Source organism: Patiria miniata, unplaced genomic scaffold (genome assembly GCF_015706575.1).
Source record: "Patiria miniata isolate m_02_andy unplaced genomic scaffold, ASM1570657v1 HiC_scaffold_4, whole genome shotgun sequence".
Classification (NCBI taxonomy): domain Eukaryota; kingdom Metazoa; phylum Echinodermata; class Asteroidea; order Valvatida; family Asterinidae; genus Patiria; species Patiria miniata.
In genome coordinates this window covers 10042687-10278435 of record NW_024037071.1, presented here as the reverse complement: position 1 = coordinate 10278435, position 235749 = coordinate 10042687, and the positions used below count along the sequence as shown (strand labels likewise).

General features: G+C 42.1%; 6 protein-coding genes and 1 non-coding gene across 7 annotated transcripts; 3 read left to right on the top strand and 4 right to left on the bottom strand.

Moving 5' to 3' along the window:
- Nucleotides 1-29482: 29482 nt before the first annotated feature.
- Nucleotides 29483-115494, bottom strand: LOC119739794 (nucleoplasmin-like protein ANO39). Its single transcript, XM_038214868.1, has 12 exons — nt 115278-115494; nt 113981-114096; nt 110320-110442; nt 104248-104338; nt 103364-103515; nt 102312-102398; nt 100287-100366; nt 99171-99273; nt 64922-64996; nt 58786-58848; nt 33771-33845; nt 29483-30425 (listed from the first exon to the last, which is right to left on the bottom strand). The coding sequence occupies exons 1-12, from the start codon at nt 115297-115299 to the stop codon at nt 30378-30380; spliced, it is 1035 nt and encodes a 344-aa protein (XP_038070796.1). The 5' UTR covers nt 115300-115494; the 3' UTR covers nt 29483-30377.
- On the top strand, nt 68452-68524 carry Trnap-agg. Its single transcript has one exon. It is a non-coding gene; the product is annotated as a tRNA-Pro (tRNA).
- Nucleotides 115495-118255: 2761 nt separating the features above from the next.
- Nucleotides 118256-127487, top strand: LOC119739627 (neutral cholesterol ester hydrolase 1-like). Its single transcript, XM_038214616.1, has 4 exons — nt 118256-118390; nt 125400-125622; nt 126049-126112; nt 126314-127487. The coding sequence occupies exons 1-4, from the start codon at nt 118256-118258 to the stop codon at nt 127113-127115; spliced, it is 1224 nt and encodes a 407-aa protein (XP_038070544.1). The 3' UTR covers nt 127116-127487.
- Nucleotides 127488-132498: 5011 nt separating this feature from the next.
- On the bottom strand, nt 132499-162588 carry LOC119739709 (transcription termination factor 2-like). The gene is made up of 19 exons (XM_038214737.1): nt 162436-162588; nt 160602-160713; nt 159650-159736; nt 158804-158885; nt 156662-157858; nt 155091-155217; nt 153544-153645; nt 152355-152454; nt 150980-151119; nt 149542-149649; nt 147846-148093; nt 145604-145812; nt 144478-144542; nt 142919-143102; nt 138580-138850; nt 136514-136684; nt 135480-135808; nt 134175-134333; nt 132499-132978 (listed from the first exon to the last, which is right to left on the bottom strand). The coding sequence occupies exons 1-19, from the start codon at nt 162461-162463 to the stop codon at nt 132915-132917; spliced, it is 3783 nt and encodes a 1260-aa protein (XP_038070665.1). The 5' UTR covers nt 162464-162588; the 3' UTR covers nt 132499-132914.
- A 69-nt stretch (nt 162589-162657) lies between these two features.
- On the top strand, nt 162658-176802 carry LOC119739710 (charged multivesicular body protein 7-like). Its single transcript, XM_038214738.1, has 9 exons — nt 162658-163107; nt 164519-164690; nt 166723-166917; nt 168102-168172; nt 168879-168990; nt 169990-170109; nt 170891-170995; nt 173654-173825; nt 176125-176802. The coding sequence occupies exons 1-9, from the start codon at nt 162839-162841 to the stop codon at nt 176241-176243; spliced, it is 1335 nt and encodes a 444-aa protein (XP_038070666.1). The 5' UTR covers nt 162658-162838; the 3' UTR covers nt 176244-176802.
- A 24100-nt stretch (nt 176803-200902) lies between these two features.
- LOC119740024 (homeobox protein Hmx-like) lies at nt 200903-204778 on the bottom strand. The gene is made up of 2 exons (XM_038215216.1): nt 203681-204778; nt 200903-202084 (listed from the first exon to the last, which is right to left on the bottom strand). The coding sequence occupies exons 1-2, from the start codon at nt 204177-204179 to the stop codon at nt 201585-201587; spliced, it is 999 nt and encodes a 332-aa protein (XP_038071144.1). The 5' UTR covers nt 204180-204778; the 3' UTR covers nt 200903-201584.
- A 22216-nt stretch (nt 204779-226994) lies between these two features.
- LOC119740145 (homeobox protein Nkx-2.5-like) lies at nt 226995-231747 on the bottom strand. The gene is made up of 2 exons (XM_038215354.1): nt 230304-231747; nt 226995-229234 (listed from the first exon to the last, which is right to left on the bottom strand). Exons 1-2 carry the CDS (start codon nt 230773-230775, stop codon nt 228591-228593), a joined length of 1116 nt encoding a protein of 371 aa, XP_038071282.1. The 5' UTR covers nt 230776-231747; the 3' UTR covers nt 226995-228590.
- Between the last annotated feature and the right edge of the window lie 4002 nt (nt 231748-235749).

The window sequence follows — 235749 nt, the reverse complement described above, 5'->3', positions numbered from 1 at the left end:
TGTCATTCAACAAAGATATTGCTATGTTTTCAAGAAAGTTGTTTATACATATTCTGCACCCGAATCTGAATCAAAGGTTTGTCTTCAGAACGCAGATTCGCCTGAAACAAAGTTGGCAAGCTGAACAAAAACAGAAAATAAGCAATGTCAAAAGAGAGAAAAGGCAATGTCATTCCACCTGATAATATTGGTATAGGGCATTTACCTGATTGTTGGTAAGTTACCAACTTTCGGGAAGAATTTGAGCAAAAGCGTATAGGCAGTCGTTGTTTCGACCAAAGCAACAATTGGCCAGTTTGTTAGGGTAGGCCTACATCGTGTCAAGGAGTAGCACTGTCTACATCTTTAGCAGCAATGATCGAATGACCCATAAAAATGCAGCGTCAAAAACGCAAGTTTTATTAGCCTTTTTTAAGTCAGAGAGATGAGAACTTGACGACCTACTTTGAAGAGTTTGCGTGCGATCAAACCCACCAAGAAAATCACCGGTATCCTGACATCGCCGACAACAGGCATCACAAATTAAAAGAAAATTTTTACGGATGACCTCATATGTAACTACTCGGACAGCAGCCAACAAAATGAGAAAAATAGTGCTGAACCAGCATCACAGATATATCAACTCACCAACCAATGTCATTGGTTTCATGAGTAACATGAAATGCTGACTTATAGCTTTGATGTGTCAGTCCAACAACAGTACTAACCCAGCAACAAGATTGAACCAATCATTTCAGTTAACCACAATCCATCTTCGCCATTTTCAGCACAATCATTGCTCCCAATAGTTGCAACACCTCCACGACTTATAGTTTTGTTCCCGTGTTGATCCATCGACACCTCCAAAGCACCATTCTCCCTCTTGCATGAAGTATAGCGGGGACTTCAGGGCACAGCTACCGGGGAGTATACTGACCTCCTCCCCGTCTGGCCAATGGCCTGCCGTTCGCTTCCCTTCCCCGCTCCCCCCGGCTCATACAAACGATCAAAACAGCTGTTTCCCGTGCCCTAGATTTGACATTGCATTGTGTGGTGAGCTAGCAAGGCAGGAGGTTTTTCTTAGAGGTTTTTCTTGAATAGCCTGACATATTTTGACAAAAATACTGTAATAATAGCAGAAGGGATTAGAAGTTTTATTAAAAGCGGGAACCGCTGGCGAGCGTGTGGTTTTTTTCTTCAATCGTCTGACCTGCTGGTCAATGCCACATGGGCATGCTTCAATTTCAAAGTCACTACAATACTCAATCTAATTACAGTCTCGCTGATGTATAGCAAAAGGGAATATCAATTCAAATAGGTCAAGTGTATTGAAGTGAACACGAAAACGGTTCTGCTGTCGATAGTGTAACTGTATCAAACAAAATTTGGATCAAGAAGCAAACCTTATAGACTGTAAACATTTGTTTAAATGAGATTTTTTTTCAGGCGGGAACATTTATTGTTTGACGTCCGGTCTACAAATAACCCATTTTGGAAATAATATAATCACAGGAACATTTCTGACATATCCGACATCGGACTTCGCAATTTCGGCTATTTGTGTTGTAACATTTTGTTTAGCACGAAGTGTCCAATATCAACAATGAGTGCCCAACGACCGGCCAATGGAAATGTCATCAATCTAAAGCCAACAATCGTATCTGCATTCTGATTTGCTGATGATTTCGCAAACATTTGGATAGTTCTGAATTTTGAACATGTTGATTGGACCAAGCGTTCAGAAAGTAACGAAAAAAGATGAAGTTCATGTTGTCTGTTGGTTAAGATGGTGATAACATCGCCATCTTCTTTATCAATATGTACAATTCACATACACTGCTTGGTTCTTAAGCCGAATGATTTCGTCACCCCCATCTCCTCAGTCCTATATAAGATCAAAAAGATGACTATCCGTCCAGTAGATCATTTAACAAACAGACGACCATTGTATTTGAGTCCTCCCACCTTGACATAACTGAGGGAAACACAGCACGGGAAGTCACAAATGTAGAGCATCCCATAGGATCCCGAGGGAAGCAAGACATGAAACAGCCACCGGTGTTTGCAAGGCCGGTACTACTAGACGCGCGTCAACATTTTTTACGGATGGGGAAGTTATTTGACGTTCCGGATCGCTGGCCCAATTTGACGGCTGATTTCAAACTTACGTGATTCGCATTTTGTTCTCCCTTCTTTTTTTCTGGCGGGGTGTATTTATAGATCTCGAGAAGACATCTCGATCATTATCTCCGATGGAAATCAGCGAGAACTACGGGAGCCCGAGAGCTGCCCAGAAAATCTGAAATTGAACGTAAAATTAGCTTATTTTGGTATGGCAGAGAAATACAAAAGAGAAATTGGCATTATTGAGCGAACCTACAAAACTGCGACACTTCGGGAATAGAATTGGGGCAGCGTAAAAAGGAGTGGCCGCAAAATGTCGACACAGGTTAATTCGAGCTGAAAATAAACCAGACAACATACTTCCTATCTGGGAACCACTGTGCCTTGTTGTTCTTGAGAGGCTGCGGAGATACCTGAGTGGAATTGCAAACAGGCGCCAGTACGTGCATCGACAAAGCGAAAACAACTCGGTATCACTCAGGACGGTGTTTAGAATTCCACGCAGGCGAAAACATGAGCTAATATGCGCACGCAAGAACCGCGTCAGAGGCTGACAAATTACATAGACATGAAGCAATTTACTGCTACCTTTTTTGTCAACATGATGACATGATGACATGAATGCTAATCAGTGTTCTGAAAGCCATTTTTGGCGATCAATTTGCAAGAAAACTTGACAGCTATCACGATAGACAACTGTATGTTCTCTTCAATGGCCGTATCAAGCGCGGAGTATAGTGACCCATGCTACAATCGACAGCCGGCTTGGCAGCCAAAATATACAGCCATCTCGACGGCCATTTTCGGCAGCCATCTTGACGGCCATGTTGGCTGTCAGCTTAGCGACACTTTTACAGTCATTTTGGCAACCTTTTCGGCAGCCATGTTGGAAACATCCTTTCTAATCAACCCTCTTGACAGCCATCTTGGCAGCCATCTTGGTAACCATATTGGCAGCCATCTTGACGGCCTTTTCGGCAGCCATCTTGGCGGTCATCTTTGCAGCCCTCTTGGCAGACATCTATGGTTACCAAGATGGCAGCCATCTTGGCATACATCTTTGCAGCCATCTTGGCATACATCTTTGCAGCCATCTTGGCATACATCTTTGCAGTCCATCTTTGTGGCCATCCTGCAGCTACAGGCCTACTTACACTACAGCCAAAGGTGACAGCTATTTCAATCTCCCCGTGCATGGACATGCTGTGAAATACTGTCTATGAACCAACCATCATGCATGAAAACAAGGAGCAAGAAAAAAAAATTCACTCGTATAATCCATCCTAGTAAGAATATAAGTAACCGGGACAAAATTCAGCCACACCCGTTCCTCCGAACTGGCAATGTTATCCGGATGTGTGCCATGACTGCCATTTTTACACCCCCTCCTAATACGCCACAGCCTGTAAGGCATAGGGGTGCTTAGTGGCATCTAATGAGCTGTCTCCAGAATTGCGGATAGGTCTCAACCGCGTCCTTAAAGGGGTGGGGACGGTATAAATTGTCGGCACGCAAGGCGGGGTGTGAACGTAGGGGCACGGAAGACCAACAGACGGACTGACAACCCGAGACAAGAATAACAAATGACAAACGGACAGGCTGACTGGCCGAGGGATATACAGGGGCAGGGTCATGGACTAAGGTCTGTGCAGCTGACGACAGACTGTCATTTGTTGGACTGCCTGTAGACTAGTAAAGAGGCCTGGGCAGTGCTATCGGTGCACAGGATCACCCAGTAACGCCAAAAATGGGCTAAATCCAACCACAGCCATGTAGCCCACATGCATAACATTTCCAGTAAATAGCCAGGCTGAATCAATTAAATAGATTGTGCGCGATATGCACAGCTAAGTGTCCCCTTAGCACTGTTCTCACTGACTGACTGTCCCTTTTGACATAATATAGGCTTGCCTATGGCCTAGTTTTGTTGAGGAAAATAATTAGACATTTTACAAACTGACTTCGTTCTGAAAAGTGCAAGAATTGAAACGTGCTTTGAATTCTATGAAACAGCAGAATTGGTAGAAAACCACATGACGTGTAAGTTGTCAAGACGCATTTGTGTCAATCGCAAGCGAGAGTGGACAGATCCATTATGCACACGGCGACGACAAGAACTTGATGACATCTCGAAATTCTGTAGAAAGAAGAGGGGAGTGCGTAGTGCTTCCGAAAATAGACAAGCCTCGCTGCAATACATTCAAGGGTGATGAACTCGTAGAATGGGGGGGAGGGGGGGGGGGTTCTGTATGAAAGAAGGATGCGATCTGCAGAGCTGAGTCAGAGAGTCAAGAGTTGGCTGCAGGGGCGATGCCTCGGCAACAAACCGGTGAATGGAGACCGAGATAGCCCGGGCTAGGCTCCGTGTGGTCTACGGTACTCGGAGAGGATAAAAAGGACAGACTAGGCACCGTGTCCGGAGGTATAGCTCACCAAGCGCCAAGATGCCTCGCTGGCTCGGGGGAAAGAGGGTGATGACTAAGCGCTGCTATGTTCTGCCTCCGGATGCTAAGTGCGTACGTGTGAGTTAAGAAGAGGATTGTTTTACGGCTGACTTTTTTTTTTTTACAATTGTTCTGAAGGATGGGGATGATGTAATCCTGTGCCTTGGGGAGATTGTCTGGCGATGGCTCTGATGAGTACCCAAATAAGAACAATGGTTTGAATATTAATACTAGAGAGCAATGAGTTTATATTACCTCCAATTTACATCCGAGAAGGCTTATGGCTTCTTGGAATAAGTCCACGTCATCTTGCTCCAATTTCTTTGCTCTGCCTCCAGTAAGTGACGATCGCCAGTAACTGCCGTATAGCAGACATTCCGGGCTGTAACGGCAAGCATATTCAGGGCTAGGTTTAGTCCGAGTAACTAGGACTCTACGAATCGCTTTTTTAACATTTGGACATGGTCGGGCGATAGTAGAGTCCGAGATCGATGGCTGTATTGCGTTTACTAATAATTTTTTGACCATTTTCACTCGTACCCCAATCAAAATCGTCAGATTTCACCCCCAAAACGGACTTCCAACTGCCTTATGCGCCCCTAGTAGGCTTATACGCCCCTAGCTAACCTTACCATCACCATTTGTATTTTCACTTCCCACTGAAGTCTACAGGGGTCATAAGGCAGTTTAAAGACCGTTTTGGGGGTGAAATCTGACGATTTTGATTGGGGTACGAGTGAAAATGGTAAAAAAAAATATTAGTTAACGCAATTCGGCCATCGATCTCGGACTCTACTATCGCCCGACCATGTCCAAATATTAAAAAAGCAATCCGTAGAGTCCTAGGGGTGCATACCCTATGTTCCCCAATACAGATGTTCCCCGAAATCCCTACCAATATACCCTAGCCCTAACCCTAGCCCTAACCCTAACCCTAATCCTAAGGATTTGGGGGAACATCGGTAGTGGGGAACATCGGTATTGGGGAACATCGGGTATAGAGATCCCAGTCCTAATACTCGGACTAGGCTAGGTCAGGAATTTTGCTTGTGCGCATGCAGACATTCCGTTACTAAGGATTCTGTATACTAATAGGCCTACAGGGTTAGAGCAGAATTTCTGAGCCGTTAGAAGACCAACGATTGTAAGCGCAGAATTTCTTGATGAACACAGATATGAAAAACGGTCCCTATTTCAATATTGTGTCAAATAGTTCAGTTCAAAAACAGCAAGGAACTACCAAGGGACTATCGCAATTCTAAATTAAGCTTTTCCGCTGCACATTCAATAAACATCAAGAATATTGAATGAAGATTAAAATTCAAAACTGACTCACTTTGTTAAAGAAATCACTGTATGACCTAATTATTGGTAAATACATTTGCGGCATTTTACTGGCTAAAGTCTTAGTAAAGACGTCAAACCGATTGTCAGACTGGTAACCTGACTTCATTTGATGAGGACAGGCAAAGACACTCGGCCCATTGGCATAACTTTCCGTCGTTTTCTGTTATCTGATTAGTGAGACTCAGATAATATAATGTCTGAGTCTCTTACTGTATTTTCAAAACTGAGGCCTTGCTATGGGACTAACTGGTGGTCGCATGGTACCAAGCTAGAATTTTGCACAGTAATCCACCATAAAAAGAACCGATCTGCCAAGTACCAGGCAGAATGCCTAATGCAAAGGTTGTTGGTTACCACTTCTCTTTGCGAATACTCTCACACCTGGGACAGATTCGGAGGCTCGGGTTACACAAAGCATGCCGCTCATATAATCAGCAAGTTTGGGGCGGTAGAAATCAACGGTCGGGAATCTTTTATCGTCCCATACTCATATTGGAAAATCGTGTCGGCAGCGTAAGCTGTCGCATTTGGCAGAAACGGCGCGGAGAGCCGGCGAGTCCTAAATCACGGCCGAGTGTGTTGCGGTCCCGTCTCAGCTCCGAGAGACTTCCTTTGCCACTTCCCTCGACTTTCCGAGTCGGATCGCTACAGTTGATGGGCAGACAATGTTTACACCAGTTTACCTCGTAACTCTGTCGTCTGTCCATTAAATGGTTCTCATATCGCACTCAGGATGGGGATCATTTTGTGGGGTGCTTATTGCCGGGGGGAATCGCCGAGGCTTAGCGGTCAACGGGACGTGTCTCGCCCGGCTCCTGAGTCAATTCTCCCCGACAGTCTCTCCGCCAAACTGCAGTCCCTCTGGGGGTATTTCGGGTGGTTGATAAAATCGGTATGCGTTTATGGCGATTTACATTCGTGCATGCATTATTGTAAACTGTCACTTTATACACAGGCCTGGCGATAAGCTGAATTGAAGGAGATGGTGAAGATGTACTGATCGTAGAACGGTCAGAAATAGTTGAGTCTTGTAACACCAACTAAGAAAAAAGTTTAGCGTATACCTATCACAATTATCAACCAGCCAACTAAATCAACAATGCAAGCAGTGTGTATATGAATATTACAAAGTACGCAGTAAGTGAGTGAGGGGATAATAGATTTTCCATCAGGACTTGTACAGAATTTTAAAGAGATGTTACGAAACGGTATCTACAAGCCAGTCTTTTTCCCAGCTGCCACGGAGTTGGTCGAATCACTGAGTAAATGGGACTGCTCCATGATGACTGCACAGACTTCCATGACTGCACAGACTTCAACCTCTGTTTATAAACGCAGTGACATCTTTAAGTCAATCATGAAGTGAAAAGACCCCTGCCCTGGCCCTGGCTTACAGTTCGCTGCACGGTCTATAAACTGTGCGCCAACAGACAAACAAGTTAATTGGATAACGATCGCGCAATCTTTTCGCGGGTTCTCCCATTTCATTACTTTACCTCATTCTGAGGACACCAAGCGTCGCCGCTGAGGTGGGGGGGGGGTGATCATATAGGATGGACCGTTAGGCCTATTATCACCAGGACTCGTGTATGTCGTCGGCGCAGTCTACTTGTGGGGTCTGCGGTCTTCCAGCTTTCTCCGTAAAATGTCCTCTCTGCAGGGACACGAGTATTTACCGGGTTGCATTACATCTGCGTGTTAAACCGCGTCATGGTATCGGGATGTTTGTAGCTACGGCGGGCCCGTGATGTGTCCTTTGGGTACGGTTCCTGCCCCGGGGCGGCGCGCACTGACAACCGACCAGCGCCGTGCTATCCCCCGGGAAACGACCGGCTCAGGACCGGTGCCAATAGCCAGTGTGGTGTAAAATGTGGACTCAATGAAATACGGACTCCTTGGTTGTACTGCGCATGTCTAACTGAAGATATATAAGGACAGTGACGGGTCACGTGTGAGGGTTAGAATCCATGTAAGGTAAAAGAGACGAGATTTCAAAGGAGTCAGAATTTCATATGACAACGGCAACTTTTCCACTCATCCTTTGCACCAGAATAGAACAATTGGAATCGGCCTCAGTTGGTGATAGGTAAATAAATACCCCCAAGCCATTCCAACACTGTTGAACCTGATCGGCCAGGATTAAGTTCGGAGGAATTTTGTGTATTTACTCTTGGCTATACTCAGTTCATTTTCAGTCCCCTGACGACAAATATTCAAAAAGCAAGCTGGAGATTGAAGACGTAAACAAATCGCCAAATTTTAACAACTTTTTAACCATCAACAAATATCCATGCATGTTAGGGCCGATTTCGAACCTCAACAATTAACTGCAAGGCCCCACTAATGGGTTATACATGCACCAATGTTCCGACACACCCATGTTCCGACCCCCCTATGTTCCAACTGATTATGCTCCTAACCCTAACCCTAACTAGCCCTTAACCGTAACTAACCCCAACCCTAACCGTAACACAATTTTAAGTGCGGGTTGTCGAAACATACGGATATCGGAACATGAAACAGTCACCCCACTAAAGATGACTTCACACTCATTAACTTCTCTAACTTCACTCTCCAAACATAACCGTCCTTCCAGCCCTATATGTTGGCCCAATGCATCAAACGTAGAGCATCCAGCTATGCCGATGACCGCACGAAAACCTCCCCCTTATATTACGATCGATTCCTACATTCCGACTGTGCTTTCGAGTGTATCTTAAAAGGGGGAAATGTCCATCATTCTAGGACATTATTGTTCGCCGTCTTCCGTCTCCCCCAAGTCATGTAAAATAACACGGGCATCAAAGAAAATCGATTCCAAATCTGGAGGGGGTAATGCCAAGAGCCCAGGACGTATTCGGTTACCGTAATGTAGAGCATGAAATAATAAAACATTCCATTCGAATAATAACAGAGAGACAAAATATCGACTTTCATGTACGGATGATTTTCCCCCTTTTCTTTTAGTTGTCATGCCCGTGTCTGTTTGAGACCCAGGAAATGTTCAAGAGAATCGATTGTTCTGTCTGGAAGACTGACAAAGTGTTTGTGGAGTTATAGGACAGTTGGTCTGGAAAAAAAAAAAATTCGAAACGTAGATTATATTACGTTTTACCAAGAGGGCAAAAAGGAGAAAACCAGACCGACTCTAATCTGTCCAGTTATTCCTCAGGGCCTGTCAAGTTGTCTAATTCTTGTATGTTTATTTTCCTTTTTGTGGTTGATGAATAATATCCGTGTTTTTGTCGTCCATGGCTCTTAAATGACTAAACGTAGAATTCTTTGTAAAAGAATCAAATACTTCATTTGACTGTTGCTTATACCGGACCTGTAATTGCGAATTGTGAGTTCTGGATTTTTGAAGAATAGGTCTAGTCACCAATGAAAAATTTTATACGGAGGAGATGGGGAGTCAGTGTGGACAAGTGGCGAAATATAAACAACTATTGTTGGGGAAATTTTGCCCGCTGAAATCGCCGTCAGTGATGAACTGGGAAATGTATAGCACATTGACCTTGCTTACAAATAGACAATTATCATCGGCCCGAGGGGTTGTACTGTGAATCCTTATTGTGCTGAATGCCACCGGTATTACCCCTCAAACAGACCCACACAGAACCCCTCCAACCCCCTTCATTATCCCAGGACCACCGCTGCAGATAAATCCGGCCCCCAAAATCGTGTTCCAGGCCCCGCAATTATCTCTAACGATTACGAGCCATATTTTGTTCCACAGAAAAAGAAGACGTGAGCAAGTTGAATAGTCGCGGCGGCACTTTGTTCTCTATTGGTGGTCATTGCACATGATTTAATTGCGAGATTCGATTTCGGCTGTTTTGTGTGCTCGTTATGCGTACAATCATCATTCGTGATTGAAGAACGTTGAAATGACACTTTATCTTAAATGAAGAGACTTCTTTTTTAACCTTGAATGGAGACTTAAAATGCACGTGATGCAACCTTGTCAACCTTACTGTGGATGACTATTAGTGACGTCAACGTCGTTGAATCTGTCGCTACAGTCGTCAATGTCTTGGTGATTATTATTGCCTCCATAATTACCTTCACCACCTCCATTTCACGTTCACCACAGCGTGCAAGCAACATGAGTCTTAAGATTTCAGACCCTTGTCGTAAATTCACAGCTTACTGGTGATAACCAGTGGTGGAACTATGGGGGGGGGGGGTCTAAACCCACTCCTCTTCTACCGCAAAAAAGAGGAAAATTGTGCAGATAAACGCAGCAAATGCCTATTCTTGGCAGCTTAAACTCCCATCTTGATCCAGACCTGGATCCGCCCCTGAAAACCGCAAACCGGTGGGGTGGGGATGTTTCGAAAATCATGCAGATAAACACAGCAAATGCCTGCTGGCTTGGCAGCCTATCTCCCATCTTGATCCAGACCTGAATCCACCCCTGAAATCCGCCAACCGGTGGGGTGGGAATGTTTCAAAAATCATGCAGACAAACACAACAATGCCTGCTCTTGGCAGCTTAACTCCCATCTTGGTCCAGACCTGGATCCGCCCCTGAAATCCGCCAACCGGTGGGGTGGGAATGTTTCAAAAATCATGCAGACAACAAATGCCTGCTCTTGGCAGCTTAACTCCCATCTTGATCCAGACCTGGATCCACCCCTGAAAACCGCAAACCGGTGGGGTGGGGATGTTTCGAAACATCGGCATCATCTCCGGTGCAGCTGCATCGCTGGCGTGTAGAACCAAGTCTTAAGTGTTTAAAACAAATGAATACTCCAACCTCTGGCCTCATACTATGAGATTCTTGGAGCAGAACGTGAATCTATATGTAGCACGAGTTCCCCAAATCCGAGGAGCCGAAAATCACCCGAAAGCCAACGTCACAGACAAAGCCTAGGCTTCGAAACCTCTAAAATAGCGCCAAATGAGACATCACATCGATTAGATGGGGAAAAAATATGAGTTCAACTTTTCACCCGGAAATGTTCAGTTGGCAGGCATAAGTTGCGTGTACCACACCTCGCAACAATCTCCCGCATGAAGCGTGATTCAGATGGAATCGCCCAAATGCGAATCGTGGGAATTTACCAAGAACCCATCCCCTACACGGTGCCAAATAGTAAAACCCATACGATCTAAGGATATCAGGTTATGATAGAATTGGCATGGCTGTCAGTTTGTCAGCGTTCCCAATTATTGGGACTCTTCAATGCACCTGTGTTGGTTGTTGCGCGCCAGCTGGGACAGATGCGGTAGCTCCACGCTATACAGCATAGTGGCATGAATAAAGTATGGTGTCCTCGAGTAAATTGGCGCTTAAGCCTTATCTCCTTATTACGTGATCCAGATGACCTGATCCACTGATCTACAGATCATGACTTGTCACAACTACTTACTTTCAGGGGTAGATCCTGTGTGAAGACTAGGCAACATTGTGTCTCTACCATCCCCTCACATTCACAACAAACACACACATACGAACAAAAATCCAAATTAACAGACCATTCCTAATTGTTAGAGTTAGGAGGATGGTAAGATGGGAGGATAGTAAGATGGGGGGGGGGTTAACCCTCTGAGTCCCATATCCATGGGTATAGCTGGGCCCTCAAAAAAAGATACGGTGCTGCTTGTTTTTTTTTATGAGGGAAAGAGGTACTGTCTAGGTCTGCATCCATTACAACTACGCAGGTGGGGGGGGGGGGGGACTGAGGGGCCGGAACCCCACTGGCAAGCAATTGGCCCCTTCCTCCCAAGCCCCCTCGGCAAAAACCATAAACATCATCATTTTATGTATTTGTGATTTTCTTTTCGTGTGATTCCCGCTAGCTGGTACTGTCCCCCCCCCCCCCCTTCTAATGCCCTAATTCTAATTCTAGGGCTGCAACATGTAGGAGCATGCTGGCAATAGCTAAGACGCAACCGTAGCTCTGGAAGCCATGCAGTTAGTTTTGAGATCAGTGTACACGGCCTTATACAGGGAAGGTCGCGTCCGAATTACTTGGCTACGGCCGGTTGAATTCACATCCCATAATTGTAATATTCGCGTGTGTTTTGGACAAAGGCTGCAATCGAGTATTCTGGAGAAAGACCCAAAAACACACACAACTGGACGTTTGAGTATAAGTGTAGTTTTAGTTGTTAAAAGCTATTATAGAATTAAACTTCTTAAAAGGAAGTCAGACATTAAGAGAAAGTACATTACATCGTGACTGATTCTTTGGCTAGTGGCCACAGTGTGGGCAGAGGGCCAGAAAGTGTAGGCCGTATATCTCAGTCGATACAACAGGCAAAACTATTGGACGTGAAATAATCAACATTTAAGTTGATGTCGGTCAAGTCTCGACAGAAAAATTCAAACTGTCAATTAGTTTCGAAGTGTTTTTTTTGGTCACAGTTCTATAGGCCCTACTGTCCGGTGCGCCCGTTTAGGGCCAGAGGGCACCAATCTGTCAACCCGTATGCCCTGGCCTACGACGGAAGTTTTGCCTTTGCCCCAAACTTAATTCTCCTTCTCATCATGCTGCAATGGATCCGAATGAAAAACGCGGAAACTCCGGGGCCCGGCAAACAGGAAGCCGGTGCAGCCGGCAGCCTTAATCCGCCCCGGTTTGTTGCGGTCTCGGTACTGCGGTAGGACCGTTTAGCGGTAACCTAACGAAAGACCGGCAATGCAAAATAATAATAAAGTTGTGCCTCTCAGGGGCTGCTAGTATCTTTTTTTTTTTCATGTGTGAGACACCCTCGTGTTTGTTTCGCTTTCCCCCGCGAGTTGTTTGAGGATGCGACGACGCGAAAAGAATAACACAAATATGGAAAAATAAACACAGATTGTCGAAAACAGGAAGCGAGCTGCTATACGGTCGTTGGTATCGTGCGAACTATACTCCGCTAACAACAGGCGAATTTGCTTCGCTTACATCAAACGATTAGTGGCATAGCTGTAGTCGAAGTTACAGGGGACAGTTAGGGGGCCTCTTTTCTTTGGGGGGGGGGGTGCTCATTGGCTTTTTAAACCCCAAACCTCTCATTTTGCCTTTCCCAAAATATGAGCGGGGCCATGTGGGCACCCTTACGATTATACACAAATAAATGCGTTTAAATAAATCAAAGGAAATTGTGAAATTTTGTGGGGTTTTTTAACTGTAAAACTTCCAACAACAGCAGTATCGATCAGAGCTCACCGAGATAGAAACAAAAGCTAAAGATGTGTCAAATAATAGCACTCCACCCTGGAACAACCTTCAAATCAGTTAAGGGAGGGGTGAATTTGTTTGCGAGTGACGACCCACTGACCATTCCTGAAAATCCAGTTTTCCTCCTAGTGCTATTATCGGTGCTTATTCCATCTACGCAGCCCTTTTGGTAACCTTTTCGTGAGGACAAGGGGCACAAAAAAATCGCCCGTTAGGGACCACTCTTACACCCCCACCAAATAAGTAGCCGTCGTGCATCAGAGGAGAGTCAAGGGGGCCCTGGGGGCGGGCGAAACGTGACACAGCACGGTCGGCTCTCTGACAGAGGCCTCTAGCTCCACTCACACCAAACACAGGGAGTCAATATTTATCGAGAGTTGAGAAGACGTATAAACAGGGCGACACCGCTAAAGATCACAGGCCCCAGCGATGGTTTCCATACTTTCGGCTCGCTCTTTATTCTCTTTCTCTGTCGCGACCTTAATATTTGCCCTATGACTTTTGTGTTTATTACGGCCACCTAAAGCACCGTTTTTGCCCCTGTATTTTGTTCTCAAGAGGCCGATAGATTCAAACTTTCTGGCAAACATGACAGAAGTACCGCGGCGGATACCTAACGGCGAGGTGAAATTACGCGGACCAGTTCTGTACCCAAAGTGACACCAATTAACTTAGGTTTGTAGCCCCCCTCCCCTACCAACAAAACCGACTTGACAAACGGGGGAAAACCACAATAATATCGAATTTTACCTAAAGAAGCAATTTTGGGGTCTTTTTTCTAATGGAATTCCAATGGGATATCGAATGTCCAGGCCCGCTATTGGTTGTCGGAGGCAAGCGATAGAAAGTTGCGGTGTCCTAAAGTATGCGCGACAAAGGACCGGCAATCGGTGACGGAATGCGGCAAACACGTAGCGACGCTACAAAATTGAAAGCAAGAAAGGACGAACGAAACCGCACCAAAAGAGGCAACAGTATAAACAGTCGCCACCACAACAAAGAAAATGTTCAACTGGTATGACATGCACACAGTGACGTTACCTGCCAATTTATTATCATTTGAATGTTCACACACTGAACAAAGTGGACTAGGTTCTGAAGAAAATAAGTGGTATAGCTATGGTCGAGGGCTCGTTCCAGAAAGAAGCCGCATTGCTTTCGGTATTTAATGAGGGAGATTGCGGCTCTAGAATGAGTTGACTACACGTACGACGATTGACCTGTTGTATGGAACCAGTTGTCATGTTTCAGCAAACCCTTCTTTATCCCCCCCCCCCCAAAAAAATTCCCGTTTGAGCTCATGAAATCTGACTAGCAGGAAACCTGAAAGGCACTGCCCTAATAATCAGGACAGTGCCTTATTACATCGGCGGATACTTGGTGATAGAAAAGAGTTACTGAATAGTTTCCGAAAGGTAACGTCATAAATGTTAGCCCCGTATTTTGCCGACTGATCATTCCCTAACTTTACCGGGATGTTCCATCCGCCTTGTCTGCTTGCGGCCGGCAATTTTAAGTGTCCGACAATGACACCATTTTGTACACCAAACGTATAAAACTGACTTTCAATTTGACCAGTCGGTCTTCGTCAACCAACTTCATCTGGTGCCCCGATTCACATCCGATGGACTGAAATGAAGTGAAGGTTCGAAATAGGCAATAGGCTCCTAACTTAAACATGAGGTATGGCATGCAGCGCCGCATATTACGTCAACGTCAGCTGATGAAAACTTGCGTTTTCAGTGGTTGCTATGTGTTACTATTCAGAACTACAGACTCAAGAACCATTCAGTTTTATGAAAATGCGTCTGGGAACGAGATATGGAGATTTCAGAAGTTCCTGGATGTCCCCGCCAAGCTGCATGAAAGACAAGAAATATTGAACGACCAGGCCAAGGACATCCTTAACACATATCACGAGATGTCAAGATAACATCTGGTACCATGTCTCTGTTTCTGGACTTTCCCTGCCACATTCATGACACCAGACTATTAAACTTGTCAGCCTTTTTGTATGCATCGGACATACCTGTCTTGTCTTAGGCTCGAAATTGAAATCACTTAACTTCTTGCTCCAACTGTTGGAGAAGCCCTCCTTGCAAGTATTGAGGCCTCAAACATGACTGTGGTGAAATACCAGGGACCTCGTTTCTGCCTTATGGAAATCTTTGGAAAAATGTTCTTGTCCGAAGAGCGAGTCAAACTGTTTTGAACTTGTTTTCCGTTTATTTTTACTCGGATTTACAATCTTGGTTTGAAGATGAACAGTTTTTGATTTTAAAGTTTGTTTCGGTTTCATAAACAAAATTGTAGAGCATGGTGTCGATGATGGTCGCCCTCACTGATGACAAAGCCACATAATGTAAGGAAGGTCTTACTACATAACAGGAGATAAAAAACCTACAGATTAAAATAAGCTGTTGAATAAAAAATGGGACTTTCGTGCCAACAAAGTGTGGAGGAAGGCCGAGTATATCTATGGGTTAATTGTCGACGGGGATAAAACCTACAAGTACTTGAATTCGTCCCGGGTTGAATAGAAAGCACGTTAATTGGTATGTCATATCTTGTAGACGTCTCTCCGGGCGGGCCTCTTCAGAGGCACGACAATACATCTGACAATCCTCTCAGTAGCCACTCCAAGGATGATGGGGTTTTCAGGCTCGGCACGCCTTCGCTCTTGAAGGTTTCGGCAGCTCTTTTCGGAGTTGAGTTTTCTTTGCGAGAGGCCGTTTAGGTGGTGACAAGGCACTGAGAAAAATTATGTTTCGTGGTGTGTATACAAAGTACGATTGGCAGCTGTTTTATATTTGAATTTACTTCTTTCTTTTATGGTGACGATCTAGAGCAAAATAAAAAAATTAAAAAAAAGGTGGGTACAAGTACGACTGCTTTGATGGTGGGTGTTAAAGCTATTTTCAGAATAAAGTATATGTACATAATGTTTTTTTTAAATGACCCTTTTCCCTTGAGATCAATGCTGAATAAAGTGAAAGACGAATTCCGAACAGCAACAAAAACAGCAACAAGAAGAAGCCAACGAAACGAGAAAATGATGTGGTTCCTTTTCAGCTGGGATTTAAACGATTTCAGCCAACAGATCGGCCGATTAAGAACGAAAAGTGATACGCTTTCATTGTTGTTTTGGTGACTGATCTATGTTCCGACACCCCTATGTTCCGACAACCTAGATTGTGTTACTCCCGGTTAGGGTTAGGGTTAGGGTTAGGAATAGGAATATGTGCAGTCGGAACATAGGGGTGTCGGAACATAGAGGTGTAACCGTTGTTTTCACCTGAAATTTGTTGTTTTTCCGTAAAAAAGTTGAAAATGAAAATGAACGTGCTCCTCGAAATCTGTCCCAAGTAAAACAGAAATACTTGTTAAGACACGCGATGCGTTGTAGAATACGAAGAACACATTTTTCCCCTTCGTGGCCTAATCTCTTCTCAATACATTTTCTATAGCTCCTCGAGAAGTGGGATCAGTGTCATTAAATGTTGTGATGTTTCTTAATTTGGAATTACATCTTTCCCCATGCAAATCATACACTTGTTCGGCCGACAGGTGTTTTCAGAGTTGGAGACATGTCGCTCAACACACGATCATAATCAGCGATCATCAATACATTCTGCTTTAACCATCGCTTGGAATTTAACAATATTGGCACAAATAAAGGGGAAAAAAGACAACAGCAAAAAGTGGCCTTGTGGCACTACAAATTACAATAAAAACAGAAATAAGCCGAATGTTTTTGTAGCAATTAAGCCTCTCAAAAGTGCAATGGTGGTCTCTTTGTATCACTCTAACAAAACACGAGCAATCGAGCTAAACACTGGGCTTTATGTGGACAGTTTACCCGGACAAACTATCCTGCTTTACATGGCAATTAGTTCGACCATACCGCCACCGCCAAACAAACGCGCCTTGGGCGGATCCTTGGAACAGGAAAATGATCGAAGCTCTTCTCATTATAGTCCCGACCCACAAGAATCTTTAATCAGGATTTTGGGGACGGGAAGCCCATACTGGTAAGTATTTATCGCCAAGCAAAAAGACTGTTAATTGTCAGTTGACATCACGGAAGAAATGCAAGCATTTGGCCTTTGTCTGGCCGCTGGCCATCACCATGTTTCATGCTTGGTCTTGTCAAACCGATTTGCAGAGAATCCTTTCCGGGGAAAAAAAGAAACCTTAATTTTGTTCGAAAGACCAAATTTGTCCATTATAGACCCCTTTGCGTCTGACGTCACACTCGGGCAGGTCTTTGTTCCTCTGGAATGCGCATGAGTATATGCAATCATACTTTCATAATCAGTGGATGTAATTAACAAAACCTGCCCTCAGTAAGGGTGCATGGTGCAACCGGTCTATAGTATGTCGAATATTTAACGAACTGAGGCCTCGATGGCCAAAAATGGCTTCCGTACACCAATTGAAGTGACTATACAGGACAATGGACCTTATTCACGAGGAGGCCATTTTTGGTCGTGTTCCCGGAATATATTGTTCACGGTGAACTGTTGAATAGGATGGTGCCAGACTATTTATTCATTCTAACCTCATTTTAATTGTTTTTAATGTGGCTTAAAACATTTGGGCATGGTATTTACAATTTTTTTTATTATTATTCATCATCAGGGCAGACTGGTATTAATTTGCAATTAACTTTATGTTATCGCTTTAATTTCTTTTCACAAGTTCCAAAAATGAAGATTTCACCTCGCTTTCAATTTAAAATGGCCAACTCGTGAATAAGGCCCATGGGGGAAGAGAGCGACCAAAATTTTGTTCCGAAGACCAAACTTGCCCGTATTGATAGTCTACGTGCGAGGAGAATTAATGATTAACCTTTCGCATTTTGACGAGCTGAGGCCTCGGTGGCCTATAGTGGCTTCCATACTTTCTAACACACTCGAATTATCAGGGCTTTATATTATATACACAATGTTAAATTCTCCTGGCAGTGCATTTCTAAAAACACCTGCTTAATTAAAAAACGGTCTTATTATCTCTGAAAAGAAAAAGAAACAAAAACACCCTTCTCCCCAATTCCGCTCCGCCCACAATCATCTTGACGTTTCGAGGCCATGTAGGCCTAAGTGAATATGGACAAGTAATACACCATGGGAATTTACGGAACGAAATGAAATGTTTTCGAACTGAGGACATAAAAAGAATTATTTGCCAAAATTTCACAAACCGAAAAAAACAAAATCCAGTGAAGTGACAATAACCGCGGGCCTTTTTGATCTTTATATACAGCGCTGATGTTTCGTAATATTCCAGCAAGGAAATCAGTCCCACAGTCGAACCCAGGTGCACTTTCTTTTGTATTCAGGGTTTAAAAACAACAACAAATCGCCGTTAACAAGTCAAATATTTGTCCCTCAATTTATTCCCTAAGACCCGCCAAGGTCTGACGCCCACAATATTACCAGTTCCCTCTCCAAAAAGGGTAAAAAATGCCGAATATTGTTGACAGTAACTGGTACGAGACGGTCGAAAAGAGTAGGTTTGTTCAGTGAGTGACGTCCGGGTATTGTGCTCTTTCACCTGTGCCCGCGTGTAAATGCTTTCACTTCGCCGAGTTTGCTTTGGCGGTAATATTTCCATAAAACCTACCGCCTATCAGTCAATCGCGAGGGCCATTGTTGAACTTGTTTGTTGACAGTTCGGAGCATTCAAAAACACAAACAACCTCCTTCACCCCCCCCCCCCCGGTTCCCGGGTCGAGCACCGACAATGGATGTATCATGTTTTGTGGAGTTTTGAGCGAAGAAACACGGGGAAAAGAAAATAAACACGTTTATTCCGCAACGCTGGGCACAACGCAACAAGTGCCGAACGCTGCTCTCTCGCAGAATACCAAATTCCGACCTGCATTCGACCGACTGGACGGCTGAAAAACATTTCCCGGTAAAACGAGTAATCTCCGGAATGTTTTCGACAGCTTTGTCTCCCAACTAATTTTTGTCTCGTCACTTTCTGAGAAACAAAATTGTTCTCGACTTTAGGCTAAACATTACACCCATTGAGAAAGGTTCTTTGTCACTTTCCGACATGTAGGTTTTCAAAATTTCCCAGTGCGTTCCTGATCCTTTCCGTCCCCAAAAATCAGTTTGCATCACAAACTGACAAAGTTCAATAGCAAGGGTCAACATTCAACAAGTATTTTATCCATGAAAATGATTGCATTCTTTTTCATATCAACAGCTGCTATGATTCATGTTCTAAGTCATCCGAAAGAAAAACTGTTGATATCCTTTCATTTCCTATTGTCTGCCTCAAAGATTTAGAGGATCATTTTTTTCTTCTGCACCGCTAGGGTGCGCTCATTATACACAACGCGCAAGAGAGTTTGGCAAGAACCCAAGAACACCAATTCGGTAGCTGGTTGGGCTTTGCTTCTGGGAGTCCCAGGGAGCCCGTGATATCAGCTCATGATCCGGGATGCCGTCTTGACCTTCAAAGTGGGGGGAATCACCAGGGTTGTCCCGGTAAATAGTGGGTGACTCACTCCATATGACACAAACGTGGGGGAAATGTCGGGTAGTGTTGCGAGAGCGAGAACCGGGCATGCTTAGGGATTGCGAAATCAGCATAAGCATACAGTAACTATGCAGCCTGACAGTATCATCGGCAGCAGCAGCAGCCTGACAGCATCATCGGCAGCAGCAACAGTCTGACAGCATCATCGGCAGCAGCAGCCTGACAGCATGATCGGCAGCAGCAGCAGCCTGACTGCTTCATCGGCAGCAGCAGCCTGACAGCATGATCGGCAGCAGCAGCAGACTGGTAGCATCATCGTCAGCAACAGCAGCCTGACAGCATCACCCATAGCAGCCTGACAGTATCATCGGCAGCAGCAGCCTGACAGCATCATCGGCAGCAGCAGGAGCCTGACAGCATCATCTTCAGCAACAGCAACCCAACAGCATCACCGAGAGCAGCAGCAGCCTGACAGCATCATCAGCAGCAGCAACAGCCCGTCAGCATCATCGGCAGCAGCAGCATCCTGACAGCATCATCGGCAGCAGCAGCATCCTGACAGCATCATCGGCAGCAGCAGCAGCCTGACTGCATCATCGGCAGCAGCAGCCTGACTGCATCATCGGCAGCAGCAGCAACCTGACTGCATCATCGGTATTAGCAGCCTGGCAGCATCATCAGCGCCGAGCACAGCAGCCTGACAGCAGCAGCAACAGCTATACCACCAGCAGCTTCCATCACCAACGTATAATCTTCCTCTAGCATCAGCTGCAACTGCAACAACAGCAACAGCATTTACGTCATCGCATTAAAAGCATCATAGCATAAGCAGCAGGATCATCAGCAATATCAGGAGGAAGATCATTTAACCATCAGGTACAGCTACAGCAGCAGCAGAAGACGACACAAGCAGCAGCAACTGGGCCATCAGCAATAGCAGTAACAGAAGAAGAAGCAGCAGTAGCAAAAGCAGCAACAGAAGCTGCAGTATCAATAACATCAGCACTTCAGTAACATAAGCAGAAGCAGCATCGGCAGCAGCAGAAGAATCAACAGCGCTAGACAAGCAGCAGCAGCAGAAGAAGCGGGAACAACAAGTCCTCCGACTAAGTTGTTTCCGCTTCTTCTTCTGCTGCATCATCAGCAGCAGCAGCAGCAAAACCAGTAGAGCCAGCAACAGCAACTATAACATCACCAGCAGCATCAGCAGCAGCACCAATAAGAAGAGATTCAAATGAGACTTAAGATTTAATTAAATAACAATAACACCACCATTATCACAGAGGGCGGTATAATCCAGAAAGCAAAGGGCAAGCCCTCGAGTTCCGTCAGGCAGAATGAGCACCGCCCATCTCAAAAGGAAAGTAAAGCACAAGAAAACTCTGTCCTCGAAATCGAGCCATCTTATCGGGATTAAAGCGCTTGGGCGCGGCTTCCCGAGTTTATCAAATCTAACCCCCTTTTGGGGGGACTCGGCTCCTCTCTAGGTCTCCCTCTCGGGCCTCCCTCGAGGGCGGGGTTTCCAGGTGACTCCGTGGGCTAGGCCCGACACGGAGGAAACCTCGCTAGGTGTGACTGCTGGCCACAGAACGAAAGAGGGGGAGAGAGAGAAAGGGAGAAACTATGAAACTGTCGAGAAATATTCAGATCGTGAATCGCGTGCAAAGGGCTGCAGTCACACAGGCCCGTAGGGCTTAAACGAGTGGGCCCCTGAAACAGGGACCGGGAAACGGGTATGTGTGGCATTTACATGGTTAACTAGCAGTCGACACCCACTTGCTTCCCCCTCTCCAAACGAACGTGGCAGAAAAAAAGGAGAAATCGTGATTCACAGAAAATGACAATGAGAAGTATATGATAAATCTGCAGCTGGATAGTTGTGATAAAGCCTAACAGTGTGGTTTCGAATCGTATCACAAATTTCGAATGCATATGATAGTGATACATTAAAAAAAAGGGGGAAGTCCAGATTTTGTTATCTTTGGAATGCAGTCAGGAAAAACAAGTTGCTTTTCTGTCACCTCATCAATCAACTGACGACAAGCTAACAATCGATTTATCTTTAAACCGATTGACGGGAGCATTTTTATAGGAATTTACCGATCAAAATCGATCCGTTAATAATCTACCGATAATACACTGTGACTCACGCGACGTCAAGCTGCAAATCACTCAAAAATGTCATTCCTCAAGTCTATCAATAAAAAAACTCGATAAAGTACAGAATCTCATCAGCTAAGACACAACTTGAATAGACTACAGCTCGTAAGCTGTCTTTGCACATACGCGCAGAGCACGCACTACGTGAACATTGCGCTGAAACGAACACGTATTAATAACTGAAACTCATGGCACACTTTTTACTGTACAATAAGCAACACGTTGGAGTCTACCGCATATCTTTCTCAACAAAGACGAGTTAAAAATAACTGGCCATGTTGGCCCTTTCCCCCATTTAAAGATCTACACAAAATGCTCTCTTGAATTTACTCTATAGACTTTTTCCCCGCACAGAGAAAGACATACATGTAGGCTATACGCTTTACAGGCTGAACGGATTTCAAAATTGATTTCTCAACTGTTCTATTTATGGACAGGCGAACCTGACACACTTGGGGTTTTTTTGCGCGCGAAGGGCCGGGATTGGCTGTCAAATTGCGGTTAGTGTACAGCGCATACTCAACGCATCCACGCAAACGAAACTCCATCCAGGTCTTTTTCCCCCTGATCGACCTCTTTGCTTCTCAAGACGTGGACTAGAAGAGACAGAATTATTGTCAGATGGGGGTGATAGATGAACCCAGGGAAGATTAATTTAGAATTGGCTGTCGAGAGAAAACGAGAACATTCTTGAAAGGGGAGCAGCGAGAGGAGGGGATGGTGGGGGAATCTGGAGTGTTCCTCACATGATCTGAGGGAGAAAAAAAATACTGGAGCGGTAGGGTGTCAGATCATGCAATCCTGAGACCTAGTTTGGTACACTTACGACGGGGATTGTAGTATGTGCTTTAGACGGCTGACAGGCCAGCACTGACCTGCAAGCAGACAAATAAGATGAATTCTGTTAACAAGTATAAGGCAAGACTTATAGCCGATCCAAGACTACACATAATTATATTCGATTGATTTAGAATGGCTATTCACTGGAAGTCTTGTCATGCATATGGTCTACTATTTAGCCCAATCAATGGCTATACGGGGTCACCTCCAGAGCATTCCGAGTAAGCTCACAATGTAAATTCACGGGGCCCCCTTCAATGGCGAGAGCACTGCATCAGCTACAAAGCAACTGCCCCATGACGGAGTATCTGAGTATGGCTGGCACAATGCTTTCGCCATTGAAGGGGGCTACGTGAATGTACGGTGACAGCGTGCTCGGAATGGTCTATATACGATAGCACTGCCCGGCCCTAGCGTCTTCAGAGTGCACCCTGGTATAAAAATTCCCATAGACACCGTTAAATCCCCATACTTCAACATTCTTTTAAAAATACTCAGAACTCTCACAGGTGTTCAGGCTGCACTGCACAGAAAAAAAAGATGATCTACCTGACTTTGTCATCTTTCATTTTCTTTTCGATATGGTGGGTTGGCCATTTACTTTTTGGAGAAATACTCACCCAAAGAAGACCACCCCTAAAACCAATGATGCTTCCAAAACTGAAAAGGTAGCCATTTTGAAAAAGGATCCCTCCACAACATGGCTAAATACAGCGCCGCTTTCAGCCCCAACTTTCCGTGAACTTGGAAGTGGCCGCATCAGGAATTCAAGATATGCTATCTTCTTGTTTACATACACGAGACAACAATGCGATTCCAATCAATATTGGTGTGGGGTCGCCAAAAAAAGAAATCTCACTGAAAAGAGCAGCCAGCCGGGCTCCCCTAAGCTAAGAAAGACGCCTCTTTTGACTGGGGACAGAAGCCCGGCCATAACACGCAGACATGATAGAGTTTATCGCGAAGCGTTTATGTCAGGTTCGTGAGGTTGCCGAGTTTGGTGGTCGGCCTGTAAAAGGACCGACACAACGGCTGTAAAAAATTGAAAGGAGCCAAATTTTTTGGTGTTCTGATTTCTCAAAGTGATGACTTCACCTCCTCTCTATTGGCAATCCGTGGGCAGTAAACACCCTCTTTTTATCGCTACAATTGATACTTGTGAAGTATGGCATAAAGTGAAGTGGTTGTATCGACTTCACGTAGGCGCCAGGTGTCGTAAAGGCTGCGAGGTATACATAATTATCAGTAATAGGACTCATAAAAAATACCTGTTGAGATACGCGGGTAAATATTCCGATGGCAGCCTGAGGCCAAACTGCCGGCTTAAAAAGCTGTATACGTTGGAAAATAATTTCTTCAATAATAAAGAAATTATATTACAACAGGACCAAAAAAAAATCTGTTTTGTGTCTGGTTGTTTGCCCAGCTTCGGTAAACCACAGTTAGCTGTATCATCAATCTGTCTACATTTTGTGGTGCCTCATAATTTAATTGGCGATAACAGCGCCCTCCTTTTAATACCAGACGATGAAAGTCAAAGTATCCAGATGGATTTTCTGTCCCCGTTCCAAACCTGTCTCCCTCGGTACGCTGTCACTTAGCCAACAAGTAGGTTGTTTTTTAACCTTTCGGCCAACGAATTTCTGTTCCGCATTATTTAGAGCAGGAAAACACTCCTCGTATTTTAGTCAAGGAAATCACGTTGGATTCCAATCGCCGGAATTGTACTGAACTCCTAGCTAGTATTGATAATGAACCCCCTGACTACTTGTGTCCCGGCCCAGCACGAGGGACAGGGGGATTTCTAGGTTCCGGTCGGGGGAATTCCAAACCCGTAATCTCAGACAGACGACCGGGTCACCAGGTGCTCCCTACGGGGACGAGAGAACGCTTGTCAGACTTCTGCCTGCTTCGTATGAAGCGAGGACAGTCCCCGGTACGTCCAGGGCGATTTGCCTGCTAACCCCGAGCCAACCCAGCGTCCTAATTTCCATTATTGATCTTGAACCTGGAATGGGATATACAGGTCTGTGGATGATTGCAACAAGAGAGAAATAAGAAACGAGAATAGATTGAACAAACACGGATATGAGCGATTAGGCCACCTGTTTGGGAGTAGCCGAGATTGGCCGATGTGCGGACTTGCCGAAGGGCGCGTTTTATTGGCCGCGTTGGCAGCTAGCACCTTCCACCGGAATAGCCCATGAAACGAGGGAAAAAAAGGGCACTGCTGTGACAATATGCAGACATCTAACACACCGTCCAGTGCTGGTTCACTTTACTTCATAAGAAGCTAGTTGGTCAGTTGGAACTCGGTACATGTGCCATGCAAAACGGGGACTTGCATCTAACTCAGTCAATGCTCCCTTACATGGATTTTCTCCCTCGATACTCAAACCATTATAGTCACGCTGAAGATATAATTTTGAACCGAAACCACAAAGAAGCTATACAAAAGTACCAAACCCCATCCACAAAAGATAGTACGGCAGATAGGCGATTGTGCCTTTGATGATAACAGCATAAGCATGGCATCTGGCACACAGAGTATGTCACGAGAAAGATATATGGCTATAGGGCTTCCGCAGATTTGCCTATTGAAAAAAAATAGGTAGAATAACAAGCAATGGCAGCCATTTTGGAAACGTTGAAAATTGCTTGTTATTCTACCTATAGAACCACATTTTTTTTAAAGGACAAATCTCCGATGGCCCTATGGCCAAATATCTTTCTTAAGACATACTCTGTGTGCCAAATGCCATGCTTGTATCATCAAAGGCACAATTTCCCCAACATATTCCCCCTGTCTGCCCCACTAAAACTAAAAGCACTACATGCAGTAAGGTCTGCAGCAATGTTTTAAAGACAACAAAGTTAACCACAATACGGCAAAATGCCTCGAAGGCCCAAATTACAACCTCGTCCCCATGGCGTCGAACAGTATGATTTGAATGTTCAATCATCTGGCACGCACGTTAAAACACACAACACACGTTGGAAATAAACTCCATAAATACACGATGTAAATCTATTACTTATTGCGGTATCGAATCAGAATATAGAAAGCAACACACTCACTCAGAGGGTCGTACTATTGTCTCGAGGTTGAAAGTACACCCTGGGAACTAGGTTAGTCCACCTATTCACGTGGAAGCCATTTTCGATCGCGTTCCCTGAATCTATTTTATAAATTGTAAACTGTTGAATGGGATGGTGCCAGACTATTTTATGATTTGAGTGCGTTCCAAGTATCACTTTCAAAATGTTTATATTTTTAAAATGTGGCATTTTAAATATAATTAATCAATTTGTAATTAACTTATTTCATTGCTTTCATTTCTAATCCCAAGTTACAAAAATGAAAAGTTTACCTCGCTTTCATTGCGTGAATAAAGTCTTATTAGAACGAGCCTAGAAACAGTACCAGCGAAAGCACTCCATTTACACTACATGCTGTTTTAACCGACTATTTTTTTGCAGAACTTTAATGATGTTCATCAGTTGGGGAAAATGACACTGGTTTATCTCAATTATCGTCGGCAGGTGAGCGCTGCTGTGTGGCGTAGACGAACATGGGACAACCAGACCCGCCACCGGTTCTTATTTGGGTTTCCGTTCTTGTCTCAACGGGGACCGTTAGGGAACGAAACCGCTAATTGGTGGGCCCATCGGTGGGAGGGTGACGACCGAAGTTTCATAAATTAACTTCACGCCTTTTACTTTGTTATGGGAGGGGTGGATTTCGGTTCTAAAATAGAAATCTCACATCCGTGTATGCATTATACTGCATACAAAATCTCATTGGTCGAAGCGCAATTATGGTACCCTAACGAATGCTTCGGTAGAAAAGAAGAAAGTCCACGGTCATACATCAAACACAATAAGAAATGTGCAAAGTCATCTCTTGTTAAGTACATGTATGTTATAAAACAAAAGAAGCAGCAAAGTCCATGGCTGTATCTCTCTTTCTGGGGATAAAAATTCACAAAGTAGCCCACAGATCTAAAGTATTTTATACTACAGGGGTGTAAAATTAAACCTTTACACATTTTACTAGCCTTTAAAAGCTTGCGCTTAGGCCTACTCTACGCCAAGCGACACGTATTTGGCTTACTTCTATCGTAAACAGACGTCTTACGGTCAAGTTTGCCAGCGGCAAGAGCTACCGTGACAGTTGAGACAAACGGTGGAGCCTCTCCCAAGGTGCACAGGACCCGACTCAACAAAGCGTCAAAGCAAAGACTACAATTTGTCATCGCAAATTGACATATCCAAGGTGGACATGCATGGACTGGACACTGTAAACAGCCGTGTTATTACGCCGAGGCAACTTGTAGCCAATTATAACGCGCATGGTGCGTGAAGCACCTCGAAGACGACGACCGTTACCTGTCACGACAGGGTGGACATGATAACGGGAATATGGGCTGGCTCTTCATCCGAAGCCGTCATTCACGTCGACGTCTGAATTACAAAGGTTAACCTCACCGATTTGTTTCAATTAGACTGCCTATCATAATAACGTTATTTTAGGGGTGGGACTGGGGTTAAAATAAGGCTGCATAACAATGGACACCACACTCTCGTCTATAAAATAAGCATATCATGACAAGACTAAAAAGACCAGGTGGTTCGAATAAGGTTAAGGAGACTTTCGAGAGAATGCGCCATTTCGGGCTCGAAAAAATCATGAACAACTAGAACATAAACGTCCACACAAAATACCATGAAAGTTTGCGGCTTTCGTGACGTTTATAATGTGCAGGAATTTGGGGGTACAACATTATAGCCCACCCCCCCGAAAAAAAAAATTAATAAAAAAATTGAGCCAATGGAGTGCTAGTGCTAGTCTTTACTCCGGTGACACGTTTCCTTTCGCAAACGTTGATGCAAACGCACAATGCTGCTGTGCTACCACTTTTGTGGAACCATACTCTTTCAGTGTATCGTCACTTCTACATGTTGAGAGCTTTGGCTCATAATTTGAAGACTTTATTCACTGCTGGAAGTACGTATAGGCAGGACAAAGAACATGCTTGCCGCTTCAGATGCCAGCAAACCGAACTTTTTCCAAAAACTTTCTCTGCAAAATGCAAGACAGTTTGTGGGTTTCCTGTGACCCGGACCTTCAAAATATAATTAGTAAACAATCACAATTTTTTAGTGATCTTGAGACAAATATGAACCTTGAACTAAGCCAAGGTGGTATGGGGGAGCAATGACACGACTAACAAAACACGACAGACAGACAGACAGACTGGGTTTTTTAAAGAACGATGACAATGGATACTTTGACTGACCTCCTTTCAGCCGTCTGATTTCTGTCTCGCGCATAAACCGCAGCAATAACCTGTTATTGTCCTCACAGTTGTTACATTTTTTCTTCTTCTTTGAACTGTTGAGGGGAGTTCTTCCTGTGAGGAAGATTAGTTGTGACACGGCGACCGTCCGACGGGCACATGGGGAATATATTAAGATGACAATACAACTTACCTTCACCGAAAGGTCCATGCCCTAAATTGGCTTCACGATCAAGTGGCAAGAGAAATTGCATTTTGTGTGTAATGGGGGTCTTCGGTATCATCTTGAGGAAAGATGATACAAGTCCCGAGGGGATGTACGATTAAAAAGAAGGAATGATTTTGTCACTGTTCATTTCTGTATCTTGTGACATGACTCCAGACTTGATGACTTGTGATGGACTTGTGCGGGCTTCTGTGAACTTGAGATGGGCTTGACTACAACACTGAAGGTCGATGCCAACTAACCAGGTTGCTGACATGTGTTGTATACGTATCAGTATGAGTGGCTTATTGATCGTTTATCAATTTGACCAATCAGTTGAACATCTCATCAAATGATTAATCACGATCAAGTTGAACATCAGTTGAACATCTAATCAACTGATTAATCATGATTGATCAATATCTTTATAATGAACTGATTACTAATGATAAATCAATATCTAATCAACTCATCAATCATGACCAATCAATATTTTATCAATCGATTAATCATGATCAATCAATTTATATCGAGGCAACTGATTTATCATGATCAATCAATTAATATCTTATCAACTGATACGTATCAGTATGAGTGACTTATTGATCATTATTATCAATGTGAACAATCGGTTGAACATCTCATCAATTGATTAATCACGATCGATCAGTTGAACATCAGTTGAACATCTAATCAACTGATTTAGCATGATCAATCAATATCTAATGAACTGATAGATCATGATCAATCAATCTAATCTAATAAACTGATATATAATGATCAATCAATTGAACATATAATCAACTGATTAATCATGATCTATCAATTAATATCAGTAATATCTAATCAACTGATTAATCATGATCAATCAGTTGAACATCTAATCAACTGATTAATCATGATCAATCAATTAATATCTAATCAACTGATTGATCATGATCAATCAATTTATATCTTATCAACCGATTAATCGTGATTAATATACTGAACATCTACTCAATGATCATGATCATGATCAATCAATCGACCATCTAATAAATGTTACTCCTCATCTTCCAATGGTCTGTTTCATCAATCAATTATTCACAATCACTCAAGTTATCATGAAGTCGATTGTTCAATTAATTATTCATTATATAACTCCAAAGAAAATCAATAAAATCAATTGAAATCAATGCAAGCAGTTAATTAATCTATTTATCAATCAATCAATCGTTTAAACAACCAGTCTGATAAAATAGTCAAACAACTGAACTCCATCATTCAAACTAACATTTCTCTATAGTTTTCCCTTCAACAACAAAAACCTCACAAACATTCACAATTGCAGGGTTTGTTTTAGTTATAATTAACCAATCTTTTACATTTGAAATGACGAACTTTTTGCAGGTAGAAATAAAGACAAAGGATACCACAGTATCGAATTCAATGCAAAATGATAATGGTTTATTTCAACGGACAATACATGTACTTTTCTGGTACTTTTACTGACATTTCAACACTTAAAATATCTTGGCAATTTTTAAACATTCAGTTACGGAAAGAACTCGACATAACTGAGGCTTTATGGGAACATAATTCATGTTACTGATGCGTATGAATACAAAACATTAGGCTTTTATATAACTTTTAGGAGATGTCACCCAGCCAATATATTCTTTTAACCGTACAAAGTTGTAGATCGAATGTCATAGTAGTCGCTTAAGTTCAAAGTTTTTGTGAGGAGATAATATTGAACAATATTTTCAGTACGCTGCTCAGCCAAAATTTCTGCCAGTCATTATTTTTTTCTTTTTCAACCTATGAACTCGTAAACAGAAGTTTATCACTTCTTTGAATTTATCATCAATACATACAAAATTGCTTAAAGGCACTATCACAATAAAGATCTGTGGTAAATAAGTTCTCTCGATCTTTAAGTATAAAAAAAATATCCGCACTTCTGACAATTTCTCATATTCTTGATAATCTTTTAATTATAATAATTACTTGCCTTTAAATCTCTATTATAGTTTGAAACAAACCAAAAATGTTTCCCACATTTTGGGGCTTCTATACCAATGCAAATAATTTCCTCAAACTTGTGGGTTTTTTTCTTGCTTGCAAAATCAAGTTGTATAAAAAGAAGATAAAGAAGAAGAAAAAAATAACACATACAGAAAAGAATGTTCTTCGTTCGGGGGGTTGTGGGCTTAAGGAGTTTTGACAAGGGAGGAAGCATTCTGGCCGTGACTAACCGTGAGTGTTGTTAGCGGCTGAGTGCATAAAGATGGATCGAAACATGGGGGACCCAGGTGGAGCAAGTCAGCTTGATTCACTTCTGGAGGGAAGCTCGGAACCAGCCCCAGAGATCTTGCAGCTTCTGAGAAAAGTAAAAACAAATGTTGACCTCGGTGAGTGATGGCCAGCTTGGATTCATTGAAAGATGTGACTGTCACTTTTATTCTTTTCTAGAAAAAAAATAAAGTCACATTTCTTTTGCATAATTCATAACTGCCTGTAGCTATTTGTGGGTGTATGATTGGTCACAATCATCCATCAAACTGAAAAAAAGTAAAATGTATGTTTTTTTCCACCAAGCATTCAGTTTTTAGAATTCTTCATTTTACTCACAAACTTACCAACACATGCTCAACGACAAAAATGCCATTTGGAACTCACAAATGTGAAGTTGTATGTATACACACTCTCAAGAAGTTACAACCTTGAACTCAAGACCAGACACCTGAACTCATAACACAGGTGTATATGAGGACAGGCAATGGCCTTAAGTTTCTGATATCTTACTGGTTGCTACACGCCTTGGCTGTGCCGCCTCCCCTTTAGTTTGATTGGCCTACTTTGCCTGTACAATCATACGTCATGCTCAACACAGAGCCCTAGTTTGACTGGCCTACTTCGCCTGCACAATCATACGTCATGGATGCATGCTTAATGCAGAGCCCTATTGGTACGCATGTAGATATTTAAACTAGTTTGACCCCTACGTCATAGGTCAATCTAACAATCCATGCGCTGGCTGTTATCAGACTGTACATGGCCCGCCATATGGCCCACCTTTTTGAGTCTGTGTTCAGACTACCCTGAACTCATACTCGAACCAGAACTGGGAGCCAACCTTGTGCCCATACTTATCGCAAGAACCCACGGACATCATTTTACACATACATTGTACATGTACTAAGGACTAGACTTAAGGGAATATCTTTTACCGAAATTCGGGGCCAAAACTTGTAAACAACCTTGAACTCATAACCGCAGCTAAAATTGAGAGACAACACTGAACGCATTACTCAGGGCCTGATTTCAGGTACTCCCCTCTCCCTAGATGTATACATCCCAACTAGAACTGAGGTACAACTTAAATTTGTACCTAGAGGTGTAAATCAGAACCGGGTACTCAAGTACAGGTCCCCGACCACTGATGTCAGGTTCCAGATTATGGGATCGTGTACCCGTAGCCTACTGTAAAAATTACTTCTAGACAATGAAAAAGACAGGTTTTGAATGCCATTTGTGGGGAATTTTTTAAATCAAAACAGATTTCAAGTTAATGTGCATTTTAACACGCGGCAGATGACGCTCGCGAAAGTTGCAGTTATACATTGTAAAAGCTACAAAGCCCTTCAGACACCTTCAGTTTTGATAGGACAATCTTTTACGGGTAACCGAGTACCCATGTTTTACTTTAATACGGTACCCGGTCCCCGTACAACCCGTAAATGCACACCACCACTTGTACCCATGCTCATGGCCAGACCTCATGGACAATCTTCTGCTCTTCTTAAATGTGATTTTCGTAGATGTTAAGTATTCTGTCATGGTTTTAATCGCACCCAAACACTCGCACACACATTAGAACTCTTTCTCACAACCCAGAATAAGCGTTTTAGATTTAACTACCAAACCTTAACGTGCAACTGTAAGGGAGGCTTTTCACGTAAATGAACTTTAAAAAAAGGGGGGGGGGTGATGTTGCAGGGGTTGAAAAGATGAAACAGAATCTTGCAGGAATATAAACTAAAAAAAAAAAAAAATTTAATGATTCCTTTTTTACCAGCCCAGAGTTTTGTTGCAAACAGAACATAAATTCTGAAAAGAGGGACTACCAAAGGCCTTTACTTAAACAGAAAAGAAAAAAATAAAGAAATCACTTCTGGATAAATAAAAAAAGAGAAAGAAAAGTAAACGGAACAACCAAAATATGAAGAAAAATAAAGCGATTTACATCCCCTCTCTCTTGACTAGCATCGTAATAACATCGTCGTCATCAATTTCCGCGTAAATGTGTGACTCAAGATTGCAGCGTTCGGCACATCAAACAGTTACGGATCTAATTGTAATTTATGGCCTGGCTTGTCCTTACCACTCTTGGAAATGGAAGCCACTAGCTAGTTATTAATTTCAATAAGAATAGTTAACTACGCAGTGGGTGTATGTGTATTGACCGAAGAGGTTTTGGCTTTGAAATGAACAGCTGCAGAATGTGCATAATCCCACATGAAATGTCAATGATACATACGGTTGGCCTTTGAAATGTAGATCTAGAACAATAAGGATTCTCTTGACAACCACACTACGTGTGCAGACATTTGTTTTTTGTTAAATACATAATTAAAACCTACAGTTGGTTTATAATGTATTTGCATTCCATTAGCCTGTGTATGAGCTGGTTTTAATGGCCAATGACATGTATAGGCTTGCAAGCACACCCAGGTGAACAAATCGAACAGTTGGCCTAGGATTAAAAAACAACAACAAAAAAAACCCAGAACAGGACAAACATAGGACTTGGGATGACAAAATCAGGATAAAAGTAGGACCTTTGCAGTCAGGAGTAGTTTTCGTTGATACTCCCCCATATCCACAGCATCATTAGCCTCATTTGGCATGTTCTGTACTCACACCACTTGCGCTCCATCCTCAACTAAGCTCTTGGAAGTACAGTTGCAGTACTCCTGCGCCCAAGCCTTTCATTGTGTGACTTACATATGACAGTGTGTAACACTGTTATGAAAACCATTCAATGAGATTTCATTTGTTCATTTTTCATTGTGTGATTTACATACCTAGGCCTATGACTGTGTTTAACACTGTTATGAAAAACATTCAATGAGATTTTGTTTGTTCGTTTTGCATTGTGTGATTTGCATAGGTCTATGACTGGGTTTAACACTGTTATGAAAAACATTGAATGAGATTTTGTTTTTTCGGAGTTGTGGGACAAAAAGTAGGAAAAAGCAGGAATTTGAAATAAAAAAGTGTGAAAAGTAGGAGTAAGGTAAAAATAAAAACTAGGAAAAAGTAGGAATACTTGAAAACCTGCATGTATTCACTTATCCATTACTTGTGTATACATCGTGCTACCTCTTGCTAGGTACTGACTGTGCTTAGTGCTTTGACCCATATCCAAACCCAACCTTTCCCTGGTGCATGGATGAAGTCTTATAGGTAAACAGTCCATGAGGCAGGAAACCAGTGGAATATTAATTTTACACCAATTTTATGAGAAGAGTGTCCTGGATATGGAGCAGAACAGATAAACGATCATGATGAGAATGACCGCCCTCAATGGACAGTGAGCAGGACAGATAAAAGATCTTGATGGGAATAAACATACATCATCTGAAAGTCTTGGCAAATGAGATGGCTATGTGAAGTGCACACAGAATGAACATTACCCATTACCCATTATTTTACTACAAACCTTTGCTTCTGAAATGTGGAATGCTGAACGGACATAATTCTTGAATTTTTCCTCCTTCTTGGGCACGTTTGAGCTCTGCAGAAAAAAACGGGGAAAAGGAGAACAGAGGTGTCCATGTTAATTCAAACAGATTTCTCTTTGATGTCCAAATATACTTTACTTTTTGTTTTGCATCTGTAGAAAACCAGAACTGATTCCAAGCTGACTGAAATCAATCAAACTTGCAGTGAAGTATTCTAAAAGCATTTTCAGTTTCAATTTTGAAATCTTAAGCATTTTCTTTCAGAACAAACTTGCAAGAAACACCTTGCAAAAAAAGGTAAAATCAAATCAGAAGTTCCAAATGAAATTCCAACCTTGATGGATTTTTCGCATCAGGTGGCAAAAATGATTCTGTCTATGAGGGGCAAAACGAATCCAGACTAAGCAAAAACAAAAACAAAACAAAAAAATAGCCAAGGAAAAAAAAGCAAAAAGGTTGTTGAGCACAATTTGGATATTCATCCGTATTTGCATACATTTGCATACAATTTAAAATGTGAACATGTACACCAAATATTTTATGAACTGGTTCGTATTCCAGTTCACAAGCGGATAAGACACCGACTATTTATGCCACACATCAAATTTGCAACTGAACACAAAGTCTTCGTCTTAACTTACACCCAATGAAAAAAAAAGAGGACTACAGAAATTCCAACCAATCAAATTGAAAGCTGATTTATCTAGACCAAACTGAAAAGAAAATGCACCCCTGGATGTCGCATTCCAGCACAGGGGTTAACATTCGAGCTCAAGAGCTAATAAAACTCAACCAGCAAAATACTCTCAAGAAAAAAAAAAATCCCAAACCAGAGCCGCATAAATGGTGTTGATGAGAGCAGTGACACAGATTCTGCTCTAGCCAGCGCTGTCAGCTCAAATTCAACCGGTTAATGTTTCACTCCATTCTTAATAAAACCAATCCGCCTTCAGAATAGCTCGGCTCTGCTGTCCGCTCGAGTGCAGCACACGGCTTTAAAGACATCACCTGAGGTTCTCCAATAAAGTCTTATTAAAGTTTGCTTCCTTTATTTCTCAATCATGAAAGAGAGGAGGAAGAAAGAGTGAAAAGAAGCGTTGTTGCGATCGATCAGGGAAGCCACGGCGAGAAACCTGGCCAGAGTTGTTGCCGGTATTAAATTTTCAGGTGCTGTGGTGTTCCGTTTTTACATCGGACTTTGATGCCACAGGAAATCAATTGCAGACACCTTGGCGGTACTTAGCAACGCGGGAGGCGGGAAGAGGGATGAAAGAGAGGGAGAGGTGGATGAGCTATATGTGGAGTGATGCAGTGAGATTTTCCATCATCTGTGTGGAGGTATTTCAGTGAGACTCAGGTAGGGCGGAAGGGATGGCTGACTGGATGGTTAGATGGGTTGCTGGGTGGATGGGTGGGTGAGTTTGTTTCTGCATGCAATAGGGGACGTTGAACAATAGAGGACAATAGGGTCCCCACTTCCCGAAGGGTCCCCAATTTGGCAATGTGTACAAAACATATGGGAGGTCTTCCTAAAAAGTTAGAGCACAAACAAAAGAGGGACAATAGGGGGTGCCCGATTGCAGGCAAATAAACACTTGCATGGGTGGATGGCTTAGTGGGTGGATGAGTTTGTTTCTGCATTCAATAGGGGACGTTGAACAATAGAGGACAATAGGGTCCCCAATTTGGCGATGTGCACAAAACATATGGGAGGTCTTCCTTAAAAGTTAAGGTACAAACAAAAGAGGGACAATAGGGGTCCCCGATTGCAGGCAAATACACACTTGCATGGGTGAATGGCATAGTGGGTGGGTGAGTTGAGTTTGTTTCTGCATTCAATAGGGGATGTTGAACAATAGAGGACAATAGGGTCCCCAATTCCCGAACTTGTGTGGGTGGGTCAGTGGGCGGCTGGCTGGCTGGCTGGCTAACTGTCTGGCTAAATGGCCGGCTAAATGGCCAGCTAAATGGCTGTCTGAATGGGTGGAAGATGGCTGGTTAGCTGGCTGGCAGGGTGGTTGGTTGGCTGTTTAGCTGGCTGTTTGGCTGGCTGTTCGGCTGACTGTCTGGGAGGAGGGCTGGTTGGCTTGGTGGCTAGCTGATGCTGGCTAGCGGATGCTGTCTAGATGGATGGTTGGCTTGTTGGCTAGCTTGCTGGTTAAAAGGCTGTCGGACAGGATGGTTGGCTGGCTGTTTGGCTGGCTGGCTGTTCGGCTGGCTAGCTGGCTGCTAAGCTAGCTTGCTGGCTGGATGGCTGGCTAGATGGCAAGTTTGGTTGGGTGGCTGAGTGGCCAGCTGGTGCTGTCTAGATGGCTGGCTGGCTGGTTAGCCTGCTTACTAGTCGGCTGACTGGGTGGCCTGCTTGCTGGCTGGCTAGCAATCTGACTGTCTTATTAGCTGTATGTCTTGTTGGCTGACTGACTGGCCGACTCCCCGGCTCCCAGACTGGCTGGCTTTCCAGCTAGTTTTCTGGCTGGCTGGCGGACTGGTCTGCCTTAGCAGGGGCCATATAATGAAGTCAATGATGCTTTCTTTCTGAAGCCCAGGGGACTGACACATTAGATAAACTGACCTTTGGGAGAGAGCTGGTCAAGTTTAATGCACAAAGTGCACCGCTCAACTGACAATATGAAGGCTATGCCATCCTGAGCCTTCCATAAAAACAAACAATATTTATAAGAATGGTTTTAAGAAAGGAAAACAATAAAACCAGATGCCTCTTACAGATACCACTCATATCCTTTGGTAAAAAAAATCTACTTCAAACTTCTTGCTGGGAATATTTTTTCTGTGCCAAATGGTTTCTTTCTGGATTTTACCTTGCTGCATGGTCTTTCTACACTTGTAGCTCAACGCTGTCATGACATTGTGAAGATCAATATATGGAAGACATTACTCAGTGTCCGTTTTAAATAAACACAGCGGATAGGATTTCCTCAGACCAGGTGGTAGTAGCCAGCAAAAACATCAATCAACTTTATAAAAAGAACCGCAACTCTGCAGTCCCACGCACCGATGCAGTCAGTCAAAATTTGACAAGCCCTGATGAGGTCGCCACAGCACAGGCAGGACTAGATTTTTTTCATTAGTAACGAAGATCGGGTAGTACTGGTGAGAATCCGCTCAGGTAAATATAGCCCCTACCCAGCCGACAGTCTGGAATGTGCTGTATCAGGGTGGGTTAACCCATTTAATGTTGTGGCTGGCCACAAGACCCAACAGTTAGAAACAAAAACAGAATGCACACTTGTAGCAATTTTTTTTTATACAAGACTTGTTCTTACTCAAGACTGTTCGAGTGAACGGAAAAAGGTCAGTTAGTTGGGAGATAAATTATTGATGACCTATATAATAAATGCCAGAGATTTCCTGTTTTTCCGGCTTTTGTTAAGTGGTCACGAATCGCTGCAATCAGATGGGTTATTAATTATCTCAGACACAGTTGGGTCCCTATTTTTTAGATAGTTAGAGTAAGCTGTTTTTTCCCTATCATAGAGACTATCTGGAAGATCCTTTGCAGCCTTGTCCCATGTATGTATACATTTTTGCAGCTGTTTTGTAAGGAAAAGAATCAAAGATCCATAAACAGTTCAAAGCTTTATTTTACATGAAGTTAAGGAAAAAGTCCTTACTGACCAGCAGTGTACAACGAACTGGCATTTTGCCCCCATCTCAAAGAGTTTAGGATTGAAACATACACTTGTAAATCTGTCTTCATGTTTTTCTTTGGAAACAATAAAAACCATGTTTAACTTTTCAGTGTCGCCACAGTAAATGTATAAACTTAATGATCACCCCATCATTAACAGGAATAACAAAGATCCCTTTAAATGTTTCACCAAATCTTGAGCACAACAAGTGAGTGAATTAAAACAGAAGACGGGGAAAAAAAAAAACAGGTCTGAAGGATGACCATCGGCAGCCAGAAGACAAATTGAAAAGCATCCGATGTTGTTGCCAGACGCCCAGTGAACAAGGCATCCCTGGATATCGAACGCTCTCACCGCGCCCGGGCCCGCAAAGATGGATGGTGCAGTGTATGTGCTCAGGCTCCACCACCGAGACAAAAGCGGAGACCCAAACGAGCAAAGGAGAGAGATTAAGTCATTTCTCTTGGCCTCTGTACTGTTTACATCCTGGGTCCATCGTTATTTTCGGACACCCGCGACCGGAACCGACAGAGACTGTTGGGGGGGGGGGGGGCTTTCAGGATTGCAAATTTAAGCAAACAGCTACTTGTACTTGTGTGCTGTGGGATAATGGCTAATTGCTAAGTGGACAAAACTGCTTGAGTGCCATTTTGGCATTAGGCCAAGTTCTGTGTGTCAAGTACACGTATAGCCACTTTTCTCACATCCTCATAATACAGACTTGATATTTCCAGTTAGTGAAATCAATTTCTGTCATTTCATTTTGTAAGTTCACTAACCCTCCAAAATCCTTCAAAATCGAGGTGGGTTTTTGGAGGAAATGGCAGGATGCAGGAAGATAAGCCCTGCCACATTAACTGAACACTAGACAGGTCCGGTCTTGAAGCCCGTTTATAGTTTACATGTAAGTACATGCAGGAAGGTGATGTACATTTCCTTCAGAGTTCAGGAATTTGCTGGATTCTTGGAGGTTCCCGGCAAAAATGCCAAGGGACTATGGGGGTTAGTGAAATGCTCTCATTTTCAAAGTCAGGCATGCAACTGGGAAATCACAAAAAAAAAAGGAAATTGAAATTTTTCCCAGACTTTGTACAGTGTTTTTCTATTTTCAATGGCACACATGTGAAGTAAAAAAAGAGGAAATCAGCTGATCTGAGGAAAAGTTGCATGCCTGCAAAGTGATTTATTTTTTAGCAATTTCTTGACTTTCAAGAAATGCACAGGGTCCTAGAAGACACACCAAAGATACACAGTGTGGATAGAGAATACAGCCAAAAAATTCACCACATAATAAATACAGAGAATTTTTTGAAAAGGAAAGTAGATGAGTATTTTGTGTTTCGATTCTAATACCCGTAACCCTTGGGATTTATGAAATCTTAATAAATTCATTATGAAAAAGAATGGCCTCTAACGTCAAAAGAGGTCCAGGCCCCCCCCCCCCCACCGGGATTTTTTAATTTGCAGCATCAGGCCGTCCAGTAGGAAGCTAAACATAAGAATGAATTAGAAAACAACACTGAATATTCGATATTTCAAATCAACGTATGTATGTTTGCATGTACCTTTTGTATTATGCAATGTAGCAGACTGAAAAAAAGAAAGGAAAGACATAATTTTAACAGAAGTGAAGGCCTAGTGCCCAGGGTAAGGCTGATAAAAAAAGGGGGGAAACGACAACCTAATAGTACATGTAAAAACTGCCGGAAATCGATTGGGTCCTCACCCCTCTATCACCTGTTCAGAGCCAAATGATTGTCACTTGAGTTTCCATGCACAGTTTTTGGCTCCGGGCCAAGCAGATGGAAGGAGGCTTGCAGTGATTGGCTGTCGGAGAAAACGACAATCGACAAATCAGGGACTGCTCTGAATTAATAGGAGAAATTGGGGTTTGAGTGAGTGGGTTTACTCACGCAGTATGTTGGGACTTTGCCCAGGGGCGAACCCAGGACATGTCACTGAAAGGGGCTGACCGACTGACCAGCTGCATGGATGGCAAATTTGAGAAGAGGAGGTTTGGACCTTGTTTGACATAAGGGGGGGGGGGGGGGGGGGGTGGTCCAGTCCATTATAAAAATGTGCTGAGCATCCATAACTGTGTTTTAGACCTTCTTTCTAATAATTCATATTAAAATAAACTTGTAATTGTTACTGTATATTGCTGTTGTGTTTATTTTGCTGTCATTTATATTGTGTCTGCTGATCTTTTCAGACGATGTCACTAAGTCTGCTGTCACTGCGAACATTTTCAACTTGCATGATAAGTAATTTTCCTTGTGGCTTTGTTATAACTGGTCTAAGGCAGACAATATGATGCATAAGGGTGTGCATCGGAACGGTACCCGAGTACCCAACCGCTGTTGTCAGGAACCGGTTCCAGATTATGGGATCGGGTACCTGTAACCAATTAACTTTACAAATTACTTAGTACATGTAACTTCTCAGACAATGAAAAGCTTTGAGTGCCATTTGTGAGAATTTTCAAAATGAAAACTAGGCTACATTGAAAACCCCCCAAAAAGTTCATGTTTATGAGCATTTTAAAGTGTGACAGATGATGCGACAGACGGAAATGCGCCCTAGGCACTGTAGCTCGCAAGCTTGAAGAAACTTGTAGATAACAGACAATGAGAAGCAATTACAGTTTTAGAGGTGGGATGAAAACCCCAGAAGAATATTCTGGAGAAAACCCACGGAATCAGGCAGGGACTGATAACCCAATCCACATATTGGCCCAGGCGGGATTCGAACCCGGGTCACAGCGGTGGGAGACAAGGAAAGTACCACTACACCAACCTGATTGCCTTCAGTACAAACATGACATTGTAAAAAAAAAATTTCCAAGATTACGGTCAGAATACACACATACATTTTTTGTACATGAAACATGTAAAAGTCCGTAAAAGTCAGACTCAATGCGTATGTACTTTTCATTGTACTTTTCATTCTACTTGACATGTATTTCGCCTCGAAAAAGAAAAGTTTGGAAGCTCTAACAAGCAAAATAGGTTAACAACCCCAGCTCAATACATGCAACTGTAACTTTATGAAAGGAATTTCCACAAAGGATTTCTGAAAAGGACTTACTCAAGTTTGATTTATGACCCAAAATTATGCCTGGCATTTTGAGGAAAAAATATATGAGAGGGAACTTCTCAGCATAAAGGAACAACTTTTATTTAATGGTATCACTTTAACTACTGTATATATTGCCGTAAATTTTTTCTAACACAAAACAGACAAAAAGGAGGTCGGACAAAAGTTTGGGTGGGACACAATACAGACTGGAATGTACAGAATGTCGCTTGTCCCCTGTTGTGGCTGCGCGTACTCCCACAAAAGTATGACATACGTCAATCTTTAGGGGCCTGTATCAACTGCAATTGTCCCCAACTATTTGGTCATTGTCTGGGGCTTCCATACTGCCCCACAATGACGTGTCATTGGCATTTGTTTGCCAAGTTTGACGGCAGGAGGGGAATGCCTTTCTTTCCCTCTCCCTCTCTGGAGTGCGACCTAACCATGACCTGATGAGGAATACCTCCCACATATATATAAAAAAAAAAACCAGGGTGATACCGATTGCAGGGAATTTGTTTTTGTCTGTCTGACTGCCCGAATCAGATGAAAGCCACAAACAAACAGACACATACAGGGCAGAGGTCATTAGCTGGGTCAAAAGTTCACAGGTAAGTGATGCTTCATCACTGGAGTTAATGGGGCACAACAACAATATAATGCTGCATTCCAATCGCGTCGTGTTCAACGTGTTCAACGTGTTCACGTGTTCACTAGTCGCATTGGCGCGTTCTTATCGCCTGGTAACTCGTATTCACTAGTGGTGAACTCATGAGTGGAGGCGTAATTTTCTTCTCGAGTTCACCACTAGGTTGGTTCCCTGACCTGACAATTTCCCCCGAAGTCTGAATCTTTGGGTCTGGGAACCAGACTAGTTCACGAATTGACAAAAATAACGGTAGCTTGTGCGGCTGTGTCAATGTGCATGACATTCATGAAGGGCTGTGCGGGTGCGTGCTGGTGAGTAGCATTGGAATACAACCCACCGTGAACCAGGAGTAGTTCACGGTGAACACGATAAACACGACGCGACTGGAACGCAGCATATAAGGTACTGACAGAAGATTTTATCAAAAAACAATAGAAAGGAAGAAGAACAGATGTCAGTAAACAAGAATTATAATTCTTTTTTTTAAAGTCAGGAAAAGTTAATTGGACAAGGATTGGAACCTTGATCCCCGGACTACATTTCCAGTGCTCAACTTACGGTGCATGTACTCATGCTGCCTCTGCAACTTCACTGCAAATTCACAGTATTGACAGTCAAAGTACAAGCCCTTCATAAAAAAGTTGCATATGTGCAATTCGTTCAACGTCTCGACAAGCAAACTACAGGTACCTCTGAAAGAGCCACAGCAAATGACACTGATCGGGCCTTACTTCTATAGAGCCAATTCAATGGCACAACTATTTAAACAGAAATATGAAAATCTCTCTCAACTTGTTTGTTATTTTAATTCTGGCTTTTATTTTAGAACTTTTTAAGGGGATGTGCAAGTGGATAGAAAGTAGGCAGAGGATGCTGTTTAATTAAGATACATGGATGTAGGAGCGCATCTCCAGAGTGCAGGGTCTGAGTCACGGTTAGGAGGAAGGAACATGCTGACGCCACATCAAATCTTATCACACTGCTAAAGGCTTGGAGTGTCGTCAGCTATGATTCTGTCTCCTATACTTGTGTCGTTAAGTTCTGGGGTCATGATAGGGGAGGGGAGGGGAGGTGGACGGGGGAACTGGGCAATTAATTCGCCTCTAAATTGATTGCCACAGGTGAGGGCAATCGTTGGAGATTAGAAGCCCCAACTTCTGGCACCTTGGCCATGGGAAGTTGGCCAAGTGTTTTGCAAGGGGGGGGGGGGCAGCCTTTTGATTAATCCACCTAAATGTGACGACCAAGCCAACTGTATTAAACAAATCATCTTTATGTCTGTTATATCTGCCTATATATCGGAGGTGGCAGGCTCAAATCCTGCTACAGACTGAATCTTTAGTCAACTTAATATTGTCGGGGTGGGGGTTAGGTCTTAACCCACATTCAATATCTCCATCAGATCTTTTGGAACTTCAAACCAAAAATATTTCTTGACCTTGTCGTATATGACAAATTTAAGAATCAGTGCTAACTTAAATAGAAAGAAAGAACTGTGCTAAACTCCAAATTTCAAAGCTCAATTCACTGGGGACTGCCTGCATTTTTTTCTATTCAGCGCCAAAACATTGCTGATTGAGCTGTTTCCATGTTTATTATTTTTTACAGCTTACAGCTTCCATGAAAAACAAACAAAGCATATTTTTTTATTTTTAAAGTCTGTGCTAGGCTTGTCCCCAAAAATTTCATTGTTCAAAGTTGACCCTTAGCCAGATAAAAAAAATGTACTTTGAAATTGGATCTAAAATTATATTAAAATCATTCATGCAGTCAGGGGATTAAGAAACAATTTTCCTAGACCCATCCTGTAATTCTGGGAAATGTAAGGTATGTAGCTGCCAAATAAGGAAACAATTGTTCCAAGCGTGACACAAATTCTTCCCAATTGCGTGTCTCCCAACTTGCGTGGACGGCCCGACATTGTCGCCGCATTCCTGGCAGAGCGTTACAGCCAAACCGCCGCATAGCTCCCTGCTAAAAATAATAGCCGGCACTAATCGGATCAACGGTCCCCAGCCTGGGCCGTATTAACCCCCATTACAAAAGGGCAATCCCCCCATGGAGCTAGGGTACCAGATAGGGGCACTATTGGTGGTGGTTTCACACCACTCTGACTGCCCCGGGCCCCTAAGAACTACCCTTGATTGAACCTACGGTGAGCCCGATTAAGACTCCCTTAGTTTTTGATTAGTTTTGCTTTTGGAAAGGTCTTAAGTGCAGCGCGGGGACAAGGCCACAATTGCCGGGCAATTGTTTCAGTGTTTTCTGTATCAACACTTGAAAGACCCACTGAGCGCTTGTAGTGCCTCGCTTGGATACAAAGCGGGCCGACAATTAGACACACCGCGGCCTGATTTGTCCACAAATACTGATGGCAGGGAGTTGCCCTGGAGCTATGTATAGATGAGGGCATCCAAACAAGTTAAACAGGGGTTAGTGTGTCCCCAAATAGATCAGGTATTATTGACAGATAGTCCTTACACCAAAATACACTATATACCGCTGTACACGCTTCATATACCCTATGTTAAAATCAAATTTGAAGATATTCCTGTTGGAATTTAAAGTTAGGTAGATGTATTTGAACACTGTACAATTTTTGAAAGACAAAATAGAATGGTTCTTATAAAATGTTGAAGAACTTAATCCTCACCCTGGCCATTTTTGCTAGGAACCATCCTCAACCCTCCAAAATTCTTCACAACGTTGCACTTATTTTCAAATGAAGGATGCACACTGCCTCAATCTTTCAAAATCCTCGAACAGCCTTACCTCTCAAAAGCATTTATCCTCAATCCTCCAAAATCCTCCTCTTGTTCATACAGATATTCAGCCTCAATCCTCAAAACTCAGCCGAGACTAAATTACTGCATTTGCCCTCAATCCTCCAAATCCTCCAAAACCACCTGGTTGATTTTGAAGGATTAGGGTTCATCCTCACCCTCCATATCCTTTAAAACCCACCAGCAGGATTTTTTTAAACAGGATTCAGAGGACAATGATCCCTATAATAGGCTCTATTGTTTGTTGCACTTCAATTGGACATTATGTTGACAAGTTATGGCTGTTTAAAGTTCGAATTTATTGACAAGTTACAAGTTTTTGTAGTCATCAAAATGAAAGATGCCAATTGTTTGTTTCCTACAAAACACTTTATTCTACATTTTAATACCATTTCTATAAAATATGTAGACATATCAAAGCTTACAAATATCAATAAATCTGAAAATCAGGACAAAAATCACCCTCATTAATTTTGTGTGTGCATCTTTCCCTTCAACGGCCTATGCCAAGTTCCATCTCATTTTGCCAGAACACCTCACATGTTTGCTCAGAAAATGAAGATATTTAAACTCAAGAGAGAAAGAGAGCGAGAAAACAACATTTCCATGTCAAAATATTGGTTCTGGTACCATGTTGCAACCAAGTAAAAAGTTTACCACGTTTTGCGTCTGCACTATGTACGCACCTACATGTGTACTATCGGAGACATCGGCGGCAAGTTCAATGTGTCAAAACAGTTTATTGGAAGCACCACCGGGGACCCATTATGCCAATGATTGCCAATCTGTAACCTGCGGGGCTGATAGTTTTGCCTCAATTTTCAGACTCCTGGCTATTGGTATTCCTCCTAACGAACCCCCAATAAAGTCTCGACTGTGTGATATTTGGGAGTGTCGGAGGGAGGGTGGGGGGTTGGAGCCGCGAAGCACTATGTTCAACTCTTGGTTTTTTTTTTTTCTGGAATATGATTCAGAAAATGTGGTCAGATTTTGGGCGATTATGTGAAGAATGTCCTCATAAGGAGGAGACTAATGGAATTTGGTCGGCATGGTTACGGGTCTTGAGACGTCACAGCATATCGCATTGGTTTGTGTGAATTGATGCGCTGGGCTCTCAAACAGGTCTGTGTACAGAAAATATTCATTTTCTTTTAAAATGGTGATGTAGATCTATAAACCTGTAATGATTCTAAAGTTTTTTTTTTTTTATTAAAAAAAACAGAGAAACTTGTCACAAACATGTTGTTATTATTAGGGAATAAAATGTGTTTTAACTCCTGCACATCTTTAGGGGATCCAAATTGGAGGATGCATGTGCAAGAACAAATGTCCGTCAATGACTTGAATTAAATTAAAAAAAAAAAAAAAAAATCAATCAGGGATGTCAAGCTTGGAGTTTCCTTACTATTTAGATTGTCGCCGATAACCCAGGGATTTAAGAGATAATCGCTAGAAAATACTGGATTTCCATGGGGACTCTGTGGTTGGGACGACAAAATTAAGTTCGGGTGTGCCCCACATCCTTCTCATTAGACGCTGGGGGCCAAGGGGGACACACAAAATCAAAGTGAAACACACAAAAGATAATTAATCAGTGAGACAGAAAAAGAAAGTGTGTGATTCACAGGAAAAACTGCTGGAGCAAAAATAGTTCTGATAACAGATAACTGGATTTCTCTTCTAGATATATTTGGGTGGGGATGGGAGTTCTAGGGTGCCTAATGTTTCCTCTCAACTTTTGGAAACCACCACCCGCACTGAATCCCATGAAAGGAAGAACCTTTTCTTTATTTTTGAAGGGGAGGATATTAACAGGCTTGTAACCAGTTTCTTTGCATGTACACCAGCGGCGTAGCCAGGGTTCTCATCCTAGGGGGGCGTGTGGGGGGGCTTGAGGTTACAATGGAGGAGTGCCAAGGGGGGGGGGGGGGGGGGCGGGGTGGACACCATCTTCCCATGGGGGCGCTGTTCAAAACGTATATCGGTGCTACATTAAACAGTAACTACCGCTATTTGCTTTCCAAGGGACGTTACAATAAACAGCCACTCGAGAAAACAAAAAGAGTTTTGGTGAAAAATATGCACACAATAGCCGAAAAAAAGGAACTTTGTGTTCTCCCAGCTAATCATGCTTTTCTCCGGATGCCAAATTGTCGGGGGGGGGGGGGGGCACAAACTTTGTATGGGGGGGGGGGGGGCGTGCCCCCCCACGCCCCCCTGTAGCTATGCCACTGATGTACGCATGTAGTTGCATGCCAGAGATATATTACAACCCTCCTATGCAAACAAACACTCTGTGCCAAGTTGTCATGCCAGTCAAAATCACTGATGAGACTGTTTTTAACAGTTCAGAGCTCCCAGCCTAACATAAAGCAGGATTCACTGGCTGTGACTGTTTACATGTATGTATTACAGCTATGCTTTGACTGTAGCTGTGCCTACCACTTGCCTGCTTTTGTCGGTTGACTGAATTTGACTAGTCACAGTGCTTGCTTGAAATATGATCTGACTGCTGGTGACTAGCCTGTGTAAAAGTCTAGCAACGTCTAGGGTATCTTCTGAAATCTCCCCCCTCCCCCCCGAAAAATGGGGGCAACTAGTGCGCATGCGCGACTTCTGCAGGCAATTACGGTCCATTTTCAGTCCCACACAAACTACTCACAACAAAAGAGCTGACCAGTGAAGTTGCACAAAGGTCTTGCATCTTTTATTGTACTGTAAGCAATTGGAGAGTTTGCTTCGGAACCACTATGAATTTTTTAATTGCGCGCTGCATATTTTAGGTCAAACTGGTGCGCGCGCATTACACAACCAATAGGAATTGGCCTAGACAGGCTACTGACAAGTCCGTGGGCGATGTTGGTGGGTCATGATAGGGCCCTCTCGCGGCAGCGGGTTATCGCGGAAGCGGGTTATCGTTTATCAAACCATGCAACGTCTAGCCCCTAGACTAGACCAGGGTTGATTTTATCCACATATAGAGCGCCGGATCTGTGTACATGTACATAGTAAATGTACCGGTAAAACCTGTGTTGGATTCTCGCTAGTGTGAAAGGCGTTTCCCAGAATGTTGAGTTTGACTCGGGTCCAACATAGAGATTTTGGATAGCGTGGAAGGGCCTAAAGACTGGGTGGAAGGTATCACCTAATTCCATTTCCACCGTACCACCTGCTTGTGGAAATCAGGAAGATAGACTTAACACTTCCCCCTCTTGGCACATCTCTCACGACATCTCCCCCACCCCTCTCCACCCCCCCCCCCCCCAAAAAAAAGAAGGCCAAAACTTTTTACTTGATCCTGCCCATCTATCAACTCACTCACAATTAGGAACAGGTTGAAACAGTAACCAAACGGTGCTGGTTACAGATAAGGAGAGGGAGGACTTTTAGGGGAATTAGGGTCCTGAAATGTACTTTGGTGATTCTTCGTTGCATTCTTTATTTCTTTAAAATCCTTGAACAGCTGGTACATGTACCGGTATATATGCAGGGCGTTGCTTATAAGTTGAATAGACATTGGGGAGGCTGGGTCTCTCTTTTCTTTGAAGTTGGGGAAGTTGTCAGCTGTGGTCCCCGAAGGGTGGCTGAGGGAAAAGGGGAAACAGTGGACCAGGGTGGAGTTGTTGATTGCGGGTGAAAATGTACATGCAAGTCTGGAATATGGAAGGCAATATCAAAGTTAGTGGTAGGGTGGCTAGCCTTGGTCAAGGCGTTCGTCAGTATTGGTCCGTACACAGTAAACAATCGGCGGGATATCCTCGCTATGCAGTGCATTAAAAATACAGTGCGGACAGCGACCTCATGCGGCCACTATTTTATGCAAATCATTTGGTTCCAGACGAATGCCTTTCTTTCGTAATGGAAATATAAACAGATGAGCTATTCATATTAACTTAAGATGCCCCTCTGAAAGCGCAATATCAACAGTTCTTAAATTTCTACTTAACATTACCCTCCTGCTATCTGAACAGTCACAGACAGTCAATCCTTTTCCCCTGCCATGCCTTTTACACAGGCTAGTCACCAACAGTCAGATCATATTTCAAGCAAGCACTGTGACTATAATGAAATTCAGTCAACAGGCAAGTGGTAGGCACAGCTGGCTTATCAATCACCTACAGTCAAAGCATAGCTGTATCAAGTGACACAAACAGTAACAGTCGGACAATCCTGCTTTATAGGCTGGGAGCTCTTAAGTGTTGAAAACAGTCACTTGATTGATTTTGACTGAAAGGACAACTTGGCACAGAGTGTATGTTTGCATAGGAGGGTCGTGCCTTTAAAAAAAAAGCTGTATTCTAAATTGTATTATTCCCTCTTTCCATCAAAGGTAAAATTATTAATAGACATGTAGCGCAGCCGAATAAATCAACTCAAGACCCCATTCAACCCCCCCCCCCCAACTCGTCAATTAACACAGTCCTATAAAAAAAAAAGTTCCCAGTATTATCCTGGAGTGTTTACCCATCTACCATGTTTTCTCGTCCTGTCTGGGCACTCCCATATTCCAACTTCCTGGGCGGTTTGTAATAGTCGGCCACGTCGTGATAACAACCTTCTCCCTACAGGTCCAGATACACGTCTAACAGGAAGGCCACGTTTAGCATTTAATTTGTAATAATTCTGATAAACCCTCTACAGTGCTCCCAAAGGATGACCGACGGAACATTCGCAGAGATTTTTTTCTCTCCCCCTCTGAACTCGAACGTCCAACTGATTGACAGAATTATTTTTATTATTATTTTTTTTTTCTCTTTCTTGGGAAGTCGGAGGGCTCTCTCCCCGGTCTCGAGGAAGCAAATCATTTCTTATCGACTTGCGATGGGGCAGTTAATAAGGGGGTAGCTCAGGAAAAGGGAGTTTTAAAGTCGTGCCACACCTCTCGGAGCCGGGGATGTCGAGTGAAGAAATCAGGCCAGTTGTTGGGTTTTTTTCCTGTCATTAAAGAGGGCGGTTGTGACTTCTGTGCCAATGACTTTACAGATTATTTCCGATATGGAGAAGCGAGAGGCAGGTGGCTTAACCGCAACTGATTCATCTGGATTTCAAGCGTTTGACGGTTTACCGCAGAAATTCCAACTTCAGCATCTCTACTAGGCAAGCAAGTTTACGATAATTTCTTTGATAAATAAAGAGGCTGATTGATTTTGTGTCAATAAGACAGTACATGTAAATATAATTGATGCAGAAAATGGAAGTTTGTCTTGACAGCGTTCTTTACAAAAAGTGTTGTGTTTTTTTTAGATTTTTCAGTTTGAGTTTTTTTTCTTCGGTCTGCTCTCTATTCTGCGCCTTCTGAAAGGGAGCCTTCATTCTATAACAAAGTTGTTTTCAGTTATTCAAACTAAAAAATGTACACCCAAATAACCAGACACAACAATTGATTTATGGAAAGACTGAATAATCATTGGGGGACAGAACAGCCAGGGCTTGAAAGGAAAAACGATTTTCAATCCCCCGAATTTTTTATTTCACAAATTAGAGAAGTTAAAATTCAACTGCTACAATGTATACTAATACGACTATACTTTGGGGGAAGGGGATATGCGTACCGGTACCAATGCTTTCTTGTGGCATGGTGGGAATTTGTGAGCTGGGTGGCATGGGTGGCTAGTGCATTAAGGCGCTCGCCTCACACCACTGTGGCCCTGGTTCGATTCCTGGCTGCGGACCATATTTGAGTAGAGCTGTGCGTTGTTTTTCTCCTGTGCCTTAAGGGTTTTTCTCCGAGCCCTCCGGTTTTCCTCCCTCCGGAAAAATCAAACACTTCTGATCTCAGGCTTTTTTCCCCGTGGTCATACATGTATATGGGTCGATGTGGCTAACTGCCAAAGGCGCCTTTACATGCCTGCGGCTCGACCCCGTTGCAGCCGCGTCCTTCGCAATTCAGCTTCTCAGCTGCGAGTAAGGATGATAAGCCTCCCAAATTATTAATATTTTCTTTGGTATTTCATCCAATTTTAAAAATCCTTTAACAAAATGGCTCATCAAAACACATGCTTTAGGCCTATGTTTCCAATGGAAAATAACTTGCCAACTACATTGTACATGTACATGTATCTTGGCTGGCACACGTCCACGCATTCAAGCAAGGCAAGGCTTAATGCAGGTACACAGTAATGTTCACACGGGTGCAGATAACCTATATACGAAACCATACTGAATAGTTTACTCACCCTGCACTTTCTTTAACCAATCTATCACATCAGAATCTCAACCTTCCTACCGTACAGTGTGATCATGTACTCCAAATAGATGAATATTTGGAGCTATGATGTCACACAACCGACACCTGATTGGTCACTTTCAATTATGGGTGGAGCTACTGGGCGGAGCCACCTGAAAACCAACCCAACGGATTGAGGTTTTGCCCCGTTTTCACCACAAGGCGTTACACAGCATGTCCTATGCGTGATCAATCACTCACAGTCAACACCGCGTGCGTCCCGGTACCATCCGCTCTCACTTCACACGAGACAGGTCTCCACGCGTGCAACCGCGTCAGCCAGGTGCACAAGCCACACAAATACATACTTAGATTGTTTCAACACGCCCTTCACAGAAACGCCAGCCGTGGTACGCATTAGAGGTTACAATGACCTTGCCCAATTGCACACATCAGGAAATTGGATCCATTGCTCCCAATGCGGACCTCATGCTACACCCAAGCTAAGCTGCCATTTGTTAAGAGCCAGTACAAATCAAACGGGCGGAGCGGGGTGTTGTTCAGCGAAGCGCACAAACAGAAAATGTCAGATTTTTATTTTTATGTTTTTTTTCCACGTCAACAGGGAGAAAACATCAACATCAGCAAGGAAGGGAAAGAGACGATAAAAAAACTGCTCCTAAAAACAGACATCAAAAAACAAAAACAGTAATGATCTGCATCCTGTACATAGTAATAACATCACAAACCGATCGATGCGGTACATATCTATTTTGGTTCATAGTATATAAGTACACGTGGTATGTACAAGTAACGATTTTCTTCAAAGTGGCAAGCTTCCAAATTAGAATAACATGTAAGGTTGCACTATACATGTAATCCTCTGAATTGACAAATCAATTCAAAAGCAAGAAAGGATGAGAAAGAACTAGAAGAATGCCTTTGTCATGCAATTAATTCAGTTGGTTACTTGTCTGGACTTGACTTGGGAATGGATGACGTGTGAACGACTTGTATTGGACTTCTGAGGACTTATGTATGATTGACAACAACTATATGTACCGGTACATCTCAACACTCATCTACCGTAAAAAGGCCGAGGGGATTTGGGTTTCTGTCAATAAGGGAATAAATATGTCCTTGGCCGGTGTTAAACAAGTAGTATAGAACCGGCTAGGGGCCTGGACACCACTAGGGCCTGGACACGGCTAGGGGCCTGGACACCACTAGGGCCTGGACACGGCTAGGGGCCTGGACACCACTAGGGCCTGGACACGGCTAGGGGCCTGGACACGGCTAGGGGCCTGGACACGGCTAGGGGCCTGGACACGGATAATGGCCCAAGCTGAAGGCAACGGTCATTACCTGCATCCACACCCTAGCCGGTCTTAAACGTACTTGTTTAAAACCGGCAAGGCACATATTTATTCCCATTCATAAATACCTTTCGGTCAAAAAGTCAAAACAAGTCGGAAATTCACAGATTTCCAACTATTTTGTTTTACTTCAGGTTTTGTGAAACACCCCTCCTGCCATATTTATGGTATGCGCCTCGCGCTCGTAGTGCTAAACATCCTTGTTTGGGAATTCGCGTGCCTGCATGGCATGAGGCACGTACTGCGTGATGTGGTGCAGAATGCAAGCGGTGTTTTTTTTATCGGGGGTTCAAAACCACCCACAGGACAGACTCTCGACCAATAGGAATGGGTAAACTGTCTTAAAAGCTCAGTTAAATGCTCCCTCCTGGCTGCCTTGTTTTCCATTTCTGCAAGTTCAACTGCATTCGAAACATTTGGTTCGATGCAGTGCAGGATTTGATATAATTCAATCATTGTTGTGATCCAGTGCGGCAACTGGGGGCTCGTCACTCAATTTCCTCATTGGCTTTTCCTATCAAAACAGGCAGTGAAGATTTAGACTGCAACTCATTTGGGCTTGCAAGGGATAGAACCAACTCTAGAGCCCTCTGACAATTTACTGAGCATACAGTGTTTATGAATTTCCATTGGTGAAGGGCAAACATCAAATATTGAAAACGAATCTCCATTATGCAACATTCCTCAATTCAATTAGCAAGGATTGGTTGCAGTACCTGGCCACTGCCACAATGTATGTCAGATTTGCACAAGCTAGGGCACCCCAGCAAGCTCACTGGTCGAGTGGGAAGACATCTGCACTAGTAAGCAGGAGGTCGTAGGTTTGGGTTCCACCAGAGTAGTTTGTGAATTGTTTCTTGCAAGATCTCGGACAACACTGAGTATACAGTGTGAGTAAACAGTGTTAAATTACGTTAGTGAAGAGGGAAACCCAACATTGAGCTTCAAAACCTTTCAAAATTTGCACCACCAAGGACAACAAAGGCTCTTCGTGGACCCTCCAAAACACTGAATGGTTCAGAAATGGTTCTGATCTGGCAATAGCAGGGGCAAAATATTGTACATTGTGTCTTGTACCTCAATGTGCCACTGCAAGTCGCAGCGTAAGTGGGTCAGTCAGAAGGGCGATGTCCACTCGCCACGTTGCCAAAAGGATTCGCTAAGAGGAGGCAACCAATCAAGTCTCCCTCACCAATCTCAATATGTTTTTCCCTTCCCTGTCCCTCTTAGCGTGAACTTTTGAGTCCACCTTGTCTAGCCACAACATCCTTGCATGTCAGAGGAGGACCACAGCGGGTCAAATATGCTCTTCCTCCTTGTCCTTTTTTTGTGTGTTTCTTTGCTAGGGGTTGAAGGAGAGGAGAGGAGGGGAACGGAGGGCAAAAGTTAAGAGTTATCTGCACTTTTCCCCTCCAAGAACTAAATCTTGATCAATTTTCTGGGCGGATACACAGCGGGAAAACACTTCCAGAGCAATTTGCCAAACAGGATGAAGAATTTAAGCTGGGATCTCTGCCTGTCGGTGATGAAGGGCGGGGCCATTTTTTTTTTACTCCCAGGGAACAAAAAATATTCAGAATTTCTTAAGAAGAAAAAAACAAAACAAATTATTATTAGAGTATTTTGAGTGCTGTGGTAGGCTGGGGCCTACAACGAACTTTGTATCAGTAACTGCGGCATTGAACTCTTGGCTAATGTCTTTAATCCCGATTTCCATACAAGAAACAGGTGGTCTTGATGAAAATGTTACGATTACGGATATTTGTCTCAAATGTGTTATTTTTACCACTGAGGCCTTGAGGCAAAAAAAAACACGTCTCACAGCGGTTGTGCACGTTCATTAAACAAGTAACATTGATCATTTTGTAAAATTTATAAAGTGCATGTGTCTACTACCAGTACGAAAAGAAGTAAAGAGTACAAAACTACACATTATGACAATTTGTTGTTGATTCTTCTCTCCAAATACCTGTCCAACCTTTCATAAGGGAATACTTCATGTCTTGTGAAATACCCCTCTGGCCATGTCTATGATATGTGCCTCGAGCGCATGGTGCTTAAAATCTCCTTATATGGAAATTGGCATGCGTACGGCGCATACTGAGCGAGGTGGTGCAGAATGCAGCGGTGTTTTACCGGCAGTTTAAAACCATCCACATGACAGGCTCTTGATCTTGACCAATGGGAACTGCCTCAGGTATTTAGGAATTAATACATGTAAATATATAATTTGCACCCCTCATCACCACCCAAAAAAATAATAATAATAAATTAAATACAAATTAAATAAAAAAGGGGAGGCTGCTAAGCTACAAGTGGGGGTGGGTCATAAATGTATACACCCCAAAAAGAGGTGTCAGGCGTGGCAAAGGAAAACAAAGTCAAGAGTACATAACTGGGTGTGAACTTTTGTAGATGGTTTAGGCCATCTCAAGACACACTTTTGCCGGAAAAATATCTGGGCCAACCGTGAAAGTGGGTGTTTCCAAAGACCCAATTTTTTTTTTTTAGACAAATAAATCATTTTTCTGGGTGATCTAGTTTCAAATTTAGCTTGGGATATTACCGAACGCAACAATGAAACCATAGTGCTTGCTAAATACCTCCCTTCCGAGTGGCGGGCCGCTGCGGCAGCGCGACCAAAATTGAATTTCCTTCAAGATTCCCATCGTGTGGTCAACACCCAGATCTAAATTGATCCCCCTGTACCTCTCCACTTCTCTTGAAAGACAGTGATGTGGGGAAGGGGGAGAGAAGAGCCAGAACGAGTCATTTCCATACGCCGCGATTTGACAGATTATCTGATATATGACAATACTCTGTGGGCCGTTGCTTGTACACTAGTGACTAGTGGCAGGCTTGATATGGTCTATTTATTTGAGGTTATTTAGTCATTATGGGGGAAGCCCATACTACAGTATGCAGTGCATGTACAACAAAAACCAAATTCGCCCAATTAAAAACCAACTACTAACTGCAATTTCTAAAAAATGCGTCACTTGATTGTTTTCTTCAAAATGACAGCATGCCAGAAAGAATAACTTCACAGAGAGTTTAGTGCCATTACTATCTTTAAACCAAGTATGCTTTTCAACAATAATTTTGTCGGTTACTTTTTGGATAGCTGCAAATGATCTACATGTACTCTACCTTTTATTAGAAAAACTAACTAATGCTCCACCTAATAATGTTTCAGCGTTCCAGCAGCAAGCCCTTTTCATGCATTAAAGGGAAAATACAACATTTGCAAACATCAAAAAATAAAACTACCAAATCATTTTTGAAATACCTTGCTGGACTGTTAGTGAATGACAGTGTAAAGCATCCTGTAAAATCATGGCACCTGGTATACTGTCATTTTCAAGAAAAGTGGTATTTTTGTATCAATTTCCAACGCTGATGGGCCGACCAGCGTTGGAAAAAACTGGCCTTTTTCAAATACTGGCCCCAGTTGACCATCGCACTTGTTTGCAATCGATTACACACAGGTCTATGAACGGGTACAAGCCAGCTAGACTGGTTCCCTGACCTTACAATTCCCCAATGCATGTAAACTGCTCTGTTTCTTCTTAAATGGAGTCAGGGAACCAGACTACAGGAAAATGATTGTTTTTCTTGGTTTTTATAGCATTTTCGAACCCAAAACCACAAAAAAGTCAGTGTAACTATATTTGCTATATATTTCCAACCCCCCAATTCCATCCATTTCTGAAAATTACAGCAAAAGCAAATGATGTATATTCCCTTTAAGGCTCTGGAAGGAGCCCCTCAAATGAACATTTACGCAGGGACTGCGGTCGCCCATGCTAACCGCTGTCAAGTTGACAAGAAGAAAACAGCTGTTTGCTGAAATTCCCCCGCCTTTCTACCGGACCAAGATTAGCCATCAATGAAGGCAAAACCCCAAAAGCAAGGCAAACCCTTACACTGCTTTCAAGAAATGGTGGACCCGCCTAGCTTCCGTAAGGATCAAAACCAAAGACTTTCAAGATTCTCCTTCCCCTAACTTGTCCCCTCCTTTCTCCGTTTTCAACTGCCTTTGATTCCTACCTCCCCCCCCCCCCCCACTACAATCCATCGTTTGATAGGACCATCACATCCCATCCCCCCTTCCCCCAGGCAAGACTTGAAAGCCACTGTTTCCCTCGATTTGAGTGCCAGAGTCCTGGAGCCGCGAGGACAAGGCAGGGCCGGGGGAGGAAGGCGACAGGAAATTGAGGTTTTTTAGAGAGATTGATTGGAGAAAAACCCCAGGATTTGACCCTCGGGTAAGTCAATGCGAAGAGGAAAAGCCCTACGAAAGGTAAGAAGACACTGAGAGAAGCAATTGTCTTTTAAGGGAAGCTCTAGAAGAAAGACAATTTAAAACACAAGGACAAAAGGGAGAAAGAAACTAATGTTGTTGTTTTTTATAAAGTGACCACAAATGTTTAGACAAATAAAGACATGAGTGGCAGCATTGCTGCAAAGCACAGACATGTACATGTACATTATATGAAGATAGAAACACAGGGCAGGGGGTTTAACAGCGATGACACAGTAACCTACCGGTAGATTACAAGATCAATAAAACTATAAACCTCCCAAATCCTTCAAATTCCTCACTGAGGTTTTGGAGGATATTGCAGGATTGAGGAAGGTACCGCGGTAGATCCCAATTTACACATGTACATTGGACTTGATGGTCCTTGAAACTTTACATACATTTTATGCAAACAAACATACATTCTGGGCACAGTTGTCCTTCTAGTCAAAATCAATCAAGTGACTGTTTTTAACAGGCAAGAGCTCCCAGCCTTCCGGTACATAAAGCAGGATTGACTGGCTGTGACTGTTTATATGTAACTTGATACAGTTATGCTTTGACTGTATACATGTACAGGTGATTGATAAGCCAGCTGTGCCTACCACTTGCCTGCTTTTGTCTGTTGACTGAATGTGACTAGTCACAGTACTTGCTTCAAATATACTCTGACTGTTGGTGACTATGCCACAGACATGGCAGGGAAGAGGATTTACTTTTTTGACTGTCTGTGACTGTTCAGACAGCAGGAGATGAAGGGTTCAAAGAATGTACCACGATGATGATGCAAAGTACATTTAGATTTGTACAACTAGACAGGTTTTTTTTTACAGCTTAGTTGTGTGTAAATGACATCCAATTTTCCATTCCCTTCCAAATTTCCCTTAAAAGCAAAGTGGATCTCTGCGCGGCACATTACAGAATCTGCTGGCAAGCTTTTATAGCCTCCTAAAAGGAAAAAAGAATCAAAACGAAGAAGAAAAAGGGAGAAATAAAAAAATCAAGGCTTGTTAAATCTGTTAACATTCTGCGCCTTGGTGTCTGCCCAAGAACCGTCACCTATTTCCTTCAATCTGTCTTACAAAAGGAATGGGGAAGAAAAAAACCTCTTACATTTGAGAGGTCTTCTTCAGTTTGACGGGGGACGGGACAGGAAGCTGATAAATGCACGGTCAATTACAAGAGCTTTCCACAGACATAAACATTGATACGACCATTGATTCATAAACACCAGGCAAATCAATCAATTCTCCCGGCCCATCCGACACCGTCATTCTTGGATAATCACAAACAGAGCCAGCCACATTACATCTTCCTCATAAACCCATTTCTTTTCAAAGTTCATGCAAGTGACTGGCCGATCTTCAAATTATGTACATGTACAGCACCGAGTGAAATTTTAATCTTGAAGCTGGTTGGTTTCAGCAATTCAGCCGAAACAGCTCTCGTTTTCGTTAATTCTGTTTTTTTCCTTCTTTTTTTCCTTTTCTTTTTTAGACTCTTCTCCATAGGATTTTTACACATTTTTCTTCTACCCATGGATACACTTTGGCACGTAAGTCTGATCAACTTCAAACTTGGTAGATGCTTAGACCACCACCCGAAGATATACGCCGAAGATTTTTGTCACGATGACGTCATCAGGTGTCAAGTTACGTCACATTGAATGCGTTTTTTTTTCTCCATAGGTTTTGAACACCTTCTTTTCTCCATAGGCTTTGTACACGTTCTTTTCTTCATAGCTTTTGTACACGTTCTTGTCATCATCATGCCACAGAGTCATTTAAAATAGCCAAAACAGCTGGTGTTTGTCCACTAACACATTTCTAGTTTTCCATTGTTTATACATGTAGGCCCTAACTCTTCAGGAGAGGTACAGTTGACCAACTAGTCCAAACCACGCCCACAACGCCCTCTATGATGACCAAGAAAGGTACAAATGTAAATTACTCTATTTACGAGTATATATTTTCTTTTCAAAATCAAATGGGACCTTCCCTATTCCCCTACATTTGTAGCCCCAATCTTATCAGCTAAAAGGGGGCAAGGGAGCGGTATATATTCGTGTGAGTCATGGACATGTAATACCAGCTAATTACACAGCCTAATGTGATAACAGTTCTGGTATTAAAGGAAAGGAAAACGCCCCAACTGATATCGTCATTATCGTGATATGGGCATTTTGGTCTTGTGCCTCAGATATTGGTGGGTAGGTGGGAATTGGAGGTGGCATTTTTCTTTCCCCGTGAGGTTTGGGTTTCCCATCTTCTGATTGGTCCATTACATGCATATCTAATGCTTTGTTACCACCAAACCCAGCACAAGCTTTATGCCACCCTCAGGTTGACCTTGCGATGACACAGATCAGTCGGCGACTGACTTTTCAGGATCAAGCTGTGCCTGAGTTGTGACTGTCGGGAACATATCAGTGGCCTCAGTGGCCCATTGTTTGTGACCCAAATGAGGAGTAAGTTTTACAATGTGTAGGCTACATGTATACACCCTCCCAAGTCTAATTCTTGAAGAGATGCCATATAATATTTAACAAAATGTTATTAAATACAATACATGCCTTTACGTATACGTACAGTACAGTATACATGTTTGTAAGATTTGTGCATAAATGATTACAGAAACAGTTGAGATGTACCTGGTACCGGTATTTCCATATTTCTTCAATCATGAAAACAGCAAAAGGAATACCTACTGGGCCAAATTTTACACAACTGCTAGGCTAAAAATAGTGCTAAGCAAATCGACGTGCTACGAAAACATCATCTGGAAATCAGTCAATTGTAATACACATTACGGGGCACACTTGCTGGCAACCAATATTTCTCGACAAATATGTTCTGTGCTTACCAACTTTTCATACTTAGTAGCTCCTGGAAATCAGTCCCCTGGTCTTGATATGGACTTTTTTTAGGCCATTTTTTAGGCCATTTTTTTTTTCCGTGCAACATTTGTAGACTGTTTGTAGCAACTTACCTCTTGAAGTTTTCCCTTGATTTCATCCAATGCGAGTACTTTCTTCTTGCCCTTGCCTTTTACCTGTCATGACAATAAAGAATAAAATAAAGAATTGGTCAGAGTCTCAGGTACTTCAACATTTATTTGTCAAGCAAACTTTAATCCTCAATCCTGATTGGTCAATCCATGACAACAAACAGTGCTACATTATCCCGTATACCACGGTCCATACTGCACTCCGCTTTATCTGGCTTTTCAAAGATACGCATGCTGTTCCTGCTGCATGTACATGTAGGTGTATAGGCCAACCACTGAAAAGTTCATGGATGTGTAACAGATTGCAAACAAAATATAGACTAACCAAATTTGGTAAACTTGGGGCAGCATTTGAAAAGGTCAGTTTTTTTTCCAATGATGGTTGGCCGACCATCGTTTGAAATTGATACAAAAATTCCACTTTTCTTGAAAATGACAGCACACCAGGTGCCATGATCTCACAGGATGCTTGAGACTATTATTCACTCACAGTCAAGTAGGGTATTTGATAATAATTTGGTAGTTTTCTTTTTTGATGTTTGCAAATGTTGTACATTGTATATTAACCCTCCTATGGAAACATGCATTGTCAGCCTTGTTATTACTTGGGTCAATATTGGTCAAGACCCCCATTGGTTTGTACACAGTATGCCAGGAGGTGAGATACCGTTTCAAACGTTTTGACCATTGGTGACCTCCTAAATACATGTAGTAGGAGGGTTAATACCTTTAAGGATCTACAGCACCCTTTGCCGTAGCATCTCTCCAGTGGAAAAAAAAATGTCTCATGCCACAACACATCACAACACTCAACAACTGTTCACTGAAAGAATAACAAGCGCCGCATTCACGTCATGATGCGCAAGCCGGCAAAAGAGGCTTGGCTCCCTGCTCCAGTTAACATCCTCGAGCAAAGACAAACATCGAAGAGGACAGGTCCCCAGAGGGTGGGGGATGGGGGTGGGGGATGGAGTGGGGAGATGGGGGGTGTCAACCTGGACGGGAGGAAATTCCTGACGAAGAACACCGGCAGTGACTTGCGACTTGAGACGAGAGAAAGGAAGAGAGTTATGGAGGGAAGGGAAGGGGGGGGGGGGGGGAGGGAAAGGGAGTAGGGGAAGATCATCAACAGGTACGGACTGGGAATCCAGGATGCTTGTGTCTCATCCCCGCCACACAAATGCTCTGCTTGTTTTAAGAGCTTTAAATAGAACCAATGTTGCCGTTCAAAATAGCTATTTTTAGGAGAATGATGGGTGGTACCTTATAACTACCGACTTTGATTCCCGGAGCCAGCACGTGCATTGTCGACATTGTTTCAGATGATGGGCTAAAGTTAGATCAGACGTGTATTAAAATTTGAGACTCAAGACGTCTGTATATTCCACATTGTTTTATTTCTCCTTAGAGATGTTGGCGAGTATTTTTGTTTTTTTGTTTTTTGAGACCACCTGAAGTAATTTCTATGAAATTGGTTTATCGAGACAGGAGGCTTAAAATGTTGAGTGTGTCAAGCCAATCGAAATTGACAAGAGCAAGATCTGAACCCACAAACTCCAGATTGTGACAATGGTGCTCCACTGAGTGTGTCAAGCCAATGGAAATTGACAAGAGCAGGATTTGAACCCACCAACTCCAGATTATGGCAATGGTGCTCCACTAAGTATGCCAAGGCAATGGAAATTGACAAGAGTAGGATTTGAACCCACAAACTCCAGATTATGACAATGGTGCCCCACTGAGTCTGTCAAACCAATGGAAATTGACAAGAGTAGGATTTGAACCCACAAACTCCAGATTATGACATTGGTGCCCCACTGAGTGTGTCAAACCAATGGCAATTGACAAGAGTAGGATTTGAACCCACCAACTCCAGACAATGACAATGGTGCCCCACTGAGTGTGCTACCTAAAGTATGTACATTGAACATGCAAAAGAAAAAAAGACACCCAAACAAATTCAAATGTACATTGTACATACATGCAATATGTTTCCCTCATGATGTTGTTGATAAGTTGTTTACCAAAACTATATATAGTGTTCTATTTGAATAGCGAGTACAAATGTCTGCAGTTCGGCAAAACAACATGAAAATCAATTTCCGAATGAGCCTCATCACTGTTATCACCCCTTAATTTCCCAATATGTAGCCTTCCACGTCGTCTTGCACTTCCCACGCATACGGAAACAAGGTGACACGGATCGACACACACCTATCACTGTTGCGCAAGTTATACCCCAAATTAGTCGCTCAAGTGTCACGGTTTACGCACGCAGGCGTTCAAGCCTTCAGTCCACCTCCCCTCCCCCCCCCCCCCCCCCCCACAACAACAACGCATCAGAGACATGTGCGACAAATCTGATCTGGTGCGTGGGCCAGGGTTTTGAACAGTTTATGTCTTCACAACGCGAGGGTATCCCCGCAACTGCATACAACTCCCCCTCCCCCTCCACGTAATTAACGCCACTCTAAAATCAATAGGACTCGTTACACAGTAAATTGCTTTTTTTTTGGCCCCTTCGTTTTCTTACCATCGTATTGTGTATATAATATGTGCCGTGGACTCACGCACAACGCAACCCACGCAGTTTTTCTTGTAATTACTTGATACATAAACAGGGGGGTTATTACGTGCAGTTTCCCAAGTTGAAGGTCTAAGTGTAAGGTTCCAAATGAGAGGGTGGCAACAGACGCAAAGCTGCCGGAAAGAACTTGTGAACCTTTTCAAGCTGGGGGGCCCTGAAGACTTTTGACATTTACTGGAGAGGCTTAACATCATTCTGGCTGCCTATCCACACTAGACTAAGTGGGCTCCGAAGATACTTGGTGCTTCGACCTGATGCTATTATTAATTTTTTTTTTTTTTTTTTTCATAAGTGACGAAATTTTGTGTCAGGTGACAATGAGTTAATTTTTCCAAATATATTTACATGTACGTTGTCATTTGTTTTGCAAATTTGTGAAGACTGTCATAGAATGTATTCATTAGATTAGTAGGGCATGCAGATACGGGGGAGATATTTGGGGGAATTGTGCCTTTGATGATACAAGCACGGTATTTGGCACAGTCAGATGATGTCTTGAGAAAGATATTTGGCTATACCCCGGTAGGGCCATCGCAGATTTGTCCTTTGAAAAAATATAACAAGACATTTTCCAAATTTCCAAAATGGCTGCCTTTGCTTGTTATTTTACCTACATGTATATTTTTTTCAAAAGACAAATCTGCGATGGCCGTATAGCCAAATATCTTTCTCATGACATACTCTGACTGTGTGCCAAATGCCATGCTTGTATCATCAAAGGCACAATCCCATTACCTACACTGTATCTGCCATACTAGAAATACACCTTTTACAAATTGAAGTGTGGGTTTACCAGCATGCACATACATGTACCGGTAGGACTATGAAATATTTGGAAATCATTGCTCTTGTAAAGTGTTAGTTGTACCTGTTTGAATCTGGTGTACATACCCAGTATGTAGCTGCAGGTACCGCAATCATTATATTTGTATTCATGACTCAAATTTTGCAGTCCAAGAGCCAGCTTGAGTGGGACTCGAACCCACAACCTCCTACTTACATGTACCAGTGTAGATGCCTTAACCCTAAATCTCTATTGAGTTTTACTACAAACAGTACCAAGCCTGTCAAAATCCCGAGTCTGCTTCACATAATGCTTTAGGACCAAATCCGCTGAAATCCACCACAAATCCACCACTGCTATGGTTACACACCTATGTATGCATGTTCCGACACCCCTAGATGTTCTGACACCTGTATGTTCCGACACCCCTACAAACGTAAGCTTACCAGTAGGCAACGCACCATTCTAAATGGGCTGGCATAATATTACATATATGTGTGGGTTGTTGGAAAATAGGGGTGTCGGAACGTAGGGGTGTCGGAACATAGGGGTGTCGCAAGATAGGTTGAGCGGTCGGAACATATGGGTGTCGGAACATCGTTATGTCGGAACAAAGGTGTGTGGGAACATAGGGGTGTCGGAACATAGGTTGAGCAGTCGGAACATAGGGGTGTCGGGAACATTGCACAGTCACCACTGCTATAGGTGGATTTTGATGGACTTGGTATACTCATGGCTTGCCTACCAAAATCCTCACAAATGGAGAGATGGATTTTGATGGAGTTCGGAAGGTTAGGGTTAACCCATAGACAGCCAAGCTTGCCAGGGTCCGAGTCTGCATTCCTACCCAGGTCCATGAGCTTTCTGGTCGGATCTTAGCAAGCTCATGAATACATCTCGCTAGCTCTCAGAAAGTTAACAATGTACAAAAGTACTTGTAACATATGTCCTTAGAGGGCAAAACCCAATATTAAACGTGGAGAACTCTCTATTATCTTGCCAGTACACCCGCCTTGCCAAAACTGCAAACCCATTCAGTATTAAGCAACAACCACATCCAGTCCCCACTTGAGATGGGTGTGTACCCAATCCCCCCCCCCCCCCCTTCCTCCCTCGTGCCCACAGGGCAAGGTCCACAGAAACCAATTCTAATTTGGCTGGGGGGTCTTCACAGTCTTTCGCGCCTTGTCACTGCTGACCCCCCTCCAGGACAATTTGGGCAATCTAGGGGATCAAGAATGCTTCCTTGAAACCCCCTTGGGCTAGTGGCTACTGAGGGATGAGGGATTAGTATGCAGGACCCCTCCAGCAGTTTACTCCAACACGCACATGCCATACGCCAAGAGATACTTTGTATTTAAAAAAAAAAAAAAAGAGCAAGAAATTACCACACTCAAAAAAAGTCACCACTGGCAATAGGGACAAATGGAGAAAGACTGATGTGAAAGGATTTACAGGATAAATTGAAATATCACGTCAATTCATCATTTACAATTGAGACAAACTGGCCCCAACATTATTGAGTGGAAAACTTTTGACTTTAGCAATATGCATCTGAACGTCACATGACAAATTGTAGGGCTGTTTCTTTTTTTTTCAATTCAAATATTCAAATTATGTAACCTGTCTCCAAGAAATGATGAAAAACCTCCACGATGTTCTTTCAATTGTACCGTATTTGTTGTATTGTCGGCCTATTGCACAGTAAACGCAAGTTGTTTTTTTACTGGATATTGGTATGGGATTTATTCTTCAGAGGAGAGTTCAGTACATATACATGTACATGTATCTTTAAAGGCAGATCATTTGCACTTTATGCATTTTGTTCATGTCCAATAATAGCACCACTCAAAATCCAAAGAAGAATGTTCAAAACCTGTTGAAGTTTCAGCTCAGTGGATATTACACTTTTAGCCCCCAAAAAGGTGAAAAACCATGTAAAATCTTTTGATCACGAAACATGATTTTGTTAATACTACTCTTTATTTGGAGCGACCAGTCAATTGACTGATCGTTGAAAATCACCTACATTTCTTGATTTCTTCTAAATGACAGCAAGCCAGACGGAAAAACATTTGCCAATGTGTTTAGAACCAGTACCATGTTTAACCCTATAATAACTCCCTAGTGTGTGTGAAAAAAATCATATAAAAGCTAGAGGATTCAGGACTGTTACCGTAGGGTTTATAAAACCCAAGTAAGATTTTCTTACACTAAATTGGCAGGTTACTCTTGGGATGATAGCAAATGATCCTATGTGTCTTTAAACACAGTACGTTTTTTGTAATTTGTACGTAATTTGGTGGATCAGTTTTTTTTCATAACTGAAAGTGGCCTTAATAGTATGGCAGACAAGTGATGAGATTGTGCCTTTGATGATACAAGCATTTGGCACACAGTCAGAATATGTCATGAGAAAGATATCTGGCTATAGGGCCATTGGAGATTTGTTCTTTGAAAAAATATACATGTAGGTAGAATAGCAGGCAATTGCAGCCATTTTGAAACTTTTGAAAATTGCTTGTTACTGAGACTACCTATATTTTTATTCAAAGGACAAATCTGTGATGGCCACATAGCCAAACATCTTTCTTAAGACATACTCTGACTGTGTGCCATATGCTTTGCTTGTATCACCAAAGGCACAATTCCCCCACATATCTACCTTATCTGCCCCATTATAAACAAATATAACCATTCATGCATTTTGTTTTCTTTTAAAAAAATAGGAAGATTAGAATGCTTACCAGTTTTGTATCAGTCTTGGCCTTGGCCTTAGGTTTGTTGTCCCCTTTGGCCGTCGTTGTGCCATTCATCTGACCCTGTGGTAACACGTCAAAAAGGGAACAAATGATACGACACGATTTCCAACATTTGGCGCGACAATTCTTTCCAGTGTAGTCGGACTAAAAAAATGACATTTGACAAATTATACTTCCCTTTTTTTAATTCGTTTTTATAATGAAGTTGGAAAAAACTTGAATAAAAAATGTGGGGTTTTTTTGTGGCTTAAATTACAAAACATGTACATAACTAGTGCAAGCAAATGTATACATGTAGTATATGTACATGTATCCATACACATTTTTAGTTCAAGTTTTTCCCGAATTTGTATGTACATTCAAATGTATACATGTATAGCTGCAGCGCAATAAGCCATTTGCGAGTAACCTATACCCTTTGGGATTTACATTTCAATAACATCTGGTTCACTGACTTGCTCAGAATGCTTGGCACATTTTAACTTTGAATTCTCCAGACCAAAGACACTGTTGCTTATCACATGATTCGGGGCAAGCTCTTGCATAGTTACGTAAGAGACGCTCAGCATCAATACATCGCTCACAATGGGTGAGAATGGCACAAAGACACCAGACCATGCCAGAGCTGGGTGTTGCTAACATAAGGCTTGCCCCGAATCACGTGATGTAGTAACAGTCTCTTTGGTCGGGAGAATGCAAAGTTAAAATGTGCAAAGCGTTGGATTAAGTCAGCGTTCCAGATTTTATTCAAATTTAACTTGCAAATGGCTTATTCCGTAAATTCGGGCGTACAAAATGCGTGTCACTCAGGCACTTTAATGAGCTGCTGTTGGGAAAGTGAATGTTATACAGCACTAATATGTGACATACATGTATCCAATGAGCAGAAAATAATTACAGACCAAACTAAGGTACATGTACCACCACTTATACGATCTTGTACATCATGTGGTCGGAGGTACACAGAGAATTGGATTTAACGGGATTGTCCTGCACTGTATCATCACAGAAACAAATATATATCTAATAAATGGATACTCCAATATGTCCATACAGTTCATCTTTTGACAATCATTATAATCGCCACTGTTTAAAACATAAGTAATTCCACAGGTCGAAACAATACAAAGTCGAATATCCTCCTGACCCTCAACAAAAAAAATACAATTGTATTTATTACTGAGGTTTGTGACACAAAGGGTTGAGAAAGAAAAAAAAAATTAGGTGCTGCACTTTAGTGGAAATAAAGTGCTTCAATGCATTTAATGGTAAGGATAGCTACTATGTGTTTGAGGTCGGCCAATACATGAACAATTTTCTAGTGTTAATAACTGGCCAGACGTATCCTAATTTGTTCCGCCACATTGACTCTCGGTATTGCAGTTCAGCTACACGTATAGTTTCTACACCCAGATTTTTTTTTTTTGTAAAGGCTGCCGAGTAAGCTATCCGTGATGCGCCGGGCTGTTTTTCTTTTGCACTTTGAAGTCACCGGGAAACACCAAATGAGGAAACTAAACACAGTATCAATCATCGGGGCCACGTGTAGAGAGAGAGGAGCAGGCAGCCCAAACCAACAAACACTTGAAGACGAAGAGCAGGGAGAGAATCTTTAAAGGGCAGGATCATCAACTTCATATTTTACAACAAAATCTTAATGCTAAAAGAGCGGTCATTTGTTGGTTATCTTACAACTGGGTTAGAAGGGAGGCGAGGGGGGAGGTGGGTGGCCTTCTGGTCTCAACAATGCAACGACTGATTTCTATGAATGTTCTTACTTTGCGCGTCGGCAAAATGAATTTGTTTTTTTTTCAATGTAAGATGATGTCTCAAAACTGCCAAACTCACTGGTTTGACTGGAATCCTGCTGCTGCACAATTTTTAGATTTTAGATGGTTACAATTGAGTATTTATGTGGCCTCTCTGGACTCCCATATATTTTGCACTAAATTTAGTCGGGCACCATTTGCAGTCATCAGCCAACATTTGAAGAAAAAAAGTAAAAACAAAACAAAAAAAGCCGCGTAGCCGCACCACTTTTGGAACAAGCTCCATGCCAGAAACCGGAGACTTTTTTTGGCCTTAAGAACATATTTTGTTTTGCTTTCTACTCCTCTTTTAATTTATGAAAACTACAATGTACCTGTATTCACATCCCTTTTTAGTTAATTTTATTGCAAAGTGCACTTCTTCAACCCTAATTCCCTAGGCATTTTGCTAGGATGCAACCTCAATCCTGCAAAATCCTCCAACTGCCACAATGTAAAAATTGCATACAGCCTCATTCCTGCCAAATCCTCCATTATTTCTTGAATGAGGTCTTTGGAGGGGTGACTGCCTTGATCAGGCAAAATCCTCTGGCAATCAGTGTCAACATGTTGAGGCAGAGCCAGTGACATCCTGGAGCAATGCGGAGGATTTCAAGTATAATCTAGGCCTAAATTTATAAGCACTGCTGAGCATAAACAACACATGGTCCGGCCTGAGACCTTGACACAGTGCATCCTCCAAAACTGGCTAGATACATTTTTGCCACGTTGCCTCAATCCTGCAAAATCCTTTATTTTGCAAAGAGGATTTTGGAGGATTTGGAAAGGTTAGGGTTAAACATTAAAAAATTTTCATGCTTTTCTGGAAAACTGAGGGCGCTGTAGCTGTGATGTCATTTCAGGAAGACTCTGTTCAGTTGAGGGGTTTTCTGCTCAAATTGTGAACCCAAGAATTTGTTCATTGCAAACATTTGTGAGAAAAAGTTTGCTCATTGGCTTACTGCCATGAACTGACACAACAACATATCACAAAGAAAAGAAGATTTACGACAGCGAAATATCCAAAATTCTTGCAACTTATGGTGCTGTAACTAGCTGAGGTTTCTGCCTGAAAGAACATCACAATTTTGCTCATGAATATATGGAAATTCCCATAGGCATAAAAACCAAGGATAAATGGGACACAAAGGTGTATTTTCAAGGATTGCTTTAAACAACTATTACATTGCATGGGCCCTTTAACTTTAAGGTCAATTGGATGAAACATTTTGTAATTATGATCACTGACTTTCTCGGTGCATAGATTATTTTGATTAGACGCACAGATCATAACTTTTTGGGAGCAGTCGCTGGCAACCGCCCTGTGCATCAAAAGGGTTAATATTCTAATTGCATCTTGATAATCGTTCAATGTCAGCTAGTCAGCTACCTCAAATAAATATATTAATGCATAGGCCTACATGATGTTTGATTTTTAAAGAATTTTCAAAGATGCACGCAAATCCCAATTGGCAGACTATTTAATTTCCACCTGGCACATTCAATTATGGCTTAGGCACTTGGCACAAGTAAAATATAATCGGTAAGTTGCAAGTATTCAATCGAAACCACGTTTGAATTCCGAATACTCAATCACTAGCACTAATCATCACACTTAATTTGTTTTGACATATACTTTAGTTCATGGCTTCTGACTAGCGGACCCCTTGAACAAAGACAGTGAAAAATTGGGAACCGCCAACATAGGGCTGGATAGCTCAGGTGGTAGAGCACCAGACCAGGAATCCGGAGGCCGCAGGTTCAAACCCTGCTCCAGTCAATTTCTTTGTGAAAATTACTTTGTTTCTGTGAAAATGTCAGTACAATGTTTGCGAGACAATGCAAAAGAAATGTGGCAATTGTCCATCATGCAAGTTCTAAAGATTGCGTGTGCTTTTTCCCCCATAGAACTTTGTCAGAAAACAAAATCAGATGCTTGCTCAGGCTGGATGTGAACCTACAACCTCCTGTTTACCGGTGCAGATGTCTCAAGCAGTCCACCACCTAGCATGTTTCAGGATGACCCTGGTACCACATATATCAGCTTGGTGCAAAATTTCGGCAAACAAGTGATTCTAAAAAGAAGACAGTATCTCATACCACCACCCATAACTTCATACATACAATGTACATTGTATACTAAGCATTGATAGGATATGCCACAGAGGACCCACAAAAGGGGCGGGGCATCGGGGAAGAACGAAGGAGGAAAACCAGCCCATCCAGGTGCAAGTGCACTATAAAACTGGGCTAATAGGTTTACACACTGGACAGTTCATGTACTTTCCACATCAGACCAAAGTCCCCTCAACATAACTGACATCTTCCATCAGAGTGCTCTTCTGTTTGGGTATGTCTCGGAAAGGACGTTTCTTATAAAGACATTGAGGTCTCCAATGTCTTTATCGCACAAGCTCATCTTGAAAATCACTGTCGGGGCACCCAGCGTTCTACTTCAAGTGCGGTGAATCATTAACAACTTGTGAAGGTTCAGAGAGTGTGGGCAGGGAGTCAAAATGAGAACCTTCCTGGGCCCTGGATTGGATTTGGAGTACAAGATGTATGTCGCCCCAACGTGCAGATGGTCCCTGGCAAGCGCAGCCAGGAAGCATCGGCAGTAGAGGGTGCTATTTAACAAGATGAATCAAGTTCAGTCTCTGGAACTTTGGCATCCAGACCCCAGAAATTCCCAGCTCGCCTCATGAGCTCAAATTAGCTTGAGCATGTAGTGCAAGTGCAAAGGTCTCCAAGATTTGATTCATCTTGTTGATGCCCTCTACCACCGATGCAGCTTGTCTGCACCCGCCAAGGACCGTCTATGTGCTAGAAAAACATACTCCAAATAATAATAATAATAACAATTTGGGGGGGGGGGGGCAAATCATCCTTACTCACAGCTGAGAAGCTGAATTGCGGAGGACGCGGCTACGTGGTCGAGCTGCAGGCATGTAAAGGCGCCTTAAGGCAGCCGCCACTGGACCCGTGTATGACCACGGAGCACAGCCAGAGATCGAAAGTGATGATTTTTGCGGAGAGAGGAAAACTGGACAGCCCGGAAAAAAATGCAGAATTCTACTCACATATGGTCTGAGCCGTGAATCAAACCCAGGCCACAGTGTTGAGAGGCAAGCCCCTTACGCACTAGCCACCCATGCCACCCTAATTCTAGTCTTGGTTAAAGACAACTGCTGTGTGTGCAGGAACTCATGGCAACATATTTGCACTTGAGCTATTTCGGGGCTTATGACGACTTGAGCAGAGCACACTACTGTATAAGGGTGGCCTCAACTCCAAGACATCTTTACGAAGGAAATTCTGAATCCTGCAAAATCCTCCACTGTGCAGGAACCAAATGACACCTTATCTTTACTGACTTGTCATGTACATGTACATGTATGAACATACATTGTAAGCTTATAGTTGCTGGGTTCTACATGCATGACATGCGTACCGGTATGTACATGTATCTTCTAAAAACCTTCAAAATCCATTAAAAAAAGTTTCTGGCGAATTTTGAAGGACCTGACAAAGTCTTGGTTACATCACATGTTATTAACCTTAAAAGTTTGTTTTCTTTCTAGCACCCGCTTCTTGATGAACTGAATGTCACATTCTGTTAACTGCGCAGCATCAATCCCAATGCAAAGTAATAGCAGCTTGGCTTCAACCTTCCTACATTTTGGCAAATCCTCCATTAAAAAACCCTAAAAAAACTAAAACTAAGAATTCATAAGATGGAATTTGCGTCGAGGTGATTTAAATCAATATTAGGTTTTGCCCTTCACCGATGTATAAACACTGTATACTCGGTGTGTTACCTCCCGAGTGAAAGTTGGAAAAAAATCACTCGGGTGGGACTCAAACCCACAACCTCCTGCTATCTAGTGCAGATGTCTTACCAACTAAGATCTTTCAAAATCCAACAGGAAGTTTTTCTAGGATTTTGCAAGATTGAGGAAGGAACATTGTACAGCTCTTTACACAGGGCTTGATGTACACATCGCAATTTCCAGAACAGAACAAAGAATGTGCCACTAAATCACGTGACCAGTCTTAAATCTGGAAAATTAAGAAATTCCTTGCTAAAATGAACAGGGAGTTTTATTAAGGTTTGAAGAACCTGCTTGAGGACAAAGCAACCAATCCTCAACTTGTGTCAAACACACAGTTGGAAGCCTTTGCCCCTACACACCCAAGCCATTGGTTAACAAAATCATAGCCAGAACAAGAGGCCGAGGCCTATATTCCCTATTAAAACAAAATCAGCTGTTCGAGAAAATCATAGCGGGGAGTGACGAGATATGATCCCCTATAGGAGACAAAGGGCTGAAATTGACAAGTGGATTAAGAGCAAGTAGCTGATAGTGTCATCTCCCATTATGATCCAGGGGCTATGCTGACCATCCCCGCCTGCCCGTCACATCACGCCCTTCATAACGCTACACAGAAGACAGCCAGGAAAGGAAGGGGCTCAAAGCAGAGGAAGAGAGGGGTATGTTGGGGGCGGACGGCCAGCTTCCCGGAGAGAAATTGGAGATGGGTGTGTGGTGTAGGGGGGTAAGACGCAATAAATAAAACAAAAAAGACAAAGCGTGGACATTTTATCCTGCAATTTTGGTTTCTAGAGTCAGGGAGGACACTTCCTTGGGATTTTCTATGACAGCTTTTTCAATTCAGGGGATCAAAAATCTGACACTCTGGTCTTAAGGGTAGATTTTAAGATAATAGTAGGGGAGGGGCTAGCATTACTGGGTGAAATCCTAAAAACATTTCTGATGATACAGAGTTATCAATTTCTATTAATTAAACAAAACAGTGGGTTCTGGGACCTTAAAAAAATAACAACACAATTTTAGATAACGTGGAACATATTCTTTCTGGCAGCACAACATTGTGTTATTTGAATTCTTCCAAGCGATTTTCAATCATGTCCTTTTAATTTATGCGCATACACTTTTACTCCTGTTTTCCATAAACTTATACATTGTACATTTGAAGTTTTTTTTTTAAAACTGAACCCTCCTGCTGTCTGAACAGTCACAGACAGTTAATAAAAAACCCATGACTTTTACACAGGCTAGTCACCAACAGTCAATATTTGATTATTCGATAAAGTCCAACTTGGAACAGTCAGATACTAAATTATTTTTTAAAATGCTCTTAAATTCTATGCAGTATTAAATTCTGCTTAAATTCGATGCAGTACAGTGGAACATCGCTATAACGAACATCATGGGATCCACAGAAATTGTTCGTAATAGCGATTGTTCGGTATAGCGATTTCCACACATTTTTGGCCCCCTCTTTTGATCATTGTTATTGTGTAGTTGTCCATTAATATTTTCAATTCCGTAGCAGAACTTCACCAAGTACGCCCTGGTACTGGTACATGTAGTTACCGAAAGACAACTTCGAACACGTGCGACTATTGAATTATGTAATTACACAGTTTTTAATAATAGCCATTTGTGGCTCTTCCGTTGACATTTCCAACAACAACGTTTGGTACGTTTTGTACACAAAAATTGGGAGCCAAGGCTGATGTCCGGTATAGCCGAATGTTCGTTAAGCAGTGTTTGTTATAGCGATGTTCCACTGTATATTGGATGAGGTTCCTTTCTACAGTACCGGTAATTTGGTCTCATTTACTGTAAGATCTTTTGATCTTGTGCTCTACCCGGCACTCCGGCAGTAATTTCTTTAGCGATTTCTCCCGGCGTCGAATAACAAACACTAAGTTAAAAGTAACAGGCAACGGAGTGGTAAATGGTTAACTTTTTGAATGATCACTCGACCAACACGCTTCATCACAATCAGTGCACTCAAGAAAAAAGAAGGGGGGAGTTTTAATGCTAGCTTTCAGAACAGGTCATTGACACATCGGGTACGGTGAAAGCAGCATTTAGCCTATTTTTGAATGATAAATGCTAGCAAAGGGGAACAAAACCTATCCTTGAACAATGGCAAAGCTCAATAGTCCTCATAAACGAACCCTCTGTGTACACCACAACCACCCTCCATCCGGCAATAAAAAATATTTCTAATTTGGCTGAATGAATCTCCTGACTTCTGTGAGTGGATACAAACACGCCACAATAACAACCCCCTGACAGATACTATTTGTCAAACTGACGGCGGGCCATGACTTATTAATTAATCTAGTTTTAGCACCCAAGTGCAGGTCTGTGAAAAGCCACCGCGCCTCACTGCTCATGCCTGCCCAACTCTTTGCTTCATATGCAAATGTCGGTTGGTAGAGACATAAAGGGCAGCCCGCTGACATACTGTGGAGCCATCAGATACGAGCTGGCAATTTTTTTCAAAAGCCTACTGCCTATTTAGAAGCCAGCAATTAAAAAATGACCACCCGGTGACTTGTGAAGTTTTGAGCGATGATGACAGGAATTTAGGTCAAAAGAGATTTTTACAAACCGGTTGTGGTAAATATATCATCTGCAATAGTACCGGTAACTGCATTGATCTGACCTGATATACTTGATGAATTTGTGATTTCACACAAACAAATAGAATTTTTATGAGTTTTAAGTCCAAATCTATCACTCGGCATATTTGTCATTATTATTTTGCTGTATTTTATATTTTGCGTTTGCTGTATAGTGAAATAAAACTCAGCGACAACTTGTACTTGTGACTTGATAAAAATATTGCGAAATGCGAAGCAGCGTTGCTTTGTGCTCTGCGTTCGCTGAAATTCGCGGTCTCCCCAATGTAAAACCTCAAAAGAAACCGCCCGTTTTGGACAAACTCTCAATGCTGAGATTTGTTTTAAAAAGTTTAAGCAATATGCTCCCAAGAAAGCCACGGAATATTGGGACTTACATGTAAGATTGGGGGTTTTGGGGTTTTTTTTATATCAAAGTGTCATCTTATATATAGATATCAAAGATTCTCGGTATTGGATTTCCGATATTGATTATTGAAAATTCTGATATTGACGTTGCTTAGGAAGAAATTACATTTGAAAAGGCGGGAGGAAAACCCCAGAACGAAATTCCAGGGGAAACCCACAGAATGTGGTAGGGACTGGAAAACTCAGTCATCCACATTGGCCTGGGCAGGTTTCAAATCCAGGCCACAGCCAGGGAAGGCAAAGGTACTTTACTGCTATCGTACACCAACCTCATCCCCAAGGTTTCTTCAAATGATGAGACATCAGTCGGTCTCTATATGCAGTTCATTACTGTATACCATAGGAAGGAAGCACATAAATTGAGGTCACTTTGAATTCATTAAGTGATGAAACAGCAATTTCCTGTGTGGAAAAACACATTCAACACAACAATTTCCGGTAGATATCCCACATACACATATGTACCGTATGTACGTACCGGGTACACAGTATTTCTAACTAGCGTACGCAGCACTCTAGTCCATTTTCAGAAGGCCCCTAAAGATGACTAGAGCCCCTTTTTTTTCAAAAATGTTTACTGCAATTTCCTATGTGGAAGCACACATTCGACGCACAGCGTTATTATTTGTGAGAGAAATCTTACATTGAACCAGAAGTGATGACTAAAGCACCGTATTCAAAACTTTTACTGACATTGCATCTCCTGAGAGACCATTACACAGCCATAAAGCAAATGAAGCCGGAAATCCCTACATAAAACTCGATGCCAAACTTTTAAGCAGCGGAAACTCCAAAAATCTTGGGCATTCATTTGACCCATATTAATCCCCATATATACCGGTACATACATACGTACCGGTACATGTACCAGTACATACATTTACCGGTACACAAGTGCAATCTACAAAATTAATCTATCATTTCCATGTATACACATGTACATGAACATGGACGTGAATGTAGTTTTTCGCTTCTTTTACAAGTTTTTGGCTCAAACCTCAAGTTATTCTAAAAAGCAAAAACAGGAAGTCACAGGTTCGAGTCCCAACAGACCAACCTGTGAATTTCTCTGACGAGCCCTAAAGCAACACACAGTACTCACTTAGGTAAAAACCACCAATGGAACTTGGCAAAACCCATTATCACGAAAAATACAGTTCTTTTAAGTTAAACTGTTGGACGAGGTATTTGCCAAACAGCGACAGATTCACGCATGTGCATACCATATGTACAGTGCATGTAGTAAATAAGATCATTAGAAATAATGATAGAATCATGGAAACAAACACGTACATGTATGCAGCTACCGTACATGTAATTGGAGAAGTTGCTTATTAAAAATACCACTTTTCTTCGAAATGACTTCACACCAGGTGCCATAATTTTACAGGATGCTTTAAACTGTCATTTTGTACATCCTAGTAAGGTATTACATAAAAATTTGGTAGTTTTGTTTTTCAATGTTTGCAAATGTTGTATTTTCCCTTTAAATTACGCATTTTATCAGAGTAAGCTCAAGGGGAAAAATGGCAGGGAAAAAATGCATGTACTGTACACCTCTTTTAAAAAAAAGCCTTGATAGTCATTCAAAATGATCATGAACAAACATCTGTTTCAGTAGGGAATTCGCAAACTTGACTGACAGCTGAATACCTTTTCTTTCGACATCATTCGCGCGCTGAATAAAAAAGTTGTGACAACACAACCACTGGGAATTTAAGAAAGACTGGGAAAAGAAGAAATAAAATTCTCTATAGTCACCACAAACTTGGGTACTGAGTATGTGTAACAGTATGTTGGGTCAGGGACGGGCTTTGTTACTGCCAAATTCCAAATGCCAACAGTCAGGAACATATTGTTAGCCATGTCAATAGCATACCCTGTCTGACTTTCTTTCACTTGATGGTTGAAGGGGGGGGGGGGACTCTGCTTGTGGCTAAAGTGGAACAATCATTGTTGAACGGTTTTAGCAGATTGAAAGATTGCATTGCAATTTCACTCAACAGGTATTTCTTTCTTAACAGGTATTTTTTCTTTCCATGGCCGGAAATGCTTTTTAAGGGTTTTTCTTACAAATTGGTGTTTAACTGTAATTTAATAGTTCAGTGTGGGTACATGTATTGTAAATGCTGATGTTCTCACTTGAAGTTATTCACCCTAACTCCGTACTTAGTTTTACTAATGTAGAAGACCATGTCTGTCAAAAGGAACGGATGGTTTTACTGGATGGGAATTGTTTTGTGGTCATGTGTGTGACCTTTTTGATAGGGCAAGGAATGGATCAGGATGGTTTTACTAAAAAAATGGGAATTTTTCTGTGGTCACGTAGTGATATTTTGATCGGGTCACGTGTGTGACATTTTGATCGGGTCACGTACATGTATGTTACATTTTGATCGGGTCACGTGTGTGACATTTTGATCAGGTCACGTGTGTGACATTTTGATCGGTCACGTGTGATATTTTGAAATTAAATTTATGCTAATTTATGCACGGAAAGACCAACTTATGAAACATTTTAAGAAATGTGCGTCTAACTTACTAGCAACACTTTCGTGAACAATAATCATTTGTATCACATTCAATAAAAAACTTCTTTTTTTTTTCTAAAAATTAATTTAGTTTCAATTTCTGAAAACTCGCCCTACATCAGGATGAATTGCTCATTAAGTAAAATTCTTTGTCTTGGTCTAAAATGTAATACTTAGCAAGCTTATGCGATCAGCAAAATTCAGCTGCGAACCAGTGAAAACCTATAAACAATGCATGACATTTTAGCTGGTAACCTAAATTGCTACATTAAGCGAATATTTCCGGCACTTAGCATCATCACTGAGGTCATCACGGTTTGTTGTTTCCGGTTTAAGATGCAGCCACCTTCTCCAGATGATGCAGTAATTCTTTAATAACAGATGAAATGAGATTTGCAATCGGCCGCCCACATATATTGCAAACACTTGACAAAATGTCAGCGGACTTTTGCCCGCGTTACACAAGCGTGATGTGCAAACGGCACGCGGGGACGAAACGGGTCTGCTTGAAGTGTCAAAAGTGATAAATTACAGGGTTTTTTTTATTGAATACTGGGATAAACAGGCAGGAAATGAGGATTAAGTGGACCCCATAGACATGTTAACCCCTGTGTTGTTACCAGAGCTTTTGAGGGGGTGGGCAGAATGGGCGGGGCTTACATGAACATGTTCAATCTCACATGGAGCACTGAAGGGCTGTGATTGGACCACACACATTCACTTGATCTGCATATGCATGACAGTGGATTTTGATTGATGTCGACTCATTTGCTCTGACTGAAACTCATGTTCAAATTGCCATACAACTTGTACCTTTGCCATTTCAAGCTGCTGAAATGTACAATTGCAATTACATGTACATGTACTGTATACATGTATGCAGTACTATTGTGAGGGACAGCAAACAGCATGATTCTTTATTTTCCTGTTATTAAAGGCAGAGTATATCATTTGCAGCTATCAAAAAAGTAACTGACAAAATTATTGTTTAAAAACATACTTGGCTTAAACTCCCTGTGAAATTATTCTTTCTGGCATGCTGTCATTTTGAAGAAAACAATTAAGGTCATGCATTTCCAAAGATGCATCTAAAGACGCATTTTTGAAAATTCCATTAGTAGTTCGTTTTTAATTCGGCGAAGCCATGAATGGGTGTGCACAAGAATTGACACAGTGCAAACACGCGCGCAGTTGCTATAATTCCTTGGTTCAGTGCTTGACATTGCGTAGCTGTGATCGGCTGAATGAGAATGTGTCCCAGACGCTAATTATAGGCGCAATTCGAAACAGAACTTGGCAACTTTTGAATTGAAATCAAGATCCTAGAATATTGTTTTCTCAGAATATACAGCTTTCACTGAGCTAAAACTTCACCAGGTTGGTAGATTTTGAGTACTTTTGTTGCTTCAAACGAAAAAAAATGGACAAATGACAAATAATATACTCTAGCTTTAAGGCAGGAAAAATTTGAACAACACAGTCAGCACGCAATCACAACTGGCAAGGAGCAATCCCTGTATATAAGATCTATAGTTCAATTTTATTTCTATTGCTACATGTATATTCTTTAATACTGGATATGGCTTGTCAATTTTTTTTTAAACAAAATCTTTTCCGGATGCTTGTTTTCCTTAGACCTAGAGGTAATCTGCAGGATATGTACACAACCCAGCTTCAAAAATACGCCGCAGAATGCTTCAATAACAGAAATCAAGGAAAGAGCAACAAGTGGACAATGGTACAAAGGCAGAGACCGAAACCAGACCGCTCTATGTATACAAACACCCTGTTAAACCATGGTTCGACTCATCGAGCCTTTAAATATGGTTTCAAGTTTGTCCGCCAACATACAACTGACATATCGCCGCAAAATACACAAATACCGGTACATGTAATTGCTTGGGCTTGCCAAAAAGCCAACGTACTACACTACAAACGTAAAGAGTAATTCAATCAATATAAAATTGAATAAAATAAACAAAAACATCTTTGACAAACCACAGGCTAGGAAATGAATAGCAAAAATATTGCCCTGGCTGAATTTTTTTGATACATACCGGTAGAACAGCAAAGAATACCAATCTGGTATAAAATTAAAAAATCATTGAGGCTACATGTACATGTTCATTGGTAATGTAGGTAGAACTTTTTAAAGGTACATATACATGTAGAGTACATTGTACATTGAATATCATTTGTCATTTGTGCATTTTTTTTGTTTGAAGCAACAGAAGTGCTGAAAATAAAAAGAAGCGTGCTTAACAACTAACCTGATGAACTTTTGGCTCAGTGAATGCTGTATATATTCCAAGAAAACAATATTCTAGGATCTCGATTTCAATTCAAAACTTGCCGCATCATATTTTCAATTGCACACAAAATCAGCGTCTGGGACACGTTCTCATTCAGCCAATTGCAGCTATGCGATGTCACGCACTGAACCAACTAATTATAGTAACCGCGTGCGCCTGTGCATACTGTCAACGCTTCACGCACCCATTCACGGCTTTGCCGAATTAAAAACAAACTACTAACAGAAATTTCCAAACTTTGAAAATGACCTTCTTTTATTGTTTTCTTCAAAATGACAGCATGCCAGAAAGAATAACTTCACAGGGAGTTTAGTACCATTACCATCTTTAAACCAAGTTTGCTTTTCGACAATAATTCCTACAGTTACTTTTTGGATAGCTGCAAATGATATACTCTATACCTTTAAGTTGTAGAAATTGCATAAAGAAAATTAGACATGAACTTTTATTTTTTGTGTGACTTTTCTGTATACATTCTTATGATAAACTTTTTTTTTTTGACTGGATGTCACACCTGATTGGCTAATAAACAGCAACATCCAAAAAGCCAAAGACCTTTATTATCCCAACCCTTCATTCGTCAATACCTTGACAGCCCAGAATCCCCCACAGACTTACATCCGGATTACATCAATTATACGTGTTTGGGCCACAGGATCTGGGGTATTAATTTTATACCAAATTTGATAAACCCTCGCCTCAAAACGCCGCCTGCTGATTCGCTGGTCCTGGGCCTTTGCCGGGGGTGAATCACTCCCTTTACTCCATTGGCCTCGAAGTTGAGCCGCACTTTAAGGGGGGGTTTGAAGTTTAAAAAAATATCCCCACGACCAGCCATCGATAACAGAGAGGTACCATCTGATAGGCACTAAGGATGTTGTTCATTATCCAAGTGTAGACAAAAGCTGGAACTGGATTGCAAATGAAGACGGCCAATTTACAAGTTTACTGAAACACTGGCATCAGCTTTGCACGTAAACTGTGTACATTGCGCGTCTATACCCACTGCCGCCGGCCTATACCCGACAGTATGATCAACAGGTGTTATGGTTAACTTCAACAATGATTATAAAACATGATTCAATTGATACAACACAGGCTGCCCCTAAACCTTCACTGTGATGATCATGCATTTTTTTTTCATATGGAAAGACAAAGAGCCATGTAGTGACATGCAATTCTCGGCTGCAATTTAAAAATGGTACTGCAGTACAGAAATACTATATAAAATATGTAAATTTGAAAAAGTCAGATCAATAAGATTTTTTGTTTAAGATATACTGCTTATGAAACCTGATTTTTGTTCACTTTTATTGTCAAACAACACACAATTGTTTTTCATGGTCCCCGAGCCTTCAAAGCACATAAGGAGATTTTGCACAATTGAGGAAGGTACCGGTACACAGCCCCAGGGCCGTTGGAAATAGGGCATATCGGGGTGTGACACCCCCAACCCCAAGAATTTCTCTCCTCTGGCATTTAGCGTCTCAGTCGGTAAAGGAAAAACCATATCAAAGTACAGATCACAGGCATGGGGGGGGGGGGGGGGGTGGTCAGCAAATATGCCGCAACAATGGCGCCGCCAATTGTCCAATGGTGTCCAAGATCGTCCGTTTTGAAAAAGACCCCCAAATTTCAGATGGTGTTCAGCCCCCTTACCCAACACTTTTGACCTTGCGGCAAGCTGGTGACCAGAAACAAATTCCAGGTAACCTTCCAGCATGGATGGCCCGTCAGCCAAATATTATCATACCCCACCCCCCTCCCCCCCCCCTCCCGCCCCATCCCCCCCCTCCCGCCCCACCCCCCCCCTCCCCCCCACCCCCCCCCCCCCCCCCCCCCCCCCCTAGTCTATGGAATATCCCCTTGCACAGCACAGACCATAAGTGGTCTATGATATGCCAGCAGATTGAGCAAATGCAAAACAAGACTGCGTCTTGACCTCGAAATTCTGACCATTTAGCGGGCACCTTATCGCGCCTTCGGTAACCCGTTGTACTGTTAGTATAACAAAAATATGGCAGCCCAATTGACCAATCGACAGCTTAATAGTCCACAATTATGATCAAAATGACATCTGAAGTCGACTCTGATTGGCTGGCGCATGGGATTGCATACAATTTGCACACTCACATGTACGTATCAGACTTTGATTACAGAGAGGATTCCGTTGAACAACGAATGATACTCAGACTACTCCCCCCCCCCCCCCCCCCCAGCATTCATATTGGTCTGGCAATGCCCCTGCACAGCCCCTATTACATACTAGTATGGCGTTTTATGAAAGTATTTCCCAAGAAGTTGAAATCGACATAATTTGCCACTGGTTTCCTGGGGGGGGGGGGGGCAGGATTCAAGCAGGTTTCTAGCATAAAAATCATTCAGCCATTTCAGAGTAGTAGGCTGAAATTTAAAGCTCATTTTAGCAGGGACTACGAGCTGCCATAAGCAATCATGGCAAAAAGTTTCTAAATGTGTTGTTTGTTGTTCACTAAAGTTTTACCCTTTGCGCACGTGGCAAACTACCGTAGGGACTGAAGCATCGATGGTGACACACTGCACAATACCCAGCAATCGCCCTGCCTTCGGCCGTGAACTTACGGGGAAAGCCAGGTAGGGTTACTATTATTATACCACCAGAATTGGAAAGACCTGCCGTTTATCTTGGTTACGGGAGAACGGAAGCAGGCGTAGCGGAGATGGGTGGAGGACCTTACCTGGACCATGTCACAGGGCTATTTATAGCCCAGGTGCGCACCTGGTTTGAGTACAACAGAACAGCTGGAAGGGAAATAAACTTGGACCACCCAAAACAACAGAGGGCGCCAGACTGAATACATAGTGAAACACTCTTCATCAGTCCATGTGCATTGTGTTTTATGTGCAATTGTCTCACAGAAAAAATGTGTTGTGTAGCAGTGCAGATACACATTACACACAACGATAAGGCCCTGCAAAAATAGGCAAACCAATTTACAATGTAAACATACATACCGGTAAATGATACATAAACATGTACATACCGGTATTTTACAAACTAGGGACCCATGCATTAAAGGGAATATACAACATTTGCAAACATCGAAAAAAGTTTTTAAGAAATACCTTACTAGATGTTGGTAAATGACAGTCTAAAGCATCCTGTAAAATTATGGCACCTGGTGTGAAGTCATTTTCAAGAAAATGGTATTTTTGTATACATTTCCAACGGTGGTCGGCCGACCACCGTTGGAAAAACCTAACTATATTTCAACTACTGCTCCAAATTTACCTTTTTTTCAGTCCAAATTTTGTTTGGTATTGGTTACATGTTCATGAACGGGTGCAGGCCAGCTAGACTGGTTCCCTTACCTTACAATTTTCTGGCAACTATAAATTGATCCATTTCATCTTTAGTGGAGTCAGGGAACCAGACTACTTGAACAATTTTGTTGTTCTTGGTTTTTCCAGCATTTTCGAACATAAAACTTCAAACATATCAGTGTAACAATATTTGATATATTATACTAACCCCTCAAATACTCCATTTCTGAAAATTACAGCAAAAGCCAATAATGTACATGTACATTCCCTTTAAGGGTATAAAAGAATAATACCCAACATCACAGCTCTATCCAAATTGTTTTGCTTAAAAACTACCAATGAAACAAGACACAAGTTGTAACTCAAAGCAAGTCAAAACCATGAATTTGCAACGTCACAGAGAGTACATGTATCTGCTCTGCAAATTTGTCCTCAAATAAGCTTCGCACTTGCATTTGTGCATGCATGAACTCAACTTTACTATCTACAGGAGCAAGGAATTGAACAAAATCATCACAAATGCTGTGAGCTTTCCTACTGGACATGAATTTCTCTGAAACGGCCACGCAAAGACGTGCCTTACACATCTGCCCAAAAAACAAACACTTTATAAAATATTCTGTAGAGCTGTACGAAATCAAACCCACATCATAAAGGTAACGCAGAATGAAAAGAGAAGGTCCGTTTCCTCCATCATCCTCAGGGAAATCTTGCCCCAAACTCACGTAGAACTGGTGAGCAAGATTGTGCAGTGTAAGATTTATTGTACATGTGTATACATATTTACAAATATCTGTATTCTTCATCAGTGATTCCAAGTACTTTGATGGTGCGTGCACAGACAGTGGGGCATTTTGCAGCATTACCAAATGTGCTGGTTGGGTTTGTTTCCCATTTATATCACTTTTAAGTATGATTAAGATTTGCAAACTGCATAAGGGTTCAAGTGAAGTAAAGGAACTGTACATGGAAAATGACTTCCCAGCTACAAAAAAAAAAATGTAGACACGTCACATGCATGTGGAGCACTGTGGTCCAATGGTTATGGTGTTGGACTCGCTTGCTGTACCCGGTACAGGGGCGTACCGGTAGCACTGTCATTTTGATTGGGGGGGGGGGGGGAGTTTGAAAGGGCACTTGGGAGGGGGGGGGGGTGGTATTATCTGTCGATGGGGGCGCTGTTTAAAACTGACGATTATGCACACTAACGGACATTATATGGTGCTTTTAAGGGCGATACATGGGTGAAATTCTTACAAAGGCACCCAGAACGGCTGATGTCACAAAAAAGGGCACAACTTCTTTTAAAATAATGGGGGGTGGGTAAATATCCCCCTTAACCCCCTGCTGGCTATTCCTATGCGGTATGGGGTACGTGGTACCTGGGTTCAAACGCTGATGGGGAGCATGGTGCTTGTGCTCTTGGGCAAGACACTTGCCTCTCTACACTCTCTACACTACAATTGCCTCTCTACAAGCAGGAGTACAAATGGGTACCTGTGAAGGTAAAGACTAGAGTGTGCTGATCTTGTATTGCTGGGCACCTCTGAAAAAACAGTGTTCCACTGAGAGGTTTCCCCAGGGTAAATAAGAAATAAATGATAATTTTATAATATTAAATAATGTGTACATGTACCGCTACATGTACGGTAAGTAGAATTCCACTAGGTAGGCCTACAGCGAAGCATAGGAAGTGGTGCCGGTTACCAACTACCGGTAATATGCCATTCAACACTGACTCACACATACCGGTACCATGCCAGAGAGCCGGTTCTTGAACTACATGTATACAGAGAGCCTCAACCTCCCCCCCCCCCCTTCCACTCCTGACCCCGCCCCCACCACTTCAACCCTGGTGTGTGTTTGCGCGTACTTGTGACTCAGCTCAATAATAGTGACTGGTTAGCAAGGGGTGGAGATGCTCCCCTGGGTGCAGTCAATACCCTGCCCAGATCCTATGACGGGTAGCATTGACATTTTGCGGTTGGCAACCCGAGTCCCTGGCCCTCCAAGTTGACAGGCAAGAGGCTCTCTGGATTATGAATTTATGAATGGTGAATCTGCAATTTGAATTGATATCTTGGGCATTCCGAACGTCAGGGCGAAACTATCAACCATGCTACTATTTTAACTGTCAGATTCCTTCAAAACCTTCATTTACAAAATTTACTTGTACCAATGCTAAAGGGGAAAGGTACACTTGTAGCATACCGGTACATGTACTACACACATGTCTTCTGATGTACAGGACATGTATAACATCTGTGTTACAAACAAAAATCAAAATAAGTTTCAAAGTTGAACAAAGAAATTGACTGGAGCGGGGTTTGAACCTGCGACCTCCGGATTACCGTTCTCTGGTGCTCTACCAACTGAGCTATCCACCCCTGTGTTGGCTCAGTTGGTAGAGCACCGGAACGGCAATCCGTACATGTACGTCACAGGTTCAAACCCTGCTTCACTTTGCCTTTGTGGTTTATTTGAAGACTTGTAACAAAAAGCCGAATCCAAAAAGACGTGATCCCAGTTTGCTACTTCTCAGTTTGCAGCATTGCTTATGTTGCTAGCACCATAACTTTGGGCGTGATCCCTGGCCATATGGCATACAAGCTTTATGGCTTCTGACTAGCTAGACTAGACAACGTTACTGACAAACAGAGGGCTGGATAGCTCAGTTGGTAGTACACCAGAACAGTTATCCGAAGGTCGCAGGTTCAAACCCCACTCCAGTCAATTTCATAAACATAAAGGTCAATGAAGCAACATCATCTGTTAATTTTTCTGTTTTACAAGGTTTGAATCAACAGGAAACTTATGGACACATGTAGTCATTTTCTTCTAGTTTTAACAGGGATGTACCGGTACATGTAAGTGAGCGGATGACAATTTTACCTGAAATATGAGGTAAAAAAGGACACGTATCATTTATACCAAGAAATTGACAACATTTCCAATTGCATCCATGGAAGAGATTTCCCCCTGAATATCCTACATATACTCAAGAAAAATCCTTACAAGTACAAAGCGCTTTTTTAGTTCACAGTCACAGCAATAGACTGACGTGCATCATGCCAGCAAGCAAAATTTACCCTCCAAAGCAGTTAATTTCAGTTAATTGCAATACTGATAGGCAAGGTTTGGTAAACACGTGTGCATACAAACGTAAACAGTATATAAAACTAATCATTTCCAAATCTGGAGACAATTTAGGGGCCTATCCCTTCCGATAAACAGCAGTGTGCCCCTGACGCCAATGCTTGCTGATTACAAATGAACGTACATGCACTAAATCTTAGTGAAGAATTTTCACGTCAGCTCCAACCCTGCCCGATACTTTGAAATCCAGAAGGTGGTTTCGTGAGAATCTTGTCGATTTGATGAGGGTACCGCCCAGCCGCTATATGGAAATTACAGTGAAATGCCCATCGAAAGTTAGTCTTTGTAATAGAGCATCAAGGGACTATGATATGCGGGCAGATTCGGCAATTAATTTTGCAAAAAAGAACTGATCTCAAGATTCTGACCATTCAGCAGGCGCTTTCTTTTTTGGGTCTTCAGTGTTTGGGTCTCATTTTGTGCAAAATAACATTTTTTTTTAAAATTTACGCAAAACTTTGCAATACAAAAGTTGATTTTTATCTATTCCAACTATGACTGGCTTTTTTTTTTAAATGCCTCGGAGATTGCGACATATTTGACCCAGATTGCAACGGAGGTTAGCGGAGGGGTGCATAATACCTGTAGATAATGATGACATCAACTACATGTGGGTCACTCGTCTGCGATTAGAGAAAAATGACGAATAAGGCCCACGTGGGGATACCTACGAAAGAAGGTCAGACGGTGGAAAATGACATCAGACACCTCATCTGGGGAGGGGTGGGGGTGGGGCTTATGAATAAGTTATCTTTTTAAATTGGATAAGGTCCCTTAAGAGCTGGACCTATTCATGAGAGGAATTTTGTGCTCATTGTGGGGCCACCTATGTAATTAGGGTCACTTAAATGCTAATTGCGGGGCAATTATCCACTTGGGTAATCTATGGTGAAATACTGACAGTGTCTAACAAATTGGGTTACCAGCCAAGGTCCTGTGACATAATTCTTAATATGTACTCATTACCTGGCTACCAGTCACTCACTGCAAACCGGTGCAATTACTAATCAGTCACTGAGAATATAATTAAGCCACGCCCCCTTTGACAGCTCAGGAATTTCACTTCAAGTTATACAAGCTTTGTGGGCACTCACTACGGTTACACTTCTATGTTCTGACACCCCTACCGGTATGTTCCGAAACCTCTATGTTCCAACACACCTATATTCTGACTGCATACAGTGTATATTCCTATTCCTATTCCTAACCCTAACCCTAACTCCAACCTCAAAGGGGCACTAGGTCCTGAATTCCCCGAAAATGTTATGTTTTGGATTGTTTACTTAGCCTATTTCAAACATCTGGTTGAAAGGAAACCAACCTAATGTCTTACCGTTCCCGAGAAAAGCCAAAAAAAACCTGCTTGTTTACATCGGACATGACGGAGTACGAATTTCGTGTCGTTCTCATGTACGCTATACACGTTGTGTGTCTCGGGAACAGCGCACGTTGACCAATCACCAATGCAAAAAATTGTGGTTTCTTCAACGTCCGCAAAAGGCGAACACTTTAGGCCTACGAATGAAATCACAACTACATAGCATCCAAACAGCTCGAATTTATGGGGTCGCAAAAGTGGACCCCGAAATTTGTTCTCGCACGCATGTATATATATACAGGAATAACACAAAAACGCCCAGTTTTGAAAGGATAGTTGTGTGGATGTTTATATCCTACTTTTAAAAGTTATTTCCGATTATCATCATCTCGTTCAAAGCGCGTTTTGTAGCCCAATTGGGCTGTTCCAGGACCTAGTGTCCCTTAAACTCCAACTTTAGTCTTTTAAAAACAAAATTGTGTATTCTTTCTGGCCACTATTTCAAGGAAGACATTATATACCAGTACAAAAGAGTTTCAAGTACTTTAGCCCCAGTAATGTTTCTCTTATGACCATACATAACCCTGATCCTCTTGATTTCACGTCGAGGTTCATGTCGTTAACCCCTTCCTGCACTTTTTGGAGTAGATGGTTCCATCTTTTTTGGGTCTCGAGCCTCATGAACTTTTGATGACACACTGGTCTCATCCCAACAACCCAACCACCTACCAGGTTTGACCTTGAACACGTAATCCCTCATTTCCACCCCTTTAAACTTCACTTCAACCCAACTGTAGAATCCGTGACCTGTGAGGATACTCCTTGAGATCACACTTGTAACCTTTCAGCTCTTGCCTGTATTACCCCTCACTGATCTCCAGATAGCACCTCTAAATCTTGTTTTTACTCAACCTTACCAACTGCAACCTTAAACCAACCTCTCATTCCTAAGCCCCCTGAATGAACTCCGCGATCCGAAGTGCGCCCCTGAATTACCCCTTGCCCTAGTAAATGTCTTTGTATCACAGGCTCTCACTTCTATTACCCCTCAAGGAACTCCAGATTGCATCACTGATTCCTGGGCAATTACCCCTTTACCCTACCCTCACTGAACTCCAGATTGCACCCCTGTTTCCTGGGCATTTACCCCTTTACCCTAAAGACAACACCCTTGTATCCCAGGTAGCCCCCTATTACCACTGAATGAACTCCAGATTGCACCCCTGTTTCCTGGGCATTTACCCCTTTACCCTACTGACAACATGTATCCCAGGCAGTCCCCCTATTACCCCTTACTGAACTCCAGATTTAACCCGTTTCCGGGGCATTTACCCCTTTACCCTAGCGACAGCACCCTTGTATCCTAGGCAGTCCCCCTACTACCTCTCACTAAACTCCACATTGCACCCCTGTTTCCCGGGCATTTACCCCTTTACCCTACCGACAACACCCTTGTATCCCAGGCAGTCCCCCTATTACCCCTCACTGAACTCCAGATTGCACCCCTATTTCCCGGGCATTTACCCCTTTACCCTACCGACAACACCCTTGTATCCCAGGCAGTCCCCCTATTACCCCTCACTGAACTCCAGATTGCACCCCTGTTTCCCGGGCATTTACCTCTTTACCCTACCGACAATACCCTTGTATCCCAGGCAGTCGCTCTATTACCCCTCACTAAACTCCAGATTGCACCCCTGTTTCCCGGGCATTTACCCCTTTACCCTACCGACAACACCCTTGTATCCCAGGCAGTCCCTCTATTACCCCTCACTGAACTCCACATTGCACCCCTGTTTCCTAGGCATTTACCCCTTTACCCTATCGACAACACCCTTGTATCCCAGGCAGTCCTCCTATTACCTCTCACTGAACTTCAGATTGCACCCCTGTTTCCTGGACATTTACCCTTTACCCTTCCGACTGCACCCTTGTATCCCAGGTAGTCCCCCTATTACCCCTCACTGAACTCCAAATTGCACCGCTGATTCCTGGGAATCTACGCCTTTGCCCTTCCAACAGCACCCATGTATTCTAGACAGTCCCTCTATTACCCATCACTGAACTCCAGATTGTACCCCTGATTCCTGGGCTTTTACCCCTTTACCCTACCCCTTTACCCCCTAGAACCCTTGTATCCCAGGCAGTCCCCCTCACTAAAGTCCAGATTGCACTCCAGAAGCCAACCTGAAGCTTTGAACCCTTACTCCTAATGACAGCACCCTTGCATCCCAGTCTCACCCTAATTCTTTTTTGGAGTGGATGGTTCCATCTTTTTGGGGTCTGTGATCCTCATGAAGTTTTGATGGCAGACTGGTCTCAACCCAACGATCCTCATGCACCCTCCAACCACCTACCACTTTTGACCTTGAACCCCTAAGGCCAAAAAAAAAAGTCTCCGGTTTCTGGTATGCGCGCGTCGCCGTAGCCATGCACGTCGGCAAAATGAAAAAGTTTTTTTTTCAATGAAAGATGATGTCTCAAAACCGCCAAACTCACTGGTTTGACTGGAATCCTGCTGCTGCACAATTTTAACGTGTTTTTGGATGGGGTTATGATCGAGAATAAGCTTTATGTGGCCTCTCTGGACTCCCATATATTTGCACTAAGTTTAGTCCGGCACCATTTGCAGTCATCAGCCGACATTTGAGGCAAAAAAAATCAGGTAAAAAAAAACAAAAAAAACGCGTCGCCGCACCACTTTTCGGGCAAGCTCCATACCACAAACCGGAGACTATTTTTTGGGGGCCTAATCCCTCATTTCCACCGAACTGTAGAGATGTGCCGTGTGAGGATACTCCTTGAGATCACACTCGTAACTCTTCAGCTCTTGCCTGTATTATCCCTCACTGATCTCCAGATACCGGTAGCACCCCTGAATCTTGTTTCAACTCAACCATACCTACTTGCATCCCAGTCTTGCTGATAATAGCGCCCCTGAAACTTGAGCTTTAATCCCTTACCCCTTCAGGTTAACCCCAGCTCAGATATATAAGCACCCCTAAATCTTTCCCCCTCACTGCTTCCCACTGCACCTTTGCATCTCAGGATCTCCCCCAAAGCCCCCTTAATGAACTCCCAATAGCACCCCTGAATTGACAGTTTTACCCTTAACCCTTTAACTGTTTGTGCCTCTACATTTTTTTCTCGTTTTGATATATATGCGCAACGAGCCAGCCAGGTGGAGTGCTATGTCACAGTTCCGATGATACATTTGTGACATCCTGTGGATCCAACAGCCTAATCTGTTAAAGAGGGGGAGGGGTACACATTCACGTACACGTAACTTGGGTTGACCAAACTTGCTCCAGTTTGATCTTGTGCACTGACTTTCAACAGCCATGTATGCAAACACTAGGCTGTTTAATTGAAATTAGAGAAAAACGAAAATTGGTAAAAGTTACATCCAGGATTAAGAACATTTAGGTTGGTTCTGGCAATGGCAATTTTGTCTCAAGTCTGTCCTAAACTCAGGACTAACCCATCATTTGGACTACATACCGATAAATACATGTACATACACTGTATGTACACTGAACAAAATACAGTTCAGATATTTACTTGCTTAATTATTTGTTCACAGTGGTACGATTGTCTCATTTATATTGTTTTCTTCATGTATTTCTTTTTGCCATTTGATTCTTTTGTTTATTTTGAGTAAGATAATGAATTTGTTGTATACCATTCATTTGGTTTGTTAAATTTATTTGTTTCTTTTAAACTTGCGCTTGATATTTTTTTCAATATTTATTCGATCCACTGATTCATCTGTTTATTTATATTGGTCTTTGATTATGTAATTTATTTATTTGTGTTACTGTGTTTAACTTTTGACTAGTTGCAAGATATATACATTTATGGCATTATCTGTTTTTTAATCTATCCCTCAATATTTATATTCATCCCACGAGCATTGTATTTTATTGTAAGTTGTCTCTGTATTTGTTGAGTTGTCATTTCGGTTTTGTTTTGTCAAGGCATCTCCATATAAGCCCCCAGCTTCAAAAGATGCCTCTACATGTGTATAATTGCATATATCGATTTATTGTTCTTTCTTTCTTACAATGTATATAATATTAATAATATTATTTATTACTTCACTTTGTTACATTGTTTTATAAAAGTTGTGGCATTATCAGGAAATAAATGTTCGTTGAAAACAATGAATTGAAAATTGAAATGAGTGTAATTTCCATTCAGTTGTAACTTTGTAACAGAAACGAAGTTGACATGTACAATGTATGTATGTTTAGTTGTTTATCATGATTCTGTAATTTTTGAAAAGGTTTTCATATTGTGTATACAGCCATACTGTATATTGTACGAGCACCAATGATCTCAATCATAATGCCAGTACTCAAACTATTCGCACAACCGCTTTCGGGCGTTAGTCAGAGAAAACAAACAGGGTGTCCGTTGTTTTCACAGTTTCAGAAAACATCCCCTTCTGCAAAAATCATCTGCAAAATGGGAACAGTGCGCGTGGTGTGGGGGATTTGTTGAAATGCTCTCTACGAGGAATAAAAAAACCAGAAAAACATTTTGAAAGCGTGGATATCCAATAAAGATTGCATGAAATGCAGTGGCAGACGGTATTGGGTTTTATTTCAGTACCCCCAACAGGCATGAAAACACTCCTTGGGAAACAGTCCAGTCGCAAATTGGAGTTTCCTTGAAGTTGTCAATGTGTAATATTTCAGAAAACACTTCATTTCCTGCTGAACTTTGACAATCTGATGGCGCTTGGGGGCGGGAGCTGGGTCCTAGAAAGGAGCATCTTGCTGTACTGACGCACTGCACAACTTCTCAGATTTGAATTTTGGGGTTGGGCTTCTTTAGCAGGTACCCGGGTACCATTTTTTTTTTTCAATTGGATACCCGGTTCCCCGACTGCCTGTAAATGCACACCCCTCAAATTTACAAATGGATGTGCACAGGGTGAGTTTAAAAAAAACACCCAAATTTCGGGACCATTGTTTTAGGGAAGTTCTGCATGTACTATTTTCAATATCTAGGATATGAAAGCCTAATTCATAAGCTTTCTTTTAGTACAAGAATCATTCAAATCACTCATGTACTTTTCAAGTTACGGAATTTTAAACACAACCACAATTTTAAGGTTCTGTCCACGGATCACAAAAAAATTGAGTGTTCTTTCAACAAAATGAAAACAAATCACATGGATGAGCGTGAATTGTTTTCTTTTTGCTGAAAGAATGCACACCTTTTTGGTGATCCGTGGAGAGAACTTTAAAACAGTGGTTGTGTTTAAAATTCCATAATTTGAAAAGTACATGAGTGATTTGAATGATTCTTGTACTAAAAGAAAGATTATGAATGGGGCTTTCATATCCTAGATTTTGAAAGTGCTACATGCAGAACTTCAATGAAACAATAGTCCCGACATTTGGGTTTCGATTTTTTTTACTCAGCCTGCACATACATGGATGTACATGTATACATTTGTACTTACTGAACACCTAATTGCTATACTGATGGCCAACTGACTGCTGACTGCTACTGACCGACTTACAGACTTACACGTGGGCCATTCATTGGTCACGGTGTGACATAAAATTGAGCTGGTCTGCTTTTTGAAGCTTTGCCCCTTGTTCACTTCATCTGACATATTAATTTGACTGATTCGTCATGTTAGTACTTTTTACTCCCTACCTCAAGAGCATAGTTTCTACCTTCACAAATTATGTCAAAAATCAAAGTTTGGTCAAGTGTGCAACATCAGACATAAAAATGGTATTCATGTTTTTCTCCGAAGTTCTAAGGACACACACATCCATACTTATTTTGGAGCAAGACTAGTCTTTTGTGATTTACAGAATGCATAAAAAATGTACACCCTCTGCTTTAGTTTTACTAAATAAGAATGGTTCTGTGGTCGTGTGTGTAACATTTTGATCGGTCACGTACATCACATGTTGTAATTAAAATTATGCTAATTTATGCACAGAAAGACCAACTTATGAAACATCTTAAGAAATTTACTTACTAGCAGCACCTACCGGTATGTGAACAATAATCATTTGAATTACATCACATAACAAAAAACATTCCAAAAACATTAATTTAGTTTCAATTTCTGAAGAATCATCCGTACAGATTCGATACTAACCACAGTTCAACCATTTTACCCAAATGAAAGATCTTCAAAAACTGACTGTATATGGACTGCTGTTTAATTGATTGATTAGTGCGGAGGAGGCATTTATTGTCTTTTATTTATGGGAAAAGAGGGGGTGTATGGATGAATCTATGTACAGTCAGCTCGGAGAAAGTGACCTCTCCTTACTCATACTTCTGGTCTGGTGACTATCCAACACTCAGAAAATGTGCAATCAATTCCCAGCTAACAGATGATCATGAATTTCTCGGTGCCCTCTGGCACAATACTTCATTAGACATGTTCCCTTCAATCTAGGGCTCAAATTTGTGTCGTGGCGCACTGCGAGCCATTAAAAAAGAAAAAACCTGGCGCCAATGTGAGCTTAGCCTTTAGTGCATATCAAAAACCTGTGAATTTCATAGAGCCGGAAATTTCATACAGAGCACATGGATTCCAAGTTTGATTAATGGAAAAGCGATTTTTTTTTTTTCTCAATCTTTTTTTGCAATATGTACAGTATGCATAAAACTCAATATTAAAAGGAATGTACGGTACAACATTTGCTTTTGCTGCAATTTTCAGAAATAAATGGATTTGGAGGATTAGTATGTTATAGCAAATATTGTTAAACTGACTTGTTTCACGTTTTGGGCTTGTAGATGCTGGGAAAACCAAGAAAACCAATCATGTTCTTGTAGTCTGGTTCCCTGGCCCCACTTAAGATGAAACAGAGCAATAGACTTTGGGGAATTGTAAGGTCAGAGAATCAGTCTAGCAGGCTGCACCCCTTCACAGGTGTGTAATCAATTGCAAAAAAAAAATGCAGAATAACTAAATATGCAAATGTAGGAGTAGTTTTTGAAGAAAAAAAAAGCCAGTTTTCTCCAACGCTGGTCGGCCGACCAGCGTTGGAAAATAGATTTTTTCTTGAAAATGTCTGCACCCTAGGAGCCACGATTTTACAGGATGCTTTAAACTGTCATTCCCTAACAATCCAGTACGGTGTTTCGTGATAATTTCATCATTTCGTTTTTTGATGTTTGCAAATGTTGTATTTTCCCTTTAAGAAGAGACCAAACTTTAGACCTAAAATGGAGACTGTCGTTGGCAGACAAGACACCACTTGGAATGTGATTTCAAGTAGAGATTTGGGCTTCGTGGAATCGAGGTTTAGCTGTGATTAGTACTGCCCTGTAATCTGCCGTGTCCCACTCCATCTCAGCCCCCCAAGACATGCGGAAATGAGAACTCGGAGGAGTAGTAATACCACATGTACGTGTACATAGTCATGCAAGTTGACGAACGAGCTTTGCGCCTGAAAATTGGGGCTTAGGGGAGTGCTCTTTGCAAGAGTTCTGATCAATCAAGGATTGCCGGATTTGGATCAGAGATGCCTCAGCAAGTATCGTCAGCTCGTCAGGAAACCGCCAGCAGGGAAATGTTCCTCAAAATCAAGTCCTACACGTATGAACATTTGTACGTGCAACATGGATGTGCAGTAGAAGCAGTTTCAAAACAGATACAAAACAAGACGACAAGGCAAGTCTGGTAAAAACTTGTTCCTAGGCCAGTCTACCGGTTAGTCAGAGCGCACAAGATTGCATTCACTTGATTCAGAATGGTTATTCACTGGGAGTCTCTTCATGCATCTGGTCTACACAATAGATTGACCACATTCAGTGACGTCAAGGGGTAATCCTATACAATAGCACTGCCCTATTCACCAGCCAACAACCAGTCTGGGTCACAAGTGATATTGAATGAGTGAGTGAGATATATGCAGGAACAAAGAAGACACTTAAGGCTTGCCCTTTGGGACCAGCAAAACTGTGGTTAGTACATGTAGGAGTTTACATGTATGTACGGGTAAGACTGTTGCAGGCTTTCAAGACCCAGGTGAAAAAGTAAGAGAACAGTAGAATCCAAAAAAAAAAAAAGGACAAAAGTTGGACTTTGGAGGACAAATTCAGGAGAAAGTAGGACTGTTGCTGGCTTTCAGGAGTAGTTTTATTTGAGACACCCACCCATGCTCACAGCATCATAAGCCTCATTTGGCATGTTCTGTACTCACAAAACTTGTGCTCCATCATCAACTAAGCTCTTGGAAGTACAGTTGCAGAACTCCTGCACCCCGCCCTTCAAGGTTTGATTTACATTATGACAGTACAAATGTATGAACAATAGTTTTCGGAGTTGTGGGACAAAAAAGTAGGAAAAAATAGGAATTTCAAGAAAAAAAATAGGAAAAGTAGGGGCAAGTTAAAAAAAATTAGAAAAAAAATGATGCAGTTTGAAAAGTTGCAAATTTAAAGATTATGCGAGGAGAAATTGCTGAGCGTAACTACACATGCCCGTAATTGGCCCCTATCGACTGCACAGTGCATGAACAAAGCGCAGGTAATTCAATTCGCGTGCTCCCATGCATACCGTACAAGCACTGTGCGATCGGTATTCCCTGCCGTTCGTTTCTGGCAGTGTGATATTGTCACGCAGCAATTTCCACTCGTGTACTCTTTACATTTGCAACTTTTCAAACTGCATCATTTTTCTTAAACCGTTGTCAATGTGGGACGATGGTTGGTCTTTGGTAGCAAACAGGGTATCAAAATGTAGCTAACAACATTCTCCAAAGTTATAAATGGTGTTATCATATGACAATCAGATTCAAAATTATGACACCTCCAATGAGCGTGAACTTTCTTTTTTTTTGCAGTGTTTACATATATTTACGTACATACACGTACCATGCATACATGTACTGTACATGTAGATCACATCATACACGACAGTGATTTCAACATTTTCATTTGGACTACTGCCACATGTACATCATGTATATTGTATGACGTACATGTACAATCAATCATTTAAGATTGCCAGCTGGGTGCATTGTGCCTTTGTTATGCTGTCCAAGCACTGTTCACTAATTACAACATGTACAAGCCACTGATGTTATCTGCACGTTCTCCCCACATCATGAACTACAAGGTCTTTAGCAATAATGTGCATGACATCACATTCCAGTGGCTGCCAAGTCTTAAAATGGGTTGATGAATCCTGGGTGATGCATACATGTCCCGGTACAAGCCAGGGGAAGCGGGATTGGGAAATTAAGTCCAAATATTGTACATGGAGGCCATGAACCGGGGGTGAAGAAAAATCTGTTTCTGTTTTACATGTAAGATTGAATCTTATTTTTTGCCAAAGCACGGGATGTCGGAAAATGATTCAAGGACGTATTTTGATGTGATGAGAACATTTCAGGGGGGAAAGCTAGTGTCATTTAATAAGTCAATCCGCTCTCATTCCTGGCGAATGCACACTTGCATATCAACATTTCCCCTGCAAGTGTTGTTGATCAAATGCTGGTTACTCTGAACTTCCTAGGAAGCTTCACTAAAAGACACCATGGGCATCTTCCATGGAACTGTTTATCAGCAGAAAACTTGCTCAGCTCTCAGCATAACTTGGTTAAAGGCAATATACAACATTTGCAAACATCAAAAACACAAGCTCCAAATTATTATGAAATACTTGTACCGTACCTGACTGTAAGTGAATAATTGTCTCAACCATCCTGTGAAATCACGGCACCTGGTGTGCTGTCATTTCCAAGAAAAGTGGAATTTCTGTATCGAAAATGACTTTTTTCCAAATACCGCCACCACTTGACCTAACTTAGTTAGTTAACGTTATTTTTATTCATAAAATGTAATTTTGCATCAGGGTGATGTAAATCAAATTAGGTTTTGCCCTTCACCGACGTACATGTACACGTATGTATAAACACTGTATACTCAGTGTGTTACCTCCCGAGTGAAAGTTGGGAAAAATCATTTGGGTGGGACTCGAACCCACGACCTCCTGCATTCAGTGCAGACGTCTTACCACTGGACCACCGAGCTAACGGGATCGGTTGGCTGGTTCAAATCAGATAGCAGCGGGTACTGTATTAACTATTCATAAGATGAAATTTTGTGTCGGAGTGATGTAAATCAAATCAGGTTTTGCCCTTCACCGACGTATAAACACTTGTACAGTATGTATACTCAGTGTGTTACCTTCCGAGTGAAAGTTGGAAACAATCACTCGGGTGGGACTCGAACCCACGACCTCCTGCTTTCTAGTGCAGATGTCTACCACTCGACCACCGAGCTAACGGGATCGGTTGGCTGGTGCAAATCAGATGTACATAGCAGCGGGTACCGCATTAACTATATTCATACGATGGAATTTTGCGTCGGGGTGATGTAAATCAAATTAGGTTTTGCCCTTCACCAACTTATAAACACTGTATCCTCAATGCTGAGTATACAGTGTTTATATGTCGGGGAAAGGCAAAACCTAATTTGATTTAACATTATTGTTGTTTGCTACATGTATGAGTTACAAATCCGCGAACTGTATGGTCTTAAATATGCACATGTATGCATGTACGGGTATGAGGAGTACAAGATGCTGGTGCCTACTGTTTCATTAGACTTGGACCAACCAACCAAACCCAGTGGAAGATTGGTAGTCGAATCTGTACTAGCAAGCAAGAGGTTGTGAATTCAAATCCTACCCCAGGGTGCTTGCGTGATTTTTTTTCACAAGCTCTTGCACAGTAAGTAAAGTCAAGTCTGTCATGAGCCAATGTGGCCCATCAGGCCGGCGTTTATCTCTGGTTTCAGCAGCATGAAAAGCCTGAGAATATTTCTATTCCCTTTGCATGGGATGCTAGTCCATCGCAGGTTACTCCCAAGCTAATGCCAGTAGTGAGTACCCATTTATACTCCTGGGTGGAGAGAGGCAAGTGGTGGTGAAGTGGCTTGCCCAAGGACACAACATATGGCCAGTAGCTGGATTCGAACCCCTGACCATGAGTCACGAACCCTAACCACTAGGCCACTCTCCCAACAGCACTGTGTATATTTGTATACACACATGTACTGGGTGTACATTGCTCATAAAATTACACTGATGTAGGGCAAATTCATTGATAATTAACATACTAGAAATACTACAGCTGGAATCAAAATTATGTATTGGGCATTTTGAAAATTCAGACTTTCTTCTTGTCTTCAACAGAAGTGTTGCTATTAAGACACTTCGCATACTTTTTCTCACTACGAAGAGGCACCGTGTTTCTTAAAGACGCCTCTCCAAGTTCAAGGCCAATGAATGAGGCAAACTCCCCACGGATCATTGGTCATCTTGAGTAGGCTCGCTAGATCTTATCCCCCCAACCTTTACCCAACAGAGTCATCAGAACACTGCACAGAAATGTCACAATCCGTGAGTCACGAGCGTGACACTCCAATACAGAGACATCTGATCGGTAGTGGCACGCTGTTGTAATTATGGGACAAGCCCACCTGGGAAAACAAGCATGGAATTATAGGTGGTACCTCAATGCCATGGTTCAACATGTACGGTGCTTTTGAAAGCTCGCCTTTGTTTGAGTCCAACCTAAGGAGGTTGAAGACCCCCTGGTGTCGAGTTTCTGGCTCAATAAGGCCAAGGTATTGCTTCAGAGACATCAAATTCCTCCAGAACGCCAGGTAATATGAGACCAATGACTAAAGTATTTCTATTTTTGTGTTCAGACATTGAAGGCTTCTAAATAATTCTGAAGATAGGGATGATGTCCAACCTCATGACAAAAGTCCCCTCTGCATTTAGCAAAGCAAGCCATCTTTCCATTATTTTACTCAGGATACTCAGGCACTTTGACAAGGCAGGAAAACTTGACTGAAGGTTGTACCAGGTTTCATCTCCTTGAAAATGACTACAGCGTCACTTCTTTAACCCTAACCCCCAACAGGTTTTCTCCAGGCACCCTGCCAAATGCAACAAAATGCAACTTGGCTGAAATACAATGTAAGAACCCTGCTAAATGCAACAAATTGCAACTGTGGGTTATGTTGCATGGTGCAGTGAACCCAGTGCATACCAGCCTTGGCACCAAGCAGTTACCCTGCTAAATGCAACCAAATGCAACAGTAGATTCTGTTGTATTGCCTTGGCACTATGAGCATTACCCTGCTAAATGCAACAAGATGCAACAGAGCACAGGGACTTGAGTTGGCTGCTAAATGCAACAGTATGTAATAACTTTTTACCTTTGTTGCTTTCTGTTGCTTATAGCAGGGTAATATGGTTTTAAGTGTCAGTATAACTGTTAACAGGCTTTCAAGCAGACCCAGGTGAAAAAGTAGGAGAACACTAGGATCAAAATTTTCAAAAAAACAGGACAAAAGTAGGACTGTTGAGGACAAGATCGGGATAAAAGAAGCACTTTTGCGGGATTCAGGAGTAGTTTTCGTTGATATTCACCCGAGTCCACAGCATCATAAACCTCATTTGGCGTCCATTACTCACAACACTTGTGCTCCATCCTCAACTAAGCTCTTGGAAGTACAGTTGCAGTACTCCTGCGCCCAAGCCCTTCATTGTGTGATTTACATACGGCAGTGCGTAACACTGTTATGAAAAATATTCAATGAGATTTCATTTTTGAAGATGTGGGATAAGAAGTAGGAATTTCCAAGAACAAAGTAGGAAAAGTTGGAGCAAGGTAAAAAAAAACCTAGGAAAAGTAAGACAAGTAGGTATACTTGAAAGCCCATGTTCATTCACTGCATGGGATTCATGGACAATGAAACCACGGGTGAAGTCTTCCAAACGAGTCCAGTGTGAACATGGCCTATAATGCACGGGCCACACTGACTCTATATCAGTTAGATATTAATGCAGTGATTTTTGTACTATTTCCTTACGGTACGCGTTTCAAATCGTTTTGCGCGTTACTGTCCTGGCCGATGTTTCTTACCTTTTTGCCTTTAGCTTTCGTCTTGAGGGGTTTCTCTGGTGATTCCTCATCTTCTTCTTCTTCTTCTTCTTCATCGTTATCGTCTTCATCATCATCCTCATCGCTGAAATTTAATTGAGAGAAAAAAAAACGTCATCCTATGCTTTGGGTGTTAATAGTCAATCATGGAGAGGGGTACACTTTAGTAATGGTGGCCCTTCAGAAAGTCTCCACCAGAGTTGTATGAGTCACAAGTCAATCTAAAAGTTGTCCAGTCGTAAGTCAAGTTAAAAACTATTAAGATGAGCCATGATGAAGACATTCCTTTGTCATTGATCATTCCCTGTTACTTTGAACAGGTACATGTACAACTGGGCTTAGTGGAGTGCTGTGGCCTCGTGGTCTGGAGAATTGAATTTGTGGTCTGCGGGTAATTCTGCGGGTTGTGGAATCGAGTCCAGACTTGGGCTATGGTGCATGGGCCATTGCGCAAGGCACTTTGTCACTTATTGCTTCTCCCCACCCAGGAGTAAATGGGTACCTGTTTGGGCAGAGATGGCTATTGGGATTGATTATTGCTGCTTTGCGCCGAAATGGCAGCATCAAGCTTTATACTCCCCAGGGACCTGAGATGGTATTTGGGATGTTTCTTTGGCCCAATGAGCAGGGTAATAATGATGTAGTGCTTTGAGCACCAATACTGGTGGATATCTGCACTTTATTAATACACACATTATTATTAAGGGAATAAATGTGTGCTTGGCTGGTATTAAAAACACTCTGTTTAAGACCGGTTGGAGTCTGGATGCTGATAATTACCCGAGCTGAACCCAATCTTAAACAATTGGCCTAAACTCAACTATTATTTGTCTGATTGGAAAGACTTTTTCGTTGTTGAAAAGCTAATGAACTAAACTTGGATCAAGACTGCATTAAATTGCATCAAACATGCATCAAGATTTGCGATGTTTTTTTAAAACTGTGGAAAAGAAGGTGCTTATAGAGGTTTTTTTTTTTTTTTAGGACACTCTGTATAACTGTGCTGTGTACACGTGTAGTAAATCGCAAATTGCCTATGCAAATTGCCAAATTGCCATGTAACCGTCTCATGCCAAACCTTCTCATAATAATAAGTACCTTTCTTCCTCATCATCTTCTTCTTCGTCTTCTCCTCCTTCAAAGTCCTCATCATCTTCATCATCCTCATCATCCTCCATCTGTAATAAAGTAATCACAATTTCAGAAATATTATCAGCAGTAGAGAAGTGTTTGCTCTTCTAAGATGAGCTCTAGAGATTAGTTTAAGGCATCGAATGCATCTAACGTAGGGCTGTGATGAATACCTAGGTACTCGATACCAACTTCCTAATATTCAGAAATGTGCCAATTCGGCTACAAAACGGTTTACACAAAACGATGTTAATTGGAAAGAGCATACAAAAGAAAGAAAATATAAGCCCCCACACAACCATCCTTTGTGGAGTGCTGTGGCCTCGTGGTTAAGGGCATCTGCGGGTAAAGCTGCAGGTTGTGGGTTCGGGTCCAGCCTGGGATCATGGTGCATGTGCCCTTGGGCAAGGCACTTTGTCACTCATTGCTTCTCTCCACCCAGGAGTAAATGGGTACCTGTGAGGGCAGAGATGGTTATTGTGACTGAATTAGCTTCCTTGCGACTAGCAGGCTGCATCGAGCTGTATACTCCCCAGCTTAGATGGTATTTGGAATGTTTCATAGGTCCAATGAGCAGGGGTAATAATGGTGTAGCGCCTTGAACGCCAGTCCTTGTTGAAACGTGTGCTTTATAAATACCCACTATTATTAAACACTGGGTGTTTTTGTGTTATTCTTGCGATTTTTGAGCTATTCTTGCGACGGCGCATGAGAATGAATTTCAGGGGGTCAACATTTTAACTCTCAAAAATCGAGCTGTTGGGTGCTAGTCATGATATCTAGAGTATGCTAGTCAGAAGTAAACAACCGGATTTTTCGTCTTTTCTTAGGAACAGAGTGACATTCGGTCAGTTTACTTTTACCCAGACCTTTGAAATAGGATAAGTAAACAATCCAAAACATAAAATTTTCGGGGATTTCAGGCCGTAATGTCCCTTTAATGGTGATAACCCCTTCTTGCTGCTGTCCCAAAGATGCGTTCTTCTCATACTGTTCAATTCACATTTGTTGGTAGGGCCGGTCATGTGAATCGATGCAGTATGGCAATACAGTGTGTATGCTCTGACAGGAGCATGAGGTGTGAACACTTCTAAGAAGTTTTTGTTTTTGTTGTTGGTTTGGTGTTTTTTTTTAATTATTTCAAATACACTCAAGCTTGACGACAATGTAGTAGTTTTATGAAGATTACTAAAAAAAAAAAGTATACCCAATCTGGCCTAGAAAGAGAAATATCTTTTTGGACCAATTCTGTCCAACTCAGTAACTTACAAAGATGCAAATAAGCCATATTTGTGACCCGCTCTGCTAAAATGAGTCTGTTGTGGCAAAACTGACATTTTGAGTTCACTACATTAATAAAATGGGAATGGAATAAGCTTTCATTTGATATATCAGGGACCTCTCCAGGACATTTGGTTGCATTGTTGTGCTTGTTTAATTCTGTCAAGGTTTGGCAAAGCTAGAAAGGTCTCAATGGAGAAAAAAAGGTTTGAAAAATGACAAATACACTGTAACTAACCAGGAAAAGCACCAACAATCACAATTTTGTTAGTCTTTTTCTTACAATAATTAAATTTCTGCGTAAGATATTTGAACTAAAACTATCAAACAACCAAAATAAAACAAAAACAAAAAGTCCAAATTTTAAGCAAATGTTTACTGTTTCCATTTAAAAGTGGCAAAAGCTTGAATTCAAATTATGCGACATCAGACTCATTTTTGCAGAGTGGGTCACATTTTTTAGTGAACAAGTGTGCTGTAACAATGCCTTTTTCGGGGGCGGGGGCGGGGGAGGGGGCAGTGTTGCACACAGACAGGAATTCCTGGATATTAAGTTTATATACATTATTGCTTTTATTTCAATTACACTTTTTAAATTGAACACTGCAAACTTGCTTAAATAAATAATTTTCTATTGTATGGATCCAGAAATTTTGTTGTAAAGCGCCCTCATGTGTTACAAATTTGACCTTCTGCCGATCTCAAACCTACCATTGCCATTACTTCATCTTCTTCTTCGTCGTCTTCTTCCTCATCCTCGTCTTCTTTCTTGTCAGCATCTTTGTCTAACTTAGCCATCTGAATCAAAACCAAGGAAATTAGATTTTAATATAATTCAATAGGGAAACTACCCGCCTTGATTTATGGCCTAATAACCCCCATCCCTCACTCTGCGCACAGAAACTCAAAACAAATCCTTCTATGCTAGCTTTTCCCAACAACTGAGTTTGTTCCCCGTTCATCTATATATCTAGACAGGCGCCATTAAAGTAATGGCTAGAAGATAAAGAGTGCCTTTTAAAGGGAATGTACAACATTTGCTTTTGCTGCAATTTTCAGAAATAAATGGATTGGGAGGATTAGTATGTTATAGCAAATATTGTTAAACTGACTTGTTTCACGTTTTGGGCTTGTAAATGCTGGAAAAAGCAAGAAAACCAATAATGTTCTTGTAGTCTGGTTCCCTGACTCCACTTAAGATGAAACAGAAAGGTCAGAGAATCAGTCTAGCAGGCTTGTACCCCTTCATAGGTGTGTAATCAATTGCAAAGAAAATGCGGAATAAGTAAATATGAAAAGTAAGAGCAGTTTTTGAGAAAAAAAAAAACTTTTCTCCAACGCTGATCAGCCGACCAGCGTTGGAAAAATTACACTTTTTCTCAAAATGTCAGCACACCAGGAGCCACGATTTTACAGGATGCTTTAGACTGTCATTCCCTAACAATCCAGTAAGGTGCTTCGTGATAATTTGATCATTTCGTTTTTTGATGTTTGCAAATGTTGTAGATCTTCCCTTTAAATTTTGTGATATTATTCATAAGATGGAATTTGCGTCGGGTGATGTAAATTCAATAATAGGTGTTTTTTTGCCCTTCACCGACTTGTAAACGACGTATATTTTGTTTTCTCACTTTCACTCGTGGGGTAACACACTGAGTATACAGTGTTTATACATCAGTGAAGGACAAAATGCTGATATTGAATTCTGTGATATTGTTATTAAGATTCTGTGATATTGTTGTTGTTAAGATCAAAACTCTCACCTTGGTCTTTTTAGCAGTGCCATCGGAGGTAGATAGCGGTCTCTTTTTGCTCTTTGCGACCGGGAAATCTGGAGATGCGTTGACTTCCACTTCATCTTCTTCTTCTTCTTCGTCATCTTCCTCTAACTCTTCTTCATCATCTGCACTGATTTCTGGAGTCCAAGACGAAAGATTTTAAGTAACAAACTTGCTACACTTGTCATAACACTTACAATGTAAATATATGGTCTTCAAACTCTCTGAAAACACAGCCACTATGATTGAGGTTTTTGAACGGTGTTTAAATTTACTCTAACAGGACTCAACCCATCAAACCCCAACAGCATGTTTTGTTGGAATCTGTCGGGATGGGTACAGTTCCCCTAAACTGACAGTCTTTGACATTGGGTTGGCACACCTCCAGAAACAAAGTCAGAAATATGTGTGTGCAGTTTCCCATAAAGTGTTGGGAGGCCCTGGGGGGGGGGGAAGTGCCTTTCACAAATTCCCAGTTCCCCTGCAGGTTCCCCACCAAAAAAATAAAATTTGTCCCCTTACTCAGGATTTTTTGTTATGTTTTAGTATTTAAACCAGCAGAGGAATGTACAATGTAGATGGGTAGTTCTCTTTCCAAATTCAAATACCTTAACCTTATTTATGAAAACAAAAAGAGCGCCCTATAATGTCAAGAGCTTTGCCCCTCCCCTCCCTTTTTTCGAATTTGCAGCACCACGCTGGCCAAACGGGGCCCTGAAAATTAGGGGACACATTTTTTTAGGGGTCTGCCCTTGGTGCCCTCCCATGAAATGTTAATGCCCCTGACCCCTGACCCCCTTCCCCCCCCCCCCCCCCCCACTTAAAAAAAACTGGCTACGCCACTGCACTGCTGCGTCTTTATTCATTACCTATCATATGCTGTCCACTGAGGAAGACTGGCCCAGAACCGGCTGTTAATATAAAGGTAACTGGTGGCTGGATACCAATGTCTAGTGGACTCTGTAGACAGACAAAGACAAATTCAAATTCATAAATACCTCAGACAGTTTAGCTATTCCTATTGGTCGAGAGCCCGTCACGTGGCCGGTCTTAAACGGATGATAAAGACATGGCTAGCTGGTCTTAAACACTTTTCCAGTGTCACATAAAATGTGGACTCCTAAAAATCCAACACCGACTCCTAAAAATCCAACTCCGGCTCGGGTAATTATCAGCACCCAGACTCTAAGCGGTCTTAAACAGAGTGATAAAAACCTCCGGAGCACACATTTATTCCCTTATTTAAAACAAAAACAGTTCTCAACAAGGGAGTGTAAAAGGGAAACACAAATTCTAGATTTGTAAGATGGAGTTTAAGTCAGGGGAGATGAAACTTTAAAATTGGCAAGCTTGGTAGTCAAGTGGTAAAGACGTCTGCACTAGTAAGCAGGAGGTCGTGGGTTCCAATCCCACCAGAATAAGCTTGTGAATTGTTTCTCGCCAGCCCTCAGTCAACACCGAGTAGGCCCTATACAGTGTAAATCAAAGTACGTTGAAAAAGGGCAAAAACCTAATTTAAAATTCTTGATTGTTTTTCAAGACTAAGGAGAGAAAAGCAAAGCTGGAGAGAATTTTCAGGTGCAAAATGTGTGTAAATCGTCGCTCAACCGGCAGAAAGGCATTTGACTTGAGCGTTCTGACGCATACATCGTTGTTCCCCCACGTATGAATGTTCTCCCACTCGTACTATCAGGAATGTGATTGGTCTGTGACAAAAAAACCTGAAAATGTTAAGCATGAAGGGCAAACTCCGGCGAGCGCATGTGCGTGCGTTAAAAGATATACCGATCAACGAAGTAATGTCCGTCGGATATTTCGGCAAGCAAAACTCATTATGAATAATTAATTAGCACATTCTACCCCCCTATTTTCTCAACGGATTCACATGATTGGTGGACTTTTGAGGCCCAAAAAATGGATTTCTGGAAAAAAAACGGAGAAATCACATCCCTGTGTACTATAAATGGTAGGAATTTTAAATTTGTCACACGTATGAATCAAAATTGTGTCAATTTCCGAAGGAAATGTTTAAATTTCATTAAATTCGAGGCAGTCTTCTGCATGTGCCCTTTTTGCTAAGGACATTTTGGTGATTACGCGTAAGGGCATAGTGCACACAACCTTCTACCAGGCACACAACAAAATGCAAAAGTTGGTTTTTCTAGATAAATTAAGAGATATGACTGTAATGATGTATGTAAATGTACACAAGTACAAAAGTTGGGTGTTTTTTTTTAAGCACAGAGTTTTGATCGGATACTTCCAATTAACAACCACAGTTCAGCATTACACCTCCACTGCCAATGGTCTCGGAGGGAATTCTTTCTGTAATCAGTTGTTTTGATCTCAGTCTTGATAAGAACTTGATGTACTGTAGACCCCCCCCCCCCCCCCCCCCCCCCCCCCCCCCCCCCCCCCCCCGGGGGAGTGGGGCAGAAGGAATTACGACCCTCAATCAACGATATATCCTCAGGTTGGACTGTGGGAATCTCTTCATTGGCACGCAAGCTGAGGCAATGGTAAGGATCCAGGAACCACGCTAATGATGGTTCAATTACGTTTGAAGTGTTTATACATGTTCCAGAAGAATTTGTTTTTTTTACATAGTATGCAAGTACACTGTATGGTTCCCAAATCCCAAGTAAAATGTAACATGGTACTACAGGGTCTAAGCGCATTTTAAAAAAAATTACAACTAATGTTGTCCAGCATTTTTGGTACTTAGCGAGTTTGGCCTAGTAGTTAGGGTTCGCGGCTCATGGTTAGAGGGTCAGGGGTTCGAATCCAGCTGCTGGCCAATTGTGTCCTTGGGCAAGCCACTTCATCCCCACTTGCCCCTCTCCACCCAGGAGTATAAATGGGTACCGGCATTAGCTGGGGAGTAACCTGCAGCAGCTCAAGATCAGCGCAAGATCAGACCATGAATCCAAGGCCCTTAACCACGAGGCCACAGCACTCCACTATTACATTTGATTTTTTGACTGTCTGTGACTGTTCAGATAGCAGGAGGGTTAAGACAATTAATTCTACAGCCAAAGCACTAAACAATTCTGAGGATGTTTGCGGAAAGACTAAACACTATCATAAAAGAAGCCTGTTTCAAAGTGCACAGAACACGCCCAAAGAAACATTGCTGTGAAAAACAAACTGAACAACTCTTGAGAAAAACTTCTGTTAAGAAAAAAATGTCACGCAGGTAGTGGTAGAATAAGATTTTGCTTCCTTATAGTAAAAAGCAAATACAGTCACTGTACTTTAGGCAACTGTAATATTTCCCTCGGAAAAACATTTTCAAATGATTATTTTAATGCCGCCCTGAGGGCTGATTGCAGCAAATCCAGCATTTTCTCTTAAACCCCCACCAGTTCGACGTGCACTTTTCAATTAAAAGATCTTAGTTGGTTGCAAGGTTTCAAGCCCTTTTGTGTTGTGTAACCATCCATGAAATTACCCCCGGAAGGCAGCAGTTTCTTATCTGGAGTAAAGATCTCAAGAAAGCAGCTTAGCCATGTACTGAAGTTTACTTGTATAGCCTAATATTTATAAAATTTGTAATATTTTGCCTTTGAGGGGGATAAGGCGTAAGCCTAAGAATCAGACAAACTTTCTGCAAGAAGTGTTTTTCAGTAATTCTACGGTAAACCTTGAGCTGAAACTAAATTTGTAAATCAGTTATATCCAGGAAATATTCAATGTTAAAAAATATGGCTTGAACTTTCTCGGGAGTGAATCTTAGGAAAACTCGAACACGAATTTCCTTTTTTTCTAAAAACTGGAACACAGATTTCATTTTCTTCTAAAAACTCGAACACAGATTTCTTTTTCTTCTGAAAACTCGAACACAGATTTCTACAAGGTACCGTAGGCCTATATTAAAACAAATATAACAAGGTTTATTTCGGGTGGACAGTCAGATATTATAGCTCCCCACGGTATTGGAAGTTGACAAACTAGTTCCCCGAGGCAAACTTCCAATACCGTGGGGAGCGAATATCGTCCGTCCACCCTTGGCTTGTCACGTAACATATCATTGCAATGCGTGACACATGGAAAAAATACATTACTAATTCAAATAAATCATTTTTTTAGTTGGCACTTTGTTAAAACAGCAAGTGGCCTCTCAGCCTCGACTCCATGGGCGCGTGTGCGTTCCTTCACTAACCCCTGGCCGTAATGTACACGTAAACGATGCTGACTGGCTATTCAGAGCGTACTGCGCGTGAATTTCGAAGATTGCACGCCGGGCACACCGATAAAGCGCTCACGTGCTTTGCATGTCACGTCACGTACAAAAATTATTTGTTATTCAAAACTTGCAATGCCTGTACGATATGGATTATGGCAGCCTCGTTTTTCGCAAAAAAAAACCTGTATCTTCGGTTGTAAAAGGATGAAAGGGGTACGTACATTTAATTAATACACATCTTTGCTAAGTCACGCAACGTCCAAACCTTATGTTTGAAATGATTGATTCTTCAAAATCACAACTTTAAACATTTTAAAGATGGCGTCGGCACGTAAAACGGATATACTGCAGCCTAATTATAATGTGCCATATTTTGACACATTTAAATTACACAATTCCAGGGGTTGAGATCGCGCAAGGCATGATGGGAAACAACATGGTGCAGCAAGATCTCGTACCCATGGGAACGAGGTTGGTGGCCTCTGGATGAACTGATGTACAAATACAGTATACATTATGTATAGTTTTAGATCAAAGTCACATGTACCACTGTCAAAAACAAACCATTAAAAGTTGGCCCATTATTCAAACAAACGTACAAGCGTTTCTGGAGATTGAAGCAATGTCAAAATGTACCAAACTTTCTCACGCTATATGCACTTCAGGGAATACATTTATAACAGGATGATTAATCAAGCATGCTGATAATTTCACTTCCGTTAAGGAATCAATTAATTCCGGATGCATTATCATTAATATGAATTTGGCAGCCTATCAAGGGAGTTACCTGCACACAGTGCAGGCGCCAGACTCAACAAAAATTGATGGGGGCAAGCGAGGGCCAAATTGTTGGCTAACAATAAATGATGAATCCAGGTCTGATTGAAGTTTATCAAACACAGGTTGACAAGGCATACCGTTCATACTCATAACGGTTTTGACACAAGTTGGCAGCAGAGTTTGGATTTGCTAACCAGTTTTGGCCTCTCAACCCCACATTTTAACTACAGGTGCAGAATGCATGGTTTTTGCTGGGTTTTCAAAATCTGGATTAAGGACAAAGTCCAAGAATTGTCGCACAGTCGCACACTATATATAGCCCACACATAATGAAAAAATTTAACCATCTAAGATATTTATGGGTTTCAGTGTTCTTTATTCATCTCAAAATTGGGCATCTGCAAGGAGAATACCCACAAGAATTTTTATATTATCAGGCATGCAACTGTGAATTAAGAAAAAACGAGGAAACTCCAAACCACACAAGACTTTGTACAGTATTTTTCAATATGTAATGACATTCATGAGAATTATGAACGAGGAAATCAGCGGATCCGAGGAAAAGTTGCATGCCTGATTATTCGTCTTTGTGCTGATGCACACGTAATTAAAGGAAACATGGCGTTACGTAAGGGGAAAAGAGGGGACTTTTTTTTTACTTACCCGTGAATGGGTAATAGATTTTGTGCACGAACGGTAGAGGGCGACATAGCGTGCGTAATGGTTACCGCACGCACTGCGCAAAGTACGCACGACTAATTGTAATCTGAATGTGCACAAACCTGTGGCGTCTTCGTGTCAGCGTCTCTCCGAAAGGTCTCCCCCAACTTTCTCTTTGTAACTATGGAGAGATTCTTGTGCAAGGCGTCCATAGAGTCACCTGATTAGTGAGTTACACGTCACTAAATGCCAACCATATAGGGTGCGTTTGGGTAGATGGGCATCGTAGCCGAGTGGTTAAAGCGTGGAGCTACGGAGTGGAAGGTTGGCGGTTCGAATCCCATTCAGTCCAAAAACTGGAAAACTCTCTCTGACGACCCAACAGTGAAATGGGTACCTGATTCGTTCAGGGAAGGTAAGACAGCGAGAGGAGAGGACTGGGCACCGCCACTCATATGCTGCGCCCAAGACACAGTGGACCTCTAACATCCCACTGCCCCTACGGCCAGTAATGGCTATGGGACCTTTACCTTTTACCTTGGGTAGCTCACCCGGATCAACTCGGGTAAAGGCAGATGGGTTAGCCACAACAGCCGGGCTAAACAAACGCTCAACCGCAGGCCATCACGATCCTCACATGACATCCGTAGCCATGGCCATAGCCACTGACAAAGCACCCTTTTTTCGGACAGAGTCTTAATTTGAGATTTACTGCTTTTCTGTCAATCGAAAAAAGTAACAAAGTCGGGCTGGAATTATAGCCAACCCTAACCCCCTAGTACTTCCTCAGGACTGCTCTGCTAAATCCAACAGAGTCCAACCGGACTTTCCTGTTTTTCAGTTGTCTGCTGAATCCAACGGAGTCCAACATGGTGTTATAATGCGGTTCAGTTGCCTGCTGAATCCAACATTTTGCATGAGGAATGTACACAAGGGATTTACTGCTCAATCCAACAGGCTCCATCGGGTATATGACATAGTTGGATCCTGTTGGATTCAGCAGGGTTAGGGTAAGAGCTGTATGACTATTTAGATGAACATTTCAAATAAAGTTGATATTTGGGTCCACTTGAGATTATCCGCTGTCGGCCGCCACATTTGTCCGTTTCTTTGAATGAACAGCGCATGCATTTATTTACACCACTGACTCTGCTCCACGAGCAGGGTCTGTGGTGGGTCACGAGGCAGAGCCCAAAGAATGACGTCAAAGCTAATCGAATGGTACTGGGCTAACCTGAGGACTCTAACCCGGATGAGCTAATCGAACGCACCCATAACTTCCTCTGGAATGAGGTACAGTTTCTCAAATACTCACGCTTTCATTGAGACCAAGCTTGAGGGAGAACAGAGGCTGCTTGACGCTGTCTCCATCAAAGTTTTCTGTTTCTATCTCCACCACGTTCCTTTCCCCTTCCTTGGCATTTGCTCCAAGGACTGCCTGTAAGAAAACAAAAGATCAAGTTTCATGGCACATACCGTAACTATATTAAGTAGAAAATATGAAGTCGAGTTCATCTGACCATTTTTAACCCTCGATCTCTCTGATCCTTGTAAATCTACCTCGGAATTGTGAAGGATTTTTCCGGAGGGTCCATACATGTGCATGTAGAGATCAGTCACTTCTACTCTAAATGGGATGAGATAGCCCGTTCTTCCTTCCCAAAGTCCTCTGGGCGGTTTTGGAGGATTTTGGAGGATTGAGGCTGAATGCAACACACAATTTTGGAGGGTTGTGGAGGACTGAGGGCACATTGACATTCAGTTTCGGTTGATTTTGGAGGATTGAGGCTGAATGGTGTTTGAAGAGGAGGATTTTGGAGGATTGAGGCTGAAAGCATTTTGAGAGGCAGGGCTTTTGGAGAGTTTTGAAGGATTGGGAAGCAGTGGGTTTCCTTCACTTGAACATAAGTACCAAATTTTGGAGGATTTTGGAGGATTGAGGATGGTTCCTAACCAAAAGGGCCTAAGTAGTTACGGTTAATCGCTGATAAGCATTACATGTAATGCTTTAACGGGTACCGGTACCAAAACAGATAATTTCATACAATCGCATTACTGACAACAAAAACACAACAGAATGTCAAATATTACACAAATATTGAGTGGCCCAGCGTGGAATAGGAATATTATCGCAAGGTAAAATCTGGACTTTTCCATTTCACGAGGCGAAGCCGAGTGAACTTGAAAAGTCCAGATTTTACAAGGCAATAATATTCCTCCCATTTCACAATTTAAAGCCACTTAATATTTGTTTTATATATAACTGACATATAGATCCTTGTCGTTTGATATATTTGAACTTTTATTTCAATACAAAACTGGAGAAAAAGTATTTCTCTCTTCCAAACCTCCCTTTCACGAAAATGTTTGAACCCAACGCTGTAGCGCTGGCTCTTTGGAATAATACGCGCTACGCGCAACGCTGAACGCGCAACGCTGAACGCGCACACCAGCATGCATTTGCACACAAATACCGCGTCATGATCCTAACTGTTCGATAGTATTTCCCATTCCCCATGGGCGGATAGTACTTTTTGAGCCGCGGCATGAATGGGAGCAACAACGAATGTCACGTGATGTGAGTTCCACCAATCAAATGACAAGGATCTGTATGTCGGTTATATAACAAGAAATATAAAAAAAAAACATCCTTGCGGCGCAAAAGTGACTCTTGCTTGCTACAACTTTAACCTCCTTCTGTTTTAACAGTCACAGACAGTCAAAAATTCCATCCAATTCCCCTGCCATGCCTTTTACACAGGCTAGTCACAAACAGTTAGATCATATTTCAAGCAAGCACTCTGACTAGTCAAATTCAGTCAACAGACAAAAGCAGGACACTGATGGCCTAGCTGGCGTATCAATCATCTCCAGTCAAAGCACATGTGTGTCAAGTTACATAAACAGTCACAGCCAGTCAATCCTGCTTTTTGTAGGCTGGGAGCTCTCAATCTCAACTGTTAAAAACAGTCACTTGATTGATTTTGACTTAAAAGACAACTTAGCACAGAATGCATGTTTGCACAGGAGGGTGAATTAAATGAACAACTCAATTTTAGAGTAAGACCATCCAACATAATGAACACACACATGTGGTTGTAGAAGCAGAATCATTGCAGAAATCCAACAGTTGGTGGCGCTCTTCAGCTTTTACAGTAGCACATTTGCAGTGGGATTTTTGAATAGTGAAACACAGTTTACATGTATGAATGACAGACTTCCTTAAGTGAGAACAAGGTGTGCTAGGATAAACATCTGGTAGGGGATTGGGACCAATAAGGGGTGGGCCTGTATTTATACATGTACCGGTAGGAAAGGGAGGGGAATATCAAGATTATGACAAAGTGCTGTTGACTAGCATTATTAACCTGTAGAATTAACCAAAGCATTTTCCAAACACTTGAAACTGTGCTGTGCAGAGTCTGTTTTTTTCCCAATTAATCAGTAAATGTACTGGTACTTCGCTCGTACCCCCCGCCCTGCAAACAGGACGCTGGGATACTCTGATGAATTCGCGCTCTGATTGGTTGGATTTTGCGTGCATCAAGGTCGTGACTCTGCAAGGTTTGAAACGGCCGTTAAGACTGTTTCATTACTCTTTTATTCCAGTTTAGAGATGTTTTTTTCTCGTTAAAAAGCGTAAAAATGTAGGAAATTCTGTAAAACTTATCTGTGTTGTAAATTTACAATTCCCGTCACTCGCTCAGACTCCGTTTCGAATCACGAACGGTCGGATTGCATTATGCAACGCTGAAAATTTTGTCCACATGGTCCGCAATGAAACAGAAATCACATCCGGTATGGAATATGCGCAATTCTATGGGAAGTTTTCGGATAGCATTTGCGCACATTGTCTAACTGCGGTCTTGAACAGCTGCAGCCAGATGCTTTATACATTGGTCATAGGCCATTTCCTTCACAAGATTCTGTGAAGCTCATCAGAGTATCCCAGCGTCCTGTTTGCAGGACGAGGGGTACGAGTGAATAAATGTACAAGTTTCTATTTTTATAAAAAGCTTGCATAAAGCGCCCTGCAGGAATGTTATGTAGTCGAGTCCATGTCGAGTCCATCACAAGTCCCTGCAAGTCCCTGCAAGTCCATCACAAGTCCTCCAGTCTCAATTCAAAATCACAAGCTATTCAAATGAGCTTTGACAAAGGCATTCCTTTGTTATTGTTCATCCACTGTTATTTGTGACTGGACTTGTGATGGACTTGGCTACATCCCTGGCGCAATCACTGTGGGCAGACCTGTCTAAAATGTTCTATGATATGCATGAGTACTTATTGAGACAGAGTTCTCTATCTGGCCACCACGCATTCGCTGCCAAACATAGCACATTTCACCCCACCTTGTGTTTTTATTTAAAACAAGTCCATTAAAGGTAATAGGCCTATACATTCATGCACAGCATTTGCAAACATACACAAACAAAACCACCAAAATCCACACCCCTGTTTCGGGGGAATTCAGCGGATTCAAGATACCTTTTTGATGGATTTTGATGGATTCAGGACATGAAGCCTAGCGGTACTGCAGGAGTTTGATGGATTCACGATACCTTCATATTGAGCAGTTGGGGGACTTCGATGGATTCAGGATCTCAACAGATTTACTCCCGGCTAACTGGTGGATTCTGATGGACTCACTGGCCACCAAAATTTTTGTGCATGGCAAAATTGATGGATTTTGGCAGATTCAGGATACTTTCTATTAAATATTCCCCAGGGGTTAGGGTTAAAGCTTGGGAAAACTGAAATCATCTGAGGAATAGGTGTTTTTCACGCCAAATTTTTGGTACTGTGTACATGCATCAGTCGTACATCCAATCATGTAGGCAGCCAAGTGAATGAAGAGTGCATATGCGGTGGTGGCCGAATATGGAACTCTTTTCGCTTTCTGTACTCTCACAGTCACTTAATTTAAATAAAAACTTATCCACACTGAGGGTGTTTTTGGCAAGCTTTCTATTCACCTGTTTGAGGAAGAGAAAGTGCTGGATACCATCACTGTCCAGATTGTCAAAATCGTCTTCATCATCCAGGGACGGATTCCACTTGACCTCCTTATTCGTACCCGTCAATGAGTCTCCTACATAGACATTAAGTGATAAATGGAGAAGTATGCATTAGGCCAAAAACCAAAATGAGAAAATAACACCTAAAACCATCCATTTCTACACATATATGTACCTTTTGCCCTTGACTACACACCAAATGCCTCCATATTATCGCGCACCATCAAAAATTGGCTGAACAAAAAATTCCCTACCAGAACCTACCTACCCTATTTTCAAATGTCATGTAATCGGAAGCAGAATTTTTTTTTGGGGGGGGGGCCCTTATTTGTCATTGGCATGGGGATCTACCGGATGTTCCCCAATACCTATGTTCCCCAAAACCCTTAGATTTAGGGTTAGGGTTAGAATTAGATAGTTAGGGTTAGGGAACATAGGTTTTGGGGAACATAGGTATGCACCCTTTGGTACGTATGCTCCAAGCTGAAACCTTGTGCAGAAGAACGACTTACGTATCAAAACAAGTAACGATGTATCATACACGTACATGTACAATAACTTAAATTAAATATATTTTGTTGTGGAGTGCTGTGGCCTCGAAGCCTGGAGCACTGAATTCGTAGTCTGTGGGTAATTCCACAGGTTGCGGGTTTGAGTCCAGCCTTGGGCTATGGTAATTTTTCCTGCAGTGACCTATCAATCAGTATCGGCCATCAGACAATGTCAGAAAACGTCTCTAACTAAGTCATAGTGTTTGTGCACAGGATGATCATGAACTGAAAAGTGATGGCCAGAGTGCAGAGATGGGAATCTTTCCGATGTGGAATGCTGTCAGGTTTGGGAACTTGACCGTCGACTGCCGTAATGACAGCCACTGCATAATGTCATGAATGTGTAATTTACAAATGGGAAAGATTCCGTACGTGGTCATGGACATTCATGACATTTAAAACTAATTTTTCCAGCATGGCACTGGCAGTGACCTAGCGGCCATCAGAAAGCGATAACGTGTCCTAAAAATTTAATTTAGCAGGGCCCAGGGAAAATATGAAGCATGGTTTCCTAGTAATCAATCTTACTAATATGAAAGTATGATCTTAATGAGAAAACACTTGAAAAGTTGGAATAGGCCTAGGCCCCTAGCATGCCTAGGCATGCATGGCATGCATGGCATGCCTATTTCAGACCAGTTCATCATGCATGACATGATGCCCCGGTATAGAAATCTTTCCTTCCATTTGATGCAAACACTTACCCCAAAAGAATTCTTTTGACATTTTGCTACTTTTCTTTTAAATGAAATATAAGGAAAATCAAATCAAGCCGTCACACACAGCGCCACATGTGCATGAACTCTACACACGATTACGAACGTCCCGGCCTTCGATTGCTCGATCAAACACGTGTGGTGTGTTTTTATTGCGACACCGCGCGAATCTCGAACTGGTGCACAGTTAGCTGATCAAAGTCCACAGCAGAGTACCAGCTAATCTGAACAAATAATTCCCAAATTAAGTTTTCGCCCAATTTCGAAGTTGAGCGTCAATCTCCGTTCACGAACAGTTGATGGCGCTTTCGAGAGCCATTATTATAAAGTCATCTAAAAAAAAATTTAAAAAAATTTAAAAAAACTATACCGTCCTAGCTTATCTCAAGCGCGGATCCAGGGGGGTTGGGGTTTGGGGGTCCAAAAAAAAAACAGCTCTGTCAAAAAAATTGCTTTCCATAGAAAAGCACCCCAAAAAAATGAGAAAACCCCCCTGCTCTGACACCAATTTTTTTTTTACTGGTAATTACAGGCACAAAATATGAACAGAGGCAGCTTGGTTAAGGATTATGTACAGGCTGTACTATTCTGTGATCGGTGTTAATAATCGTCTGATTTGAACATGCGCCCCCATTGAAAGTATGGTATGAGCCCCCCCCCCCCCCTCCCCCCCCCCCCCCGATTCACCCAAGTGCTCCTTTTGCAGACATAAATGTGCCCCCTCGATCGAGCCTAAATGTGCCTCCTCGAGATGAAAAAAAAGCCCTAAAAGTTTCTGACATTCGTATGAAGTAACTATTTCCCAAAATGGTATAGATAGTGCCACCCCCCCCCCCCGGTTTCCAATAGTAAACCCTGGATAGGAAACTTTCTTCCTGTATCCTGATTGGATACCGCAATTGGCTAGTAATGGATTTTTATCGTGTACTTGGTGCTATTATTCACAACGTGCAGTACGTGTTTTCGCGATCATTCGTCCATGCCTTCTCGAAAATACTAATTTCCTTTCTAATTTGCTCATATTAATATGAAATATGATACTGCATGTTGTCTCGATAAGATCGTAACAGTTTGATTTCAAAAATCGTGTTTTCGTAACTCACGCCGTGCTCGCGCTGCTACGAATTGACTCTGTTTTTACCCCAGACACTGCATACAAAAACAAACGCTAATGTGTAACGAATATCCAGGCACCAGACTGTTCCTCATTTGCATACGTGTGCAAAAATCTTGCACATGCAAATGATCCAATACCAGGGTGAGAGAGCAGGTAGTGGTGGGCGCGTACTGCTCGACACCCTGGGGACGAGGTTGAAGTGTCCAGTACTCGTACGTGCTGACTTAATCTTTGCTCCAGTCGCTTCGTGTATTTCGCAGCTCCGCCACTCTAAGCCACGATGGCCTTAGCCTTTAGTCAAGTCCCACGCGCTTACCCGGACACGTGACGCACCCCGGATGCTGACACGTAAAAAGACTAAGACGAGCGGCGTAGCGGCTTTGCCGCTTGTGCTAGTCTTTTTACGTGCCAGCATCCAGGGTGCGTTACGTGTCCGGATGGTCCGGGTATAGGCGCGTGGGACCTGACTAAAGGCTACGATGGCCTTGGCGAAAGGCTAATGGGGAATGGAAATACTATAGACCGCTTGCAGACGCGATCGATAATTGACGCGCGAAGGTGCAAACGCCATGTTGTGGGACAAAATGTGCATGGATATATATACGCTTGTCCCAAAACATGGCGTCGCGCGACTTCGCGCGTCGATTATCGAACGCGTCTGCAAGCGGTCTATTCAACAGTTAGGATCATGACGCGGTATTTGTGTGTAAATGCATGCTGGTGAGCGCGTTCAGCGTTGCGCGAATTGTTCCAAAGAGCCAGCGCTACAGCGTTGGGTTCAAACATTTTCGTGAAGGGGTGGTTTGGAAGAGAGAAATACATTTTCCTCCAGTTTTGTATTGAAACAAAAAGTTCAAATATATCAAATGACAAGGATCTATATGTCAGTTACATAAAACAAATATTGAGTGGCTTTAAATATTGTGAAATGGGAGGAATATTATCGCTCGGTAAAATCTGGACTTTTCCAGTTCACTCGGCTTCTCCTCATGAAATGGAAAAGTCCAGATTTTACCTTGCGATAATATTCCTCCCATTCCACGCTGAGCCACTCAATATTTGTATATTAGTTGGCGATTGATTTCGTTGTCAAATTGAACCCACTGAATAATAGCATATATCGTCGATGTTTTCACCGACGATTTTGAGTTTTGCCGACCAATTTATTGCATTTGACAAAAGGAAGAATTTGGCTGAGTTTCAAAGCGAAATATTGTTTACTTTTGTAATTATCGTAAACAAACATTTGACAAAATGCCTAAAATCCGTGTTTTCTGTTCTACACACGCGTTAGGATGGGATTGGACGCGCACGACGTGAACGAAGTCGATAAAAAAACAGACGCGCACGCGCTGCAGTGACGTCAGACGCGCAAATGTAGCAATTTCTTAGAACGTTTTATGTTTTCACGAAGTGACAAAGAGTGTGTACAACTTAATGGGACAAAATAGTGAGGCCTCTGTATTTTGCTGTTTTCACGAAGTGAAAAAAAACTTTTATTGATCTTTATTAATGAATTACAGTTTAATTAAGAGAGACTCCTAATAAACAACTTTGAATTAGCAAAGAACAAAGCATACGTTACTTGACAATGCAAGAATTTCTTAAATCCATAACTAAAAACTAGTCGAAAGGGTGTTTTGAAAAAATGATTAACCTCAAAGGCGATTATCTCGGAATGACCTTTTTGCGTGATATTGAGGTTTTTGTCACTTCGTGAAAACACCGACGATATATTAAACTGCTCCATTATTCGTTGGGAAAAGCCTATCTGCTGTTCATGTAGTACTTGAAGCCTGTTGATTTTTCACCCTATGACCCCCCTGAACACCAGGAAGTTGAGGCAAACATGGCTCGGTTAATAATTGTGGCAGTTATTGTCGTTGTCGTGGCGGTGGCGGCCTACGTGGTTCTGGAACCCGTACCTGACGATGTGGGGGACAGGCCTTGGGCCGTGAAAATGTCGTCACTCCGGAGCAATCTGGTGAGTTTAAATTTAATTGAGAATATCGGGTGCAATAGGTTGTAAATAACAAGGGATTGAACTTAACTATGATTGCTATCAAGGGGCGGGAACAGTAACTGTTCAAAGTCATGCAGGCCCTATATATTTGCCCATGTAGGGTTTCACATCAATCATCGGGAAACCGTTTACTCATGCATTTATCCACCATCTCAACTGAAAAACAAACCAAGATATTAATTATGAACAATGTAAGACATGGGTCGATTGGGTCCCAATTGAGTCCAAATGAAACTTAACCAGAACATCGCTTCAAGCGCCGGGCGCAGTGCTATATTATGAGATTACCCTGTAACGCCAAACGAATGGGACAAATCCTGCCCATTATCAAACAGTGAGGTACCTTATTGAAAAAATCGTGACACAGTGGACAAAAGCACATTTTTTTTCACCAAAGCATCTCCATGGTATAACTTTTCGATAAAAAGACGGACGCAAAAATTGGATGATGGGAAGGGCATGTATAACGTCATTATGACGTCATCAGCTAATTATTACATGAAAAAATATAAATTGATATTAATCTTCAGAACTACAAGCATTACAACAACAAATGTGGTATCAAATTAAAGGGGACAGCAAGCTCTTTCATTTGAGTGGTATGTCATGGGGATGAAATATAGTTAAGGGTGATTTTGTGGGTAAAAAAAAACCCTTTTTTGGTCAAAAGACGTTTTCTAGGCTAAAATCATGGATTTTGGGTAGTCACATTGACACTTTGTTTTGACATGCAAACAGTATGTGGTATTGTGAGATGTTGTTTTTAAGTTCGAGAGAAAAGTTCAAATTCTATGCCAAAAGAGTTTTTGTAATTGATTATTAGTATCATAAATATGTTTAAACTTGTTCCAAAGATAAGCGGAAAAGTGAGGCATCTTATAGCGAGCTACATTAGTAACAAAAATGCTAAGGATCGTTACATGGTATTTAAAAGCACCATTTTTTCACCAAAGCTTTGCCAATGTGTTACGATCAAAAATAGGGTAGGATGCGAAAAATCCGATGACAGGAAGAGTACTTTATGACGTAATTATGACGTCACAATATACTACCGAGCTGTAATTAATTGTAGAAAATAAGGTCGTGAAGCGTTGTGATGAGATTCCAAGTAATTAATTTGACATTTTGAGGGTCAGGGAATTGAAGAGTGATATAATCAGTGACATTTAAGTAACAATAAGCTGATTTGCTGTTGCAGTGACGTCACTATTTTCAAATTTTCTTGAAAAATCTAAGCATTCTTGATTATGGACAAAAGTGCTACAATGACGGTATTTGTCACGCAGAAAATAAATTGTGTGAAATTGTGCGGCTCCTTGAATTTGGTCTTTACCACATCCATTTGTTTTGACCATTTACTATAATAGCTGGAAGACGTAACATTCTTATATGGGTTGTATATTACGGGTAATGAGGTATGGGTTAGGAGCCAGACAGAAAGGAACGTGGTAACCTGAAATAGATTAAGTGGCCGGAAATGGTGATGGTACGTCCTTTAACAATGTGTTACAAACGGGGGCCGCCCGATAGTCCGAAGGTCCAATAGTCCGGAGGTTCTTTAGTCCGAAGGTTCGATAGTTCAAATGCACAAAATGTCCATAAGAGGGGGTTCGTTAGTCCGAAAATGAAATAAGGTTCGTTAATCTGAACATTTGATGCAATAATCCGAAGGTTCATTAATCCGAAGGTTCATTAGTCTGAAGGTTTATTTATCCGAAGGTTCGATAGTCCGAATTTAGAATAAGGTTAATCAGTCCGAAGGTTCAATAGTCCGAAACGAAAATAACAAGCCCGCGGGAACGGCAAGGGCGGATCCAGGGGGGGGCCAAAGGGGGCCATGGCCCCCCCAAAACGAAACCAATTTTTTTTTTTTTAATGTGACATCGCAATAAAGGCAGGCAATGAGTACACCACCATCTTTTCCTCAAAAAAAATGGTTAAAGTGGTCAGAAATTGCCTCAGATCGCACCACAGAGCATCTAGAATCCAAAATTTTTTCGGGGCCCTGACGGGCCCCGAACCCCACGCCGTATTTTTTTAGACCCACTTTTTTTGGGGGGGACCAAATTTTTTTTGGCCCCCCCCAAAATTGTGTTCTGGATCCGCCCTTGGGGAACGGGGGGTGCTGTGGGTGCTGCAGCACCCCCAACTTTTTGGATTGGGGTGCTGAAATATGCTTCAGCACCCCCTACTCCCGGGCAAAAATGTGTTCCAGCCAGCAGTGTTCTACGACGTTGAGATTGCGCCGCTGCGCTATACATAATGCTTGCTCTACAAATATCTCCTTCGTTTTGTTCGTTTCTAGTTTTGCCGCGGCTAAGCGCGGCGCTTCGAACGTCTAGCACAAAGTAACACTGTAAAATATCAGGAGGAGGTATTTTCTAAATCTTCAGGCAGTGCAGAATCGATATTCTCTCAATGTATCTAAAATCATGACATGTCTATGATATTTCCGCCATGATGGAAGCTTTGACCCGAAAAAAATAACCTCGGCCATGACAATGGTGGCAACTGAAAGTTGATTATGCTTGCCACAGTTTTTTTTCATTCGATCTTTCAATAGGGGCAAAGTTCATACCTTTCCCCTGAAGGTTTTTCTTTTCATTTAAAAGTTTCATTAACGTTGCTAGCATTCTGTACTCAACATTAACAAATAGCAAGGTTCACACACATCCCAACCTAATAGGAGTGGGACGGGCTTCCATTGAAACTAGTTCCAATGTAGTTTCGTTTTAACCCCATGCGTACAGGAAGCGGTCATGGCCGCTGCCGCTAATCCTCATTGGAATGCAGTTGCCAGCTGTGGTATGCCGTGGCACACGGCTAGTGGGTAGTTCCACAGCTGCTGCTTTTGTGCAGTCCCGCTACCACACAAAGGCTGTGCAGTCATGCGGGCCACTTGCTCTATGTGTGGAGGAATGTCCCCATTATACACCCCGTCCTTAAGGGGTTAATAAAAAAGCTATTCATGCGTTACCCTTCGCAAGTTTTTTTCTCATAAAAACTCAGTAGACCGATAAATTCTTGCCTAGCCCCAAACTTGCCACCTACCGATCATAAACATAAAGATGCATTTGGTCTGTTAGTCTTTTATATTTGCCATTCCCTGTAACAAACAAATAACACTGCAAATAAATCAAGAGCTACATTGTTTAGGCCAAAAAAAAAAAGTCTCCGGTTTCTGGTATGCGCGCGCGTCGCCGTAGCCATGCGCGTCGGCAAAATGAAAAAGTTTTTTTTTCAATGAAAGATGATGTCTCAAAACCGCCAAACTCGCTGGTTTGACAGGAATCCTGCTGCTGCACAATTTTAACGTGTTTTTAGATTGGGTTATGGTTGAGAATAAGCTTCATGTGACCTCTCTGGACTCCCATATATTTGCACTAAGTTTCGTCGGGCACCATTTGCAGTCATCAGCCGACATTTGAAGCAAAAAAATTAGGTAAAAAAAAAAAAAAAGCCGCGTCGCCGCACCACTTTTTGGGCAAGCTCCATACCAGAAACCGGAGACTTTTTTTTTTTGGCCTTAGGTCTATGTGAATATTTATATGAATAGAAATTCACCCGCTTCCAGTGGAACCATTTTGTTTCAACTTGAACCAAAAAACGTCCTTTCGGGTTTTATAAGTTTAAGTATATACTTCAGTATATTTCATCACAGTGCATCCAGAATCCAACATTTTTAGGGGCCTTAAAGCATTCCCCTGGCCCTGTGGCCCCACGCCGTAAGGGCTCGGAAAATAAAACAAAACATACACGACGGAATTTACTCAATGTAAGAAAGCAGCCTAGCAACAATAATATTTACATGCGATGTCATGCATAATGATACAATTCTTTTTCCAGAATTAAAGGGAAAATACAACATTTGCAAACATCAAAAAATAAAACTACCAAATCATTTTGAAATACCTTGCTGGACTATTATTGAATGACAGTGTAAAGCATCCTGTAAAATCATGGCACCTGGTATACTGTCATTTTCAAGAAAAGTGGTATTTTTGTATCAATTTCCAACGCTGATCGGCCGATCAGCGTTGGAAAAACTGGCTTTTTTTCAAATACTGGTCCCAATTGACCATCGCACTTGTTTGCAATCGATTACATACCTCTGAACGGGTACAAGCCAGCTAGACTGGTTCCCTGACCTTACAATTCCCCAATGTATGTAAACTGCTCTGTTTCTTCTTAAATGGAGTCAGGGAACCAGACTACAGGAAAATGATTGTTTTTCTTGGTTTTTATAGCATTTTTGAACCCAAAACCTCAAAAAAGTCAGTGTAACTATATTTGCTATATATTTCCAACCCCCCAATTCCATCCATTTATGAAAATTACAGCAAAAGCAAATGATGTATATTCCCTTTAAATGGAACAAAGAATGGAGATAAAAATACATGTTTTTCGACTTTGCAGTACAGTAGAAACGTTATAAGAGCAACAGTATATTCTAAACAAAAAAGTGAAATAAATTGTCTTTATAATCTCAAAAAACGTTTGCTAAAAAAGTCATATGAAAGTGGCCAGGAATCGCCTCATATTGCACCACAGAGCATCCATATTCCAAAACTTTTAGGGGCCCTTTAAGCCACGCCGTAAGGGCTTTGCGCTCCGCGTTCGCATTAATTGTGTCCGTCCTTTAGAAATTCCAGCACCCCGTGGCAAAAGTTTGTTCCAGCGGGCTTGAAAATAAGGTTCAATAGTCCGAAGGTTCGATAGTCCGAATTGACAATAAGGTTCGATAGTCCGAAAAGACTCTATGATGGTCCGATGGTCCGAATCGACAGTAAGGTCCGATAGTCCGAATCGACAATAAGGTCCGATAGTCCGAATCAACAGTAAGGTCCGATAGTCCGAAGAGTCATACTGACGAACCGTATTGCTCATTCGGACAATCGAACCTTATTCTCAATTAGGGCTATCGAACCTTTTTCTCAATTCGGACTATCGAACCCTATCGTCTATTCGGACTATCGAACCTTCGGATTTATTAACCGTATTCTATTTTCGGACTAATGGGACCTTCGGACTATCGAACCTTCGGATTATCGAACCTTCGGACTATTGAACCTTCGGACTAACGAACCTTTGGACTAATGACCCTTCGGACTAGAGAACCTTCGTACTATCGGGCTGTAACCATTACAAACACAATACCAGTGCAGCAAGTCATGTCCTGCAGTTTGTAAAGGTTTTTAGTTTAGGACGTGAAAAAGACAAACATTTATCCATGATGCACAAGCACAGGTGTGTTTCTCGAATAAATGTACCATCCTTGTCGTTGATGGACCGTCTATCCTATTGAAGTATCCATCAGACATCATCTTCTGTGTGACACGAGCAGAGCATTTCTGAAGGTCCACTGTGTGAGCAGTTTATCCTTTCTTATTATTTTCCACAAAGCTGGATTGCGACTGAGATCGTGCAAATAAATAATCTTTAAAAAAGCCTCATCTGTAGTCTTGTTTATTAATTGTTAGAGATTTTGGTAAAAATGAACAGAAGTCTTTGTAGAAATTGTAGATATAATTCATCTTGCGTAAAATATACCTTTGCAAGTTTACAAAATTCCACAAAACGTATTATTTTGCAACATTGGAACGTATAATTGGTTTGAACATTCTACCTTTTTATTGCTTTCGTGAACTGTTACTATCGTATTTCAGGACAGTCATCATGGATTGGACTGCTTGCATTATCTGCATGCAAACTACACCAGAAAAACTACGTTGTCCACAAAAGGTTTAAATTGTAACGCCGGAGAAGTATATGCTCAATTCCTGGCTAATGTTGAAGGGTTTAGGGCAATAAATGCATTGCCAGTTGATGTAGAATACGGAGCCGAAGGACAGAAACTTTTGTGGAAAATAATGCCTCGTGGCATCATTCCTGAGGTAATCATTTCAAGTGAGATAATCATGACGTAAGACGTTGCATTTTAACGATTCATTGATCACAACAGGGGATAGGAGCGAGGGTCAAATGTACATGTACATACATGTTTAATTTAATACATTAAATTAGGAAACATCCTTCATTTTTCAAACTATTTGTATTTGAATCTTTTAAAGATAGTCTAAGAACAAAATTGGCAACTGCACTGATTTACTTGATCTCAGAAACGTATATTAAATGTAAAAAACGATCCATGGCTTATTCCTAACTAATATCTCAATTTTAATGTATAAGTGTGTAATAATTAGCCGATGACGTCATAATGATGTCATAAATGGCCCTTCCCATTATCCAATTTTTTGCATCCTACCTTTTTTTCGAAAAGGTAAACAATGGAGATGCTTTGGTGTGAAAATGGTGCTTTTGTCCACCCGTGTCACGATTTTATCACTAAGGTACCTCACTTTTCCGCTTATCTTTGGAACAAGTTTAAACATTTAAGATACTAATAATCAATTACAAAACTCTTTTGGCATAGAATTTGAGCCTTTCTCTGTGACTTAAAAACAACATCTCACAATACCACATACTGTTTGCATGTTAAAACAAGGTGTCAAAGTGACTACCCAAAATCCATGATTTTAGCCGAAAAAACAGGTCTTTTGACCAAAAAGGTTTTTTTTTTAAACACAAAATCACCCTCAACTATATTCCATCCCAATGACATACCACTCAAATGAAAGATCTTGTTGTCCCCTTTAATTTGATACCAAATTTGTTGTTGAGATGCTTGCAGTTCTGAAGATTATTATTAAGTTTTATTTTTTCATGTAATAATTAGCTGATGACGTCATAATGACGTCATACTTGCCCTTTCCATCATCCAATTGTTTGCGTCCGTCTTTTTTTCGAAAAGGTATACCATGGAGATGCTTTGGTGAAAAAAATGGTGCTTTTGTCCACTGTGTAACGATCCTTAGCATTTTTGTTACTAAATGTACCTCACTGAGTAGAAGTTTGTACTGTCTGGGACCGACTTTCAGACTTGTCTTGTGTCTTGAATTTTATGATGTAGAAACCCTATCTGAAATGGTGGACACCGACTGGTTTAAACCAGTGGCTTGAGGAAAAGTCTGCGGGGGTGTCACGGGCAACCGAGCCGCAAGTACCGTACAGACACGCGGTGTTCGACCGGGTACCAGTCCGGATATTCGACGATGGGCCAGCAGGAGGGAGGACCGATAAACGGCAGGCCATCGTGTACTATCACGGTGGAGGGTTTATAAGTGGAAACTTGGGTGAGTGGTACTCTGTTTAGTAGTTGGATGTGTTTTTTTTTCTTGTGGTGTTCCCCCTAGCAGGTATAGTGCTCCCCAGTGCCCGGCGAGCTGGCGACGTTGCTGGTTGGATCACTGGAATCAACCATCATTCAGTAACGAATCAAAATTGAAAGTATTTTCTCTCTTGTCCTCTGTCCAACTTATTATCGATGCAGTCACAAATCTCAGGCGTAAATTCTGGGTAATCGTCGGAAATTCTAGGTGCATAAACAGTTTTCCAAGAAATTCTCCCTGTCACCTCGGTCTTCGGCCCCTGACCCGTAGTCGATGAGGGAGCACTTTTCGTTGAACACTGATGAAGAATACCTAGGACATATCATCATTTGAGTATATTGGCACTCCACAGAAATTTAAAACTGCAACACGCTTCCTTTCTACCTCCAGATACCCATCATCCCATAACGGCCTTGCTGGCAAGAAGACTGAATGCTGTTGTGGTGTCTATCGAGTAAGCTCTAAGTCCCGCCAAAAAAAATTAAAATCCTTTCTTGAGGCATTAAGATTGAAACATTAAATTTCACACATTATTTTAGCGCCATTATTTCTCATGATCCACTTTTCACAAGTTTTGCTAATCGTCAGGGGACGTGAATTTGTATTAATTAAAGAATGTCTTGTGTCATTCAATCCTGTCTATTTCATTTTGCAGTTACCTTTTGTCGCCCAAATACCCTTTCCCCGCTGCGATAGACGACTGCACAGCTGCTACAGTCTGGTTTCTGAAGCATCTGAGCGAGTACAATGTCGATCCAGCCAGAGTTGCCTTAATGGGAGACAGTGCAGGCGGGAACCTGGCCGCGGCTGTGTCACAGAGGTTCACCTTTGACCCCAAGTATCTTGTCCTCCCCAAGATTAAGCTGCAGATACTTCTCTATCCGTGCCTTCAGGCGTTCGATTTCCAGACGCCATCTTACCAGCAAAATGGCGACTACAAGACACTGTTGCTAGACAGGCCGCTCATGACATTCATGTGGGATTCGTATCTCCGTGGCAACAAGGCAAGCTACTGTGAAGCGATGCGGACCAACAGCCACACCTCTGCGGCCGCGAAGAGGTCCCAGCTGGTACAGAAGTGCCTCTCGCACGATCTCATCCCGGACGAGTTCAAGCAGAAGGGCTACGAAGCACCTTCAACTGACTTCGGGGATGAAAGTATCTACAACGAGATCAAAGAGGTTCTCCTGAATCCAGACTACGCTCCTCTCATGCGCGAAGACCTGAGAGGACTACCAGAGGCTTACATCCTGACCGCCCAGTATGATATCTTGAGGGATGACGGCATCATGTACGCCAAGCGACTGGAGGAGGCCGGAGTGCCAGTCACTTGGAAGCACTATAAGACAGGTTTCCACGCCATGTTCACCGGCAAGCAGGACCTTCCAGTCGTCACAACACCAACGGGCATTCAGAGCGTTTCTGATTTGCTTCACTTTGCACGAGCAAACCTATAAACACACAAGCTCGCCCAGCAATAAACAGCATTAAAACAATTGAAGATAGACAACGTTATTAAGATGGTTGATTTAACCAAATCTTCACAGAGCCGCACATAATTCACAATAACGATTCTGGTCTAGGTGCAATTTAACCCTCATCAAGGGTCGGTTCATTGTTGTGATCGGGCCTTTGTTGTCTAATACCGAAAGACTTGTAGGAAAATTGCACATTTTGCCCAAATACCTTTCCAAAATTGGTTTTGACGGATCAGCTTATCAACTACTGGTCAAATTCTTGATACAGTGGAACCCCGCTATATACCGAACACCGCTATACCGAATATTCGGCTATACCGAACATCATCCTTGGCTTCCGGTTTTAATGTACAAAACGTACCGAACATTGTTGTTGAAAAAAGTCAAAAGATTAACCAAAAAATCTTCCTGTATTAAACACCATTTGGGCCACTTTTAATTCCCGAACATCAAACGATCCATAGTTACATCGTGTTTGAATGTTGAAGAGCGACATATGGCTATTATTTCCCCAAGGAATAGAAGGGAAAACCACTCTCGAGAAATGCCAGTTCATTAATGGTCAAAAGAGGACCGGCGGTTCAAACTTGCTATACCGAACGATCGTTATTACGAACACTTTCTGTGGATCCAACGATGTTCGTTATAGCGGCGTCCCACTGTACAGTTTTGAGGAAAAGTACCATTTTTAGATAAAAAATTAATCAACTTTTTCTCTGACCTTCGTTGTTGAAATCTGAAGTGAGTATACCAACCAAAACATAATGTAAAATTCCGGTTATGATTGCAATTAAACATTGCTAACTCCCAATAGTATGAATTTCATCATCAGTTTTGAGATGAAGCGGAGAAGACTTTATAAATTTTCTTTCAACAATGCGAATATTTTTTTAATCATCTGTTGCCAAGAACTGGACGAATGTAAAAGAATGAAACTCTTTTAGCGTTAAATAATTTTGTTTGCATATGCCGTAAAGTTGTTAACTATTATTGTACACATCATGGTTTAAAAACTCGGTGATGACCTACTGAGACGCAGCATCTTTAATTTGACTGTAATTTGAAAACAGTGTTAAAGTTGTGTCGTCTTTTATAATAAAGTTTGTCATCGGAGGTGTAAGGTTTTTTTTTTTTTTTTTACAAATCGAACTATAGTGTGCATTTGTATTTGTTTCTAACCATTATGCAATCATAAATACATGTAAATGAAACACACGGTTTGCACATTATGTTGTCTTGTGTTGTGATTCTTTGTTCCACTAGAGTCTATTTTGTGAAACAAGGCCGGGAGTAATTTTGTCCCGATGAATGACTAAACTGCGCCTATTGGATAGAGGGGTTAATTGTTATGTAATAATACCAACATCATAAGATGTGAGCTTCACAAAATAGGCTTTGCAGCAAAAACTACTGGAGCGAATCGGGAGATGTTGGTATCATATTTCTTCTAAAAAGATTCTCCATCCGGCATTGGCACAGGTGGGTTGCATCTCAAGGTAGTATGCCATTCAAGCCCGCGGGAACGGGGGGTGCTGTGGGTGCTGCAGCACCCCCAACTTTTTGGATTGGGGTGCTGAAATATGCTTCAGCACCCCCTACTCCCGGGCAAAAATGTGTTCCAGCCAGCAGTGTTCTACGACGTTGAAATTGCGCCGCTGCGCTAAACATTATGCTTGCTCTACAAATATCTCCTTCGTTTTGTTCGTTTCTAGTTTTGCCGCGGCTAAGCGCGGCGCTTTGAACGTCTAGTCCAAAGTAACGCTGTAAAATATCAGGAGGTATTTTCTAAATCTTCAGGCAGTGCAGAATCGATATTTCTCTCAATGTATCTAAAATCATGACATGTCTATGATATTTCCGCCATGATGGAAGCTTTGACATTAAAGCAATAACCTCAGCCATGACAATGGTGGTAAACTTGATTATACTTGCCACGATTTTTTTCATTCGATCTTTCAATAGGGGCAAATGTTCATACCTTTCCCCTGAAGGTTTTTTTTTTTCATTTAAAAGTTTCATTGACGTTGCTAGCATTCTGTACTCAACATTAACAAATAGCAAGGTTCACACACATCCCAACCTAATAGGAGTGGGACGGGCTTCCATTGAAACTAGTTCCAGTGTAGTTTCGTTTTAATAAAAAAGCTATTCATGTGTTACCCTTTGCAAGTTTTTTTCTCATAAAAACTCAGTAGACCGATAAATCCTTGCCTAGCCCCAAACTTGCCACATACCGATCATAAACATAAAGATGCATTTGGTCTGTTAGTCTTTTATATTTGCCATTCCCTGTAACAAACAAATAACACTGCAAATATATCAAGAGCTACATCGTTTAGGCCTATGTGAATATTTTGTATGAACAGAAATTCATCCGCTTCCAGTGGAACCATTTTGTTTTAACTTGAACCAAAAAAAATCCTTTCGGGTTTTATAAGTTTAAGTATATACTTCAGTATATTTCATCACAGTGCATCCAGAATCCAACATTTTCAGGGGCCTTAAAGCAGGCCCCTGGCCCTGTGGCCCCACGCCGTAAGGGCTCGGAAAATAAAACAAAACATACACGACGGAATTTACTAATGATAAGAAAGCAGCCTAGCAACAAAAATATTTACATGCGATGTCATGCATAATGATACAATTCTTTTTTCAAGAATTAAATGGAACAAAAATGGAGATAAAAATACAGGGTTTTCGACTTTTCAGTACAGTAGAAACGTTATAAGAGCAACAGTATATTCTAAACAAAAAAGTGAAATAAATTGTCTTTATAATCTCAAAAAACGTTTTGCTAAAAAAGTCATATGAAAGTGGCCAGAAATCGCCTCAGATTGCACCACAGAGCATCCATATTCCAAAACTTTTAGGGGCCCTTTAAGCCACGCCGTAAGGGCTTTGCGCTCCGCGTTCGCATTAACTTTGTCCGTCCTTTAGAAATTCCAGCACCCCCTCGCAAAAGTTTGTTCCAGCGGGCTTGATGCCATTCCGTGTTGTGGGGTTTTTTTTTGGGGGGGGGGCATATATCATGAGGTTGAACTCTGACATTATGACCAAAATGTTGACCTGCGAAATACTTTTTTTTGTCAACAAAATGAACCCCATTCACCCTGCAGCACTTTGGAGAGATAAAGGGCCTCGGCCCCTGGCATCAACGGGAAAAAGGTAATGGCGCGTTGTCGTGTAGCGGTCCTGGTGGTCGTCGAGGCAGAGTGCGGCGTACCTGGTGCTGCTATATAGGCCCATACCTGAGGATGTAGTCCATGGACCATGAACGTTGCTGCATTCCAATGGATACTTGTGAGTTCACTAACAATTTTGACAATTTACACATTACTTTATGATGTACAAGTAATCGTTAATCAAACTGGAGGGCCAACTTCTTTCTTTCTTTCTTTTTTAGAAATGCGAATCAAACGATAGTGGCTGGTGACGTAATGCAAACGGGCAACTGCAATTGGTCAGAAGTGTGAGGGGTGATCGCAGTTTGTCAGTCTGATCAATTTGATTGGGTTATACTAACATTGGCTCATTTACATGAACAAGTGAAAGTTCACAGCTTTTGGCGGGCAGAGAAATTTGGCTGGGAACCGGTCTCAACCGGACCAATAGACTTGTACAGTCGCAGCGTCATCCAGAAAAAAATTCAAAGGATGGCTGATGAGATGGTAAGTAATTATGTACGAAGAGCTGGAAATGATTGTTTTTCATTGTCGAAAATCCAACTGAATTAATTTCAGTTTTGTGAAAGAAAGAAAGCAATTTATGTACATGTTTTATGATTCAGTGGCGTAGTAGGGTCCAACTTGCAGGGGCTTGTACTGGGGGGTCAGGTGTTTCCGTGCGGCCTGAACACCTGTGAGAGTTCTGAGTATTTTGTAAAATTTAAATAGGTTTGTTAAATGTTGTAAGAGCAAATAAGCGTAAACCATCTCTAAAAATCACAATACACTGACGTTAGTAGCAAACTTCAAAGAATAAGTCTGTATAGTATTTTCCTGTTTTATTCGCACCCAAAACTTAAAAGAATTGCAATTGATCCAATACATATGGCTTACACATAACTGTTAGTGTACTTACATGTATGTTTACTAAGAGTAGAACTTAATGTGATAACTGTTTTGAAATTGGATAGCCTGTATTGCATCTACTTACCTTGACATGATTACTGAATACATTCCAGATTTCTCCATTCAAAATTATGGGGCATGTTCCCAATCACAATTAAATATAAAGAATTAAATATGAAATATCACAGGACTAGCAGTTACTTTATATAGCATTTTATCCGCACCAATAGTTTAAATACTAATACTGAATTTAGTACTTGTGCGAACAAGTAAAATAACAAAACATAAGAGAGACAAATGAAGTTTAAATCCTCTCTAATATACATGTACTATTTAATAAAAGAATCATAAATTAGATGGAAGTAGCCAGAAAATGACCCGAAACCAAGACGATGTACGAAATTACAACAAACTGTTCAGTACATTTGTTAGTACAAGCGTTTTTTTTTCTAATTTTTTTGAATTTTTAAAAAATAGTTATGTGCGTTTGATAATTTTTAATAATGGAAACAGCGCAATATGAATTTTAATTATTATTACATGATGAAAATATGACAAAGAATTGAATGTTCAAAAACACTTTTCAAAAATAATTGTTAATAAAAAAAAATGAACATGATATATATACAGTACCCTATTAGTTTTGTGATGAAAGACAAAACATACTTGGAAGGGTTTTTATTAGTTAAATGCTTTCAGTATGAAATAACTAAATTCGAAAGAATTAAAGGAATGTGGGATTTATGTCAAACTGACATATTGGCCTGTTGTTTCAAATGAAGGGTATTTTCCACTTCAGCGAACAATGCTAATGTTTGGGCAAAGTTGGCACCGTGAGCACGAGTGGGAGCAACTGTTTGTCACAAATGTTGGCAAACATTAGTAACAAAAGGCTAATGGTTTTCCTGAGCCTTTTACTTATGTTTTCCAAAATGGCTGACAGATGCAAAGAACTTAATGATTCTGTCCTAGCGTAAAGGTAATGTACAACATTTGCTTTTGCTGTAATTTTCAGAAATGGATGGATCTGGGGGTTAGTATTTGATAGCAAATATTGTTACACTGAACTGTTGAAAGTTTTGTGTTCATAGATGCTGGAAAAACCAAGAAAAAAATGCTGTTCGTGTAGTCTGGTTCTCTGACCCGTCTCTAGACGAAACAGAGCAATTTATAGATGTCGGGGAATTGTCAGCTCAGGGAACCAGATTAGCTGGCTTTTGGAGTAACAAAATTTGGTAAATTGGGTGCAGTACTTGAAAAAAATTCTGCTTTTCTTGAAAATGACAGCACACCAGGTGCCATGATTTCACAGGATGCATGAGACTATTATTCACTTACAGTCAAGTAAGGTATTTCATAACAATTGGGTAGTTTTCATTTCTGATATTTGCGAATGTTGTATATTACCTTTAAGTTTTCTGCTTTCTGCAAATCCAGTAAATTCATGTATTATCGGAAACATTTCACTTCATGCACAATTCAATTTTCAGGGATTTTAGAAGCTGCTTTCCAAACAGTGACACTTGCAGGATTGGCATATAGGGCGTCGTTATTTTGACAACAGTTTGTCGGGGATATTATCGTCATTACCATTTTGGGTGAGCACATTTACAGGGCATATCTAAAGAATGTAAACATGTTGACATTGAGTGGAGCGCACCCTAGATTTGTTTAATTGACCTTGTCGACTGTTTCATTGCTTGATCAACTAATTGACTCCAAAGAGGAAACGCAAGTCTGCTAGGCTCAGTTTCTGGCTCTGGGATCTTGCTCTGTAACAGGAAAAAGAAAAACAAACACAAATCATTTATCAGTATGACTTCCATCTCTTTCTGTACAATCTTTCCTCGAGAGCTACCCATTTAAGCTTCGAGTTCTGCATCCCACCCCCCCCCAAAAAAAAATAATAAAAAAAAAATCATAACCGTAAATCAAAAGAGGGATTTGCAATATTCAATTTGCCTTTTGGAATTATTCTATCAGAATGGTGAAGTTTACTACAACATTTAAATTGTGTTGGATTGTTTCCCCTTTAAATTTGTAGTATTCCCAGTAAATCTAAATAAAATGTGACTTAAATAATGCAGGCCTTATTTGATTTCAACACAGGAGTCCTTTCCTTCAGTGATTGTGCGTACAGCAATTTTGTTTTCTTTTTCAAATTAAGTTGCCGTCAATACAAAAGGTTTTTTTCAAATTGTTAAGCTGGCAGAATTACTATTTTTTCCCACTCAATATCTAATAAGCTAAATACAAACATCCAGACCAATCATCGGACCATATTTGACGCGTTCTGGCAAAATGAGACGGAACTGGGCACAAGCCATGGTGCAGGAAAATGAAGAAAAAAAACAAAAAAAGAAAGGTGTGATTTCTTCCGATTTTCAGATTAATTGACACATGTATGTGTTTGTAATATGTCATGCCTGCCACACATATTTCAATGAAATAGCATAAAAATCATGGAACAAAAGTGTTTTTTAAGGAAAAACTATTGGCATTTTTCATTTTCACAACTACAAAACTCAAATTTTACAGGCCTTTTTCTCAGAATATTACTCTTTTTACGTGTTGATAAATGCAAAATGCAAACCTTAATTTGTCAACGGAATTTCCGATTGAAGTGCAGCAAAAAATATTGTAAGGATGATTGTATTGTCTTTCCTAAAACCCACATTGCGATCTCTGCCCAGTTCTGTCTTATTTTGCCAGAATGCCTAACATATTTTATTTCAATGGAGCAATTATTTTTTTTTCAAAAAATGTCTGCATTCTTTGTACTTAAAGGTACAGAGAAAGTGCCACTGGTTTCCTGCACTGCAGTTGATTTAAGATGACAGTCACCCACACAGCCCACTGGCTCACACAGACCCTCACCCACACAGACAGACAGACATCCAGACAATCCCTATTACACCAACCAACAGACAGCTCACCAGACATACAAACACAACAAGCATTGACATACCCTGAGAGGACATCGGACGCCAGCTTGGATTTGGATTTCTGCAGCTCCAGTATCCGCTCCTCTATGGTGTTCTTGCAGACAAACTTGTGGATGGAGACGTTGTTGGTTTGGCCGACGCGGTAGATCCGATCGCAGGCTTGGTCCTCTAAAGCTGGGTTCCTGTGGCCACAAAAAAAGGGATAAAATTCGTGCGAGTTGCCACTGCTGTAATCGAGTCCCTTTCCTGAGTCCAACAAAAATATATTGAATGTTGAGGTGACACAAATTGAACTTGACAAATTAAACAGAGTGGTCAGAGTATCTGGGCAAAGAGATATGCTAATAGATTTCCGAGAATTTGAAAAAAAGGACTTGACTTTCAGGCTGAAAATCAAAGTGTCCAGTTTCGATGTGCATGCTGCGCTGTGTGTTTACCAGTTGTGTATCCGTGATGCGTACTCAGAAAATCCATGTGTATTTCGTTGCACACTTGATGGACGTAAAAGCTCAAATAGAGAGCACGCAGATGTTATTTTGGGTAGAAAAATCCAGTCTCAATTAAATTTGGATTAGCTTCGTCAAGGTACACATTTTACGAAAAAAACAATGACAAGATTTTACTTCTCAAGAACAAACAAAGGGTATGAAAAACGGAAAATTAAAAAATTAAAATTGAGGCAGGCCCTAGTTTGTTTCAATAAGATTCACATGCAAACTGCTTCCTTTCTAGGCCGATCATTAATATTTATATATTTTTACTCCACCTAATCGTTTCTTTAAATTGCAGGCAAAAAGTCCCATGCCTATTGGATGCATCATCCGTTTCAATCGCTTCTTGAAGTGTATACATTTTCAACGGATAATGCAGTACAGAAAACGTAGGATAACGCAGCACGGAGAGCGCAATGTACAATATGGATACATGGAAGTATGCTCGTTGCTTTTTTTAACAACTGATTTTAACGCGTCACACAGTGCGCGCTACGCTTAATAACGTAAAACAGGGGTTTTCAGCCTCACTTGAAACTGAGAACTTTGGCAACTATTCAGTCAGAGTTGGTCTAGGTTTGAGATGGTCTGGGCCTAAGATAGTCTGGGCCTGAGATGGCCTGGGTTCGAGATGGCGTGGGTCTGAGTTGGTCTGAGTCCGTGTTGGACTTGGTCCCGTGTTGGTCTGGCTCCGAGTTGGACTTGGTCTGAGTTGGTTTAGGTCTGAGTTGAACTTGGATCGAGTTGGTCTGGGTTTTGAGTTGGTTCGGTACCGAGTTGGTTTGGGTTTGAGTTGACTCAAAACCGGTTAATCTATCTAGGTTATGAGTTTCTTACCAGTGCATGTCCAGGAGGAACAGGTGGTTTCCACCAATCAGATTCAGCCCGACCCCACCGGCCCGCAGCGAGACCAGCATGACCTCCCTCCCCCGGGGGTTGTTGTTGAAGTCCTCCAGGGCCTCGGATCGCTTCTTTGGTGGGACGTCGCCGCGGATGCTCCAGTAACGGTAGCCGGCACGCGTCAGGTGGGCTGCCATCACGTCCAGCATCTGGGTCCACTGGGAGATGATGACACTCTTCATGATGGGCGGGGTTTTGCTGGAGGCGGGCTGGCTGCTGCCACTGCTGCGACGAATCTCACGCAGGGCTGAGAGCACTGAAGCAATCTGGTTTGTGAAAAATGGGGAGACGCAAACAAGTTATCATCATGGTACTTGTAATGAGCAGAATAGGGAAGAGGTTATTAATGGGTTAAAGGTACAGTCCATCATTTGCAGCTATCCAAAAAGTAACTGACATAATTATTGTTGAAAAGCATACTTGGTTTAAAGATAGTAATGGGACTAAACTCCCTGTGAAAATATTCCTTCTGGCAAGCTGTCATTTTGAAGAAATCAATGAAGGAAGCCTTTCCAACGATGTGTCTAAAGACGCAGCTTTGGAACTTTCCATTAGTAGTTCGTTTTTTTATTCAGCGAAGCGCGCGCAAACGTTGACACGACGCACACGCGCGCCGTTGCTATAATTTGTCCATTCAGTGCATGGCATCAGGTAACTACAGTCGGCTCAGTGAGAACGTGTCTCAGACGCAGAATTCAGGCCCAATTCAAAACATGACTTAACAACTTTTGATCTGTAATTGAGATCCTAGAATTTTGTTTTCTCGGAATACACAGCTGAAAACTGAGCTGAAATTTCATCAGGTTAACTGTTCAGCACCCTTCTTTAGATTTTGAGCACTTTTGTTGCCTCAAACAAACATAATGCACAAATTACAAATGATGGGCGCTTACTGTAATTATTGATAATAATGATGATGGAAGTTTTATGTAGTGCTTCTAACAATTAGATCACATTATTTCCCCACTGACTTTAGTGCTGGGCATCATCTTGTTGAAGATGGATGGTTTGGATGCGATCCTGTCCTCCCTGTCTCCTCTCCTCAATCCTTCCTCCTCATCATCTCCAATGGTCATCTCTTTCATCTGCCCGACCACGTCCAGGTCAATGCCCTCTGGCTCACAGCTCTCAGTGTCCACGGCCTGGAAATAAGTAGATACAAAAGTATCAGCCTATGAACCCACTAGGGCCTGAACAACTTGTTTCACATTCTATTTATTCTGGGATGAATCCATCAAACCATATTATACAAATATTGACTGCTTCGAGTGGTGTAGTAAAACTAGCCTCCCTTGGTGATCCATGGAGCATTCTATTTTCCCTCGGCGAAAAAGCAGTCAATATTTGTTTTATAACACCTCTCCCACAGATTCTGCTTGATTTTAAGCAATGATAAATTTAATCTGAATACAATAAAAATTTACTTCTAACTGAATACCAAATGGACCGATCCAGTAAGCACCGCCCCATGATATTCTGACCAATCACAGTCGTGATTTATGTCCGACGTGCGTGCACTAAAGTCCGACATGCGTGCAGGCGCGTATGATGCGCGCGGAAGGAAAATGCAGCGTGACATTGGAGAGGAGCACGTGTTAATTTGCCCACGTGCGCACTGGGCGGAGCTTACTGGATCGGTCCATTAGTTGAACATTAACTTGCACTTTTTCTATTAAACTACCCCTTTACGAAATGTTTGAACCCAGCTCTGTAGCGCTCGCTCTTGGAAACAATGCGCGCAACGCACAAACGCAACACACATACCCCTATGCATTTTGCACACAGTGCGTATAGCACCGGTACTTTGGTTGCTACAGGTATAGTGCTTTGGTTGCTACGTGTATAGTACTTTGGTTGCTATGGGTATAGTACTTTTGGCTGTGCACTGAAAGATAACAAAAATATAAAGTACCATGTGACTCGCTCTCGGCCAATCAAGACACAAAATTTGTGGATGAGGTGTTATAGGGCGGTTTTGGCGATAAAGGAAGCAACAGGTAGGGCGTTTGGTACCATACAGGGCAGTACAGGGACTAATGGGTTAAAGTGGATTAAAACAGCAGTGGGTGAAATGAAACACAAAAACTGCTGAGACGAATGTACATGTGCTATGTATAGCTAGTCAATGTTTGAGTCGTCACAGAACATTTACAGTGCAAACTCCGACTGGGCACACCCATTTTTGTGTGTGACAGACGTCCGACTGTAAATTTCACACTTTGTGACAAGGAGTAAACCTTTTTTTTTGGGGGGGGGGGGGGTTCTAAAGCATTAAAGGCAAATTAAACTAACGCAACTTGGGACCTATAGACCTTTCTCATGGTATACTATCTTGAACATCAAAGCGAGGGATATAACGTTAACAAACATGGCGGCCTAAATATTGTGCCACGGTGAACGAGGGACTTTCGAAAACTTACAGCAGATTGACAATCTTATAAATAGATGGATAGCTCACATTCCCAGAAACATCAATCAACATGAAGTATCTGATTAAGTTTACGTGTAGTAGCACCGCCCAGACGTCCAGACTTTCTATTTTCACATTTCCATCCACAAAGTTTTCTGAGCTGAAATTGCACCTGGTATCACTATAGGCTCCGTGCGCCAACAAAAGAGGGCGCGTTTTCACCACTTTTGAGAGCCCCTTGGACGGGACACCGCGTGTGCGTACGGGACTGGTTCGCGCGCAGAGTACGCACGACTTATTTATCCTGAATGTGCACAAAGCTAAGCCATAGCGTCTTCGCCCGTGAGCATCATCAGGCGTTGTCGGCGCGTGAATACGTTCGATTTTAACTTGCGATGGTCTTCCAGACTAATCACAACACCCAATAACTTGGGATCAATGGAAATACATCAGTGGATGGACCGGGAACCAGTCTAGGTCTCCCCCAACTCTCCTTTTCTGGCCGTTAAAGGGGTACTTGTGTACAGAGCCCATAATGAACAACCTTTATACTGAACAATGATTTTTCTGGACCCTTCTGTATTCATAAAACCAAAGTTTTATGGTGACTGCTCCAATTCTCCTCACCTCTTTCAGAAGGCTGAGGTGGCCACAGCACTGCCTCAGCCGCAGCAGTAGGACCAAGATGTGACTGGCGTGCATACGCTGCTCTTGGCCCTGGGCAGTGCCTCCAATGGTCCCACCCGTGGCTCCGCCCATGGCCTTGCCCATGGCCCCGCCCCTGGCCGCTGGCAGGTTGCCAGCGCTGGTGAACAGGGCTGGTGTCTTGCCAGTGACCCCTGACCTTTGAGCCTTGTCTTTCTCCTCATGGAAGTTGATGTAGTCTTGCACTTTGGACCTAGCAGGGAAGGAGAATAATGTTTCAGCTTTTGTCTTGGAAATGGAACAGTGGGCCATGTGGTCAATCTGCAAGTGAAAATACTCCTCAACAATACTGAGATGGTTCATTTCCAGAGCCAATCAGTGTAAAAATGGAGAAAGTAAAAACTCTTGTACAAAAGGGCAACACCTTTCAAACATTGTCAATCCATTCTTAACACCTACTGGTATAACTACTGTTTGTACTCGTCACAGTACCACCAACCTTCTAGTGCAGTCCCAGGCTGTTCAGTTACACTAATAGGTATGGCAGTTTTGGGCGGTCTTGGGCGGTACAGTGCCTTGAACTCATTATTAAAGGGAATATACAACATTTGCAAACATCGAAAAATAAAACTACCAAGTTTTTGCGAAATACCTTAATAGGATGTTGGTAAATGACAGTCTAAAGCATCCTGTAAAATTATGGCACCTGGTATACTGTCATTTTCAAGAAAAGTGGTATTTTTGTATCAATTTCCAACGCTGATCGGCCGATCAGCGTTGGAAACAACTGGCTTTTTTTCAAATACTGGCCCCAATTGACCATTGCACTTGTTTGCAATCGATTACAAACCTATGAACGGGTACGAGCCAGCTAGACTGGTTCCCTGACCTTACAATTCCCCAATGTATGTAAACTGCTCTGTTTCTTCTTATATGGAGTCAGGGAACCAGACTACAGGAAAATGATCGTTTTTATTGGTTTTTATAGCATTTTCGAACCCAAAACCTCAAAAAACTCAGTGTAACTATATTTGCTTTATATTTCCAACCCCCCAATTCCATCCATTTCTGAAAATTACAGCAAAAGCAAATGATGTATATTCCCTTTAACTGAGAACCACTGCGTGTTTTATGAAATAAATTGCAGTATGGCAACATCCATAGAAGACAGCACAAGCTCCTTTCAATACCATTCAGACAGTTGGAAATCTCCACATCACAGGCAGCTACAAAACGCTTATATCAATCCGCATTGGCCTGGGACCAGAACTTTAGGCGTACAATTTGTAACAGCATTTAACAAAAATATATCTAGCTGCAGGTAATACACAAAGGTGCTCAGGGATGCAGGAACATAATTCTCAGTAATGAAAGGGTAATAAGACCTACACGTACTGGTAGGCCATCACCTTCGGTCTAGAATGTTGGCCACCGGTATCAGATGAGGGAATAATCGTCATAACGATTTTTGGCAAGGTATACACCTCCAGAGTTGGAAAATATGTGATAGCATTGCAGCGGTGGCAGCTTTTTGGGTGTTATCACCCTTTTTTCAAAATGTCCATCAAAATGCTTGTTACCACTCTAGTAGGGCTGTGCCGAATATTCGAATCTTCGGTTATTCGATCGATAATCGAATATTCGAATATTTATTTTCGAATAAGAATATTCGGTGGTGATATGCAATGAAATAAAAAGGTGGAAAATTTTTTTTTTTTAACAACAAAAGTGTATTCTCAAAGTTAAGTTTCAAGTTGCTGCCAAAAAAACCCATAAAAGTAGCTTGTATACAAAATATATGCCTTAGCAATAATGCCATACATATATTACTTCTGCTTTGGGAGTGCTTGCAGTAAAGCCAACCCATTTTTTTAACGCCGGACTGCAACACCAATCGCTGATGCTTCCGACAAGATAAACAAGACATTTTGTCTTTCATGTCTTCACAAAACACTTCCTGACACCTTTTCATATCAAACTTCTAGCATGAGTAGTAACGTTTCCGTTGTCCGTATTTTTGTTTGTTGTTGTCCTACTTACAATCCCTACTTTCAAAAGAAAACCGCCGCTGTTTTCCCCGATGCGATCCTGGCAAGTTTCCCCGCGCGTTGGTGTTACATGTGTGCAGCATAGGAAAATGCAGCGTGGCATTGGAGAGGAGCACGTGTTAATTTGCCCACATGCGCAGTGGGAGGGGCTTACTGGATCGGCTATTGACATCGCGAAAATGGCATGCCAACATCGATGTAGAAGACCTCTGCAATCTCATGCAAAGAACTTGATTTCTTTTTTCTGTGTGGGCCTTTGTATTTTCCGTTTTCATGTACTTATTTTGAGGACGTACTGCTCGCACAGGGTCGCACAAGAAGCGGTACATTACACTGATACAGCGAAGCCAATTCCCCCCAAAGTTTTCCATCGCCTGTTCAATCGTGTCGAATGCACGTGGTTATAGGGAATCGCCTTGCACGCAGTATGCTGCCCACAGCACGTGGCGGTGTTGTAGAAAACTTGTCATGAACCCCAACATTACATTAAAACGTTTTGAAAACCTTGGTTCATTTACGTTACGGACTCTGGGATTTTTCTAAAAGAATTTCTTGTTTACTTTTAGGGGTAAATTTATTATGGCTGTTAGATGTTCGCCTCAATGCCTCCGTAATTATATACATGTACATGTACAAAATGAACTAGTTCTCTCAACTGATCAGAGCACCCTTTTATCGAACACATTTTCGTTCGCTGTCCGTCAGCTTTGTTCGCTGGGTTAGTCTGCTAATTGCACCCAGTATTTGCACAAATAAAACATACATAAACACTTCAAAAACTAGTTCAGCAATTATACTTTCAGTAATAATAGCGGGAACCTCTGGCTTATGTCCTCCAAGTCGAGCAAAACGCAAGAAAAAGGGCAGACAACAGAGAGGATTTCAAACTCAAAAGAGCTCTCATTTATTTCGCCAGACAGACTTTGCAGTCAACTCACCGCACCGTACCCCGGATTCCCAGCATAGAAAACCACAGCTAGACAAAATGTATCAAAATGTTGCAAGTTGGAATATCCAAACCTTTTAGTGGCCTATTTGTTTGAAAGTTATCTCCAGAGCACGCACTTAGCCAGACAAAAGAACCGGGTCAGCGCACCTGTGCCCTAATTAGCCCGCCAACAATGCGCCCGCCGGAGCTCGGCTGGCGATTTTTTTTTTTTTGCTGAAATGTCACCCTTCGTGTTTTGGGTACACAGCTTATAATACATCCCCTGTGGGCAAACAAGGAAATACTGCTTTGCACGTGTCAAGCTGGGGCGTGTGTATGCCGCACCTACGCCCATTATTTGCATAAACTTAAATATGCATTTACAATTCAAAGACCCATATTTCATTGAATAAAGACATTAAATATCATAGGTTTTTTTCTTGGAGTTTTTGGTTGTTGAGAATAAGTTTATTTAAAATGATATAAAATCATTTCCTCAATTCTTGGTGACAAAAGTGCGAGTTATTATTATAAAAGTGATTTTTTTTTCCTCAATACTGTGACTAGGAAGTACACCGTTTTGTAGACTTCAAGAAGCTTCCAGTAATAGATATGCTCGGTTCCTGTTTGCGAGTTAAGGGTCGGAGAGTCACAATAGCTGACGCCACCCGCCGTGTTTGGGGTTCACGGCTTAATACGTCCCCCATGCAAACAAGGAATCCTTCACTCTAGCTTCTCTGGTTATTGTTAATCTTTAAATTACTGACGACTGAAGAACAACTGATTGTTGTCAAATACCTGACTTACCTGTGAAGAAATCATGCATGGCATGCTGACGTGCGCACGTACGTTGACTACATGTACATGTATGGCATATTTTTGCTTTTGAGGGAATTTGGAATGGCCAAATAACCGAATATTCGAATATTCGATCGATTGGAAGGTCGAACATTCGAATATTCAATTATTCGAATTGACTCAGCCCTACACTCTAGGGGCGGTATATACATGTACCTTGCGCATGCGCACTATAATCATTTATGCCCCGATTCGATACTGACCAAACACCCAGGCTGATGGCCTATGGGCACGATCGGTGAATCTGCGTTATTGGGTCAACGCGCAGCGCTATCGGGATAGCAGGTCTATCGCACTGCAATCAGTCAATCTACTTTTCTTTCTATTTCACGGCTCCGGAGGATGGTTTTAAAACAGGGAATTAAAGTCTGAGATTCCCTACAGGATCGACCGATCGCACAAACGCAATGCTCCGCAAATCCACCGATCGCATCCAATATATACACAATATTCATACAGCACATAATTTCAGTGAATGCTTCAATACCTGGATTCTCCAAAGAGTTTGTCGTACACTCGTCTCTCATCAGCAGACAGGTCTATCTGGTGGCTGTGACAACGCTTCTCAGGCAGTGCCACCAGGGGCTTGCCTGTCGCTGTGTTCTTCTGGTCCTTGGTGCGTCTGAGTAGCAGGCTCTTCACCAGAACGTTGAGTCTGTTGCTGCCAGATTCTAAGGAAGTGGTGAAAGCGTTTTAAAAATTAGACATTCAGGTTGAGGAAGCAAGGCAAGAGATGAGGTAGCCTACGCATTCTCCGTCAACATGCAGGAAATAAACTCACTCTACAATAGAAAAAAAATTGGTTGCACAGATTTTTCTCAATGCTGACCTGTGGAAAAATGCGGAAAAACATGACATATATAATGGTTTAACCTTGACCTAATACCCTGCAACGTTTGTTTTTGGACAATTTGATTTTTGGCAACAGAAAGGACGACGAAAAAATTCGTGGAAAGAATTCCATACCTGGACATCACTTGACACCCTGTGCACAAACCCTATGGAATTGGTCTGAAAATTCCAAGTATTTTCTCAGTGAATGCTTAAATATTTTCCCCGCTAAATTTGACTTTTTAGTACATGTAATCGCTTTCGGAAAAATTAGTGATGTCCATATATGGAATTCTTCCCAAACTTACATCCCCCTTGTAAATTTGTCACGTTCAACACATTTACGGGGCATGAGGCATGAGAAGTTTTGGTTTGTGTATTGTGCTCAAAGTTTGTGCATCCTACTCTAACTGCACAGTAAATTTGAAAGAAAAATCACATTCAGACTCAGTAAGCCTATATAATTACAGGTGTAAGCGCATGAAATGATGAACAGTTTACAAATAGAAGAATTGGAGAGTAAACTGACAACAAAAATGGGGGGGGGGGGGTTTCTAGTAATGTTTATGTTTGTACTTTTTTAATCAGCATCCAGGTTATACATGTAAAGCCTAGTGCAATTAGTTCTTTGTTTTTGAATCAAAATTCGTTTTCATTCTCATATATGAGCCATTGTTTTGACAACAAAATAATTGAACTCCAGTGAATGCTGATTCACATGTAGAATAGGTTTTGCATTTGTGTCATTCTACATGTTCTATACATGTAAATTCAGGGTCCAAAGTGTGCCATTTTTCCTGTTCCTTCTCTGAACTTTGTAAGTTGTAATTCAAGTATCATTAGGAATGACTTCCAAAAATGTTTGTGTTTTTGTTAAGTACAAAAATATAGATAGTTTGGTATTTATAATCACTCTTGGAGGAAGACTGCATTAAAGAGTGCGTCAGAGTTATAAGTTCACAGATGGCAGATGTAACAGAGACAGGGCAAAAAGTGGACCCAACATTTAAAGAAAGACCCATGTGGCAGTTACTGGCAACCTTAATATGTTTTGTGCCATATCAAATTCTTGAATACTTTGTGTGGCACTGAAACACTTCCAACACGAGTGGCCCCTTTCTTGTTATTTTTTTTGTGTGAGATGGGAAGGAATGGAAAGAGTGTTGGGGATAGAGACAAAAAATTTGTGAGAAATGAAGACATGACGAGACTTACTACTGTTGTTGTCTACCTGCCTCTTCCAGACTTTGTACTCATCAAAGGGGGAACATCTCAGAAATCTGCACAAGCAGGTCAAGAGAAATAAATAGTCAATCCAAAATCTCATTTCAACGTGATGGAATCCAATAATAGTATACATGCTGTTAACAATAATCCTGTGCAAAACAAATGACCATTCAAATATTTCACCGATTATCAATATTTGAACACTGGAAAATGAAACAGAGTTTAAAAAATAAAAATAAAAAAAATTAAAAAAACACACCCAACTTTTGATCACAGAGTGGTAGTTCTCATTTTGGTTACATGTTGAAACATTTGTTAACGTCTTCTTTTTTTGATCAATCACAGATCAATTAACTTTCGGCAGGCAAACAGTACGTGGGCAGTCGGCTTATCAATCATCTACATCTGTACAGACAAACCATAGCTGTATGACAGTCCAGCCAGTGAATCTCCTTTTATTAAAGCGCATAGCAATCTGAACAATTAAATAGTCACTTGCTTGTTTAAGCCTGCAATTTTATGTCAGGTACCTGTACATGCAGTCTATAAGGAGTGTGGCCTAGTGTCTAGGGTTCGTGACTCATGATCAGAGGGTCAGGGGTTCGAATCCAGCTGCTGGCCATATGTTGTGTCCTTTTAGGCAAGCCACTTCATCCCCACTTGCCTCTCTCCACCCAGGAGTACAAATGGGTACGGGCATTAGCTGGGGAGTAACCGGCGATGGACTTGGCATCCCATCCAGGGGGATTAGAAATTCTCAGTTGTTTCATGCCAAGGAAATTGGAGATAAATTCCGGCCTGATGGGCCAAATTGGCTTGTGACAGACTTTACTTCTACTTAGTCTATGGACTACGTGCACAAATATCCCCTCACTCGGTTTCAAAGAGAAATTAGGGGAGCCCACTGAAAGGGACTCAAACACACCCGTATGTAATGCTGCCATAAGTCTGGCGCTCAAGCAAAGATGATATAGGTTTGTGCGACTTCAAAGAAAAAAAAATCAACTGCGAGTACAAAAAAAGTGCATGAGTCATGCATTTTGGGGAGCAAGGAATAGTCTGCATGTCTTTAACAATCTGATTCTCCTGAGGTTGAGAAACGAATTGGACTGACCTCAAGAGCGAGTACATATCCACCAGGTTGTTCTGGATCGGCGTGCCTGTCACAGCCCAACGAGCCCTAGCACGTAGCCGGCAGATAGCCATAGCCGTCTGGCTCTTGTGGTTCTTGATGCTGTGGGCTTCGTCCAGGATGATACGCTCCCAGAAGATCTTGAGAAGAAGGGGGTGTTCTCCTTGTGAAGTGGGTAGATTCGCACCATCCTACGTCAGGTTAGAAAAAAAACGTCATACTCTGCATTTCAAAACCCACTTTTTTGACTCCCCTCCCACCCCCGGTTTTGGTCAAAGATTGATTGGATTTTAGTGATGTGCATTTACGGGTAGTACAGGAACCCGGGTACAAGTACCTGGGTACCTGTTAAAGAACCCCAACTCCAAAATTCAAATCTCATAAGTTGCTGTTCAGATTTTTCATAAAGGTCCGCAAGATGAAACTAACCATATCGGTGCGTCAATACAGCAAGATACAAGTGTGTGCAGCGAGCTCAGTATGTAGCTTTATGGTGTAAATAATATTTTCACAAACATTGTTATAAGTGTGATTCTGTTTTGTTTTTCCATGTAGCCTGGTTTTCATTTTTGAAAGTCTCCACAGATGACATTCAAAATCTTTCTTTTTCATTGTCTGAGAAGTTACAAAAGTAATTTGTTAAGTTGGTTACAGGTAACCAATCACATAATCTGGAACCAGTTCCTGGCATCAGTGGTCGGGTACCCGGTTCCGATGCACAGCCCTACTTGCACTGCATGTTACAACAAAGTATTGGAATACTCAATGCAGTATTGAGAGATCCACATTTTAGATACACTGTAATAAAACCAATTAGTATTACATTGTACAGGGTGAGTAAAAAAACCGAAACCCAAACGTTGGGACCATTGTTTAGTGAAGTTCTGCATGTAGCACTTTCGAAATCTAGGATATGAAAGCCCAATTCACAAGCTTTCTTTTAGTACAAGAATCATTCAAATCACTCATGTAATTTCCAAGTTACAGAATTTTAAACACAACCACCGTTTTAAAGTTCTGTCCAAAAAAGCAAGTGTTCTTTCAGCAAACCGAAAACAAATCTCATAGGGATGTGTGTGAATTGTTTTCGTGTTGCTGAAAGAACGCACGCCTTTTTTTTGTGATCCGTGGACAGAACTTTAAACAGTGGTTGTGTTTAAAATTCCGTGACTTGAAAAGTACATGAGTGATTTGAATGATTCTTGTTCTTAAAGAAAGCTTATGAATTGGGCTTTCATATCCTAGATTTTGAAAGTACTACATGCAGAACTTCACTAAAACAATAGTTCCTACATCTGGGTTTCGTTGTTTTTTTTATTCACCCTGTATTACAGGTTTTTTTTTATTATCTGATGAATCCATAAATCATACAGTGTTTGAGTCGGGGGCCGCCCGATAGTCCGAAGGTCCGATAGTCCAAAGGTTCTTAAGTCCGAAGGTCCGATAGTCCGAATGCACAAAATTTCCATAAGAGGGGGTTCGTTAGTCCGAAAATGAAATAAGGTTGTTAATCCGAACATTTGATGCAATAGTCCGAAGGTTCATTAATCCGAAGGTTCATTAATCCGAAGGTTCATTAATCCGAAGGTTCATTAGTCTGAAAGTTCATTTATCTGAAGGTTCAATAGTCCGAATTTAAAATAAGGTCAATCAGTCCGAAGGTTCAATAGTCCGAAACGAAAATAAGGTTCAATAGTCCGAAGGTTCATTATTCCGAACTGACAACAAGGTTCCATAGTCCGAAAAGACTATAAGGTCCGATAGTCCGAATCAACAATAAGGTCTGATAGTCCGAATCGGCAATAAGGTCCGATAGTCCGAATCAACAGTAAGGTCCGATAGTCCGAAGTGTCATACTGACGAACCGTATTGCCCATTCGGACTATCGAACCTTATTCTCAATTCGGACTATCGAACCCTATCATCTATTCGGACTATCGAACCTTTGGATTAATGAACCTTATTCTATTTTCGGACTATTGGGCCCTTCGGACTATCGAACCTTCCGATTATCGAACCTTCGGACTATTGAACCTTCGGACTAACGAACCTTCGGACTGATAACCCTTCGGACCAAAGAACCTTCGGACTATCGAGCCTTCGGACTATCGGGCTGTAACCGTTTGAGTCACAGCATGCAGGATGGTATAAGGCAGTACAGGAACTAGTGGGTTAAGGAAATGTTTTTGTAATTCTGCTGAATTTCAACAGATGGCTCAGTTACCTTCACCGGTTCATCTCCCTTTTCCTTGGCGGATAGATAAGACAGCTCCTTGCTGACTAGATTGTAGGTGGTGAAGACCATGTCGTACTGGGCCAGGGCTTTGGCGCTACGCTCGCGGTTGGAGCCGTGGTACAGATAGGTGGACAGGCGGCCTGGTGCACAGCGCCGCTCCACTTCTTTCTGCCACTGTAGCATGAGGGAGGCGGGGCACACAACTAGGGTGGCTCGCGAAGTGATGAACCCTTGGTCTGCGGATGTAAAGTCTTCTGTGTTAAACTACTTACATTATAAATCTATCTGTGAATTAAATTAGGTTTTGCCCTTCACCGACATATAAACACTGTATACTCAGTGTGTTACCTCCTGAGTGAAAGTTGGAAAAAATCACTCAGGTGGGACTCGAACCCACGACCTCGTGCTTTCTAGTGCAGATGTCTTACCACTTGACCACCGAGCTAACGGGATCGGTTGGCTGGTTCGAATCTGATGTACATAGCAGCGGGTACCGCATTAACTATTCATCAGATGGAATTTTGTGTCGGGGTGATGTAAATCAAATTAGGTTTTTGCCCTTCACCGACGTATAAACACTGTATACTCAGTGTGTTACCTCCCGAGTGAAAGTTGGAAAAAATCACTCGGGTGAGACTCGAACCCACGACCTCCTGCTTTCTAGTGCAGATGTCTTACCACTCGAACACCGAGCTAACGGTATCGGTTGGCCAGTTCAAATCTAATGTATATAGCAGCGGGTACTGCATTATCTGTGAATTGTCATTCGCACAGGACATGTCGTTTCCCAGAAATAAGAGAAACTGGAGCCAGATACGAACATGACAAATTTCTCTTACATGAAGAAATTTCTCAACGGTCATGTTCTGTACCCCGACTCGTTTATGTGCAAAATGATATGGGCCTTCGAGACACCTGTTTATTAGTAGAGCAGACAAGCGTCTTGAAGGCTCGTATCGTTTTGCGTGTAAATGATTCGGGTACAAGGCATGACCATTGAGAAATGACTGCATGGAGGAGCCTTTTCCATGTTCGTATTGGGCTCCAGTTCCTCTTATTTTTGGGAAATGATGGTCCTGTGCGAATGGCAATTCTTGGATAGGCTTATAATGTAAGCATTTCCGACCAAACAAATGCAACTTCAGCTCAGAAAACGCCAAGGATGATAAAGTGAAAATAGAAAGTCTGACATTGACAGTGGTGCTGTGGCGTTAACTACTACACGGAAACTTCAGTTCGGCCACTGTTTTAGGCTTTATATTCCAAGATCCTTCTTTAAAATGCAATGAGACATGACCTACCTAGGATACGGATTGATGTTTCGGGGGAATCTGAGCTATCCATCCATTTATAAGATTGTCAATCTGCTGCAACTTTGCGAGAGTCACTCGTTCACCACACACAATATTTACACTGCCATGTTTGTTTGCGTTATTTGCCTCACTATGATTTTCAAGATGGCGTACCCCTGAGAAAGGTCCATTTGGCAGAAGAATGATTTCAGCTTCTGTTTTTAACTCAATGATGCTCCGTCATCCATTACTAGAGGAACGTAAACTTAAGGTATCAATAGAACGCTGATAAACTATCCCTTTACAAGCAACAACTGACATTGCGATCTCCAAGCTCAAGAACTCAAGCGTGAGCTTTCTAATTTCAACTTCCTTATGATAGATTTTCTCACCTTTTGTCTGGGGATCTTGTACTTTCTCTGGAGCAGCATCACCGTGTTGTTTCTGCCACAGAGTCAGTGAGATCATGGTCAGGGTTTTGCCCAGGCCCATGTCATCCGCTGTGAAAGATAAACACAGACAAGTGAACACATTTGCAGAATTACAGGGAAGTTCAGCCAAGCAATCACATGTACTGCCTTACAGGTTGCTAGAGCTCTCCATAACATTGGCCCGACATCTTTTGCCATTTTCCTGAAAAGTCTCCTCTCCTTGAGAGGGAGTTTGAATCCAACTTATCCAAGTCCTTTCAGCATTATCCCCAATTCTCTGCGCTGGACCTTTTAAAAAGCCTGATAGTTCTAGAACCATTATCACATCAGCAAGACTCTAACATGGCTTCTACGAGGGTCCAAAGCTCTACTCCAAAACTCAGCCCTAGTTGGAACCAGGGTTAAGAGGCTATACCCTGGTAGAAATTCCAAATCTCGAGTGTAATAATTGTGAATGGTATGCCTTGCCTACCCGTGTTCGATCGGACCCGGTACCACAAATGGCAGACCCATTATGTTGACGACAGTGTGGTCAAGGGCCCTGTGTGAATGCAATAGTGAATTGTTATTAAACTACTATTGAAACTACAAGGTGTTTTTAGTACATGTACCAACTAATAATTAGTTTGAAAGGGTATCTAAAATTCTCACTCTTCATTATATTTTTTGCTGTGGATGAAAATGGTGCAAGAAATAAATTTCAAACAAGATATGTGACTTAGGGGACCCCCACCCCTTTTTGTGTGGGTCATTGTGTTCTCTGAATCTCAGAAATACATGTATTGTGAAATATCTAGGGAATGTGTTCTAAGGTAACAATAGTCTAAAGTGTGTATGGGCTCCGTGCACAAGTACCCTTCAACGGCCAGAAAAGGAGAGTTGGGGTTGACCTAGACTGGTTTTAATACCGGTCTATCCACTGTGTGTTTCAAATGATCCAAAGTTATTGGGGGCGGGGATTAGTCTGCGAGACCATCGCAAGTTAAATTTGAACGTATTCGCGCGTCGACGACGCCTGACACTCACGCGCGAAGATGATATGGCTTATAGCTTTGTGCACATTCAGGATAAATAAGTCCTGCGTACTTCGTGCGCGAACCAGTGCAGCACACCGTCCAAGGGGCTCTCAAATGTGGTAAAAATGTGCCCTCTTTTGTTGGCACACGGAGCCCATAGGGTATTATGACACTGGGCACGGGGAGAGGGTAGGGTGGTCTATTCCTCTGTCTCAAATTGTGCACGGTATACGAAGCAATACGATCAACCTCCAGCGATTTTTGCACTTGTTTTATCACCCAAGTCCATTGTTTTAACATGTGCACAAAAGATGTACTTGTCTGCCATTTTCAAAACCATATTTGACGGTCTCCAGAGTCAGTCTGTCGTCATGGATACTTACCCAGAATTCCCCCACACGGATGCTGCTGCTCCCTCCAGATCAGCCAGGTCAGGGCCTGCCGTTGGTGGATCATCAGGCTGACCTTTAACCCCTCGGGGTCATCGGTTTCTGTGTCCGCTGCGGGGCATGTTTGCAGAGAGCTGCATTGAGAGAACGTGTTGCTGTGTGTGAATATCTTGGCTACCGCTGGCAGTAAGGGCCCGTCTCTATTCGAGTTCCGGACAAGTTGCGGGTAGAATCACCTACTTTGCTTGGGAGAAGCTCTGCATTTGTCCCGGACATGTTCTTGGAAAATTTTCATTGGCAACTGCTTGACTCAGTTATACTGATTTGCGGGAAGATTGCGGGGAAGTTGTTCAGAATCCTGCAACTTATAACCTGGTACGATGTCTGCAACTTGTCCGGAACTCGTCAAGGATATGAATTGAGACGTGCCCTTATAAAGGAAAATAGATTCAGCTGTTTCCATAGGCGCATGTGTAATTACAAGCTGTAGCCAAGTAATACGAGGGCAGCCTACAAATGAATTGCTTAGAAAAGAAACAGAAATATGTTCATCTTTATGTTTATTTTTATTTCATTCATTTACTTACTTCTTTATATTTATTAGGGGGGGTGGGGGTAGGAGGGGAATAATAAATCAACATGCACTGGCCAAGCAATGCAAAGAACAGCTCAGGTTAATTAAAAAAAAAAGCCAAAAGCATTGAGAGTGAAAAAGCCTGTGTTTTGTCCGTGTTTGTTCACAGAATGGGCTCCGTGCACAAGTACCCCCTCTACAGTAAGAAAGGGAGAGTTGGGAGAGACCACTTGGAGTGACATTCGAACGCATTGCTTACGATGCCTGACGCTCACCTGGAGACACTATGGCACATTCAGAATCAAATCATTTTGTGCGTACTTTGCGTTGTACGCGTGCAAACTTGTCCTGTTCCTGGGGCTCTCGAAAGTGGTACATGTAAATAAGTGCCTTCTCTTGGTCGCGCACGGAGCCCATAGTGGTACAGCTCTTCATGTCACAATGTTGGAATGTGGCATTCTCATTTCATGACTTTATGATACACAGTCACAAATTTGTATAACCCTAGTACATGTACATAATAAGTGCAAACAAAGATCAGCCTGTGATAATCAAGAATCTAAAGCAATCTTCTGTCAAAATGTGTATTTTTTTTTTCTTTCTTCAACTTTTGACATTTCAATCAAGGTTGCTCACATTCAGAGACACACTGTTTCTTTCTACAGCAACTACTCCAGATAAACAGAATATGTTATTAAAAAAATGATCAACTGCTAATCTACACATGTGCACATCAGTGAAAATAAAAACGACTATCCAGGTAGTACATGTGTGCAACATCAAGAGAAAGCTTACCTGTGCAGTTTTTCAATGGCATCTTTAGTGACAGCTCCGACCTCTCGCTGTCTGACGGTTGTCATGCGACCGCCGTACAGCGTAAGCACCTGGGGCTGGGCTGGATGGACAATACAAGATGCAATGTTATGTGGAGTATGTGGAGCTCTGTGGTCCAATGGTTATGGTAAGTGACACATGTGCAATGGTGTGGTGGTTCGATGGGGAACACTAATGCTTGTGTACTTGGGCAATACATTGTACTACAGTTGCCCTTTCCACCCAGAGATATATTGTATGTGAGGGTACATAGAGAGCTATACTGATCGCAAGTTGATGCAGAAAATGGTCTCTTGAATTGATGAACAGGGGAAGTAAATGAGACTTTGGTACAAAGCACTATGTATAAGCACCACATGATCATAATACAGGCTTTCAAGCAGACCCAGGTGCAAGAAGTAGAACAAAAGGATCAACATTTTCAAAGATACAGGGCAAAAATAGGACTTTTGAGGAAAATATAGGGATAAAGGTAGGACTTTTGTGGGCTTTCAGGAGAAGTTTTCGTTGACACTCTCCCATGTACACAGCATCATAAGCCCATTTTTGGCATGTTCTGTATTCACAACACTTGTGCTCCATCCTCAACTAAGCTCTTGGAAGTAAAGTTGCACTGTTGCAGTACTCCTGCACCCAAGCCCTTCATTGCGTAATTTACATATACATGTAACAGGGTGTTACACTGTTACGAAAAATATTTAATGACATTTTGGGACAAAACAGTAGGAAAAAGTAGGAATTTAAAGAAAAAAATTAGAAATTTCAAGAAAAAAGTTGGTAAAATACATGTAGGAGCAAGGCAAAAATTAAAAAAACAAAAACCCAGAAACAGAAAAATAATAAGAAAAGTAGGAAAAGTTGAAAGCCTGACATTATTGAAGTACGTAGGCCACACCACTGAAGACCGCAAACAACACACAGTTGTAGTCGGATGAATGGGACGACCACCCAATGTCAGATCAGAAGCTACTCACAAGTTGAATTATAAAGAGGTCATTTGACTACCAGTCAAGAGCAATACAGATTGCATATTGTGGCCGATAACCTTTGTTTCATTATTGCTACATTAGCAAATGCCTTCCATGCTTAGAAAATGTCTATGCTCAATTAACAGCTCTGTGAACTTGGGCCCTTGAATGAGGTATCTTACCAGCGGTCTGGTAGGCCATGTAGGGCTGTTGATGCAAGAGATGCCCTGAGGTCAATGTCACTGGCTGGTAACTTCCGTTCATCGTATTTGCCGACAAGAGCCCTGTATCAAAAGACCAAGAACAGCGAGGTGGCTAATAACAGGGTGATTAGAAAAGAAAACAGTCAGGGAAGAATCCAGAATTCTGGTCAATGTTGGGGGGAAAATGTAGCAGGAAGGAGGGTTTGAAAGTGGTTTTTTTTAAGGACAAAAAAAAAGTATCTGGTTTCTGGTATGCGCGCGCGTCGCCATAGCCATGTCCGTTGGCAAAATTAAAAAGTTTTTTCCAATGTAAGATGATGTCTCAAAACCGCCAAACTCACTGGTTTGACTGGAATCCTGCTGCTGCACAATTATAACGTGTTTTTAGATGGGGTTATGATCGAGTATAAGCTTTTTGTGGCCTCTCTGGACTCCCATATATTTGTACTAAAGTTAGTCAGCCAACATTTGAGGGAAGAAAAAAAACGTAAAAAAAAAGAAGAAAAAAAAGGCTACGTCGCCGCACCACTTTTGGGGCAAGCGCCATACCAGAAACCGGAGACTTTTTTTGTGTGCCTAAAATGCCATGTCCGGCAGAATTTTAATATAGGATCGAATGTTTTCACTTCCAAAGCAGTACTTATTGTTGAAAATGCATTGCAGAGTTAAAAAAAAAAACAACCTACAATAATTATCATGATTCATTCTGCATCCTTTTACGGGTACATTGTACATTGTAGACTGAGATTTTGACATTTTTCATAGGTACATGTATTTTATCCTACAGTCTTTTACGCCTGTGAACAGAAACTGCAAACGGATTCTGTTCACCATGAAAAAATTTCATGCAGATGATGGTAAAATAATAGAGTAAAATTGACACACGCTTTTAACAAAATCCTTGTCACTCATTCTGTTCTTGTCGTAAAAGTTACAATTGATATCCCCACTGCTCAAAACCCAATAAAAAGGAAGATATAATATTTGCAAACATCAAAAAACAAAATGATCAATGAATTTACCATGAAATTCTTTACTGGACTGTTAGGGAATGGCAGTCTAAAGCATCCCGTACAATCATGGCTCCTGGTGTGCTGACATTTTGAAGTAAAGTGGTATTTTTGTATCAATTTCCAACGCTGGTTGGCAGACCAGCGTTGGAGAAAACTGTTTTTTTTTCTCAAAAACTGTTCCTAATGTTTAATATTTAGTTATTCAGCATTTTCTTTGCAATTGATTACACACCTGTGAAGGGGTACAAGCCAGCTAGACTGATTCTCTGACCTTATAATTCCCCAACGTCTATAAATTGCTTCGTTTCATCTTAAGTGGGGTCAGGGAACCAGACTACAAGAACATGATTGGTTTTCTTGGTTTTTCCAGCATCTACAAACCCAAAACGTGAAACAAGTCAGTGTAACAATATTTGCATTTACATACTATTCCTCCAAATCCATTTTATTCCTGAAAATTACAGCAAAAGCAAATGTTGTACATTCAAATTAAGTTAGCAAGACATATCACACCGCTCATCCTGGCTTTCTGTATTCTAGCCTCAACCTGCTTGAGCTCTGCCTCTGTGGAGGCCACTCGCTGGATCAGCTTGGCCCCCTTGTCTGGGAGCATCGATAGAGGGACTGTCTTCACGACATTCTGGGGAGTGAAACAAAAATGACGACAAAACACAAAATGTTAGCTTTGTGATTGAGACGAATCTGTGATTGAGACTGATCTCACATTGAATTGGTATCTGTGTCATGCTTGGACAGTTGTAACTATTCAATCTTTCATGTTTCTTGATTTTGCATTACTTGGATAGAATGATGATGTAAAAAAACAACTTATAAAGTTACAAATGTAAGAAAACCACAGCAAAATCAACCATGTTTGTTTGTTAGTTTGCTTGCTCGGTTTTTTTTTTTTAAATTATTGCAAAATTACATGTATGAACACTACAAAAGACGTTATTAAAAGTTAGCACAATATTCAAACCTTCTGATTGTTTTTGCCAGTAGGAACCATTCAGGGTATTCTAAAAATGTGTCAAGTCCAGGAAAGCAACATTTGGCTTTCTAACAGGCTCCCTCAATCCTGCAAAACAGGGACATAGTCGAGTCCATCACAAGTCCCTGCAAGTCCATCACAAGTCCTCCAGTCCCAATTCAACTCACAAGCTATTCAAATGAGCTTTGACAAAGGCATTCCTTTGTTATTGTTCATCCACTGTTATTTGTGACTGGACTTGTGACTGGACTTAATGTGACTGGACTTGTGATTGACTTGTGACTGGACTTGTGACTGGACTTGGGACTGGACTTGGGACTGGACTTGTGACTGGACTTGTGACTGGACTTGTGACTGGACTTGGGACTGGACTTGTGACTGGACTTGTGACTGGACTTGTGAATGGACTTGTGACTGGACTTGGGACTGGACTTGGGACTGGACTTGTGACTGGACTTGTGACTGGACTTGTGACTGGACTTGGGACTGGACTTGTGACTGGACTTGTGACTGGACTTGGGACTGGACTTGGGACTGGACTTGTGAATGGACTTGTGAATGGACTTGGGACTGGACTTGGGACTGGACTTGGGACTGGACTTGTGACTGGACTTGTGACTGGACTTGTGACTGGACTTGGGACTGGACTTGTGACTGGACTTGTGAATGGACTTGTGACTGGACTTGGGACTGGACTTGGGACTGGACTTGTGACTGGACTTGTGACTGGACTTGTGAATGGACTTGTGACTGGACTTGTGACTGGACGTGTGACTGGACTTGGGACTGGACTTGTGACTGGACTTGCAACAGGACTTGTGACTGGACTTGTGACTGGACTTGTGATTGACTTGTGACTGGACTTGTGATGGGCTCGACTACATCCCTGCTACAAAATCCTCCAAGACCTGGTCACTTTTTTAGGTAGGTGAAGGACACTGAGTTAATAAGCCAGTTTTTTGTTCATTGTTCAAAATATTGCCTTTGTAAAACAAATCTGAGGAAATGTTCCGCTATAATGAATTTATAATAACTGAATTTTCAATCTTGGTTGGAAAGATTTTGTCTAGGACAAGGTGTGATAAGCGCTCACCTTCTGTTTGTCAAGATCTCTGATCAGCTGATGCTTGAGCTGCATGTCCTTCTGAACTGCCTGAATCAACTGCTCTCGCTGAGAGGTCACCTTCCCAAAAGACTGAAAGAGGTTAAGCTGCCCATTGGTGGAGGTTGACGTAGTGGGTGCTGTGGGACGGGTCGCTGGGATGGCCTGTCTGGCTTGGTTGTTAGATGAGACTGTCCGGGCTTCTGTGGTTGGGTCATCTGCTGTGAGGTCCACGATATCAACGGGCTTGGCCTGTCTGTCCTGGATGGTGGAAGCTGCTGTTTGCTGCTTGCTGGCCGCAACTTGTAGGTCTTTTGGCTTAGTTGCAAGGTTAATTCGATGGTTATTTGCTAGTGAGGGGACAGAAGGGACTACATCCTTGGCTGCAAGGGAACCATTGGCGAAAGTGGTGGGTTTTGATTGGATCTGTGCGATGGAGCTGCTTGATGATTGGCTGTTGGCTGTGGATTGTCCACCAGCAATAACCTGATTGGAAGGCTTGGAAGCCTTAGACGAGATAACAGCAGTAGACCCTGGGATTGCTGCCCTCTGAGCACCTCTGGAGTCAGTTGCTTGCGCCTTCTGCTGCTCAGTCAACTCCCTGGGAGAAAGTGTTTCTTTCCCTCTTAATCCTTGTTGGGCACTGTCTTGACCTGCCTCCTTGAGATGAACCATGGCAGCCTGACTTCCACTGCTCGGTCTGGTAGTAGAAAGACCCTGTGCAGGTTTTTCTGCACCCGAGCTGGTGACGAAGACATCATCACTGCCAGAAATGTCCATCTGGGAGGAAAAGCTCTCTGACAGTTCATCCATTTCTGACCGGAGGACAGAAACCGACTTCGGCAGTGGTTTGTCCTTCAGTGCCAGGCCTTGAGGAGGCAGGCTGCTTTTATGTACCCTCTCAGTGTACTGCATTGACTCATCAGGATATACTCTCGGACCCTGTTTGACCGTGCCATCGGCGACCCCTGAATTTTTGGTGGCAGAAGTGGGATTGGTCACGGTCGACCTGCTAGGAGGATTCTTGGGTTGGCTGGTTGGTTCTCTATGAGGGTTTGCGTGTTCCATTCTAGTGCTGCCCCTTCCATTTTGTTGGGGTTTCTGTGGGATCTCCTTTTCAGATTTCCTTTCCTGAGACTCTTGTGTTCCGTTGCGATCCTTCAATGGCTGACGATGCAAGGCATCACACTGTCATTCACAGAATGGAGGAAAATATTTATATCAATACTGTATATTAACAATCCTGAATCTTCCAAACTTTTTTATTTTTAATTTAACTTTCAAGGGACACCAGTCCAAATTTGGACTGAAGGTAGTCGGACTCTTCGTCCTTTCTCAAACCTGTGAAATTCTCAAATTACTTCAGGAGGCTTAAAGTATTTGGGTGGGTTAGGATAAGGATGAGCACTTTAGACTTTGCTTTAGGGGAGGTTTGGTGACAGGAGAAGAAAAGCAAAGGCTTTTCATAATATCTGCAAAATCAATCTGCATAAAAATAATTGTGTGAAATTTCAAAAATTATCAGGAAAAGAAAGTTAGCAGCCATCTTCGCAAACAAAAACACGTTTCGAGATAATCAAGTTTAAAGGTTTTGTGCACCCATTTCTAAATTAAAAACCACACAAATTGTGTTAGTAATTCAAATAACATGGTGCATTTTTAATAAAAAATATTGCTTAATTTTGAAGTTATTATCATTTTTATGCTAACGACCTTTTACAGGGAACTCCCCCGGCCTGTAACATGCGCTTAAGCCACATGTGAAATTATAACATCCTTTTGCCGGAAATAAACTTGGCTTTACCTACCAACTTCAGTGGGACGTTAGCGCCCTTGGAACATACATGTATTTTGTTAGGTACTATTTTACATGCTAATGTCCTTTTACCGGGGAAAATAAATGAAAAACCTTGTTCCGTGTTTTTCATACAGTTAAATACTGACGTTACCCTTTGAGAAAAAATGTATATGAAAGATATTCCCATGCTCTATCGATTACCAAAAAAATCTGAATTTGATCTTTTGACCCATTTTTCGCCCTACCGACCTTCTTCCACGTGCCTGACAAAATGTCCAGTTCAAAAAAAAAAAAAAATGCAAATCAAGACTGAGAACCACTCGCACTAAACCCACCTGCTGGTTGATTTTACCGACCATAACTGAGCCGCACCATCCTTTACTCATCTCCCTGTACTTGCTGCACCGAAAGTAACGCCTGGGTGAAAAAAAATGGAAAAGCAAAAGGAACAATATTTGAAGGAACGCCAACAACAGTGGGGAATGGGATTATTATGCTTCTAAAAACATCTGGCAATGGCCACTGGAGGTGAGGACTACAGGGTAAAGATAAAGAAGGAAAGTAGGGCTGTGCCGAATATATCGAATATCCCAATATTGGTTTATCCAGCAAATATCCGAAAAGCATTTTACATATTTAAAAAATGTAAGCTGGAGTTGAGAAGATGACAAAAGACATCGGAGACGTAATTGTATTTGTATAAGTTGAGTGGTTTCATTTGCTGTCAAATGCCACATTTTTGTGAGCACTTTACACGAATGGTTTGAGAACGCCCATGAAAAATATTAGCCTTAACCCCAACTCCCTAGGCGGTGTGCAAAATTATATTGAAATTGGAGGATTCGGGACTGTTAGGGCTATTGTGCAACTCTAAAATCTGTCAAATACTGGCAAGTCAGCTACCTCGAAAAAATATATCGATACATGCATGATATACATAATTTTTTACCTCAATGTCAATGTTCGATTATTCAAATATTCGAACAAATCTAGACCATAATTGAGTACTAAATTACTCAAAAACACAGCACTGATAATAAGAAGTTGGGAACAGGATGCCGGTACAGTACACATGTAAGTGAATCATACAGTGCTTTACGTAAGTGGCATTTTCACACTGTGGGTGTGAAAATGCCCATTCCATGGGCTACACTGTTTGTGTTTAGTCTCAGGATACTCACTTTCTCTCCCCCGTCGTTGCGTTGATCCCAAGGGCCTGCAGCTCCACAGCGTCACCATCGTGCACCAAGCAATGGGATACTGCAACTCTGGTGTGGAGAAGGATAATAACATACATAAGCTCGTCGGCTACATGATAGTGTATACCAAAATATATACTGGTACTTGTTTAGTTAATACTTTGTCTTGGCCTGGTACTAGTAACGTACCATCCATTTTCTCTGTGAGATTATACACAAACTTTTTTAAAAATGCTTGGACAAAATAAAGTACATATTTCCATTGGTACTTGGTCGGTTTCCTCCTGAAAACATCCTCTTGGGATTTGGCTAGCACAATCAAGTTTGAATATTAAAATGCATATTGTCAGATTCCTTCACTAAGCAAACATACAGTCTGTGCAAAGTTGTCCTTTCAGTCAAAATCAGTGAATTAGTGAATTTCTAACTTTTACGTGTTCCCTGCCTGCATACAGCATGGATTGACTGGCTGTGGCTCTTCACATGTTACTTGATACAGCAACATGTAGGTGATTGATATGACAGCTGTGCCCACCAGTTGCCTGCTTTTGTCTGTTGACTGAATTTGACTAGTCACAGTGCTTGCTTGAAATGTGATCTGACTGTTGGTGACTAGCCTGTGTAAAAGGCATGGCAGGGGAAGTGGATGGAATGTTTGACTGTCTGTGACTGTTCAAACAGAAGGTTTAGAATTCAGTTTTGGTAGAGTACAAAAGTTGACTGAGCACATCTGATTTGTTTCTACATATGTAAAATGTTTGTAAAATTATAAATGGTCCCAAAAGATCCGATGTCTCCAATCATACATTTACCCACTCAACTTACAAGTACATCTTACAAAAAATACAAGTACATACTGTACAATTCATCAGAAAGCAGCAAAATATTTCAGCCAGCCCAAATAAGTTACATGTTAAGAATAATATACAAATACCTTGCTTGCTTGATATGGTTGCACTGCTTCCCTGGTCCCATACTACATATATAGTAGCTTTTCCCCTTGTTAGGTCCTTCCTTGGTACCCGTCTTCAGGAAACATGGTTTCCCTGTGAATACAAATTGAACATGTTAAAACACAAATTCTTGTAAAGGTTTCAGCAAGGGTCTATAGGAGAACGTACATTGTGTAACTTGCGTGTCACTTCCGGCTAGCGTAGTGAAAACATTCCGATATGTCCGAGGTGAACGCACTATCGCCGTGCAAAGTAAGCACCGTGGATATCAGAATTTTCAAGAATTGATATATATCGGAAATCCAATATCGAAAATATTCGATATATCAAAATCGGTCCTACTAAACTGCGTCAACAAGCGTCAACGGTCGTCAATAAGCACCAACAAATTTTGTATAAGTTTTGGAACATCATGTTTTTTATGGTAGAAAAAGTGACAAAGGAAACATTCAGCATAGGCCTATCCTAAAATAAAGTTAGAATTATTTAAAAACCTGGTTTTTTTTACGCGAAATGTACGACGAGTTTGTCGAGTTTGGGGTGGCCTCCATTTTGTTTACGTGAAGCTAGCCGTACTAGTAGGCTACGCATGTGTGAAGTGTACAGAGCCATACTACGCATGCGCACAGTGTACAGCGCCATCCAAACAAGATGGCGGCTAACACTAACACCACTAATCGACAAACTCGTCGTACATTTCGCGTTCATCAAATCAAGTTTTTAAATAATTTTAAGTTTAGGCTTATTGTCACTGATTGTAGATATGCGGAAGATGTTCTTTTGCTTTTTCTACCAATACCATATTATTAATTAATATAAGATAGTGGATATTTTGCCGGAGGTAATGACGGCAAACTAACGTTTACTAAAGGTTTGCCGGCGGCAATCCATATCAACAGAGGGCGCTGTACTCTTTAAGATAGGGCTGAATTATAAGATGTATTAAATTCCCACCAAAAGTTGTGTAGCACGTTTGGTGTAGTGGTTAAGCAAAGGCTCTAGTAAGCGGGATGACTCGGGTTCGATTCCGACCGCAGCACATTTTAAAGTTTTTTTTTCTCATCCCCAAATAAATAAGAATATTCTTCTTTTATTATTTTAACATGTCTCAAACATTTTTTTGCAGAGTATTACATTTTCTTTTTCAGATTTGTGGCTCTGGAGGATTTTTTTAAAAGGGAAATAAAGTCAGAAATTATAAAATGGTCTGAATCCCATCTTGTGAATACGAGGTTACAACGATATTTTTGGCATGGAGCCAGACTAAAATTTGTCACCGGAAACAAAAAAACAGCAACTGCGCATGTTCAGTGCATATCCGGCAAACTAACGTTTACTAAAGCCGTCTCCGGCAAAATATACACTGCCTTAATATAAAGCTACTTTTTTTAATGTTCAAAAGCATATTGTTGTTTAAAATGTTGATGCTTGTTGACAACCGTTGATGCTTGTTGACGGTTGTTGACGCTTGTCATGCTTGTTGACGCTTGTTGATGCAGTTTAGACTTTAGTAGGAACCGTAGAAATGAACATGATGAATCTAATTTCAAGAAGGCCTTTTTTGCAAATTGCCACGTTCACTTTTTTAATTTTTCCTTTTTTTTTAAATTTCAAAAAGACCGGCTAAATTTAAGTTTTAATTTAACAATATTTGGCCGGATGTCGGAAATACACGTAAAACCAGTACACTGTACTACAGGCAATCTGTGGACAAAGTCAGCTGGCTCGACTTTCCCACATAAACATGACAAAATACTTCGCCATTTCCCTCACATATCACTGTACATCATAAAATGCAAAATACAAGATACTTACCGTGACCATGACATAGAACCTGATCCATTTCAGCTCAAAAATGTGCCTAAAATTAAAGAATATTCTGATGTTTTTATTTCGGTTTAAAACCCAACCGGCTCGGGAATTTTAACTTTTTAAATTTGATGCCTGAATGTCGCCCTCTCTAGTCGAAAAATCATTCTTCCGTGTTGGGCAAGCCAATTTGATCTGGTTTCCGCCTCAAATACCGTTAACTAGAACATAGCTGTTGACCAGACAATTCACATCTGATCAATGTTTACAAAATTCTCCACAGTTCGAGTAAAAATGTAGTTAAAAACAACAGATTTGGGACAGTTTCTACACCACTATCATTAAAGATATTTCACAGGAATCGTTCTAAGTTCTTGACGCATTGAAGTGCATCAAATCAGTGGCGACCATGGCGGAGGAATCGAAGAAATCAGACCGTTTTCCGCCGAGTTGGGGCGACGACGAACGGATGAGTTATCTCTTTTCGGACTTTCGTCAGAACCGAATGGTGAACCCCAACGACTGGGACAACAAACTGAAATTCTGGTCGCAACTGGTCGGCGACTGCTGCAGAAGGGACAAATCCGTCGTGATGGACTGTGAAAGAATGGTGGAGGGCTTCCGGAGGAAAGGACGGCTTCCCATGGGGATTAACAGGGTGCTTCGAGAAATGGCAAAGTGAGCCTCGGTCGGAGTGCGAAGCACACTCGAACTCACTGTGTTTTTGGTTTTGTAATGAGCTCCATAAATCATGGCCAATTTGCTGGACTACCTCCATTAGTCCGTGAATAAGCACACTCACCTGCTCACACTCTTTATAGCAATAGAATAAGAAAAGAAGGCCGAAAAATAGACGTCTGAGAAAAGAGGGTAAAGATTCCCATACATGTATCTGCATCTGGCCATCACTTTTCACCCTGTGCACAAACCCTATGGGACTGGTCTGAAAATGTCCAAGTGTTTTCTCAGTAAAAAAATAAAAATTTGTCAATGCTAATTTTGGTAATCCTTACCTTTAGGACACCTCTATTTTTTACGAGTTTTGTTCAAAACTTCTTTAGCAGATGACTGTCCAGTACCAAAGTGACTTTTGCAGGCTAAAGCAGTCTTTTTTCTTCAGATAAATTCAAACTAGTTGTAATTTTGAAAACACTTCCAAAGAAAATGTGACTTTCCTATCCTTTTTTGCAGTTTGCCATCTTAGTTTTTGAGTCAGTTTTCTGTTCGTCATCGTCGTGTTTTCCCCTTAATTTCCCTCTAAAATCAAAGCCCCTGCCAGCCTCTTTCCACAAAATTAAACCTGCCGATATTCAAGAAGGCGTCATACTGTTTAGATATACGACAAGAAATTCCAGAATGTCACTTTTGAGTGTCATTTAGTCAGTTGTTTTGGTGAGTCTTTTAACCTTATATAGGAACGGGGTCCTAAAAGTAAGGATTACCCTAATTTTGACTTTTTAGGACATATTATCACTTTCTGATATAGGTCATTTAAGGGGAAAATAAGTGATGGCCAGAAATGGGAATCTTTCCAAAAGAGGAACTTCCTCGCTATCGCTAATTTATGAGGTGAGCATGGTGAGTGTGCTTCTAAAGCGTAAATAAACTACAAACAAAGTCTAAATGTTTTACATTTTGTTAATTGCAGCTAGTATGTAGTATTTCATCTTCTTTTTCTGATTCATGGCTCTGGATTTGCCATATTGGAAGGTGCAACCTGACGCCACTTTTTTCTTCATATTATTATCTCAATAAAGGTCAGTCATTGCAAAAAAATGATGATAAGACATGAATCTGGGACTGAGAAACATTTCCAGTTTTGTTAGGAAGTACTTACAAACATTTCTTGACTCTTCATAGACTTTGTACACATTCGCGGAAGTGGCGTCAAGTTGCAATAGTTTTTCCAAACAGGGCCACTCCTTCCCTTTTCAAAAAGACGGGACAAGAAACTAATTTAATTTTACTTGGCCTAATAAGCTAATGAAGATCGGTGACCTTTATGTTTAGAAAGCGCTCAATGACATCTCATTTTGATAATGAAAACAAAGACTCCTCAGTAATCAGTTTTCTCTTTTGTTGAACGCAGTAACGCCCAGATAGTCAACACAGCCGACTTCATCAGCAGTGTCAACAGCACGTGGGTTTCGTGGGGTGTCAATAACTTCTTGAGACGACCTTTGACCTGGGCCATAGGCTCCTTGTTCAAGAGCAGCGAGCAGCCACTGACAGGGAACTACATTTTCATGGATGTCTTGAAGGTGCATGGTTTAGCTTAGTCCGAAAATTTGGGACTCTCAATACTGTGTATGAGAGTCCCAAAACTTAAAGTATTGAAAACATGCAAAACAAGAAAATAGACTGGCACCTAAAACAACCAGTCCAACACAGCTTCAGTACTGCATCAATCAACCATGCCAGAAGAATTTAAGAAACATGTGGCATGAAGCGGGAACTAGTCTAAATTTACTACACATTTGTCCATAGTCAATCCACCAGACTATTGACACTGAATGAAGAGGTCAGTCTTTTCAAATAGTTGGTCCATGGTTGGACATGTACCAGTCGAGTATTTAGCCCCATTTTGAAATCACTTGACTTCCCTCTCATGTGCAAAATATTGAAGAAAAGTCTCCTTTAAAAAATTGAATTGAGTCTGCAAACTTGGTTGGTGAAATACGGAGGACATTTTCTTTGCCCCAGTGGAATTTTTGGAGAAATTTGCTGGCTAAACTGTAAGTAAAATGGGCCTGATTTATTTTTGCACGTTTCAGAGCACTCCAGAGCCCTGTCTGGGTTCAGCTCAGTCTTGTTGTCAAGTCCATCATTAGTCCAATCAAAAGTAAATCACAAGTCCAGTCACAAGTAACAGGTAATAAATATGTGTTTGGCTGGTTTTAAACAAGTCTGTTTAAGACCAGCTTGGAGAGTGGACGCCGATAATGGCCTGAGCCGAAGGCGAGGGACATAATTGGCTACCAGACCCAAGCCAGTCTTAAACAAACTTGTTTAATACCAGCCAAGCACATCTTCATTCCCATTCATAAATATCTTTTCGGTCAAAAGTCAAAACAAGTCAAAAAATGTACATTTCCAACTATATGTTCAACACTTTTACTTCATGTTTTTTAAAAGACCCCCTCTAGCTACAAATGCATGTTATGGTATGTTCCTCTTGCGAGTAGTCGTAAACAACTCCTTATATGGAGATTGGCGCACATGGTGCGTACTGCGCGATGTGGTGCAGAACGCGGTGGTGCCGGCGTAGTGTGAATTTAGGACTCGCAAAATATGGACTCATTGGTAGTATTACGCATGCCTAAGTGAACATTTAGTGAACGTTCAACCAATAAAATGATAAAAGGGACCAAACTTCCTAAGTGTCTCAATTTCATGTGACACTGGAAAAGTGTTTAAAACCAGCCAGCCGGCATTTTATCAGCTGTTTAAGTTTGGCCATGTGACAGGCTCTCTGCCAAAAGGAATGGGTAAACTGTCTTAGATATCTGTGAATCAACTGAACAAAGGGAGTCTATTTGAATATCTTGTGACTTGACTTGATACTGTAGGACTTGTGAGGACTTTATGATGGAATGTCTAATTTTAGAGAAACAAACTAATTACCAGTTAGCACAGAGATGTGCAGTAGCCTGCCCAAATTGAATGGCTACGGCTTGCAATACACACACGTCTATGGATACAGCTGCAGCCACTTCTTAGAACCATTTGTGTTTGTATTACTGCTAACCAGCCCCTTTCACACAGCACCAATACACAAATGTTGTTTCTCGCACGTCCGCAGAATGCGATGCGCTGTGCGACAAGATTGACAACTGGCACTCGGCTTGAGTTTTGAGAGTCAAAATTTTGGCCCCCTCCGAAATTCGTTCTCACATGGTTCTCGAGAGAATAAATAAAAAACGCCCAGTTTTGAAAGGATGGTTGTGCGGACATTGTTTGCATACTCTACTTTTAAATGCTCTTTCCAATTAACATACATGTAATTTCGTTTAAAATGTGTTTTGTCGCCCAATTGGGAGCATTCCTGGACATAATGTCCCTTTAAGCTGGTCACAGAAAAGAAATAAAGATAATGCACATTACCAAACAAGAGGTTCAAAAAATTTAAAATTAGGATCATTCTACATTGTAACTGTGTTTAACTTACAAGTACATTTGCTAGAAAATTACATGTAGTAAACTAATTTGATGTTCTTTCAAAATTGTCTAAGCCTATTTTTAAATTTGTCATTGACTTTAATGTTTTGTATCCCCCCCCCCCCCCAAAAAAAGGAAATTGCAGAATCCATAGTGGACCTCCATCAGCAATGCAGCAACATTGACAACGCAGACAATCTTGTGGAATATACCACTCTGAGAGAGGTGTGCCAGGACGTATGTGGGGATGAGACGTCCCTCGATCTGGCGCTTCTCTACCTGCAGAAAATGAAGAGGGTCCACGTGGAAGCAATAGCAGATGGGTCAAAGGTGAGATTAGTTAGCTACAGGCTCACTAGACAGGAGACCTGACCTCAATATCGTATACAGCAGGGTTCGACCTTAACTTCTGAAACAGACTCTTAACTAGCCCGCAGGCATTTTCACTGGCCCGCATGTTTTTCTTTTATAAGCAACAATGTGCATACATGTAAAACGTGTATCCTGAGGCAATCTTGTCAGTGTTTTTAATAAACACACCTAATAATTTAATCCTAAACATTTAATAAAATTAGACACAAATTGATACAGGTTCGCTTTCTGAATTTAATGATTTATTTCTTCCTGTCCTTTCATCTTTGCCGTTAGCCCAATACTTTTTGACTCGCCAGCTGGGCTACTTAAGGAATAGTTTGACTAGCCCGCCGCTGTTTTGACTAGCATTTGGCTAGCGGGCTTCCGCTAAAGTCAAGCCCTGCATACAGGGTGGCTCAAAACAAATGTACTTATTTTTTAATGTAAATTATCGGAAATGTACTAAATATTTCATAAAGAGGCAACTACAAGGAAAAAGTCTAGGATGTCCTCTATCCAATGATATTCAGTTCATTACATCGGGGGCAAAGCAACGGAGATTTCCATACAAAAATAGCAATTGTAAGTAGAAAAACAAATAAATACGGACGGCAGAAATATTACAAGCGTTTTTTACGTAAAAAGGTTCTTGGGAACCGTTTTTGTGAAGACACAAAATACAACATGATTTTGTTTTTTTTTAACTTGCTGATAAAAACTTTAGGGTCGCGCAATAAAATTAGGGTAGGTCGGGTAACCGGAAACAGAACAATTTTTTTGTTCGGCCTTAGAAAACCATTCCTACATGTATACAGCATGCATCTGTGATTGTTGAACTCTCGCATTGCATTTGCAAATGTAGAGCTCTCCGGTGAAATTCCATTCCGTATCGTTAAATGTGTTATCGTTACAGGTCATGCATTTTGTTAATACCAATGTATAAATGGTGCTTCAAACATAACCAGATTTATCAGTTCACTCGTAGAACTAGATCTCTGTTGGCTGACATTCAAGGCTTGCATTCAAGAACTGAACAGCTAAGGTTTTCAGGAGAAGAGCAGAGATTGAGAAGGGGTATAACATGTAGAAGCAGGCTCCTCATTAGCACATTCAAGATTGGCGGTGAACAGATTTATATTGCTTTCTACACTTGTTTGCAGGTTGTGAAATTTGTCAGCAAAAATCAACGCACTGTTACCCCACTTACAGAGACAGAGCTTGGCATAGTAGGGTGAGTGCAGTCATAGATAATATGGGTGCGGTGCATTGCAATGTCTGTATTAACTGCCAGTGATACACACTTCATGATCAATTTTTCTTTTGAAATTCAGGCGCGGATTCGGGGGGAGGGGGTAAAAAAAAAACACCTGCCGTGTCCCAAAAAAAATTCATAGAAATTTGTTAAAAAATGATGCGAAAACATCCCCCTCCCCAGCTCTGACACCCCCCCAAAAAATTATACTGGTAATAATGTCCGCCTGTGCACAAAATACGGGCAGAGCCAGCTTGGTTAGGGAGTATTTGTACACTATTCTGTAATATGGTGTTAATAATTGTTGGATTTGAACAGCGTCCCATTGAAAGTATGGTACGAGCCCCCCCCCCATTGATTTTCGGAGGTCAAGTGTTCAGAGAAAAAAAACCTGTCTACGTTTCACAATTTTTTTGCTCATGAAAACTCCCTCTGCAAAAATTCTTGGATCCGCCCCTGATATTCCAACATATCCTTTCCTGAAATTCATCCTGTAAGTTTCAATTGGTCAAATTGTAAAACATGGCCTCTTTTTAAAATTTAATATATAGAAATGCGGAAAGGAACAATAGGCGTTGTTCTAATACTTGTACATGTTCATTGTAGATGGTCGTGGTAGCAACTTTTGAAAAATCCGCTACTTCAAATTAGCTGTTCATTATGATCTGTTACTTGTTATTTCCAGTTTACGGAGGACTATAAACAACTTGAAGAAGCAGATTGAGCAGCATGAGAAGGACATGAATAATCTCCGCAATGAGGCAGCACTGACGGTTCGAAAGGGTCTCAAATCCTCGGTGAGTTGTCAAGTCTCTGGAATTTGACCATATTGACAATATGCAGAGCTAATGTGTGTGTGTGTGTGTGACTAATATGGGCGGGCCATCACTGCGTAATGGGGGAAGTGTTTTATTGACCTATCGCCGTTTGAGAGTTAGCCACGCCCCTTAGACAACCCTACGGAATTTTTGTACACTAAGTTTTGTTTGTCTCAGATTTTGCGCGTTCCGCGTCCATTTGTATATCATGTACATGTAATTGGACAATATTTCACAAGCTGCGTTGACGCGATTCTATCGCGATTCTACCGCAATAGATCAATTGTTAGGCAAATTAGGACCGAGTTGTGGGGACTTTCTGCTGTCTTTACAGCGTCTTCGGTTCCCATAGTACCATGCGACAGCTTGTGTATAGTCTCCATAGTTACGGAACAAGAATCTGTGTATTAGCAGTGCAGTCGCTGTGTGGACATGTGAAAAAAAAAAAAAACACAAAGTGCAGGAGCTTAAGACATTCTGTGGACTTGCAAAGGTCCACACAATGTTTCCACTTTCTTCAAAATCTACTTTAGAGGCATATGGGGTTATGGTTATAAGTAGCAAATGAAGTAAAGCATTCAATGAAATTACAGGAAATTGTGGTAACCTTAAGCACTATTTCATGGCGTGGATGTGCTAACGGTTGCGCGCCCTTGGAGATTTCTATTGTGACATCACTGATTTAAGCAACTATTTCCTCTGAGCTAAGCGTGCCATTTGTGCGCTTACTGCTTACGGTCTCCGTGAAATACAAGGAGGCTGTGTTAGCAGAAAATTGTGAGCTTAGCCCTGGAATATTGGCCCGGGAGTTAGACACCTCACCCCCACCCCTCCCCCACCCCTTCCCATCGAAAAATCTTCATCAGCTTGTGAAGCGATTTGGTGACGCAACTGTCATAGGTTACTACTGTAGGCGTGCAATACCAGTTATTACTGAAGCTTACTCGGTGGGTTCTTTTTTACATTGTATGTTCAAAGGCCAAGAACATCTTGAGGAGGAAAAAGATTCTTGAGAGGAGGTTGGCCAAGAAAGAGACAACGTTGGACACGTTACAACAGCTGCTTGACCAAATAAAAGGAGCCGAAACAAGTACAATGGTGAGATTTCAACAATGTGTCCAAACCCTTTTCAAATAATGTTTTGTCATTGGTGAGCACAAACAGCGCCCTCATGTGGGCAGTTTGGAAACTCTTACAATATTGTGAAAAATACTAAAACACAAAGTGTCACTACAAGTTCGATCAGGCACCATAGTCAACCATAGTTCGACTCTGATCGAATGCATGCTTTCCTACGATGATTGGACTAGTATATTCGACTATTCAGGACCAGCCTATCGTGCCACGATTTGTAGCTGGTTATCAGTAGCAATTTTCATAGCATAGTGCAGAGAGGACCAACTATAAACAAAAAGGGCAGAAAAACGAAAACTGTGAGTGCTAAATTTTATTGTCATTGCATAATTTTCCATGTTGGTTTACGATTCTTTCGCTTTTGCTATAATTGTACAATAATAATGACGATTATGTTTGGTGTCCTAAACTACGCAATCACTATTTGTACCAATAAACAGAAACATAAAGCTTTGAAAAATTGTGCAACCGCCGTTTTCTCATGGTCGTTGACATAACAATACTACTAGAGTCATTCGCATTTCAACTTTAGTGCGCTTGCGTTAGGTATTGCCAACCACTAGTTGACCATTAGTCCTTGATCGAACTTGACCACAGTTGCAGACCAAGTCTAAATTATACAGCACAAAATGAACAACTTGACAAATAAAATGTGCATCTGAAAGACTTCGTCATGATGCCTGCCCCTTTTAGAGACTTTTTAGTTGAAGCGTACAGTCTATTCTTGTGATTCTGTTTTGTTCAGACCTTGGAAGCATACCGAGCTGGAGCCAGTGCTTTGAAGCAGACGTTGAAAGCCAATGGCTTAACACCGGAGGCAGTGGACGACACACTTTCAGATGTCCAAGAGGTAGGCAACTTATATGTATCTCCCCCAAAATAAATTCCTTACCCTTATATTTACAGTCTAACATGCAAAAGTTGGCAACCTATCGATGTACTTGAGTACTACTCAAGACATGCGACTGTTCCTCAAAGTCTGAGAAACAGTCTGAGCAACCAAAGTACCAAACGTTTTGCACAAACTGTGAAATTCTGTCATGAAAGTGTAAAGCGTAAAATTAAAGAAATTCAAAATTTCAAGGTTTAGTTGTGTGAACAATTGTACCCAACTTTCAATGATCTTGCCAATATCACATGTAGTGCAAAACATTGCATACCAGACTGATGTGCTCCTCAAACCAATGATCCACTCTCGGTCTTTGCTGGTATAGAGCAATTTATACAGATCCTTGTCATTTGATTGGTGGAACTCACATCACGTGACATTCGTTATTGCTCCCATTCACGCCGCGGCTCAAAAGGACTATCTGCCCATGGGGAATGGGAAATACTATTGAACAGTTAGGATCATGACGCGGTATTTGTGTGCAAATGCATGCTGGTGTGCGCGTTCAGTGTTGCGCGTAGCGCGTACTGTTTCAAAGAGCCAGCGCTACAGCGTTGGGTTCAAACATTTTCGTGAAGGGGTGGTTTGGAAGAGAGAAATACATTTTCCTCCATTTTTGTATTGAAAAAAAAGTTCAAATATATCAAATGACAAGGATCTATATGTCAGTTATATAAAACAAATATTGAGTGGCTTTAAATTGTGAAATGGCGGGAGGAATATTATCGCTCGGTAAAATCTGGACTTTTCCAGTTCACTCGGCTTCACCTCGTGGTGAAGCCGAGGGCGTCATGTAGATCAATGATAATTTTTTTAGAAACTCAAAATCTCTGTGGGGGGGCGACTAGGTTTCATGGGGGGCGGTCGCCCGCCCCCCCCCAATTTTTTTTTTGGGGGGGGCGACCGCCCCCCATGAAACCTAGTCGCCCCCCCCCCCCCCACAGAGATTTTGAGTTTCTAAAAAAATTATCATTGATCTACATGACGCCATGGGTGTCATTCTTGGGGGGGGGGGGGGGACAGGGGACATGTCCCCCCCCACACTTTTTGAAGGGTGGGGGACACAATATCAAATGTCCCCCCCCCCAATTTTTGAACTCGTGTCTCATTTACAGGGCCCTATTATGTACTACAATGTATCTTTTGCTTAGAAAATATTGGTTAATGCCTCAGATAGCACCACAGAGCATTTAGAATCCAAAATTTTTCGGGGCCCTTAAGCGGGCCCCATGAAACCTAGTCGCCCCCCCACAGAGATTTTGAGTTTCTAAAAAAATTATCATTGATCTACATGACGCCATGGGTGTCATTCATGGGGGGGGGACAGGGGACATGTCCCCCCACACTTTTTGAAGGGTGGGGGACACAATATCAAATGTCCCCCCCCCCCCCAATTTTTGAACTCGTGTCTCATTTACAGGGCCCTATTATGTACTACAATGTATCTTTTGCTTAGAAAATATTGGTTAATGCCTCAGATAGCACCACAGAGCATTTAGAATCCAAAATTTTTCGGGGCCCTTAAGCGGGCCCCATGAAACCTAGTCGCCCCCCCACAGAGATTTTGAGTTTCTAAAAAAATTATCATTGATCTACATGACGCCATGGGTGTCATTCATGGGGGGGGGGGGGGGGGGGGGGGGACAGGGGACATGTCCCCCCACACTTTTTGAAGGGTGGGGGACACAATATCAAATGTCCCCCCCCCCCCCCCCAATTTTTGAACTCGTGTCTCATTTACAGGGCCCTATTATGTACTACAATGTATCTTTTGCTTAGAAAATATTGGTTAATGCCTCAGATAGCACCACAGAGCATTTAGAATCCAAAATTTTTCGGGGCCCTTAAGCGGGCCCCGAACCCCACGCCTAAAGCTCAGAATTCTGGTAGCTGATTCAATGACTCCAACCTCGAAAACAATGTTCAAAAAATTTTCTTATGCCTTTAGCTGAGAAAACCTTGAAAATTATGTTTAAATTATTATCTTTTGTGCTAAGATAATTATTAGTTAAAGTGGTAAGAAATTGCCTCAGATCACACCACAGAGCATCGAGAATCCAATATTTTTTGGGGCCCTTAAGCGGGCCCAGAACCCCACGCCGTAAGGGCTTCGCGCTTCGCGCTCGCATCAGTTGTGATCAAGGTATGTCCACCCCCCCCCCACTTTTGAGAAGCGATGGACACCCCTGCATGACGCCCCCCCATGAAATGTTCCAGCCCCCCAGCGCCCCCCCCCCCCCCACTGAAAAATTCCTGGCTACGTCACTGCTCAGTAGGTGGAGCACCGGGATGGTAATCCAGAGGTTGCAGGTTCAAACCCCTCTCCAGTCAATTTCTTTGTTCAACTTTTCAAAAAATGGAAATAAATGTCATTTCTGGTCCGGGGGATTATACCCACTACATCCTCCCTGTTGATCTGCCACTGGGGTTGGTTGTCCAACTTGATATTGAAATGCTCCAAAGCTCATGTTGGTATTTCACAGTGCAATGTTCAGGGGTTTACATATCACACCTGTGATGGGCGTTTTGGGCATGTAAGCATCCCAAGTAATGTGTATAATTGCAAGATCTAGTTAGGTTTCTACTCGCCATGCTTTATCATGTGACTGTCCTTCTCAGGTGATGGAGTTGTGTGCTGAGATAGAAGACACTATGTCCCAAGGGAATAAAGCCATCGATGATTCGGTGTCCTTCTCGGCCGGGTTCGACACAGAGACTCTAGAAGCCGAGCTTGCCGATCTCCTGGATGAATCAACATCTCAGGACATCGGGGAGACTGTGAAACCAACAAGTGAGACATACAAAGAACCTTATGTCATTAATATGTATTATTAGACCATGGTAATAGATTGTGATTTTTTATTGGTCGAGAACCGAGCACGTGATATGCCACAAACACGCATGTACTGTATTAGGGGCGTACACCCCGTGGTACATGAGTGATGTACGCCACGGGGTACATTATCTTGATCGTCCCCACTGTGTTGTTTTCACCACCTTGTATAATAGAAATATCCCGGGTAAGAGGCTTCAGACAGCGTGCACACGCGCGCACGCATGTCGGATGAATGCGCGCACGAATGTGCATGTCGGATGGACGCACTTAGAATATGGTCGTAACTGTGATTGGTACGTAACGGGGGGAGGGATTAATGGATTGGTCTATTCTGGGAAAAGGTAAATTAATTTGTGTTCCTGTGCGATGAAAAAAAAAAAAACAGTGCGAATATTCACGGTGCAGTAATCGTAGATCTGTTCAAAATAATTCTTCTGTGATTACTGCACGGCAACTGGAGGAAACCCACAATTTCAGACGGTTGCAATCTATTACCGTGGTATAACAAAACAATTCTTGCCTGCCGTGATTGGGGTCAGTGGATTGTGTATATCTCACAACAGGCAACAATTGTATAGTTGAACTGGCCAGTCAGTGACAGCAGGCTTGCTAGTCAAGTGGCTAAGATGTCTATATTTGTAAGCGGGGGTTGTGAGTTTGAGTTCGGGGAGGGAGGGGAGGTGTGGCCTAGTGCTTAGGGTACGTGACTCATGAGCAGAGTGTCAGGGGTTCGAATCCACCTGAAGGGGCATATGTTGTATCCTTACATTGTAGGCAAATCACATTACCCCCACTTGCCTGTCTCCAACCTGCGATGGACTAGCATCCAATCCAGGGGGGATAGAAATATTCTCAGTCGTTCATGCTACTAAAACTGGAGATAAACGCTTTGATGGGCTATAATGCTAGTGACGGACTTGACTTTTCTTCTTGGTTTGAGTCCCACCTAGCTTATGAATTTTTTTCACAAGTTCTCAGACACCACTTTGATAAATACAGTGAATGTCAAATTCAGGTGATTCACAATGCAGTGCGCCACCAAGAGTTTTCCACGGAGAGTGCATTTTTCCCATGCATTGTGGGAGATGGTCGACAAATTTGCAGGGCGGGACATTTGAAATTGTTTGTTTTTCCGGTCAGTAGTTTTGTAAGCGTATGATTCAAGTATCTGTTTGCCCTTTTCTTTGCTTTTTTATTAATATGGTTATTTTTGTAAGGCAGCAGAACGCTATTCCCCAATCTATAACAAATTAGTTTCAAGTTGTCAACTGACACTCATTCAAAAGGGCCATGTTTTGTCGACCGTAATCTTGAAAAATGGACTCTCCATGGCAAACTCTTGGTTGCACACTACATTGTGAATTGCCAAAATTATGTGAGTGCATTTCAAAATCCACTGTTACAGAATTTGATGTAGTTCATGCTGTCTCAAGACACAGTGTGGGCATAGTTCAACATGTTGTCATGGGAAAGTGTTTAACCTGCCAAATGGTTGCGCCATGCAATTGTGTGCGCAGTAACTACAAGCAAATCTTTCTTCGAGACTGAAAATGTTGGGCACACTTAAGTAATTCTATTCATTCTGATACGGAATTTAAGAAATGAAAACAAATTGACCCAGCTCATTAACCCAAATTCTGCCATAGATCCTTCTTAACCAGTTAACGCCAGGAATATTTTGACAAGAATGAAACGAGGCGCAGGATTACTTTTCACTCATACCTATTTTGATTTTACTTGTTTCAAATTCTGTTAATTTGTTTTCAGCGCTTTGAATTCTTTGGCAAAGGCGCTTTATAAATTCTTGTTATTATTATTATTATTATTCACTCGACCTCAAGCCAGGCGCGTTGAAGCTACCACCCTCAAGCAGCACACTCATATTTCCGGCCTCGCTCGCTGCGAGCAGGTCGCTGACAGAAATTTCCGGCCTGGCTCCCTGCGTGTTTGTCCATCATCCGTTCCGAATACCGCAAAACGTTTGCTTGTATACACGTCATCCGGCGCGAACTGGTTAAATGTATCAGGATAATTTGCAGGATTTGAAGGACGGAGGAAGGAACAGGCTCACTCAATATTACTTCTCTTGGGATTTATTGTCGCTTGAGAGTTTAAGGGTTGCATAATTGAGTTCTTGCACAGTGGTTGATTTTGGAGGATTCCGGGAGGCTCATAACAACATGCTTTGGGATTTCAATAAAAATCTGTTTGCTCTATTTCTATTCTTTCTTCGCTTTTTTCCCCTTCCTTTCAGCTGACAAGTCATCAATGAACCAGGAAGATTTCCTAGCCGGATTGCCCGAAGTCCCTGAAACTGAACCACAGAATTCAGACAAGGCTGCCAAAACTACTGAGCCTTTGCTAATGAGTTAGCAGCTGTGGTTCCACCATCCAAAGAAACAAAACAGTGGAATTGTGTCTGGATTCCCGAGGAGACTGACTTAAAACAGTTCACTCCAGCCATCCAGGAGCCTGACCATTTACACAGAACAACATGTCTGGATTCCAAAGGAGACTGACTGAATCCACCCTACCAAGCCGTCCAGGAACCTGACCATTTACAAAAGGTGTCTGGACTCCTGAGGAGATTGAATGACTTCAGTACACGTAAGTCTTCCAGGAATCTGACTAAAATGTTGAGATGCCCTTCAGGAAGAAAGATTCCTTAGTGCAACATTTTCGGCATGAGATGAACTTTACATTGGTTTCTTTGGATGTAAGTGAAAATGTCATAATTACTTTGAGGTAAATGGTAATTAAAATATTACTTTAAAGGGTGCAACCAAGTAAGTAGGCCAAAAATCCGTCCACCGAGCTCATGAATAAAAGTGATACATTCAAATTATTCTATATTAGAGAGTTCTGAGAGCCACAGAATTGGGGGATTGAGGTCATATGGCACTGCACCTCTGGCCTGGACTTGGGGCTTCCAATTCTGAGCTTTTTTGATACAATGGGTCCGAAAGTGGCGCTATTTAGCCATGTTGAGGAGGGATCCTTTTTCAAAATGGCTACTTTTTAAGTTTGGGAAATATCATGGTTTTAGGGGTGGTCGTCTTTGGCTGAGAATTTCCCAAAAAGTCATTTGTCGACCTTCCAAAAATTGAAAGGAAAATGAAAGACAACATGTCGATCATCATTTTTCTGTGCAGCCTGAACACCTGTGAGAGTTCTGAGTATTTTAAAAAGAATTTTGAAGTGTAAGGATTTGTCACTGTTGTCTATTGGAATTTTTTACTGGGTTGCACCCTATAGTTTGTATTCATCAACCCTGAATCAATGACTTATAAATTGAAAGGAAATGCATGCCATAAACTGAAGTGGATTGCCTGTTTTAAATAACTAAACAGAAAAAATTAATTGGTTAACACTGGTCCTTTGCAAAATGCAAGTATGAAGTATTGCATTGCACGTCTGTTATATGCAAAGAGCACCCTCTATTGGTAAAAAATTGTCCAATTGTAAGTTACAGCTCAGTGCAAGTCAGACTGGATCCCTACCTAAAATCTCATGTGAAAGGACAGGCAGTACCCTCGGTGGTTCTGTAATCTTATTGGTTGTTAGTCTCCTTGATGATACTGTCTATACCTGAATGGTCTACTACTCCAGCCATACCGGTACATGCAGATTCCGTTCCCCATTCATACATGTGTTGATACCGCTATTTACATGATGTACTACATGTACTATAGGGTGCAGACCAGTAAATCGGTCCGAAATTGCCTGCGCCGGCCAAATCACGATTTGCATGCCCTCAAAATCTTCGGTATTTGAGCAAGCTGTGGGCCATGAACTTGAGGGTTTGTAAAAAATATGGGTGGAAGCCGTGCACAGGACTGGGAGTTTGCAGTTCTGTGTAATTTTGATGTAATTTGGACCCTAAAAGCGCTCTATTTTGCAATGGAGTGTAGGCATCGTTTTTCAAAATGGCGATGGGCTTCAGGACTATTTTCAGGGGTGATCATCTTCAGATGGAAATTTCTCCTAAAAGTCATCAGTTGACCCCCCCGAAAATTGAAAAGAAAATGAAAGATGATGAAATAAGCTTTAATTTGATGTGTGTCTCGAACACCTTGGAGAGTTGTGAGTATTTTTCCCGAATTTTTGAAGTGGGAGCATTTACCATTGGGGTCTATGGAAGTTTATTTACTGGTCTGCTACCATCAGGTCAATGGGCCAATGATGCGCTGGCCAAACTCAGCCTATGGGCTCCATACGCCATCAAGAGAGGGCGCTTTTTTGCCACATTCGAGAGCCCCTTGGACAGGATTCACCTCATGTGCATACTGGTTCGTTGAGTACACACGACTTGTTTAATTCTAAATGTGCACAAAACCATATACATAGCATCTTTACGGGAGCATCAGGCGTCGTCAGCGATGCGTTCGAATGTCTCTCCCAATGGCCTCCCCCAACTCTCCCTTTCTTGCCAGTGAGGGGGTACTTGTCCATGGAGCCCATACAATGTGCATCTGCCACGAGAGATGTTGAGGCTGCATGCATGCTAACTGCAAGTAATACTGTGATTAAAATCCCAAGAAGCCACTTGGCCCAAAGGTGCTGCATTTGTGTATTTTTGTTAAATTAAAATAGCATATTTCATTCAATATACATGAATTTTGTTAACATGCCCTTAGTGAGCTAGCCAATGATGTTTGTAAAATTTAATATAGTAATTAATAGTATATAAAATAGTAAAATAGTTAAATGGCAGATAAGTAAATTTTATGGAAGACCATTTTTTTATTATTATTATTATTTATTCGACCTCAACAAAGACTTACAAACAGTGATACAAAACCAAACAAAAATTACACAAAAGTGGTTGAAAATGCACAACAAAAGAAACGTATCAACCTGTAATTTAAATTATTAAAAAATCATGAAGTAGAGGGCATGCACTTTAAATGACAGCTGGAGTGGGCTTCCCAATTGGGAGTTGAACAATAACCAGTAAGACACAAAAAATCACAAAGAAAACGATTATGTGGGTCAGGGACCGCAAAAGCGAATCTAATCACTGTTGCTGGGAAGCATGCGGACCCGCACATGATGACAAATGAACGTCAGATCATGAATTATAACTTTTTGCTGTTGTCTCTGCATGCATATTCAGCTCAAACGGCCACATGAATGAAATTATCAAGCTACAATGTGATGCAGTGTACCGCCTCATTTTGCTTTAGTGGAGGACGCCATAAAAAGGTGCCATAGACCTGAATAACAATGACATCATGCTTTGTATAAGTGTACGCTTACTTATGGAGTTTTGTGGCTCTCATCTCCACCTGGCGCCATAAAGAAAACGCACGTCATTATGATTCAGGTCTCTTTGATTATTGAGACAAAAAGAGGGGAACGTTAATAAATGCACGAAGCACTACTAGAATATGATTCGGTAACAATTGTGTTTGTTATTAAATAAGTAAAGAATTGAGTACATGGACATTTCTGAAAACTTGATTTGTCTTGTACGTTATCAATAATAGTGCAATTATTTACTTAAAACAATTTGAATTTTATATATTCAATTAGGAATAGACTGATACAGTGGAGAAACAGGCCGGAAAGGCTTGATTTAAGTTTAAGGTACATAGGATCATTGCTTTTTTTGTGTGCATTTTTTTTTTCGTTTGAAGCAACAATTAACTCAAAATATCAAGTAGGGTGCATAGCAATGAACCTGATGAATTCTTAGCTGAGTGGATTCTATACATTTTGAGAAAACAGAGCAAACATATGTGACCTGCCATATCATAATGAGGAATAACCCCCACCTTTGACTTTTTGAGTTACGTACATCATGTTAAAGCGCAAATTATTAGCTTTCCAATGATACCAAATTGATTTCTGTAGCTTAACTTATTCCAAAGATATGCCGCAGGACCTTCAACAGTGTCCCGCCGAACTTCGCCAACCTCATTTCAAGAAAAAAACTGCTTTGAAGAAAGAAATACGCATTGCGCCGCCAACAGCAGTGGAAAACGTTCTTCAGTTACAACTTTTTGGAATATTTTTCCCCACAAAAAGGCATAGTGTGAATCTTGAATACATTGGCTACTCAAAAACGTGAAAAAAAAATAGTGATTTTGACATGATTTTTTTTTGCTTATCCAATTTCAGGCGTTGATTAGTCAAAACATCGTTTTGGGGACATTCCTCATTTTTCCACAGTAGGTCACATATACACTTTTTTTTGGGAGGGAGTTCTTGCACTGTACCATTTTAGGTGGAATAATCACAAAGGATATTTGGTACCATCCTATCTCCACTTTGAGATAAAGGTTTTCTCAAAATCAGTACGTCCGTTTCCAAATAAGCAAAGTTCCTACTGCCTTTAAGGTGGAAAATATCCAGTTATTAGTATTGGTATGAAGTCGAATTGGTTATTAGTATAGGCCTATCATTCATCTGATAATCGGTATGACATGGTAGTGAATAAAGAGTGAGAATAATAGCGCATTAACGTGTGTGTTAAACCCCCTTGGTACACTTTGTAGACGAAGCTGTTGAAGTTTCAACGGCATTAGAAGAATGGGGAAAATTTTTGTTGCTCGCCAAGGGGGGGGGGGGGGCGACGAGCAACTGGCCCCCATGGGCAAAAACTATAAGCGTAAAAATTATATTTTAGTGTGATTTTTGATGTGGTGCCACTCCCCTAGTTTGTGCTTTGCCCCCCCCCCCCTATTGTTCGAAGCTGGCGACGGGATCCGAAGATATTATTGTAAGATGTCTATTGCTAACTTTATAGTCATAATATTCTGGTTATTAGATATCATAGTACATAAATCACTAATTTAATTTTTTTTTGGGGGGCAGGGGTGTATAACATATAATAAATGTAATGTAATTTGTACAACGTGATATGACAATTCTGGGAATTAATTATTTGCCCTTCCAAACTCTATAAAATGTCACTATTTTCGGAATCTCAAGCTCCTTTGCCCTCTGAAATCTATTCCCTCTGGCCATTCCCCACCACACGACATATCTTGAAGTTCGCCTTTCAACTCAAGAAAGTGCAGTCAACTTGTTCTCCATGCCCCCCCCCCCCCCCCCACCATCACCAAATCACTGACACTGAAGGCTGTCAATCAAGTCCTCCGACACCTGCAAGAGTATTTGCCCGCCAGCTTCACAAGACATTCGAGAGGGCATCTAACAACATGTTATCGCTGACACACACAAATCATTGTTCATTCGGCCCGTGATAAGCTCTGATGCATTAACTATTTGTTTCTCGCAAACTCACACCCAACAGAATTGTACACCCTGCCACACTCCCAAGTCCTTAACCGTTTTCCCTCCCTCCATCATTAGGTTGCAATTGTTCCTTGACACGCTCTCAAGTGCCTTCCCGTTAAGCCCCCTTTCCCCGTAATCGTTTCCCCTCCCCTTACATCCCTACTCCCTTTTGTAGTTAATCCATACCCTTGTCATGTCTTCAGGTTCATTATCGGTGTGTTTGTCCCTGTTCAAAAAGGAGTTAGTATCGCTAACTGTCAATCACAGGCTGTGGTGAGGGAAATCTTTTCCGTGTCCGTTTACATCTTCAGATTTGACTGCTGAATCCAGGGGACCAACGGGGCCATGCCCCCACCCCCCTCCAAAAAAAGTTATATTAATAATCAACCCAGAGGAGTGGACAAAACTGTTTCAAAAAGTGATGCTGTACTCTGCCCATTTCCTTCTTTCCACAGATGCGTGAAGTACTAATACACTGTAAAAAGAAAAGAAAAGAAAAGGAGAGGGCGCCCCTAGCGTCAAATGTCGTCCAGCCCCATCCCTCTTTTCGAATTTGCAACGGCTGCCCGGCTGGCCAGTTGAACATAGACCAAGAGCCAGGGGTCTTTTACTTTCTGGAAATGACCAAGTGTTTAGTGGGTATTTTTGGAAAGGGTACACCTTGGGGAATTCGAATTATATCCTTCTCACAACGACAAATCTATGTGCGTCACACTGCCCCCTCCCCCAACCCCGGCCTGAACATTTGGTTCTAGATCCACCGTTATGCGCGTTGCACATTTTCCGATGATCCTATAAGAAGGCCTCATATACGTTCGTGCACACTTGCAAACTAACTCACCAAAATTATTGATTGTTTTATGTACAAAAATATTTCTGACGCTATAAACATTTAAATATTAAACGTTTTATATCCAGGTTCAAATGGAGTGGGACATTGGTGTATCCAGATTAGGGGCCCTTTAAGGGGGGGGGGGTTCGCTAAATGGGATTTTTTTTTTTAAAGAAAAAAAAACAAGACATAGGCCCAGGCCTAAAGCGGAGACTGAACTTTGTGTTGGGTCGACTGGTATAATCTACTGAGTTGACCGGTATAAACGCGTGGTGCTATCAAAAGAGATATTAAATAGGCGACCATATCCGGAAAGAAAAGAAAGTCGAATTTCAAGCCGCTGAATCCATAGTCTATTATCAGGGGTGTGAAATCTCAGCTTTAAAGCTGATTTCGGCTTTTTTTGTTTTGGATTTCAGCTTTTTTCCTTCTCTTGCTGTGTACAGAAGTATAGGAGATTTGCAAAGTTCAGCTTTTTTACACCTTTTTCAGCTGTTTTCAGCTATTTTGATCAGTGGTCACTCACACCCCTGATTATGGAATATCCCCGGGCCCCTCGCACAGCAAGGGTCTATGATGTGCGAGCATATTCGGCGATTAATATATTATGCAAACCATGCAAAACTGCGTCTTGAAATCGAGATTCTTACCATTCAGTGGGTGCCTTCTATCGGGTCTTCCGTAACCCGTTGTTGTATGTACAGTGAAATCTCGGTAAGTCAAACATCAAGGGAACTGGTTCAAAATGTGACTTAAAGGGAATATACATCATTTGCTTTTGCCGTAATTTTCAGAAATGGATGGAATTGGGGGGTTGGAAATATTTAGCAAATATAGTTACACTGACTTTTTTGAGGTTTTGGGTTCGAAAATGCTATAAAAACCAAGAAAAACAATCATTTTCCTGTAGTCTGGTTCCCTGACTCCATTTAAGAAGAAACAGAGCAGTTTACATATATTGGGGAATTGTAAGGTCAGGGAACTAGTCTAGCTGGCTTGTACCCGTTCATAGGTGTGTAATCGATTGCAAACAAGTGCGATGGTCAACTGGGGCCAGTATTTGAAAAAAAAAAGCCAGTTTTTTCCAACGCTGATCGGCCGATCAGCGTTGGAAATTGATACAAAAATACCACTTTTCTTGAAAATGACAGTATACCAGGTGCCATGATTTTACAGGATGCTTTACACAGTAATTCACTAATAGTCCAGCAAGGTATTTCAAAATGATTTGGTAGTTTTATTTTTTGATGTTTGCAAATGTTGTATTTTCCCTTTAAGCAGAGTTTGAGTTAAGCAGGGTTGTATAATCATGTTTTACTACTAAAGGGAATGGATTCTTTGTTTGACTTAACAGTTGAGTTATCAGAGTTTGACTTATCGAGATGTCAGTCACTGTATTACAAAAATAGGGCAGCTAAAATGACCAATCAACACATTAGTCCACATTTCTGATCGAAATGACGTCATAATTCTGAAGTCCACTCCGATTGGCTGGCGCTCGGGTCGCGTAACATTGCATTGCTCACATATACCAGACGTTGGTTAATACGGAGAGGGCTCCGTTTGATTATAGAGCTATTGGACCTAGCTCTATACGGTCGGACAACGTGTGATACTCAGACTATTGAGCACCCCCTCCCCCCTAAAAAAAAAACCCAAGAAATCGCCGCTGCTGACTTCATAAGACGAATATTTTTTTCCCCGAAGTTGTGAAGAAACATATCTGGAATTAATTTACACGAAAACTAAACTATACTCATTTATTTGTGTAAACTGCAATTGCAGCCATGGAGGGGCCCTTGCGACCAAGGGCGGATCCAGGGGGGGGGGCAAAAGGGCCATGCCCCCCCCCCCAAATTTTTTTTTTTTTTATGTGACATCGCAATAAAGGCAGGCAATGAGTACACCACCATCTTTTCCTCAAAAAAACATTGGTTAAAGTGGTCAGAAATTGCCTCAGATCGCACCACAGAGCATCTAGAATCCAAAAAAAATTTCGGGGCCCTTAAGCGGGCCCCGAACCCCACGCCCTAATTTTTTTGACCCACTTTTTTGGGGGCCCAAATTTTTTTTGGCCCCCCTAAAATTGTGTTCTGGATCCGCCCTTGCTTGCGACACGCTGCGGCGGCAGTCACACTCCTAGCATGCCTAGCCTTTTTGAAAATGTGGCGCACGCAATTATTCCCGTCAATTTTTCTACATCACCATCCCTTTGCCACTGCCAATCTATCCCCTTCTCTCTCACCAAATGATTCTAAGTATTTCCTCCAAGCATTCCAAACATCCCGGCCGTATTTTTCCAATACTGCCTCACGCCAGCGACACCGAACAGCGTCATTTTGGATGCCCAGGCATTTCTCGTGATTGTTGCTTGTCAATCATACGCACAGCTATGCGTGTGATACACGTGTGTTTATCATACCACCCTCTCAAAAAACTTGCCATGCAGTGCCGCCCGCGGGCCTACGATAGCGACTATTAGCACGGCGAGTTGCCTTTCACTACGACGGCCCATGCGAGTCACCGAATATGAAAACACAAAATTCCACTCCGATTTCGTAGTTTTCTGTTTCAAAACTTGATTGGTATTGATGATGTTATCAAGATAGGTGACTGAGTTAATATTCAACTGAAGAAAATTGAGAACATTTTACAAATTAACATTACAAATTGATAGGAAGTGGGTGATGATAAAATGTATGTTTTGAAATATCTTCTGTTTTGCTATATTTTCCTTTAAAAAACAGTGAAAAAGTGGTACCGTTGTGAAAACTTGTGGAACATAGGCTACACAGTATATTATTATTAAACAGATGTTTCCACACATACGGAAATGTGTATCCTTGTGGAGACATTTCTTTGTTTTTCGTGTATTAAAGTTTTCGAGTTTGAAAGTACAGTTTCAAAATGCTCTTATTTGAACCCGAATTAATTTCCTTGGCTGAAATTCGCACTTAATATCCCTTTTCTAAAACTCTACCATTTGCGACGGATCAACATACCTTGGAAATTCCTAGTTTTTGAGTAAAATCCATATATTTATTTCATGAAAAACTTGTGGAGACGTATTCGTCTATAGAAATTGTCCTGTGGAGACGTATACAATCTTTTGTTCCCTATTGTGTGCATGTCTCCAGAGGGCACGGTGTATCAGATCAAATTGCATTTTTATTGTATTCTTAAATTGTGTTTAACTACATAACAGCCATCGAAATTGTCTTTTGGCAACCTGGCGAGGGCGGACTTCGAAAATGTGACACAATGGCGTTAATCAGCATTTGGGAATCAAGCTCTTCGTTTCAAGTTCCTAGTTGTCACACGCCTGGCATCGATTGCATAATATATTTTAAATATAAAGACCATTATACAGGATGACTTTCTTGTCATAGGTCAAGTCATAAGCTACAAAAGCATTGCTCTGTTATTGTTCATCACCATACCTGTTACTTGTGATTGGACTTGTAAAAGGACACGTGAATTTGCTATTGACGTGTCATGTCATGCACTAACATAAAATATCACCTGAACATCATCAACTCATCAAGGGGGATTTCTACCAGACAGACTGCACCTTTCTCATAAAATGGTCATCACCACAAATAAGGACTACTTTCGTTTCTCAGTGTATACATACATGTACCATCCTTGTATGGAATCAACGACACCAGTGACCAGCTCTGCTCCTGACGTTAAGACTTCCAAACTGGCCCTGGACAACATCAACATCCAGGACAACCCAATCAATTTAGTTACTGCACATCACCTGATCCCGACCAACATACGTCGACATTCTTCTCGGTGTTTGAACGTCTTTGAACAGAAACAGAGACAGGTGGACTGGTGGTTTACTATTGACTGGATTTGACTTTTGATGGACTCAGCTACAAAACTTCGGCATCGGATGGTGCAATTTTTGTGCAATGGATTTTAGTATAAAACACGCACATTATTTACACCAAAATACACCTAGGCCAATGAGATTTTTGAGTTGTGCACTTGACGTCATATTATGTTATCAAGAGATTCCTTTGTGAACTGCTGATAACCTGCAGCAGGAATACATCCGAATTTCAGAGAGAAAAACGTACAATAAAAAGCAATTTACATACTCTACACCAAATAATGTTTTTTAAGTTGTTTTTTTTATAAAAAAAAATAACCATAGCGTCCAGTATGGACCCCCGTACTTCACATCTGCCTTGATTGACAATTATGAGCGGTTGTATATTTTTGCCCGGGACACAAGTCAGCATCATTACCGTTGAGAGCTTAGGGGATTGTTTGTTGTTCTACTACCGTCAAGTTGGTCTCATATGCTGGGGCTATGGGTGTGTCTGCCGCGCATGCGCGCTGCTCTGACATTGAACTCTGTGCTGTGGGTAGGTTCTCCACTCGTACTTAAAGTTGTCTCCACGACTTTCCTGAAAACTGTTCAATGGTAACGTAACTTACGCAAATTCAAGATTTATAGCTTTAAAACACCCAGTGTGGGTTTGCGGTAACACCATACTCGTGGAAGTATCTCTACTTTTGAGAAGATGTTTGGTTCTGAAAAGAACCAGTTGATCGTGAAACTCGAACGTTCCGATCAGTATATTTCTCTGATCGTCTCGATGCAAGGAATAACAATACAAAATTAATGTGGTTTTTATAAACTAACCTGTCGAGATATCAGCTGAGCAGATGAAAAAAATGCTTCTTCCTTTTTTTGGGCACAAATCAAAGGTTTCTATATTGAAAGGGTGATGATCATGGTCCCAACCATCACGAAGAAACGATGGTAAAATTCCTCTTCTCACGAAAATGACTGCAGCATATACTACAGAAGCAATGATTTCACGAGATACATGAGCCTATTATTTACTAAAAACCAAACACGGGACATTTCGTGATATTTTGGCTCTAGACCATTATCATGTTGCGGCCATCAAGCTGTTTCCCCATTCAAATCAAGCTGTTTTCCCAATCCTTCCAGCGAAGCTGGAAGGAAAAATAGTCTGGTTCCTCAACTTTTGCACAAAAGCGTTATCATTCAGTACTGTCATTGGATACAGGGAACATGTCTAAAATGGTGGCAGCATGATAAAGGAATGTGCTCACGCCCACCCATTGAAAGTTAGCAGCTTTCGTGTAATCATCGCGCAAAGGAAGAAATTCAAGAGGTCCTGGAAATCAAGCCGTTGGAGTGCTAGTCTAGATTCAAGTCGCATAGTTTTTTTTTCTTTTCGAGAACGTTGGTTCAAACACACGTGGCTCTCATTTCGAGCCTGTGAAGGTAGACACCAGGATGCGCTGATCTCGAGCTGCTGCAAAAACTGGTCTCGTGGCTTTATGGACAGGGGTATAATTGTGAATCACTTTGAGACCTTTGGTATAAAGCGCGGCGTTTAAGACTGCCTTGACTACAGCCCAAACCACGTTCCCTTCAACTTAGATACTATTGGCTGCTCCTATTTGAAAGTTGTGTCGGATGACTATAGTCATTTTGAAGTGGCAAAGCGGTTTTCAAATATATACATTTTTCTTTAAGATTATTACAGAAAAGTGGCCCTTGCTTAGACAAACGAGTCTGTATCATCAATATGTTGCGGTGGGACCATGCTTCAGTTTATCTATAGTCATTATAAATTCCGTCTATACATCGTTTAAGTTTTTGGGGTCATCTTAGCCGTAGGCTTTGTTTAGGTTTTCTTACTGATTTTTTGTTTGGAGAGTGAGGGTTGTTGTGTTATAAGTTTGAGATATTTTGGCAACCCCAGTCTAAAGTTTTCATCTGACTTTTACATTATGTTTTTTAATTCCTTAATTGTACATGCCCAATGAATACTTCACAACGGGACAATCGCAGTCATTTCATGCAACTGCAACCGAATTTACACAAATGACCGGTCCCACGATTGCTCTTCAAGTCGACCCCAGGGGAACATTCCAAAAGCGCCTCCACCCCAAACCGATATACGGTGACAATAACATCCTTAATTGCGTCTTATTTTTCATCTCAACCCAGTTTGCCCTATTTCCTCGCACAACATCGGAACATATCGCCTCTTGAACAAATCCAGCACCTGAAGTGTTTGAGGTAAACACCCGGCCACAATACACCTGGTCAATGTTTTCGAAGCTAACGCGCAATAATCCACACCCCTCCTTAAACTGACGTCCGAAAAACCATGAATTGAAGAAAAGAGAATACCTCGTAATATAGCTCCAGAATAGCTGAATGGGAGGCCCGCCTCTCAAGTGCCGGGGAGAAATCAATGTGATTACCCGCGCCGTGTATCGCCTCACAAAGCCCCACTGGACTGAGTGACAGCTCCGCTCATTGACTTACTAGCGGTCTTTTCACGGAGACCACTTCAGCATCCCATGAGGTATCATTAAGCGGACATAGCCCCCTTTTCCGCAAGGAAAAAACCTCCAAAATCCACCTACTCCAGCGTGGAATGTATAAACCGGTTAAAAATGCCGTGGGGCCTACAGGCTGTGCTTATAAATGCAGGCTCTTGTGTGACAAGCGTGGGTTGTGTACCACGAAACCTATTCAGAAATAATCAGGCCCTTACATTGTTGGATTCATTCCCTCCCCTTGTGGTCCACGGTTGATACCTTGTTAAAGAATACTTCGCATTGCCATGTTATCCTGCTATTTATCTTTGTAGACTCAGATCCTCACCTATACACGTTAATTGCTGTTCTAAAATTTCCAATAGAGTGTTCCAATCAAGTGTTCCAATAAAGACACACCATAGATCGACCTTTCGTATACTAGTTTTTCCCCTCTGCCTCCACACATTTTGGGGTCTAATCCCCACTCCTTGTGTTTGGTGTCTCACCCTATCCCCCACCTTGTGTGGCACCTGTGACCAAGGCAGTCACATCCCCTACTTATTGAGACTCGATAAATCGTTGCCTTAATTTGGAAGTAATGTTTTTAATAAACTACAACATGATCGGCCAGCCGCGAACGAACTAACGGGACACAGGTATGGCATTGTCCCCGCTATAAAGGAGCATTAACGATCCGCACGTCGACATTATCCGTATATTGGGCCATCACTCGACACAAAGGCTTGCCTAAAGTACCCGTCGCGGGCGCTGAATGGGGCCGGAGATTATACCCAAAGTGTGAAACCGCCAGAGAGTTTAATGACGGGCGTATTCAGGTGAAGTGTTGGGTATAACACTCCGGTATAATGGGGGCTAATTGCCGGGCTTAATGCGGTGCAATGGGGCGGAAGATCTCCCGTAGCTTGTGTCATTCACCGGAGATCTGCACGGAACATCAGCCGTGCCAGCTGTGGACGGACACCCGGGCCTGCACGGCCGGGGCTTAGCCTGAACTGTCCTAAACTCGCTCGGTCCTTTGACGGAGATGAGCCTCGCACCGCATTGTGACCATCATCTCCGCCGAACAATGCCCCGGTAAGCAATCCGCCGCAGGAAGCTAGGCCCGGGTGGCAAGAAGGATCAGAAGAGGGAAAGGCAGAAATAAAGAGAGCACTGAGAGGTCCAAGGAAGAATCCCTGGTCATTAAAATCATTTCGGCCGGGCTGGGCTTGTTTACGGTGGGCGGTCTACCCTGACACAATTAAACACAACTCTCAACACCTTGGGCTTTTGTAAATCACCTCTACAGCACACCTGTAAAAACTCCGGGGCTTTACAAATGGGACGTGGGAGGGGGGTACTTCGAAGTCGTTCGGCCTCAATTGACTCGCGTAAATTACGAGCCTCCAAAAGTCACTTCAAACGCCTCATAAAAAAACACCTATCACAAACAACTTTTAGATGCTTGCTTTAAAGCACAGAACCTCTCGGGAAAAAATGAGGTGGGATAGAATTTGTTTCAAGGTTGATACCTTAGATCGGGAAGAAATATTATGAAAAGAGTTCTTCCGAGATCCGAAGAAGTCACAAGGATCATCGTGATCAAACTCAAGGGCAGGCCCCGAGAGACTAACTTCTCAAATATTCCAGGATTTCCCGCTGTTTGTCTTGCGCGTCTTCTGTAAGGCTCTTCGGAGTCCGTTTAGTTAAGTGTTAATGTGAGATGCCAAGTCCTCCTTAAGTGTTTGCCGGGCGTTCTGGGGCCTTGTTCCCCGGGCCAAGAGTCACTTAGACCTACATTTACAAGGCCGACGAGTGACAAGATCCTCACTCCTTTTTTTTTTTGGTCGAGGAGCACCGGATAAACTTCACGTATATACATGTAAACCAAAAAATCCTGCCCAACTTTCCACAGTGGTCCTCCTGTACAGTATAAATACCTGAGCTGGGTGAAGTCAAAGCGAACGCCACACATGCATGCGAGCAGTTTACTCTAACCCGGGACCCCCAGGCCCGGCACTCGGCCGTTTGCTTGTTGTTTTAATGGCGGAAAGACTCTACAATATTTTCCGCGCGGGAGAAAATTTCCTTGGATGACAAAACATGATATGTATCTGGGTGTTGATGGACAGTCCGCTTGACAGGCATGTCCTATAATTATTATTCACTTAAAGATGCACTGTCCGTGCGATTTCGAGAAATTGATTCTTTCCTAAATTGCTTATTTTCTTCTAGCGACGCAAAAGTTATGCAATTTGGGATGAAGCATCAGATTTGGAACGAGTCACTGATTTTTGTGACTCGAGTCAAGTCAAGTCATTTTAAAGAAGTGACTCGAGTCGAGTCGAGTCATTTTAAAGAAGTGGCTCGAGTCGAGTCGAGTCATTAGGTCAATAAGGTCGAGTCGAGTCGAGTCGAGTCGAGTCGAGTCGAGTCGAGTCAAATATTTAGCTCGGGTCAACTTAGTTGAGTCACGAATGTTTGAATACTAAGACAAGAGAGAAAGTCATTTGTACCACTAACAGTTAACAAGAAGTGAAACTCCGATCTTATATTGGCTATCTGGTTCGGCTTCGGGTCTAGAATTTAATTGTGCTGATCGCTGACAACATCAAAACCAAATTGCATTATACAAGTGCAATTTACAAATATTTTTCGCAAAGTTTTGCTTTTATTTTTGGAACTGGAGTCTTAAACCTCTTCGCTCGAGTCGAGTCGAGTGTTCTGATGAAAGACTCGAGTCGAGTCGAGTCGTTTGCTCGCAGTGACTCGAGTTGAGTAGAGTCATTTACCCTTAGGGACTCGAATCGAGTCGAGTCACCAAACATTTTGACTCGAGTCGGACTCGAGTCGAGTCATTGACTCGAGTCATTACAACTCTGTTATGCATCGAACAAAAAAAACCCCATCGGCCCAATGTAAGTTGTAGACTGTTGCAGTCGCCCTAAAGAGAAAAACAAAGGAGTAAGAAACATATAAAACATATAAAACTTGTTGAAGAGCATGGGCAGTACTCTCTAAGCAAGCATAAGTGTGTAAACCGGTTGCTCGGTTTTAACGTTTAATGTGTCGACACATGAGCTGCAACTTGGCCGATGTTGAAGAAATATAACAACACATGAATAAGATAGATTGTGACAGAAATGAGGGAGACGCCACCACAGGCAGGGGAGAGTGTTAGCTTGCCGAATGTAAAGACCGTAACTCTTTCAGCGGGCTAGGCTTCCCCAAATCTCAGGTAATTCCACTGCATTCCTTTTAAAAATGTCCCCTTGAAGTTACGGCGTAAAGGTCATAGGTCGACCGTAGACTTTTTACCGAGCACTTTAAAACCACTTCAGTCTGCAACTTGCACCCAATTCGCGAAGTCGCCCCAGCAGGTACACACGGGTCGGACCTGCCACGCTCTTTCGTTCGTATACGGTTCTAAACAAGACAATCATCTCACCTTACCCTCGTCATAAAATTTGATGGAAATATTTATTATTAGTGCGACCCATCCCCTCTGTGAAGGCACCCCCAGAAAAGCACCGCGGAACCTCCGTGTTTTATGACGATGTTGACTTGTCGGTGAAACAACTTCATTTTTTGATGGCTCCTTGTAAAAAGAAAATATCCCTCTCTTCCTTTTTTTTCTGACCGCTTTTCCCAGATGGTGCATCGTGACATATACGAGTGACTTCTCTGCGTCATACCGTAAAAGGTTTCAACAACATATCTTGCGTGTTCGACCACCAGATGTGCCGGTTATTTAGGTGCGCGTTATATGGTCATTTCACAACAGCCCGCCTGCCATCAAACGATCCAGGTAACGCTATTACCAAATGATTTATTCCACGCTATCTAAACACAAGGAACAAAATAACTATGTCCGTTTCTTTTCCCCCGATCATCCAGAACAGATTCTCTATGCCACATCTTTATCTTCTGTTCTTTTTACTGAGTGCTCGATCCAGTTAACTTTACTGACGAGGGGAACGCAACAAATTTCAGAATGAGTTGATTTAACTAAACAGTGACGAAGTTTGTCGTCGGACGGTGGATGGCATTTTACCATCTAGGCCTAGCCATCTATTGTTTTTCGACGTATCATCGCTTTGCAAACTCAAAAGTTAATGTTCAAAAAGAAGAGTTTGGGGTGGGGTGGAGTGGGTGGTGGGGGTGGAGGGAGGGTTTGGTTGGCAATATTATGTCGCTGCTGTCTTATGACGTACATGTATTGGGCGCGTGTGCTTTAATAGCGGGGAGATGCTAACTGGTATTTTGCTTTGACACCAAACTCAAAGACGAACGGTCACACACCCTTAAAAAAGTAGCCATCAGATAGTGACTGTCTGACTGGAACTTCAAATGTGCACCCAGCGGACTTTCATGTTGTCATTTGGGAGCCAATATAACCCGTGGTAAATTACACAACAAATTTAACACAATTCTGGCCAAAAAGGATTCTCCTTATTGATTTCTTGACCCAGTGACGGTTCACGTGCGCGCAAAAGAGCCTTGGGGCCGCGTATGTTCCCCAGGTGTGGGCGCCCAAAACCGCGTACACAACCCACGCAGTCGACACCCTACCCCGCGTAGGGGTTCGGCCGGTGCTCAGGTATGCAACTAGGTAGGCAAAGATGTTTACGCTAACGCTCCCCCCCCCCGCAACTGCACCAAGACCTCAGCCGGAAGGCCGGTCTACGACAAGTGAAAAAGATCCCGGCATTTAAAGAGTTTTCATAAAAAACACCCACAGGTGTAAATATTTATGCCAGGGAATTTAACAATGGCCTGAAAAAGTGATCTTGAAGATTTTAATGCACGACTAGATTGAAGTATACTACTTTTACTGGAGATAAGACGTCAAGAAAACTTCAGTTTACTGTTTATATTATGACGCTGTTAAGATTAGAACGGGGAGTATTTCGCAATATAGGGGGAAATGTGGGAGGTTGTCGGTATCTACGAGTTGAGGAAAAAACCTGGAGGGCAAAGTGGGTAAGCTCACCTGGATGTTTGAGGGTCTCCCCCCTGCCGATAAGAATGACATGGTTTACACAATATCACGCATCGCGGCACTTAACTTTCAGGGTGGCATTGTCGGAGATGGGCCGTAATTTCGGCCTGGGTGTCAGGTGAAGAGAGGGGGGTCCGTGCGGGGTATATAGACAGGGGCCGATAGCGGACGATAGGGGCTGGGTGAACAGTCACAGCCGTTTGGGACGGGGATCGTGCTGTGGATGCATATGCACAGTAAATAGCGAACGCCCTCTAGCTTGATTTGTGGCAGGCAAAATTGAAGTTGGTCCACAAGTGTAATATTGGTAAAGTCTTTATGATCACCATAGAGGGTGGTATTGTTGTTGTTGTTGTTGTGGTGGTGGTGGTGTTGTTGCTGCTGTTGCTGTAGTGTCCGAGCCTCTAAACCTAAAACGCAGGAGAGGCTTTATAAAATCCTCCCCAAATTATAAATTCAAAAGTTAACGACAACATTTCGCCATTACAAGCAGTATAAGGTGAACTCGATCGTCAACTTTCAATTCCCTAACGTCATTTATATTTTCCAGTGTCCCAATTCAAGCAAAATATTTAACCAACGATCTCAAAAACTGTGTTGGCTTTTGTCAGTTTTACACCATTCACACAACTTTTCATCAGTTTTAATGAAATTCAGCGATTTACCTGCATTCAAGCTGTAGGCCTAAACTGTGACTGATAGCCCATCAAATCACATCCAACACCTCGTTCAGAGAGAGCTAAAACAAAAAAGAGGGTCCCATTATCCGACCTGTCCCACACAATTTAGCGCCTAATAATATATGTGTTTATATTTGTATTAGAGGGGAACAAGTTAGGGGAGCTCGCAGCACTCAAAGAAAACAACCAGCGAACCTCCAAAACAAGTCCATGTCTTGTACCACCGAGTAAGCGAGTCAGAGAGGCCGAGAGGAGTACTTGAAACGCCGGGGGAGAGAGGAGGCTTGCGTTGGTAGAAGAGTGCTCCTGCGATAACATATCTCCGAGGTTTGAGAATGATGGGTGACAACTATGAAGGCTTTCTCTTCTAGGTTTTGCGGGCGGGCAGAGTGACATGTTTCTGGACAGCTGACCACACACGCGAAAAACATCGGAGTGCAGGCATTTCTGGGACCGGAGGGGGACTGGACCACTCTTGTTTTGGACAAGTCCCCTCGTGACACCAGATATGCCTGACCACACGCAGTATAAATTATTTTGTAATAGCATGATTGTTTTCAACGGCACTTCGCAAAAATGAAAACGGAAAACTTCATTGGTACTTTGGTGTCTTATAAACGAAATCCGAACAGTGTTTTTTTAAGGAAAATTAACAACATACTTTCGTGCAAAACATTGATGATGATGATGATGATGATGATGATGATAACGCAGAATACGCTCTCAAAACTGTGTTTATAGCAATTAAACACAATCTCTTTACGTGTCCAATCGCTAAAGACTCTCCATCAATACTCTAATCTAAACATGTTTAGTATTTAAACATGTTCGCAATGTGATAATGTAAGACCGGAATTTGTAAAACAAGCATTACATTCACTGTGTGGACTTCCGAACAAAAGAGGTCCACATAAACCAGGTAGCAGCGACGTTGTGTGGAATTGCCCAGGTCCACACAGTTTTTCCCCCTCTCTGGACATCTGGAAAACAGGTTTAGAGGCATTTTGGGTCAAGTTTATCTGTGGCAAAATGAAGAGAAACACTAAAGGGAATCATAGAAAAACATTTTGGTTGAAAGAGTTTTCACAGTGTGAGTAAAATGTTTTTTTTCACAAGTTTTTCTTAACTACACGAAAACAAAGGAATGTCCACGCTACGTAAACTATATATCGTAAACATGTGCGTTTAGAAAAGTGTTTAACTGCTAAGCACAGTTTTTACAGTGAAGTTTCTCATTTTGTGAGTAATTCATACAAAAGAACGATCCTTGACATAACAAGGATCATGGATCATGGAGTTTCATAGACGACATTATCGTCTATGAATCTCCATGTTCTTTGTCAAATGTTCCACTTCTTCGAAACATTTAAAAATGTTATCAGGTAGAAACACTTAGAAGAAAACCTATCAGTATATATAATGACTGCTGGCTACGTGTGTGGCTGAGTTTGGAAAAGAGGAGTGGACTTGTGCATTGTGCGATTATGCAGTGTTTGAGTCAAGTGTTTGTGTCTGTCGATTTGAAGTGAAAGATAGCGCCAATACAACTGAGTGCCGAGTGGGGCTTACGAAGGAAAAACACCACACACCATCATATTTAACAGCTAGTGTGACGGACTCCTTCACATTACGATCAGTCTGTATTTCTCTCTGTCGGTTGTTTGTACGGCTTAATGGCTTGTGTAAAGAGTGGCGAGTTTCAGACCACTTTCCTCTGCTGTGTTTACAACGTATAATGGCCATAGCGGCAAATATATTTGTAAAAGAAAAATGAAGGACCTGGATTTATTCTATTTCTTTTCTCCGCACGAGAGGTCGTTGCGGGGAGCAACGCAGTATCGCTGTGAACATTTTTTCTTTCTTTCTGTAAAAGGCCGGGCGAGGAAAGTAGTTTGCGAAACCATAGCTACCACTAATGACCGAAAAAGTGTTCGGCTCTTTTAGATTATTCTGCATTTAGTTTGGTAATCGTATGAAAATGGTTGCTCGCTTTTGCCATGAGCATTTTGCTCGGTGTTTGAATCTTTGAACACTAATGAACGTTCGGTTTTCGAATCAAAATTGTGATTTAAGACTCTCATGGTTGGGACTTGGGACACCACGTGAAGTGATTATAGCCTTAAAGGGAATAAACATCATTTGCTTTTGCTGTAATTTTCAGAAATGGATGGAATTGGGGGATTGGAAATATATAGAAAATATAGTTACACTGACTTTTTTGAGGTTTTGGGTTCGAAAATGCTATAAAAACCAAGAAAAACAATCATTTTCCTGTAGTCTGGTTCCCGGACTCCATATAAGAAGAAACAGAGCACTTTACATACATTGGGGAATTGTAAGGTCAGGGAACCAGTCTAGCTGGCTTGTACCCGTTCATAGGTGTGTAATCGATTGCAAACATTTGCGATGGTCAGTTGGGGCCAGTATTTGAAAAAAGCCAGTTTTTTCAAACGCTGGTCGGCCGACCAGCGTTGGAAATTGATACAAAAATACCACTTTTCTTGAAAATGACAGTATACCAGGTGCCATGATTTTACAGGATGCTTTATATACACTGTCATTCACTAACAGTCCAGCAAGTATTTCAAAATGATTTGGTAGTTTTATTTTTTGATGTTTGCAAATGTTGTATTTTCCCTTTAACGGGGTTCTGTGAAAAAGGTAAATCGACAATTTGGCCAGCATGCTCTGAACGTGAGAGGGAATCTTTCGGTTTTTGAAGCGCCCAGTTAAATTTCACGAATATGTTGTCTATTTCAATGTTGGAAAAGCGAGATTAAAAAGACTTTTCTAAAGTAATGTATATATTACACGTACTTCGATATCGATTACATTCGATAATCCATTACTTGAGCCTAGCCATTTCAGAAAATCGGGAAAAAAATATAACATTAATTTTAAAGTTTGGATTCAGAGTCCAGACAAACATACTCGGCATATTTTTGCATCTAACTGGATGGTTGGAGGAAAAACCTTAGACGTCTTTATTTTATGCACACAACTTAGCAAGTACTTCTTAAGCTTGAGATAGACAAACAGAATACAACAGGAACAAAGCCACAAAGAAAACTAAAGTACTGAGACGGAGGAGGGGGCAAACTCGGGGCAGAATGTGAAAGTTCTTGAGCACACAGGCTTGAATGGGGTTTGGGGCCCCGATATGCAGTCTGCACACACAGGGCGTATTCTTGCAAAGTCCGGGGATGAGGGGGATTACCTCCGACCACCTCGCCGGGTAAATGACGCTATTCACCCGTGAGCCAACACCGTTAAGCGCGGTGCAAATATTGACTACGCTAATGTGTTTGCCATGGCTAACTGCTAAAACAACACACTGCAGGTATGGGGAACGAGGCATGATCCTTCCTGCCCGCGCATTGTGCTACCCGCCAGCCCCCATATTACTAGCCTCAAATTCAATTAATAAAGAAATCTGACAACCTGACAGTCCATCACCTTCCACGCTACTTCCAGTACACACAATGGCGCGATCCGCGCTGGCAAATTATTCATGTAAATTAGCCATTAACCCAACAAATTAATTAAAGTGATATCACTTAGTGCCCGTATTTCGCGCGCTATATCGTCGTTAATGGCCTGGGTAATTAATTTAGCGGAGATCGATGCCTGTAGAATTAGAAAAGACAAACACAAGGGTTTCCCAATTGGAGCAATGCAAATTGGATTACTCGTCATCGAGATGTTTAGCGCATTATCGAGTGTTGACAAGCTGATCTTTCCCAAACTACGGCAGTTTGAGTTTGAAAAAAAAAAAGATGCATCCACACCAGAATTTTGAGGTTGGCAGTGCATAAAGCGCTCGCCTCTAACCACTGTGGCCCTGGGTCGTTCCCAGCTAGGACCATGTGAGTAGAGTTGTGCTTTGGTTCTCTCCTGTGCCACGAGGGTTTTTCTCCGGGCCCTCCGGTTTTCCTCCCTCCGGAAAAAAATCAAACACTTTCGATCTCAGGCTGTGCTCCGTGGTCATATATGGGTCGATGTGGCGGCTGCCTAAGGCGCCTTTACATGTCTGAGGCTCGACCACGTTGTAGCCGCGTCCTTCGCAATTCAGCTTCTCAGCTGCGAGTAACTGATTAGCTTCCCAAGTGCTTATTTATTGCGATTCACTCTAACAATGACGAATGAAAGAACAAGGCCTAAATAAAAAAATTCTCGGATTTTGTTTTCTGATAAAAAGAATTACAGAAATAATCTTGCTTTTCCTCGGAAGCAAGACGGTAGCCAGCAAGACTGTGGAGTGAAGACGCCGCGAAGAAACCCGTAATGGATCACAAGTCCGATCGCAAGTCCATCACAAGTCAAAGTATTCAAATGATATGTGACAAAGGCAACGTATCAGAGTGTTCATCCCCTGTTACTTGTGACTGGACTTTGTGAAATGACTTGCGATTTACTTGTGATCCATCGCAAGTTACTCTACTACAACTTACAGTGTTTTTTTCCAAACATTACTTTCATCTATACACTCTGAAAAGTCCAAGATCAAATTTGACTCAGACCCAGACTCTATTTGGTATTTCGGGGTCAAAACTTGACACTTTTCTTTGTCAAAATTACTTTTGCCAAAATGATCCAGAGAAGTGTCACCGTAACCCGGAAAAGTGTCATTTTTTTGACCCAGAAAAGTGTTATTTTTGACCCGGAAAGAGTCATTTTTGTGGCCAGAAAAAGTGTCATTTTGACCCGGAAAAGTATAGACCAAATAGAAGCCGGATTCCGGGTCAATCTGCCATGGGACTTTTTAGCGTTGTACGTTTCTATTTGGTCAAGGATATTCTATAAAATGCTTCAGGTGATCTGGTATTAGTAGGCTATGGGTTTCTGTAGGCCTATAGCATCAGTTGAAATTAAAATCAAAGTTTCAGTTTCAATTGCCCGGAAACATGACCATATACGAGGAAAACAACCTGGAAATAGGTAGCTGGAAATCCAAATACTGACTGTTTTCTCTAGTTCTTGATAATTGACGAGCTGACGCCGACGGATTCCAAAATGGAGTCCCATTCACCGTAGATTCCCCAGTCAGTGGTAATTTTTGGACTGATATTCAGTTGCACCCGCTAACGCTAGTCAAATTTTCCTGTTTTTTGTTTGTTTGTTTGTTTTTTTTTGCAGTCCATCCTGACATCAGTTTTACGGTGTATAAGACAGGACCGGTTCCAAAAATCCACTTGAAACCATTTGTCTTAAACCTCATAGGTCAGTGTAGACAATTTACAAAACAAGTTGAATGTGTATATAATGTTGACACCCGCTATAGAAGGAAAGCTCAACGTGGTCACGGTATAATACAGTGTCAGAATCGGTCTGGGACACCGTAGTAATTGATATGCGTGACTGAAGCTGAGACAGGTGTGTGGAATTTGGACTCTGTGGAATACTGACTCATGGTTGTATTGCGCATGCCTGCGTGACGATAATTAGGACAGGGAAAAGTAACGCGTGACTATAGAGTCAATATAAGACCAGCTTTCATTGGAGTCCAAATTTCATATGATACCGGCTTTGCGTTAGTGTGTATTACATTTTAAAACCGGTGCTCAGGTGGGTAGCCTATATTACCGAAATCATCCGTGTTCCTTCGAAGACATTCAAAACAGATTACATATCCCCCCCCCCCAAAAAAAAAACCCTTTCTGCTTTGGATTTCACCATGCAGTGACTTCGTACTGGCCACTGCTCAAAGTACAGGGTGAGTCAAAAAAAGCAAAACCCAAATGTCGGGACCATTGTTGTAGTGAAGTTCTGCATGTAGCACGTTCAAAATGTAGAATATGAAAGCCCAATTCATAAGCTTTCTTTTAGTACAAGAATCATTCAAATCACTTATGTACTTTTCAAGTTACGGAGTTTTAAACATAACCGCCGTTTTAAGGTTCTGTCCACGAAATCACAAAAAGGATGTGTGTGAATTGTTTTCGTTTTGCTGAAAGAACGCACCCTTTTTTTGTGATCCGTGGACAGAACTTTAAAACGGTGGTTGTGTTTAAAACTCCGTAACTTAAAAAGTACATAAGTGATTTGAATGATTCTCGTACTAAAAGAAAGCTTATGAATTGGGCTTTCTCTTTCCTACATTTTTAAAGAGCTACATGTGGAACATCACTAAAACAGTGGTCCCGACATTTGGGTTTCGTTTTTTGACTCACCCTGTAGATTAGCCACCGAGGGTCAATAACAAGTCTATCTTAAGTTATCCATCCTCAAATTATCGCAGTGGAGTATGACGAAGGCATTCGTTATTTTGTCACTGTTTAGTCGGATCCTGTCCCATTTGCAATTTAACCGGAAGATGGGGGGGGGATGACCAAAGTACCGAAATTTACTGCTCATGTCTACAGTTAAGTGTTGGAAATCGTAAAAGTTTGACAATTTGTCACTTGCTCTCTGGTGTCTTAAATTAACCGCGAAAAGGTCAACTTTTGTGGGCAAGCACGACTAGAACATGACATGCCGTGAGTAGATTCTTCCTGAACTTGTCACGTTGCATTCCCCTTCCCACCCCTAAATAAACCACACAGAGAAAAAAACCCACTTTTCTGATGTGTATCAATAATGTGTGGCAAATACCACACGGCGGAGATGTACATGCACTTCAGCCCAATAAACAATAACGCCCCGTCATTCCGCGAGAGAAGTGTTAAGTGCCAAGTTCAAGTTGGGAGCCGTGGCTGGGTAGTGTCACGAACGACGGGGCAGAACCCCCACGCACACACGGCCGCAACGCGGCACTTCGGCGGTCCTTACATACACCACTCGCCGATAAATTACGGACCGAGTGAGCGAGTATTTATTTTCTTGAGTGCCGCCACAGAATCAGCTAATCGCTTCGTATATTAACCACGACCCAATCATGCTAAAAAAAGACAAATTGTCCAAGGCAATATCACTTCACTTGTTATACACTTCCAAAAAAGTTTATATACAATTTTATGCCTACTATTCACAGACTTTATTCGTACATGACAATAAGGATATATCAATATTTTTAAACATTTGTTTGTACAATATTACAGTACTATTAATTACCACGACAATATAATACGATTGGTCGAAAACGGTTTGACAGTCGGTTTTTAAATTTTATAAATCCGTCAGGAGAAGAAAAAGGAAAGAAACAATTTGCCAGAAACAGAAAGGTGTATGGAGTGTTAATCAAGAACTTTTTCTGTCTTAATGTAATGAATTATATCATTATATGATATCTGTTTTCAAGTGTGTGATAATTACAGAGTATCCTTTTCACTTGTCAGAGAAGTAATGTACAATTGCTCGACCATTAACTGTAACCTTTTTCGGAATTTGTTTTTTTTTGTCTCTGTAAAAAAAAGAATGCGTAGTCGATGTGCCAAAAATGTAAAAAAGGGGAAGAATTAGAAGCCTCTTGTGGAATAGTATAGAATACTGTTCAAGCCCAGCAATATATCGAAAGAATGTCGTAGCATTACTCTATCATTACGCATCAGTTTCATGGTCAAATGCTGGTTCATATTTTGGATAATATACAATAGAATCATCAACTTTCAATTCATTATACTGTCTGTCCATTTGATCCATTTTACGGCGTTCTTTGGTAAGTGGCCATGTTAGCGGCCAAAATAGCAAAGTTACTGGCCAAACAAAAGGCCATTTAAAGGATAGTGCGAGTGGCACATTGGAGGGTAGGCATGGCAGCCGAACTGGCCGATAAGTCCGTGGTAAGCGGCGGGAGAGGTGGGCAACGGCAGGCCGCTGTCCGGGTAGAACAGGGGCTGGGCGTGGGGGTCCCTGAACAGCACCTTGACGGCCACTTTCTTGGCCGGCGGCGGGGACATCATGTCGACAGCCATCTGCTTCCGCTTGGTCTTGTAGCGCCGGTTCTGGAACCAGATCTTGACCTGCTGCTCGGTGAGTTTCAAGGCGGCGGCCAGATCGGCGCGCTCGGGCCCGGACAGGTAGCGCTGATGGCCGAAGCGCCGCTCCAGCTCGAAGACCTGGGCGTGGGAGAAGGCGGCCCGGGAGCGCTTCTTGCGGCCTTCCTTCTGCCCGGCCGCTGAGGTCGCCGAGGCTGGCGACTGCTGGGACTTTTCATCTTCTTCCTCCAACATCTCAGCTATCACTCGATCATCTGATCATAAAATAGAGAAAAAGAAAGAAAAAAATACGAGATGTAATCAAATCTGACAACCTCCTGGGGAAGCGTGAGCACGCTCTTAACCGTTAAACAAACTCTAACTCTTGGTGGTCCAGCGTCAGCGAGCGAGATGGGCGATGCTGGGCATAGCATGGTATGTTTGCTTGGCCGAGGAGAGGCGCTGAGTTCGATCAACCAACCGCACGGAACCACGTTCTCCGGCAGTAAAAATCGGATGTGGGATGTCATGTATAGCGGGCTGTGAGGCAAAACAGCCGGACTAGACAGGCGAAAGCTGTTGTAAATTCATTCAGAATTTAATTGTCAATGACTCGACTCGATAATTATAATTAATATTTACACCATAGTGCGTATAGCAGGCACACACTCGTGAAACTTCTTTATTAATATTACTTTGAACATTTGAACAAAAGCCTTTACACATCTTTAATCAAAACAACGACTGAATATAAACACACAATTATGTTATGTTAGGATGATAAATCATCTGTTGATTTGGTTCTGTATTTCAACGATAATTGGGCCAAGTCAAAACAAAATACCAGTTGATCGTCCCCGCCCGAGTTTTTGAGGCTGCATCGATTTTTGGATTTTGTTAAATTTCAGCCATAACATTGTTTAGTAGACGTTTCAGAAGTTGAGATGCTTCTCATAGCTTTACTAATGTTCAATAAGCACTTAAAGAAGGTTTTGTGGTCATCAACTAATAGACAACTACCCAGAAATCTCAAATAAAAAGGTCCTCCTCCTTTTTAAGGCACATATCGTGCAACTTAAATACGGCTATTTTAGCTTATTTATAAAATAAAAAAAATAATAAAAAGGCCCTCATCCTCCCTTTAAAAAAAAAAAACCGGACGATCACCTGGTGTTTTTTTCTTGGCCTTATCGTGTTTTTTTCCATATAGGCTAATTTGGTATAAATAAAAAGCAGGGAAATTTACTGCGCACGGAGATTTTTTGGTACTTGCTTGTCCGAAATGGTCATCAATGAATTCGAAACATTTTCATGAGAATTGTCGTATATGGTGTTGAAGGAAATTTTTGATTCTCAAAAGTTTACTAAAAAAAATTTGCTGATAGCCTCGTAGATCTAACTTTATATTTGAAAAAAAAATGCCATTCAAAGGAAAAATAGGTTTGTCGGGAAGCAGATGTATTGAAAAGAGAGGCTTAAATTTATATAAAAATTGTAACTTTCGTGAATCCAAAAGAAAAGTATAAGGTAGCACTTCAAATTAATAACTATAAAGTGAAAACTACTTCATCAGATGTGGGGCATCATCATTACCAGGTTCATATATACTATACAGTCAAAACAAAAGGTGGTGATCAATTATATCAATGGTGTAGTGTGACAAAAAGCCACGGTCCCTATTATTAAGCCCTTAAGGCCTTGTTGAATACAGTCTAAGTAAGATTTCCGCTGTTATGGTGAGTAAATTAGTTGACAGGAAAGTCAAGTGTTGATTCATCATTCAGTTCCATTTCTCCTATATTTTAATTTCAAGATTCCCTTTTCATGTCTTCAACTTTTAAAATAAATCCTTGAAGTATCGGGGTACATACCTGTATCGACTAGACGTGACTCCGGTCGCTCATTCTCCTCTCCTCTCGAAGGGTTTTCCGTAGGTACCTCTCGGCGATGGTGTGGGGAAATTATGTCACGCTTTAAACCTTCCTTTTCGTCGGTGCACACCCTGTCCGTGTATCGGCATCCTGCCAACTCTTCTCTTGGAATTTGATTGTGGTGAGAATGAAGATGACGATGATGATGATGATGGGCAAAATGCTCAAGGGATATCTGTTCAGTGTGCCGTACCACCACCGACGGATGGTATAGCGAGTCAAGCCTTTCAGGCACGGGGACAGTCCGCATCTTCAAACCCGCGGAGTGCTCTGTCGTCGCCGCCGACACTCGCCGGTACGGCTTCGGTGACACCTCCTCTTTAGGCGGTTCGGCATCGGTCCGGTTGCTCTTGCTGCTCCGCCCACGGCCACCGAGAATGTCCAGGATAGTGAAGGGAGTGAGCGAGCCGTTGACACGGGAGACTCCCGAGCCGACCATGGTGTGTGGCTTCTCGCTTCGTCGGTTTTGTTGCCCGGTTCAATACTTCACGGCACCGGTGATGTATAGTTGTACGCTTAGTCCCAACAGTAAGTTCCAGACGAAAGTGATAGCGGTACACAAGTTCTGTATGTTGCTGGTGATGTGTTAGCCTCGAAATCCACAGTCAAACTGAACCATGAAGATAATGATGACCAGTCTCTGGCTCCTTGGCGTAACAAACCCGCCTGTCACAATTCCCGTGTTTTCACGCAATGACCATCACTCATTAGAGACTCACAGTGTAAGCTTCGCAGCAGCTAATCACTGAGCAAATCGACTGGTTATGAGCGAGAGTGACAGCCTGGTGAGAGTTAAGTTAGCGATCGCAGGGGGGCCCAAGCAGATCGGTGCAATTAAGCAAGACTCTCACACGGGCCTCTCATTGGCTACGAGTCGTTAAGCAACTACCCCTCCGTTAAACAATGCACATTGAGCTGTACACCCGTCAAGAAGATATCGAGGAAGGAAAACAAAACAGCCAAACCACACAAGGCGAGAGAACCAGTGCAATGTTGAGAGATAAACCTCAATACTTCAAGTGATTGGTGTAGAGTAATAAAAAAGGGGGGCTGGCCCCGCGGGCTGTACCTCAGTGACGGATTATCTCCCACCTTATCCAATTGTCTGAATTGCGGCCTAAGTGGTAGCAATTCAATCTAATTGATTTGCCAGTGCACATAACCCGGGACGCGGGGTTGGGCCCTTGTTGGTCAGCAGCTACACGGCGGGCGCGACAGGCCTGCCTGTCATGCATGCGTGTCATGTCGCAATCCGTCAAAACGAGTAGTTGATGTCCGTGACAAGTCGAACCCCCTGGTTCCCTACACGGTGTCACGCATGTCACTCATATTTCCCCAAGTATGGGAAACAGTTGAATGCAGCGATTCATAATTTATAGTTTTGACGATCATAATTAATTTTTTATTGTTTATCCTCACCCGAATTCGAACCTTTCTTCACGACTTCGTCGCTTGGTGGCACTTTACTTTGTTTGCCTATTATCCTTTTGCCTATTATCCCTTTTGACGCGTTGCCTAGCTTCATGGAACTAGGTTTAACAGCGGGATGGGGCCATGGGAAATCCAGAGGGGGATTTGGGGGTTGAACCCCCCCCCCCCCCCGTTCAGCCGCTGACTAATTTTATGATACGATTTAATTAGGGCCAAAAGTAATAAATGGAAGGCTAAAGTTCCTAAATGTATTCTCAATTGTCTTAGAATGCAGGAGCAAGCATCCTAGATATCAAAATTTATAGGGGCATGTCCCGTCGACACGCCATCTCTCACTCCCCTTCATATCACGGCCCCCGTCTCCTGAAAGCTAGATTGGGGATTTTTTTTTGGGGGGGGGGGGGCGTTCGTTACAATTTGTGATAAATTCGGAACACATTACCTTCAGTTTATGGTCTCTTTTGACTTGGACTTGCTGACGATGTTTGAAAGTTTTAATGGAGGTCCCCCACATGGCCAGAACAAAGCCACGCAAGGCTATAAACATTCTCAGAGAAAACAAACAAGAAAAACAAGGAACTAGACAAAAAACAGTGGACAAAGACAGAGTTGGTTGGACTTATTAAGGATTAATCTGGAGATTGTCTGTTTGTTCACAACGAAGGCTCACAAGCCCAGGTGAAAAGTCACTGACTTTGGGGGCCGTCACTCGACTCACCCCAAACCGCACCCTGTGACTGACTGTTTTGACAAGAGCGGTTAAAACCCACATTATTATTCCGGCCCGAAAAACAGGGTGCTGACTGTAGAAGTGAAGATAAATGACCACTTACACTGGAGTTAATGAGTGAGAAGGGATATATTAGCCCCGACCAAACCAAATAAATAACCCAATTAATTAGTGGAGTGGAGCATCGTAAACTTCAGGCGAGAACATGGAGGGGAGAGAGATCTCCCAAACTTTCTGGACGCTACTTTCTGAGGATAACCATATTCTTCACTGAAAAATACGCCATTTTGCTGTTTACTGTGCGGGATTGTGGAATGTTCGTGTAAACGACAGGGATCTTTATCTGACACTCAATCCTTGTTTGGGGTGTCTTTATTTAGAAGACGTCAGGGAGGACAAGTGGAGAAGGAGTTTTTTGACGCAGAGCAGGGGAGCTGCCAAAACGGATTGGGTGGTCCTGCTTCGTTCAAGGCTATTTTGACAGGGTGACTGGTCCCCGGCCCCAATCCACCACAGCACAGCACAACGAACTTGACACGAGATTGACCGGTGTCCGGCCTTCCGACCAATCGCCGACTGCCTTTCATCCCAGCCTCCGCCGAAGGCATCCGTAAGGACCCCGGTGATTGGCGGGATGCCCAAAACGAGCCGAGCTGTCACGCTGCGTCCGCGTTAAGACTGACGCGCGGGCCCCAGGGAATGCACACTGCGATAAGTAATTTGCAGGCGGGCCATATGTCAACAAATACTTGGGCTTACTTTTCAACGGGTTTTCCACCCCTGGTCTCGACAACTATCTCTTGATTCCGGTAAACGGTCCTAATAGCGGGCGAGTATTATTCCACGGCGGGTACCCCGCCGGGAGGGAATCCAGTCACCGCTCGGTGCGGTTTTCACCCTGGAGCAGGCGAAGGGTACGAGGTTTGGTGGAGAGAGAAAAAAAGGTTTCCACTGAGGGTTGACCCAGGGGGCGCATTAGACTTATATCCACAAACATAATGATGGAGGTCCACTAATCTTGTGTATACATCCCTCGTGCACACAAACAATTAACGATGAGCCGGGCCGGGGACGAATTTCCAAATAATGGATCAAATCACCACGGCAGGCCCCGAGTGCAAGACGTGGGCGGCTTTACTCTCGCACGGAGGCAACGATTTATTTGGATAAGTGGTGGGAGGGGACAACGCGCGAGGGCGCTATCACTCGTCCAGCGGTGTCCCCAAACTTCGGAAGCCCACTCACGAGTACATGAGTATATAGTGCAACTGGCCCTTGTACATGGTTCGGTTGAAATATAAAGTTAGTCACTTGAATATCATCTTATGTAAGGCTTACCAATCTACAAAGTTAAGAGACGAAAATCGCTGATTTACAATTAACTGCAGGCTGTAATGTGTTCCATGGTGTGCGCGAAGTTCCCCGTGCTACTGTATCGTGAACTTCGGACAAACAGTTCACTTCGGACCCTGCCACAACAGAGTGACGTTTCAACGAATAAATTTCTGATGGAGAATTGTCTTAAATTGTTTGTACTTCAAAGTAAACCCAACATAACACGACATTTTGAAGGGGAAAAACACCGTTCCGTCAGGTTTGTGACAAAGTGCCTATGTCAGTTGAAATGGTAACCAAATGTTTCGTGATGAGATGGAATATTTCATGCTGCCCCGTCACCGATGTACAGTGTACGCACTGTATACTTCAGTGCTGTCAGACAGATGGCGAGAATTGAATTGGCAGTTACTTGGGTGGGACTCGAACCCACGACCTCCTATACAACATCTTATCCAAATGGAGACTTTCTTGAAAAATGCAACACTGACCAACTCAAACCACAAATTCACCACAAATTGAATGCACTACACTAAAAATAATCCTGGGTATTTGACCAGAATCTATGTCATGCTATTGTGATAACCTGATACTTTTCCGGATCCAAAATGACACTTTTTTTCCGCCTTCAAAATGACCCGGACAATGATCAAGAGAAGTGTCAATTTTGACCCGAAAAAGTGTCATTTTGACCCGGAAAAGTGTCATCTTGACCCGGAAAAGTATCAGATTATAACATGACCCGGATCAGTCCGGGTTCAATGTGACCCGGGAGTTAGAACTATCCGACGACTGTTTCCTTTTAGGAATCCCTTGATGTCATATCTCAGCGAGTTCACATAGATCTGAATACAGAGTGTGCCAAAAAGTGCAACATTCAGAAAACAAATAATTCAAATTGTTTAAAGTTTTTTTTTCTTAAATGAAAATATATATTACCTTAAAGCCTGACTTTTTCTCAATCCACTCCTTTTTTACTCCATTCTATTGGGGTCCCTAGATCCAGAAATACAATCAATTAAGTGAAAGGGTGTACCGTACTTGGGCCACTCTCACCTGGACATGCTGAATCTGGGTTAAGTATTAATATGCATTGATAGGCATTGAAGTTGGTGACATCACGGGAGAGAGTGCCAGGCCCAAGTAACATTTACACCCTTTCACTTAATTGTTTGTATTTCTGGATCTAGGGACCCAAATGGTATGAGGTAAAAAGGAGTTGATTGAGAATTAGCCGCTATATAATATATTGAAGAACGAACATTGAACAGTTTCAATTATTTGTTTTCTGAATGTTGCACTTTTTTGGCATACTCTGTACTTACTGATCCAACGAAACCAAACCACTTTTGATCAACTGGGAGAGACCATATTAAAAGTCTCTAAAACATACATAAAAAACCTTTCAAAAGTCATTGCTTACCACGGCAATTTATTATTATTATCATTGCGAGCACGTTTCTCTATAGGAAGGTCCTCCCTGTGCTGACTAGTTCAAGTCGGGCATGTGATATGTGCAATCAATTCATTTGGCATGTGAAGAGATTTATCAACGAGAAAAAAAAAGATCGCTGTAAAAGAATCCCTCTGTTTGAACAACCATTCCACAAAGCAGATAGTAACGATGGTTTAAGATTAAATCCTTGTTTATTTGGCGACTCTCCCCAACTCCATGATGCACGAGTCCAACTTGTCCAAATTCCCGTACCATTTAACCCAGCTTCTTTTAAATTCGTTTCTTTCTCCAATCAGTGATTAAACAAACGGAGTGAGTTGTTTAAACAACTAAAAGAAACAAGACCCGAATGGTGAGTTATTATGGGTGTCGCGGACGGCAATCGACAGACATGACTAATGGGGAATCACGCGATTAACACGAGTAGCACAGCTCGCCTGATTGCCTGTTATTGAAAGTGATTGTCAAAAATATCCAGTATACGGAGAATTCCTTAAAGGCACACCTTCGAAATTGAAAAATATTGACTGGTGTTTGTTTAAAGTTGAAGGGAATGAATAGTGACAAGTGTGGATACAAAGACATGATACTTTCAATTTGAAAGAACTGTTCGTTTAACTGCAAACACAGAACTGTCTAAATAATAATGTTTATTGTTTTCAGCTTATTGAACAGACTTTTCGACGAAGACTGGTGTAACTTAAACAGCCAAGCAACTGAAGAACAGGAGACACATAGGCTCTAAGCAACTGTGCAGCAACAAAATAGGTCGCCGCAGCTGGAAACTGCAACTGCATCAAAAGAGGATAATCTCTGCTAATGTTCCATCATTAATAAATGTAGTAGTACCCATTACTGCCGCACGATAAACAATATTAAACACGAAGAGTAAATTGACAACAGTATCGCTGATCTGGGGGGGGGGGGGTGTTTAGGGGTGTACCCCCCCCCCGGGTCGCAAAATATAGGAAAATCATGCAGGAAGGCATAGCACATGCCTGCTACCCCACCCCCACCCCCGGCCATTTATCCCCTCCAACCCGCCCCCGCTCACCCCTTGAGCCAAAGCTGGATCCGCCCAGTTCAGGATTCTAACTTTGGCAGGAAATTTTACTACCGCCATAAAATATCTTCAGCCTCTATGACATTCCCACGTTCTTTAGCTCACCCGTGGAGATACTCAAGCTTCGGTTTCGGGAAGTTTCATCGTCATCTTGAAATTTCGATTCCTCCCCCGAACCAAACGTGAAATGCGTTATTTGGGGTTTTAATTTCAGAACCTTGATAGTTAGGCCACGTCCGAATAGGTTTTCTGTGGCTATAGGCTAGCCGGATTCACTTGTTGCCACATCATGATGGTGAAAAATCGTAGCCATAGACTGTATGCCTACTTTGGACACTGACAGAGGACCAGTTTGGAAAAGATAAACCATCAACCAAAAGCTTCAAGAAAGCGGTTCGAAAACCTCAGGATTCTTTTCGAATTTTGATTTAAAAAGTTACCCATGAACTGAAGATTAAGAATACGTTGTACTGATGCATACACAAAATGATGGTGTTTTTATATCGAAATAACTTTGCAACCATTTTTGTTTTGCTGTTCTCGGACTGCCCCTTTAACCCATTTTCCCCGAAGCCATTCCCTGTTGTTATCGTTCAATAACATAAACTCCCGTCCTTTCACAAGCATTCACAAAATTCATTACCATTTCATTTCCCCAGTCCTAATACTTGTCCACGGCGTGATTGACAGTTTGTTTTCGCGCCAGATAAAATAATAAACGGCGAATCCGTCCGCGAGATGTGGGCCCGGCAAATTATTAGACCACATAGAACGGATCGGGTTGCGGGAGCTGTGTTCTTGTATGGGTATGGTTTGTACCTGGTCACTGTCAGAATCTACCCATCACTGTGCTTTGTAATTACATGCTGAGGGACTGTACTATTTGTCCCAATAAATTAATAAGTAATATGCACAAGGGCGTCAATCGATTCTCAAAAGTGGGGGGGGGGCATACCTTGATGAGCACTAATGCGAGCGCGGAATTTTAGATTCTAGACGCTCTGTGGTGCGATCTGAGTCAATTTTTAACCACTAAAACCAATTTTTTAAACATCAGTTTCGAGTTTGGAGTCACTGAATCAGCTATTCTGAGCAATAGAATCATTAAAGTAGGCTACAATTTTTATTCGGGGACGAAAAAAGTGGGGGGGGGGGGGACGGGACTTGTCCCCCGGTCCCCCACCGATTGACGCCCATGTTCTTGTTTTGTTGGAACCGTTGATATTTGAATATTGGGAACTAAACGATTTTGGACCATAGTAGGCCCCTACAACCCATTTTGACATTGTCATGATCCACTAATTGGTTCTCGCTTTTAAAATTCAGATAATTGCACGAGGTCCACCAATTAAAATGAAATCATTGGACATCATCAAAAATTAGCAGGTAAAGTTCAAATACTGGTATTCAAAAACTGCAGGCCAAACTGTAAGTTATAATTTTGCTTCCAATCTGGCTCGGAAAACATCCATACAAAATATACTCCCACAACAAAGCAAAAAACCAAAAGGTTTTGGAATTTCAACATTCAACCGAATTATTGTGGACCAAACTAACGAAGTCTGGCCCTCGTATTATACCACGTACTTGTTCCTCTAGCGTACAGTACATTGGCACACTACAACTAGAGGAAAATTAGAATGGACAACAGCTAACCACGAGAGGGCGCTATCCGTCGCTACACTGGATGGAAGCAGTGGATGAAAGGAACAACTTACAGGATTCAGACCAGTAAATAGACTGCAATAGACCTCAGTGATCATTACGCGCACTTCCAAAAATCATTTTGAAATAACTCACAACTCTCTAAGGTGTTTGAGACACACATCAAACTGAATCTTAATTCATCATCTTTCATTTTCTGTTATTTTTTTTGCTTGTTAACCAATGCCTTTTGGGAAAAAAATCCATCCAAAGTAGTCCAGTAGCCCATCGCCATTTCGAAAAATAAAGGCCTCCGCTCCATTGCAAAACGGAGCAATTTTAGGGATGTTTCATCCGCATTTAACAGAAATACGAGCTCGCAGACCCTGGCCCTGTACGACTTCCATTTTTTGTTTTGGTTTTACAAACCCTCAAGTTCATGACCCTCAAAATACTCTAATATCGGAGAATTTAGGGCATGCAAATCGTGATTTGGCCGGCGTAGGCAATTTCTGGCCTATTTACTGGCCTGCACCCTGTGCCCCAGTCCAGATATGGGAGCGCCCATCAGTAATGAACTCTTAAGTAACAGAGGTCAAATTATAGGTCAAGTGATAAACAAAGCATGAAGGGTGATGCACTGGTAATAGTGGTAGTGGTATTCGTAATGACTAGTCATGTAATTCGTTGTGAGAATCTGCTTACATGGCCTTATTCACGAGATGGCTGTTTTAGACTGCTCACCCTTGTGCCAAGTTCGAGCAGCGAGTGTCAACCATTGGTCGATTTTGACGGGTGAATGATACACAAATATAACCTGGGTACCAGGCAAAACCGACCAGTGGTTGACAGATAGTTGCTGCGCGAACTTGGCCAAGAATTCAGGCGATTCACAATGCAGTGCGCCACCAAAAGTTTGCCAGGAAGAGTTATTTTTGTTCCTAGTGCATTGTGGAAGATGGGCGACAAATTCGCAGCGCGGGATATTTGAAATTGTTCGTTTTTCCGGTCAGCTTTCGTAAGCGTATGATTCGAGTATATCTTTGCATTTTTCTTCTCTTTTTATCAATATGTAAGGTGGCAGAACGCTATGCCCAAATCTATATCAAATTAGCTCAATTTGTTTACTGACACTCATTAATACGGGCCGTGTGTTGTCGACTGTAAACTTGAAAAATGGACTCCGCATGGCAAACTCTTGGTGGCGCGCTGCATTGTGAATCCCCCGAATGGGAAGATGCCAGACTATTTTATAAAAGACTTTAAGTCCGACATAAAGAATTATTAATTGATGCACAATGAGGTTAATTTAACCATGGAGGTATATTTTGCGTCCATTGCATCCGATTTTCATTTTTTACTCATCTGAATTTCAATTTTAATACAGGGGTAGTTGAGTTTTGATTCAAGATGGCCGGATTGTGGAATAACACCAAATATTTGAAACACTGAGTTTGAAGCACTTGAAAAGACGTTAAATCCTGAAATTGTCTGACCACGAGCAACAAATGTAACCTAATCGAGACAGTAAAATGTTGCCTCTAAAGGGGGGCTGTGCCATTAGGGAGACAGTTATGTGTCTCCCTAAAAGCCGGTGTCTCCCTATTATCGAAAAAATAACGATAAGGTGTCTCCCTAATTGTACATTTAGGAATATACATAAACCATAGAGCAAGGAACTTACATTAATCGATGATGAAAACCTGTTTGACAAAGATCTTCAAGCTGTTAATTTGATTTGTACGAGTTGGTCCCCGGCAGACTGTGGTGCGGGGATCGCTGCACCTAAAACAAACATGTTTAACGAGCAGATTACAGTCTGCATGACCGACAAGCGGTATCGCCGCGGGGTACCAGTCTACTCCACACCAGGCGGTCGCGCGCGTAACGGTCAATCGAACTGTCATTAAATAAATGCAACCAGACACCGATTAATACCTCCAATTCCAAAAAATCGGGGGAAACACTAGTATTCTCAGCCATGCTCTCGGCAATTCTCACGGGCGGGAATAAAAGACATCCATCAAATGATCAAATTAAAGCTTTAGTTCCATGTACCCTCTTTCAAATTTACATTCTGTTAATTTTTAAGGGAGGGGGTTAACTAATGACTTTAGGTTATTTTTCCCTTCAAAGATCATCACACGATTAATTAGTTCTTAAATTTGTAAACGGGTCAGTAGTTTGATATAAATATAATGAGGGAGGGGAAACTTGCTAGAATTTCTCTAAATCATAGCAACGTGTCAGTGCCGGCCGAAAGACGCGCGACGCGAAACAATCATTGATGAGACACAATAAGGACGAGCTTGGTGAGGTTAATTGCTCGTAGTGACTCTGAATAGTCAACTGCTCGGTACTTAGGAATGATTGTAGAAAAGAGTTACGCAACAGCATTCATGTGTATAGCACGATGCTGATGCATCTTTCGTGCAGCTATGAAACACAAAGTAACTCTCCCACTGCGGAAATAAGCATTATGTTTTAAACGCAAAGAGAAAAGCACCTACTGAAATAGCTTAGTTGTTAAGCTGTCTGACAGCGGACCCAGGGTTAGGGGTTCGAAACCGCTTGGTGCCATCTTTTGGTTTTCGATGCCCGCGGTTCTGTCATTTAAGAGTATTAATTTCCCGTCTTCATTTACCAACAGCAGTTAGCTCGGTCGGTCGGTAAGCTGACTCACAAGTTGGGACTGTCTGCGAAGTCCAGGTTGGCGTCTGCGTATAGGTACGGGGTTCTTTTGCTGACTCGGCAGCAAGGCTTAGGGTGCCACCTCGTTTCCTCCCTTTATGGTGCCTGACTTTCGAGTTACATGGATGGACAGGGAAGGAGGTGTGGTGGGCCGGGTACCGAGTCCCAGAAGAGTTCTATATGGAAGTCGGTAAGGGGCTCATTGAGTTAGGGTCATAAGTCCGACTCCTGAAGACTTGGCCATCGCCACATAACTTTTTGTTTTATTTTCTTTCTTTTCTATCGGAGTACAATTGAAAGAATGATTAATTTGTTATATTGAGAGCTTGTACTGTAATCGTTCGAAATTAATTTTTGAAATTGCTCGAAAATACCAAATTCAATCCAGCTATAACGTTTTTATTTCATTGTCGCAAAACTGCATGTACATGCTCAGTACCTTTGCGCATACCTTGTTCAGGCCTGTTCCCTGGTCCCAGACTGCAGGGGGGGGGGGTCTTTAAATCCTATGGTGGTATTTTTAATATTTTTATATTTTTTAAATGCACAGCTGTAGCTGTCAACCCCCGTATGTGAAGCGACTTCGCGTGGCAGCTTGTGCCGGCATGACAGAATGTACAATCTTTTGACATGGGTTTCAGAACCGGATTTTAGCTTCGCGGAGTTTTGAGCAGCGGTGTTTATTATTTACATTCTCCACTTTGTTCTTATTCCCTCATCCTTTCCCCTTCCTTCTCCATTCTTTGGAACACTGGTGCCTAGGGCCTACGAAACACTTAATCCGGGCCTGTCCACTCTTCACCGATTCACCGATCGTAGTTGCCAGTGAATTTGGACACGGCCATGGTTCTCGTGTTTTATCGACGGAAAATGTGTATAGCGCCCTCTGTGACGCCAGGGAAACAAAGTGGTTGAAACCAAGCACTCACCAACGTCTCTGTCATCACATGTGCACTCGCATAGGAACTCTAAACATTTCCAACGTGTTTGGTAACGTCACGTAAGAGGCTCCCCCCTTTTTTTTGGGGGGGGTGATGTTGGAATTCCAAGTTTTAGGGTAAGTGAACGCATTCAACCGCCACGGGCTCATGGATAAGTATAAATTATTGGGAGTTTATTTTTGCCTTGTCAATCTTCTTCTCTGGTTTCGACGACACAGGAATGTGCATGATGCTTTATGGGTAACAGTTAAAGGCCCTTCTAAGTCACTGGGGATTCATAACCAAGGCGTTAATGATCGTGGTCTTATAACACAGCTGCCGTTGGTGGCAGTATTCAATCAAATGCGTCACTAATGCCTAGAACTGAGCATGTGACATATCGGTCTTGAACTATAGATTTTGGGAGGGAAACAATGCTTTCAAATTTAAATCAAGGGATATCCATTAGTAGACTGAACAGTGAGGTGCTAGAACAAACCTTTAAAGGAGACCGGAGCTTGTTTTTCCCCGTCACTGATGACACGGGTCGACCCGCGCGGGTCAACCACTGTAAACACAAGGGGCCGGGGACCGGGGTCAGCCGGGGGGTACCAGCACTGCCTCTGTCTTTGTGACGGGGTGAAACTGTCTCGTCATCCCGTGGACTCCCCCCTTCGCCACCGCGTCGCCACCACTGTTTGCCTCCGAGTTCGAGGGCTGCAGTTTGGAAGAAAAAGGAAGTCAAAGTTGACACTTCAGCTTATTGTCTTTTACAAAAAGTAAAGAAGAAAATAAAAGGAAGGGCTAACAATTATATTATAATGGTTTATACAACAACGGGTAGTACACTTTTTGTTCTGGCATTTAGACAGACAATAGGTATTAAACTAGGCTGTTTGCAGTTCCTAAATAGGGCCCGTGTAATGCTGATTGACACACAAGCCGGCACCACAGCGTGCTTATACTAATTATAGTCCCAACCTTTTCATACAGTCCATGGGGAGTGCTCAGACCCAACCTGTTAAAAAATATTAAGCTCCATTTCACATTGCTAACTACAGTGATAACGGATTTAGACCAGGAAAAAAAATGGAACATACTCGATCACAATGGATCTCTCTGTGACACTGCTCAATGTGTTCTTGTGGAAATTGCGGCTTGACTGGATGGAAATCGACCGTTTTGTTTTTTTAAATCATGAAAACAGATCTGCAATGTCCCATGGTTTTAATTAACACTAATTGTGATTTGGAGCACTTTGTTTTGAGTGTAAATTCATGATTTTTTCTAGAGGGGGGCAAAGCACATTTTCCACAAAAAGTCCCTATATTTTCCAGCATTTTTCCCATTGATCATTTTTTTCGAGGGTGGGCAGGGACATTAATTTTTTTGACCCCCCACAACCCATTAAATTAACAACAATATGATTTAGCGCCTCTTTTTCTCCTTTTTATTTCTCCTTTTTTGTGTGTGGCTTGTCCACCCCCCCCCCTCTCGCGACACCCATGAGTATAATGAGAGAAGTCTGCCACGATGCCATGTGAAGTGATTACATCTAAAAAAAAAAAAAAATTGGTTCCGAGACAAAAACAAAATCATCTCGACGTTTCGGTCAGAATGCACCGACCATCTTTATGAGAGTGTATTCACGGTTCCTCCCAAATCAGACTTCTCTTTCTTTTGTCACTATACACACGGTGTATTCGCAAACGTCTCCAGAGTTAATTAATTTACAATCAAATGTACTATTTTTGTAGAAAGCTGGTTAATCACAATCAATTTTAACCATAAGCCAACTTACGAAAGGTCCATGGAATTTTACATCTTTGTTTGAATCAATGTATTGTAGGGAAAAAAACAAGGAAATGCCTCCAATTTCCTACCAAGGCATACAGAAGGCATCGTTCTTCCTTTCTTATTCTTCCATATTCAAAGTGAGCCCACAATATCCGTCCGTTGCAATTTGCGAACATTCCAGTTTTTCTTAATTCCTTTGTAGCTCGAAGGCAATTTTCACTTTGTTCAAAATAAAAATGCGTGCTGAAAATCTGAAACCTAAATTAGCCCAATCTTGAATGAAACAATAGGGCGATCTCTGCACAGTTATGGGTTGAACAAAATCATTGAAAAGTCCCCATCCTCAGTTGAATAAAACAAGATTCATTTGTGCATTTTGAAAATGTATGGTGTCCTGAATTTACATTTTTCCTTCGGAATATGTTTGCATTTTATGAAGAAAATTTAGACCTTTTAAATCCTGTATAAAAGAGGGTCCGTATCGCCCCAAATGGTTAATAAACCTGTCCGACATTTCTGACAATTTCCAAAATCTCGGCTCCGTTTTCGGTTCGGCTAACGGCTCCGGAATCAAACCAAACGGAATGACTCAAATCAAAAGATATGATGTGGATTGTCTAGCAGAATCATGGACCCATGTTGTGTCGAAATCCCCATGTCTGGGGCCTTAAATAAACATAAACCTCAACCAGAGCCGAGATTTCGTAAAATCAGTGGGACCATCGCTTAAAAGTTCCCTTCGCGCACACAAATCTAAACATCCCCGTCAGAAATCGATGTCGTTTATCTATCTCTCAGGGAAAAAAAACCTTTCATGGTGGCATTATTATCATAATTTTGTTTAAATCATGGCCAACAGACGATATCTAATGGGCCGGGCCCAGACTAGACGAGATAGCGGAAAGCTCCCCACGACATTTTGGGGTCTTTTTGGCATCGATAAGCGACGGCGGAATGCGGGAAAATGTAAATAGAAATGGGCCCAAATGACGCCATTATACACCAGAGGCGGGCATTTCAGGCAATAATTTGGCGGTCACCATGAGTTATCAGGCCCGATATATACAGTTCGGTGACCGAAGAACGACCGTGCTTTCAGTATTATTATGAGATGTAACAAGGACAATTTGATTTTAATGCTGACTTTGCCCGAGTCTATTATACAATCGGCCCGGAGAGCCAAGTGCCAAGCTCCGTTTGTACAGTATTTGTGCAGCCCTTGTACTGCATTCGCATACAGGGTGAGTAAAAAGAAAAAAGGATACCCAAATGCCTGGACCCATATTTTTCAATGAAGTTCTGCATGTAGCACTTTCAAAATCCAGGATATGAACGCCCAATTAATAAGCTTTCTTTTAGCACAAGAATGATTCAAATCGCTCATGTGCTTTTCAAGTTACGGAATTTTAAACACATCACAGCCAGCAATGTGTGTGAATTGTTTTCGTTTTGCTGAAAGAACACACACCATTTTTTTTGTGATCCGCGGACAGAACGTTAAAACGGTGGTTGTGTTTAAAATTCCGTAACTTGAACAGTAGGCCTACATGAGTGATTTGAATGATTCGTGTACTAAAAGAAAGCTTATTAATTGGGCTTTCATATCCTACATTTTAATAGTGCTACATGCAGAACTTTTTAAAGAAAATTGTCCTGCCATTTGGGTTTCCTTTTTTTGTTACTCAACCTGTACATGCTACATGTATTATACTTGAACAAGACTTAGCAGACATATAGCCTAGTAAAGATTGTCTAACCTTATTTCATCACGGTTCGGACTAATGAACCCCCTATTCTATGTAATAGACTAGACCCTGGCCCTGGCGAAGCCGACCATGGTCTATTATACGTAAACAGATTCGGGGATTAATTATGCAACTAGACTGCGTATGACCTCGAGAAACTGACCAATCTGCAGGCGCCTTCTTTACGTGCGTAATTCGAGCTCCCCGCGTGCGTAAACATCACGCCCACGAGGAGTAGCTTTTTTGTACAGGTTGTTGTATTACAAAAAACACGGCATCAAAATTGACCAATCACAATCTTAGTCCTGATTTCGGAACGAAATGACGTCATGCATGCTGAGATATATCAGACGTTATACAGGAGACTTGGCTCTGTGGATAACGGGTGATACTTAGACTAATGAATTTGTGTGTTCGGACTATTGAACCTTGGGATTAACGAACCTTCGGACCATCGAACCTTCGGACCATCGAGCGGACCTCGAATCAAGCGGCGTCAGACTAATGCACGTGTGTCGTTATTATATACTACATCACATAAATGAATAGGGGTGCAGACCAGTAAATAGGACCAAAATTGCCTACGCCAGCCAAATCACGATTTGTGTACTGTCAAACTAAGTCTTTCTCTTAGAAGAGAAAGAATATTCTTGCCCCATTCATTTGCGGGTTTGTAGCAATGAAAGATCCCACCTCTCTTGTATTTCTGAGAAATTTGGGAAGAAACTGAAACCAAAGTCGTTCTATTTTGCAATGGATTGGGGGATCAAAATGGCGATGGGCTTCATGGATTTCTTTTAGGGGTGATCATCTTTGAAGAAAAAAATAAACACCCAAACTTCATACTAACACATAAACGTCAGTGGGATGGGTAACCAGTGTACTTGACAAGTGACAGTCAGTCAGTGAGATAGGTAACCAGTGTACTTGAGGGGAGACATTCAGTCAGTCTAATTCACAAATGACAGTCAGTCAGCGGGATAGGTAACTATAGTCTAATTCACAAGTGATAATCAGTCATTGAGATAAAGGTAATCAGTCTAATTAACAAGTGACAATCAGCTCTGCGTGATAGATAAACAGTATAATCCACACGTGACAGTCAGTGGGGTAGGTAATCACTCTAATTCACAAGAGACAGTGTGATAGGTAAACAGCAATTCACAAGCGACAGTCAGTCATTGACAGACTTAAGCAAGTCTAATTCACAATAAGTGACACTCAGTATTTGAGTATAAGCCAGCGATTCAGTCAGGTTCAAAGAAGGACTATAGGCCCTTATGGAGAAGTTTTGATCGATATCTTGCCCATCTTTTAAGATTTTTTTCGACGTACCATTTTCGCGAAATGAACGATTCTCGAATGCAGAGTAAAATGTAACTATTTTTATCAACCGCGCAGGGCTCGTTTGCGGACCATTGTGTGGAAATTATGATGGCAATTCATATATAGAGCTATTTATGTAATACAAAAATTCTTTGTCCAGTTTGCATGAAATTTCCATATCAATAACCAAAGGCGTCTTTATACTTTATCCAGAATTTCAGTAAAGTATATCCTAATACGATTAAGATCTTATACGAACGGGACAAAGTCCATCCTCGCTCAGCTCTGAAAAGATTTTTAAACCGGCTGTTTGGGTGATTCACGAGAGTACTAAGTTGCAGTAAATTAAACTTGACATAACTTGTCCTTAGCCTACTCTGATTGCACAGGTGACTACTCTACGTTCCGACACCCCTATGTTCCGACACCCCTATGTTCCGACAACTCAACCTATGTTCCGCCACCCCTATGTTCCGACAACTCAACCTATGTTCCGCCACCCCTATGTTCCGCCACCCCTATGTTCCGACACTCCTATGTTCCGACTACTCAACCTATGTTCCGCCACCCCTATGTTCCGCCACCCCTATGTTCCGACACTCCTATGTTCCGACTACTCAACCTATGTTCCGACACCCCTATGTTACGACACCCCTATGTTCCGACAACTCAACCTATGTTCCGACATCCATATGTTCCGACACCCCTATGTTCCGACACCCCTATGTTCCGACTACTCAACCTATGTTCCGACACCTCTATGTTCCGACACCCCATGTTCCGACAAACTGCACATAAGATTGTGTTACTCCCGGTGAGGGTTAGGGTTAGGGTTATAGGGATAGGGATAAGAATATGTGCAGTCGGAACATAGGGGTGTCGGAACATTGGGATGTCGGAACATAGGGGCGTCGGAACATAGGGATGTCGGAACATACGTTGAGTTGTCGGAACATAGGGGTGTCGGAACATAGGGGTGTCGGAACATAGGGATGTCGGAACATAGGTTGAGTTGTCGGAACATAGGGGTGTCGGAACATAGGGGTGCCGGAACATAGGTTGAGTTGTCGGAACATAGGGGTGTCGGAACATAGGGGTGTCAGAGCATAGAGGTGTAACCGATTGCACGTGCTATAAGGGTGTGGTCGCAAGTCTCTGAGTCGAAATGTTAATGAAATGTTATATTTGAATCCATATACACCATACCACCCCCTTGAGTTTGTTTGCTGAGTTGCTAACGCAGTGGCGTATCTAGGGAACCCCCCCCCTCCGTTCATCCGCTGCAGTGCAGATATACTAGTAAAATGGGGCCAGAAATAATAATGGAAATCTCAAGTTCCTAAGTTTAATCTCAAATTGCCTTGGAATGCAGGAGAAAGCATCGTAGATTTTAATATTCTTGGGGGTGCCCCCTAGCTCGCCTTCACTCAACCCCCTCAGGCGCGGTTCTAGAACCAATATTTTTGGGGGGCTAGCACAGTGGATCCAGAATTTTTTCAAGGAGGCGTGCTGAAATGTTGACCGGTTATTTTTTCCAGACACTTAGGCCTCCGAAAATCAATAGGTGGGGGGGGGGGGGAATAAAATCCTAAAATCATTCACACTATATTAACTAATGCGCCCTTGTCGACGGCTATTTCTTCTTTTAGGGGGAGATCGTTCGCATGTACATCACAATCCTTCTTTTTGCTAATGCAATTTTTTTTCTTTACGGAATTTTTTTTTGGGGGGGGGGCTAGACAAAATTTTGGGGGGGGGCTACAGCCCCCCCGTAGAACCGCGCCTGAGCCCCCTCCTTTCATATTTTAAAGCTAGATCTGCCCCTGTAAGGGTTCAACTAAGGCTGAGATAATCCTCTTCACTCCTCCTCCCCCTCAACAAGGCGGCAATTTATTCGGGATGCTTAAACACCAAAGAGCAGTTCGACAAGAATAAGTTATGGTATTTGTACACAACACAATCTAGATAAATAGGAGAGTCCGGCTCTTCCTCCGGAATTTGAAACAGATGTGAACAATTGCTGTATTGTTTTTCATACTTATTTTTTTTGTTTAGAGATTGCCACTCTACTATTAGAGGTCCAAGTATTTTAGCTCGTCAACACTAAAACCCAAACAACGCAGTAAATGTAGAACACCACAAAATAACAAACAACCATAATCGGGGCTCTGTATAGGCAGATACAATTATCGAGATTGGGCATCTGTACTTAAATTGGCGATTGACTCCGCCTGCCCTGGAGTTTCAAATGTTACGGCCGTCGGGTAAATTCCTCTCACGGTGATATGAAATTTAACCAATATGCAGTCATGTTATGACACCTCGCGTACTCAATTTGTCTGCACCGTGCGTGAATGATGACGATGCATTCCCGCGTCTCACATACATGCACTGATGCAGCTGATAATTAATGCTCCCCTACCCGAGATTCATGTTGTTATGTAAACATCATCTACTCGGGATAAATCAGCACCTAGTAATCACCGCACCTGCGCAGTTTAATTTGGGAAATGTTGCTCTTCGATTCAACTTCAACACGCGACGCTCGTTCATGTTATTTACGTTAGGGCGCTGTTCGAATTCTGCGTATTATGTGCACCTTTTTGCGAAGTTTCATTGGCGAAAAACGTGTTGACAGAAAGTGTATCATCGGCACAATTCGTTAATTTAGAACCGGCTTGTGTGTTTAACAAAATGGCATCTCGGCGGCTGCAATATTGTCGGAGTGTCAGATGAATGGCAATAAATAACATTTTTTATCAACCGGCGCAACTGTTAAACTGGCCCCACACGGCCAATAAATTTGACAACGAGGCTCTTAATTTTAATTCCGGGCTAATAAAGTTTGAGGTAAGCGCTGCAAACTGGCATAACGTGTGGGGGTACTTTAATCGTCAAAAGCTTCAAACTTTATTTGTGTGTGTGTGTGTGTGTGGGGGGGGGGGGGGGGGGGAGCTGCAAGAATTTGAAATATAATTGCAGACAGCACTGTGTATGGTGAGAAAACAAAGACCCCAAGAAGACATATTTACAAAAAAATCAGCTTTAAAGGACAACATGCTTCTTCGGGGAGTAGCAGCCTAGCGGGCGTTTCGGCCATTTACGAAGTATCTTTCACCCTTTCAGATAACAGAATCCCCATGTCATTCGGAGTCACGCATTTTCACATTTCACAAACCCAAATATGCCACTCGCTCTTCGCTAGACTTACTGTGCCTAAAACCAGAACCCGTACCGGTGATAAAGCGATTCAAGCCGCTGGACCACGCACGCACTGTTATTTCGGTTGTGTAAAAATCAAACGGTTAACCTAGCAACCTGTTGTCTAAACTGTTGTTTACACAACTTGTGTAAAATATTACACAACTTGTGTAAAATATTACACAACTTGTTCAATATTTTTACACAACTGGTTGCTAGGTTCATATAGTACACAACCGAAATAACAGTACGCCTTTGGAACTGTCTGCAGGCATTTTCAAAGGTCTTCTAAAAACACACTTGTTTATTCATTGCTTTGTATTTTGTTTTGTTACTGATGTTGTGTTTATTGACTTTCATTGTTCATTGTGTAATTTATTATACGTGTATACATTACAGTGTACAGCGCTGTCTTCCTTTAAAGGGCGCTTTATAAATGCCTAATTGTTTTGCATTGCTAGAATTAAAATTCCATTTTAGAAAGACGAGCAGTAGCGGATGGGGGGGGGGGTGTTGTTGTTGTTGTTATTGGGGTCCCCCCCCCCGGCCGCAAAAAAATTGAAGAGAAAAAAATGCACATACCTGCTAACCCCCACCCCTTTGACAGGGGGGCACTCCCCCCCCCCCCAGTTTTAACCACGTGCCCCTCTTGCGGACATAAATGTGCCCCCTCGAGCATGTGGCCCCTCGAGATGAAAACAAAACTTGCCCTGAAAGAGTTTTGATATGAAGGAGGAATAAGAAAACCAACTTCAAAACCCTTACGATGCGCCCTGAAAATGGGCACATAATGCGTAAAGTTTGCAAAATGGCCGGTTTTGAAGAGCGTCCCCTATTTTGGAAGATGGTACCAGCCCCCCCCCCCCCCCCCCACACACACAATTTGATTTTACGGAGGCCAAGTGTCCGTGAAAAAAACAACAACGTGTCGACATTTCAGCACGGATCATGTGCCAAAAAAAATGCACCGACGGAAAATGCCTTTTACTGAGCAAGTGCCCTTATTTAGTGATGTCCCCCAGTTTGAAAACCGTTCCGCCGCCGCTGTATCACCCCCTTCTTCAGCCAAACCTGGCTCCGCCCCTGAACCAGGGTATGAAGAAATCTGCCCTGTATCTTCCCAAATGAAACATGCTTGTTACTCGTGAAGGACATTTCCAACAGAAATCAGTTTGTGAAAATAGCAATTAATATTGATGAGGTTCAAACTTCAAATTTCGAGAAATTTTTCAAAATATAAATACAAAACCGACTTCACATCCAGAGGTATATAATTCTATGTGACGCTGTAGGGTAATTGGATCAAGGCAGGCATGCATTTCTTTTAATAATCTTGACTCTCTCTTTCGTTTTTTTTGGCAAGAAAAGCCCAAAGTTTATTGCATACCGGTAACAAGACTACCCCGTACTGAGTTTACCCTTTAACGAATCGCGCATGCTCACACAACCCGTGTGCTGATGCAGGGTAAACAGAGCACGGTATCATTATTTTTGTGTATTGTCAAAATCTTTTAATTTCACGTGAAAAGAGTCCAACCAGTCCTGTGGCACGTTGTCACCATCCGTTCTGAGTTTACTCTCCAATCAATCACGCACGCTCGCACATGCATGCGAAGTCTATAGGTAAACTGGGCACGGGCTAAACTGAGCTCGGGACATCCTGTGTAAGAAACCACCTGTCAAATTCCAGCATTCCATCTCGATATAAACGACACCGTCAACAAGGCTACAACTTTGGTCCGTTCATCATCAGCTCATAGTCACGGGCTGAGAAAAAAATAGTGAAAATGCTTTCACAAACATCACGACATTCCTAGTCAGAATCCTGTCTGTTTCCTGACCATTGCCGGGTCAGCGGGAAACTATTAATTTTGTTCCGGCGGGGTCCCGTGTTTATGGACCGCTAACATTTTCCTCAATTAAGACACATAGTCGGGCGCTCAAGACAAATAAACGGTGCATGCGGAGCCCGGGAGTGGGACCGAGAGTCGGCTGGCAGGCATTGTCCCCGGCCGTGTGCCGCCGGCCGGCTTGGCTACATGCTCCTGGTGAGGTTGGAGAGGTCCGATCCGGGGAAAAACCCTGAACTTAGCTTTTGTTTTACATGTATTACAAGATTGTGGTATAATCAACCATAATAGATCAACCATGTACGGATTGCGAAAACGTCTGATGCTTGCATGTTTTGCACAAACTTAGTTTTATGTTCTGATCGCTTAGTAAGCACATAGTTGAAGACAAAACATAGCGGTGTAATGTCTTAGGTTACTTACTGGCAAAAAAATGACTTAGGTTTGTAAAAACAGGTTCATCGGAACATAATTCAAAATGCCCTGTTTGTTTATCTGTATAAAGAACATGGCACAAAGCGTTGGCATATTAAGAGAATTATTGCCTCCAAAATATAAACTTGGAAAGAGGAGCATCGAAGGGCAATACCGTTATACAAGATCGTGTCTCGAAGTCAAGCCATGGAATTTTCTTGTAAACGTGGGACGGGCTTCTTCGAATAGTGCAGTGAGGTGAGGGAGGAATGCCAACCACCGGTGGATCGCAGCGCTCGGCCCCTTCAGTGTCACCGGCAATTTCGAGCTTAAATCGTCGGTGTTTACGGGTAACTTCACCCAACTGTGGAGATTATTTACATGGTCATTGTTAGGGGAAATCTAACAAGCAAAGAATACGGAGAAAATGTGTAAGAACATAATTCTGATTCTTATTGGCGTAATGATCGTTTCATCTATAACGAAGCCGTTCCTATAGACATGCATTCTTTTTCTGAATCCAAACATTATTTTTCAACATACTTGAGTTATAAAGAAAGCGTCTGATGGGTCACATAAACCCATACAATATTTAAATATCCCAGCGAATTTACTATCCAAAAAAATAGCACAATATCCAAACGCATTTTCACTCTAAAGTAACAGCGGTTGAAGGACAAGGAAATTGTTTGCGTGCCCAATTTCTTTCTGTGATTAGGCCTACTGCGCATGTTCTGGTCAGTATTTTCCCACTGCAGGAGTATTTTGTCTTCGAATGCGCATGCTCATCGTCACGGGAAAAAATGTGGCCCGTCCTTAAATGAGCATGAAGTCGGCCTTTTAAGAATTGAGATGTTTTTATTTCTGCATTCTGCAGAACAACTTCAACAAGAGCTTTCTAATTGTAGCCTGTATACAATTTTGGGTACGGGGTTTAGTAACAGAAATATAGATCGCCAACTAAATTAAAAAGTTGTAAAACTAATTTTGTGAATTTTTTTTTCAAAACCTCGCTCTGATTATAATTACACTGAATAAACAGACCGATAATTAAAAGCGATGAAAATCAGTTTTGAAGATGTTTGATAAAGCAAAAATAATGGGAAAAGGTAGTTTATGACTTACAGATTGAGGTTCACCTGAAAACAAAACAAAATCGATCACCTCTTCAAATTTTGGCTTAGCCCCACTGTACTGCATGATGACAATTTCCGACTTAATGCTCATTTCGTCGTGACAGGTCACGTAATATCATCGAGGAAAGAGTTATTAGCAAAAGAAAGGAATGCAAGTCTATGACTTGAGATGTCATAATTGTTTTGTTTTGTTTGCACAAAGATACCATGACCTTGCTATAGCATAGTTCGAACACGTGATCAGCACAGACGCAGTTGACACCACAAGTATAAAGCGTCTTGGTGTTAAAAATCCAACCACGTCCACAATATCACATCTCCAGCTTCTCGTAAACATCGAGAAAATCTGAGTGATTGTATTGTTCTGTAACTGCGACAAATATCACATTCCTTTCAAATCTCATTTGCACCATTCGTCATTCTGACGGAGAAGTTTGAAGAGACCTCGCTTAAAAGAGATTAAAACATTTTTGTTGTTGTAAATTTAACTTTAATATAAAAAAGTTGACGATGTATTAATATAACGAAGACTCCAACCGATCTTTATTATGAATTCTTACTTCTATTATTTAAATTCTGTACATTTTTTTTCATAAGTGCACTAGGAAATAGTAATGCCTTACAGGAATGCCTTTGCATAAATTAATAGACATTGCATATCTTATAATACTCGACTATTCTGTATAAGAAAAGGTGTCGATACATATGGCAAGTGTCGAAAAGAGAATGGAACTTTGAGAAAATCTGGAAAAAAAAACCTTCCTGGTTACAAAACAAAATCGTCAATCGACAATGGCGTTCAGTTGTAATTCCAAAATTAATTACCAATAGACCCATTTTCGGCTATAGACAGTAATTAGGGAATATTTAAAGCCACTCTATGAAGACTTCCTTTTTCTACATAAATATTGATAAGGAAATAACACAATGGAAAATTTTAATTTTCAATTTCAATTTTTCCAACCAACATGTGGTCCCTTTGTTAAAGTAATAAATATCAATATTTTCTAGGGACGCAACAAATAACTTGGGTATTCTAATAAGCACTGGTCTCATTCAGATTCCACGATTACTGCCAGGAATTGAAACAGCACAGGATCAAGAATCAGTTTTGGTTAAAAAAAGAAAAAAAGAAAAGAAAAAAGACCCTAGAAATTTGCACAATATGATTTGTTTCAAGAAAGTTGAGGAATGCTGTAAATGCATGAGCATAATATCTACACTGGATTTTGTCAAATCTTATTAAAAGTTGCGTCTTCTCAGACTCATTTTCGGCCGTGGAATAATTTTGTAAAGCTGATGGCTGTAGGCCAAATTGGTCGTTGCCATTGGATTAATATTATTTTTTGTGTGTGCCCTTATGATGTCAGAGCACAAACAAACTCGGGCAGGCCCAACTTTGCTAAAAGTAAAGGAGGGTATTAGCTATAGGGGCAAGCTAGGGTCAAGCCCAAAATTTTGCGCAAATTTCCCAATTTTGCGCAAGTGTCGATACATTCCAAAAGTCAGACCATTAAGACCATGTCATGCACCCCTAAAATAAAGGACGCACAATTTGGCTGGTGTAAGTAAAGTGTGCACCTGCTATTGCTAATGATCGTCAAAGTTGACATGGTCGTAAACACCCAATTCACAGTTCATTTAGCTGCCCTTGGAGAAACCATATGTTGGCCTTCTTGTGCAATTGGAGAACCAAAAGTTATCGCAAGCCCACCTCAAAGTTCAAAGGAAAACAAAATCCAGATTCGAGAGGAGTATGCTTTTGTAAGTTATCGTACTCGGATAAGGCGAGTGCTATAGTGCGTTACAAATAAAACTGCACGTTGTAGAAAATCTTTGACTGTTATGGTATTCTGGAGGTAGCAGGTTCGAATCTCACTCCACTCAATTTTTATGTTGTCAACGTAATTAAGTGAACCTAATCGGTTTTCTTTTGGGAGGGGGGGTATTAGAATCTTGATGTTCGCAGTGGACCAGAAGTACATGTATATGCATGGTCATTTCTCATTGGTATCAAGCACTGATTATAGTTGACTGCTTCATTACATTTCATAAATCGTCAGATTTTGCCATAGACATATAATTTTAGCATACGTCTCCGTGTCGACGTTTCACCAAGTCCTGACTGCTTGTTGTATGGTGGGCTGGGAGTATACACCCACACCGTTGCCATGTGTTCCCGCTCCGCCGGCGTAGGAGCACGAGTTGACAAATCGTCCCGCCGAACTCACCGAGTTCCCCGAGCTATAACCCCCGCAGGTGTAGCCGTAAGGCGGGGGAGGTGGAGGGCCAGGGGCCGGGGGAGCAGCCGAGGTGTTGACCCCAAGGTTCCCCAGGCAGGGCTTCCCGTCTCGCACCAGCACCGGCACGGCCACCCGCCGGGGCGGGAACTGCTGGCCGCCGGCGGCGGCAAGCTCGAGGCTCTTGTCCTGCCGCTGCCGCTTACTCTTGTACCGCCGGTTCTGGAACCAGATCTTGACCTGGGTCGGGGTGAGCTTGAGCAGAGTGGCTAGCTGGTCGCGCTCGGGGGCCGACAGGTAGCGCTGCTGCTTGAAGCGACGCTCCAGCTCGTAGACCTGTGCTTGGGAGAAGAGCACGCGGGGCTTGCGGCGCTGGCGGGACTTGCTGGGCTGTTTGTCGCCTCCCACTCCTCCTCCTGCTGCCACGCCCCCTCCCAGCTGGTGATGGTGGTGATGGTTAAGCGGGTGTGTTCTCTTTGGGTCGATCGTTCGGCAAACCTCTTGACACGAAATCGCTGCAAAAATGTTGAATAGAACAAAATAATCTCAGTCATAGTCTCAAACAGAATTGGAATACACATAGCAAGAACCATCAGTACATGTAAAATGTATCCGACAACCAGTTAAAAAAAGTCACATCTGGTCCGAAACTAAACACCAACTTCCCTTGAAAAAAAGTCTCTCTACTGAGCCTTTGATCGTACTGTTCATTGTTATAGTGGCTTTAATATAAAACCTCCTCTTTTGTACCAAAAGAAAATTGAACTTCCAATTGATCTTTTTGAAACAAACTTCTACTGGGACAAGGACACTGAGGCATGTTAAAAACTACGCACCAAAGTTTGAGGAAAATAAAAGAAGGCTGTTTAAATAAAAAGGTAAAGCTGTTTTGTAGTTAACCTCACAAAATTAAAAGCAGTGATACAATTTTTGAAATAAAGGTTTCATGGCTGAAAAGATTACATCTGATAACTGACAAAACTGACCGAGAGACCAAGACTATATAAGAACAGAGTGTGCAATTTTTATAAGAGATGAAGTAGGCCTCGAAAACACCGGCTTTTTACTTTTATTGGACAGACAATTAATTTAATTACACCTGTTGAAAATTTACGAGCAAGTTAAGAGGGGCCGACTAGCGTGATGTTTGTGTTAACTCATAGCGTTCGAGCCACTTCACACACAGCGTGCGCATTTCTCACCACACCAGGGTAACTTCGCCACTATTTATTTATCAATCTTCAACAGCTCTCTTCAAACCGTCCACCACTTGAACGTCAAGCGTCCATATACCGGGCGAGTAAATATTGCACGCTGCATGCTTGGCAGTAGTGGGATGGAACTGTACAAGAAAATTATTGGCCAGTGGTATTACTAGTGTTTTCTCTCTAAGATTGCAGCGTCTAAATTGTTCACCACTTGAGCACTTGAACACCTTAAAACATCACTTTACACTTTTGCCAAAGAGATGTGAAAAATAACTGTAATTGAAGTAAGTACCGGTTTTAAAGATGTTAAGCCTGTATGCTATGGTGGTATTAGTAATAGTAGTTGACTTTACTGTGTCATAATACATGTACTCACTTTGATGAGATTGAACATGTTGAAGGGACGGAAGTTTCTGTTCGAGAGGAGATGTCGACGAGGGGGCAATCTCCGAGTAGCCCATGACGGATGGGTAGGAGCACGACGATCTGGCTTCCTCGGGGGAGCTGACGGAGCAGGAGACGGCGGTGATGTCGCACGGGAAGGCCGCGGCAGAGTCCACCAGGAAAGCCTCGTCGGTCATGGGGAACAGACCGTGGTCCTGGTAGCCCTGCATGGCCGGCGGCTGAGGCGGCACGCCCGGGTGCCGAGGGTGGTGGTGCTGCTGATGAGCCGCTGCCAAACACAGGATGTCTTTGACCGAGAAAGGCGTGGTGGATCCAGGCGGGGAGGTAGTGGAGGTTGTGGAAGGGTAACCCATCGACTGAGGGTAGCCGTGGTATCCAGACATCATCCCGTTCTCCTGCATTGTCTCCGGCAGAGTAAATGCTCCACATTTCCGTGTCAACATTTTTGGAGTCTCAGTTTTTTCACTTCTCCTTTTTCCTTCTCTCTTCTTTTCTTAGGAGTTTGACTTCTCTTATCAGCTGGCCATTATACCGGCTGGATAGTATCCAGGGCTTTTCGATATCGCTGTTATAGATGACACGAAGTCTGGGGCGGGACCATTAGGGGAGGGCTCGGGGTGAGTGATCGTCTTGTAGGGGATTGGGGGGGGGGACCCTCCGGAGTGTCTTCAGTCAAGTGTCTTACATCTCTCTCGTCTCCCTCCGTACTATGTTGAGTTAAGGAGCGAGGTGATTGGCCACAAGTGCCGTGAAAGAACCAGCGATGACAGACCAGACTATTCAATCAATTAGGCCCGGTATCGCCGCACTTAACGTGGAGCCATTGACTGTCAATATTGTTTAGCTGTAACGGCCTTTCATTTACTTAAGTAAGTAAATGTTTAGACCGGGCTTTAACACTGGCTGCCACGCTCGCTGCAACAAGAGCGCCAATTGTGCTAATGACTCGATCAGGAAAATATTGATGGGGGGATCAGTGAGTTTCGAGAAATCTCCCTGCGTCTGGTCGCTTTCTCTTCTTCTCCTATCTTGCTTGGTGGGCTGGCAGGTCCGGGCAGACAAGCTCAGAGGGCAGGCAGAGGCCAGCGACAACATTTACCCTTCTCTGCAAGTTGGCTGACGACTCCGGGGGTTGAAATACATGAAGCGGACACCAACGAAAACAGAAAGAAATGGGTCTGACACTTGTTGGGGCTGAAACGGGGCGAGTCTGACTGAGGACTGATTGGGGTAGCAAGCTCCAGAGAGACGCCCAGCCTCGGGGTGCGTTTTAAGGATTTGGCCGGGGCGCGTCAAGAGTGACACAAATTGTCCTCGCCGAGTTCGCGCTAGACTACACACTGGATGCGACAGCGACGCCTCCGATCTCGCCACCACCAGCCCCTTCTGTTTGCTTTCAGAAGAAGAAGACTGGCCGGCCTATCACCAACGAAAGAGAAAGTAAGAGTAAACGAAGGAAGTAAAGGGGGGCGAGCCAGTACTTTGTGGTTCTCCCCAGATTTTTTTTCTCTCACCCTCGCTAATTGGTCCGGTGGCTAGGGTTCAAAGCGGGCCATCGCGGACCCCATATCTCTTCCCCGGCTTGGCAGCTGGTCTTCCTCGCTCAAGTAAACTTCCGCGACTCCCCGGCATGCCTTGGCATCGATTATAGCGGCTATTAATGGCATTGTTTGAAGGACTGGCGTTATTTATTCGACTTGTCCCCACCAAACTGGCGATCGGGGCTGCGACATACGGCCTACCATTGTGTGACAATCTTAAAGCGAAACACCCAACATTCAAACAAAAAAAATAAAAAAAATTGCAAAATACGGCATGAAAACACGATAAAGAAAACTGTTCAAAAGCAATTGACAATAATCCTGTAAAAAAAATGGAAATTATATCTTGAAGAAAAAAAAAAATCATTTTTGATTCAATAGGCCTATACACCATCTATAGTTGATTTCCGATGGCGTAACTACAGAGGGGAGGGGGGTTGGGGGGGGGGGGGTTGGCATGGGGGTGTGCACGGCCTCCCATTTGAGGTCTTTGCTCCCGGCGCCATTCAGAATTTGGGGAAGGCAAACTCCGGAAAATGAGGCCCAAAGGCTCCTCTCTCATGCAAATTGAATCCTTGTTACACCACTATATCTACAGATTCATTTTATGGGCCAACATGCTGTTTTTAGCGGATTTTCTCGTGAGCATAAGTTCCAGTTTTCCATCTCGCAGTATTACACAGGAAACCACACTTCAGTGTGATCATCATCATCATCGGAGTTTCTACTTTCAGACATTCCTGATCTTCAGAATTTGGCATGTTTTTCCCCGATTTCCATTAACCAAAAAAAAAAGAGAGGAGAAAATCCTAGAGAGAAAGTAAACTATACATCCATCACTCAAGGTTGACAATTCCTTTAATCAAATAAACAGTCAAGTTGAAGGTTAAACCCAGGACGCAAAAAAGGCAGGGAGACTGGTGGATTATCGTCTGAGGGTTTTATCAGGAGAAGGAATTCTGGAACCCATAAATGTCCATCAGCAGAAGAAAAATGAGTTTGGAGGTTCCTGCGTTCCCGGCCCGCGTTTCGGCGCACAGGATTTTGCCCCCATCACCGTATCGCTGCCAGATAAGCCGTGGGGCCGTAAGTGACGTCTGGCAGGTTGGTTGGCACGGCTCGGCTATCGTTCGCAGTGCTGGCTCCTCCATCGATGAACCATTTTAAAAGCTTGTCAAGATGGAACTTTGTTGTTGTTTAAAGTGGCATCCTGGGTTGAGGGTTGCATGACGCCAGAAAATGCTCGGGACGAGGTCCAACGTGACTGTTTGTATCTCTCTATATTAGCAATCGGATCAGCAATAAGATTTCCAATGCTTTTAAGTGAATTATATCTAACGAGTGAATCATATCTTGCATTTGTTCTTAACAATTTGAAAAAGCAATAGGGAAGTACATTTGATGCATTTTGAGCCATTCATAGCTGTGGGAATATTATTATTTCGGGGATAAAACTGTATTGAGATTTATCCACGGTATCGTCGTTACAAAACAAACCGCGCATGCCCACTTCTAATGAGAGCTTGGCATTACGCATTTGAACATGAGGATTGTCCCCCATTCACGACTTTCCTGGTCGGTCTTTGACATTTGTATAATTTGGAAATGATGGAATATTATCCGACGAAAGCCTTATCAATCCCTTTAATGCTACCGTAGCGCCATTCAGCAGCCATCACCGTATCAGCAGAATCAGGGGGAACAGTATGGATATTCTCATCCCTCGTCCGTGTATAACCCAGGGGAATTTAGTGGTTGCCACTGTTATGACAAGCAGTTATTAAAAATGATAGGGCGATAGGACGGCGGGGTCAGCCGAGGGGTCACGTATCTACATCCGCGGCAGCAGACGAGGTCTTATCGCCTTTGATGGATCGTACGCGAATTGTGTGGGAAATTTATTGACGGGCCGATGCACAGATACCGAGATAGGTTTATTTCTAAATCAGTGTTTCTGTGTCTCCACGTGAGTAAAGGGCATGTAGAAAAAGTTCCACAGTTAGCGAAAGCACTTTCAGCCGTTAAACTGCAGCATGGCATCGACTTTCCATCGTCACATAGTGCCCCCTCAACGGTGACAGTGAACCCGAGCGCCGATATTGAAGGACACATGGGTATGCACGCTGCTATAGTAGAACCTGAAGTTCACCTCTTGTGGCGCCCTTCCAGAACCCTCAAATAAGAACTTAAACTGTGAAAATCCTTCAATTTACAATCATATTAGATTCAGAGCGCTCTCCCGAAAATCACCCTTCGAAACGGCGTGTATAATATCATTTGATTTGAACTAATTAATCGGCTGACTTAAAAGAGGGATAATCAGGTCAACACTGACGTGACGGACAGTGTTGGGGGGGGGCCTGGTACCATCTTTCAATGAGGGCGCTGTTGAAAGATCATACACACTTTAAGACAATAATAAGTTCAGGGAGGCACACGCGCGAAATTCCCCAAAAGGCACTCATTACAGCCGCTAGTTAAAAAAGGCACTCATTTGTTTTGTAAAAAGGACACTTGTTTTCGAAAAAAAGGGTAGTCATTTTTTTTGTAGAAAGGGCACTTGTTTAAACCAAAAAAGGGCACTCTTTAAAAATATTCAGGGGGGGGGGTAAACACTTGCGAAAAAGGGTAAAGGGCAGTCTTTACAAAATATTGGGGGGGATACCCCCCTTACTCCCCCCCCCCCCCCACGGCACTGTATTTACAGCAGCTACAGCAGCACTGGTGGCCAAACGAAGCGTCTTGGCTTCACGCGATAAGGTTAAACAGCGCCCTTTTTAGGTACAGCGTATTGCTTGTGGTTCTGCTGTCGTCGAGGAATTACTTTCGGCAGCCAGTGTTTCTGGCAACAATAATATTGTTCGCTCGAGAGCAGTATTACTGTTAATGTGAAGGGGCATCTGAAAGCATTTTGGACAGGTCACCACCATGATTGATGAACGCACAGTCCCAACCTCGTTCCCAGGACGTTACAATCTCGAGACAAAGGTAGACCCTATGAGGAAAACTCACTTCCTGTATTCTGATTTGATACCGCAACAATAAGTAATCGATTTATATCGTGTACTTGTGGTTATTTACGTAAGTAACATCCAGTGTATATTATTGCGTCCAAGTAATCCTTCCCCAGGTTTCCATATTTTGTATGTGCAAGATTTTTGAACGTGCATTTGAACATTTTTGAGAGTGCAGCTAGTGGGAGCGTACCGGCTCGACGCCATGGGGACGGGGTTGCTCACAGGCGTGACCGTCCGTGAGCGCGAGGCTGAGTTGCACCGGAAGCCAACCGCTTGGCCTTTTTACCAACTATATCAACACAAGCCTACGGAAATGGTCCACTGATGGCTGCGATGGGTTTGGTCCACTGGTGCCGTTCGGGATTCTGTCCACTGATGGTTGTGTTGGATTCGTAATTCACGAAAGCAAGAGTACTGATGCAGGGAAAACAGGAAAAAGAAATTCAGAGATCTAGCCCCAAATTTGCAAAAGCTTCGCGAGAAGAACATTTACAATTGAAAAGTATAGATTCCGATCGTATGACGTCAAAGTATCGCGTGACCATGCGGTTTCCCCGTGATCGGTCACCATTGCAGGCAAGCGTTTGGTTAGCAACCGCGTGGTGAAATTTTTAATAAGGACGATGCTATTCCTTGATTCGTAAGCAGCGCCCTCTCGTGATTACTGGTCCCCCTGTTCATTACTACATTCGCTGATTTCTACCCTATCATTTCGTTTAAATTCAAAACTTTTGTTGGTACCTTAAAGTCCATGTTCACGAATAAAGAGAAAGGCCCGACATAAGTGTTTGTATTTTTTTCATTAAACTTAGACGAGTAACATTTGCGCTCGTTGTGCTCTAGCAGTTCAAAGGAGCTC

What these genes read in the sequence shown, in the direction of transcription:
- LOC119739627 (XM_038214616.1), top strand. Translation starts at nt 118,256, where the DNA reads ATGGCTCGGTTAATAATTGTGGCAGTTATTGTCGTTGTCGTGGCGGTG. An exon ending in GTTTATAAGTGGAAACTTGG is followed by an intron (nt 125,623 to 126,048) that starts GTGAGTGGTACT and finishes TTCTACCTCCAG; the next exon opens with ATACCCATCATCCCATAACG. An exon ending in GCTGTTGTGGTGTCTATCGA is followed by an intron (nt 126,113 to 126,313) that starts GTAAGCTCTAAG and finishes TTCATTTTGCAG; the next exon opens with TTACCTTTTGTCGCCCAAAT.
- LOC119740024 (XM_038215216.1), bottom strand. Translation starts at nt 204,179, where the DNA reads ATGGTCGGCTCGGGAGTCTCCCGTGTCAACGGCTCGCTCACTCCCTTC. An exon ending in GTCACGTCTAGTCGATACAG is followed by an intron (nt 202,085 to 203,680) that starts GTATGTACCCCG and finishes TTTTATGATCAG; the next exon opens with ATGATCGAGTGATAGCTGAG.
- LOC119739709 (XM_038214737.1), bottom strand. Translation starts at nt 162,463, where the DNA reads ATGGATCAGGTTCTATGTCATGGTCACG. An exon ending in GATATGTACTCGCTCTTGAG is followed by an intron (nt 144,543 to 145,603) that starts GTCAGTCCAATT and finishes CTGCTTGTGCAG; the next exon opens with ATTTCTGAGATGTTCCCCCT. An exon ending in GCAGGTAGACAACAACAGTA is followed by an intron (nt 143,103 to 144,477) that starts GTAAGTCTCGTC and finishes CCACTTCCTTAG; the next exon opens with AATCTGGCAGCAACAGACTC.
- LOC119739710 (XM_038214738.1), top strand. Translation starts at nt 162,839, where the DNA reads ATGGCGGAGGAATCGAAGAAATCAGACCGTTTTCCGCCGAGTTGGGGC. An exon ending in GTGCTTCGAGAAATGGCAAA is followed by an intron (nt 163,108 to 164,518) that starts GTGAGCCTCGGT and finishes TGTTGAACGCAG; the next exon opens with TAACGCCCAGATAGTCAACA. An exon ending in ACAGAGCTTGGCATAGTAGG is followed by an intron (nt 168,173 to 168,878) that starts GTGAGTGCAGTC and finishes TGTTATTTCCAG; the next exon opens with TTTACGGAGGACTATAAACA.
- LOC119739794 (XM_038214868.1), bottom strand. Translation starts at nt 115,299, where the DNA reads ATGTCAAAAGAATTCTTTTGGG. An exon ending in AAGATGAAGTAATGGCAATG is followed by an intron (nt 100,367 to 102,311) that starts GTAGGTTTGAGA and finishes ACTTTATTACAG; the next exon opens with ATGGAGGATGATGAGGATGA. An exon ending in TCAAGGGAAAACTTCAAGAG is followed by an intron (nt 33,846 to 58,785) that starts GTAAGTTGCTAC and finishes TTTTTTCTGCAG; the next exon opens with AGCTCAAACGTGCCCAAGAA.
- LOC119740145 (XM_038215354.1), bottom strand. Translation starts at nt 230,775, where the DNA reads ATGTTGACACGGAAATGTGGAGCATTTACTCTGCCGGAGACAATGCAG. An exon ending in ACATGTTCAATCTCATCAAA is followed by an intron (nt 229,235 to 230,303) that starts GTGAGTACATGT and finishes ACATTTTTGCAG; the next exon opens with CGATTTCGTGTCAAGAGGTT.